The sequence below is a fragment of the Oncorhynchus tshawytscha genome, linkage group LG06, assembly GCF_018296145.1.
Source record: "Oncorhynchus tshawytscha isolate Ot180627B linkage group LG06, Otsh_v2.0, whole genome shotgun sequence".
Taxonomy (NCBI): domain Eukaryota; kingdom Metazoa; phylum Chordata; class Actinopteri; order Salmoniformes; family Salmonidae; genus Oncorhynchus; species Oncorhynchus tshawytscha.
The window spans coordinates 18,104,919-18,393,276 of NC_056434.1; the positions used below are offsets into that span (position 1 = coordinate 18,104,919).

General features: G+C 43.0%; 5 protein-coding genes across 18 annotated transcripts in view; 3 read left to right on the forward strand and 2 right to left on the reverse strand.

The window, feature by feature from the left end:
* The first annotated feature begins 7,087 nt into the window (after nucleotides 1-7,087).
* Nucleotides 7,088-15,753, forward strand: LOC112252172 (putative ferric-chelate reductase 1). 2 transcript variants are annotated; one of them, XM_042323043.1, is made up of 7 exons: nucleotides 7,088-7,294; nucleotides 9,849-9,932; nucleotides 12,885-12,976; nucleotides 13,075-13,133; nucleotides 14,825-14,974; nucleotides 15,298-15,390; nucleotides 15,538-15,753. In XM_042323043.1, exons 1-6 carry the CDS (start codon nucleotides 7,220-7,222, stop codon nucleotides 15,363-15,365), a joined length of 528 nt encoding a protein of 175 aa, XP_042178977.1. In that variant the 5' UTR covers nucleotides 7,088-7,219; the 3' UTR covers nucleotides 15,366-15,390; nucleotides 15,538-15,753. The 2 variants fall into 2 exon arrangements, with proteins under 2 accessions (XP_042178977.1, XP_024278946.2); XM_024423178.2 differs by having other exon boundaries at nucleotides 15,298-15,332; nucleotides 15,538-15,748.
* Nucleotides 15,754-20,725: 4,972 nt separating this feature from the next.
* On the reverse strand, nucleotides 20,726-139,767 carry LOC112252175 (unconventional myosin-IXb). 6 transcript variants are annotated; one of them, XM_024423180.2, is made up of 41 exons: nucleotides 139,332-139,766; nucleotides 103,657-104,563; nucleotides 83,923-84,017; nucleotides 78,329-78,391; nucleotides 77,417-77,516; nucleotides 76,926-77,026; nucleotides 76,492-76,621; nucleotides 75,865-75,954; nucleotides 74,632-74,748; nucleotides 74,223-74,357; nucleotides 70,172-70,293; nucleotides 69,802-69,943; nucleotides 67,560-67,755; nucleotides 67,184-67,259; nucleotides 64,208-64,321; nucleotides 63,077-63,116; nucleotides 62,738-62,860; nucleotides 62,543-62,623; nucleotides 62,344-62,454; nucleotides 61,866-61,991; nucleotides 61,634-61,783; nucleotides 61,236-61,393; nucleotides 59,335-60,438; nucleotides 59,114-59,183; nucleotides 51,313-51,419; nucleotides 49,959-50,050; nucleotides 45,269-45,456; nucleotides 44,794-44,901; nucleotides 44,504-44,674; nucleotides 39,288-39,329; nucleotides 39,056-39,167; nucleotides 38,471-38,544; nucleotides 38,142-38,334; nucleotides 37,773-37,901; nucleotides 36,971-37,076; nucleotides 36,172-36,303; nucleotides 35,762-35,885; nucleotides 35,423-35,473; nucleotides 33,867-33,985; nucleotides 29,374-29,501; nucleotides 20,726-23,205 (listed from the first exon to the last, which is right to left on the reverse strand). In XM_024423180.2, exons 2-41 carry the CDS (start codon nucleotides 104,494-104,496, stop codon nucleotides 22,745-22,747), a joined length of 6,621 nt encoding a protein of 2,206 aa, XP_024278948.1. In that variant the 5' UTR covers nucleotides 104,497-104,563; nucleotides 139,332-139,766; the 3' UTR covers nucleotides 20,726-22,744. The 6 variants fall into 6 exon arrangements, with proteins under 6 accessions (XP_024278948.1, XP_024278950.1, XP_024278949.1 ...); XM_024423183.2 differs by having other exon boundaries at nucleotides 23,069-23,205; nucleotides 29,361-29,501; nucleotides 139,332-139,767; XM_024423182.2 differs by lacking the exon at nucleotides 64,208-64,321.
* An 11,010-nt stretch (nucleotides 139,768-150,777) lies between these two features.
* LOC112252176 (sphingosine 1-phosphate receptor 4) lies at nucleotides 150,778-154,151 on the forward strand. The gene is made up of 2 exons (XM_024423186.2): nucleotides 150,778-150,913; nucleotides 151,710-154,151. The coding sequence occupies exon 2, from the start codon at nucleotides 151,893-151,895 to the stop codon at nucleotides 153,096-153,098; it is 1,206 nt and encodes a 401-aa protein (XP_024278954.1). The 5' UTR covers nucleotides 150,778-150,913; nucleotides 151,710-151,892; the 3' UTR covers nucleotides 153,099-154,151.
* A 46,895-nt stretch (nucleotides 154,152-201,046) lies between these two features.
* LOC112252177 (nicalin-1) lies at nucleotides 201,047-233,887 on the forward strand. 5 transcript variants are annotated; one of them, XM_024423188.2, is made up of 15 exons: nucleotides 201,047-201,343; nucleotides 201,981-202,171; nucleotides 202,483-202,627; nucleotides 203,976-204,070; nucleotides 209,310-209,390; nucleotides 215,240-215,343; nucleotides 220,717-220,805; nucleotides 221,058-221,197; nucleotides 221,366-221,592; nucleotides 222,244-222,331; nucleotides 222,501-222,539; nucleotides 222,807-222,967; nucleotides 231,934-231,987; nucleotides 232,119-232,197; nucleotides 232,392-233,887. In XM_024423188.2, exons 1-15 carry the CDS (start codon nucleotides 201,169-201,171, stop codon nucleotides 232,452-232,454), a joined length of 1,731 nt encoding a protein of 576 aa, XP_024278956.1. In that variant the 5' UTR covers nucleotides 201,047-201,168; the 3' UTR covers nucleotides 232,455-233,887. The 5 variants fall into 5 exon arrangements, with proteins under 5 accessions (XP_024278956.1, XP_024278958.1, XP_024278959.1 ...); XM_024423190.2 differs by having other exon boundaries at nucleotides 221,366-221,544; nucleotides 222,804-222,967; XM_024423191.2 differs by having other exon boundaries at nucleotides 221,366-221,544.
* Nucleotides 233,888-233,950: 63 nt separating this feature from the next.
* Nucleotides 233,951-288,358, reverse strand: part of LOC112252178 (ceramide synthase 1) — a 73,593-nt gene continuing 19,185 nt past the window's right edge. For all 4 annotated transcript variants that reach the window (XM_024423192.2, XM_042323045.1, XM_042323046.1 and 1 more), the window contains 6 exons: nucleotides 267,407-267,566; nucleotides 255,495-255,675; nucleotides 254,690-254,851; nucleotides 247,803-247,950; nucleotides 247,287-247,471; nucleotides 233,951-236,917 (listed from right to left, as the gene is read on the reverse strand). In XM_024423192.2, coding sequence (XP_024278960.1) covers nucleotides 236,875-236,917; nucleotides 247,287-247,471; nucleotides 247,803-247,950; nucleotides 254,690-254,851; nucleotides 255,495-255,675; nucleotides 267,407-267,566 — 879 coding nt within the window. In that variant the 3' untranslated portion in view covers nucleotides 233,951-236,874. The remainder of the gene's footprint in view (nucleotides 236,918-247,286; nucleotides 247,472-247,802; nucleotides 247,951-254,689; nucleotides 254,852-255,494; nucleotides 255,676-267,406; nucleotides 267,567-288,358) is intronic.

Below are 288,358 nucleotides of genomic sequence, written 5' to 3' on the forward strand. Positions count from 1 at the left end.
CCCCCTTTGAAGAGGGGGATGACTGTGGCCGCTTTCCAATCTTTAGGAATCTCCGACGATACGAAAGAAGTTGAACAGACAAGTAATAAGGGTTGCAACAATGGCCGCGGATATTTTTAGGAAGAGAGGGTCCAGATTGTCTAGCCCAGCTGATTTGTAGGGATACAGATTTTACAGCTCTTTCAGAACATCAGCTGTCTGGATTTGGGTGAAGGAGAAGCAGGGGGCTTGGGCCAGGGGTGCAGAGCTGTTGGCCGAGGTTAGGGTAGCCAGGTGGAAAGCATGGCCAGCCGTAGAAAAATGCTTATTGAAATTATCGTGGATTTATTGGTGGCGACAGTGTTTCCTAGCCTCAGTGCAGTGGGCAGCTGGGAGAAGGTGCTCTTATTCTCCATGGACTTTACAGTGTCCCAAAACTTTTTGGAATTAGTGCTGCAGGATGGAAATTTCTGTTTGAAAAAGCTAGCCTTTGCTTTCTTAACCTCTAGTGACTCCCCATCCCGCATGCGGGAGCGTAATCATTGCCTGACACTAATTAGCATAACGCAACGGACATAAATATCCCTAGAAAATATTCCTATTCATGAAAATCACAAATTAAATATATTGAGACACAGCTTAGCCTTTTGTTAATCACCCTGTTATCTCAGATTTTCAAAATATGCTTTACAGCCAAAGCTAGACAAGCATTTGTAAGTTTATCGATAGCCTAGCATAGCATTTTGTCCAGCTAGCAGCAGGTAACTTGGTCACGGAAATCAGAAAAGCAATCAAATTAAATCGTTTACCTTTGAGCTTTGGATGTTTTCACTCACGAGACTCCCAGTTAGATAGCAAATGTTCCTTTTTCCCAAAATATTATTTTTGTAGGCGAAATAGCTCCGTTTGTTCTTCACGTTTGGCTGAGAAATCGGCCGGAAATTGCAGTCACGAAAACGGCAAAAAATAATATAATAGAAACAGTGTACCAATGATGAAAATTACAGGCCTCATCTTTTTAAGTGGGAGAACTTGCACAATAGGTGGCTGACTAAATACTTTTTTGCCCCACTGTAGATCAGTGGAGACAAGGGGCCTTCTTTCTCAGATAGGTTTACATTCCATAGGGCTTTTGGTTACCTTTTGGAAAGTGCTTGGTGATGCCAAATGTCTTTCTGACATGCTCCAATCAAGCTCTCTTGACCTCACAAGGGCTGTGTATCTAGTAGTTGCCCTTACAGACACATTACAGGACTACAGAAGTGAGGGTTACTTTGGAGAACTATGGAAAGAGCTCGAAGAGATTTCAGAGCACTGTAAAATAAGTGTACAAACAGTGTGTAAAAGACGGCCTAAAACAAGCTTAAGATTTCACGACTCATTGATGATGAGTGTAACAGTATAACTATAGACCATCCCCTCGCCAATACCCGGGCGCGAACCAGGGACCCTCTGCACACATCAACAACAGTCACCCATGAAGCATCGTTACCCATCGCTCCACAAAAGCCGCGGCCCTTGCAGAGCCAGGGGAACCACTACTTCAAGGTCTCAGAGCAAGTGACGTCACCGATTGAAACGCTATTTAGCGCGCACCACCGCTAACTAAGCTAGCGTTTCACATCTGTTACATGAGCACTGTAGGACAGAAAAATAGTGACAAGTTATGGTGAGAGCTTCCAAAGAGCTATCTTTTATCAGGTGCTTGACAGTCTCACAGCTGAGCTGCAGAGGCGTTATTCAAAGAAGAATTGTGAGATAATGCAAGGGGTCCAGTCTCTCAACCCAAAGAGTACAACGTTCTTGAATGAGGAGCCTCTGTTTGCCTTTGCTCAGACCTTTGAGTCAGATTTAAAGGACTTCAAACATGAGGATCATCAAACCAAGTGGCTTCTTGATAAGAGAGAAAAGTGGAATGGACAGACCGTCTACTGTCTTTGACATTGTTGTGTTTCTAGAACCTTCTAAAGAGGTCTCACATGAGCTATTTCGACTTTGTAAGATTTCTGTTGTTACACCAGTCAGCAGTGTGTCTTGCGTGAGAAGCTTCTCAGCTTTATAACTGATTTAAAACCCACCTTAGGACAACAATGGTTGATGACAGGTTAAGTCACCTCGAATTATGATGTTTTTAAATCTACCTAGGTGTTGAATTTATTATGGATAAATGAATAAACAATATCCCCATTTTAAATAGAATTGTAACTAAGTAAACTTATACTCTGTTTTATAAGTGATTGACAATATGAGTTCATAAGAAGGGATTGTGTGACAAGGAGTAATAAAAAGTTAATGAACACCATTCCAACTAGGCAGAAACAAATGGGTTGGACTGTGTAAACACAAGGTCGTTAGCCCCGTTGACCCTACAGAAACTTAGCTCTGGGGTTTTTAGATAAGGCAGTGAGTGCATTCCTAGGTTTTCTGTTAATTAAAACTGTCAGTTCAGTGGCGATCGATAATGTTGAGGGGTCAAAAGTTATCTGGGAGTGTGTTAGTAAGTTAGAATGAACTTTTCACCTCACTTTGTCCCGGTCGAGAGGAGGGGATTCTGTTAAAGCAATGCAATGATTTCATGATCTGTATATAAACTGCTGCACGTGATTAAGTGGGAGCGCGCTCCGAGAATAAATTCTCTTACCTATTATTGAAAGACTGGTCTGCTTCTATTTTATGCAAACAAGAAATCTTACAAATTCTCATAAAATAGATTAAGGGCTTTCAATTGATGAAAGCACATTGGCATAATTAAATTACATTAACACTAGGATAAAAACCTGCACTGTGTACTAGCAAGAAACACTGACATTCTAAAATTATAAATCCAAAGGGTATCATGTCACACAGATTTAAGTTGTGAAACTTTTCTTTGCTATTAGTTAACATAATTATGAGCATAAATATGATACTGTAAGTTTAATATTGATGGATACCAAAATTATTTGTAATATCCATTTCTGCTTGATACCTGGGATGTCAAATTGTTTTTTGTAAAAAAAAAAAAAAAAAATGTAAAACTATGCACATTATGTAACACACAAATGCTATCTTATCTCCTTGGTGCTTGAGCTTTATTTTCAGAAAATATTTTGGATGTTGAACACTTATAGACCCAGATTATATATTCATGAAAACAGAGTGACCAAAATCTTGTGTGTTTTTGTGAGAGCGAAAGAAATTGAGCTGCAGTTCCGAGGTAGAGACACTGACTATTCATAGTATGTTAAATAATTACAGTAAAGTAACCCTTTTGGACTACATTATCTGCCACATTGAAGAACTCTGAGTTAAGGGATATCACTTATACCTCTAATCAGCAATCATAGAATTCATTCATGCTCCTTAGATGCCAGGTTAGGATTACACACTAATTTTCTGCCATGGTCTATGGAACCCCTGAAGTATCCTTGGCCAGCCCTGGCCACCCCATGTATAAAACTCATGTTCCGCCACTGTTTACAAACCCTAATTTGACCATTTCAGCCTGGCGCATTTACAATCTGTGCAATCTCGAACAGCCTACTGTCACCCACAGATTCACAGACTAGCAGCAAATACATTGGAATGAAGCAGAATCAGGGAATGAATGCCCACTCTCCATTGCTATTCAATGAAGATCCCGCCTTCATTCCGCTTTGATCAACCTTTTCTGCCTCTGCGTGTGAATCTGTGCCAGCAATAGGCTATTTAATTTAGACAAGCCAGGTCGTAATTCCCCAAAAATTAGAAGTGCCAGTACGGTGTTCCGGAAAGCTCTGGCCCAAATCAACCACTGGTGCCATCTGTAAACTGTCATCTGTTTACCGCATAGACTATTAACGCATGGAGTCTTTTCTAGACCGATGTTATAACCATAGATAGGGGGCATCTGGGACACCATACTTTAATTGACATTTTCCTCAATAGTACCACTGCATATGATTTTACAACCTCCAAGTTAGTCTCAGGAAATCCCAGACCTAGGGCAGTATACTGGAACATTGTTAATGTGGGAGGCAACCCGTCTACAATAAAGTAATCGAACACTGATTTGGATACAAATTATCCTCAAATTTCTACAGTAGAGCTGATTGTTGTAGCCTAGCCTACCTTAGTCAAGGTTTGCGTGTCAAATACACTCATGGTGGGTACTTTACTTTTATATAAAGATTACCACACTGTGGAAGTTGAGATATTTTAAGAAACAATGCTTTGACACACACCCTGCTTTTCAGATGTGCTCCGCCCAAATGGTCCTCATTTTGATTGGCATTGCCACCATTGAAACTGTGACTGGTTTTAGTGGTGGTGCTGGTGTTACCATGTCCTGTGACACAATGTTGCCCCACCATGGTTCTCCCACACCTGAGAGTGGTCCGTTTAGTGTCCCTAAACATTTCTGTTCCAGTGCTGCAGGAGATGAGACTATAGGTAAAGATCAAAGCACCCTGAATGTGTGTGTTTGTGTGCATGTGCATGTGAATAAATGTGTGCACCGTGGAGTAAATTAATAAATGCATTTAAGAATATTGAAGGCAATATTCTGCATTTACACAGGTAGCCCAGTTCTGATATTTCTTTAACTGATTGGTCTTTTGACTAATCAGATCAGCTCTGAAAAAGATCTGACTCGTAAAGATCTAATGTGATTGGTCAAAATAATAAATAGTGGGAAAAAACAGAATTGGGCTGCCTGTGTAAACGCAGCCCTAATTGGGCCTTGTCAGACAAGCTTGATGAACCATGGGTTACATAATGTATTATATATGTGAAGCCTAATAGTGGATGGTACAGAACATGTTATACACTGAACAAAAATATAAAAACGCAACATGCAAGACTTTCAAAGAATTGACTGAGTTACAGTTCATATAAGGAAATCTATGGATTTCACATGACTGGGAATTACAAAAGAAAAGGTAGGGCGTGGATCAGAAAATTCAGTCAGTATCTTATGTGACCACCATTTGCCTCATGCAGGATGACACATCTCCTTCACATAGAGTTGATCAGGCTGTTGATTGTGGAATGTTGTCCCACTCCTCTTCAATGGATGTGCGATGTTACTGGATATTGATGGGAACTGGAAAGCGCTGTTGTACACATTGATCCACAGCATCCCAAACATGCTCAATGGGTGACATGTCTGGTGAGTATGCAGGTAGAACTGGGATATTTTCAACTTCCAGGAATTGTGTACAGAGCCTTGCGTCATGAGGCCGTGCATTATCATGCTGAAACATGAGGCGATGGAGCAGGATGAAGGGCACGACAATGGGACTCAGGATCTCGTCATGGTATCTCTGTGCATTAAATTTTCCATCAATAAATTGCAATTGTGTTCGTTGTCTGTAGCTCATGCCTGCCCATGCCACCATGGGGCACTCGGTTCAAAATGTTGACATCAGCAAACCGCTCGCCCACAAGACACCATACATGCTGTCTGCCATCTTCCCGGTACAGTTGAAACCGGGATTCATCCATGAAGAGCACACTTCTCCAGCGTGCCAGTGGTCATTGAAGGTGAGCATTTTCCCACTGAAGTCGGTTACGACGCCGAACTGCAGTCAGGTCAACACCCTGATGAGGACAAGCATGCAGATGAGCTTCCCTGAGACGGTTTCTGACAGTTTGTGCAGAAATTCCTTGGTTGTGCAAACCCACAGTTTCATCAGCTGTTCAGATGGCTGGTCTCAGACGATTCCACAGGTGAAGAAGCTGGATATGGAGGTCCTGGGCTGGCGTGGTTACACATGGTCTGTGGTTGTGAGGCAAATTGGATGTAGTGCCATATTCTCTAAAACGACGTTGGAGGCGGCTTATGGTAATGAGATAAACAATACATTCTCTGGTGGACATTCCTGCAGTCAGCATGCCAATTGCACACTCCCTCAAAACTTGAGACATCTGTGGCATTGTGTTGTGTGACACAATTGCACATTTTAAAGTGGCCTTTTATTGTCCCCAGTACAAGGTGCATCTGTATAATGATCATACTGTTTAATCAGCTTCTTGATATGCCACAACTGTCAGGTGGATGGATTATCTTGGCAAAAATGAAATGCTCACTTAAAGGGCCATAAACAAATTTGTGCACATACTTTGAGAGAAATAAGCTTTAGGTACATAAGGAAAATGTCTGGGATCTTTTATTTCAGTTCATGAAACATGGGACCAAAACTTTACACGTTGCATTTATATTTTTGTTCAGTATAGTTGGTACCTCCTACAATAGATGACTATTTTTGTGTTTGAAAAGAATGAACCAGTCTGTTTCTATTAATGTGTTACAGTGTCACTCAAAGCTGATCCTGCCACGAAGTTTAAAGGGTTTCTGTTGGAGGCTAGGGAATCACCGAATGGAACTGCAGTTGGCACCTTCACTCTGCTCACTCCCGCTCACAGCCTCCTTCTTCAGTGTGGTGGGAATCCAGTGAGTCTGCTCTAATATAAGTGTTTTCCCCCTCTTGTTGCTTAGTTACCCTCTTATTGCAGTTTCTTTTACCCTCCTTATTCCTCATCTCACATGGTCAAACATCAGTCTCATGATCAGACAATGATACTGGTAAAAAGGTGTCATCAAGCTAAGGTGCTTTGAAATTAACTGTATGACACCTTTGAGTCTATCCATGACTGTAAAATGTGTGTGTAGGCAGCTGCTGTTACCCAACCAAACAACCAAGCCAAGACATTCATCGAAGCCAAGTGGAGAGCACCATACAAAGGAGTTTTCTATTTCAGGTCATTATTCATGCATTAATGAATGAATTTACTGTAATATGCTGTTGTCACACTAGAGTAAAAGGGACATTGTCTGAAAGCATGTTTATTGATATTTTTCAGAGTCACATTTATTAAAGACATGATGAAGTTCTGGAAACCAGAGGCCATTAACATCACCACCTGTCCTACTTCTACTACTACTGTCACTCCTACTACTATCACTACTACTACTACTACTACTACTGTCACTCCTACTACTATCACTACTTCTACTACTGTCACTCCTACTACTATCACTACTTCTACTACTGTCACTCCGACTACTATGACTACTTCTACTACTACTGTTACTCCTACTACTATGACTACTTCTACTACTACTACTGTTACTCCTACTACTATGACTACTTCTACTACTACTGTTACTCCTACTACTGTTACTCCTACTACTATCACTCCTCCTACTACTCCTGCTATCACTAATCCTACTATCCCTACTCCTACTCCTGCTCTGCACACATCTGCACCCTCTACGTGTATGCTTATTAGCGCTCTCATTCGGCCTTCACTCTTGGTCATGAGTCTTCCAAAAGGCCAGACACTTTGGCATAAGGTAAGTCACAATATGGATTTTAATATTTTACTTCTAGTTCTTTGTGTCTTGTTTAGGAAAATCTCCATGACTTCGTACAGCTGGGGCCGTGTCCACAAAGCGTCCCAGAGTAGGAAATTGGTCGTAAGTGAGGAGAATAGAGACATTTTACTCCTACTCTTATGGGTAAAAATAAAAGAAACCTCTTTAGTCATAAGAATCTCACCTTTCTATTTTCTTCTGGGGGGCTCAACTTACTTTTTGAGAGTTAGAATAGTAGAATACACAAGGTGCAATTTCAAAATGTGATTGCCAATCAACAGTTTTCTGTTATGTCAGTCACAAGCTATGTTTACATGAACTTGTCCAGTGATTCTCCCACCTATCGGTTTCCTGTCCCAAAAGCCAGAATGGATAGAATGCAAGAATGTACAAATTTGCCATATTCTAATAATTATCATGTGCCAGTCTATAGCCACGGTCCGTGCCATGGGGAAACTTGCACTCCTGTAGATCTGAAATAATTTGGTGAAACTTGCATCCAGCCAACCAGGGGGATGCAAGGGGGACTCAGTCAGGGTCCCAACTTACTGTTGAGAGGTAGAATACACAAGGCGCAATGTCAAAATATGGTTGTGCGTCAGCAGTTTTTCTCTTATGTCAGTCACAAGCTATATTTCCATTAACGTGTCCAGTGATTCCCACCTATCTGTCTCATGAAGAATTGACAATTATTTGCCATATTCTAATAATTATCTCGTGCCAGTGTATTGCCACGGTACACTGGCACTCCTGTAGATGTGAAATAATTTGATGGTGAAACTTACATCCAGCCAACCAGAAAAGCAAGGCAAGTTAAGGCTGTTTCCATTACACATGTTGCAATGTTTTTGTTGCAACATTGCTTTTGTCATATAAACCTGGGTCATTGGAAACCTGCCTACTGACAGTCACTCAATTGGCCCATGTCAGCTAACATTTTTTGATTGTTAAATTAGTCTAGCCAGCTATCTAAACTTGTAGTAATCATGATCGAAATATCAACCAGACTCAAAGAGCTCGTGCAGCTGGCCAGAACAGAATGGCACGTTTTGCTCTTAATTGTAATCAGAGGTCTGATATAAATACTATGCATGCCAGTCTCTCTTGGCTAAGAGTTAAGGAGTTACTGACTGCATCCCTTTTTTTTTATAAGAAACATTGTGCTGAAAATCCCAAATTGTTTGCATAGTAACTTACACACAGCTCTGACACACACTTATGCCACCAGGGGTCTTTTCACATTTCCAAAACACAGAACAAATTCAAGAAAATGTACAGTATTATATAGAGCCCTTTTTGCATGGAATTTCCTACCATCTCATATTGCTCAATTAAACAGCAAACCTGGTTTCAAAAAACAGATCATGTAACAACTCACGCGGCACAACGCCTCTCCCCTATTTGACTAGATTGTGTATGCATTGATATGTAGGCTACGTGTGCCTTTAAAAAAAATTATGTAGTTCTGTCCTTGAGCTGTTCTCGTCTAATGATGTTCTGTATTACGTCACTCTGTATTATGTTTCATGTTTTTGTGGACCCCAGGAAGAGTAGCTGCTGCTTTTGCAACAGCTAATGGGGATCCTAATAAAATACCAAATACCAAGTCATGGCACAATGTGTATAAATGCAGGAAATGTTTTGTCAAATGTTTTTCCTGTGAGGTGGGGGACCCCCAGCAAAACTTTGCTTACGGCCCCAAAAGGCTAGGGCGGCGTTGCGTTTTATGGAACATTATCTGCAAGTGACTTGATGTTTACTGTGCTAAAGCGATTCAGAGTTGTTGATATAATGGTAATATGATCAAAATTCCACTTTAAACATACAATCATACTGTATGATTTAGTGCATACACATTATTCAAAACTGTTTAGATTAAGGTTATGCATGCCAACATATTAGGCAAAAATTAAGAGTTGGCAAAGTGATTTTGTCAGGCAAATTATATCAAAAGGATAACGCAAAAACATTGCCTTTAAATTTCAATCCCGCTGTAATTGTAACTTGTACGCTAATAATCGGGAAGCAAGTACAGGGAGTGACATGAATAAATCAGCGAACATGGACCAAAACAAGAAACACGAGTAGCGTACAGACATGACACATATAAACAGAGGGGGGGAGCGGGAGTAAACGTGACAGTAATACTGAACTTTGGCGATACGGATTGAATAGAGCTCGATATTTCCTTTGCAGTACCTCAAAATGTCATGATTACCATCTGAGAAACTTATGAGTTGACTGTCTGAGCAGTGTCTTAACATCACCCTAAAACCTATGAGCTGGCAGTTTTTTGTTGTTTAAACAGGTTCTGATAGGATTCCTAGGACCTTTTCTGAGACTCATTGTGGATGCGGCCCCGGATGTTTTGCTCTTTGGTCCTTCTGCACTTAGTCATGGTGTAGATGATTCTGGTTTAAAGCAGTACCTCTACGATATTTTGTCTGGAAATGTTTAGTGTCTATAGTGCCATACTGTCTATTCTATTAGTATAATGCTGGGCAATGATTTGAAAACAGTTATTTTGTTGCAGGGGTTCAAGATATTGTTGTGTCCTCTCTCAATGGTTGCAGCCATCATTGCCTTTATTCTTTTGCTGCTATGGGAGCCAATACAAGTGAGTATCAATTATTTGTTATATTCTTTATTTAAGTAATAAGGCCCAAGGGTGTTTTGTATATTGGCAATTATACACTGGGTGGTTCGAGCCCTGAATGCTGATTGGCTGACAGCCATGTTACAGTGCCTTGCGAAAGTATTCGGCCCCCTTGAACTTTGCGACCTTTTGCCACATTTCAGGCTTCAAACATAAAGATATAAAACTGTATTTTTTTTGTGAAGAATCAACAAGTGGGACACAGTCATGAAGTGGAACGACATTTATTGGATATTAACTTTTTTAAGAAATCAAAAACTGAAAAATTGGGCGTGCAAAATTATTCAGCCCCTTTACTTTCAGTGCAGCAAACTCTCTCCAGAAGTTCAGTGAGGATCTCTGAATGATCCAATGTTGACCTAAATGACTAATGATAAATACAATCCACCTGTGTGTAATCAAGTCTCCGTATAAATGCACCTGCACTGTGATAGTCTCAGAGGTCCGTTAAAAGCGCAGAGAGCATCATGAAGAACAAGGAACACACCAGGCAGGTCCGAGATACTGTTGTGAAGAAGTTTAAAGCCGGATTTGGATACAAAAAGATTTCCCAAGCTTTAAACATCCCAAGGAGCACTGTGCAAGCGATAATAGGCCAAGAGGCCCATGATCACTCTGGATGAACTGCAGAGATCTACAGCTGAGGTGGGAGACTGTCCATAGGACAACAATCAGTCGTATATTGCACAAATCTGGCCTTTATGGAAGAGTGGCAAGAAGAAAGCCATTTCTTAAAGATATCCATAAAAAGTGTTGTTTAAAGTTTGCCACAAGCAAACCAAAATTTAACTTTTTGGCAACAATGCAAAACGTTATGTTTGGCGTAAAAGCAACACAGCTCATCACCCTGAACACACCATCCCCACTGTCAAACATGGTGGTGGCAGCATCATGGTTTGGGCCTGCTTTTCTTCAGCAGGGACAGGGAAGATGGTTAAAATTGATGGGAAGATGGATGGAGCCAAATACAGGACCATTCTGGAAGAGAACCTGATGGAGTCTGCAAAAGACCTGAGACTGGGACGGAGATTTGTCTTCCAACAAGACAATGATCCAAAACATAAAGCAAAATCTACAATGGAATGGTTCAAAAATAAACATATCCAGGTGGTAGAATGGCCAAGTCAAAGTCCAGACCTGAATCCAATCGAGAATCTGTGGAAAGAACTGAAAACTGCTGTTCACAAATGCTCTCCATCCAACCTCACTGAGCTCGAGCTGTTTTGCAAGGAGGAATGGGAAAAAAATTCAGTCCCTCGATGTGCAAAACTGATAGAGACATACCCCAAGTGACTTACAGCTGTAATCACAGCAAAAGGTGGCGCTACAAAGTATTAACTTAAGGGGGCTGAATAATTTTGCACGCCCAATTTTTCAGTTTTTGATTTGTTAAAGTTTGAAACATCCAATAAATGTCGTTCCACTTCATGATTGTGTCCCAGTTGTTGTTGATTCTTCACAAAAAAATACAGTTTTATATCTTTATGTTTGAAGCCTGAAATGTGGCAAAAGGTCGCAAAGTTCAAGGGGGCCGAATACTTTCGCAAGGCACTGTATATCAGACTGTATATCACGGTATGACAAAACATGTATTTTTACTGCTCTAATGACATTGGTAACCAGTTTATAATAGCAATAAGGCCACTCAGGGGTTTGTGGTATGTGGCCAATATATCACAGCTAAGGGTTGATTAATGAGGGAGCATGAGTGAGCACATTTTCTATGCCAGGTGAAATCACGACTCATTAGCTCATTGTTATGGATGTATCCAAATAAATGTCACTAGAAAACATCTTAAACAAATGCAAATACAGCTACTTTGCTGTTAATCTGGCTACACTTTTGAGGTGACTCTAAATTAGGCACTAGATAGAAGGCAAGGAAAAATAACATTGGAAGCCAGTATGGCAATGGAACATGAAGAACAAACGGTCACTGTTTATTGATACAGAACAAAAAGACTGAGCGACGGGTCGCGTCTCTATCAACCGAACCAATAGAACGAACAACCAGCCGGCTTGGGTAGCAACCCTAGATTTGTGTCGGGACTATATCTTGTGGAAGGATGAAATAGTATGAATGAAATCATACAAATTAAGTTAATGAAAATATGTCAATCATTATTTGAATATGTTGGTAACTGGGTGGTTCGAGCCCTGAATGCTGATTGGCAGACAGCCGTGGTATACCACGGTATGCTGAAACATGTTGTTTTACTGCTCCAAATGCGTTGCGTCGTGCCTAAGAACATCCCTTAGCCATGCTATATTGGCCATATACCACACCCCCTCGTACCTTATTGCTTAAATATACCATGGGTATGACACAAATATCCAGTACTTGTTTACGGTTCTATTTATGTTGGTAACCGGTGTTTAGAGGATATATTGGCACAGTTTGCCTAACACCCATACCAATATATCCTCCAAACACTGGTTACCAACATAAATAGAACAGTAAACAAGTAGTGTAAGTTTAGGTCATACCCATGGTATATTAAGGCACGAGGGGGTCTGATATATGGCTAATATACCATGGCTAAGGGCGGTTCTTTAGCACGAGGCAATGCGGAGTGCATTGATATAGACCTTAGCCGTGGTATATTTGCCATATACCACAAAGTCCTTATTGCCATTATAAACTGGTAACAAACGTAATTAGAACAGTAAAAATAAATGTTTTGTCATACCCATGGTATACGGTCTCATGTACCATAGCTTTCAGCCAATCAGCATTCAGGGCTCGAACCACACAGTTTATAATGTCATAAACACATGGTTGGAATGCAGGACCCAAACTACCCAGTTTATAATAGTGTAGAGACTTTCTTCCTGCCAGAACACTGTACTGCTGTACAGGGTTGGGGTAAACTCCATGTTGAGATGAAATGTGTGTGTGCTTTTGTCTTATAGATGACTCTTGTGGCTGTTGTGGGTGTGGCAATGGTCCTGAGCTTGGGACAAACGATTGTTGTTTTTCTACCCTTTGGGCCCAGCCATGAACTGTGAGTTCCTCAGATCAAAGCCTGAAAATGTGTGTTGAAAGTACCTGAATTGAACCTCACACTAGGAAAGATGTCATGTTGTGTATATTTTTTTTCAGGAGGTCCATCTGTGATTTGGTTCTCAGAGTGACTTCCTTCACAACTGAGGTTTTTACCAGTAAGAAATTTCACCTTTTTTATTATAACTGAAGGAGAACAATTGGTCATAGCTCAGGGTGAAGCATAGTTGACTGTCAGATCTAACCTATACAGTGGAGGCTGCTGAGGGGAGAATGGCTCATAATGATGTCTGGAACAGAGCATATGCAATGGCACCATGTGTTTGATACCATTCCATTCATTCTGCTCCAGCCATTACAAGGAGCCCGTCCTCCCTTATTAACGTGCCACCAACTTCCTGTGAACCTATAGTTTACAAGAAATCTTTCTCTTCTAGGTTGGTGGAACCCTATAAGGTTGCGAACAAAATCAGCGATCTCTGAGGGTTAGATTATATTTTAGGGCTCCCGAGTGGTGCAGCGGTCTAAGGCAATATATCTCAGTGCTTGAGGCGTTACTACAGACACCCTGGTTTGATTCCAGGCTGTTTCACAACCGGCCATGATTGGGCGGCGCACAATTGGCCCAGTGTTGCCCGGGTTTGGTCAGTGCAGGCCGTCATTTTAAATAAGAATTTGTTCTTAACTGACTTGCCTAGATAAATAAAAGGTACATTTTTTTTTTGTTTTAAATACAAAAAATAGATTACTTCTGTAGAAGGCTTACTACTGTATACACTACACTATAGTGTGGTGTTGACAGTGCATACGATCACATCTTCAGGTTTAACCTACTCAACCTAGTTAGTTGTACATATGTAATGGTTCCCTACATCTCTCACTCGAGCTACAGTTGAAGTTGGAAGTTGACATACACTTAGGTTGTAGTCATTAAAACTCATTTTTCAACCACTCCACAAATTTCTTAACAAACTATCGTTTTTTCAAGTCGGTTAGGACATCTGTGTGTTGACAAGTAATTTTTCCAACAATTGTTTACAGGCAGATTACTTCACTTATAATTCACTGTATCACAATTTCAGTGGGTCATAAGTTTACATACATTAAGTTGACTGTGCCTTTAAACAGCTTGGAAAATTCCAGAAAAATATGTCATGGCTTTGGTAGCTTCTGATAGGCTAATTGACATCATTTGAGTCAATTGGAGGTGTACATATGGATGTATTTCAAGGCCTACCTTCAAACTCAGTACCTCTTTGCTTGACATGGGAAAATCAAAAGAAATCAGCCAAGACATCAGAAAAAAATTGTAGACCGCCACAATTCTGGTTCATCCTTGGGAGCAATTTCCAAACGCCTGAGGGTACCACGTTCATCTGTACAAACAATAGTATGCAAGTATAAACACCATGGGACCACGCAGCCATCATACCGCTCAGGAAAGAGACGTGTTCGGTTTCCTAGCGATTAACATACTTTGGTGCGAAAAGTGCAAATCAATCCCAGAACAACAGCAAAGGACCTTGTGAAGATGCTGGAGGAAAAGGGTACAAAAGTATTTTTATCCACAGTAAAACGAGTCCTATATCGACATAACCTGAAAGGCTGCTCAGCAAGGAAGAAGCAACTGCTCCAAAACCGCCATAAAAAAGCCAGACTGACATTTCACATTCTTAAAATAAAGTGGTGATCCTAACTCACCTAAGACAGGGAATTTTTACTAGGATTAAATGTCAGGAATTGTGAAACTGAGTTTAAATGTATTTGGCTAAGGTGTATGTAAACTTCCGACTTCAACTGTACATGTGCTTTTCTCTCCTTCGGTATTTCTCATCCCTCTCTAACACAGTGGCGGCCATATTTGTGGGTCTGGAGGAAATTGAGAAGTGCTGCTCGATACACTGGCGCATGAAAGTGATGGGAGGGTATACAGCCTGGGTGGCTCTGTTCTACTTGATGTTCATATACTTCTGTTGCAACCAGAGTTACCAGAGGAAAAGTAAGATTTGTGAATATTAAGCAAGTTACTGTTTTTTTGTCATGAATCTTGTTCTGGAGGCAGCTCTGAATAGTGAACCCTAATGCCTAACCCAAACTTTAAATGAAGACCAAAAAGCATTTTTTCTTCCACAAATTTTCACAATATAGGGAATTTTTACTTTGCATCTGGCCAATGGGAAAATCGCTCAGTTCTGCCTCTAGGACAAGAGTCAACCTGTGAACATTAACGTCTCATCTCACCATTCAATATATTGGAATTTCTTAAATGTAAGTCGATTTAATATGGTTTTGTGTCTTCTGTTCACCTTGCTGGAAATTCAGGAATTGGTTACAAATGGATTGTGCCAAAGAGAACGGTAAGCTCAGTGTCAAACCTCTGCTCTCAATGAAGCCTGAACCCTGTTAAACTTTTAGGTAACCATATAAAAAGTTCACTGTTGCCTCCACTTTAAATCTTAAATCACAAAGCTTATCATGTCTTTTTGATAACTATGCTTTGAAATGCAATGTGTCAACACATTTTCATGTCACTTTTTAAAAATATATATATTTTCTTTTCAGATACTCTTTGAAAAAATCCTCAATGTTATCCTTGTTCTGGGCAAATTGGGTTTTACAGTGGCTCTTATCACTGGAATATACACTTAATATACACTATTTGCATTGTGTTCCCCCAAACCCCTCTTTTACGCTGCTGCTACTCTATTTACCATATATGCATAGTCACTTTAACTATACATTCATGTACATAGTTCCTCAGTTGGCCCGACCAACCAGTGTCTGTATGTAGCCTCGATACTTATTTTTCACTGTTTTTATTTCTTTACTTATCTATTGTTCAGCTAATACCTTTTTTGTACTATTGGTTAGAGCCTGTAAGTAAGCATTTCACTGTAACGTGAACTTTGATTTGAGACATGAGGACAGTGTAAAGCAAGAGGTTTGCATCATTACATTAAAACGTGTATTATGACAGTAGGTTTATCTTGTAGATACGTGTTATCCACTTGGTAACATACTGTATGTCACACATGCACTTTAACCCTTGTTTATCATTCTTTATTTTTGGTTTGGGTTACAATACAAGTTTATACTGTATCATGAATACTTTGTTTTTCTGTAGTTAGATTTCCATTAAGTTGGCGACAGATTTTCATGCGAATATTCTAAAATCCACTAAATCAATATGCTAATTTTCCCACCATAGTTGCGATGAGACAAGATAGTAGCTACTAAAACAATTGGATACCACGAAATTGGGGTGAAAAAGGGGTAAAATAAAAACTAAACAATTTAAGTTGTTGCACATAAAATGTGTGTGAAGTAGTGCACATAAATACCTTTTGCGGTTAAATTCCCATGTACCGAATAAAAAAAACAAACAAGTTAAATCGGTTTCAATTAGATTTAACTCTATTGGTTTTCTCACCCAAAAATGTGCATTATATTGCGAGTGTGCACTCTGGTATTGGCACTGCACTCTAACCAACAGCACTCAGGGTGCAGATTTAGTGCACTGTTGGCAAGAGTACACATACACCTACATCAAGGATACTAAAGTGCTACCCTATGAGGTTGGAAGACTGCTTGTTTCTGTCCTACCTGATAATTAATTGCACATACCTGGTGTACCAGGTCTAAATCAGTCCCTGATTAAAGGAAACAATGCAGTGGAACTGGCTTCGAGATCCAGAGTTGAGTTTGAAGGGCCTACATGATGAGATTATGAACAAAGGAGCAAGATTATTTTTATTTGTCAAACTGCAGCCAAGCATCGACAATCATGTCACCAGAATAAAAACCTATATTTATTGGAAAGGAGCATCAAGCTCATCACCTTGCACTTTCACCACCCTGTGAAGTTCATCATTGACTTAAACTGCATGGTTTCCGAGTTGGAGTACATGCCAATATAATGGTTATTATATCAGTATTTGCACATAAAGGTGTTTCCAATCGCATAATACATTTTACTTACACAAAAAGATACCAACATGAATTTACAAATTTGTCAGCATTTATAAAATTGTACCAACTTCCTGTTTCCATCACAACTGTTGTGATTTTCTTTTTATACAGTGACTTTACTCATGACAACTGTGGATGGAAATGTGGTTATTGTCAATTATTTGTCTACTATACAGCATCTTGTATCGCATTTCTTCAAATTAACTTGTTGGGGGGGCCTCCCGGGTGGCGCAGTGGTCAAGGGCGCTGTACTGCAGCGCCAGCTGTGCCATCAGAGACTCTGGGTTCGCGTCCAGGCTCTGTCGTAACCGGCCGCGACCAGGAGGCCCCCCAACAAGTTAATTTGAAGAAATGCGATAGAAGATGCTGTATAGTAGACAAGTCACTGTATAAAAAGAAAATCACGACAGTTGTGATGGAAACAGGAAGTTGGTACAATTTTATAAATGCTGACAAATTTGTAAATTCATGTTGGTATCTTTTTGTGTAAGTAAAATGTATTATGCGATTGGAAACACCTTTATGTGCAAATACTGATATAATAACCATTATATTGGCATGTAAGTCAAATATTTCATTATCTGCAATAATGTAAAGTAAACTGCAATAAAAAGGTCAAAATTCCAGTCTGTGTGCATGCACTAAAGATGTGTTTACAGTGCCACATGCTCTGTTTAATAATTCAACAGTCAGGTAACTTCCTTATTGCTTAGATAAATACATTCTAGTTCCTTCTGTATTATTTTCTCCAATGGAGAACATACAGATCAACACTAAAGTTGTAAGTAATTAAAGAGGGGCAAATTGGATAGATACTGGACGTCAGACATCCTTGAATTTTTACTGTTGAAATTAGGAAGCAACAGTAGGCTACTAAATACAATTTCCAGTGTCACACCGACTCACATAATTTAGTGTTTCCTTTATTTTGGCAGTTACCGGTATGCCTACAGCCTGGAAGGTCTCAATTTGAAGATATGATGGTTATTATGCAAGTATTTGCAACTGAAGGGGTTTCCACCACCATACATTTTACCTACATAAAAATATCCCACCATGTCGAACGAACAAGTCATTGGTCGGTATTTATAAAATTGTACCTGAAACTTCCTGTTTCCATCACGGATGTCGTGATTTATTTTTATACAGTATGACTTTACTCTCACTGTTGATGGAAACGTGGTGACTGTCATATTTATTTGTCTACAATACAGCAACTTGTAGAGCATTGATGTTACTCTGAAAGGCAAATAGTTAACAATTAAAAATGTCAAATTTCCTGTCTAAAATGTGTGCATACACTAAAGACGCGTTTACAGTGCCAAATGTTCTGTTTTAATATTTAATCAGTCAGGTAACTTCCTTATTCCTTCTGTCTGCACTACCACTTCCCCCACCGTTGCAGTTGCTCCATTGTTGTTCTGTTCTCTTTCCAGAGAACTCTGAAATATGACGCTATTAGCAACCACACATCTAAACCAGTGGCAGCAGGTTCCGTTTAAGATTAGGGACGACTACTTTTTTTTCATGAGCTTGCCCTTATTTTTATTACAGCATGTTGGATGACTCATTCATATTCTATTCACCCAGTTCAATGTAACAGGCTTAGGCTACTACATGATACTCCCTATACCCATCATGATGTTGCTACAACCTAGCCTATGAATGAAAGTTTAGGTGTACACAGGTCGAGAGACAAATTTGAGATGACAGTGACACACTTACCTGCATCTAGCTGATATAGTGTGTAATCATTAGTCCAACAGTTGCAAACGACTTTCTATTGGACAAATGCAGGTATATTTATCCCTGGTGTGTTCCGTTTGCTTCCCTTTAAGAAACATTTGAACAGAATTCGCAGAATAAATACACCCCATATCATGCGTAAACACAGTTCACTTTCATAGCAGCCATGTTGTATTTATCTTGCATCTATGCACTCTCCTCTTCCATTTGCTTGTGGACTTCAATGCACAACACATCAGCTGTGTAACCAGGCAAAAAAACCTTTCCAAGCCAAACCGCTACACACAGTTTACATCATTGTCACCATATTAGTCAGCATAGCTAATAGAACTAACGTGTTAGTAAACCCACTAATGTTATAATCATGCAGTAACGTTACGGTGTACAGTCAGTAAGCAGTTCCACCAGCGGGCCCAGGTGGCAATAAATTAGTAATACCAAAAAGCTTACCATGACTTGCAAGAGTTCCAGTGTCATAGCCAGCTAGCTAATATAGCATCCCTCTGCTTGAGCAGAGTGTTTCAGTAGGATAAACAAGCTAAGTAAGTGAAACTGAAGAGGAAAAAAAATGACTATTTCCATCTTGCTTCTCCTTAATTTTTGAAGAAGTTAATTTGTTAACTTGTTATGGCTGCAATCCCACTAACGGGATAAGTGTCATCAACAACCACTGAATAGCATAGTGCAATATAGGAAAACACAGTTTAGCCTTTTGTTAATCCACCTGTCGTGTCAGATTTTGAAATTATGCTTTACAGCGAAAGCAATCCAAGCGTTTGTGTAAATTCATTGATCGCACGACAAAACATTAAGTACACTTAGCATCAGGTAGCTTGGTCACAAATCAATCAAATTAATCGTTTACCTTTGATCTTTGGATGTTTTCACTCACGGGACTCACAGTTACACAACAAACGTTCCTTTTGTTCCATAAAGGTGATTTTTATATCCAAAATACCTCTGTTTGTTTGGCGCGTTATGTTCAGAAATCCACAGGAAAGAGCGGTCACGACAACGCAGACAAATTCCAAATAGTTTCCATAATGTCCACAGAAACATGTCAAATGTTTTTTTATAATCAAACCTCAGGTTGTTTTAACAATATATAATCGCGAATATATCAACTGCAAATATCTTTCACAGTAGGAGAGGGAAAAGCAATACCTATCCAAACTCTGTTGCGTGAGCAAAACTCATGTGACCACTTGACGCGATGTCATCGTTCTGGCTCATTTTTCAAAATAAAAGCCTGAAACTATGCCTGAAGACTGACACCTTGAGGAAGCGATAGGAAAAGGAATCTGGTTCATATTCCTTTAAATCCAGCAAAGGGAGGTTATGGAACATGGAGTTTTCAAAATAGAGCCACTTCCCGTTTTGATTTTCCTCAGGGTTTCACCTGCAATATCAGTTCTGTTATACTCACAGACATTATTTGGACAGTTTTGGAAACTTGAGTGTTTTCTATCCAATACTAATATGCATATATTAGCAACTGAGACTGAGGAGCTGGCCGTTTACAATGGGCTCCTTTTCATCCAAGCTACTCAATACTGCCCCTGCAGCCATAAAAAGTTAAACTGTTCAACTATTGTCTTTCTCTTTGAGTCACCTTGTTATAACACTGCAGTGCTAGCTAGCTGTAGTTTATGCTTTCAGTACTAGATTAATTATCTGATCCTTTGATTTGGTGGAGAACATGTCAATCCATGCTGCAAGAACTCTGATAGGCTGGAGGAAGTTCTCCAGAAGTTGTCATAATTACTGTGCAAGGGGGGTGATAACCATGAGCTGCCAAGATTTTGTATTGAAGTCAATGGACTCAGAGGCGGACGGAAGCTAGCTGTCCTCCGGCTACCCTAGAGTGCTCGAGGCTACTGTAGCCCTTGGCAAAATAGTGTGTTTTAAACAATTATTTGGTGGCGTGATTATATTTAGTATAGTTTTATCTAAAAATATTAACTTTTTCAAAATGAAATTCACTGAGAAGAGGAAGATCCTCTGGTCTAAACACAACTGGAGACATCCCCACCAATAAATTCTAGTTCCTTCGGTTTTATTTCCTCAAATGGAGATAACATACAGCTCAACTCAAGTTGTAAGTAATTAAAGAGGAGCAAATGAGACATACCGGACATCAGACATCCTTGAACTTTTACTGTTGAAATTAGTAGGCTACTAAATACTATTTCCAGTGTCACACAATTTACTCAAGTGTTTCCTTTATTTTGGCAGTTCCCGGTATGCCTACAGTGGGAAGGCGCAATGCGAGCCAAATATACAGCCTGTTGCATTGTGGCCATAGATATATTCATAGAAGGGTTTTGGAACCTCTTGCCTTGGCAATTTGAGAATTAAACCCCTCCCTCATTACATATATAGGGTCCTAGATTACAGATTAACAATATTCATTATAAAGGTTTTAATATTTTCCAGTCTTTTCTCATCTCTGCCTGAGAAATGTGACTGAGACAGAATTCTGCAGGGGAGTGTAAGAGAAGACTAGTCAGCGACATTCCACTCTAAATCAAGTGGACATTTACTGCTGAGCTTTTAGACAAACTCTTGTTTATATAGCAGTGAAGGCATGGTTTTGGTCTCATGAGTAGAAGGTAATGACATAGGCAGTGACATCACTAAGATATGACTGTAGGAATAATAAAACAACTCAGACCCTTCTCTATTTTGCAGAACTTACTCTGAAACATGCTTGTTATGTTCCTGTTGTCAACTGTCTGCAATTGCATTAATAAAGGTTTTTGAATTATTTAATTAAAGATATTGTCTGAATGCTAATTTCACCAATGAGCCAATGATTGACAAGGAACAAGTAAAGAACCCCAACACCACCTATTTTGTTAATTTGTGTGGTATTAAAACATTATTCAGGGAATGTAAATTAAGTAGAATTGCATGAAATGTTTTGAAAAAGGCACCAACAAAATGGAGACCCTGCTAACAAATGTGATTGCTTAATCCAGCCCTGGCCTCACTATGAGTAGAGCAGTCAACACATGAACATGGATATTCACTACGTTGGTCTCTTTTACTTTGTCCCTATGGTTGTGAACTTAAATAGTGTGTTACAAATTAAAGACCACAGCAGCATATACAAGCATTGTATTGTCCTGTTACAGCTCACATCATTCAATCCCAGACATTCCCAATTGCTATTTTCTCAGTACACAGACAGACTGCTGTTGGATTTCATCTCTGAGAGGACATTAGTATTAAATATCAAACCCAACTTCTGAAGGGGTCGTCTGTAGTCTATAGGCACCCTGACCCTCCCATTGACTTAGAGTGGCAGGTACAGCACAGTTGACTGAAGCCGTATGTATGTAGCTGCAGAATCATGACAGAAAGTAGAATCGAAAAGGTCCAGTAAGACATGGCACGCAGCCCTTGACAAGTGTTGGTGGTTTTCATCCAGGAGGAAAGTGGCTAGAGCTGCTCTCCCCTTTGACAAGTGAAAGCAGTTCCTATACTGGGAGGAAATTGAGGGAGAGTCCATTTCCGACGAGAAGGCATTTCAAGGGACCATAACTGCATCAAGTGTTTTGTTCCTCGTTCCAGTATGTCTTTGAGTCGGTATAATTTCAATGAATAAGTACAAGAGTATCATACAAAAATCCCCCCCCCATTGAAGATTTAAACTAGAAATAATGAATTTGTACAAATCAAGGCACTTTTGACATTACATTGAGAACACTGTTCAGGTCTTCTCATAAGGAGACCTGGGAAAAGAAAGGTGCAATAACCTGCAGTTTTTCCCTCATGAAATCAAGGGGGTATTTCAAAAATAAAAACAAAAATAAAACATCCATGGAGTCCATGAGTCTGCACAAAATGGATTTAAATTGTCTCTTAAAAAACCACAATATATTTATTGTAGACAAAGTGCTTGGTGACACATCCTGTTTTCATAAGTCACAAGAATATAAAACACACGTCCATGATCGGTTTCCATGGCAACTGCGACACTAAACGGACTGTATCCCCAGGCTGTGGGGAGAGGCATAGATATGAAGTTCTATTGTGCCTCCTGTCTGTGTCAGGCCTCGTCTACATAGGGGACGTCTGGGTCTGAGAACCGTCTGAGGGCCTTGCTGGCGGTCTGGAGGCTCTGTGGAGTGGAGGTGGAAAGGGGGAGGGAGGAGATGGAGGGAGGAGAGGGGAACAGGTCCTTGTCTGGGCTGATGTACAGGGACTGGATGCTGTCTTTGCGTCGGGCGGGCTGCTCCCGCCTCTTCACCAGGCTGAAGACCCCATTGGCAGGGGGGGTGAGGTCCACAGTGGGGGGGTGCGAGTGGATGCCCGGGGGCAGCTTCACCGTGTCGGGGATGATGGGGTGGCGTCGTGGTAGCTGGAGCCGGGAGGTGGAGCCAAAGGCAACATCGGAGATGAGGTTTGGGGAAGAGGAACACCCCCTTGGGGACATAGGTCTCTGGGCCAGGTCAGAAGGCTTGGGAGGGCAGTTCGGCTTGGCCTTACTCAACAGGAAAACACCTCTCCCTGGAAGAGACAGATGAGAGAAAAAGAGGCTCATATCAATACCAAAACATGCCACCATGTAGAGAGCTCTATTCCAGTGGGCAGTCAGATAATTTAGAGATTAATATATCCCCCCCCCCAGATTATTTTGAATGGTTGCCTTTCTATTTTGTATGGGTTAACTATTGTATTAAAGCAGCTCTTTGTCGCACTGTTCACTAACTCTCATTGGATAATTCTGCTTCAAATTCAGTTGACCAACCTCAACTCGTGTTTGTCGTGCAAGATCAAATGCGCCTAAGTGTGGTCTCAATTAAATAGAAAGTTGTCTTTCCATGAAAATCAACTTCCTAAATATTATAGGCATTAGTTAAGGTTCCAACATTGAGTGGAAATAAATATTCATGATAACATGTATTTTTCTGCCTGCAAAATGTCCCGCTCTTAAAAGTTACTTTTTTTAAAGTCCGCCGGAAGTTAAATTAAATTTCAACTTAATCTGCCAATTGTCCGTAGGATTGGTCCTTATTCAGGGGGAAATTAAGAAATAAAAACATCTAATAGAACATAAATTAAACAGACTTTCCAAACGTGGGTCTGTTGTACATCCACTTCCTCTCCGCTTACCTCAAGTCCTGCACGTGTACCACACTTGCACAAAAAAAAAGCAAGAACTTGTGGGGGACTTGACATGAAGTAAGCAGAGAGGAACTGACCTCGCTGAGGAACTCCATATGTCTACAACAGACCCATGTTAATAAATTCTGGTTAATTATATGTTCCATTAGATGTTTTTTTCCTCACATTCCCCCCTGCATTAGGGTCAAGCCTACAAGACTATCGACAGAGTAAGTTCAAATTGAATAATATTTATTAAGGATCCCCATTACACTTCCTGGGGTCCAGCAACATTAAGGCAGTTATATACAATTTTAAATATTACATAACATCATATTAAGTATGTTCCCTCAGGCCACTACTCTATCACATACAGAGCATTCGGAAAGTATACAGACCTCTTGACTTTTCCACATTTTGTTACGTTACAGCCTTATTCTAAAATGTTTTTATTTTTATTTTCCCTCACCAATCTACACACAATAATACTTGATTTACATAAATATTCAGACCCTTTGCTATGAGACTTGAAATTGAGCTCAGGTGCGTCGTGTTTCCATTGATCCTCCTTCAGATGTTTCTACAACTTCATTGGAGTCCACCTGTGGTAAATTCAATTGATTGGGCCTGATTTGGAAAGGCACACACCTGTCTATATAAGGTCTCACAGTTGGCAGTGTGTCAGAGCAGAAACCAAGCCATGAGGTCGAAGGAACTGTGCGTAGAGCTCCGAGACAGGATTTTGTCGAGGCACAGATCTGGGGAAGGGTACCAAAAAATGTCTGCAGCATTGATGGTCCCCAAGAACACAATAGCCTCCATCATTCTTAAATGGAAGAAGTTTGGAACCACCAAGACTCTTCCTAGAGCTAGCCGCCCAGCCAAAGTGAGCAATTGGGGGAGAAGGGCCTTGGTCAGGGAGCTGACCAAGAACCCGATGGCCACTCTGACAGAGCTCCAGAGTTCCTCTGTGGAGATGGGTGAACCTTCCAGAAGGACAACTATCTTTGCAGCACTCCATCAATACGGCCTTTATGGTAGAGTGGCCAGACGGAAGCCACTCCTCAGTAAAAGGCACATGACAGCTCGCTTGGAGTTTGCCAAAAGGCACCTAAAGGACCATGAGAAACGAGATTCTTTAGTCTGATGAAACCAATATTTAACTCTGAATGCCAAATGCCACGTCTAGAGGAAACCAGGCACCACCCCTAAGCATGGTGGCAGCTTCATGCTGTGGGGATGTTTTTCAGTGGTAGGCAAGACAACGCAGGAGTGGCTTCGGGACAAGTCTCTGTTCCTTGAGTGGCACAGCCAGAGCACGGACTTGAACCTGATTGAACATCTCTGGAGAGACCTGAAAATAGCTGTTCAGCGACGCTTCCCATCCAACATGACAGACCTTGAAGAGGATCTGCAGAGAAGAATGGGAGAAACTCCCCAAATACAGGTGTGCCAAGCTTGTAGCATGATACCCAAGAAGACTCAAGGCTGTAATCGCTGCCAAAGGTGCTTCAACAAAGTAGTGAGTAAAGGGTCTGAATACTTATGTAAATGTGATATTTTTTGTAAAAATAAATAAATAAATAATAAAAAAAAGTCTAAAAAGCTGTTCTTGCTTCATCTTTATGGTGTAGTGTAGATTGATGAGGGAGGAAAAAAATCAATTGTGGAAAAAGTCCAGGGGTCTGAATACTTCTCGAACGCACTCTTATATACAATACCAGATCCATGTGTACGTGTGTAGCGTGCCTGTCGTGTACGTGTGTCTGTCTCTTCACAATCCCCACGGTTCCATTTAAAAAAGAATCTGATTCTACTGCATGCATCAGTTACCTGAGGTAGAATAGAGTTCCATGTAGCCATGGCTCTATGCAGTACTGTGCACCTCCCATAGTCTGTTATTGACTTGGGGATTGTGAAGAGACCTTCGGTGGCATGTCTTGTGGGGTATGCATGGGTGTCCGAGCTGTGTTAGTAGTTTAAAAACAGACACCTTGGTGGATACAGCATGTCAACACTTCTTACAAAAACAAATAGTGATGAAGTCAATCACTCCTCTACTTTGACCCATGAGAGACTTACATGCATATTATTAATGTTAGTTCTCCGTGTACATACAGTGCCTTGCGAAAGTATTCGGCCCCCTTGAACTTTGCGACCTTTTGCCACATTTCAGGCTTCAAACAAAGATATAAAACTGTATTTTTTGTGAAGAATCAACAACAAGTGGGACACAATCATGAAGTGGAACGACATTTGTTGGATATTAACTTTTTTAACAAATCAAAAACTGAAAAATTGGGCGTGCAAAATTATTCAGCCCCCTTAAGTTAATACTTTGTAGCGCCACCTTTTGCTGCGATTACAGCTGTAAGTCGCTTGGGGTATGTCTCTATCAGTTTTGCACATCGAGAGACTGACATTTTTTCCCATTCCTCCTTGCAAAACAGCTCGAGCTCAGTGAGGTTGGATGGAGAGCATTTGTGAACAGCAGTTCTCAGTTCTTTCCACAGATTCTCGATTGGATTCAGGTCTGGACTTTGACTTGGCCATTCTAACACCTGGATAGGTTTATTTTTGAACCATTCCATTGTAGATTTTGCTTTATGTTTTGGATCATTGTCTTGTTGGAAGACAAATCTCCGTCCCAGTCTCAGGTCTTTTGCAGACTCCATCAGGTTCTCTTCCAGAATGGTCCTGTATTTGGCTCCATCCATCTTCCCATCAATTTGAACCATCTTCCCTGTCCCTGCTGAAGAAAAGCAGGCCCAAACCATGATGCTGCCACCACCATGTTTGACAGTGGGGATGGTGTGTTCAGGGTGATGAGCTGTGTTGCTTTTACACCAAACATAACGTTTTGCATTGTTGCCAAAAAGTTCAATTTTGGTTTCATCTGACCAGAGCACCTTCTTCCACATGTTTGGTGTGTCTCCCAGGTGGCTTGTGGCAAACTTTAAACAACACTTTGTATGGATATCTTAAGAAATGGCTTTCTTCTTGCCACTCTTCCATAAAAGGCCAGATTTGTGCAATATACGACTGATTGTTGTCCTATGGACAGAGTCTCCAACCTCAGCTGTAGATCTCTGCAGTTCATCCAGAGTGATCATGGGCTTCTTGGCTGCATCTCTGATCAGTCTTCTCCTTGTATGAGCTGAAAGTTTAGAGGGACGGCCAGGTCTTGGTAGATTTGCAGTCTGATACTCCTTCCATTTCAATATTATCGCTTGCACTGAGCTCCTTGGGGTGTTTAAAGCTTGGGAAATCTTTTTGTATCCAAATCCGGCTTTAAACTTCTTCACAACAGTATCTCGGACCTGCCTGGTGTGTTCCTTGTTCTTCATGATGCTCTCTGCGCTTTTAACGGACCTCTGAGACTATCACAGTGCAGGTGCATTTATACGGAGACTTGATTACACACAGGTGGATTGTATTGTGGATTGCAACTGACCACACAACTGAACAGTAGTCCAGGTGCAACAAACTAGAGCCTGTAGGACCTGCCTTGTTGATAGTGTTGTTAAAAAGGCAGAGCAGTGCTTTATTATGGACAGACTTCTCCCCATTTTAGCTACTGTTGTATCAACATGCTTTGACCATGACAGTTTACAATCTAGGGTTACTCCAAGCAGTTTAGTCACCTCAACTTGCTCAATTTCCACATTATTTCAAGATTAAGTAGAGGTTTAGTGAATGATTTGTCCCAAATACAATGCTTTTAGTTATTGAAATATTTAGGACTAACTTATTCCACCCATTCTGAAACCAATTGCAGCTCTTTGTTAAGTGTTGCAGTGATTTCACTCACTGTAGTAGCTGACGTGTATAGTGTTCAGTCATTTGCATACATGAACACACTGGCTTTACTCCAAGACAGTGGCATGTCATTAGTAAAGAGGGAAAAAAGTCAGGTGCCTAGACAGCTGCCCTGGGGAATTCCTGATTCTACCTGGATTTTGTTGGATAGGCTTCCATTAAAGAACATCCTATGTGTTCTATTAGACCGCTAAATCTCTATCCACAATGTCGCAGGGGGTGTAAAGCCATAACACAAGTTTTCCATCAGCAGACTATGATCAATAATGTCAAAAGCCGCACTGAAGTCTAATAAAACAGCTCCCACAATCGTTTTATCATCAATTTCTTTCAGCCGATAATCAGTAATTTGTGTGATTGCTGTGTTTGAATTTCCTTCCCAATAAGCGTGCTGAAAGTGTTGTCAATTTGTTTACAGTAAAATAGCATTGTATCTGGTCAAACACAACTTCCAAAAGTTTACTACGGGTTGGTAACAGGCTGATTGGTCGGCAATTTGAGCCCGTAAAGGGGGCTTTACTATTCTTGGGAAGCGGAATTACTTGTGCTTCCCTCCAGGCCTGAGGGCACACACTTTCTAGTAGGCTTAGATTGAAGATATGGCAAATAGGAGTGGAAATATTGTCCGCTATTATCCTCACAATTTTCCATCCGCTAATCTTTCCAATAAAAAAATCCTTAAAGTAATTGGCAATATCAGTGGGTTTTGTGATGAATGATCCATCTGATTTAATGAATATTGCAGAGTTTGCCTTTTTGCTCAAAATGTAATTCAAGGTGCTCCAAAGCTTTTTACTCCCATTCTTTATATATTTCTTTGTTTCATAGTATAGGGTCTTCTTTTTATTCAGTTTAGTCACATGATTTCTCAATTTGCAGTACGTTTGCCAATCGGTTGTGCAGCCAGACCTATTTGCCCTTCCTTTTGCCTCATCCCTCACAACCATACAACTTCTCAATTCCTCATCAATCCACGGGGATAAAACAGTTAACTTCTGGCATCCGGCGGACTATTACTTTTTTTGTAAGATAATTCCCAGCAACCCGTGTGTAAATACTAGTGTTGCTAAAAGTAGCTAGTGTCCACTTTCCTATAATTTGCCAACTCTATCAAACTACGTCTACCCTATTGGCTGATACAGCCCAATAATACCGATAACAAAATATAATGGGCCACGAAGAGAATCTCTGGTATTTTAACCTATTTCTCAGGCTATTTTTGCGGATTTTGATCTTGATTATGGTGGCAAGATTGCTGGGACTGAGGCTGCAAAGCGAGCTGTGTCACATACAGTTCACCTAAAATAACATTGCAGAACTGCGTCAGATTGGGGACCAGTTCTTGCAGGAGTGGGTGGGAGTCAGACAAGAAGTCAGCGGGAGCGAGCACGGTATGAAAAGTAGCAGGAGCGGTATGAAGAAATCAGTCCCCCTCAGACCTCTACTACCCCCACCAGTTAGTCTGGTAAAAGTTTCTGCATGCCACACAGACACTCATGCAAACATACAAAAATACACACACACACACACATACACACACACACACACACACACGTTGCTTGTAAACCGGGAGCCTCCAACCTGCTAGAGAGCAGACGGCACCTCCGCCAACCTCTTTAAATGCAGCACCACCAGCATGTCCATACCTGCACCAGAGACAGCAGGGACAGACAGGGGGCCAGGCAGGCCGATGAGAAACCCACAGGTGTGAATAGGTAGGAAGGGGGGGGGGACTATACCTTTAATACTGACCTTCGGGCTCCGAGTTGTTGCAGCGCTCACCCAACAGGCTCTCCGAGCTCAGCGATGCCTCAGAGTCCAGGTTGTCCTGGTCAGAACCAGGTTGCTCCAGTTCTGGCAGTCTGCAGGCCAGGTCCTCCCTGGGAAAGAGGGGGAAGGGAGAGAAAGAAAACAGAGGGGTCACAAATGTAACCAAGGGTTGGTTGGTGGATCACAGGCAAAAAATATAACCATTGGATATGGGTGGTCCTTCAAAAAAAAAAAAAAAAAAAAAAAAAAAAAAATATTTTTTAATATATATATATATATATATATATATTTGTCACATACACATGGTTAGCAGATGTTAATGCGAGTGTAGCGAAATGCTTGTGCTTCTAGTTCCGACAATGCAGTAATAACTAAAGAGTAATCTAACCTAACAATACTACAACAACTACCTTATACACACACAAGTGTAAAGGAATGAAGAATATGTACATAAAAATATGAATGAGTGATGGTACAGAACAGCATAGGCAAGATGCAGTAGATGGTAAAGAGTACAGTATATACATATGAGATGAGTAATGTAGGGTATGTAAACATTATATTAAGTGGCATTGTTTATATTAAGTGGCTAGTGATACATTTTTACATCAATTTTTCCATGATTAAAGTGGCTGGAGTTGAGTCCGTATGTTGGCAGCAGCCACTCAATGTTAGTGGTGGCTGTTTATCCAGTTGGATATAGGGGGCGCTCTTTTAATTTTTGGATAAAAAAACGTTCCCGTTTTAAACAAGATATTTTGTCACGAAAAGATGCTCGACTATGCATATAATTGACAGCTTTGGAAAGAAAACACTGACGTTTCCAAAACTGCAAGGATATTGTCTGTGAGTGCCACAGAACTGATGTTACAGGCGAAACCCAGATAAAAATCCAATCAGGAAGTGCCGCATTTTTTGAAACCGCCTCATGCCAATGACTCCTTATATGGCCGTGAAGGAGCTAGGAGTCAGCTTATGTTTTCCCCAAGGTGTCTACAGCATTGTGACGTCTTTTTAGGCATTTCCATTGGAGAATGGCTGCAAGAGACCATATAGGGCGAGTGGTCGCATGGTGTCTCCCGGGGGAGAAAACCTTGCGTAAAATACTGAGGTAGCCATTTTTCCAATCGTTTCTTATGAGAAACCAACTGCCTCGACGGATATATTATCGAATAGATATGTTAACAACACCTTGAGGATGGATCCTAAACAACGTTTGCCGTGTTTCTGTCGATATTATGGAGCATATTTTGAAAAAAGTTTGGCGTTATAGTTGAAGTATTTTTCGGTTGATTTCTCAGCCAAGCAGGATGAACAAACGGGACGTTTGAGGTCGAAGCTGTTTTTCAGTCTCTCGGTCCCTGCTTTGATGCACCTGTACTGACCTCGCCTTCTGGATGATAGCGGGGTGAACAGGCAGTGGCTCGGGTGGTTGTTGTCCTTGATGAACTTTATGGCCTTCCTGTGACATCGGGTGGTGTAGGTGTCCTGGAGGGCAGGTAGTTTTCCCCCGGTGATGCGTTGTGCAGACCTCACTATCCTCTGGAGAGCCTTACGGTTGTGGGCGGAGCAGTTGCCGTACCAGGCGGTGATACAGCCCGACAGGATGCTCTTGATTGTGCGTCTGTAAAAGATTGAGTGCTTTTGGTGACAAGCCGAATTTCTTCAGCCTTCTTCACCACGCTGTCTGTGTGGGTGGACCAATTCAGTCTGTCCGTGATGTGTACCCCGAGGAACTTAAAACTTACTACCCTATCCACTACTGTCCCATCTATGTGGATAGGGGGGTGCTCCTTCTGCTGTTTCCTGAAGTCCATGATCATCTCCTTTGTTTTGTTGACGTTGAGTGTGAGGTTATTTTCCTGGCACCACACTGCCAGGTCTCTGACCTCCTACCTATAGGCTGTTTCATTGTTGTCTGTGATCAGGCCTACCACTGTTGTGTCATCAGCAAACTTGATGATGTTGTAGTTGTGTTTGGCCACGCAGTCGTGGGTGAACAGGGAGTACAGGAGAGGACTAAGCACGCACCCCCGAGGGGCCCCAGTGTTGAGGATCAGCATGGCAGATGTGTTGTTGCCTACCCTTACCACTGTAATATTTGTGTTGTGGAGAAATGACCAGGCCGGAGACGGGAGTACAGTTAGTTTTTGTTTATTCAAAACCCCTCGTGCTCTACAGTTCCCGGCATCCCAGTGCGCATGTGCATTTCCTATTAGGTGTAGTAACGTAACACTGCCGTAATGCATTACTGCTTAGTAACAGCACAGTAACTAATATAAACAGATGTAGATCCCAGATACTACAACCACCTGGGGGCAGCACATCAGAAAGTCCTGGATCCAGTTGCAGAGGGAGGTGTTTAGTCCCAGGATCCTTAGCTTAGTCATGAGCTTTGAGGGCACTATGGTGTTGAATGCTGAGCTGTAGTCAATGAACTGCATTCTCACATAGGCGTTCCTTTTGTCCACGTGTGAAAGGCCAGTGTGGAGTGCAATTGAGATTGCACCATCTATGGATCTGTTGGGGTAGTATGCAATTTGGAGTGCGTCTAGGGTTTCTGGGATAATGGTGTTGATATGAGCCATGACCAGCCTTTCAAAGCACTTCATGGCTACAAATGAGTGCTATGGGTCGGTAGACATTTAGGCAGGTTACCTTGGTGTTCTTGGGCACAGGGATTATGGTGGTCTGCTTGAAACATGATGGTATTACAGACAGGGAGCTGTTGAAAATATCAGTTTAGACACTTTCTAGTTGGTCAGCGCATGCTCGGAGTACACGTACTGGTAATCCGCCTGGCCTTGTGAATGTGGACCTGTTTAAAGTTCTTACTCACATTGGCTACGGAGCGCGTGATCACACGGTCGTCCAGAACAGCTGGTGCTCTCAACGCTGAGCTGTAGTCAATAAATAGCATTCTCACATAGGTGTTCCTTTTGTTGGGGCAGTATGCGAATTGGAGTGGGTCTAGGGTTTCCGGGATGATTGTTAATGTGAGCCATGACCAGCCTTTCAAAGCACTTCATGGCTATCACTAGATGTTGGAACATTGCTGCGGGGACTTGCTTTCATTCAGCCAAGAGCATTAGTGAGGTCGGGCACTGATGTTGGGCAGGCCTGGCTCGCAGTAGGCGTGCCAATTCATCCCAAAGGTGTTCAATGTGGTTGAGGTCATGGCTCTCTGCAGACCAGTCAAGTTCTTCCACACCAATCTCGACAAACCATTTCTGTATGGTCCTCACTTTTGTGCATGGGGCATTGTCATGCTGAAACAGAAAGGGCTGTGATGGAAATGTTCTTGTTTGTATATAATCGTAAGATTAGCACAATGCTGATTTTATAATAACCTGTCTTGGTTGGGTTCATGCCAGTGACTGGATGATTGCACAAAGGAGGAAACCACACTATCACTCATAAGCAAATTAGCAGTACGCCCAGAACATTATCTTGGGACAAGAGAAGTGGAATAAATCAGTCAAATACAGATACCAACCATACTTATAACTTGTTAGTGTAGCAGTATAAAAGGACTGAAAGGGAACCTCCCCTTCAGAGTTTTTATCAAGTTTGTATTGAGTTTGTGAACCTCTACAGCCGTAATAATAAAGATGGCTTTATTTAGTTTGAGTCCTTAGTGGTGGATTTCCACAGTCTAGACTCGCCCCTCATTGTATGCTGCAGCATTAAGATATCCCTTCACTGGAACTAAGGGGCCCAGCACGAGTCATGAAAAACAGCCCTAGACCATTATTTATCCTCCACCAAACTTTACACTATGCATTCGGGCAGGTAGTGTTCTCATGACATCCGCCAAACCCAGATCTGTCCGATCTGGCCATCTGACGGCCAGAGTGTGATACAAGCGTATCCAGAGAAGGCGTTTCCACTACTCCAGATTCTAATGACGGCCATCTTTACACAACTCTTGCCAACTCTTGGCATTGCGCATGGTGATCTTAGGACATGGAATCCCGACGAATAGTTATTGTGCTGATGATGCTTCTAGAGGCATTTTGGAATTAAGTAGTGAGTGTTGCAACCGAGGAAAGATGATTTTTACACGGTACGCGCTTCAGCATTTGGCGGTCCCGTTCTGTGAGCTTGTGTGGCCAACCACTTCACGGTTGAGACGTTTTTGCTCCTAGACATTCCCACATTACAATAACAGTACTTACAGTTGACCGAGGCAGCTCTAGCAGGGCAGAAATTTGCCGAACTGACTTGTTGGAAATGTGGCATCCTATGACAGTGCCACATTGAAAGTGACTGAGCTCTTCAGTACGGGCCATTCTACTGCCAATGTTTGTCTATGGAGATTGCATAGCTGTGTGCTCGATTTTATAAACCTGTCAGCAACGGGTGTGGATGAAAAAGCTGAATCCCTTCAAATGAATGGGGTTCCCACATACTTTTGACCATGTAGTGTATCTGCTGAATTTAGTGGTGAATCAGGGGCTCTGTTCAGTTCTTACTTCTCTTGTTTTATAGACTTGATGCGCTCCATCAGGTTTTTCTCAGCCTCCGTGTCAGAGTCCAGTGGCTCATCGTTCTCAGGGACCACCGTCAAGTTAGAGCACTTCTTCTCATGCACCTAGGAGAGAGAACACAAGCACACAGTTACTCATGGAACCTCAATGAGTAGCAAGTCCATACCACACTGGTTTAGAGGATGGGGTGGGGGTGCCTGTATAACATCATCATGCATCGTGTTTATTAATATCATGCCTGTGTCATTCCAGTGAGCTATGGTAACTAGAGGAAAGCATGCGGTTTTGTCATGATGAGTAGGGATAAACACACTATGAAACTGTTATTCAACCACACAACATGTAGGAACATGTCAGTTTCTGGAGTGAGGGTTCTTATAACGATTTTACTATTGAATGAAGCTTGAGTCTGCAAATCAAAGCAATGGTTATTTTACTCCAGGAGTAAAATACATCATCAAGAAGACAACTCATTCCCATGTCAATTATAAGGCTTGGTTCCGGTTAACAGGGAGAATCCACAAACCATCCATCCAATCCTGAGGTTGTACAGTGGGGAATCATATGTGTTCCATACAGCACAAGCGGGTTATGATCAAGAATTAATGTCACCAAATACTAGTCAAACCACAAACAAGTCACATGTAGAAAAGACCAACATCAACCCACACCGTCACTCTGAAGAACCTTCACATCACAGATCCTGAGGGCTGAAACCAACATGCAGTATAACAGGGGTCTAACATCTAGACTATTAAAGGTACTAGTAGTAGGTATGCAGGCCTTTGTTCTAGCGGTACTGACAGCACACCTAGCACTGACAGCACACCTAGCAGTGACAGCACACCCAGCAGTGACAGCACACCCAGCACTGACAGCACACCTAGCACTGACAGCACACCTAGCAGTGACAGCACACCTAGCAGTGACAGCACACCTAGCACTGACAGCACACCTAGCACTGACAGCACACCTAGCACTGACAGCACACCTAGCACTGACAGCACACCTAGCACTGACAGCACACCTAGCACTGACAGCACACCTAGCACTGACAGCACACCTAGCACTGACAGCACACCTAGCACTGACAGCACACCTAGCACTGACAGCACACCTAGCACTGACAGCACACCTAGCACTGACAGCACCTAGCACTGACAGCACACCTAGCACTGACAGCACACCTAGCACTGACAGCACACCTAGCACTGACAGCACACCTAGCACTGACAGCACACCTAGCACTGACAGCACACCTACCACTGACAGCACACCTAGCACAGAATCAACTGATCTTTGTCGTCACCTGGATCCAGGTGTGTAACTGCTGGGCTATAACAAAAGCCTGCCCAGTTGCTCTCCAGAAACATAGTTGGGAGACCACTGCAGCACTGTATACCACTGTATTCCACCAATTAGTATGAAGAGGAGAGAGGGATGGGTGGCGGGTCATCGACTACTACAAGTCATGCACAGACGGTTGGTTAAGACAAACCGCATCTAGCTACCAGGAGGATCAGAGCAACGTGGATACGTACCACCACTCCTTTGTAAGGAGCAGAAACCCTGAGGGGCAAATGCCAGTGCAGCTGAAGAAAAAAAGGAGAACCACAAAACAATGAGCAGTAAGCTATGGTGGATATTGGACAATACACTAGGAGTGTCGTAGTACTGCCCTGCCCTACAGTATGTAGTAAATACAGTTGGTGACTACAGTCGGTCTGTCTACTGAGTCTATGGGATCAATTCCATGTCAATTCAGAAAGCGACAGAGAAGCATTGAGGAAAATTGGAATAGAAATGTCAGTTTGTTTCCTGAATTGGCCCCAACCATTGGTAGTGTCCAGACAGACCAGACCATGTAGAATAGTCCTCACCGTGTTCTGTCTCTTGAGTTTGAGCTGGTTGACGGCCAGAGCCTCAGCGTGCTCCAGCTGTTCGATCTCCTCCAACTTCTCATTGTAGCGTCTGATTTGCTCGTTGATCAATATCTCCACACACCTGGGACACAGAGACATTACCTGCTAGTTAGAATCTCTATTGTGGTAAAGGCACTGCATTGGTTTCTGTACAGTGGGGGTCGTACCTAGTTGCCTGAACAAAATATTCACTTAATAACAGCAAAGACTAGGGTTGAGATAAAAAAAATCCATTCTAAGTGGACTATTCTTATTGTGGGATTTTTTAAATTTAAATTGATTTCAACTGAATTGATAAAAATAAAACAACGTTTTATACACAAAGTAACAGTGGTTTCTGTCTATGCAGTGATCAGAGAGATACTTACGTGGTGGTCTTGGCCACGTCCTTCATGCTCATGAGTGGGTCGGCGCTATCTGGGCAGCGGAGGATGCAGGGGGCAAACACGATGGCCAGGGAGTTGGGAGACATGCGGTTGTGAGACTCATCTTTAGACACTCTGGAAGAGAGAAAAATATTACTCGTTGAATATTATATATAGCAATACACACTGCAATATAGCACGCGCTCCAGCAGGTGTATCTCACTGATCATCCCTAAAGCCAACACCTTATTTGGCCGCCTTTCGTTCCAGTACTCTGCTGCCTGTGACTGGAACGAATTGCAAAAATCGCTGAAGTTGGAGACTTTTATCTCCCTCACCAACTTCAAACATCAGCTATCTGAGCAGTTAACCGATCGCTGCAGCTGTACATAGTCTATCTGTAAATAGCCCACCCATTTTTACCTACCTCATCCCCATACTGTTTTTATTTATTTACTTTTCTGCTCTTTTGCACACCAATATCTCTACCTGTACATGACCATCTGATCATTTATCACTCCAGTGTTATTAATCTGCAAAATTGTAATTATTTGCCTACCTCCTCATGCCTTTTGCACACAATGTATATAGACTCCCCTTTTTTTTCCTTTTTCTACTGTGTTATTGACTTGTTAATTGTTTACTCCATGTGTAACTCTGTGTTGTCTGTTCACACTGCTATGCTTTATCTTGGCCAGGTCGCAGTTGCAAATGAGAACTTGTTCTCAACTAGCCTACCTGGTTAAATAAAGGTGAAATAAAAAAAATACAAAATATTGCCCCAGCCATGAAGAGTATGTACTTGACTAGATGGAAGAAAAGTCTTTCCAAGGTGTTGAAGCATGCGGTGGGGAGCTGTTCCAACACTTTGTAGATGGCATGTAGCTGCTCTTGCTTTTCAGGAAGTTCTAGAGAGATGAGGAAAACACAATTAGGATCAACAACAACGCCACAATGTAGGGATTGATGACAGTCGACAATATTACACATTTCAACATACAGTGGAATACAGGTAACTGACCAAATAAAGGAAACACCAACATAAAAGTGTCTTAATACGGCGTTGAGCCACCACAAGCCGCCAGAACTGCTTTAATGCGCCTTGGCATAGATTCTACAAGTGTCTGGAACTGTAATGCGACACCATTCTTCCACGAGAAATTCCATAATTTGTCATTTTGTCAAGAGTGGCGGAAAACGCTGTCTCAGGTGCCGCTCCCATAAGTGTTTAATTGGGTTGAGATCTGGTGACAGACACACACACACCCTTTAAACTTACTTTGAGACCCCTCTTTCAAAGTCAGAGATCTCTAGCCTTGGTAGCCAGAAAAATGGGCAGCTGGACCTTAAGCATGATGGGATGTTTTAATAGCTTAATTAACTCAGGAACCACACCTGATTTCAATATACTTTGTATCCCTCATTTACTCAAGCATTTACCTGTAGATTAGTAGAACATACCAAGGAGAAGATAACCCACCTGGGCTGATATAGGGACTCCCCCTTGTGGACGTATATTATATAACACAATCCAAAATGAACAAGAGTAGCCATCTCTCCCTTGATCATGCAGAAGAGTGAGGCAGAGCTATAACAGGACTCACCCACGGCCCGAAGGAAGTCATTGTAATGAGTGAAGGTCATGAGGGGGTCAGGCAGCTTTCTCAGCCACTGTTTGATCAGCCCTGTCACTGTGTGGATGGGGTAGTTCTCCAGGCACACTGCGTGGGGGTCTGGCACACAACACAACATCAACCATTAGACAGGTCATGGAATGGGAACATGAAGAGGTATACTTATGTCATAAATAAGATCTACATGGGCACGATGAAACTTGAAAAATACAACTACTCTTGTGCTTGTGTAGGTGCTTAATGTTAAGTCTTCCGTACACCCCTCAAATGAACTGTTACCCATCAAGATCTTAGCAGCTCTCTGGTTTACTGTTTATAATATTATGGGCTGGCCCTCACCAGTCTCCATTAGCTGGTGGAGCTCCTTCATGCGGTTGGCGGAGCCTGATTTGCGGTAGATTCCCTCCGTTAACAGGCCGTTCATCTCGACATGCTCCAGCATCATCTCCAGCACTATGGGAATGGGGTTGTCCTCACTGGTCAGGTGACACAAGCGCACCCCAAAGTGCAGGCCTCCCGACTCCTTGTCACTCTGCACACAGATAGACACCAACAGTCAGATATGTTAGTCAATAGTAACCTAGGGACCAATACAGATTTAAGATTTGCACACCTAAACCATGGAAGTATGTCAATGTCATTTACAAATATGTGAGGTCAATGCCCACCTTTTTGGCACAAAACGTGCAGCAGTCTGTGACAATTTTGCAGAGGCACTTCTTGTGGCACACCATCTTACAATCTGGAAGAATAAAACCAGAATGGGAGGCTATTAACATTTGTATCCTTGACGACCCAGAATATAATGTTATAATGTTTCACGTTACGTATGTTTAAAGCATGATCAGCATTCACATCAATCATTGGAGACTGTTATCCTTGTTATTTGCACATCATCTGCACATCTATCACTCCAGTGTTAATGCTAAATTGTAATTATTTAGTCTCTATGGCCTATTTATTGCCTTACCTCCCTACTCTTCTACATTTGCACACACTGTGCATATATTTTTCTTTTGTGATATTTAATGTACGTTTGTTATGTGTAACTCTGTTGTTTTTGTCGCACTGCTTTGCTTTATCTTGGCCAGATCACAGTTGTAAATGAGAACTTGTTCTTAACTGGCCTACCTGGTTAAATAAAGGTGCATTTAAAAAAATATATATATGGATACACATATATTAGTTGTTACTAGATTGTGAGAGTTGTCAGAATGTGTGTGTGTGTGTGTGTTTGTCTGTGTGGTACTCACAGCTGCACATGTAGACTTTCTCCATACCCCCGATATAGGAGTTGCACTGGTCACACGACTGCATGATGTTAACCTGGTACGTGCTGAACACATGGTCCAGGGGGTTCTCCATCTAAACAATCATACATTGTGTACATGTATCAATGTGTCCAATCATTTCATAAAATACATATATTTCTATAGAGAACAAAGAGTGGACAGGTGTAAGGATCGGCCCTTAGTTTGTACTTACGTTCTTGTATTTTTTCCGCCTCTTCTTCCGCACTTTGGCAGGCTGAAATACAGACAAAACCATCAATATTTAATTTATTGAATCCATAAAGACGGACAATAATCAATATCCATGTATTCAGTACCAAAAATCAGTGTTAAAAAAACAATGATATTTTATTTTTTGCATTTTACAAATAAGAACAAAAATGAGAAGACAGACAACAATATAACAAAATGACAAACTTAGAAGACAACAGACAAATGTAAATGCAATAGAAAAACAAAACTAAATATGAGACATTGGACCTGTAGGCTACAGTACATTTTATACATTAAGTGTGAAACATTACATGAGGATTATACAGAGATGCAATCAATGTTATGTGAGTGGACATTCTCCATATAATCAATAAAGGGTTGCCAAATTCTATAAATTGTCTGACTTATTCCTCAAGCAGTATGTCCTTTTCTCCAGTGGCATACAACTATTAACTTCAGATACCCGCCTGCCAGTTGCAATGTGGCCATCTGATTTCCATTTCAAGGCAATACATTTTTTTGCCAATTGCTTGCACCATTTCTGTTAGCATTATTAGTGTGACTTTGCCTAAGATTGGAATTAGTGAAGTTAACCAGTAGACAGACCTCCGGGTCTAAAGGGAATGCAGCCCCCTAAATTGAAGATATGCCAGAAACCGTGTAGTTTTGAACATAGGGGGGGAGATACCAGGGTTGAACTTGTGCAATGTAGATGGGGTGATATAGAGCTGATGGAGGAAATTAAACTGGATCAGTCTATATCTGGAGTTCAATGTGGATGTAACACCATCCCTGTATAGGTCACTCCATAGTCCCTCATCAAGACGAATACCAGGATCTTTTACCCATCTAAGTCAGGGTTTATCTAGCTCAGGCAGTGGTAGTCATGACATAAGAGCATTGTAAACACAAGAAATGGTCTTGAACAGTGGTTGGTCTGCATGGCAAAGTTGTTCAATAGGTGACATCTTAAGTAGGTTCCATTGGCCCTTGAGATTCACCCTAATAAAATGTCATAGTTGTAGGTAACTAGAGGTCATAACAATGTTCTAGAAGAGTGATTACCTTATCAGACCATGGTCCAAAGTTACTATTCTTGAAAAACCTTTGAACATGGTTCCCAATCAAGCAATTTTCAACCAGCCAGGTAATATATTCTGAAATTAGGGAGGTTTAAGCCCCCTTGACTGTAATCAAGGGTCAGTTTGTCCAGGCTAACCCTAGGAGTTTTGCTGTGCCACAAACTGTCTGGTCAGCTTGTCGAGAGAGGAAAAGAATGCTGCGGATACAGGGATGGGGAGAGATTGAAACAGATATAGAATTCTGGGCAGGGTATTCATTTTAATTCTACCCAGTAGAGTGAGAGGCAAGTCCATCCATTTACACAGGTCACCCTCCACCTTTTGCAACAAGCCAGCCAGATTGCATTTAGAGGTTCTTCAGGTTACCATCCACCATTCTACCCAACTATGTGAAGCCCATAGGCGACCGTCTAAAAGGCAACCGATGCTTAATGGTATGATGGTCAAAGACAGACAACAGTAAGATTTTAATCAAAATTGACCTTATATCCAGAGAAAGAACTAAAATACAGTAATAGGTTCTATAAGTGAGAGGGGATGTTCTGGGTTTGTTAGAAATAAGATCAGGTCGTCCTCAAAGAGTGATAACTTATGGGTATGGGGGCCCATCTCAAAGCCATGTATGTCAGGGCCCGTTCTAATACTTCCGCCAACAGTTCGATGACAAGGGCGAAGAGGTGGGGGCTAAAAGGGCAACTATATCTGTTCCCCCTAAAGAGAAGGAAAGAGGAAGTAATCCCATTCGTAGCAATACTAGTTTTAGGAGATTTGTTGAGTGATTTTATCAAGGTTACAAACACGGTGCCTAAACTGAACTTTTCCAAAACGCGAAGAGATATGGTAATTCGACCCTATTAAAATACCTTTTTGCCGACGAGGGAGACTGCGACACTAGGTATTTATTTTTTTGTTAAGGTGAATTATATCAAAAGAACCTTCTGAGATTATTGGAGGACAATCTGTTAATTATGGATCCAGTAAGATCTGGATTGACCAACAGGGGGAGGCATGACTCCAGTCTCTTAGATAGCATCTTGGTGACCAGTTTACAATCTGTTTTAAGGAGAGAGATTGGTCGATAGGAGGCACACTTTAGCGGGGATTCTCCTTCCTTGTGAATTACTGTAATCACAGTTTGAGTGAAAGACTCTGGAAAGCAGTTGTCCTCCCCGGCTTTTTAAAGTACCTCCATAAGGTAGGGGACCAACAGCCACTTGAGTTCTTTATAGAACTCTGGAGGGAAGCCAGGAGATTTATTAGAAGGTAAAGATAATGTCCACCAACAATTCAGGGACTGAGAACTGTTCACTCAGGTGCGCTCTGTCTTCCTCTGACAGGCAAGGGAGGTTGAGCAAGGAGAGAAATGTCGATCTCTGATAGAACATCGCTTGATTGGGAAGTATAGGGGACCTTGTAGTATTTCTTAAAAGTATCATTAATTTCAGTAGGGTCAAAAGATCTCATTAGTAAGAGTTTCTATAGCATTAATTGTCCTCTTACTTTCCTCTGCTTTCAGTTGCCATGCCAACACTGTGCTCTCTCTCCAAGTTCATAGTAACGCTGTTTTGATTTAGTAATGCCCCTCTCAGCTTGATACGTGTTCAGAGCATTATATTTCAGTTATTTATTTACCAAAAGCCTGTATAGGTCTTTAGTCTGGCACCTTTGGTAGGTTTTCTCTAGCTCAAAGATTTCAGATTTAAGGTCATTCAGTTAGGCAGTGTTTTCTTTTCAACCCTTTAGTCCAGTCAATGAGCCTTTCCCAGACTTTTAATGTGTCCCAAAGAATGAAAGTCAGAACCAGAGGGTTTATTTGTCAAAGTAAGAACATTGATCTGCTCTTTGATGAATGCAGGTTGCTTCAGGAGTGTAGAATTTAGTCTCCATATATATATGCTTGGTAGGAATGGAGATGGCTAATTCCAGAGGAGAATGGTCACAAAGCAATCTGGTGAGACAATCGGTATCTAACACTATGAAACAGTTGGGTTGACAGCAAAAAGTGATCTATGCGTGTGTGTGTGTGTGGGGGGGGGTGTGAATAAAGAGTAGTTCCTATCCTGTGGGTGCATCGGTCTCCAGACGTCTAGTAAATTGAGTTCATGAATGAGCTTGAACATAAACATATGGTCATCGAAGTTAGGAGCATAAATATTCAATAGGGTCCCAGACAGAATAAATATGCCCCTGCACCAAAACAAACCTGCCTGATGGAGCTGACACAAAAGGGGATGTGTCTACTTATCAAAATTGCAGTTCCTCTTGAGGCCGCAAAAACGAGGCCGCAAAAATGTATAATACCCATTCCCTGTTTAATTTCTTGTGTTTACTGGCTGTACAATGTGTTTCTTGTAAGAACACAACATCAACCTTCAATAGTCTATACCTTAAGAAATGATCCTCTTAACTGGGCTGTTAAGATCTTTTACGTTGAATGTGACATATTTTAGTGGATTAAGCATGGGTTGAGTTTATAATATATAACCGGATGGTAATTACTCACATGTAAATATTCAGGTAATGTTTCAACTTTGATGTGAACACTGAAGTGACCTATGCGTCTCTTTAGGAAGGAAACAACATTAAAAAAAAAGAAAAACCCACCGATTGTCGGACTAAAACCACAATCAAACATGAAAACACTTGTAGAGAGACGATGTAGCTTGCTTTCCATCTTGCTCTTACTAGCTAAGCTTTGGCATCAACTAAAACCTACGAGCGCTCTACGTTGAAAACAAACATTGTGAATAGACATTTATGGCGGAATATTTTACTGTCAACAATAAGGGCTGCTTGAGTCTCTTTTCAGGAGAAGAGAAACATAAATGAGGGAAAAAGCAATGGGCCTAGGCCTACTAATTTGTTTCGCCCGGTGGATATTGTCAAAACCAAAATATATATATATCCCCTGTAAATGTAATAGAACTCACCACGGGAAAAATAACTCAGTTGAAAATGTCCAAATCAACTGTAGCGACCAAATCACGTTGTAAACAGATCCAAATTCCAAATAGACATCAGCAGTTCAGTCCCAGGAGAGCACAAACAAGAAAAATCCCAATAAACTGCGTCAAATCCCACAGATAGCCGGTGATGTTCTTGTCCTTCAGGGCTTTGGCAACTGATTTGAACTGCTTACAACGTCTGGCAAGATCCAGGCGCATATCCGGGAAGAGGCTGACACTCTTGCCATCGATGGTGATGTCCCCTTTGGCTCTTGTGAGTCGCAGTATCTTCACCTTGTCCTGGAAACGGAGGAACCTGATCAGGACGGTCAGTGGAGGCTCATCTGGTGTGGGTTTTCGGTGTTAAGGCTCTGTGGGTGCATTCGATTTCCAGCAGCTTAGTGTAGTTGGTTATGCGCAGGACATCAGGGATCCATTGAGTGAAGAAACAGACAGGGTCACGGCCCTCGCTGTCCTCCTTCAATCCCACCACATGGATATTGCTACGTCTGCTCTGGTTCTCCATCAGGTCCGCCATGTTTATGAGATAGGCATTGTCCTTCTGCAGCTGTTTGATAACTTGATCATGTCGGGTTACGGTATCTTCAGCTGTGCTAATGCGAAACTCAGCCTCAGTCGTTCTCAAAAGGAGATCATTCAGGGAGGATTTCAGGCTATCAATGGAAGAATAAAGTTCAGCCTATTTATTGTACATTTTCAGTGAAAGACCTTCGTTACCATCTTCCATTTCCTGGAGGAGAGTAGCAAGCATGCCTGAAGTCTCAGAAGAGGCTACTGAGAGGAACAGTGTGGAACTGTCATCTGCGTTATCAGGGATAATGCTCATCTTGCTAGCTGTGGCATTATTATCTTGGGATTCAAAAAAGTTTTGGTCATCCTTCTTGCCTCTCAGATTGAGGTCCATGGCCCTTGGGAAGGTAAGCGCTTAACAGTTTATCAGCCGATGTTAGAATATTGCTTCAACGTTGATATTTAGGTAATAATAGGATAACTTTGAAGAGCTCGGTTTGTTTAATGTCTGCTCAGCTCCGTGGCATAACACGCTACGAAAGTGTTGTTTGTGCCAAGTGTTACAGCATAAACCAGGGTGCTTGGAGTTTGATACTACGATAATAGCCCTATGACAAATATGCAGGGTAATCCTTCACCTTGGCTGGTTCTGCCTCCTCCTTTTTGATCTCTCCCCTGATGAAGCCGTCCAGGACTGACTGGAACAGGTTGACCACCAGCTGTACCTCTCCCTTCTGCTTCTCTCCTGCCAGGCTGATTACCCTCTTCTGGTAGCCACGCATCAGACCCTTGTAGCCAATATGGTGTGTCTGTCCACCATGGGTGAGAGAAAGAGAGAGGGGAATAAAGCAATTATCATCCATACACGGGAGTCACTCAATTGATAAAGCAGCTTCCATATCTATAGGCCTTGCGGTCCGCCACTCACCGGGAGAGAGTACATGCCCTTGATGGTCTCTCTGAACTGCATGGTGGCTGTGATGAAGATGTTTTCTGTGGCAGACAACGGCTTCCCTCTGGAGCGGAAGTCATTCACCTACAGAGAGAGAGAGAGTGGGAGTTTAAAGGGATAGTTTGGGATTTTTGGAAGCCCTTTATCTACTTCCCCAGAGCCAGATGAACTTGTGGATACCATTTCTATATCTGTGTCCATTAGGAAGGAGATTATGGGTAGATTCATGAGCCAACGCTAACTATCTTAGCTAAGCTAGCACTAACACAAGATAAAGGGCGTCATTGCCAAAACCCCAAACTATCCCCTTAAACATATTGTGGAGCATACTATGAACATTAACTGTGTATTTCTCCTCTATGCACCTGAAAACTACAAGAGGTGTGTGACTGAGATCAACTCTCATTTCAGTTAGCTTTTAGCTGTAACATTAATCAGAATATGGTTGGACCTGATTCCCCAGGAATTCATCCAGGTGTCGGAGCTCGTTGGCGTTGGTAATCTCCCTCTCCAGAGAGGCGTTCCATTGCTCTGACACATGCGTGGCCCGGCTGATCTTGATGGTGGGGTTCTGGCTCACTGCCCGGCCTCTACTAGCAGGGTCTGGGTGGGAGCGGGATGTTTGTGAGAGAGGCAGGGCTGTGTGGAACGAAGACGGACAGACAAACAGACAGAGACAAAGAGACACAGAAACAAAGAGAGACAGAATTGTCAATATGTTCAAGCATCATTATATACAATATTCACTACTTTACCTTTTCCACATTTTGCTGTGTTACAGCCTACATTTAAACAAATGTAATTGTAGATATTTTTGTTACTGGCCTACACACAATACCCCATAATGCCAAAGTCGAATTATGTTTATTTTATACATTAATTAAAAATGAAAAGCTGAAAAGTCTTGAGTCAATAAGTATTCAACCCCTTTGTCATGGCAAGTCTAAATAAGTTGAAGAGTAAACATTTGGTTAACAAGTTGCATAATACGTTTCATGGACTCACTCTGTGTGGAATAATAGTGTTTAACATGATTTATTAATGACAGCCATATCTGTATTTCAAACACATATTCAATCATAAAAAAACAGGGAATTTTTCCAATGCCTCGCAAAGAAGGGCACCTATTGGTTGATGGGTAAAAATGTAAAAGCAGACATTGAATATACACTACCGTTAAAAAGTGTGGGGGTCACTTAGAAATGCCCTTGTTTTTGAAAGAAAAGTAAATTTTTTTGGCCATTAAAATAAAATAAAATAGATGAGAAATACAGTGTAGACATTGTTACGGAGGCCCATTATCAGCAACCATCATTCCTGTGTTCTAACGGCACGTTGTGATAGCTAAACCAAGTTTATCATTTTAAAAGGATAATTGATCATTAGAAAACCCTTTTGCAATTTTGTTAGCACAGCTGAAAACTGTTGTGCTGATTAAAGCAATAAAACGGGCCTTCTTTAGACTAGTTGGATATCTGGAGCATCAGCATTTGTGGGTTCGATTACAGGCTCAAAATGGCCAGAAACAAAACTTTCTTCTGAAACTCGTCAGTCTATTCTTGTTGTGAGAAATGAAGGCTATTCCATGCGAGAAATTGCCAAGAAACTGAAGATCTCATACAATGCTGTGTACTACTTCCATCACAGAACAGCGCAAACGGTCTCTAACCAGAATAGAAAGAGGAGTGGGAGGCCCCGGTGGACAACTGAGCAAGAAGACAAGCACAGAGTGTCTAGTTTGAGGAACAGACACCTCTCACAAGTCCTCAACTGGCAGCTTCATTAAATAGTACCCGCAAAACACCAGTCTCAACGTCAACAGTGAAGAGGTAACTCCAGAATGCTGGTCTTCTAGGCAGAGTTGCAAAGAAAAAGCCATACCTCAGACTGGCCAATAAAAATAAATGATTAAGATGGGCAAAAGAACACAGACACTGGACAGAGGAACTCGGCCTAGAAGGCCAGCATTCCGGAGTTGCCTCCGGGATGCTTTTCTTTCACTGTTGACGTTGAAACTGGTGTTTTGCGTTGTATGAGATCTTCAGTTTCTTGCCAATTTCTCACATGGAATAGCCTTCATTTCTCAGAACAAGAATAGACTGATGAGTTTCAGAAGAAAGTTCTTTGTTTATGGCCATTTTGAGCCTGTAATCGAACCCACAAATGCTGATGCTCCAGATACTCAACTAGTCAGTCTGAAGGCAGGCAGTTTTATTGCTTTAAAATCAGAACAATTTCCAGCTGTGCTAACATAATTGAAAAAGGGTTTTCAAATGATCAATTAACATTGTAAAATGATAAACTTAGATTAGCTAACACAAAGTGCCATTGGAACACAGGAGTGATGGTTGCTGATAATGGGACTCTGTATGCCTGTGTAGATATTCCATTAAAAATCAGCCGTTTCCAGCTACAATAGTCATTTACACCATTAACCATGTCTACACTGTATTTCTGATGAATTGGTATTATTTTTAAATGGATAAATTCTTTTGCTTTTCTTTCAAAAACAAGGACATTTGTAAGTGACCCCAAACCTTTGAATGGCATTGTACCTTTGAGCATGGTGAAGTTATTAAGTTATTAACTTTGGATATGTATCAATATACCCAGTCACTACAAAGATACAGCCGTCCTTTCTAACGCCGTTGCCGTACAGGAAGGGAACCACTCAGGGGTTTCACCAAGAGTTCAATGGTGACCTTAAAGAGTTTAACGACCGTGATAGGAGAACTGGATGGATCAACAACATTGTAGTTAGTCCACAATACTAACATAATTGACAGAGTGAAAAGAAGGAAGCCTGTACAGAATTAAAAAACATTCCAAAACATGCATCCTGTTTGCAACAAGGCACTAAAGTAATACTGACAAAATAAATTGGCCTAAGGCACTAGCTGTGCCACTAGAGATCTTGGTTTGAGTCCAGGCTCTGTCGCAGCCGGCCGCGACTGGGAGATCCATGGGGCGGCGCACAATTGGCCCAGCATCTTCCAGGTTAGGGGAGGGCTTGGTCGGCAGGGATGTTCTTGTCCCATCATGCACTAGCGACTCCTGTGGTGAGCCGGGTGCAGTGCACGCTGACACAGTCGCCAGGTGTACGGTGTTTCCTCCGACACATTGATGCGGCTGGCTTCGGGGTTAAGGGGGCATTGTGTCAAGAAGCAGTGCGGTGTGGCTGGGTTGTGTTTCGGGGGATGCATGGCTCTCGACCTTCGCCTCTCCCGAGTCTGTACAGGAGGTGCAGCGATGGGACAAGACTAACTACCAATTGGATACCACATAATTGGGGAGAAAGAAGTAAAAATACATTTAAAAATATATATATATATATAAAAAAGATTGGCAAAGCAATTAGCTTAATACAAAGTGTTGGGTACCACTCTCCATATTTTCAAGCATAGTGGTGGCTGCATCATGTTATGGGGAAACTTGTAATCCTTAAGGACTGGGGTGTTAAAAAAGAAATAAAAAAAGAAACCAAATGGAGCTAAGCACAGCCAAATCCTAGAGGAAAACCTGGTTCAGTCTGCTTTCCACCAGACACATTTCAGCAGGACAATAACCTAAAACACAAGGCCAAGTCTACACTGGACTTGCTTACCAAGAAGATGGTGAATGTTCTTGAGTAGCTGAGTTTTGACTTATTTGCTTGAAAATCTATGGCAAGACCTGAAAATGGTTGTCTATTAATGATCAACAACCATTTTGACAGAGCTTGAAGAATTTTGAAAATAATAAATGGGCAAATGTTGCACAATTCAGGTGTGGAAAGCTCCTAGAATCTTACCCAGAAAGACTCAGGTGTTTCTACAAATTATTGATTCAAGGGTGTGAACACTTATGTAAATGGGACATTTCTGTATTTTATTTTAAATAAATTTGCAAAATTTTCTAAAAATATGTTTTCACTGTCATTATGGGGTGTGAAGATGAGAAAAAAAAACATTTAATCCATTTTGAATTCAGGCTGTAACAACAAAATGTGGAATAAGGGGTATGAATACTTTCTGAACACACTGACCTTACAGTAGATGTTGGGCAAAAAACATTTGAAGGAACTAAAGACAAAAATCTGTCTTCGATTAGAGAGATCGTAAACTTTTCTGTAGGATCTGATAGCTATCAAAGGTCTAAAACTAAAAGGCTCAACAAACTGTAAAATGTAAGTTTTTGGGACTTGAGAGCCTTTTACATATATTGTTTTGGCCAGAAAATGAACACTTCACTTGATTCCAAACTCGTTTTTTGGATTTTCATATCACTTTGTTGATAAAACATCTTTTTAATTCTCTCTAACGCCAAACTGTGATGCACTGCCATAGCAAGAGGCGAGAGCCAGTTTCACAGTCAAAACATGATGAAAGGTCCAAACTATGTTGTTATGATAGAGCTTAATCCTACTTGACTAATTATTTACCAGAAAGCAACTTATTTAAGAAACAAATCCATTGGAGAAATACACCTGTATTTTCTATCTGGGTCTCATGTTCAGGAAGTGACTGACCCTGTATCACCCCCTACATCACTGCCTTCTTCCAGCACCTTTACATGAGTAAGACCACTGCCATTTCCAGGCCAGACGGAATCTTAGCACAAATACCACCTTATTTCACAGTCCGAGAAACTCCCAACCTTATACAGTATACGCTACTAAAAGGCAAGGACAAGTAATTTGACAGCATATGGGGCTGCAGGGCAGCCTAGTGGTTAGCGCGTTGGACTAGTAACCGGAAAAGTTACAAGTTCAAACCCCCGAGCTGACAAGGTACAAATCTGTCGTTCTGCCCCTGAACAGGCAGTTAACCCACTGTTCCTAGGCCGTCATTGAAAGTAAGAATTTTTTCTTAACTGACTTGCCTAGTTAAATAAAGGTAAAATACAATTTTTTTAAAATATGCCGGAGACAAGCTAAATAGAGAAGTAAGAGATGTTTTTTCAGATGGAAATGTGCCATATCAGGTATCTAGGATAATCAAGTGATGTCAACATATGAGAGATTCACTTTGAATTACCATGTGACTTGACCAGGAACAAAACGCTCTAGTTATTATAGCCTATTGTAGAACTAGGACCCAGAGATTTTCCTGGTCAGGTCACATATTTGGTGTGCCCCAAGGCTGCATCCTGGTGCCTCTAACCTTCTCCTCGGTCACTCAGGTCTCCATCGTCAGGAGTATGAGCTTCTTTATGGGAACGTTTCTTCAGGATCTTCCTCAGGAACCCTGAGGATCTACAGCACACACAAACACTCAACACCACACCATCAACACGCTCATACAATAGGAGTCAATACAAAAACACTAATTGTAACATTTATGGGTTACTGATGTGTATTATGGTTTTTAATGGGTTTGACTGTAAATAGGCACAGGTGAGTAATGTATCCAATCCTACTAATATGAACAACATAATTACAAGAGTACCTGTTGTTCAGACTTGACACAGAAATATAATCTGCCATTTGATCACATCTGCCACTATGCAGGAGAATTGGATAAAACATGCTTTGTTTTAGTGATCAGAAGTTTTAGATGTGAATGTTGAATCTTTGTGAATGTCAAGGGGCAGAGGGTTTTTGTATGTAAGCCTACAGTAATAAATGTTCTCATCTGTCCAGTCCAACACCACATATTTTCAGGGTTTATAGACCGACTCTGCTCAATGAGTGCCATGGTAACAATCTTTAAACAAAATCAAAATAAAGACCAATATTTTGATTGTCCAGCCTGATGAAAACCTTCGAACAGTAAGGCATAGCACATCCCAAAAAGTGGGGAACAAGTCAATCCGTTCAGAGTAAATTAAGTTAAGGAATTTCCGGAATCTATCCCCTCCAATAACAAACTGCCTCTATAGCTATATATGGGAAACTCTAGCTTGTGCAACGTGCCATATGAAGGAGCTAGACAGTTTGATTACACACGGAATAGTGTTTTCCCATGGGCTATCTGCCTCAGACCTCCGGGGTGGATGAGATTGTCTAGTGAAGGGTTTTCCTCCACAGTTACATCAGTCTCTTTACATTAACATCACATTCAAGCATCTTCCTAGGTTCCTGTTTTTCTAGCCACCGTGCCTCTACATCTGCATTGCTTGCTGTTTGGGGTTTCTGTATAAGTTTCTGTATAAGCACGTTGTGACAACTGCTGATGTAAAAAGGGCTTTATAAATACATTTGATTGATCATTGAGGTTATCTGGAAGAGACCCTTAGAACATCATCATATGCATTTTAACATCCAAAACACAAGGCATCAAACCATAATATTGGCCAACTAAGGTTCTATACCGCTAGTTCCAAAACCTATTTATTCCGTGATCTACTAACAGCTTTTGGTATGCTCTTATGACTCAACTAAAAACAAAGCCAATATTTTTAGGTCCAACCCAGTCTCTTGCACAACCCAAAACGAATCAGCCGTTAATCAGCCGGGACTGCTGTCCCCCATCCTGCTGTAAAATATCGAACATTAGTTTCCCTGAAGCAGTGTACCTCTCTGGGGTGGGCGGTAGAGATTGGACAGTGTCCTGGTGGCCTGAGGTGTCATGGGTCCTCCTCTTCATGCTGCCCTTTGACCAATCCTCAACAGCAGACTGGAGCTGCAAGGACAAACAATAAGATCAATGTGAAGAATCAAACTATACTGTACAATTCCCATCATGTTGAGCAGATGAGGAACTTGATAGTTTCATTTGCGATAGGAAAAAGAGAACAAGAATGACCCCAACCCAATATTTTTGTATTTGACCCTTATTTGACTAGGCAAGTCAAATAATACCAAATTCTTATTTTCTATGATGGTCTAGGAACAGTGGGTTAAGTGCCTTGTGTTGTGTTTGGAATGTTTACGGTAACGTGTTCTGACCTATTAGAGCCAGAGAAGTACAATGACACTAAGCTTTCATTCAAGTGTCATGAATAAAGAATGTGATATGCTAGCTTCAACCTGTTCAGATCTGATGTGCTGCCCTCGTATTTGATGAAAATAACAGTTCATAAGAAAGGGCAAGGCACACAATGCTGCTGGGACATATGCAGTGCTTACTTTTTTGCTCTTTACTTTAAATCGCTGTTTGATCTGGGATTGGAATTCAGCATTTTTACTGGTGTCTTGGTTTTGTCTTCACCCAACGTTTTTCGTTCAGCTTTTCGCTTTGGACGTTTTTATCTGCTCCACCACGCACCTGTCCGGTAAGGTCGAGCTCTACTCAGCCTCCCGACAAAGCATCCCCCAAGCGGGTGACACCTACTCCCATTGCCTGCAGCACTGCTGCTTGGATCCCAACCGGTGATCTGCTCCTCATCTCCCTGGCCCGTCTCCACCTGTCTGGTACAGATAATCCTGCCACTCACCCCTCTCATCCAAGCCTTCAGCACACACATAGATTTTGGACTGCTCTGAATTTTATGTAGGCCAATTCATTTGTGCTTTACTCAGAAACGCTTTAAAGTAAATTAATAAATAGTAGGCCTATATTAATAATCTGACTTTTATAGCCTACTGGGCTCAAAGAGCTACTCTCTCACCTTATTTTGTTGGGGCGAGTGACTCTGAGTGACTTACAATGACTTACAATGGCTGCCTCCAAGACGTTTTACTTTGTTGTGCTTTGTGCTATTTGCTCAATGACTCCTGTTCACTTTGTTGACAATGAGTTTGCTCATTTACCTGACCGTGAAGACAGAAAGTTTGTCCCTACACTCGTGACTCTTGTCTCTCGGCCTCCCATCCTACTCTAACCCTCTCCCGCCAGCTTTGTATTCATGCTACCTGATGAAATTGCAGTACAATATGATCTTGTTGCCATCTGATGCAAATTATAAAGTCAGTAAAAAAAAAATCAACAATGCAGAACTCTGGTCCGCCTACTATTGCTACTGCCAATTCTGATTTGTGTTCTGATGATTTCTGCTTCACCGATTTCTGCTCTGGTAAATGGCTGTTTTTTTTGCATGTTAACACTACTAGTTTATTACCTAAAATTGATCAATTGAAAGTGTAGGTTCACAGTTCCAATCCAGATGTGTTGGTCATTACTGAGACATGGTTAAGAGAGTGTCCTGAACATTGATGTTAACCTTCCTGGTTATAACCTTTTTCTGAAGACAGATCTTCCAAAGTTGGTGAGGTGGCAATCTTTACCAAGGAACACCTTCAGTTCTCTGTCTCCAAGTCTGTCACCAAACAATTTGATTTGCTCCCTAAATCATTCAGATTATTACCAATCCCACAATGTAGGATTCCAAACACACAGAAAAGGCTACTCTCCTTGACGTTAGCCTCACAAATAATCCTGATAGGTATCAGTCTGGTATTTTCTTTAATGACCTTATTAATCACTATTTTAAAGCCTGTATTCGTAATGGCTGCTCAGTTAAATGGCCTGTCCTGATTTGTCATAGACGCTTGCTGAAAAACTTTAATGAGAAAGCCTTCCTTCATGACCTGGCCTCTGTAAAGGGGTATAGAATCAGCTCGATCCCCTCTATTGAAGATACTAGGACCTTATTTAAAAAAATATATTTTCAGTGGTATTGTTAACAAACATGAACACAGAAAATTAGAATTAAAAACAGGTTCAGCCCCTGGTTTGACCGTGATCTGGCAGACTTACTCCATCTTTAAAAAAAAACTTTTGACGAAAGGCTTGGCACACAAATACTCCGGCTGACTGGCTGTAGTTCAGGCAAATTAAAAATAAATGCTTTCAGGCTATCCGTAAGGCAAAAGTGAATTACTTTAAGGATCAGTTCTAACTCTGTGGGTCTAACTTCAAGAAGTTCTGGAAAACGGTGAAAGACCTGGAGAATAAACCCTCCGTCACAGCTGTCCATGTCCCTTAAATGCGGACAACATCGGCCGTGTTGCGTGCTTGAGCATTGCAAAATAAATGCACGCGTTACTCAATTTCATTCGCCTCTCCCATCTCCACACAGTTTTCTAGGAGAATACACCCACCTAGGTGATTGAAAGATGAACGAGGTCCACACTCCAGTTGGTTGCAGTAATGCACCTTAAAGTTGGTTGCCAACCCAACCACCATATAAAATCTAGAATTACTAGAAACTAACTAGGTTTCCCCTCTTATCTGTGGATACATTTTTGGACTAGAGAACACACAATTTTATGTGACTCAAAATGGGTCGATATTCTACAAAAGATCCAGCTAAAAAAGGACCATGTACATTTCAGGCAAAATAAACACCCAATATCTCAGGAAAAATTAGCTAGCAACAGCAAGCTAGCTAACTAAACATCCATGAATGTTTCATGTGTGTTTTGACCTGTCCCCAAATTAATATATTTGGTTCAGAGTTAGTTTTGATATTTCAACCGCCATGTCCTGATCACGTCTGGTGTGGCTGGACATGCGCCCGGTGGCAGGTGTAGTCTGCATGTTAAGGTTGATGTGGTTGTTACTGACAAGAGGCATATGGTTGAGCTCTTTAATCACCACTTCATTAAGTTAGGATTCCTATTTGACTAAGCCATGCGTCCTTGCCCATCCAAGACTTCCTCATCTTCCAGCCCTTCTAATGCGACTAACCCTGATGCTCTGCCGTCTTTTTCCCCTGCCCCGCTACACAGCATCTCCTTGCAGGCGGTCACCGAGTCGGAGGCGCTAAAGGGGCTCCATAAACTTGACACCAAAAAACAATCTGGGTTAGATGGTTTAGATCCTTTCTTCTTTAAGGTTGCAGCCCTATCGTCGCCGAACCTGTCTCTCCTATCTATCTGAGGAGGTTCCCAGTGCTTAGAAGGCAGCCACGATGCATCCTTTATTTAAAGGGGAGATCAAGCTGATCCTGAACTGTTGAAGGCCAATTTCCGATTATCAAAAGTGTTGGAAAAATTTGGCAATAATCAACTGACGAGCTTTCTTGAGGTTTAAATTTTTCTGTCTGGTATGCAATCTGGTTTCAGCTCAGGTTACGGATGTCACTGCAACCTTAAAAGGGCCTCAATTATGTCACCATTGCCCTTAATTCTAAGCAATGTTGTGCTACTATTTTTGTCTTAGCCAAAGCTTTTGATACGTTAGACCCGGTATTCCCAGGGGTACGCGTAATGCCGTCGGCATGTGTGATTCACATTAAAAACTTTTTTTTTCCTAAAAATAAAAACCTTCACATTTTCAAACGGTCCAGTTATATTTTCCAACGGGGCTATACATTTGGGTGAGGTTTGTTTCTTGCCTGAGTTACTGCTAAGTTGCTAAGTTTCACTGCCAAAAATATAATTACACCATCTAGTGTTCAGCGAAATAACACCACGATATCAAATACAGGTAGCCTAGTCAAATAACTAACATCCAATCACATTAACCGTTACTCTCTCGCAGGAATTCCACTAACGGTCCGTATGTAGCCAAACGTAGCTGCTGCTCATGTTGGAATCTGTACTGATGGCGCAAAAACCATGACAGGGAGTTGCTCCCAACGCCACTTCGGTACACTGCAGCATCCACTGAGAGGCTCTTGCTGCCAAGGGAATGCCTGACAGCTTGAAAAATGTTGGACACAACAGTGAAAATGATTAACTTTGTTAAAGCAAGGCCACTGAACTCTCATGTATTTTCTGCATTATGCAGTGATATGGACAGCAACCATGTAAAGCTTTTACAACATAAAGAGGTGCGCTGGTTATCAAGGGGCAAAGTAGACACTTTTTTTTAAATTGAGAGACGAGCTTAAAGTTTTCTTTACTGACCATAATTTTCACTAGTCTGACCGCTTGCATGATGACGAGTTTCTCACACGACTGGCCTATCTGGGTTGTTTTTTCTCGCCTGAATGATCTAAATCTAGGATTACAGGGACTCTCCGCAACTATATTCAATGTGTGGGACAAAATTGAGGCTATGATTAAGACATTGGAGCTCTTCCCTGTCATTGTATGATTTTTTATGTGCAAATGAACAAGCTTACGGACAATGTCAAATGTGATAGAGCGAAGCAACAGAGCGAGTTGGGTGCGCAATTACGCAGATGCATGTACTTTCCCAAAACGGATGACATAAAAAACAACTGGATTCGTTATCCCTTTCATGCCCTGCCTCCAGTCCATTATACCGATATCTGAACAAGAGAGTCTCATTGAAATTGCAACAAGCGGTTCTGTGAATTTAAATCAGAAGCCACTGACCGATTTCTGGACTGGGCTGCGCTCAGAGTATCCAGCCTTGGCAAATCGCGCTGTTAAGACACTGATGTCCTTTGCAACCAAAACACTAAATATAGGCACTGACTGTGTGTGGAAAATGATCTAAGGCAGACTCTCTCCAATACAACCCAACATTGCAGAGTTATGTGCATCCTTTCAAGCACACCCTTCTCATTCATCTGTGGTGAGTTATTCACATTTTTCGAGGAACAAAGATGGCAAAATAAAGAGCACAATTATTTATTATTATTTGTGCCCTGGTACTATAAGAGCACTTTGTCACTTCCCACCTGCCAGGTCGTGAGAAACTCACACTCATTCTTATGTTTAATTAATATATGTGTGTGTGGCAGGCTTACAAATGATGGTAAAAAAACAACATTTGAGAGTGTGTTGACCTTGAAGCTAGAGGGGGTACGCAGCTGGAGGTTGAATGTTTGAAGGGGTACGGGACTATAAAAGGTTTGGGAACCACTGTGTTAGACCGTTTCATTCATGTGGGTTGGTATTGGTGTCTCTAAAGGGTCTTTGGTCTGGTTTGCTAACTCCCTCTCTCAAAGAGTGCAATGTGTAAAGTCAGAACATCTGCTGTCTCAGCCACTGCCTGTAACCAATGGAGTACCCCAAGGCTCGATCCTAGGCACCGCAATCTTCTCAATTTACATCAACAAGATAGCTCAGGCAGTAGGAAGCGCTCTCATCCATTTATATGCAGATGATAGTCTTATACCTCAGCTGGCCTCTCCCCGGATTTTGTGTTAAACGCTGTACAACACAGCTTTCTTAGTGTTCAACAAGATTTCTCTGCCCTTAACCTTGTTCAGAACACCTCCAAAACAAAGGTCATGTGGTTCGGTTTGATTACTACTTCTGAGGGTTTAGAGCAGGAGTGGGTAATTCCAGGCCTCGAGGGCCTGATTGGTATCACCGTTTTGCCCCAGCCAACACCTCACTCCAATAATCACCTAATCATGATCTTCAGTTTAGAATGCAATTTGAGTAATCAGCTGTGTTTGCTAGGGATGGAGTGACACCAATCAGGCCCTCGAGGACTAGAGTTGCCCACACATGGTTTAGAGCTTGAGGTAGTCACATCATACAAGTACTTGGGAGTATGGCTAGACGGTACACTGTCCTTCTCTGAGGACATATCCAAGCTGCAGGCTAAGGTTAAATCTAGACTTGGTTTCCTCTATAGTAATCTCTCCTCTTTCACACCAGCTGCCAAACTAACCCTAATTCAGATGACCATCCTACCCATACTAGATTACGGAGACATCATTTATAGAACGGCAGATAAGGTTGCTCTCGAGCGGCTAGGTGTTCGGACGTCAGATTTGCCACCAATGCTCCTTATAGGATACATCACTTGATGCTTATTTATAAAACCCTCTTAGGCCTCACTTGCCCCTATTTTGAGATACCTACTCCAACCCTCATCCTACACATAGACTGAACAAAAATATAAAACGCAACATGTAAAGTGTTGGTCCCATGTTTCATGAGATGACATGAAAGATCCCTGAAATGTTCCATACGCACAAAAAGCTTATTTCTCCCACAAATTTGTTTACATCTCTGTTAGTGAGCACTTCTCCTTTGCCAAGATAATCTATCCACCTGACAGGTGTGGCATATCAACAAGCTAATTAAACAGCATGATCATTACACAGGTGCACCTTGTGCTGGGGACAATAAAAGGACTCTAAAATGTGCCGTTTTGTCACAACACAATCCCACAGATGTCTCAAGTTTTGAGGGAACGTGCAATTGGCATGCTGACTGCAGGAATGTCATCCTGAGCTGCTCCAGATCCTCCAAGACCAGCCTGGACAGCCACCTGGACAGCCGATGAAACTGTGGGTTTGCACAAGTGAAGAATTACTGCACAAACAGTCAAACCATCTCAGGTGTGCTCGTCGTCCTCACCGAGGTCTTGAGTTTACTGGAGTTCGGTGTTGTAACTGTCTTTAGTGGCTAAATGCTCACCTTCGATGGCCACTGTGCTCTTCACGGATGAATCCTGGTTTCAACTGTACCGGGCAGGTGGCACACAGTGTGTATGGCATTGCGTGTGAGAGCAGTTTGCTGATTTCAACGTTGTCAACAGAGTGCCCCATGGTGGCGGTGGGATTATGGGAAGGGCAGGCATAAGCTACAAACAATGCAGACAATTGCATTTTATCGATGGCAATTTGACTGCACAGAGATACCGTGATGAGATCCATTGTCGTGCTATTCATCCGCTGCCATCACCTCATGATTCAGCATGATAATGCACACCCCCTGGAAGCTGAAAATGTCCCAGTACTTCCATGGCCTGCATACTTACAAGACATGTCACCCATTAAGAATGTTTGTGATGCTCTGGATCAGGATGTACAATGGTGTGTTTCAGTTCCTGCCAATATCCAGCAACTTCGCACAGCCATTGAAGAGTGGGACAACATACCACAGGTCCACAGCCTGATCAACTCTATGTAAAGGAGATATGTCATGCTGCACGAAGCAAATGGTGGTCACACCAGATACTGACTGGTTTTCTGATCCATGCCCCTACCAACAGATACATATCTGTATTCCCAGTCAAGTGAAACCCATAGCATTTATTTCAATTGACTGATTTCATTACATGTGCTGTAACTCATTAAAATCATTAATTGTTGCATGTTGTGTTTGTGCACACATCCCGGGGTCGCTACTCTTCTCAGTTCGCTGCAGCTAGAGGACGGAAAGCACTGCAAAAAAAAACACTCAAACTGGACAGTTTTATCGCCATCTCTACATTCAGACTCAATCATGAACACTCTTACTGCTACTTCGGGTGATGTATTGTTGTCTCTACCTTCTTGCCCTTCGTGCTGTTGTCTGTGCCTAACAATGTTTGTACTGTGTTTGTGCTGCTACAATGTTGTTGTCATGCTGTGCTGTGTTGCTGCTGCCATGTTGTGGTGTCTCTTGTCGATGTGTTTTACTTTGCCCCCATAGGAGGCCTTTTGCCTCTTGGTAGGCCGTCATTGTAAATAAGAATTTGTTCTTATTTGACTTGCCTAGTTAAATATAAGCAAAATTTAAAAATATGAAAACATTTTAAAAGAAATGGTGGTTATAATAGTATAGCAATGTTACCTCTCTGTTGGAAGTGGCACCAGAATTGTCTGAGCCAGGGGACACCGCATCAAGAGAGTTACTACCACTCCTGGAAATAAAGGGAGACCGAGATGTAAAATTAATAATCATAACTGGGGGAATCCTCAGTCTTTTCTCATGTTGCAGAGACAATGATATCCTAAAGCAAGTATAACTCATTAATATTACTGTAGATATCACAAGGATATGGAATGTCGTACAGTGAATGTTTTTTCCTTCTGTCCTTGCTGTGGTCGTCAGGACTGCTGCCCTCTGGTTGTCGTCCATCAGTCTTCTTCCCCTTCCATTTCTCTGCCTTCTCCTTCATGGTGCCCTGTTGGCTGTAGCGAACTAGATTGCCTGGACCCAGGACCTCATTATGGCCATTCCTGTCATCCATTGGTTCGGGGGGGTTCAGGCGTAAGGTGCTGGGGCGTATAGGTGCAGGGGTGTGGGATGTGGCTTTGGCCTCTTTCTTCCAGGCTACAAAGGTGTACTGGTCCAGTTCCTTGCTGTCTGCCCGCTCGGCCCGCTCTTTTGGCTTGACCTCGGCTCGGCTGGCTGCCTCCTGACCTTTGATCTTAGGGACAGGCTCCTCCTTGGTGGCTGCCAAGGCAACCCGCTCACTCTCCCGCTGGCTGTGCTCCATGCCCCGCTGGCGCCGCTGTTCTCTCTTCTCCTGGCTCCTGGAGACCTGCGACCTGTGTGCCTCCGCAGCAGCCTGAGACCCATTGTCTTTAGCTGGTGACTGGGGGGCAGCTTCCTCCTTTGTCCCCTCCTCCTCCACGGAGTGTGCTTCCTCCGGGTCCTCCACAGCCTGGCTCTCGTCCTCCAGCTGGGGCCCAGCCTCAGCCTGTGTACCGTTGCCCTCATCAGGCTGGAAGACTGTAGAAGCATCCCCCATTTCCACCTCCTCAGGAGGTGAAGTAGCTACAGCCTCGACAGCTTCTGCCTCCTCCCTCTGCTTCTCCTTGTTCTGGACAGGCACTTTATCCTCATGTTGGCTCTCATCTAGAGTTCTTTCAGCTGTCAACTGTGCCTCAGGTTCCTTGTTGACACGTTCTGCTTGCCTCAGCCTTACCTCCTCCCTCGCCCTCCATTCCACTGCCTCCCGCACGGCCTCTTTCTTTCTCCTAAATGCTTCTTCCTCTGCTTCCATTTCCAGTCGGGCTGCCTCCACTTCTGCCTCTCTCGCTAGCCTGGCTGCCTCTTCTGCTTGCCTTGCTGCCTCTTCCTCCGCCCTCTTCCTGGCTTCCTCTTCTTTCTTCCTGGCCTCCTCGTCTTCCTCCTCCTTTTTCCTCCTCTCCTCCCGTATTGAATGGCACCTGTTAAGTTAACATGATTCAGTAGTGGTTCAACATTCATATGACAATGTTAGGCATCTCTCGGAATTTCCAAGCATTTTCTATACAAGGCATAGCTTGTTTCCGAGGTAAGAGATGATGTGCGATGAATGTTGTTTTTTAAAGGCCCAACGCAGTCGCTTTTATCTCAAGTACCTTAGTGTGATTGTTTCTTTTTTTCCATTTTAATTTAAAACAAATAGGTTCTTAGCAAAGAACAATTTCTCAAGAAGAATTTTGCTAGAACTGTTGGAGTGGTCTGAGTGGAAAACTGAAAACTAGCGGTCTGTTAACTAATTTACTAATTTTTTAAATTTCAGGTGGTCTTTTCAAACAGCTCTTACACTAAAAGGGCATTATTATAATTTACACAATTTCACAGCATTATTCTAACCACAGTGTGGAAATGAAAAAAAAAAATGAAATAACACAGGACTCCACTGGGCCTTTAAGGTTAGGAAAATGTGCAATGTATAGTGCCACTTTTTAGGATGTCAATATAAATGAATGCAATGTGGTTGTTTGTAATCTTGTCGCTCTTTTAATCATATGTGTTATTTGTTTGTACCTCGGAGGAACACTTTGGACACAAGCGTTTTGATTAAAACTTTTAAGTGCTATCCTCTGGGTCTACATTGTACATTTTGTTGTATATTATCTTTAACCCAAATAAATTCAATTCAACTAAGTCAGTGTTTACCGGTAACTCAAGGCATTTCACACTTTATAAATACTACACTAAGCAATGCATGTATTTCAGTGGTGTGGCCTTGCTGTACCTCCTCCGTGCGGAGTGTCCTCTGGCCAGAGCCTGGATCTTCAAAATACTGGTATGCCTGCGAAGGTACTCTGACCTCTGTCTGGAGCCCTTCCACACAGCCTGGATCAGCGTGGCTGCCTGACACTGCTGTTCCGTACGGCGTCTACGCCACGCATGCTGTGAGGGATGAACGCGGGCAAGAACAAATTATTACCCTGACATATATTACCAAACAGAACTAATTTATTCCCCTTCTGCAGGAATATGATTGTCTCATAAAGGAAGGATATTGGTCAATTTCTATGTATTTCTTTGTAAGAAATAGATATTGAAAATACTATTTCTAGGCATTTTGTATGAGGAAAAGTCGCATCTTTGAGCTGACTTCTGTACAGGACGGGTTATCACACAGCTTACCTGGATCAAGATGGCCGCCTGTCTCATCTCCAGGAAGTACCTCCTCTCCAGGCGGGCCCTGAACCAGTACTGCAGGAAGATTATCTTACGCATCACGTCCTTGTGCAGTGTGTCCTGCAGCTGCTGACGCTCCAGCTCCTTCAGGTAAACCTGAGGATCGCAATTTAATTCAAGATAAAAGACAATTAAAATGTATTTCTGTGAGGAAATTGTGGAGGTGAGCTTGTCTTACCTTGGTTTTTCCTATCTGGTAAGTGGTGTGGTCGAGCGCCATCCTCTGGAACAGGGCCGAGATGTTCTCTGGCTTGGAGGCGGTAGCATTCTTGGGCAGCAACACTCGGAATTGCTCAATGAATTCCTACAGGGACACATTTATAATAGCTATTTTGTTTTGACAGACATTGCTCAATAAAAATGTTCCTTCTAACATGCAAGAATTAAAGAATATATTTCACGGAGGACCGAGTGTCTGCGGGTTTTTGCTCCTCCCTTGCAATTAGTAAGGAACTCCCCTCACCGTGTTGTCTAAGGCTTAATTGAAAGGAAAAATCTAAAACCTGCAGACACTCGGCCCTCCGTGGAATGAGTTTGACAACCCTGATATAAAGCAATTATTTTCATTGGTAAACAATGAATGTCAAGTATCAACAACAGTTATTGTTTCAGACATTGCTTCTGGCTGTCTGAGTTATTAAAGAGGTGCAGTGTACCTGGAATGTGTACTTGGCTCCATAGCCAGACCTCCGGATGCGAACCGTTTCTAGCATGCCGGTGTAGTGCAGCTGCTGCAGCACCAGGGTCTCGTTCAGACACATCTCCTTCTGCACACACACAGATACACAGCACATCATTAGAGGGACTCATCATTATCATCTTGGTTGTACATAATAGAAAAAAAAGGGCCGTTACCTTCTCAGAGTTGGAGCGAATACAGCGGATGAAGAAGGGTTCTGCTCTGCCCAAAGTCTCCAGCAGTTTAGTCAGTGAGGTCTGTCAATGTAAAAAGGATTTCATTTCAATGAGACTAACTTCAATAAAGTCCTGCATCTGCATCGTATGTTAGTGGCTGTCTGGCTGCTGTATTTGATGGAGAGATCAGCTGACCTGGAACTGAGCACTAATGCTGGGAGTCTTCTTCTTCTTGTTGAGGTGCAGCAGAGACTTGGCGGTGCGGTCGTGGAGGGTTCGACCCACAATGAACTTCAGGGAGCGAGAGTCCAACAGGCTCTAAGGAACAGCATCAACATCACAGAGTTCTAAACGTCTGCAGACACCACCTCAGTGTAGCTGATACTCTCAAATTATTAAAATGTTATATTTTGAAACATTTATATTAGATAATTTAGTGATCAAGATCTGAGATAATGAAGAAATACAAATAATTTCAGGTGGTCGGAGGTATGTACGTACGTAGCTGGCGTATGTATGATACTGTAAGTTTACCTTAGGTATGATCTGTTTCTGCTTGGCATTCTTGTTTTTCCTGTAGGAGAGGGAGAGGTTAGTGAGACGGGCTCAGCACAGCGATGTCGCTGAGGAGGTCTAGTGGTTGGGGGTGAGCCGTGTTGTTAGTATGGCGAGTCATTCTCAGTCAATGAGGCGTGAGGGCTTGCACCTGGAGTATGGGTGGGATGACGGATGAACAGACACACGGATGGGACACACAGACACAATTACCCAGCCAAATAATCAGACAGCCTGGATGAGACCGATAGGATACCTGTTCCTCCAGCTATCTTGTTTTCATCATATAAGCCTTGGATTTATAGTGGAACTGTTGCCATGTGGCAACAAAATGATTTCAGCCTTGGGTTTATTACAGTGTGTAATTTGTGCGGTCAACACTGCACAGACATTTTTCGAGGGAGACTCAACCGAATGCCTTAGTTTGGTTTCTTCACTGTGTTAAATACTTGTATATGTTATACCCATCAGCCATAGTTCTATATAAGTTAAAACAAGCTATGATTTCCAACAACTTTTGGGTTCTTTCAGACTTCACATTCTTAAACAGTTTAATCTAGAAGCCAATGCATTCATGTGAGTAATGTTTGTTCATGCAGCAGCTGTGCTATTGAGGCCATCATTGCATCCTCAGCTTTCCTCAAGTCCTCTGTATCTCCATTATAGCCCATATGAGCAACAGCCTCGCTGCATTACAATATCAGCCTCATGCTAATCAAAATCAAATTGGAAGCCAGTCTCTATGGGCTTTGCAGTCCACTATCACGAGCAGACTAGTGTTGTTTGCAGCCATCTGCAAATAACTAGGATTCATGTTTTTCCATGAGGTTTGGTCTCAAAACAGCCAATTACCCAGCCTGTGTCTTAAACTGTCTGTCACGTGTTGAGCGTGAGAGATTAGGAATTATGTCTTCTAGCCGAATACATAATTCTGTTTCCAGTTTTGGACTAGGATTTATTTTTTCTTAGTCAAATCAGGTGTGCTAGTACTGGCCTGGAACAAAGATTTGCAACTAAGGGGATGCCTCAGCCCCCAGGAGGACTGAGGTTGAGCACTGTTAAAGCTGGGTTAGACCACGGTAGGCCAAGCTGAAGGGGCTAGAGACTCACTGAAGGAGGTGTCGAGGGAACCGGAGCCGACCCCAGGACTGCAGCAGTTTGCGAGGGTCCTCACCGTCCAGCTGCAAGTCCTTAATGGAGCTGATTATCTGGGCATGCATGTCCCTGAATCAACCCAGCAAGGGCCACAGTGGGTGAGGAGGATGGAGGGTAAGAGACAGTGGGAGGAGACGGGAAGGGGTGTTGGGCATGGGGCATAAGGGGAGGACAGGGGGGGATAGAAACACCGCTGTCAGGACACCTCAAAAGACAGAAAACACCCCACCACCAAAGAGCCTGCTTCCCAAGAGAAACACACCAACAAACCAGTTAGAGATCTGAAGTTGAGATCATGTAAAACTGGTGTTTAATGCTGCTTCAGTTCAGACCATCCAGCCATGGCTAAAGCAGAGTGTAGAAAGACAGAGGTTGTGTTCTCTCACACCATACTCCTGTAAGTAAGTACTGTGAGCATGCATTCCTGAATCAAAGCTTCACTGGTTGATGTATTTTATCCATGCTGGTGTTACACTGCTGTGGATTAGAATTGGTCATTGGACTGGTGTTATACTGGTGGTGAATAGGGGAGACGGTTGTTGTTAAGAGGGCATATTGGCCATATATCACAAACCCCTGAGTTGCTGTATTGACATTATAAACAGGTTACCAATGTAATTATAGCAATAAAAATACATGTTTTGTCAAACCTGTGGTATACAGTCTGATATACCACAGCTGACAGCCAATCAGCATTCAGGGCTCGAACAATGCAGTTTATAATACTCTACTTACATCTGATCAATAAACCAAAAGGAGGTCAGGCAGGAAGGGCTGGGCCGTAAGTAAACGGTACCATAGACAAACTAGCCCATAAAAGCCCTGACCTCTTCATTATTTTCAGGCCTGAAGGAACCAGATAGGTGGAAGCATAATGGAGGAGCCTCCCCTAAGCTTATTGAAAGCCTAGGTGGAGCTATCACCATATTGGTTACACCTATCAGATCTATAATAACACATAAGGGGTAGGGCCTAACGATGGTGCTAGGGGTGGCGTTTTGCTTACTGCTCAGTTCCTCTCTGAGAATGCTCATATTAAAACAGGGGATTTTGGTCCATTTAGACACTACAATTATGTTATCCTCAAACTTTCTCCAAAGGAAATTGTTTATTACATATCCTCTCTCATCACAACTACTCCAGGACATGAGATGTGTAGTACTTTCCCTGACCTGATTCATGTACCAAATTTTACTACAACTATGTATTAGTGTGCACATGTTCTTAATGCTGTACTATCATATATTAGTGTGCACAGCCTTGCCAGTTTCTTCCCAGTAGTAGCACTAACACCTTTCTGTGTTCTACACTAACCATAATAAACCTGGATGAAAAGGCAGATTACCATGGCTGAGAGAGGGAGAGAAACGGAGAGTGAGAAAGGGGGGGAAAATAGAGGAGAGAAAGGAGGAAGAGAATAAGAACAAGATGCAGCCTGTCGATGATTAGGAAGGACAATGTTTGCAGTGTTTGAGATGTTTCTATTAAGTTTATTTCTGTAGTCTGGCTGCTTTTCTTTCCTGACTAAAGAAATATATGCCTGCTGCAAACCGTCATGAAGTAACCCCCCACCCCACCCCCACATTTTGTTTTTTCCCCTAGCATTTCACAGCTGGCTCAAATAACCAACCCATCATCGAGCTTTGATTATTTGAATCAGCTGTGTAGTGCTATGGCAAAAAATAGCTTGTGAAGATGTCTTTGATGGCCTCTAGGGGGCACTTGTCAGAGTGATCAATTTTTTTTTACCTTTATTTAACTAGGCAAGTCAGTTAAGAACAAATTCTTATTTTCAATGACAGCCTAGGAACAGTGGGTTAACTGCCTGTTCAGGGGCAGAACGACAGATTTCTACCTTGTCAGCTCGGGGATTTGAACTTGCAACCTTTTGGTTACTAGTCCAATGCTTTAACCACTAGGCTACCCTGCCACTAGGCTACCTATGCTGTCTGTGGAGGGGAGAGAACAGCACTCGGGGTTACCCAGGGGCAGGGGAAACAATACAGAGGGCAGGATGAGATGAAGGATTCTTTCCACCGTAGAGATACATATAATTCCATTTCTATGGATTTGACTAAACTGACATACAAGAGACCAGGAAGCACACAAGCCAACTGTTTCAATAGTTTCATCCAGTTCCAATTACTAGAGGCTTAGGGGGAGTTCCATTTGTCTCCCAGAACAGATACCTTTCCTGAAGAATCTTGTGATTTTTAAGATATTACCGTCTGAGTCTTCTTCATGTCATCCTAGGTGCAGGGACACTGGATAAATCCACTGTACGGATGCTCACCCTGTCATTTGTCATCTTTGAGACAAACGGATTTCTTAAAAGACCTATACAAATACAATTTGATTGATTGACTGATTATCCAATCCTCAACTTGTTCTCCATGAGGAACCTCAACAAGGCAAAGTGATTTAAATGATTCTGGTTAATCCCAAATACAATCTTGCATATTTATGGTATAGATTAATTAGACGACTTGGCCTTGGATCAAGTTAGTAGGATTGTGCTTTTAAAGTGGATTTCTGATGGAAGAATAGTCCTTGGGGTTTAGCTCCACACTGGTAGATTGTAACCACTGAATTCCTGCCTATCTGCAGTGTACCTCAGGGGACAGAGACCCATCTGTCAATCACATGACATCACACCCAAAACAACAGTGGAGGAGAGGAAGAAGGCCCGATACCCAGCCCTCCCATAATAGGTCTCAAGATCCACACGAACATACTATGTAGTATGCATGGCTTGGGCCAGGAGTTATTCCTGCATGCTTGACCTGAACAGGAAAATGAAACAGGCAGGCCATAGGGCCAATGCATCACTTCTTAAGTGGGTTGGAAGTGTGGATACTGGGACAAGTGCAGTTTACCTTCTTCCCTGTGTGCCCCTCAGTCAGAGAGCTATGTGGTGGATCTGGGTCTTACCTGTACATTCTCTCTACAGGCGTGTTAGACCTCTGCAGCTCCCCCAAAGGAGTCCTGGAAGTAGGGCGCTGCACACCTGTTGAACAAACACAGACAAGCACCCGCACACAGACAGGAACACAGACAAACATAACATTAGATGCCTGAAGGCTCTATGAGGACAGAAGACTGGTCCCCATGACTACTGCTTGTCAAATGAATAAAAATAATCCAGTTGAGTTCTTTCAGAGGCCAACTCCCTGTTTAGTATTTCATTGATTTAATTTAACAAGACACTTTTCTCATCTAGTCAACACACAAATAGACTGGCAGATTGAGGCTTAAGGGGAAAAAAAATTGAAATTCAAGGATATATATATATATATATATATTCTACCTGCGTTCTTGGCGGCCCAGCGGCGTCCAGCCTCGTTGAAGGAAGCCATGCCTCTGATGGTGGCTCGCAGGATGCCCCAGCGGAACATGGCCACCGGGTCCATCCCAATCAGCTGACGCACATAGGCCCGGTCACTGCTCCGCAGCAGAGCCACGATGTCTGGACGCATGTGGTCTGTGTTCTTCTCCCGGAAGTCCTGCCAAGAAGAGTCATAGGAGTGGGTTCGCATGCCGAGGTCGTTTTAGACCCGCCAAGAAAGACGCCGTTTGTCATCAGTTTGACCACTCGGAGGCTCCTGAGTGGTGCAGCGGTCTAGGGCACTGCATCTCAGTGCAGAGGTGTACCTACAGTCCCTGGTTCAAATCCAGGCTGTATCACATCCGGCCGCAATTGGCCCAGCATCATCCGGGTTGGGCCGGGGTAAGCCGTCATTGTAAATAAGACTTTGTTCTTAACTGCCTTGCCTCGTTAAGTGAAGGTTAAATCAAATAAAAATGAATAGTGGAATCTTTGTCATGAATGAGTGAGAACGTTCTGAACAACAATAATAATGCTGTCAATAACAATGAAGAGCTACACAAATACAAGAAACCTCCCTCAACCCCCTAGACATTACAGTTGAAGTCGGAAGTTTACATACACTGAGTCATTAAAACTAGTTTTTCAACCACTCCACAAATTTCTTGTTAACAAACTATAGTTTTGGCAAGTCGGTTAGGACATCTACTTTGTGCAAGACAAGTAATTTCTCCAACAATTGTTAAGACAGATTATTTCACTTATATTTCACTGTATCACAAATCCAGTGGGTCAGAAGTTACATGCACTAAGTTGACTGTGCCTTTATACAGCTTGGAAAATTCCAGAAATTATGTCATGGCTTTAGAAGCTTCTGATAGGCTAATTGACATAATTTGAGTCAATTGGAGGTGTGCCGGTGGATGTATATCAAGGTCTACCTTCAAATCGGTGCCTCTTTGCTTGACATCATGAGAAAATCAAAAGAAATCAGCCAAGACCTCAGAAAAAAATGGTTCATCCTTGGGAGCAATTTTCAAACGCCTGAAGGTACCGCGTTCATCTGTACAAACAATAGTACGCAGGTATAAACACCATGGGACCACACAGCCGTCATACCGCTCGGGAAGAAGACTTGTTCTGTCTCCTAGAGAAGAACGTACTTTGGTGCGAAAAGTGCAAATAAATCCCGGAACAGCAGCAAAGGACCTTGTGAAGATGCTGGAGGAAACAGGTACAAAAGTATTTTTATCCACAGTAAACGAGTCGAATATCGACATCACCTGAAAAGGCCGCTCAGCAAGGATGAAGCCACTGCTCCAAAACCGCCATAAAAAGCCAGACTATGGTTTGCAACTGCACATGGGGACAAAGATTGTACTTTTTGGAGAAATGTCCTCTGGTCTAATGAAGCAAAAATAGAACTGTTTGGCCATAATGACCATAATTGCCAAAGAACACCATCACAATTTTGAAGCATGGGGGTGGCTGCATCATATTGTGGGGGTGCTTTGCTGCAGGAGGGACTGGTGCACTTCACAAAATAGATGGCATCATGAGGAGGACAATTATGTGGATATATTGACGCAACATCTCAAGACATCAGTCAGGAAGTTGAAGCTTGGTCGCAAATGAGTCTTCCAAATGGACAATGACCCAAAGCATACTTCCAAAGTTGTGGCAAAATGGCTTAAGGACAACAAAGTCAAAGTATTGAAGGGGCCATCAGAAAGCCCTGACCTCAATCCTATAGAAGATCTGTGGGCAGAACTGAAAAAGCGTGTGCGAGCAAAGAGGCCTACAAACCTGACTTCGTTACACCAGCTCTGTCAGGAGCAATGGGCCAAAACTCACCCAACTTATTGTGAGAAGCTTGTAGAAGGATACCTGTAACGTTTGACCCAAGATAAACAATTTAAAGGCAATGCTACCAAATACTAATTGAGTGTATGTAAACCTCTGACCCACTCGGGAATGTGATGAAAGAAATAAAAGCTGAAATAAATAATTATTTCTATTATTCTGACATTTCACATTCTTAAAATAAAGTGGTGATCCTAACTGACCTAAGACAGGGAATTTTTACCAGGATTAAATGTCAGGAATTGTGAAAAACTGAGTTAAATGTATTTGGCTAAGGTGTAAACTTCCGACTTCAACTGTACATGATAGTAAACAGGGAGCCTGTGACTGTGTTTGGGGGTGGATGTTCATTCATCCCTACCTTGATCTGGTACTTGACCTTCCCAGCGAAGTGTCGGATGACGAAGGCAGGCTCCATGACAGGCGTGGGCACAAAGTACTTCTTCCCCTGGTGCTGCTGCTTGAACTTGGCCAGCAGGGTCTCGTCAGTGGCACGGGGGAAACTGGAGAGCGAGAGGAGGAGAGAGAAAGTGAGTGAAGGGGGAAAGAGAATAAAGTGATAGATTCACCACTTTTCTTTCATCAAACATGTAAATATACTGTCAATCATAGCAAAGTAATGAACACTATCTTTAAGTTGCAGTAATTAAAAAACAAAACAACATATGGAATGTAAGTGCACCATCTCTTTAATGGAATATGTATATTTTTGAAAGACTTGAAGTCCTTACTTGCTCTCCTCATCCAGTAGGTACAGGAGTCCAGTGGGCTTCTTGCTGATGAGGTGGATGCAGCCCACGTTGTCTGTGTAGTCTATGTTGTGCCAGGTGATGCCCTCCGCCTGGTACTCCTCCTGTAATGGACAAACAGGCTTACAGTTAGGGACGACATAGGATCCATCAGGGCTGTTATACTGTCCTTATGGAGAGCCACCATAGAAATACAATGACATAGAATCTACACTACATGACCAAAAGTATGTGGACAGCTGCTCGTCAAACATCTCATTCCAAAATCATGAGAATTAATATGGAGTTGGTCCCCCTTTGCTGCTATAACAGCCTATCCTCTTCTGGGAAAGCTTTCCACTATATGTTGGAACATTGCTGCAGGGACTTGCTTCCATTCAGCCACAAGAGCATTAGTGAGGTCAGGCACTGATGTTGGGCGATTAGTCCCGGCACGCTGTCTGCGTTCCAATTCAACCAAATCAAATTTTTCAAATCAAATCAAATTTTATTTGTCACATACACATGGTTAGCAGATGTTAATGCGAGTGTAGCGAAATGCTTGTGCTTCTAGTTCCGACAATGCAGACATAACCAACAAGTACTCTAACTAACAATTCCAAAACTACTGTCTTATACACAGTGTAAGGGGATAAAGAATATGTACATAAAGATATATGAATGAGTGATGGTACAGAGCAGCATAGGCAAGATACAGTAGATGGTAACGAGTACAGTATATACATATGAGATGAGTATGTAAACAAAGTGGCATAGTTAAAGTGGCTAGTGATACATGTATTACATAAGGATGCAGTAGATGATATAGAGTACAGTATATACATATGCATATGAGATGAATAATGTAGGGTATGTAACATTATATTAGGTAGCATTGTTTAAAGTGGCTAGTGATATATTTTACATCATTTCCCATCAATTCCCATTATTAAAGTGGCTGGAGTTGAGTCAGTGTCAGTGTCAGTGTGTTGGCAGCAGCCACTCAATGTTAGTGGTGGCTGTTTAACAGTCTGATGGCCTTGAGATAGAAGCTGTTTTTCAGTCTCTCGGTTCCAGCTTTGATGCACCTGTACTGACCTCGCCTTCTGGATGATAGCGGGGTGAACAGGCAGTGGCTCGGGTGGTTGTTGTCCTTGATGATCTTTATGGCCTTCCTGTAACATCGGGTGGTGTAGGTGTCCTGGAGGGCAGGTAGTTTGCCCCCGGTGATGCGTTGTGCAGACCTCACTACCCTCTGGAGAGCCTTACGGTTGTGGGCGGAGCAGTTGCCGTACCAGGCGGTGATGCAGCCCGCCAGGATGCTCTCGATTGTGCATCTATAGAAGTTTGTGAGTGCTTTTGGTGACAAGCCGAATTTCTTCAGCCTCCTGAGGTTGAAGAGGCGCTGCTGCGCCTTCTTCACGATGCTGTCTGTGTGAGTGAACCAATTCAGTTTGTCTGTGATGTGTATGCCGAGGAACTTAAAACTTGCTACCCTCTCCACTACTGTTCCATCGATGTGGATAGGGGGTGTTCCCTCTGCTGTTTCCTGAAGTCCACAATCATCTCCTTAGTTTTGTTGACGTTGAGTGTGAGGTTATTTTCCTGACACCACACTCCGAGGGCCCTCACCTCCTCCCTGTAGGCCGTCGTCGTTGTTGGTAATCAAGCCTACCACTGTTGTGTCGTCCGCAAACTTGATGATTGAGTTGGAGGCGTGCATGGCCACGCAGTCGTGGGTGAACAGGGAGTACAGGAGAGGGCTCAGAACGCACCCTTGTGGAGCCCCAGTGTTGAGGATCAGCGGGGTGGAGATGTTGTTGCCTACCCTCACCACCTGGGGGCGGCCCGTCAGGAAGTCCAGTACCCAGTTGCACAGGGCGGGGTCGAGACCCAGGGTCTCGAGCTTGATGACGAGCTTGGAGGGTACTATGGTGTTGAATGCCGAGCTGTAGTCAATGAACAGCATTCTCACATAGGTATTCCTCTTGTCCAGATGGGTTAGGGCAGTGTGGTTGAGATTGCATCATCTGTGGACCTATTTGGGCGGTAAGCAAATTGGAGTGGGTCTAGGGTGTCAGGTAGGGTGGAGGTGATATGGTCCTTGACTAGTCTCTCAAAGCACTTCATGATGACGGAAGTGAGTGCTACGGGCGGTAGTCGTTTAGCTCAGTTACCTTAACTTTCTTGGGAACAGGAACAATGGTGGCCCTCTTGAAGCATGTGGGAACAGCAGACTGGTATAGGGATTGATTGAATATGTCCGTAAACACACCGGCCAGCTGGTCTGCGCATGCTCTGAGGGCGCGGCTGGGGATGCCGTCTGGGCCTGCAGCCTTGCGAGGGTTAACACGTTTAAATGTCTTACTCACCTCGGCTGCAGTGAAGGAGAGTCCGCATGTTTTCGTTGCAGGCCGTGTCAGTGGCACTGTATTGTCCTCAAAGCGGGCAAAAAGTTATTTAGTCTGCCTGGGAGCAAGACATCCTGGTCCGTGACTGGGCTGGTTTTCTTCTTGTAGTCCGTGATTGACTGTAGACCCTGCCACATACCTCTTGTGTCTGAGCCGTTGAATTGAGATTCTACTTTGTCTCTGTACTGGCGCTTAGCTTGTTTGATAGCCTTGCAGAGGGAATAGCTGCATTGTTTGTATTCGGTCATGTTACCAGTCACCTTGCCCTGATTAAAAGCAGTGGTTCGCGCTTTCAGTTTCACGCGAATGCTGCCATCAATCCACGGGTTCTGGTTAGGGAATGTTTTAATCGTTGCTATGGGAACGACATCAACGCACGTTCTAATGAACTCACACACCGAATCAGCGTATTCGTCAATGTTGTTATCTGACGCAATACGAAACATCTCCCAGTCCACGTGATGGAAGCAGTCTTGGAGTGTGGAATCAGCTTGGTCAGACCAGCGTTGAACAGACCTCAGCGTGGGAGCTTCTTTTTTTAGTTTCTGTCTATAGGCAGGGATCAACAAAATGGAGTCGTGGTCAGCTTTTCCGAAAGGAGGGCGGGGCAGGGCCTTATATGCGTCGCGGAAGTTAGAGTAACAATGATCCAAGGTTTTTCCACCCCTGGTTGCGCAATCGATATGTTGATAAAATTTAGGGAATCTTGTTTTCAGATTAGCCTTGTTAAAATCCCCAGCTACAATGAATGCAGCCTCCGGATATATGGATTCCAGTTTGCAAAGAGTCAAATAAAGTTCGTTCAGAGCCATAGATGTGTCTGCTTGGGGGGGGATATATACGGCTGTGATTATAATCGAAGAGAATTCTCTTGGTAGATAATGTGGTCGACATTTGATTGTGAGGAATTCTAAATCAGGTGAACAGAAGGATTTGAGTTCCTGTATGTTTCTTTCATCACACCATGTCTCGTTAGCCATAAGGCATACTAAAGGTGTTTGACGGGGTTGAGGTCAGGGCCCTGTACAGGCCAGTCAAGTTTTCCACACCGATCTCAACAAAACATTTCTGTATGGACCTCGCTTTGTGCACATGGCATTGTCATGCTGAAACAGGAAAGGGCCTTCCCCGAACAGTTGCCACAAAGTTGGAAGCACATAATCGTCTAGAATGTCATTGTATGCTGTATTGTTAAGATTTCCCTCCAGGGGAACTAATGGACCAAGCCGGAACCATGAAAAACAGCCCCAGGAAATTATTCCTCCTCGCACCCGTTCAGTGAGCTTGTGTGGCCAACCACTTTGCTGCTGAGCCGTTGTTGCTCCTAGATGTTTCCATTTCACAATAACAGCACTTACAGTTGACCGGGGAAGCTGTAGCAGCACAGAAATTTGACAAAATGACTTGTTAGAAAGGTCACATCCTATGGTGGTGCCACATTGAAAGTCACTAAGCTCTTCAATAAGGCCGTTCTACTGTCAATGTTTGTCTATGGAGAATGCATGGCTGTATGCTTGATTTAATATACCTGTCAGCAACAAGTGTTGCTGAAATAGCCAAATCAATGCATTTGAAGGGGTGTCCGCATATACTATATATACACAAAAGTATTTATATATGAGAGGCAGCCAGGGCGAACTCACCTGCTCTAGTTTGAAGATATGCTGGTTGAAGTAATACTGAAGCTGCTCGTTGGCATAGTTGATGCAAAACTGCTCAAAACTGTTGGTCTCAAAGTCCTCAAAGCCAAATATATCTAGGACCCCTATAGACAAACACTGGCACAGACCAAATCATACAGTAGGTCAGTCAGAAATGTAGATAAGTTGTTAATGGCTTCACAATGTCACTTGTATCATACTAGAGCTTTGGCAAGGTCTTTTAAAAAAAAGTTTAATAAATGAATTGCTTAATAATATTTTTTTTTACTTCAAGTTATTTGTGGGGCATTAGGAAAGGTCGACATGTCTGTCCCGGACTAAACATTGGAGAGGGGAAACTCTCAGCTGCATTCCTATGTGCATGCATGTGTGTGTGTTATCGCTCTCTTACTGGGACAGATTCCTCCATGTCTTTCTTGTTGAGCAGTGCGTGATTGATGCGCAGGACAATCCAGTCAAACAGGGCGCTGTACAGAGACTTGGCCATGGAGTCTCTCGCTGTGATGGCCTGAGAGACAGACAGAGATTAGGAGTGAATGGAAAGACATACCGAAGAAGGGAGAAGAGAGAGAAGAGAAGAGAGAAGACCAACCGACCGCCGGAGAAGACCGCCCGACCGTCGGAGAAGACCGACGGACCAGACAGCCGGCAAAGACCGCCGGACCGGACAGACGGAGAAGACCGACGGGCCGGACAAGACAGACGGAGAAGACCGGCCGGACAAGACAGACGGAGAAGACCTGCCGGACAAGACAGACGGAGAAGACCTGCCGGACAAGACAGACGGACCGACAAGACGGACAAGACCGCCGGACCGACAAGACGGACGGACCGACAAGACGGAGAAGACCGCCGGACAAGACAGACGGACCGACAAGACAGACGGACCGACAAGACAGACGGACCGACAAGACAGACGGACCGACAAGACAGACGGACCGACAAGACAAGACCGGACCGACAAGACGGACAAGACCGCCGGACCGACAAGACGGACAAGACCGCCGGACCGACAAGACAGACGGACGGACAAGACCGCCGGACCGACAAGACAGACGGACGGACAAGACAGACAAGACAGACGGACGGACAAGACAGACGGACCGACAAGACGGACAAGACCGCCAGACCGACAAGACGGACAAGACCGCCGGACCGACAAGACGGACAAGACCGCCGGACCGACAAGATGGACAAGACCGCCGGACAAGACAGACGGACAAGACAGACGGACGGACAAGACAGACGGACGGACAAGACGGACAAGACCGCCGGACCGACAAGACGGACCGACAAGACGGAGAAGACCGCCGGACAAGACAGACGGAGAAGACCGACCGGACAAGACAGACGGACCGACAAGACAGACGGACCGACAAGACAGACGGACCGACAAGACAGACGGACCGACAAGACAGACGGACCGACAAGACGGACAAGACCACCGGACCGACAAGACGGACAAGACAGACGGACCGACAAGACAGACGGACGGACAAGACAGACAGACAGAGAAGACCGACACAGGGAAATAGAAAAGACCAATACGTGACACACAACTAGCCGGGGGAATAAACCCATCAAGATAATGATAGGCCTTAAAGACCGGTGGTTGGTTGCCTACCTCACTGTGGCTGTAGGGCAGAATCAGCTTGTCATTGACTGTCACCGTTTTCCTCTTTGTCAGCGCCTCCACCAGCAACTCCTCTTTCACCTGGGAGGTCACACACAATTCTCAAGACTTGCAACATTATCGGGGACGGACAAAATAAACATGGATTTAGTGGCGAGTAGGCTTCCTGTATAATCATTAGGGAATAACCATCTTCACTGGACAATAATAGAATATATTCACTGTTTGGGATGTTAGTCATGATGAAACCTATACCTAGCCACATGTTTAGGTTATTACAATGCTTTCAACCTCAAATAACCTAATTAGATCACTAATACTCCTAGGCCTGTTTTTCTCAAAGTGTTTCAGAGTAGGAGTGCTGATCTAGGATCACTTTTTCCTTTTAGATCATAATGAATAACACAGGGGGACCGGATCGTAGATCAGCATTCCTACCCTGACTGAGATACTTTGTGAATGCAGGCCCTGATTCAGCTCATCATAAAGACCTTCATTAGCTTAATCAGAAGTGTTAGTACATGGTCGGGACAAAAGGAATTGGTCCCTCCAGGACCCAGAGTAAAGACTAATGGTTGATTGGGGTGTAGACTACAACAGCAGACCAGACATTATTACCTTGAGCAGGTCTGAGAGGGTAGCCAGGACCTCCGGGGGTCCCACGTCCAGCCCCTCGTCTCGGCCTGTAGATTTCCTCCTGTACGTCACGTTGCCCAGGTACAAGATGGCCGACAGCACAGAGAAGATCCTACAGCGGACAGACAAGGGATACAATCATCATACCATAGAATCAAAATGAATAGAACATTATTTTCCATTGTTTCATATCACTGCCAACTACTGTGACTACTGCCCCAGAGGAAAGGGTTTAATGGCAGTGCTTGCAGAGGATCCAAGTAATACAAACTGACTACAGTATGCAAATATATGTATGACCTACTGTATTTGACAAACGTATAGGCAGCCATTTAAGGAATCGAATGGTGTGTAAGGGATAGACGTTAACTCAGTGGTGTAGATTCACGGCCCATGACCAGGGCATGTCCACTCACTGTTTCTTAGTAGCAGACAGGAATCCGACCATCTCCATGGCCTGCTGAAGCCTCTCAAAGTCATGGCACAGGTCTTCCTCATCTTCTATCTTAAAATATTGCTGCAGATAGATAGGTAGATATGTGCACTGCATGTTAATGAACCTATGGGCAGAGAACAGAGCATATGCAGGCCATTCACTGCATGACAATGACTCTGCATACCAGGTTTACTAGCACTGAATCCGACGGGGAATGTTACCTTGAGCCAGTTCAAATACAGAGATTATTAAGACACACACACAACCCATGAATAGAATGAGAGTCAGGGTACAAGGGAATGTACACTAAATGAATGTAGCCAAGGGCATCTGCTAAAAGAAGATAATGAAGCTAATGTACACAAGCAAACACAGCAGAATATCTGTCAAGGGCACCTAAGGTACTAGCTAATGGGGATGTGGTTCTTTCTTGCAGGGGGAATGTACAGTAAGTGTGTGTGTGTACAGTACCTGCTTGAGGTAGAGGTAATCTTCAGGCTGCAGCAGTTTGAACTCCTTGCGCTCCTCCTCTGACGCTCCCACCAGCAGATAGTAAAACACATGGTAGTTCCTAAAGGGACACAGAACAATGTAACGGTGTGTTTGGTTTGTGGATACAGTGTGATTTTTGCATTTGTTATTTGTTTGCTTTTGTTATAAGCTTATGTATTTTTAGCTGGCAAGAATAAATCATACATTCATTTAAAAGGCGATTTTTGGTTTTAAATGTTGGAATACAGACCATCAAAAGTCAACACTGTGGCAGTATTAGTTACCCTGACCCAACATTGACTGTGTATATAACGTGCCAGTTTAGTAATGAGCGTGAATGCTGCTGTCAGTTTTTCCATTCTTGTTATCAGACGGCCGGCCAGCTTGCATTGTTGCAAAACCACACAGGCGTGAGTTTTCATGTTTACTTCTGAGAATCTCACTGACATCACAGGCAGACATAATGAAAACAGAAGCTAATTTCAACAGACAAGTTGGTATACGAGTAACAACAGGACTAATCCATTATCATATAATAATAGAACTCTGACACATACCTAGTGAGTAATAACATGAAGAATAGGGTTAATGATATGTACAGGCTATGACAACCCCACCCAGGGCATTTGAAGTAGAAACAGTAGGACTACAGTGCTTATAAAAAAATTATCAATTAAATATGTATTCATCAAAAAAATAAGTATCATCTCCCATATTGATCACAACTCTTTGGCACATATTCAGGCTAGGTAAAAAGTTAGTTCTGAGAGTCACTCTTGGAAATGGTTTCTTTCTGAATATCAAAAGGCACCAGGGGGAAGCTCTCTGTTTCTACAGAGGGCCTCCACAGGTCATTGAGGGTCAAAGGTAACCCCTGCTGTTGCCCTTTACCTCTCATTATTCTCTCTGGAGACCAGACGAGACTTCTCCAGGAGATACTTCTCCACGATGGCTCTAAGAACAAGAGAGAGAGAGAAAACATAAATCAAGTGACACTGAAGTTAGTTTGGTCCTTTCACTTGGCTGTGAAGTGTGTCTGGTGAGGGTCTTTTGTGTGTGTGTGTGTGTGAGTGAGAGAGAGGGAGAGAGGTGGTAGTGACTGAGGAGGAGGGGAATCATGAACAGTTGAACTAAGAGTCTAGATATGGACGGCATCAATCTGATGTACACAGTGACATGGTAATCTTAATGTGCAACAACAGCCACTACGATCAACAGTTTAAACAGAGACAATTGCATTTTTACGTAGGCATGTCTGACAAAAACAACATTTAAGCTAATCTTTCATTTTGTTGAAACTAAGAATAGAGGGCCGATGGCTGTTGTGTGTATTTTAACACCGGAAGCTCAGGCAGGGAGGGAGACCAGTGGCCTTTGCTGAGCATGGAAACTTCACTAGCTGTCCTTTGCGTCTCTATAGAGAGCTGATCTAATAGAAAAATAAGCAGAGCCAGGCGGGGAATACTGGAGTCCATCCACAAGTCACACCCAGAGACACACACAGAGAGACACATTTACAACAACACACATTTGACATTTTAGTCATTTAGCAGACGCCCTGATCCAGAGTGACTTAAAGGAGAAATTAGGGTTAAGTGCCTTGCTCATGGTCACAGACAGATTTCTCACCTAGTTGGCTCGGGATTCAAACCAGTGACCTTTCGGTTACTGGCCCAATGCTCCTGCCACCCCAGGATAGCTGCCACACAAAGAGAGAGACCGATACACAAATAGGAGGATGTAACTTTGTCGCTAGTCAAGTCTTAAAGGGTCCATGCAACTGGTATTCCCATGCTATTCTGTTACATTGAGAAAGGCCATCTCCCATCCCAGTGAGACCCTGTAACCAGCCAGGCAGAGTGTAATGTAGTGAATGAAAACACCCTGCCAGTGCAGTGCTGAGCACGTCCCAGGGCTTCCCTTGGTAATCTCCTCTATAGAGCGGCCTTGGCTGCTCCACAGCAAGCTTTTGTACAGCAGAATGTCAGCACTGTCCTGCTGTAATCAATGGCTTCTGACTGACAGACACTCTGCTACAAGCATAACAAGCTCAACCATCACTAGTACAGCTCATCCACTGAAGTCTCAACAGCTCTTATTCAATTACTTTCTCCCCTCTCAAACTAAGCAATTCAATATAAAACGATGAGTCCCTGTTTTAAGACCTTCTAATCAGGTTGGGAATAACTGGCCCTGTCTGTATAGTAGAGTAAGCTCATGTCGAACAGAGGCCAAAGGATCACTCATAGGGTTGCAAAGGGTCGGAAACTTTCCCATGGGAGGTTAAGCTCTAGAATTTAAGGAATTCTGCTTAAATTAATCAAAAAAGTTAGATGGCTTATAACAGTGAACCTTTTTTGTGGGGATACATGTAAGGCAATGTATTGTGGCATATATTGTTTAAACTATCCCATAGTCAATGGAATTGCAACCCTCTGCATGCACAGTGCACTCTTCCATCACATGTACAGCTGATTCTCAAGATCTTGCACACTAATGAGATGCTATTGAGCCCACACTACTACACTGTCCGAGCCAAGGACTACATGCTTTCTGGTAAGTTTTGATTACAATACTAGGTGGAGTGAATATATTTTTTTCTGCTAGTTAGTTTTTGCTACCATGTGGGTTTTTAGCTTGCCTGGGCCTGCTAACTGAGTGCTAATTCACCTGCTTCCATACATGTTTCATTTTAAAACATTTATCTAACAAAGGAGTTGTTTAATCTAACTACTTAACTATTTATCTGTACATGGAATTGTACTTGTTTGTATTTTTTACTATTTTTTTCTCATCTTTACAGGAAAATGCCACAGGCACTATCTGATGTGTGGAGACATTTCACTGCAGCTAATGTAGAAGGAAAAGCTGTGTACATTTGCAAATACTGTCCCAAATCATATGTGAAGAATGCAACAAAGATGCAGAATCATCTGGCCAAGTGCATAAAGTTCCCTCAGAACTTATAACAAGCAACCTGACAAAAGTTCCTCATCATTTTCACCTCGAATAGAGGTGATCGGACACCTTATCGATAGCAACAGCTCATGGTCCTCCTGGAATCAGAAGCCTTTTTGACTCAATGGAGGAACGTAGTCAGAGAAATGCTGATGAATGTCTTGCCCGAACTGTGTATGCAACTGGTTCATCTCTGATGCTCACAGGCAATGTGTATTGGAAGAGATGTCTGAATGTTCTTTGCCCAGCATACACCCCTCCAACCAGAAGTGCTTTATCTACTAATTTGCTGGATGTAAAGTTCAAGTGAAGGTCAAGCAAATCATAGAGAAAGCAGACTGTGTTGCAATCATCTCTGATGGGTGGTCAAATGTTCGTGGGCAAGGAATAATTAACTACATCATCTCCACCCCTCAACCAGCATTCTACAATAGCACAGACACAAGGGACAACAGACACACCGGTCTCTTCATTGCGGATGAGCTAAAGGCAGTCAATGACCTTGGACCACAGAAGGTATTTGCACTGGTGACAGACAATGCTGTGAACATGAAGGCTGCTTGGTCTAAAGTGGAGGAGTCCTACCCTCACATCACACCCATTGGCTGTGCTGCTCATGCATTGAATCTGCTCCTCAAAGATATCATGGCACTGAAAACAATGGATACACTCTCCAAGAGAGCCAAGGAAATGGTTAGGTATGTGAAGGGTCATCAAGTTATAGCAGAAATCTACCTCACCAAGCAAAGTGAGAAGAATAAGAGCACCACATTGAAGCTGCCCAGCAACACCCATTGGGGTGGTGCTGTCAATGTTTGACAGTCTCCTGGAGGGGAGGGAGTCTTTGCAAGGAATTGTCATATCACAGTCTGCCGATATGGACAGTCCCATCAAGAGGATCCTCCTGGAAAATGTATTTTGGGAGAGAGTGGTAAGCAGCCTGAAACCTACAGCAGTAGACATTGCACGGATTGAGGGAGACAATGTCATCCTGTCTGATGTTCAGACTCTGCTTGCAGATGTAAGAGAAGAAATCCGTACTCCCCTGCCCACTTCACTGTTGCTCCAAGCAGAGGAAACTGCGGTTCTGAAAAACATCAAAAAGCATGAAGACTTCTGCCTGAAGCCCATCTACGTCGCAACGTACATGTTGGACCCCAAGTATGCTGGCAAGAGCATCCTGTCTGGTGCAGAGATCAACAAGGCCTATGGTGTCATCACTACCGTGTCTCACCACCTTGGGCCTGGATGAGGGCAAGGTTCTTGGCAGTCTGGCGAAGTACACTTCCAAGCAAAGGCTTTGGGATGGAGATACAATATGGTAGTCGTGCCAACATATCTCATCAGCCACCTGGTAGAAGGGACTTTGTGGATCTGAGGCTCTTTCCCCTGTTGCCTCCATCATCCTCCAAATCCCACCAACATCAGCTGCCTCAGAGCGCAACTGATCTTTGTTTGGGAACACACACACCAAAGCACCCAACAGGCTGACCAATACAAGGGCTGAACATTTTTTGGACATCTGGGGAAATTTGAGGCTTTTTGAGCCATCCTCAACAAGGTTGGAAAGTGACAGTGAAGATGAGGCGTCAGAGTCTGATGTTCAAGAGGTGGACATTGAGGAGGTCCAGGGAGAAGACATGGAAGCCTGAGAGGAAGACAACCAAAGCTTTAGTATCTAGACTATAATTTTACAGCTGTATGTTGAAAATGTTTTTGGGAGATGCGATGGATCATTGGGTATCATGCAATACTCCCTTTTGTTGTTCAGTGAAATCGTCCCATGTGAAGAGTCAACTCATTTAATTAAAGTTCAAATCGTAACTAAATAGTTTTTAAAATTTCTATTGGAAGGATTTAATCATTTGCAATTATTTCTACTTATGATAAGGTAAAAGATTTATGTTTCTGTCTCCAAATTATATGGTAAATATATCCAATGCAAAAAACAGCTACATTTAAATGGTATTAATATTCTTTTGCATTTATTTCCGTTAATTCCCATATATTCCCGTTAATTCCCACCTCTAAATATTCCCCAAAATGTGCAACCCTAGTCACTCATGTTTCATTTAAGTGATAATGCCCGAGAAGCCAGTGTTTGGAGGATATATTGGCATGGGTGTTCTTTTCAGGCCGGCAAACCGTGCCAATATATCCACCAAACAACGGCTTCGAGGGCATTATCACTTTCATACAACGGGTTACCAACATATCCAAATAATGATTAAAATATTTCATTATTCATAAAAATTCTAGGGTTGCTATCCAAGCCGGCTGGTCATTCGTTTTATTGGTTCGGTTGCCAGAGACGCGACCAGGTCGTTCAGTCTTTTTGTTCTGTATCTATGGACATCGTTCGCTCCAAATGTTCCATTGCCATACTGGCTGGCCACATTCTTATCCCTTGCTTGCTGGCTAGCCAACTACGACTAACTTAGTCAGGTCAAACAGTACAGACAGAATAACAGTAGATGCATTTGTTTAATCCGTTTTCTAGTGACATTTATTTGGATACATCCATAACAATGTGCTAATGAGGTGCGGTTTCACCTGGCATAGAAAATGTGCTCAATCATCAGGACAGTGTTGTTCAGAGGAGCTAGCCAACAAAACAGCTAACACAATCACTTCAAACGGAATCTGTAAAGACTGCAAACTAGCTGCACTTCGTTTTACTGTTTTTAAAAAATTGACATTTATTTGTATATATTCATAAACATTATGCCAGCTGATTCATGATTTCGACTGGCTGAGAGACGCTGCCTGCCTCTGTCCCGACCCCTACATTTTCATTACTATTGGACAGTTGAAGATGGCATTTTAACATTAAAATGATGTTGCAAATGTCGGACAGGCAGACAGCAAGGTTTCTACAAATCTCCGTTGTGGAAAACTAAATGTTTGTCTAAGAGAAAATGTCTAGATGCTTTTTATAGTGGAGATCAAGTGTACAACTTCCCTGCCTGGGCTGATGAGACAGTGGATTGCGCAGTCAGATGGAACAGAGTAAATAGGCATTTCGGCGTCATAGATTTAGCAGGTGGTAACTTGTGGAATAGACACCGGCTAGAATGCGCTTTTAACCAATCAGCATTCAGGATTAGATCCACCCGTTTAATAATTTGATATTGGTGCTTTGTTAAACTTTACGATAAGTGCTCCCTTCCTCTGTTAGACAGAAAATGACAGGGCATGTGATGAAACTGCAGGCAGTAACCAGAGAGATTGTAGGCAGAGAGAGGAAGGAGGCTGTGCTATAACGTGGTTAGGGCTTCAGGCCTCAGAGGTATCACAACAGAAAGAAACACACTACAGTGCTTCTCACGAGCCTTATATGGTATGATGGAAGTCACCGTGGCTGTGTCTGCAGAAACAGTGGCTGTGTCTGCAGAAACAGTGGCTGTGTCTGCAGAAACTGGCTCAGGAACATCCACCAGGGATGGAGTGTGTGTTTACAGGCTAAGTCGGAAAGGAGGATTGAGTGTTATCACAACACACAGTGTGGGCCAGCGGCCAGTACTCACCCTCTCACCACCCCACTCTCCAGGTAGTTGACCTGGATGAACTTCCCAAAGCGGCTGGAGTTGTTGTTGTGAGCCGTCTTGGCATTCCCAAATGCCTAGTAAAGAGGAGGGGGGAAGAGGTTACATTCACTGTGTGAACCATAAAGTGATTATACAGTTACGAAATAGGAATAACTACACTTGTGCTAATACTGGGGCTGTTCAACACCACAGCTACCCCAGTCCAGAAGTTAACACTAGATGAAAACAGCACCCTTCTTTCTCTCCCTGCCTCACTCACCCCCTCTCTTTCCCTCATTACTCCCTCCATTCTACTCTCTTGCAGAAGTCCAGGGGGTGACACTAGGCCAGTGTGATTGATGGGGGCCTCCTGCGAGGAGCCTGTGTTAGGTCCAGAGAACTAGTCTCCCTCAGGCTACAGTCATCCCCAGCCAGGGGCACACACCCAGCCCTGCCACCAGTCTGAATGGATAGCTCGCACACACACACACACGCGCAAAAGGCAGCCACGGGGGAAGTTGACTCTATACATCTTAAATAGGAGCCACATCCTGCGAGGATCATCAGTTGCCGTCACAATGTGATAAATTTGTGGTTGAGCTGATTTAAGCGGGGGGGGTCACAGAGGGGGTCTAAATTAACTTATGGGCAGGGGGTGGTATTTTCACCTCCGGATGAAAAGCGTACCCAAATTAAACTGCCTGCTACTCAGGCCCATAAGCTAGGATATGCATATAATTAGTAGATTTGGATAGAAAACACTATAGAAAACACTAAAGTTTCCAAAACTGTTAAAATAATGTCTGTGAGTATAACAGAACTGTAATGGCAGGAAAAAACCCTAGGAAAATCCAACCAGGAAATACTATTATACTATACTAGCCTATCCACCATACAAAGACTTAGGACCCAGTTCACGATCACTATGGCTTCATCAACATGTGCCCAGTCTTCAGGCATTGTTTCAGGCATTTACTCTGAAAAATGTGGGAGTAACACTGCTTTCAATGAGAGGACAGTGGACATTTCCAGACATGAACAAAGCACGTGATCGGGAGCGCGCATTTCTTGTTTACCTTTTCCATTGACGAAGCTTTTTTCAGGTTGAAATATTGATTATTTATGACAAAAACAACCTGAGGGTTGATTTTAAACATTGTTTGACATGTTTCTACAATCTTTTATTGTACTTTTTGGATTTTTCGTCTTGGTGTTGAGTGCGCATTGTTCCTTTGGATTTCTGAACTAAACACACCAACAAAACGGAGGTATTTGGCCATAAAGATGAACTTTATCGAACAAAGCGAACATTTGTTGTCTGACATGGAGACCTGGGAGTGCCACCAGATAAAGATCAAAGTGATTATTTTAATGCTATTTCTGACTTTTGTGACACTCACCTTGGTTGGAAAATGGCTATATGGGTTACTCGCAAAGTGTGGTTTCGCTGTAAAGCCTTTTAATATCTGACACAACAGTTGCATTAAGGAGAAGTTCTGTATTCGTATGTTTAACACTTGTATCTTTTATCAATGTTTATGATGAGTATTTCTGTTATTTGATGTGGCTCTCTGCACTTTCACCGGATGTTTGTTTGAGACAATGCATTTCTGAACATAACACACCAATTTCAAATGAGGTTTTTGGACATAAACACACATTTATTGTGTAACATGAAGTCCTGTGAGTGCCATCTGATGAAGATCAAAGGTTAGTGATTAATTTAATCGCTATTTCTGACTTTTGTGAGCCCTAGCCTTGGCTGGAAAATGGCTGTATGGTTTTCTGTGACTAGGTGCTGACCTAACAATCATTTGGTGAGCTTTCCCCGTAAAGCCTATTTGAAATCAGACACTGTGGCTGGATTTACAAGAAGTTTATCTTTAAAATGGTGTAAAATACTTGTATGTTTGAGGAATTTTAATTATGGGATTTCTGTTTTGAATTTGGCGCCCTGCAATTTCACTGGCTGTTGTTGAGCTAGCTTCCCACTTGTACCAGAGACGTTAAGAATCCTTACAGTGAACTGTTGAACTATTTCCGCTGTTCCAAGACTGTCTGTCCTGGTATTATTCCCTCTACCTACTGCTCTTTGTGTTCTCAATTGATGAGCAGATTTACACTCACTATAACAATTTACGCTCCAGGATGAGTGCTGCTTGAAGAATTGTAAACTGAATACATTTTTGAGGTCTCAAAAAAAAAAAGGTTAAACTTGATAAAAAGTAACTTCAAAATGCAAGGTAATGTAAGAGTGAGAGACAGGAGTTGACTGAGGAGAAGACTGAAAAGCCTGGCTGAAACATAATCAGTGAATGAAATATGTGGTTTAACATGGACCTGTTGTAACATTTAGACTCCTCCTTTCCAGAGCTGGGGCTCACCTCAGGAGAATGTGTACACGCTAGTGTGTGTGTGCGAGTTGTTTACTGGGGGGGGTGATAAAATTGACTCTGGGCCAGGATAAATCCTCTTGAACCTACCCATCCCGGATCCGGGAGCGTAATCATCGCCTGAAACTAATTAGCATAACGCAGCGGACATAAATATCCCTAGAAAATGTTCCTATTCATGAAAATCACAAATGAAATATATTGAGACACAGCTTAGCCTTTTGTTAATCACACTGTCATCTCAGATGTTCAAAATATGCTTTACAGCCAACGCTAGACAAGCATTTGTGTAAGTTTATCATGGCCTAGCATAGCATTATGCCCTGCTAGGAGCAGGCAACATTTCACGAAAATAAGAAAAGCAATCAAATTAAATAATTTACCTTTGAAGAACTTCAGATGTTTTCACTCACGAGACTCCCAGTTAGATAGCAAATGTTCCTTTTTTCCAAAAATATAATTTTGTAGGTGAAATAGCTCCGTTTGTTCTTCACGTTTGGCTGAGAAATCGATCACTACAACGTCAAACTTTTTTCCAAATTAGCTCTATAATATCGACAGAAACATGGCAAACGTTGTTTAGAATCCACCCTCAAGGTGTTTTTCACATATCTATTCGATAATATATCCACCGGGACAATTGGTTTCTCATTAGAAGCGATTGGAATAATGGCTACCTCAGGACTTTACGCAAGATTTTCTGCAGGAGCCATCATGTGACCACTTCCTCAATGTGGTCCCTTACGGCTATTCTTCAACACAAATGCGTAAAAAGACGTCACAATGCTGTAGACACCTTGGGGAATACGTAAAAAGCATAAGCTCATTCGTAGCCCATTCACAGCCATATAAGGAGTCATTGGCATGCAGCGCTATCAAAATATGGGGCACTTCCTGATTGGATTTTTATCTGGGTTTCGCCTGTAACATCAGTTCTGTTGCACTCACAGACAATATCTTTGCAGTTTTGGAAACGTTAGTGTGTTTTCTATCCAAAGCTGTCAATTATATGCATAGTCGAGCATCTTGTCATGACAAAATATCCCGTTTAAAACGGGAACGTTTATCTAAAAATGAAATACTGCCCCCAGAGTTTCAAGAGGATAAGACACTGTCAGCTGGCATTGACTGCCCAGTGATGTCAAACGGTTGTCCCAGGGTAAAGGCTAGCAGACCCTGGGAACATTCCCCTGCGCTCAGCCTCTCTGCCATGGAGGAAATACTAAAAGTGTCACAGGCTCACAGCATCCTTCACATTGAAACATAGTGCCCTGCAGCCTTTGTGAGTGGTTGCTAACCATAACCCTTCCTGATTGGTTGCGAGGCACATCAGGTATGAGGAAGTGGCTTAACGTCTTGGCTAACCAAGCAGAGCCTATGGAATTGAGTCTGCATAGTGAAATAAAGGCTGTGTGTGTGTGTGAGTGTGTGCCTACATTTCATCATGACGTCTTTGCCTATCTTGACTGGCTCCTTTCTCTGGTGTTCCCTGGCAGCCAACTGTATATTTCCAAGGGCCCAGATCCCCATTCAGTCCCCCAGTGTGCTGCCTCAGACTCTAACCAGTTCTCTTTACTAATCAGAGCCTTAATTGTTATTGCACAGACAGGCACCTCAGTAGAAAGACCTTTGGTTTATATTACTGCCATTTGTTTTACAGTTTCACTGCCAGGCTCTGACACCTATTAATCACTTGGCTACATGCACAATATATTCATTAGAAACGCATCATATAGTAACAAATCAGGCTCTCTCTGTATACACTATAACTGGAGGCTGATGTGATAGCACCAATACTGGAACAAAACAACCAACAATGGTACTTACAAGAATACGGGCAAAACACCAGTGGTACTAAATAACAAGGCCAATACGATTAGAGGCAGTAGCTTTCATGTAGGTCAGAGATGCTATGGGACATTCACATGATAGTTAAATATAACTGCACAACCCTTTATGCAGGTTATCTATATGGCTAAGTGATGTACTGGGCCGTACGCACTAAATCAAATCAAAGTTTATTTGTCACGTGCGCCGAATACAACAGGTGTAGTAGACCTTACAGTGAACTGCTTACTTACAGGCTCTAACCAATAGTGCAAAGAAGGTGTTAGGTAAGTAGAGAAATAAAACAACAGTAAAAAGACAGGCTATATACAGTAGCGAGGCTATATACACTAGCGAGGCTACATACAGACACCGGTTAGTCAGGCTGATTGAGGTAGTATGTACATGTAGATATGGTTAAAGTGACTACGCATATATGATGAACAGAGAGTAGCGGCAGCGTAAAAAGAGGGGTTGGGGGGTACACAATGCAAATAGTCCGGGTAGCCATTTGATTATCTGTTCAGGAGTCTTATGGCTTGGGGGTAAAAACTGTTGAGAAGCCTTTTTGACCTAGACTTGGCACTCTAAGAACAACCAACAGTCAAAGGTTAATGAAATACAAATGGTACAGAGAGAAATAGTCCTATAATTCCTATAATAACTACAACCTAAAACTTCTTACCTGGGAATACTGAAGACTCATGTTAAAAGGAACCACCAGCTTTCATATGTTCTCATGTTCTGAGCAAGAAACTGAAACGTTAGCTTTCTTACATGGCACATATTGCACTTTTACTTTCTTCTCCAACACTTTGTTTTTGAATTATTTAAACCAAATTGAATGTTTCATTATTTATTTGAGGCTAAATTGATTTTATTGATGTATTATATTAAGTTCAAATAAGTTAATTCAGTATTGTTGTAATTGTCATTACAAATAAATACATGTAAAAAAAAATTAAAAACATTTGTATTTTTATTAATGGCCATCAGCTTTTTTTGGTCCTCCAATAAATCGGTATCGGTGTTGAAAAATCATAAATCGGTCGACCTCTAGTTTGGACCATTCTAGTTTGTTGGTGATGTGGACACCAAGGAACTTGAAGCTCTCAACCTGCTCCACTACTGCCCCGTCGATGAGAATGGGGGCGTGCTCGGTCCTCCTTTTCCTGTAGTCCACAACCATATCCTTAGTCTTGGTTACATTGAGGGATAGGTTGTTATTCTGGCACCAACCGGCCAGGTCTCCGACATCCTCCCTATAGGTTGTCTCGTCATTGTCGGTGATCAGGCCTACCACTGTTGTGTCGTCTGCAAACTTAATGGTGTTGGAGTCGTGCCTGGCCATACAGTTGTGGGTGAACAGGGAATACAGGAGGGGACTGAGCTCGCACCCCTGTGGAGCTCCAGTGTTGAGGATCAGCATTTAGTCCCAGGATCCTTAGCTTAGTGATGAGCTTTGAGGGTATTATGGTGTTGAACACTGAGCTGTAGTCAATGGACAGCATTCTCACATAAGTGTTCCTTTTGTCCAAGAGGGAAAGGGCAGTGTGGAGAGTACTAGATTGCATCATCTGTGGATCTGTTTGGGCGGTATGCGAATTGGAGTGGGTCTAAGGTTTCCAGAATGATGATGTTGATATGAGCCATGACCCGCCTTTCAAAGCACTTTATGGCTACCGACGTGAGTGCTACAGGGCGGTAGTCATTTAGGCCGGTTACCTTCACTTTCTTGGGCAAAGGGACTATGGTGGTTTGCTTGAAACATGTAGGTATTACAGACTCAGACAGAGAGAGGTTGAAAATGTCAGTGAAGACACTTGCTAGTTGGTCCGCACATGCTCTAAGTACACATCCTGGCAATCAGTCTGGCCCGCGGCCTTGTGAATGTCGACCTGTTTAAAAGGTCTTACATCGGCTACGAGAGCGTGATCACACAGTAGCCTGGAACAGCTGGTGCCCTCATTCAGTCTTCAGTGTTGCTTGCTTTGAAGCGAGCATAAAAAAGGCAATTAGCCCATCTGGGAGGCTCGCATCACTGGGCAGCTCGCGGCTGGGTTTCCCTTTGTAGTCATTAAATAGTTTACAAGCCCTGCCACATCTGACGAGCGTCAGAGCCGGTGTAGCAGGATTCAATCCTAGAGTCCTGTATTGAGCCTTGCCTGTTTGGTGATTCATCTGAGGGCACAACGGGATTTCTTATAAGCATCCGGATTAGTGTACCGGTTCCTTGAAAGCGGCAGCTCTAGCCTTTAGCTCGGTGCAGATGTTGCCTGAAATCATGGCTTCTGGTTGGGATATGTACATACGGTCACTATGAGGACAATGACGTCGATGCACCTTATCTGTGACTGAGGTGGTATACTCCTCAAAGCCATAGGAACATATTCCAGTCTGTGCTAGAAAAACAATCCTGTAGCGTAGCATCTGCGTCATCTGACCACTTCCGTATTGAGCGAGTCACTGGTAATTTTTGCTTGTAAACAGGAATTAGGAGGATAGAATTATGGTCAGATGTTCCAAATGTAGGGCGAAGAAGAGCTTTGTTTACATCTCTGTGTGTGGAGTAAAGGTGATCTAGAGTTTCTTCTGGATGCACGTGACCTGCTGGTAGAAACTAGGTTAAACAGATTTAAGTTTGCCTGCATTAAAGTCCCCGGGCCACTAAAGCGCCGCTTCTGGATGAGCATTTTCTTGTTTGCTTATGGCCTTATACAGCTCGTTGAGTATGGTCTTAGTGGCAGCATCGGTTTTGGTGGTAAATAGACGGCTACGAAAAATATAGATGAAAACTCTTGGTAGATAGTGTGGTCTACAGCTTATTACGAGGTACTCTAACCTCAGAGCAGCAATACTTCCAGAATTCCTTAATATTAGACAACGCATCGCACACCAGCTGTTACTGACAAATAGACACACCACCACCCTTCATCTTACCAGACGTAGCTTTTCTGTCATGCCGATGCACGGAAAACCCAGCCAACTGTATATTATCCGTGTTCTCGTTAAGCCACGACTCCGTGAAACATAAGATATTATGTTTTTTAAATGTCCCATTGGTAGGATAGTCTTGAACGGAGATCAACCAAGCTTATTCTCCAGTGATTGCTCATTGGCTAATAGAACGGATGATAGAGGTGGGTTACCCACTCGCCAACAAATTCTCACAAGGAACCCGATCTCTGCCCCTTGTCTTTTCTTCACGCGAATGATGGGGATTTGTCCCTGGTCTCGGAGAAGTAGTATATCATTAAAGAAAAAATCTTAATCCAGTTCGAGGTAAGTAATCGCTGTTCTGATATCCAGAAGCTATTTTCAGTCATAAGAGACGGTGGCAGCAATATTATGTACAAAGTTAGTTAAAAACAATGCGAAAAAACACAAAATAGCACAGTTGGTTTGGAGCCCGTAAAGCGGCAGCCATTCCCTCTGGCGCCACTGCAGTTGGACTCTCTAGTCATTTGTGTCTTAATTATTTCATCAAAGTGTGCTTAAAGCATCAAACAAGCTCAGTGCATATAGTTGATATGATTAAAATACATAGGATGTGTGTAAATATGGAAAAATACACGGTTAAAAATTTAGACCAATCGTTTGGTCGAAAGAACAGGCTGCTCTCGGTCGACTAGTATTTTTTTTTAGTTGGGGACCGCCCTAGAATAAATTCAGATTTAGAGAAGGCTGTTCATATAATGCAAAACTTGTCATTTCGCCTGTATTTCTGCCTGCTTGAACATCAAATGCTGAGTTACCCATTAAATGACCCCGGGAATTGATAGAACATCACTCCAAAACAATATAATATTCAAAATGGGTGAATCCTTAAGTTTAATTCGTTGGACAATCAGAGGCAGGATAATGGGGCTAATATAATGTGAGAAACTGACCATTTCTAAAATGATGTTTCATCTGAAGTTCAGATAATCTCAGAGGCCATTGCGTAGTCGATCAGAGATAGATGATTGAAGTCAAGTTCAAGAGGTAAAGTTGAATGCTGTCTAAATGTTAAGATAGGCTAGTCCATACAGCACACTGGAAGTTAAAGAGAGTCCCGCTACAACACCAATGATCTCACCTCATCAAAATGGAACTGAAGCTGAAGAGATCCCTTATAGCTTCAGAGCCAGAGAACTCACCTTTTACCCATTCAAATGTGGACAGCCTCCAAGAAAAAGGAGCAGATACACCAAAAAGCCAAAATGTAAAGATGAAAAGTAACCTCGTTTTGAAGTCATTAGTTGTGTAATGACTGTCCTGTGAGGATCAGATCAGCTTGCCGGGGGTTGACTGTAACCAGGCCCTCTCTCGCCCACGGGGGCTGCTCACCAGTTCACACCCTGCTGTAAATTATAGCAGAAGGGGACTCTTTCGCCCCCTCCAGTATGAACAAAAGGAATGTATTTGTTAACAGTCTTTTCCAGCTCAAACTCTACCACATTCAAAAGTGAAGACTGGGACATTATTTCAAAAGTAAGACTGAATGTGGGGAATGGTTTTCAACCAGAGTGCATAAAAGGACTAGTTAAGAATGACCATATCAGACCAGAACACTGCCAGGTTGCAGCTGTGCGTGTAGTGGTCTGAATCCTGAACCCTGAATATCAACATGAGGTGTCGGCGAGAAGCTAATCTCCCAGACAATCACTAACACGGCTGATTAGCTGTCCTAAGTCAGATCTTGAGAAAAGCGAATTTAAGTGGTACCATCCTACTACTCTTCAAACCATCCTATCCTACTACGATTCTCAAATCACCATATTCCCCAACTCTCATTACCGATTGGAACCGTCAACGTGGCTGGCTAACCATTACCCTAGGAGCATCGTCCAGAGTGAAAAGAAGACTGGAAAGGGGGAACCCTTTTTGGACAATCAGAGCCTTCGAAGCATGGCGCTGAAAGGCCAAACCAACACACTTCCGAAAGAGGGCTAGTTCGGAAAGAGATAAACGGCACTCACACATGAATATATTCATGTTTTCTTACTTCAAATGGGCAGCGGTTCATGTGCAAAGTAGATGATTACTGTGAGAACAGTTCTGAAATGTATAAACGATGTGTCCCTTTTTCTCTCTCACCCTCTCCATTTTCTATGTTGTTAGTGCGCTAGGGACCATTTTCTCATGTATCAAGTGTGTATGTTATTCTGTTTTTTCATTTAGTTAGCTAGTAAATAAATAATTAAACCAATTTGTGTAGAACCGAATCATGAGTGAGGCTGGGGTTTTTCCAGATGCAGGAGGTTACGACTGTTCAGAATTATATTTTAAATTATTTAACTAGGCAAGTCAGTTAAGAACAAATTCTTATTTTCAATGACGGCCTAGGAACAGTGGGTTAACTGCCTGTTCAGGGGCAGAACGACAGGGGTTCTGCCGGGGGTCGGGGGTTTGAACTTGCAACCTTCCGGTTACTAGTCCAACGCTCTAACCACTAGGCTACACTGCCGCCCCACCATAATTTGCAAATAAATTCATAAAAAATCCTACAATGTGATTTTCTGGATTTTTTTTCTCAATTTGTCTGTCATAGTTGAAGTGTACCTATGATGAAAATTACAGGCCTCATCTTATTAAGTGGGAGAACTTGCACAATTGGTGGCTGACTAAATACTTTTTTGCCCCACTGTGTGTGTGTGTGTGTGTGTGTGTGTGTGTAATAATGACAATTACAACAATACTGAAAGAACAATGAACTTATTTTTACTTAATATAATACAAATAAAATCAATTTAGTCTCAAATAAATAATGAAACATGTTCAATTTGGTTTAAATAATGCAATAACAGAGTGTTGGAGAAGTAAGTAAAAGTGCAATATGTGCCATGTAAAAAAGCTAACGTTTAAATTCGTTGCTCAAATCATGAGAACATATGAAAGCTGGTGGTTCCTTTTAAATTAGTCTTCAATATTCCCAGGTAAGAAGTTTTAGGTTATAGTTATTATAGGAATTATGACGCGTCGACTATTTCTCTATACCATTGACTGTTGGATGTTCTTATAGGCACTTTAGTATTGCCAGCCTAATCTCAGGAGTTGATAGGCTTGAAGTCATAAACAGCGCTGTGCTTCAAGCATTGCTAAGAGCTGCTGGCAAACAGAGTAAAGTGCTGTTTGAATGAATGCTTACGAGCCTGCTGCTGCATACCACTGCTCAGTCAGACTGCTCTATCAAATTATAGACTTAATTATAATATAATAAATACACAGAAATACGAGTCTTTGGTCATCAATATGGTCAAATCCGGAAACTATTATTTCGAAAACAAAACTTTTATTCTTTCAGTGAAATTCAGAACCGTTACGCATTTTATCGAACGGGTGGCAAACCTAAGTCTAAATATTGCTGTTACATTGCAGAACCTTCAATGTTATGTCATAATTATGTAAAATTCTGGCAAATGAATTCCTGTCTTTGTTAGGAAGAAATGGTCTTAACACAGTTCGCAACAAGCCAGGCAGCCCAAACTGCTGCATTTACCCTGACTCTGCTTGCACTGAACGCAAGAGGAGTGACAATGTCCCTCGTTAATATTGCCACGAATACGCTTTTGTTAAATCATCACAAGTTGGCGAAGTTGAAGTAGGCTGTGATTCGATGATAAATTAACAGGCACCTCACCTCGTGGATTGCAATGTAATCGGTCATCCTCTAGTTATGATTTAATAAGTTGACTGTTTATGGATGTGACAGGTAAGGACCTTTAGAGTTAATTCGGGAGATAGTAACTCTAAGAACAGAGAAGTTTCAAAAACAGGGGCACTTCCTGATTGGATTTTTCTCAGGCTTTCGCCTGCAACATCAGTTCTGTTATACTCACAGACAATATTTTTACAGTTTTGGAAACTTTAGTGTTTTTTCTATCCTAATCTGTCAATTATATGCATATTCTAGCATCTGGCCCTGAGAAATAGGCCATTTACTTTGGGAACGTTATTTTTCCAAACATAAAAATAGTGCCCCCTAGCTCCAAGAGGTTATTAAACAACCGCTCTCGTGGTGCCCCAAATTCCTAATGAGTTAAATGTTACATGATTAATACAAATATATACAACTTTTTTTTTAAAGATTGGGTAACAATTAAACAGTTGATTCGATGAATGAAAGATTAAGTCACAACAGTTGGAACTGGACTCGATGGAAGAGGAAACCGCAAGACAGGAACAAGAAATGCGGCAGATAACTTCTAAGGAGATATTGCTTCCTCTGTAGCTTCTTCTGTAAAATGCCATTTCATGTCAGCCATCTTGTGGGGTTGTTGCAGAAGATCGAGAAGAGGCTGTGTGTGTGTGTGTGTGTGTGTGTGTGTGTGTGTGTGTGTGTGTGTGTGTGTGTGGTGCGTAGGGGTTGGTAAGGCTGTTACAGGGGAGTCAGGATGGAGCCTCTGGTCCTGGCTGGGTCTCAGTTGTTTCACGGGCCAGTCTCTCAGTCTGCCCCATCAGAAAACAGGCCTGAGGAAGCAGCAGAGCAGTCTGGAGGGAGAATCCGCCTCAACCAGCCTGCCAAGGGGACACAGACTCTGCTGACTGAGGGGAAAATCACTTTTCAGTTCTCCAACCAAAGACCTGAGACAGACATGCATCAAGGGACCATCTATTAATCCTTCTGCTGCCTTTGAACGCTGCACAACGACTAGTCTCTCTTGTAAAAGGGCCATGGATTTTGAGACTCATTTTGACGGATAGCATGCCAGCTACAGTATTCTCTTCTATTCTGCCGTTCAGGAAATGGACGAGACCAGTTGAAATTTAGGGGTAAATGCTGTCATTCAAGTGTGAATAACCAGATTGAACACTTTGCGTTCAAATCCAAGAAGATCTGAGAAATGCATACAGGCAAGTTACAATGCTGCATTTACTTCCAATAAACTGCATTTCTCGAAGCCTTTTCTAGTTAATTATCCAATTTTTTTGCCAAATTACTGAGGAAATAAATGAAGAAATCTAAGAGGGATTTGGGCTGGGGTTCATTAGTTCCAAACACCAATTAAAGCAGCCAGCTCCACACACAAATGAACAACCAATGGCAAGTGTCGATTTATAGTGCTCGTGTGTGTGTGTGTGTGTTTGTGATATCTGTGTTACAAATTTGGCAATTCTGCTGAGGTAAGTTTTATGCATTCTGTGTTTGGGGGGGGGGGGTGAGAATGAGTGTGTTACTGGTGAGAGAATGTTCTTTGCAGGGCTGGGAATTCTGCTTGCTGGTGTGTGTGTCCTGTGCAGATTTCTGTTGGAATTACCAGGCTGACTCAAGAGGCGGCATGGTGCCTGGGGCCCAGAGCAGGCCTTTCATCCTTCAGTGACTGACTCAACCATCTCCAACAGGAAGCGCTTCATAATGTCACATGACCATGGGCCCAGAGGTCACTGACAACATACGAGTCTGAGAGCCAACCAGGACTCAGAAAGTAGCTCAAATAGCCTCATCACTGTGGAGTGTATCACAACTATTGTACTATCCCATTTGTACTATCCCATTACTATCCCATGGAAAAGACCACTATGTGTATGAAACAACCTTGAGCTTTTAAAACGTGGGAGAGAAAGCCCACAGATAGGTGTGTTTGTTCCTCTAAGTCCAAACAAAAGACAGCTGTGGTTCAGCACGAGCCTGGGAATCAGTCAGGCTGTCATCAGTCAGAAGCTGACAGGCGCCAGGGGCATATAGCCTCATCTACTCACAAAGGGTGGAAGTGCAACTCACCTGACCCAAAACACTAATGATTCACACAGTTTTGCTGTATGCCGATTGTTACCCCCTTGTTGTAACTTGTATCGTACTAGGCCTAAACGTGTTGATTGATTCTCACTACCATGGCTGGCTCATTCCTAGAACTTGAGTTTTTCCAATTAAGGGTAATGAATGTTAGCAATTGTTCAACATATAATATATTGCAACAATGTGTATGATCCATTTCAAATTGAGTTAGGTTTAGCTCCAGAACACAAATAGAATACGGAACATTATATTGAGCCACATGGGAGCTCTAGAGCTTTCAGAGTTATTCAAAAGCTGGTGCCTAGAAAGTATTTCCATGAGGTTTCCTTCCGTTTGCACAACTGTTCAAGATAAGACACTGACTCCTGGTCAAGGGCCTGATTTTCACTCTATTCTCACATGACATTACTCATGAGACACTGATATAGAACAAAGGGGGTATATCACAAAGCAGGATCACTTTCTGTAAAAACATTCAGATGTTTATCTTCCAGAAAGCCAAAAGTTTAATTTGATATTGAGCTCAAAGTGTGATTTGCATCAACACCATATATCATTTAAGCCAACCTTTGTTCAGGATCTAGTCAATTTGGAGTTGTTTCAGAAGGAGCTTTGTAAAGGGTTAAACTGAGGCCTTGGCTAATACTTCCACATCTTCTCTTTCATTTCTTCTTTTTGGGGAAAACAAATGTCTCTACATGCTTGGAGATCATCTTTCACCCCCTCCGGTCACATGCCTGATGACTATAACTGAGATCTCCAACTCCTGGTTCAAGTTAAAAATACATTTGACTAGGGGCACATCTCAAAAGACAGAAGTGACTTCCATTCCTCTTCTCTGGAAGAACTAGGTTTGACAATCTCTTCATGCTTCCTGAACTTCTTCAATAGTATTCATGTGGACAGAGTGCAGACTCATGTTTCTTGTTTGTCATGACAACATTAGTCACCTTGACCGAATACTTATTTTCCAACATCATTTGCAAATAAATTCATTAAAAATCCTACAATGTGATTTTCTGGATTTTTTATCTCATTTTGTCTGTCATAGTTGAAGTGTACCTATGATGAAAATTACAGGCCTCTCATCTTTTTAAGTGGGAGAACTTGCACAATTGGTGGCTGACTAAATACTTTTTTGCCCCACTGTATCTGTCAGTCTACTAAATATACAAATAGGCCCTGCTATATTTCAACATGTAAATCAAATTCGCTAGCCAAAACTTGGAACTTTGTAGGCTGCATGTGCTGCACCAGAATCGCATGTTCTCTTCTGTTTTATCATGGTTTGCACGATGTGCGTAATTCCAGTCCAGTAATACAGTTCACACTCAAAAAAGATTAGCTAACTGGAGCTAGTTTCATTTATTTACCCAAGAGAGCATAGGCTATAGCTAGCTAAATCTATGGGCTTTCATGTTTTTCTGTCATGCGTAATGTGCAGTAGCCACTATCATATACAGCATGAATTGGATAATTGCACAATCATCTGGGCTTTTTTGGGCTTGGGCTCATAAATGTGGTTAATATAGGCCTCATAAAATCTATTTAATATATGGCTCATCAGGCTCAGGTAGCATCAGGTTTGAATATTTGTGCTGACCCAAGCTCTAATCAAATCCAGACATATTTATGCACTTTATAATGCTTTTGAATGACACTTCCAGTTTTGGTGGGAAATAAGTGATTTATTCTAGGGATGGAACGTTTGTAAAATACCAGGAAAATATTAAACCCTAACCCTGCTAGGCAAGGTTTCATATGAGGTAGGAGCAGGGCTGTTGCGGAGACCGCAGTAAAATTCCACGTGACCGTTGAGTCACGATAATATCCTCTTATGCACTCCAGACATGCGTTGGTAGTATCCAACTTGCTAAAGACCATCAGGTCACTGATGACCTGGTACTCAGGGCTCTGTTGTACCTCCATCAGGTCCTAATGGCCTGGTTCTCAGGGCTCTATTGTCCCTCCATCAGGTCCTAATGGCCTGGTTCTCAGGGCTCTATTGTCCCTCCATCAGGTCCTAATGGCTTGGTTCTCAGGGCTCTATTGTCCCTCTAACCACTCAGACATCAATGCAAAGGAAAAATCACATCAAACCCATCAAAAAAGTATCGTGCTTTTAAAACTCACCTCAGTGGGATTGATCAATTTGAAGAAAGGAGTTCAATTACAGGTTGAAACTGAGTGGAAAACATGGTCGTTGCGGATGTTGTTTCAAAGCCTGACAACGAAATGAACAGCGCTTTTAAGGTGTTTATTCATTCAAAAACGCCCATACACATATTAGAGCTTATGCATAGGCCTATATATGAGCATAAGCCTGAACAAAATGTGAATTAAAATGATTGATGGTTATACATAGTCTACCGTAAACATTAAATAAACATTGAAACATAATTGGTCTAGCATATACTCTGGACTAGAGGTCGACCGATTATGATTTTTCAACGCCGATACCGATACCGACTGTTGGAGGACCCAAAAAAAAAAAACGATACCGATTAATCAGCCGAGTTTTTATTTATTTTTATTTGTAATAATGACAATTAGAACAATACTGAACTTATTTTAACTTAATATAAAATATCAATAAAATCAATTTAGCCTCAAATAAATAATGAAACAAGTTCAATTTGGTTCAAAAACAAAGTGTTGGAGAAGAAAGTGGGGCAGCAGGGTAGCCTAGTGGTTAGAGCGTTGGACTAGTAACTGGAAGCTGACAAGGTACAAATCTGTCGTTCTGCCCCTGAACAAGCAGTTAACCCACTGTTCCTAGGCCGTCAGTGAAAATAAGAATTTGTCTTAACTGACTTGCCTAGTTAAAGGTTTAAAAATATAAAAAAATTAAATGCGTGCCATGCAAAATATGTGCCATGTAAAAAAGCTAACGTTTAAGTTCCTTGCTCAGAACATGAGAACGTATGAAAGTTGGTGGTTCCTTTTAACATGAGACTTCAATATTCCAAGGTAAGAGGTTTTAGGTTGTAGTTAATATAGTATTTATAGGACTATTTCTCTATACCATTTGTATTTCATATACCTTTGACTATTGGATGTTCTTATAGGCACTATAGTATTGACAGTGTAACAGTATAGCTCCCCCCCCCTACCTGGGCTCGAACCAGGAACACATAGACAACAGCCACACTCGAATCATCGTTACCCATCGCTCCACAAAAGCCGCAAGGGGAATAACTACTCCAAATCTAAAAGCGAGTGACGTTTGAAACAGTATTAGCGCACACCCAGCTAACTAGCTAGCCATTTCACATTGGTTACACCAGCCATTAGGCTGACAGGCTTGAAGTCATAAACAGCGCTGTGCTTGCGAAGAGCTGCTGGCAAAACGCACAAAAGTGCTGTTTGAATGAATGATTATGGGCCTGCTGCTGCTCAGTCAGACTGCTCTACCAAATCAGACTTAATTATAACATAATAACACACAGAAATACGAGCCTTTGGTCATTAATATGATCGAATCCGGAAACTATCATTTCGAAAACAAAACGTTTATTATTTCAGTGAAATACGGAACCGTTCGGTATTTTATCTAACGGGTGGCATCCCTAAGTAATAAATATTCTTGTTACATTGCACAACCTTCAATGTATGTCATAATTATGTAAAATTCTGGCAAATTAGTTCGCAATGAGCCAGGCAGCCCAAACTGTTGCATATACCCTGACTTTGCGTGCAATGAACACAAGAGAAATGACCATTTCACCTGGTTAATATTGCCTGCGAAACTGGATCAGTAGTTAAAACTAGTGATTATGATTGCTTGTTTTTTATAAGATAAGTTTAATGCTAGCTAGCAATTTACCTTCTACTGCATTTGCGTAACAGGCAGGCTACTCGTGGAGTGCAATGGTTAGAGCGTTGGACTAGTTAACTGTGCGGTTGCAAAATTGGATCCCCTGAGCTGACAAGGTGAAAATCTGTCGTTCTGCCCCTGAACAAGGCAGTTAACCCACAGTTCCTAGGCAGTCATTGAAAATAAGAATGTGTTCTTAACTGACTTGCCTAGCTAAACACAAGGTATTTAAAACATTTAAAAAATACCGATTTCCGATTGTTATGAAAACTTGAAATCGGCCATTCCGATTAATCGGTCGACCTCTACTCTGGACTGTAGTATTATGCATATGGGGCGGACTGGTTACCTTGTTATACCCTCCAAACTTTCCATCCACGAGTCTGGGAGAGAACCTATAGGCCTAGCCAATGCTGTTGGTTGTGCAGGGCGGCTTACAAAGTTAGCCTACAATTATAGTGAATTTGATTTTGAATATGCCTATTAACAGGGCATTTTTTTATATTTTCATAACGAATAGGCTGACATTACCTTTCGCTACAGAATGTCTCACCATCGTGCATTTCCATCTCCTCTCTCGCCTTCATTCTTTATCGAGCATGCAGAGAGAGGGCCTGTCAACAGTTTTATTAAATATTTTTCTTTGTGATAACATGTTAACATGTCCCCGAACAGATTTCACTTGATTTCTCAAATTAAGCACTGGGTACCTGCAGGAACAGGGTTAGAGAGCCTATGGCGCAATATCACCTGTCGAGCAGCGTGAGGCTGCATGCTCCTTAAACAGTGGTTGATGCGTGGAGTGAAATAACCAGAGTAGCCTACCACGCATGACAGAAAAAAAAAACAGCAGGAAAGTGGCCTCCATTCGCTATTCAAGCGCATACAGACAGTCTTTTTCCACCTGCCCCTGTTCCTGCCCATTTGATGGGCAATTCTAAATCAAAACTAATTTTACATATTAGTGAAGAAAAGATTAAATTGAGAATAGTCTAAATGGGTGGAAATACGATCACTTGATGAGAAAATAGCATGTTCAGCCTGAGTCAAGAAACAGCACAAGTTTTTTTTTGGGCGACTTTCTCAAATCATCAATAGCCTGTAGTCGCACCATGGAGCCCATATACTGTATGTTTTGATTTCCAAAACAATCTAAGGTTTGTATCATTCACAACTAAATTTGCCAAATAACTCTATAAGACCTGATTCAAATTATTACTTTTATGCTCAACATAGCCACTTCATGTGTGCACTCGCTGTGGAATGGGAAAAATATCCTTTCTATTTAATTCAGCTAAGTTCAAATAGGCCAACAGTATATTCTTCCTACTGTAAAATAATGGCCAACAGTATATTCTTCCTACTATAAAATAATGGCACTGGACTTAACTTCTTTGGGATAGAGGGCAGCATTTTCACTTTTGGATGAATAGCGTGCCCAGAGTGAACTGCCTCCTACTCAGTCCCAGATACTAATATTATTATTAGTATTGGATAGAAACCACTCTGAAGTTTCTAAAACGGTTTGAATGATGTCTGAGTATAACAGAACTCATATGGCAGGTAAAAACCTGAGGAAAAATCCAAACAGGAAGTGGGAAATCTGAGGTTTGTAGTTCTTAAACTCATCCCGAGTATCGAATTCACAGTGGGATATGGGTTATTTTGCACTTCCTAAGGCTTCCACTAGATGTCAACCGTATTTAGGCTTCTCCTGTGAAGGGGGGCCGGATGGGAGCTGTTTGACTAAGGGGTCTGCCAGCAGCCTCGTTCTCAGTCACGCGCATTTCACATGAGAGGTATCTCTAGTTCCATTGCTTTTCTACAGACAATGGAATTCTCTGGTTGGAACATTAGGATATTTTTATCATAAATGTTTAATGAAGTTTGATTCTATACTTAGTTTGACAAGTTTTTTCGTCCTGTAATATAACCTTTTGAACTTTTCGTCCGACTGGACCTGAACTCGCTTTTCGATTTGTTTACCAAACGCTCTAACAAAAGAAGCTATTTGGACATAAATGGACATAAATGATGGACATTATCGAACAAAACAAACATTTATTATGGAACTGCGATTCCTGGGAGTGCATTTTGATGAAGATCATCAAATGTAAGTATATATTTATAATGCTATTTATGACTAAATGTTGACTGCGCAATATGGCGGATATTTCTTTTGGCTGGTTTGTGCTCTGAGCGCCGTTCTCAGATAACGCTTTTTCCGTAAGGTTTTTTTGAAATCTGACACAGCGTTTGCATTAAGGAGAAGTGTATCTAAAATTCCATGCATAACACTTGAATTTTCAGCAACATTTATAATGAGTATTTCTGTGAATTCATGTGGCTCTGCAATATCACTGTATGTTTTGGAACTACTGAACATAACAAGCCAATGTAAAATAAGATTTTTGGATATAAATATGAACTTTACTGAACAAAACATACATGTATTGTGTAACATGAAGTTCTATGAGTGTCATCTGATGAAGATCATCAAAGGTTAGTGATGAATTTTATCTCTATTTGTGCTTTTTGCGACTCCTCTCTTTGGCTGGAAAAATGGCTGGGCTTTTCTGTGAGTTGGTGGTGACCTAACATAATCGTTTGTGGAGCTTTCGCTGTAAAGCCTTTTTGACACTGTGGATGGATTAACAAGAACATTATCTTTAAAATGGTGCCTAATCCTTGTATGTTTGAGAAATTTGATTTATGAGATCTGTTGATTTGTATTTGGCGCCCTGCAATTTCATTGGCTGTTGGCGAGGTGTTCCGCTAGCAGTCCTAGACAGGTTAAATGTAGATGTTCCAAAGGGACGTGGTGACCTGGAGATGCTAAACGTGTTTATGTTTATTAACAGTCAATTACCGTGGGACCGGTAGTCTTTTGCATGAAAATAACTAGCTGACATTTCATGACTGCCACAGCCTCAGGTAAGAGCCCCAACTTCATTTCACACGAATAGAAATAGCCTTACCTCCAGCACAGGCCCAGCCCCTAGAATAGTCCTCTCCACCCCGCTGGCGTAGCCCTTCTGGCTGAGGGCCGTCAGACAGTGGATGAGGAAGTTGGTGCTCTGGGTCTTCCCCGAGCCGCTCTCCCCAGAGATAACAATGCACTGGTTTACCCTCTTTCTTAGCATGGCGTAGTATGCCACGTCCGCAATGGCAAAGATGTGCGGCTCTAGTTTCCCCAGCTGGTGGTTCTCGTACATCTTGACGTACTTGGGGTTGTAGATGGATAGGAACTTGAAGGGGTTGATGGCGATAAGGATAGACCCGGCGTAGGTGTAGATCTTTTTCTTGTGGAAGCGGTTGCGCAGGTTATCCAGGATGCTGCTCTCATTGAGTGACGGAAGGTTACACAGGTCGTCAAAGTCATCATGGCGTGGGGGGAGAAAGCCTCTGGCTGCTAGCTTCTGGGCCTCCTGCTCCTTGCAGAGAGCGGGGAGGTGGACGTAGTGGATGGTGCCGTCATGGTTCCTCTCCTGGAGGAGGAAGTAGAAACCTTCGCTCTGAAGGTGATGCTCCTGGGCCTTCCGTGGCCACAGCAGGACCCTCTGGACGGGGAGGTCCCAGGACTCCAGCACCCACTCCTCCCCGCCACACTCCTTCACCTCGGCAAGCACGTAGAGCCGCTTGGGGTCCAGGCCCAGGGCCAAGGCTGCGTCCTGTGTGACGGAGGCGGCTGTGGCCTCCTTGGGCACCTTGAGAGTGCAGCAAGATGGGCAGTCCGCTGAGAGCCGTGGGTAGACCTGCAGGTTGTAGGCCCGTCCATCTTGGCTAGGTGCTCCGCATTCGCCATCTTTGACACTCATTCTGGGCCAGGTGGAGTTACCTAAGCATGCCGTCTGCACTGCCTGCTGTTCTCTCACCACCCAGCACCTGGGGATCAAAGGAGAACAAATGTTTTCTGAGACAGTTATACATTAAAGCTCAAAAGCTGAAAAAAAAATGTCACAGCAGAGCTTAGTTGCAGGGAGCTGACTGAAAGCAACAAGAGCTGTGATGCTAACTGTTAGCCACATGCACGCTAAAAGTGCCTGTGCCAAACGACCCTGTATTGGATCAAGTCTTCAATTAAGAAAATAGTTTCATATAGGCTAAACGAAAGACATTCAGCTATTCCAGATAGTGGCCGTTTCCCATTTGGGCATTGCAGTCTCACAAAGGTCTAAACAGTTTGCCACAACGACATTACGCCTGCGTTTCAAAATGCTAACAAATGGGTTGGTTTTTAAACAAAGACTCACAGACCACAGTGTGTGAACTCCAAACTGCTGTTTGTCTTGGACTAACCAGCTGAGGAGTGGAAATGTGACTCGCATCACAGCACATACGCAGGCTATTGAAAAGGTGGTTCTAATTTAGTGGATTAGAAAAAGCCTTCAACTATTTAAATGAAGCAATGTAGGCTTCACTACAATTAAGGGAATTATAAATCCTTCCCTCTTCTTAATGCTTGAGTAATATTACAATAACACTTTTCTACAGCATAGCATAGGCCTTTCACAGAGGATAATGCTTAGTCCTTCAGTGCAGATTAATGTGACATGCTCAATTGCATGATTACTTGAAGGAAACTGTGGTACAGCCGTTTTATTAGGGTGTATGGATGTTCACAAACGGCCCGGGCCTACATTGAGGGCAGGGACCCAGCTTTGGATGTGTCACGTTCCGGTTATCACTGAGCTCAAAGTGAACCTGTGTATGATTTACCCACACTAGTCTATCGTGTGCGTAAAGTTTAGTTAAGACATTTATTTTCCTGCAAGTGCGCACTAAAGCTGTGGTTAGAGCATTAGTTTGATGCAGGCTTAATCTCCTCACTTCACGTAAGAAGCCCATCTCTATGATTAGCCTACAAGAAAGCCACATGTGGTGGTATAAACAGAAACACCCATAGAAACAGACAGTAAACAAACTAAACCATAGAGTAGAGCAAGGGTTCTTTTTCAGCCTGGGACCCAAATTAGAAATTCTGTGATTTCCTGGCACCCAAACATATGAAAATATGCAACTATACGTAAATATCGGTACGTCATTGCCCTTATGCCTAAAACAAATGTAATATAGACAAAAACAAATGACCCATTTAAAATAGCTATTCATGTTTATTTTTCCCCTTTAAAAAAACTCTTACATATCTGTCTAACTTTGAACTGTTGTTGTTAAAATACAATAAATAATTGTAATTCTGAACTGGAACAAAATTATTGCTAACATCACACAGATTTATATTAGAACACACACACACACAGTTTGAGATAGTGGAACCCTAAGTAACAGAACAGACGAAAATTGATCAGGCCTACTGTACATCTTACTGTAGAAAGTATTGTTGAATAAAAGTCTAGGTTGAAATTGTTGCTGTTAAAATACAATAAATGTTTTATTAAGGTGATACAGCCTCAGCAGAAGTCAGGGTAATCATACTTCTTGCGCTTTGCAGAGCAATGCAAAGCTGCTGTCAAGGAAGTGAGTTTGTGTTTTCTACAAGATGTATCTCCCCCACCTACCATCAACCAATCATGTCAATGCAGAGCAATACAGAGCCCTCCACATTGTTACAACTTTTGGGCGGCGAATCGGCATGGAGCTCGATTTGGCCTCTGCATGCCTCGAGGCTCCGCAATTGCCTCACACCCTCCATATGGAGCATCCGACCACATTTTCTGATCAAGTATACATTGGCTTTTAGTCTCGGCCTCCGCAATGGATTAGTTCACTGACTTTCGCGCCAATATACAGTACCAGTTAAATTTGGACACACCTACTAATTCAAGGGTTTTCCTTTATTTTTTACTATTTTCTACCTTGTAGAATAATAGTAAAGACATCAAAACTATGAAATAACACATATGGAATCATGTGGTAGCCAAAAAAGTGTTTACAAATCAAAATATATTTCATATGAGATTCTCCAGTATTTATGCTGCAGTAGTTTGTGTGTCGGGGGGCTAGGGTCAGTTTGTTATATCTGGAGTACTTCTCCTGTCCTATCCGGTGTCCTGTGTGAATTTGAGTATGCTCTCTCTTTCTCTCTCTCGGAGGACCTGAGCCCTAGGACCATGCCTCAGGACTACCTGACATGACTCCTTGCTGTCCCCCGTCCACCTGGCCGTGCTGCTGCTCCAGTTTCAACTGTTCTGCCTGTGATTATTTTTATTTGACCATATATGAACATTTGAACATCTTGGCCATGTTCTGTTGTAATCCCCACCCGGCACAGCCAGAAGAGGACTAGCCACCCCACATTGCCTGGTTCCTCTAGGTTTCTTCCTAGGTTTTGGCCTTTCTAGGGAGTTTTTCCTAGCCACCGTGCTTCTACACCTGCATTGCTTGCTGTTTGGGGTTTTAGGCTGGGTTTCTGTACATCACTTTGAGATATCAGCTGATGTAAGAAGGGCTATATAAATACATTTGATTTGATTCAATGTAGCCAATCTTTGCCTTGATGACAGCTTTGCGCACACACACGTTCAAAAGTTTTGGGTCACTTAGGAATGTCCTTGTTTTTGAAAGAAAAGCACATTTTTAGTCCATTAAAATAAAATAGATCAGAAATAGGGTGCAGACATTGTTAATGTTGTAAATTACTATTGTAGCTGGAAACAGCTGATTTTTAATGGAATATCTACATAGGTGTACAGAGGCCCATTATCAGCAACCATCACTCCTGTGTTCCAATGTCACGTTGTGTTAGCTAATCCAAGTTGATTGTTTTAGAAGGCTAATTGATCATTAGAAAACCATATTGCAATTATGTTAGCACAGCTGAAAACTGTTGTGGTGATTAAAGCAGCAATAAAACTGTCCTTCTTTAGACTAGTTGAGTATCTGGAGCATCAGCATTTGTGAGTTCCATTACAGGCTCAAAATGTCCAGAAACAAATAACTTTTTCCTGAAACTCGTCAGTCTATTCTTGTTCTGAGAAATGAAAGCTATTCCATGTGAGAAATTGCCAAGAAACTGAAGATCTCATACAATGATGTGTACTACTCCCTTCACAGAACAGCACAAACTGTCTCTAACCAGAATAGAAAGAGGAGTCGGAGGCCCCAGTGCACAACTGAGCAAGAGGACAAGTAAATTAGAGTATCTAGTTTGGGGAACAGACGCCTCACAAGTCCTCAACTGGCAGCTTCATTAAATAGTACCCTCAAAACACCAGTCCCAACGTCAACAGTGAAGAGGCGACTCCGGGATGCTGGCCTTTAAAATGGGCAAAAAAAGTGTTTTTCTTTCAAAAACAAGGACATTTCTAAGTGACCCCAAACTATTGAACGGTAGTGTATGTATATAAATAATTGTATTTGTTTCTGCTCGACTAAAACAATCTTAGTCGACCAACAGCCTAATGACCAAACAATCAACTAATTGGGGCGAGAGCAACTAAGTAGACCATACCAAGGGGCAAGGGCTGTACAACAAAAAACTGTTTATTAAAGGGATACTTCGGTATTTTTGCAATGAGGCACTTTGTCTCCTTCCCCAGAGGCAGATTAACTTGTGGATACCATTTTGATGTCTCTGTTTCCAGTATGAAGGTTAGCGGTAGTTTTGCAAGCCAATGCTAATATCACTGACATTCATGTTTTAAATCATAGGAAATCTTACATTGAAAAAGGACTGCCATTCAAGTTTCAGTTTTGTGTCACAGTCCATCTGTCTGGTGTACAAGAATAGGCCTAATGTTTACAGATATTCCCTGTTTCTCAGGTTTGTCTGCATCTAGAACCCAGGCTCAAATCTCCCTGACTGTAGGCTACATACGATTTACACACATGGGATTTACAGATTTTCCACTATAAGAGGATTGTTCTGTTGTCAGACGCCCATGCCGTTACTTGTTTGTAATCACTACAATAGCGGTCACATGATAGGCCTACTCTAAAAATAGCACCGCCACAGAAACTTTACTGTTAGCAGCAAAGAACTCTTCACCTCAGCATCTGCATCCGAGTTGAACACTAACAAAAACACAGACACACACTTCAACTTCCCATTCATGGATGATTCAACTTCCACCTTGGCAGAGCTCCAGTAACACTACAATATGGACCCTAAAACATAGTCAATTAGCAGAAAGAGTGCAGAGACTGTTCAGGCTGTAAACTCAAGAATATCAGTGATTTCCTGAGAGAAGTGAAACTAACCGTCTCAAGCTTTTGGCAGCTCTTCATGGTTGACCGCCAAAGAAACTCAAAGCAAGAGTCACATGATCGACGTAAAAACGCAATGTTGCCTTGGACCAGATGAGACTGGCATGCTTTATTAAGCTGTTGCTCATGAGACATTTGATTCTGCCTAAAACCCAGAGTAGGGCTTTGACTGTCTTGGAATTTAAGGTCACAGTACACGGTCACCTACATGACTGTTAGGGGATTGGTGCATAAACTTAAAAAGAAACAGTTTTTCACTATTACCATTACATTATCAGTAACATTATTATTATTCAAGTTATTACCTCTAAATAGTAGTATAGTATACAAATGAAGAAATGTCTAATTGGAGAGGAATTCCCCCCCCAAAAAATACAGATTCTGATTTTGACCCACTAAATCATTTCACACCAAGTCCGATGCATTTTTCCACTCCACTTTTCTGAACAACTCGCATAACGTCACCAACGCTGCTGTGGTCATTCTCTGTGGCAATATGTTGTTCATTGACTAGAGAGGATGCAGTAATGAGAGAAAAATCATACACTAGTGGAAAAATAACAAGGCATGCATCCTAATGGCTGAATCATGAACGGAGCTTGGCTAGGTTTCATTCAATTGACCTTCCAACAAGAAACAGTTTTGTTTCTGATTAAAGAGATGAAGTCCAGACAAGCCTACTTTAAGAAACTTTCTGAAAACTTGAAATCGGCCCTAATTAAATTGGCCATTCCAATTAAATCGGTCGACCCCTAGTGTGTGTGTGTGTGTGTGTGTGTGTGTGTGTATATATGTATTAGAGGTCGGACGATTATGATTTTTCAACGCCGATACCGATACCGATTATTGGAGGACCAAAAAAGCCGATACAGATTCAAATCGGCCGATTTGTATTTATAATAATGACAATTACAACAATACTGAATGAACACTTATTTTAACTTAATATAATACATCAATAAAATCAATTTAGCCTCAAGTAAATAATGAAACATGTTCAATTTGGTTTAAATAATGCAAAAACAAAGTGTTGGAGAAGAAAGTAAAAGTGCAATACGTGCCATGTAAGAAAGCTAACGTTTCAGTTTCTTGCTCAGAACATGAGAACATATGAAGGCTGGTGGTTCCTTTTAACATGAGTCTTCAATATTCCCAGGTAAGAAGTTTTAGGTTGTAGTTATTATAGGACTATTTCTCTCTATACCATTTGTATTTCACATACCTTTGACTATTGGATGTTCTTATAGGCACTTTAGTATTGCCAGTGTAACAGTATAGCTTCCGTCCCTTTATGGTTAGGTACACATTGGAGCAACAACAGTCCTTTTTCGCGAATACGCACCGCATCGATTATATGCAGCGTAGGACAAGCTAGTAATATCATCAACCATGTGTAGTTAACTAGTGATTATGATTGATTGTTTTTTTATAAGATAAGTTTAATGCTAGCTAGCAACTTACCTTGGCTTACTGCATTCGCGTAACAGGCAGGCTCCTGGTGAGGCAGGTGGTTAGAGCGTTGGACTAGTTAACTGTAAGGTTGCAAGATTGAATCCCAGAGAATCTGTCGTTCTGCCCCTGAACAGGGCAGTTAACACACCATTCCTAGGCCATCGTTAAGAATGTGTTCTTAGCTGACTTGCTTAGTTAAATAAATAAAATAAAAATTTAAACACAAAAAAAAAAAAAATCGCCAGTATTTAAATAGGCCAAATCGGTGTCCAAAAACACCGATAGTTATGAAAACTTGAAATCGGCCCTAATTAAAATCGGCTATTCCGATTAATCGGTCAACCTCTAATTTTGACACCCCCCCGTTCAGGGACACATTCCATTTCTGTTAGTCACATGTCTGTGGAACTTGTTCAGTTTGTCTCAGTTGTTGAATCTTACGTTCATACAAATATTTACACATGTTAAGTTTGCTGAAAATAAACAGTTGACAGTGAGAGGACATTTGTTTTTGCTGAGTTTATCCTAAAAGAAGACCGATTTATTTACTAGCAAGCAGTAAAAATGTGAATTGAATAAAATAAAATAACTTTTATTCCTGAAGTGCCATAGCCTAGAGCTTCTACACCCCTGCGCATCTAGCGGTTTAACTACTGGAGCATCAAACGCCAGTTGGAAAGAGGTGGTAATGACAATTTAATAGACAGACTACCTTAGCAAAACAATTGCTTACTACGGCTATTAGGTCAAGTTTATCTACATGAAAATAAAGTTCATTTTTTAAAATGAATGTAGACCTATTTAAAAGGATGACCGTTATTATATTTTAATTTCGGTCTTCACCATCAGTATAGCCCAGTATAATGTAACCTACTATAACTTGGAATTGGTAGCTCTACTAAGTGACCAGACAGACACAGAGACACAGACAGAGAAGAAACTGATCTAAATCACTGTATGGCAGGCAGGAGGTAATGCTTTAGTAACAAGATACAGAACTATTACTGTAGGCACATAGTCGCATACACCCATCATTTATCCCTGCTGTCACCAGGCAAGAGTTGGGTTTTACAATGTGAAAAAAACAAAAATGCTGACCTACATGCCCCCAAAAAAACAGTCCCACTCCCAACCAAGGAATAGGTTTGTTTTGTTATCATAACATTATCTTATCTTAAAATCCATTGTTTCATCTTGGTAAACATGCAAAAAGCCTGAATTACCAAGGCAGGCATCTTCTCCACATTCACTATATAGTGCTCCCAGACAGAACAGTAACAAAGTAAAGAGACCATGTCCAGAGAATTGCATCAATAGTAAGACAAACTCTAGAATCATTTAGGTCCCATTTCAGAAGGGAAAGAGAGCTTCAAAACAGCAGACAGTGACTCGATTGTTGACCACAACCCCAGAAATCTAAGCCAAAAAATGGCAAGGCATGCATGCACAATTGGACCACAAAAAACTGCATTATCATTATCCTGCATTATGAGCTGGTCTGGTTTACATCTGTCAGTTTAACTCTTTCCACTGATACCCAGAATGGCTTCAAAGCTGTAAGAGGGGCTTCAGAATGCAATCAAAATGGGTTATTGCGAATGCTTTAGCTTATCTCAGAACCTTCTGGGAAGTGCGGAGGATGCCCAGAATTCCAGAAACAAAGATAATGGATCCATGGTTGTGGCTAAGCTCAGGTTTCAGACTGCTTACGGCGGGCAGATAAGGAATTTTAAAAAACAAGTTCCTTATATACTTAGGTTATTGGTGAAGGTACCCCTATGCCCTCAATCGTCAATGGGACTAGGTCTAGCCTAAATCAGAATATTCTCATGACCTTTATTTAGTAAGTGTAAAGATAATTGTCTAACAATTAAACCAACAACAATGATGATTAGGCCTACGATCTCATGATGTCCCATGAAAGCACCCTTTGAGCAATGTAAATTAGGCCAGTTTGTGTAAGACCACACATTTCTATCACTGGGTAATTTGCTGTGGCTTTTCAATCGTAAAGACTGTAATGAATACTGTATCACTTGTGATATGACCAATATTTCAATTAGCTTGATACTCAACACTCAGTAACAGCCCTCGAAACAGCCACCATTGTTCCTGTTCCCAAGAAAGCTAAGGTAACTGAGCTAAACGACTACCGCCCCGTAGCACTCACTTCCGTCATCATGAAGTGCTTTGAGAGACTAGTCAAGGACCATATCACCTCCACCCTACCTGACACCCTAGACCCACTACAATTTGCTTACTGCCCAAATAGGTCCACAGACGATGCAATCTCAATCACACTGCACACTGCCCTACCCCCCCTGGGCAAGAGGAATACCTGTGAGAATGCTGTTCATCGACTACAGCTCGGCATTTAACACCATAGTACCCTCCAAGCTCGAGACCCTGGGTCTCGACCCACGCCCTGTGCAACTGGGTACTGGACTTCCTAACGGGCCACCCCCAGGTGGTGAAGGTAGGCAACAACATCTCCACCCCACTGATCCTCAACACTGGGGCCCCACAAGGGTGCGTTCTGAGCCCTCTCCTGTACTCCCTGTTCACCCACGACTGCATGGCCACGCACGCCTCCAACTCAATCATCAAGTTTGCGGACGACACAACAGTGGTAGGCTTGATTACCAACAACGACGAGACTGCCTACAGGGAGGAGGTGAGGGCCCTCGGAGTGTGGTGTCAGGAAAATAACCTCACACTCAACGTCAACAAAACTAAGGAGATGATTGTGGACTTCAGGAAACAGCAGAGGGAACACCCCCCTATCCACATCAATGGAACAGTAGTGGAGAGGGTAGCAAGTTTTAAGTTCACCGGGGGCAAACTACCTGCCCTCCAGGACACCTACACCACCCGATGTCACAGGAAGGCCATAAAGATCATCAAGGACAACAACCACCCGAGCCACTGCCTGTTCACCCCGCTATCATCCAGAAGGCGAGGTCAGTACAGGTGCATCAAAGCTGGGACCGAGAGACTGAAAAACAGCTTCTATCTCAAGGCCATCAGACTGTTAAACAGCCACCACTAACATTGAGTGGCTGCTGCCAACACACTGACTCAACTCCAGCCACTTTAATAATGGGAATTGATGGGAAATGTAAAATATATCACTAGCCACATTAAACAATGCTACCTAATATAATGTTTACATACCCTACATTATTCATCTCATATGTATACGTATATACTGTACTCTATATCATCTACTGCATCTTTATGTAATACATGTATCACTAGCCACTTTAACTATGCCACTTTGTTTACATACTCATCTCATATGTATATACTGTACTCGATACCATCTACTGTATCTTGCCTATGCCGCTCTGAACCATCACTCATTCATATATCTTTATGTACATATTCTTTATCCCCTTACACTTGTGTGTATAAGACAGTAGTTTTGGAATTGTTAGTTAGATTACTTGTTGGTTATTACTGCATTGTCGGAACTAGAAGCACAATCATTTCGCTACACTCGCATTAACATCTGCTAACCATGTGTATGTGACAAATAAAATTTGATTTGTTAAGTTTTATTGAATTCTAAGGACATCATCAGGAAGACAGACATAACTGCACACAAATGGCATAACTACTTAATTGGAAGTACATCAAAATGTGAGTGCCAAACCAACTTTGTGTAATGGAAATTAGGGATGCATTTCTGGAAACATGAGTAAAACATTGTGGTGCCAGCTTCCATATGGAGCAATGCACAAAAATCAGCAAACACATAACATACACAGCCTTTATTAACATAACTGATCCACGGAGAGATAGGGAAACGTTGCGACTTGAGCGAGTCGCCCGACAGCCTGGCTTGGAATACCAACTATGCCATGTTACTCACTCTTCCACTCCATGTAGAGCTATAAACCCCACTCAAGGTCAGCGTTTCCCCTATATGCTAAATCGTGGCTGCAACTACAAAAACTCTATTTAGAAAATTATTAAAACAAACAAATATTTAAGTGTAAACTTAAACGATTAAACCCAGATATAAAGTACGAAGTAAAGATAATGGCTCAATTTATTTTTAAAACAAGATCATCTTTGAGAACTAACAACCACCAATATAAAAATAGCAGGAAATTAGTTTTGAAACTACAATGTCTCTCAGCCCAATGACAAATCTGTAGAATTGCATAAAACTAGCTTTGAAAATGTAAAATAGTCCCTCTATCCCATAGCAAAATGTGTAGAATTGCAGGAAATTAATTTTAAAACATTGTCTCTGCGGCTAATAGGGCCTCCAAAAACACGGCCCTACCCCGCTAACTTTGCCACTGCTGAAAAAATAATAGGGGAAACAGTAGAAGTGCCATACCGTTGAGACTGAGGATCCCGTCCCATAATAAATGAGTCTAGCTATAGATTTATGACCAGTTGTTTTCCGGGTTTATGACCTCGCGGAGCTGACAACCATGAGATCACGAGCACGTCACTGTGATAGTCTGTGAACTCCAAACGCCTGTCAGGTTGCTGCTAACACAGAGCTCAGAGCTGAGCCACCACTTGGTGACTGGCAGGAAGTGAATGAGCCATTACAGAGACTCACAAACAGACGAATGAAGGCATTTGGTCATTAACACACACACGTCACAGCTCTATGGGGTTCCACCCACAGGAAGTGGATTCTGAGTCGCCTGGTCTCCTAAGACCGGAGCTAGCAGACATTCCCTTTGAACCAGGCAAGTGGGAGGGGCAGAGAAAATAATACAAAATCTTCCCATGATGCTGTGATGACTGTCAGGGTTAGGTTTCCCATTTGTGTGATGTCAGGATTAGCTAAGAGGCAACTCTATCAGTCTCAGAGGAAGAGTACACGGAGTGTACAAAACATGCTCTTTCCATGAGACTGACCAGTACAAAAGCTATGATCCCTTGGTGATGTCACATGTTAAATCTACTTCAATGAGTGTAGATAAAGGGGAGGAGGTTAAAGAAGGATTTAAGCCTTGAGACAAGGATTGTGTGTGTGCCATTTAGAAGGTGAATGGGCAAGACAAAAGATTTAAGTATCTTAGAAGAGGATCTGGTAGTAGGTGCCAGGCGCACCGGTTTGAGTGTGTCAAGAACAACAACTCTTCTGTTTTTTTCACGCTCAACACCTTCCCATGTGTATCAAGAATGGTCCACCACCCAAAGGACATCCAGCCAACTTGACAACTGTGGGAAGCATAGGCGTGAACATCGGCCAGTATCTCTGTGGAACACTTTCGACACCTTGTAGACTCCATGCCCTGAAAAATTGGAGGCTGTTCTGAGGGCAACTCAACATTAGGAAGGTGTTCCTAATGTGTTGTCCACCCAGTGGATATCTTCCTGCAGACCACCTACTTCTTCTTTGCAGGAAGAGGAGATGAGGGCCATTGAGGGCAGAAGAGGACTGGCCACCCCTCATAACCTGGTTCCTCTCTAGGTTTCTTTCTAGATTTTGGCCTTTCTAGGGAGTTTTTCCTAGCCACCGTGCTTCTACACCTGCATTGCTTGCTGTTTGGGGGTTTAGGCTGGGTTTCTATACAGCACTTTGTGACATCAGCTGATGTACGAAGGGCTTTATGAATACATTTGATTGAGGCGTCCATCAGCAGCTAGCCTGATGGGGATAAGCAGCAGAGCTGGCCAGGGGCCAAACGCAATTGATGCATTTCCATACAGGATTTACCTCAGTATTCTGTTTCCATCTAAGTGGGCCGGCACCCATGTCTCATTGGGCCATGGCTCCGGCAAACCTGCTCACACTTAAGAGTTAAAGCCAGGCCACTGATACTTTTCAGCTGTCATTTAAATAACTGAGAATAAGCACCTTCTCACAAAGCAACTGTTTTGGTTATGCAGAGGTTGTTGATTCTGCTCTTCACAAGTCCTCACTGTAGCTATGGAAACACAATTTCCCTAGTATAACATAGGTGGTATACATACACTAGTGTAACAGTCGAAAAGCTGCAATTGTTCCCAAGGAACAAAGAGAAGGGCATACAGTGGTAAATCAGCCAGAGGCCCTTTTATAGAGAGCAGATGCAACCAGTAAGCCTGAATGAAAGAGTCTCTCTCATTGGAGCATGTGGCTGAAACAGAAACGCTGCCTTTGTTTCAGAATCACCTCAATTGGAGACTTTACTCTTCTAGCAGACGACCAGGGCCGAGAGAAACTCAAAGGCCAGCAGAAAAGAGCAAGGCATGCAGCCCCCTCCTTCCCCAGCAGAGCGAGGAAGGCAGCCCCCCTCACCACCAACGCCACTCGGCTTCCTAAGCCTGGCCAGCCATGAACAATAAAACATGAGCTCAAGCACATCTGCTTCTTTCTTCAGGGAAAAAAATACAGGGATCCCCAACTGCATTTGATTTGATCAATTTGATATAAAACTAAGCTGACAGACAAGAAAGGAAAGAAGAACAATGAACCAGAAAGACATCCACTCCATAACCAGTGGAATATACCAAAACCAAAAGTAAGAGCACAAATGGGATGACTGCAATTATGCTCAGCTGACTGCACTGTAGTGATTAGGTACAGCAAAAACATGCACAACGGATCAATAGATAAACAAATAGCCAGTAGCCGGCTGCTGCCACCATCTCACATCTCTTGAAGGCAGGTATAGACCTAACCCTGTGTTCATTAAGGGCTTTCCAGACAGTGCAGAGGGCTGTTTGGAAAGTACGCAGCAGGGCGTATGTTTGCAAAATATATAACTGGACCATGACCCCGGGATGAGACTGTGTCGAACCTCTCCCGCTCTTCTTCAGGGAATTCAACACCAATTTTACCCGTGCTCAATAAAAACCTTCTTTGTAATTTACACAGCGGGTTGGTAATCCAACAGGCCTGGCCACAGCTCCCCAGCTATGCACCCCTGTAGCCTCATATGTGGCAATGCTCCAGTAATGAAGTCCAGATGCCAAGTCAGTTTGTTTCCCCTGCATATTGTGTCAGTGCCAGGAGACGAAATGAGTGGAGTGTGCTAGATCAGGCACCAGCCCATATGCTGCAGTTCCACCTAAGACTTCCACCACACCAGGTATTTCTATCAGGAGTGTGACACGAAAGACTTGGGGTGAGCAGAATCAACCTCTGCATCATCAAGACCGTTGCTTTGTGAGTAGGTGTTTAAGTTTACAGTTTAGCTTTTGTTATGTAAATGCCAGCTGAGCAGTACCAGTGGCCTGACTTTGGCCCAAAGTGAGAGCCTCACAGAAATAGTCCATATGCACAAAAAGCTTATTTCTCTAAAATGTTGTTCACAAATTTGTTTACATCCTTGACCAGCATGCAGACAATAGAGGAGTTTCCCAGCAGACAATTCATTCATCCAGAAGGTTGCTTGCATGGGCAGTAATGGTGATGGTAAATGTGCCGTCAATCAGGCTGATAAGCCGAAACGAAGAAAAAAACTCAATGCAGTGTCAACATGAAACACGGACCGTGGCATGTTTCCAATAATGAAATCCAGAGTGTTCCATGGCTCGGGCCATCCTGGCGGGTGGTGAGTCCCAATGCTTTCTGCTCTGGAAACTGCTCAGACTCAGGGGTTTAATCAATGGGCTGCGATGTACACTGTATGGAATTTTGCATAGAAAAATGTAAACCGTAGAGCTTACTATTAACGCTAGAGCTGACAACTGTTCATTCTACATCACAGAGGAGCATATTTGTACATTCAGTAATGTTGTATTTCTTCTGGATAAGCCTGAGGGGGGCGGGGGCAGCTGTGTGTGTCGAGGGGCAGAAATCAGTTGAGGCAAGGAGGCAGACAGAAGGGATATTGTGCGGGGGCACTCATGTGGGCCACTGCTCTAAAAACACTTCCCAAACACATGACTCCATAGTGGCACCAGAATAACCATCAACCCTGCTGCTGCACCAAGTCCATGCTTAGCTAAGCCCTCTCTCTCAGCTCCCTCCTACTACAAGCAGACAATTAGACCTTGACTACATCTCGTTAGACTAAACCATATGTTCAACTGGGATTGCCATAAAAAACAGGGACATATAACAGCATGTAGATATAAGGAGCTTGTCTGTTACTAAGGAGGTCTTGAGTAATCTCCTATAGGGCACTGGGGCAGTCTTCACTGTGGTGTACTCCCTGGTGATGTTTGGGGTGGGGATTCATGCATTAAGATGTGATTAAGCACCTTAGGGAGGATAACTCCTTTCTAACCTTAAATCCACAGGCTGGTTTTTTACTGACACTATGATCTGAATGGCTTTTGGCAAATTGTTTTGATGACTGACACCAAAGGAAAAGCTTTCTGAACTGAACGCCATCCAAAACCCCAACTTTGCCCCTATCCAATACAGTTGAACAACCAAACATACCATAAAAATAATTTCCATATGGACACTGGAATGTCTGTTATATTACTATACAGCCAGACATCAGAAGTAATACTCAAACACGTACATATGGAGACATTCAACTATGAACAGACTGACTTGAAAAGGTAAAAATAGACCAAAAGCAAACAACGAGGTGATGCCGGCCAATCCTGAACAACACTGCGCCAAGGTCTTCTGTTCTTTCCCTTCCCTTACTCTGTAGCCAGACAGAGTTCAGTTCAGTCAAACTGGCTGTCGTGGGCGCTGCTGGACTAGCTGGCACATTCAATGGGAATCGTTTGTCACCGTTACTGCCTCGTCTGGCTGATTTCTCTTGTTTTTCCTCCAATTTCCCTCCTTTGCACCCATCCCTGGGGCCGTTAAACTTCAAGGAGAAATAGTGGGTGGGTGCTCCATTATGAGCAGTTCTCTTCAGTCCTGTGTTGTGTTCTCTCACCCTATCCTCCTCTCTTACGAAGGCAGTGTTTATTTGTAAGATGTATTTACTGAGCCTTGGTCTCCAGAGGACACTGTCACACTGAAACGGGCCACTGATACTCATCTTCTTCAAGAGCAGCACGTCACTGCTTCTATTATAAACATTACTTTATACATAACCACCGACTCAAGTGACTCAGCTATGAAAAAGTGCCTATTACAGTAGCTCTATAAATTATGAAGTTCATAAAGCTTCAGTATCAGATCAGAAAGTAGGCTAAGGGTCCAAACAGGAAATCAAAGCACACCCAGGACCTCTACTGCTGGTCAGAGGGAAGGGAGAAAGCATGGTGGCCTTGACTGATGGCAGTGATTCTGGAACAGACAGGTTTAGGGTGGATGCTGGGACTGGGTCTGGTGCAGCCAGGTTTAGGGTGGATGCTGGGACTGGGTCTGGTGCAGCCAGGTTTAGGATGGATGCTGGGACTGGGTCTGGTGCAGCCCGGTTTAGTCTGGTGCAGGGGAGTGCCTGTCATGTCTCTGGGCCTGGTTCACTGACCACATATAGAGGGGGAGCTTATCAATCCTCAACCGCGCAAACAACCCGTCAACCCGTCAAGTGATAACTAAGTGGCTCGGGGAACAAAACATTGATATTTTGGGCCCATGGCCAGGAAACTCCCCAGACCTTAATCCCATTGAAAACTTGTGGTCAATCCTCAAGAGGCGGGTGGACAAACAAAAACCCACATATTCTGACAAACTCCAAGCATTGATTATGCAAGTATGGGCTGCCATTAGTCAGGATGTGGCCCAGAGGTTAATTGACAACATGACAGGGCAGATTTCAGAGGTCTTGAAAAAGAAGGGTCAACGCTGCAAATATTGACTCTTTGCATCAACTTCATGTAATTGTCAATAAAATCCTTTGACAATTATGAAATGCTTGTAATTATACTTCAGTATAACATCTGACAAAAATATCTAAAGACACTGAAGCAGCAAAACTGTGGAAATTAATATTTGTGTCATTCTCAACTTTGGCCACGACTGTACAGGAAAATATATATTAGAGTAACTTTCATGAAAGAAAAAAAATAAATCCATTTAACAGATGTTTTAGGCTGTTATAGTGAAACATCAATTGGTCTTCATTTTGACAGTTCGTTGCAAAAGTGATACATGTTGGTATTTTAGAAATAAATCTAGCTCTTTTTGCCTCCGATGATTACACTTGAAATTGTGAAGTAGATGCACCTTGAGAAGGTTCCTCTACGTCAGGTCAAAAGGAGGGGTTCGGTATGAAACACACTCCTTTCTAGATGTGCTGGGTGGTACCACCTCAAGGCTTACTATGAAAGGTGACAGAGCGCCTTATTTGGTCTTGGTAAATGGCGTTTGCCGAATATATTTAGCATGATGCTTCCTTGACTAGTCTGTCTTAAAACAACATTTCAAAAGACAGTAAGGCATATTTCTGCACATGACCAAATTCAATATTGTTGCTTACTGTTAAATACACATCTGCTTTTACAAAAAAAAAAAAACATGTAGGGTCTGAGGATTATACATTTATATTTGTAACTACATCCATCGTAACAAGAAATAGAGGACAATGGAGGTCATGTCAAGAAATTGTACTTTTTATACCACCGCTATAATGTTGCTGCTACCGTCTCTTACAACCGAATAGAGCTTCTTGACATCAGAACTGCGATTACTCACCTCAGATTAGAGGAAGAGTTGTTCTTCAATGAGTCGGACAGGAGGGACATACTACAGACACCCGACCAGGCACAGATCCCTGTCATTCGCTGGAGAAGGAAACTGAGATTTCACGGAAAAAGATCAGGGTGCCTTGTGAGGATCAGATGACGAGTGGCTAATCTGCCATTACTTTAGGTCCTGCTAGCTAACATTCAATCGCTGGGGGAAAAATCTGTCAAACTGAAAGCACGTATATCCTACAAACGGGATATTAAAAACTGTAATATCTTATGTTTCACCATGTCGTGGCTGAACAACGACATTAAGAACATACAGCTGGTGGGTTATACACGATCGGCAGGATAGAACAGCAGCCTCTGGTAAGACACGGGGCGGGGGCCTATGCATATTTGTAAACAACAGTTGGTGCACAATATCTAAGGAAGTCTCAAGGTTTTGCACGCCCGAGTTAGATTATCTCAAGATAAGCTGTAGATCACACTATCAACTTAGAGAGTTTTCATCTTCATTTTTCGTAGCTGTCTACATACCACCACAGACCGATGCTGGCACTAAAACCGCACTTAATGAGCTGTATACCACCATAAGCGAACAGGAAAACGCTCATCCAGAGATGGTGCTCCTGGTGTCCTGGGACTTTAATGCAGGGTAACTTAATTCAGTTTTACGTTATTTCTATCAGCATGTTAAATGTGCAACCAAAGGGGAAAAAATATTCTAGACCAGCTTTACTCCACACACAGAGACGCGTACAAAGCTCTCCCTCGCCCTCCATTTGGTAAATCTGACCATAATTCTATCCTCCTGATTCCTGCTTACAAGCAAAAATGAAAGCAGGAAGCACCAGTGACTTGGTCTATAAAAAAGTGGTCAGATGAAGCAGATGCTAAAGTACAGGACTGTTTTGCTAGCACAGACTAGAATATGTTCCGGGATTCTTCCGATGGCATTGAGGAGTACACTACATCAGTCACTGGCTTTATCAATAAGTGCATTGAGGACGTTGTCCCCACAGAGACTATACGTACATACCCCAACCAGAAGCCCTGGATTACAGGCAACATTCGCACTGAGCTAAAGGGTAGAGCTGCCGCTTCAAGGAGAGGGACACTAATCCGGAAGCTTATAAGAAATCACGCTATGCCCTCCGACAAACCATCAAACAGGCAAAGCTTCAATACAGGACTAAGATAGAATTGTACTATACTGGCTCCGATGCACGTCGGATGTGGCAGGGCTTGCAAACTATTACAGACTACAAAGGGAAGCACAGCCGAGAGCTGCCAGTGACACGAGCTAAATAACTTCTATGCTCGCTTCAAGGCAAGTAACACTGAAACATGCATGAGAGCACCAGCTGTTCCAGACCACTGTGTGATCATGCTCTCCGCAGCCGGTGTAAGTTAGACCTTTAAACAAGTTAACATTCACAAGGCCGCAGGGCCAGATGGATTACCAGGACACATACTCTGAGCATGCGGGTGTCTTCACTGACATTTTCAACATGTCCCTGTCTGAGTCTGTAATACCAACATGTTTCATGCAGACCAGACCACCATAATCCCTGTACCCAAGAACACTAAGGTAACCTGCCTAAATGACTACCAACCCCTAGCACTCACATCTGTAGCCATGAAATGCTTTGAAAGGCTGGTCATGGCTCACATCAACACCATTATCCCAGAAACCCTAGACCCACTCCAATTTGCATACCGCACCAACAGATCCACCGATGATGCAATCACTATTGCACTCCACACTGGCCTTTCTCACCTGGAAAAAGGAACACCTATGTGAGAATGCTATTCGTTGACTACGGCTCAGTATTCAACACCATAGTGCCCTCAAAGCTCATCACTAAGCTAACGACCCGTAAACTATACACCACCCTCTGCAACTGGATCCTGGACATCCTGAATGGCTGCCCCCAGGTGGTAAGGGTAGGTAACAACACATCCGCCACGATGATCCTCAACACGGGGGCCCCTCAGGGGTGCATGCTCAGTCCCCTCCTGTACTCCCTGTTCACTCATGACAGCACAGCCAGGCACGACTCCAACACCATCATTAAGTTTGCTGATGACACAACAGTGCTATGCCTGATCAACGACAAGAAAGCCTATAGGGAGGAGGTGCAAGGACAACAACCTCTCCCTCAACGTGATCAAGACAAAGGAGATGATTGTGGACTAGAGGAAAAGGAGGACCGGGCATGCCCCAATTCTCGTTGACGGGGTTGTAGTGGAGCAGGTTGAGAGCTTCAAGTTCCTTGGCGTCCACATCACCAACAAACTAGCATGGTCCAAGCACACCAAGACAGTTGTGAAGAGGGCACGACAATACCTATTCCCCCACAGGAAACTGAAAACATTTAGCATGGGTCCTCAGATCCTCCATAAAGGTTTAACAGCTGCACCATCGAGAGCATCCTGACCAGTTGCATCACTGCCTGGTATGGCAACTGTTCAGCCTCCAACCTCAAGGCACTACAGTGGGTAGTGCGTACGGCCCAGTACATCATCGGGGCCAAGCTTCCTGCCTTCCAGGACTTCTATACCAGGCGGTGTCAAAGGCCCTAAAAATTGTCAGACTCCAGCCACCCTAGTCATAGAATGGTCTCTCTGCTACCGCATGGCAATCGGTCCAAGAGGCTTCTAAACAGCTTCTATCCCCAAGCCATAAGACTCCTGAACAGCTAATCAAATGGCTACCCAGACTATTTGCATTTACTGCTGGGCTTTAATTATTTTTCTTATTTCTTACTTTTTTTAAGGCATTTTCTTAAAACGGCATTGTTAGTTAAGGGCTTGTAAGTATGCATTTCACTGCAAGGTGTTGTATTCGGTGCATGTGACAACAAAAAAATATTTGATTGGTGGTGCAGTCTGCTAAAATAGTTGGCTCATAGTTCAATGGTTATGAGTTCTAGATTTTTTTTAATTTTCTTCAAATCCTTTATTTTGAATATTTATCCTGTGCCCGCACACACTTCTAATTCTAAAAAGTGAAAGCATACCTGTGATGGGGGTCTCCCTGGTAGTAGTTGTAGGTTTTTATACAGTACCCAAGACCAATCTGTTAGTATTTTGACCATTTGAAAAAAAGCTAAATATTTGCTTTGCGGGTTGGATTGAATTGAGCCCCTAATCCTAGTTGTCAAGGTGATGATTGCACTTTTCTTCCACCATAAATGTGAGGCCACATTTCAAAGATTTGTTTTTACGCCCTATGGGGGATTCAAACTTACTCCGCAAGTGGCAATAGACATCTGGAACTCAGCGCCTTACCACTGTGAGCTAAATGTCCAGAGCCATGTCTGCTAGCAATGCACATACTTTTATTATCAGAGTGTGCCAGTGGACTTCTGGTAAATATGCTTTCGTGAGAAAGTGTTGGGACCAGGTACAACTACTTTTACCCACCTCCAAAATTAATATTTATGAGCAATTCCCTCCACCTACAACCTCTCACCTGAATGCATTTTGGGCAAATGCTGAAATTGGGGTTGAGAGATACTTGTAGTGCTTTTAAAGGGTATCTGTATACCTCCCTCCCTGTCTGGGACAAACAACCAGGGAACACGTCTACAGGGGCTGCCCGTAAACCTGTGATGTGGTCTTTGAAAGTGCATATTATGACCTTGTCTAAGCCTATGCTATCTTGCGGGATAGGTCGTTTGACGTGCATGGTGCAACAAGTGGCTTTTAAAAATGTCAGTCATCTGTCCATGACTCTGACAGCACAGGCTTTATGTCATTCTGTGCTAGAAGGTTGTTGCATTATGTGGGTGAACATTACACCAAATCTCCAGCTAAAACATATTGTTTAGTCTTTGATCATCATCATGATTTCATTAGGTTTCGCTTTGAGTGTGTTATTTTATGATGGCTGTGGTGAGCTGAATGAAGGCTAAGCACAACAGCACCAAACAAATTTAGGCCATCTTGAAATTGACAGTCTGCCTTTTTCACTATATACTGTAATTACAGCTATTTATAAAGTTACAATAAACTCAGGATTGCCCACATTGAGAGATCAGAGTTGCCAGAAAAAATGTGGAGTGCCTTCCAAGCAATCAGTTTCCCTCTATCCTAAGTGTTTGCCATACGTTTGTACCAAATGTACATCACAAATCGTACCGCATAGCTCGGTTAGCTGCTCGCTGCAGAATTCAAAGCTCTTTTTCTTCCCTCTTCCCACAAGACGACACACCCAGGAGCATTCCTGTCAATTTTCTGCAGACAGGGTTCCTTTGGATTAAAGGCTTGCTTTGATCAAAGCCCCAGTCAATCACAGACAGACACACAGAGGACCTGGGCCCAGAACCTGCAACACCATATACTAGCCTACATTGGACAAGCTTTCAGAAAATATCAGTTCAGGGAACCCTGATGAGCGTATAAGAAAGAACCAATTGTTACAGTGTTAAAAAAATCATGGTGGTACAGAAGAACTCATTCTGTCATTGGCATGAATGAAAATCTAAAATCGGGACAGATGTTATTCTTATCGGAGTGCACAACTGTAATACGCCTACATAATGACAACTTGTCATCATCCTTTTGAAAACTAGACACAGTGAATGGGTAGCTTGGTGAGTAAACTGACAAAGCATTTCCATACAGGATTTACCCCAGGGTGATCCAAAAGGCTCAGACTTGAGCGTTACAATCTACGTAGGCTGGCACCGGCATCTCACTGGGCCATCGCACCGGCAGATCTGCTCTCACTTGGGGTCAAAGCCAGGCCACTGGTACTTTTCAGCTTACATTTACATTTTTGTCATAACAATGGCTAACTGTGAACTTTAACACCTTCTCACAAAGCAACTGTTTTCATTATGCAGAGGTTGTTGATTATGCACTTCCAAAGGCCTCACTGTCAGCCCTAGCTATGGAAACACAATTTCCCTAGTATAACATAAGGGTGTGTACACATGTGTAACACTGCTGTTACTGTCAAAAAGCAGCAGAAAGGTAAGCTACATTAACAAAGGAACACTCCTCCCTCCCAGCCAGGGGAGAACGACTGCCCACCTCACATAGAGGATTTTAAGTTGAAGCCGACCGCGGTACTGCAGGCATCGTTTCCAGGATCCCCGATTACAGTGAATGGGAAAATTGCGAACTTCATGGTCAATGTTAGTGGATATTTTTTTTGTACACAATCATGGAACCAATAAAATATTCTATTTCACCTAATTCAAGGGTTTTTCTTTATTTTTTACACATTGTAGAGTAATAGTGAAGACATCAAAACTATGAAATAACACATATGGAATCATATAGTAACCAAAAAAAGGTCTTCAGCAAATCAAAATATATGTTATATTTGAGATTCTTCAAAGTAGCCACCCTTCGCACCCTCTTGGAATTATCTCAACCAGATCCATGAGGAATGCTTTTCCAACAGTCTTGAAGGAGTTCCCACATATGCTGAGCACTTGTTGGCTGCTTTTCCTTCACCCTGCGGTCCAACTCATCCCAAATCATCTCAATTGGGTTGAGGCCAGGTCATCTGATGCAGTACTCCATCACACTCCTTGGTCAAATAGCCTTTACACAGCCCGGAGGTGTGTTTTTGTTCATTGTCCTGTTGAAAAACAAATGATATCCCAAACCAGATGGGATGGCCGTATCGCTGCAGAATGCTGTGGTAGCCATGATGGTTAAGTGTGCCTTGAATTCTAAATAAATCACTGACAGTATCGCCAGCAAAGCACCCACACACCATCACACCATCTCCATGCTTCATGGTGGGAACCACACATGCGGAGATTGTTCGTTCACAGACTCTGCATCTCACAGAGACACGGCAGTTGGAACCAAAAACCTCAAATTTGGACTCATCAGACCAAATGAAAGATTTCCACTGGTATAATGTCCATTGCTTATGTTTCTTGGCCCAAGCAAGTGTCTTATTATTGGTGTCCTTTAGTAGTGGTTACATGAACTCTGTGAAACATGTATTTGGGGTGCAATTTCTGAGGCTGGTAACTCTAATGAACTTATCCTCCGCAGTAGGTAACTCTGGGTCTTCCTTTCCTGTGAGAGCCTCCTCGTGAGAGCCAGTTTCATCATAACACTTGATGGTTTTTGTGACTGCACATGAAGAAACTTTCGAAGGTATGGACTGACCTTCATGTCTTAAAGTAATGATGGACTGTTGTTTCTCTTCGCTTATTTGAGCTGTTCTTGCCATAATATGGACTCAAACGCATTATAACCTCTTGAAGCTAGGGTGCACTATTTTTATGTTTGGAAAAAATAACGTTCCCAAAGTAAACAGCCTATTTCTCCGGACCAGATGCTAGAATATGCATATAATTGACAGATGATAGAAAACTCTAAAGTTTCCAAAACTGTGAAAATATGGTCTGTGAATATAACAGAACTGATATTGCAGGCGAAACCCTGAGGAAAATCAAACCAGGAAGTGGCTTCTATTTTGAAAACTCCATGTTCCATAGCCTGCCATTGCTCCATTTAAAGGGATATCAACTAGATTCATTTTCCTATCGCTTCCTCAAGGTGTCAAGTCTTCAGGCATAGTTTCAGGCTTTTATTTTGAAAAATGAGCAGGAAAGACAACATCGCGTCATTGTATGGCCGGGTGCCAGCAGCGTTTTGCTTGGCGCAACAGAGTTAATCTTTATGGAAATAATCTTTATGGAACAAAAGGAACATTTATTGTGTAACTGGCAGTCTCGTGAGTGAAAACATCCGAAGATCAAAGGTAAACGATTAATTTGATTGCTTTTCTGATTTTCGTGACCAAGCTACTTGATGATAGGTGTACATAATGTTTTGTTGAGAGATCGATAAACTTACAAACGCTTGGATTGCTTTTGCTGTAAAGCATATTTTCAAAATCTGACACGACAGGTGGATTGAATTCAAATAATATTGCACTTATGTATATTCATGAAATCACAAGTGCAATATAGCAAAACACAGCTTAGCTTTTGTTAATCCACCTGTCGTGTCAGATTTTGAAAATATGCTTTACAGCAAAAGCAATCCAAGCGTTTGTAAGTTTATGCAATTCAGCGGTTGTTGATGACAATTATCCCGCTAAAGGGATGGGTAGCGTCAAGAAGTTAAGGAAAGAAATTCCACAAATTAACTTAAGGCACACCTGTTATCTTCTTATGGTTTGGGGGCAGTATTGAGTAGCTTTGATGAATACGGTGCCCAGAGTAAACTGCCTGCTACTCAGGCTCAGAAGCTAAGATATGCATTATATTATTAGATTTGGATAGAAAATACTGAAGTTTCTAAAACTGTTTGAATGATGTCTGTGAGTATAACAGAACTCATATGGCAGGCAAAAACCTGAGAAAAAATCCAAACAGGAAGTGGGAAATTGAGATTTGTAGTTTTTCAACTCTTTGCCTATCCATAGGAAGTGTAATAGGACCAAATTTACACTAAGGCTTCCACTAGATGTCAACAGTCTTTAGAACCTTGTTTCAGGCTTCTACTGTGAAGGAGGAGAGAATAAGAGCTAATTGAGTAAGAGGTCTGCCAGAAGGCCATGAGCTGATCACGCGCGCTCCCTGAGAGGTAGCTGCGTTCCATTGCATTTCTAAAGACAAAGGAATTCTCCGGTTGAAACATTATTGAAGATTTGTTAAAACATCCGAAAGATTGTTTGAAATGTTTCTACGAACTGTAATGGATTTTTTTTACTTTGTCTGGCCTGCGCGTCGTGAATTTAGATTTGTGAACTAAAGGATCGAACAAAAAGGAGGTATTTGGACATAAATGATGGACTTTATCGAACAAAAAAAATATTTATTGCGGAACTGGAATTCCTGGGAGTGCATTCTAATGAAGATCATCAAGGTAAGTGAATATTTATAATGCGATTTCTGACTTCTGTTGACTCCACAACATGGCGGATATCTGTATGGCTTGTTTTTCAAGAGGGCCACCATTGTTCCTGTTCCCAAGAAAGCTAAGGTAACTGAGCTAAACGACTACCGCCCCGTAGCACTCACATCCGTCATCATGAAGTGCTTTGAGAGACTAGTCAAGGACCATATCACCTCCACCCTACCTGACACCCTTGACCCACTCCAATTTGCTTACCGCCCAAATAGGTCCACAGACGATGCAATCTCAACCACACTGCACACTGCCCTAACCCATCTGGACAAGAGGAATACCTATGTGAGAATGCTGTTCATCGATTACAGCTCGGCATTCAACACCATAGTACCCTCCAAGCTCGTCATCAAGCTCGAGACCCTGGGTCTCGACCCCGCCCTGTGCAACTGGGTACTGGACTTCCTGACGGGCCGCCCCCAGGTGGTGAGGGTAGGCAACAACATCTCCTCCCCGCTGATCCTCAACACTGGGGCCCCACAAGGGTGCGTTCTGAGCCCTCTCCTGTACTCCCTGTTCACCCACGACTGCGTGGCCATGCACGTCTCCAACTCAATCATCAAGTTTGCGGACGACACAACAGTGGTAGGCTTGATTACCAATAACGACGAGACGGCCTACAGGGAGGAGGTGAGGGCCCTCGGAGTGTGGTGTCAGGAAAATAACCTCACACTCAACGTCAACAAAACTAAGGAGATGATTGTGGACTTCAGGAAACAGCAGAGGGAACACCCCCATCCACATCGATGGAACAGTAGTGGAGAGGGTAGCAAGTTTTAAGTTCCTCGGCATACACATCACAGACAAACTGAATTGGTCCACTCACACAGACAGCATCGTGAGGAAGGCGCAGCAGCGCCTCTTCAACCTCAGGAGGCTGAAGAAATTCGGCTTGTCACCAAAAGCACTCACAAACTTCTACAGATGCACAATCGAGAGCATCCTGGCGGGCTGTATCACCGCCTGGTATGGCAACTGCACTGCCCTCAACCGTAAGGCTCTCCAGAGGGTAGTGAGGTCTGCACAACGCATCACCGGGGGCAAACTACCTGCCCTCCAGGTCACCTACACCACCCGATGCTACAGGAAGGCCATAAAGATCATCAAGGACATCAACCACCCGAGCCACTGCCTGTTCACCCCGCTGTCATCCAGAAGGCGAGGTCAGTACAGGTGCATCAAAGCTGGGACCGAGAGACTGAAAAACAGCTTCTATCTCAAGGCCATCAGACTGTTAAACAGCCACCACTAACATTGAGTGGCTACTGCCAACACACTGTCAATGACACTGACTCTACTCCAGCCACTTTAATCATGGGAATTGATGGGAAAATGTAAATATATCACTAGCCACTTTAAACAATGCTACCTTATATAATGTTACTTACCCTACATTATTCATCTCATATGCATACGTAGATACTGTACTCTATATCACCGACTGCATCCTTATGTAATACATGTATCACTAGCCACTTTAACTACGCCACTTGGTTTACATACTCATCTCATATGTATATACTGTACTCGATATCATCTACTGTATCTTGCCTATGCTGCTCTGTACCATCACTCATTCATATATCCTTATGTACATATTCTTTATCCCCTTACACTGTGTATAAGACAGTAGTTTTTTTGGAATTGTTAGTTAGATTACTTGTTCGTTATTACTGCATTGTCGGAACTAGAAGCACAAGCATTTCGCTACACTCGCATTAACATCTGCTAACCATGTGTATGTGACAAATAAAATTTGATTTGATTTGTTTTGGTCTCGGAGCGCTGTACTCAGATTAGAGCATGGTGTGCTTTTTCGGTAAAGCTTTTTTGAAATCTGACACAGCGGTTGCATTAACCTCTTGAATCTATGGGGGCGCTATTTCATTATTGGATAAAAAATGTGCCCGTTTTAAGCGCAATATTTTGTCACGAAAAGATGCTCGACTATGCATATAACTTATATAATTGATTTTCATGAATAGTTAACGTTGCGTTATGGTAATGAGCTTGAGGCTGTTTTCACGATCCCGGATCCGGGATGGCTAGACGCAAGAAGTTGAGAAGTTTATCAAAAGTTCCATGTATAACACTTGTATCTGTTATCAATGTTTATTATGAGTATTTCTGTAAATTGATATGGCTCTCTGCAAAATCCCCGGATGTTTTGGAAGCAAAACATTACTGAATGTAACACGCCAATGTAAACTGAGATTTTTGGATATAAATATGAACTTTATCGAACAAAACATACATGTATTGTGCAACATGAAGTCCTATGAGTATCATCTGATGAAGATTAGCGATACATTTTACCTATATTTCTGAATTTCTATATTTCTGCTTTTTGTGACTCCTCTCTTTGGCTGGAAAAATGGCTGTGTTTTTCTGTGACTAGGTACTGACCTAACATAATCAGATGGTGTGCTTTCGTCGTAAAGCCTTTTTGAAATCGGACACTGTGATGGTATTAACAACAAGTTTATCTTTAAAATGGTGTAAAATAACTAAGTTTGGCAATTTTAAGTATGAGATTTCTGTTGTTTGAATTTGGCGATCTGCACTTTCACTGGCTGTTGTCATATCGATCCCGTTAAAGCGATCTCAGCCGTAAGAAGTTAATTGAAAGGCATTCCACAGTGACTGCCTCATGAAGCTGGTTGAGAGAATGCCAAAAGTGTGCAAAGCTGTCAACAAGGCAAAGGGTGGCTACTTTGAAGAATCTCAAATATTACATTTATTTTTATTTGTTTAACACTTTTTGGGTTCCTACATGATTCCATGTGTTATTTCATAGTTTTGATGTCTTCACTATTATTCTATAATGAAGAAAATAGTCCAAATTAATTCAAACCCTGGAATGAGTAGGTGTGTTCAAACTTTTGACTGGTACTGTATGTGCTTGAACAGATTACTTTAAAACCACAGACAAAGGGGCAGCACTTAGCTAACCTGCAATGTCACATCCTAGAGTAGCTTAAACTGCGCATGCTATGTTTTCAAAAAATCCTCCATGTAGCAAAATGGTGACCTGGTGAAATGACACTTCCTGATCATCAAATGCGCCACTGAACATTCTCATAGGAAATAACAGGGTGACATTGTCGATGGCTTCAACTATTTTTTAATTTTTTATTCTATGCTCCCTGCCCATCCCAGTATTTTTCAACTGGAGACACAAAGGCAGAAAACCGCCTCCCCGAAAAACACAGACAGGCCTCCACAACCTTCATGCCAAGAAATGTCCTCAGCAACGTTATCAAATAGTACATTTTGGCTAATTCGTTCTCATTTCTCTACTGATTTAACAAGTTTCTATTAGAAGTGTTTTCAAAGCAGCCAAAATTAAGTTACAACTTGGCCTAGCTAATTTCTCTTACAGTGAGCGTAAGTCCTTAAATCGCTACGATAGTTTCCATGTCACTGAATAACTATCGAGCCTCTGTTTTACAGTATCATGGGACAGCAGGTGGCTTTGACTACTTTCCACAGGTAGACTAGGCAGCATATAAACAGACCGGGGAGCTGAGGGACTCATTAAGGTTCTAGAGAACACTGAGCTACAAACCTGCGCCACACAAGCTAGAGATAGAAGTTCTCGAACCACAGATCTAGGATCAGATAACCCAACCCCAAATCCTATCCTTAACCATTTGGGGGATTTTGAAAATCTGACCCTGGATGAGCAGAGGTTACTCATTAGGATTTGTAACAGAGCACACTGCACTACCAGCACTGGGCTACAAATCCTGCTCCACATTCCAAGTGTTACTATGGATGCCTATTAAATCGGGATGGTTTCAATCGACTAAGCCAAGCTCAAAAAGTGAACATGTATCATGCATAGGATAGGCCTACTTTAATAAACTTTCTCTGACCTAATTTCACAAATTAGCCGTGTGAGGCCGTGAGTCATCATCAGAAACTCAGACACCTTCAGGAATGGGCTTGGGAGATAAGATAACCAGAGATGGTTCACGGGCAGATTTCACACTCATCTCGTCACTAGACTTACCCACGTATCTACATCACTTCGCTGAAAACCTCTTCTGAAAGACATTATCCAAAACTAAACATGTATTTCTGCATGATTAAAAACATGAAACCACAACAAGCTTACACTCAAGGTTGTGATAAAGCAGCCCAATCCCATGAAGTAGGCTATACTAAATGAACATCATTAAGGCTATAGTTTGAGAAGAAAAAATGTAGGGCCTAGGACCTGACCTACAATAAAACAGCATGAAAAAAGTGCTATTGTGTAATTTGAAATAACATGATGTGTGCTTGATAACACAGAACAGTTCCTGTATTAGATATTGTCTAGGCAACATGGTTAAGTTAGTGAATTAATCAAACTGATGAGACTTTTCTGAAAAGAGGTTCTCCATCTGCTGAGTTGCTTATGCAAAAGCAATGTATAGAGGGGTTTACCTCTGTGAAAAGGGAAAAGGGTTGCTAATGAAACCAACGCAAGTATAATTGCACCATATCTGCTGAGAAATGTACTGAGATAAAGAGCAAATATGAACCTACACTACCATTCAAGTTTGGGGTCACTTAGAAATGTCCTTGTTTTTGAAAGAAAAGCACTTTTTTGACCATTAAAATAACATCAAATTGATCAGAAATACAGTGTAGACATTGTTAATGTTGTAAATGACTACTGTAGCTGGAAATGGCTGGTTTTTAATGGAATATCCACATAGGTGTACAGAGGCCCATTATCAGCAACCATCACTCCTGTGTTCCAACGGCACGTTGTTAGCTAATCCAGGTTGATCATTTTAAAAGGCTAATTGATCATTAGAAGACCCTTTTGCAATTATGTTAGCACAACTTAAAACTGTTGTTCTGATTAAAGAAGCAATTAAACTGGCTTTCTTTAGACTAGTTGAGGATCTGGAGCATCAGCATTTGATGGTTCGATTACAGCCTCAAAATGGCCAGAAACAAAGCACCTTCTTCGTCAGTTTATTCTTGTTCTGAGAAATTAAGGCTATTCCATGAGAGTAGTTGCCAAGAAACTGAAGATCTCATAACGCTGTGTACTACTCCCTTCACAGAACAGCGCAAACTGTCTCGAACCAGAATAAACTGTTGAGAAGCCTTTTTGTCATAGACTTGGCACTCCGGTACCGCTTGCCAAACAGTAGTAGAGAGAACAGTCTATGACCGGGGTGGCTGGGGTCTTGGACAATTTTTAGGGCCTTCCTCTGACACCGCCTGGTGTGGAGGTCCTGGATGGCAGGCAGCTCAGCCCCAGTGATTTACTGGGCCGTACACACTACCATCTGTAGAGTGACTTGCGGTCGGAGGCCGAGCAATTGCTGTACCAGGCAGTGATGCAACCATACTCTCGATGTTGCAGCTGTAAAACCTTTTGAGGATCTCAGGACCTATGCCAAATCTTTTTAGTTTCCTGAGGAGGAATAGGTTTTGTCGTGCCCTCTTCATGACTGTCTTGGTGTGTTTGGACCATTCTAGTTTGTTGGTGATGTGGACACCAAGGAACTTGGAGCTCTCAACCTACTCCACTACAGCCCCGTCAATGATAATGGTGGCAGGCTCAGTCTCCCTTTTCCTGTAGTCCACAATCATCTCCTTAATCTTGGTTAAGTTGAGGGATAGGTTGTTATTCTGGCACCACCCGGCCAGGTCTCTGACCTCCTCCCTATAGGCTGTCTCATCGTTGTCGGTGATCAGGCCTACCACTGTTGTGTCATCTGCAAACTTAATGATGGTGTTGGAGTCGTGCCTGGCCATGCAGTAGTAGGTGAACAGGGAGTAAAGGAGGGGACTGAGCCCGCACCCCCGTGGAGCTCCAGTGTTGAGGATCAGCGTGGCAGACATACCCTCACCACCTGGGGGAGGCCCGCCAGGAAGTCTAGGATCCAGTTGCAGAGGGAGGTGTTTAGTCCCAGGATCCTTAGCTCAGTGATACGCTTTGAGGGTATTATGGTGTTGAACACTGAGCTGTAGTCAATGAAAAGCATTCTCACGTAAGTGTTCCTTTTGTCCAGGTGGGAAAGGGCAGCGTGGAGTGCAATAGAGATTGCATCATCTGTGGATTTGTTTGGGTGGTATGCAAATTGGAGTTGGTCTAGGGTTCCTGGGATAATGGTGTTGATGTGAGCCATTGCCAGCCTTTCAAAGCACTTCATGGCTACGGACGTGAGTGCTACAGGTCTGTAGTCATTTTGGCAGGATGCCTTTGTGTTCTTGGGCAAAGGGACTATGGTGGTCTGCTTGAAACATGTTGGTATTATAGACTCAATCAGGGACATGTTGAAAATGTCAGTGAAGACACCTGCCAGTTGGTGAGCACATGCCCAGAGCACACGTCCTGGTAATCCGTCTGGCCCCACAGCCTTGTGAATGTTGACCTGTTTAAGAGTATTACGCACGCCGACTACGGAGAGCGTGATCACACAGTCATCCGGAACAGCTGATGCTCTCATGCATGCCTCAGTGTTGCTTGCCTCGAAGCGAGCATAGAAGTGATTTAGCCTGTCTGGTAGGTTTGTGTCACTATGCAGCTCACGGCTGTGCCCTGCCACATAAGACGAGCGTTGGAGCCGGTGTAGTATGATTCAGCCAGCAGCATACCACCCTGCATACCACTGCTGGCTTGCTTGTGAAGCTAAGCAGGGTTGGTCCTGGTCAGTTCCTGGACGGGAGACCAGATGCTGCTTGGAAGTTGTGTTGGAGGGCCAGTAGGAGGCACTCTTTCCTCTGGTCTAAAAAAATATCCCAATGCCCCAGGGCAGTGATTGGGGACACTGCCCTGTGTAGGGTGCTGTCTTTCGGATGGGAAGTTAAACAGGTGTCCTGACTCTCTGAGGTCATTAAAGATCCCATGGCACTTATCGTAAGAGTAGGGGTGTTAACCCCGGTGTCCTGGCTAAATTCCCAATCTGGCCCTCAAACCATCAGTCACCTAATAATCCCCAGTTTACAATTGGCTCATTCATCCCCCACCTCTCCCCTGTAACTATTCCCCAGGATGTTGCTGCAAATGAGAATGTGTTCTCAGTCAACTTACCTAGTAAAATAACAGAAAAATACAATTAAATCTTAGCCCTGTATTGATGCTTTGCCTGTTTGATGGTTCGTCACCGGGCATAGCAGGACTTCTTGTAAGCTTCAGGGTTAGAGTCCCGCACCTTGAAGAGGCAGCTCTACCCTTTAGCTCAGTGCGAATGTTGCCTGTAATCCAGGGCTTCTGGTTGGGGTATGTACGTACAGTCACTGTGGGGACGGCGTCCTTGATGCACTTATTGATAAAGCCAGTGACTGATGTGGTGGACTCCTCAATGCCATCGGAAGAATCCCGGAACATGTTCCAGTCTGTGATAGCAAAACAGTCCTGTACTTTAGCATCTGCTTCATCTGACACCTTTTTTATAGACCGAGTCACTGGTGCTTCCTGCTTTAATTTTTGCTTGTAAGCAGGAATCAGGAGGATAGAGTTGTGGTTGGATTTAAATGGAGGGCGAAGGAGAGTTTTGTACACGTCTATGTGTGTGGAGCACGGGTGACCTAGAATTTTTTTCCCTCTGGTTGCACATTTAACATGCTGATAGAAATTTGGTAGAACTGATTTAAGTTTCCCTGCATTAAAGTCTCCGGCCACTAGGAGCGCCGCCTCTGGGTGAATGGTTTCCTGTTTGCTTATTTCCTTATACAGAGGACTGAGTGCGGTCTTAGTGCCAGCATCTGTCTGTGGTGGTAAATAAACAGCCACGAAAAGTATAGCTGAAAACTCTAGGCAAGTTGTGTGGCCTGAAATTTATCACAATATACTCTACTTCAGATGAGCAAAATCTAGAGACTACCTCAGATTTCGTGCACCAGTTGTTGTTTACAAATATGCTGTTGTTTACAAATATGCAGACCGCCCCCCCCCCCCTCGTCTTACCGGAGTGTGCTGTTCTATCTTGCCGGTGCAGCGTATATCCCACTAGCTGAATATCCATGTCTTCATTCAGCCACGATTCCGTTTAACATAGGATATTACAGTTTTTGATGTCCCGTCGGTAGGATATTCGTGGATCGTACCTCGTCTAATTTATTGTCCAATGATTTCACGTTGGCGAGTAATATTGACGGTAACGGCAGCTTTCCCACTCACCTTCTGCGGGTCCTCACGAGGCATCCCGCTCTGTGTCCCCTGTACCTGCATTTCTTCCTCTTGCAAATAACGGGGATGTTGGCCTTGTCGGGTGTTTGGAGAATGTCCTGTTGCTTGCATGTTGAAGGAAAAATCTGTCTATTCCGAGGTGAGTGATCGCTGTCCTGATATCTAGAAGCTATTTTTTTGCCGTAAGATACGGTTGCAGAAACATTATGTACAAAATAAGTTACAAATAACGAAAAAAAAAAACACATAATAGCACAATTGGTTGGGCTTATATGCACAGTCACTTTAACTATACATTCATGTACATACCACCTCAATTGGCCCGACCAACCAGTGCTCCCCCACATTGGCTAACCGGGCTATCTGCATTGTGTCCTGCCACCCACCAACCCCTCTTTACGCTACTGCTACTCTCTGTTCATCATATATGCATAGTCACTTTAACCATATCTACATGTACATACTACCTCAATCAGCCTGACTAACCGGTGTCCATATGTAGCCTCGCTACTGTTTTTCACTGTCTTTTTATTTCTTTACTTACCTATTGTTCACCTAATACCTTTTTTGCACTATTGGTTAGAGCCTGTAAGTATGCATTTCAACAGGTCAACAGGTCTACACCTGTTGTATTCGACGCACGTGACAAATAAACTTTGATTTGAATAGAAAGAGGAGTGGGAGGCCCCGGTGCACAACTGAGCAAGAGGACAAGTACATTAGAGTGTCTAGTTTGAGAAACAGACACCTCACAAGTCCTCAACTGGCAGCTTCATTAAATAGTACCCTCAAAACACCAGCCTCAGCGTCAACAGTGAAGAAGTGACTCTTTGATGCTGGTCTTCTAGGCAGAGTTGCAAAGAAAAAGCCATATCTCAGACTGGCCAATGAAAAGAATAAGTTGGATAAAAGAACAGACACTGGACAGAGGAACTCTGCCTGATGTTATTTTAAATGGACAAATAATTTGCTTTTATTTCAAAAACAAGGACATTTCTGAGTGACCCTAAACTTTTGAATGGTAGTGTATGTCATGTCTGTAACTAGCATTCTAAGGCATTTGAGTCAGCTACGGAAGTCTATATTTATTAAATATGTTTCCTGTTCCGCAATCACGTTTACTATGATAGAGTTAGGGGCTGAAATGGCTGCTGTATCTTGTTCAGCACAGGACTCTCTCAACAAAGTAGTTGAATTGGTTAGGTCCACTAATGCAGACACATATGGCAAATAGAGCAGCTCAAGAGAAGGAAGTGTAGATACATTATTTCATCAGGAGGAAATGACTTGCCACATTTGACACTGGAAACAACACCAAGATTGACAGACTTGTCAGCGAAACCTATGCCTAAATTTACTATTCTTATTTGGTCTTTTCAGTTACAGGTTTTTCCACAGCTCATACATTATTCATGTACTTACAGTGTGGTGGAGCATTTTGGCAACATGTGGTTGGGTGGAGGTGAAAGGACATGGGACTAAATTTCTTTAACTATGAAGTTTGGCTCACCTACTCTTTTTTTGCCCCAAAATGTGTAATTTGTGCAATAAAAAGTCTGTAGACTACACTTGTATATGTGTACGCTCAGACAATGAGCACTGGTTAGTGTGGGTATAGTTTGTGGAACATTCCAACTGGAATCTGTTCCAAAAACGTTGTAAATAACAAGGTTGTCAACAAACAACCCATTGTATAGCGGCAGAATAAGATACTGAGTAGGGAGTGGGCTATTTATTTAAAGTTTTTCACTCACCACGTTCCTTCAAAAGTCTGTCCTCGCTCTGGTACCCTTTTTATTTATTTTTATTCTACAAACATTAAGAATAATCTACGTGGTGAGTTGCTACCTATTTGTCAGCTAGTTAGCTAGGTGAATTGATCGTGCTACTTTGTATGCGTTTGTTGGCAACCTTGTGCTTTTACAACGTTTTTGGAACAGATTCCTGTTGGAACGTTCCACAAATGATCCCCACCCCACTGGTTATCAGAATGCATAAGTGACATGTGGGTATTGTTGTTCAGTTTAAAACCAACTTGTCTGGCTGATGGAATAATAATGGAACAAGAATCCAAATTCAACATTCTAAAACTATTCAGCATTCTAAGTGTGATGTTGCTCGAAGTCAACCATACAGTCAGTGGATATATATCTAGCTGCTGCAACACAATTCGTCAGGACAGGAAGAAAATTTGACAGTTTCAAGTTCTGAATGAGTGACATGATAAGTTTGTTTCTATTTGGGAGAGGACGTAGACAATAAGGTACCTTGAACTATCAGACATCAATGAACTGTAAACAGTGAAATATCTGTTAGCTAATATTATGAAAAAAAGATGACTGTCAAGATACTTTGCGCACTAAAATTCCTACAGCAAATTATTTTGATACTGTACAACAATTCTGGCTAATATCGGCTTCCCAGCTTTCTTGATCTGTTCCTTTACAAACTTGTGTTCAAAACAAGCACTCTAATAATGCATCTTACCTTGTTCAGTTGTTTTTCTCATTGTCTGAGATGACTCCTTATTGTATTTCCCGCATACAACTGATAGACAATTCAGAAATAATATTTTGTAGTTCCCTTTCTGATGAAATCAAAACTGGATAACCAACCAAATACTTCCAGCTAACCTTAGCATAGCGAAGGACGTTGCCGTTCAGAATCGAGCACTAAACATATGCTTATAGTAGCTAATCACAAAACGGTTTTGAAGCATGCCGCGAAGTTATTTTTCTACAATGTAGTATACCTATTTTCAATGGCTATCTTACCCAAATACTGTAACCTTGATGTGGTCAAATACATTTAATCGTACATCATTTCAAGTCTACTGCCTGGCTTCGCGAGTTGACTACAATGATTATATGGTTTGCTGCTAGCTTGCTTACTTCCTTTCTCTCGCAAGCTCGAGGCTCCGCGCGGTGAAAAAAAGTTTTGAAAAAAACGCAAGTGATATTCCAAAGAGTTTCTAAACCCAGAGGCGCTTCAACGCAAGACTTCCGGGAACGCTTGCGAAACCGACCAAACAGACCAGGCCGGGGTTTGGTGTTTGAGAAGTCAATAAGAGGAGTGAAAAATAATTTATTAGTTGTTACCTTTCTCTAAATCTAAAGGCACAAGCTAGATTATAGACAGTGTCTTAAGTAGATGAACATGTTATTATTCCAACCTCGGGAAAATGACAAACTGACATGCTTTTTATTTTCGTCAAAAACAACTTTATATCGAAGGAGTGCCTTTGTTGGCGGCCTGCACATGCGCAGTTTGGCGCGTGATGCTCGTTAGACCCAACGTGCTGCTTCTACGCATGAGCTTTGCTAGTCAACGTCGCCATGACATCGCCTACTAAAGAATCGGGGATTTCTATTGGAGAAGTACTTTTTGTCTATCTGGATATTCCATACAATGTAACTAACTCACTGTTCCACCAAACATGTAATTGCTCAGCGCCATCTACAGATATTAGATTAGTGATGCACTTTAAACGTTGAGTGCAGTGACATCACAGGGTAAAACTTAGTTAAAAGTATCTTTGGTAACCTGTGGTAACATTTAGACCTGCAATGGAAAAGCATCATGCAATAAAGGCATTTTACTACCGGTAAAGAACCAAGGTAAGTGTTTTACAAGTTATACGTTTACATTTGTTGTTGACATGTCTGATTCATAGTCTGATTCATTAGCCTAGCAACTACACTGAACAAAAATATAAATGCAACATGCAACAATTTGTAAGATTTGACTGAGATAGTTAAATCAGTCAATTGAAATAGGGGTGAAGCCATGGGTGCGCCTGGCTCCCAAGTGGGTGGGCCTATGCCCACCCATGGCTTCACTCCTGCCCAGTCACATGAACTCCATTAGGGCCTAATTTATTTATTTCAATTTACTGATTTTACTAACTCAGTAACATCATAAAAATTGTTGCATGTTGCGTTTATATTCTTTTCCCCACTGGGGAGACAGGCCCAGCCAATCAGAATGCATTTTCCCCGCAAAAGGGCTTTATTACAGACAGAAATACTCCTCAGTTTCATTAGCCGTCTGGGTAGCAATCCCACAGGTGAAGAAGCTGGATGTGGAGGTCCTGGGCTGGCGTGGTTACTCATGGTCTGCGGTTGCGAGGCTGGTTGGACATACTGCCAAATTCTCTAAAATGACGTTATGGTAGAGAAATGAACATTACATTCTCTGGCAACAGCCCTGGTGTATATTCCTGAAGTCAGCATGCCAATTGCACGCTCCCTCAAAACTTGAGACATCTGTGCCATTGTGTTGTGTGACTAAACTGCACATTTTAGAGTGCCATTTTATTATTATCCCCAGCACAAGTGCCTGTGTAATGATCATGCTATTTAATCAGCTTATTGATATTCCACACCTGTCAGGTGGATGAATTATCTTGGCAAAATGTTCACTAACAACGATGTAATCAAATGTGTGCACAAAATTGGAGAGAAATACCCTTTTTGTGCGTATAGGAAAAAAACTGGGATCTTTTATTTCACCTCATGAAACATGCGACCAACACTCTACATGTTGTGTTTTTATTTTTGTTCAGTATAGTATGCTGATGTTCGTTAACCTAGAAATGCCAGATTTTACCTCCAAATTCCAGAATTGTCAGAAGACAGTGCTTCCTACTGATAATGAATGATTCCGTGTCGATTTGTAAATATCATCCACTTGGCCTGATTGCAGTGCTTAGTTTGGCTTTATAACTAAATCGGTCCACACCAAGGCTCATGTGATTTACAATGTACAAAGCAAGTTGAAAGTGGCTTCTGCAAGTATAAATGAGCCAAAATCACCACCATGTGGTAAGATTATGCACTGACAACTTTGACTGTGAATAGTACATGCAATTTCATCAAATGACCAACAGGTGTTGATACAGCTCTTCCCAGAATTTTTTGGGACGAAAGGGTGATTTTGTCCATCCTCACCAGACACGATCATGACACACCGCTTACAAAATGTGAACCAACTAAACTGAACAAAAATATACATTCAATATGTAAAGTGTTGGACCCATGTTTCATGAGTTGAAATTAAAGATGCCGAAATGTTTCATACTCACATAAAGCTTATTTGTCAAAAATGTTGTACACAAATGTGTTTACATCCCTGTTAGTGAGCATTTCTCCTTTGCCAAGATAATCCATCCCCTGATAGGTGTGGCATATCAAGGAGCTAATTAAGCAGCATGATCATTACACAGATGCACCTTGTGCTGTGGACAATAAAAGGCCAATCTAAAATGTGCCGTTTTATCACACAACACAAGTTGTGAGTGAGTGTGTAATTGGCATGCTCACTGCAGGATTGTCCACCAGAGCTGTTGCTAGAGAATTTAATGTTAATTTCTCTACCATAAGCCACACCTAACATTGTTTTGGCAGTACATCCAACCTGCCTCACAACCTCAGACCACATGTAATCAATCACGCCAGGCCAGGACCTCCACATCCAGCTTCTTCACCTGTGGGATTGTCTGAGACCAGCCACCCAGACAGCTGATGAAAATTAGGAGTATTTTGGTCAGTAATAAAGCCCTTTTGTGGGGAAAAACGCATTCTGATTGGCTGGGCCTGGCTCCCCAGTGTGTCGGCCTGGCTCCCAAGTTCATATTTTTGTTCAGTGCATTCGGAAAGTATTCAGACCCCTTCCCTTTTTCCATGTTTTGTTACGTTAAAGCCTTATTCTAAAAAATACATTAAATACGCGAAAACAGGTTTTTAGATTAAATTAAAAAACAGAAATATCTTATTTACATAAGTATTCAGACCCTTTGCTATGACATTCGAAATTGAGCTCAGATCCATGCTTGTTTGCATTGATCATCCTTGAGATGTTTCTACAAATTTATTGCAGTCCACCTGTGGTACATTCAATTGATTGGACATTATTTGGGAAGGCACACACCTGTCTATATAAGGTCCCACAGTTGACAGTGCATTTCAGAGCAAAAACCAAGCCATGAGGTTGAAGGAATTGTTCGTAGAGCTCTGAGACAGGATTGTGTCGAGGCACAGGTCTGGGGAAGGGTACCAAAACATTTCTGCAGCCTTGAAGGTCTCCAAGAACACAGTGGCCTCCATCATTCTTAAATGGAAGAAGTTTGGAACCACCAAGACTATTCCTAGAGCTGGTCTCCTGGACAAACTGAGCAATTGGGGGAGAAGGGTCTTGGTTAGGGAGGTGACCAAGAACCCGATGGTCACTCTGACAGAGCTCCAGAGTTCCTCTGTGGAGGTGGGAGAATCTTCCAGATGGACAACCATCTCTGCAGCACTCCACCAATCAGGCCGTTATGGTAGAGTGGCCAGACGGAAGCCACTCCTCATTAAAAGACACATGACAGGTGCGCTTGGAGTTTGCCAAAAGGCACTTAAAGGACTCTGACCATGAGAAAAAATATTCTCTGGTCTGATGAAACCAAGAATGAACTCACATCTGGAGGAAACCTGGCACCATCTCTACGGGGAAGCATGGTGGTGGCAGCTTCATGCTGTGGGGGTGTTTTTCTGCGGCAGGGACTGGGAGACTAGTCAGGATCAAGGGAAAGTACAGAGAGATCCTTGATGAACACCTGCTCCAGAGTGGTCAACATCTCAGACTGGGGCGAAGGTTCACATTCCAACAGGACAAGCACACAGCCAAGACAACGCAGTAGTGGCTTCGGGACAAGTCTCTGAATATCCTTGAGTGGCCCAGCCAGAGTCCGGACTTGAACCCGATTGATTGAACATCTCTGGAGAGACCTTAAAATAGCTGTGCAGTGACGCTCCCCATCCAACCTGACAGAGCTTGAGAGCATCTGCAGAGAAGAATGGGAATGCTTCAACAAAGTACTGAGAAAAGGTCTGAATACTTATGTAAATGTGATATTTCAGTTGTTGTTTTTTTGGTACATTTGCTATAATTTCTAACAACCTGTTTTTGCTTTGTCATTATGGGGTATTGCGTGTAGATTGTAAAACAATTGAATCCATTTTAGAATAAGGCTGTAACGTAACAAAATGTGGAAAATGACAAGGGGTCTGAATACTTTCCAAATGCACTGTATATCCATTTGGGGGCAGGTCAGAACACACAAACAACATTCATGGATATTTAGCTAGCTTTGTCCTGGGAGATGGGGGGATTGACATTGGGTTCTTATTTTACCTGACATTCATATGGTCCTCTTTTTAGCTGATAAAAAGGGAAACCTGGTTAGTTTCTAGTTATCTTTAGTGAATCTCTCCTAATTTGTATTTCAAGCATCAAGTGGATTTGTATCTTCATGATATCCAATAACTCCTTGATCACACCTGCAGCTTTATTGCGTTTTGGTACACCAGAAGTACATTCATTTCCAATGGAAAGCTGTGTTTGCCGTGCAGCACTGTAGCATTACTTATGTTTGGTAAATCCAATTTATGCTCCATACAGAACGCACTGCAACTGCCTCTGTAATGCAATGCTACAATGCAATGCTGCAAGGCAAACACAGTGTTCCATTGGAAATTGATGTACTTCTGGTGTACCAAAACGCAATGTTTCTGAAGGTGTGATTGAGGTGTTAGGATTTCTATTTTAGTGCTTTGCTATGCAGACACATGTTCAAGCGCACAAACGATGTAGGTAAAATATTGAATATCTTGTATGAGTACATTTATTTTGCAATGCTGGTGCACACAACGTGGCCAGTGAGGTTTGTATGTTATTGTGATCTTTTTGAACTCAGCAAAAAAAGAAACGTCCCTTTTTCAGGACCCTGTCTTTCAAAGCTAATTCGTAAAAATCCAAAATCCAAACTTCACAGATCTTCATTGTAAAGGGTTTAAACACTGTTTCCCATGCTTGTTCAATGAACCATAAACAGTTCATTAACATGCACCAGTGGAACAGTTGTAAATACACTAACAGCTTACAGACGATAGGCAATTAAGGTCACAGTTATGAAAACTTAGGACACCAAGGAGGCCTTTCTACTGACGCTGAAAAACACCAAAAGAAAGATGCCCAGGGTCCCTGCTCATCTGCGTGAATATGCCTTAGGCTTGCAGCAAGGAGGCATGCAGATGCAGACTGCAGATGTGGCCAGGGCAAAAAATTGCAATGTCCGTACTGGGACAGCGCTACAGGTAGACAGGACGGACAGCTGATCGTTCTCGCAGTGGCACACCATGTGTAACAACACCTGCACAGGGTCGGTACATCCGAACATCACACCTGCGGGACATGTACAGGATGGCAACAACAACTGCCCGAGTTACACCAGGAACGCTCAATCCCTCCATCAGTGCTCAGACTAGGCTGAGAGAGGCTGGACTGAGGGGTTGTAGGCCTGTTGTAAGGCCGGTGCTCACCAGACATCACTGGCAACAACGTCACCTATGGGCACAAACCCACTGTCGCTGGACCAGACAGGACTGGCGAAAAGTGCTCTTCACTGACGGGTCACGGGTTTGTCTCACCAGGATTGATGGTCGGATTTGCGTTTATCGTCGAATGGATGAGCGTTACATCGAGGCGTGTACTCTGGAGCGGGATAGATTTGGAGGTGGAGGGTCCGTCATGGTCTGTGGTTGTGTGTCACAGCATCAATGGACTGAGCTTGTTGTCATTGCAGGCAATCTCAACACTGTGCGTTACAGGGAAGACATCCTCCTCCCTCATGTGGTACCCTTCCTGCAGTCTCATCCTGACATGACCCTCCAGCATGACAATGCAACCAGCCATACTGCTTGTCCTTTCCTTGATTTCCTGTAAAACAGGAATGTCATTGTTCTGCCATGGCCAGCGAAGAGCCCGGATCTCAATCCCATTGAGCATGTCTGGGACCTGTTGGATCGGAGGGTGAGGGTTAGTGCCATTCCCGCCAGAAATGTCCGGGAACTTGCAGGTGCCTTGGTGGAAGAGTAGGGTAACATCTCACAGCAAGAACTGGCAAATCTGTTGCAGGCCATGAGGAGGAGATGCACTGCAGTACTTAATGCTGCTGGTGGCTTTTGCTTTTGATCCCCCCCCTCCCTTTGTTCAGGGACACATTATTCCATTTCTGTTAGTCACATGTCTGTGGAACTTGTTCAGTTTATGTCTGTTATTGAATCTTGTTAGGTTCATACAAATATTTACACATGTTAAGTTTGCTGAAAATAAATGCAGTTGACAGCGAGAGGATGTTTCTTTTTTTGCTGAGTTTAGAAGTCTGTGGGATAGACTACTTGCCAGTTGTCATCAGTAATTTACTTACTGTAGGTGTATGTGCAGATGATTCTAACTGTTATGTGATTTATTTCTTGAGGAAAAGCACTAGCTATCCTGTAAGTAAAGCTATAAAATCACATTGATAATTTAAAGCAGTACTGACCTTGAATGCCCAATTAGTAGGTCAGCAACTGATATGCACCTGTGACTCACATACATGCTCAATTAAGGCAGAATTTGTTCTACCATAGACCATAAAATATCTAGTATCAGATTACCCTACCTCTAATCCTAACCTTAATCATTATTGAGAGGGGAAAATATAATTATTCTGCTGTAGCCTATCTATGGTTAAGGGCAACTTTTCCACTCTATTTGGCATATTGTGCATACTTAAATATATAAATAAAAAGGTTGCATAACTTGCTGAATGTTGTGGGAAGGAATGTAAACAAGTTCATAGTTTCCATTTCCTTGTAGACTACGCTATGCACATTGTGGTTTTAGTTGTATTTTCAGAGAAAGGGCGTTTTCAACAGTTATGGGTGTTGACAGCCAAGGATGCGGTTGTTTTCTGTTACCTTTTCTGGACAGTTTTTTCAGGCCCACAAACCGATACTGCCTCTGTAGCATCACTTGATTGAGAAAAGGTTCATATGTATCACCTATTTTACTAGAAGATTATTGAAGCATGCAAGATTTCACTACAGCCTTGTTGAAAAATTTGATGTTGTGATTTTTTTTGCCTTATTACACTGAAATGTAGGTTAAACTAGGAAGATTAAAACTAACTTTACTATGACAGTGTTTATATTGTTTGCTTGGCTGACCCAAAGACAGGTGAGATCTAAATATTTATTCAGCTAATTGGCCATTGGGTTTGTTATTTGCATTATTCAGTGGCAGAAAGCTCATTTAAATAAGAGGTGATTCATTAAACGAGAATGTGTAGATCTAAATCAAACCACTTTGGCATGGGCCTTCAAATCCTCTAAAGGTTCAACAGCTGCACCATCGAGAGCATCTTGACTGGCTGCATCACTGCTTGGTATGGCAACTGCACTGCCCTCGATCGTATGGTGCTACAGAGGATGGTGCAGAAAGCCCAGTACATCACTGGGGCAGAGCTCCCTGCCATCTAGTACCTCAACAATGCATTCGGAAAGTATTCGGGCCCCTTGACGTTTTCCACATTTTGTTACGTTACAGCCTTATTCTATAATCGATTCAATGTTTTTTTCCCCTCATCAATCTACACACAATACCCCATAGTGATAAAATGAAAATTGGTTTTTAGACATTTTTGCAAATGTATTAAAAACTAGAAAAAAACATCTTCTTTACATAAGTATTCAGACCCTTTGCTATGAGATCTGAAATGGAGCTTAGGTGCATCCTGTTTCCATTAATCATCCTTGAGATGTTTCTACAACTTGATTGGAGTACTCCTGTGGAAAGTTCAATTGATTGGACATGATTTGGAAAGGAACACAACTGTCTATTTAAGGTCCCACAGTTGACAGTGCATGTCAGAACAAAAACCAAGGCATGACGTCAAAGGAATTGTCCGTAGAGCTCCTAGACAGGATTGTGTCGAGGCACAGATCTGGGGAAGGGTACAAAAAAAATTCTGCAGCCTTGAAGGTCCCCAAGAACACAGTGGCCTCCATCATTCTTAAATGGAAGAAGTTTGGAACCACCAAAACTCTTCCTAGAGCTGGCCTCCCGGGCCAAACTGAGCGATCGGGGGAGAAGGACCTTGGTCAGGGAGGTGACCAAGAACCCGATGGTCACTCTGACAGAGCTCCAGATGGAAGAACCTTCCAGAAGGACAACCATCTCTGCAGCACTCCACTAATTAGGCCTTTATGGTAGAGTGGCCAGATGGAAGCCACTCCTCAGTAAAAGGCACATGACATCCAGCTTGGTTTTTGCCAAATGGCAGCTAAAGTTCTCTTACCATGAGACACAAGATTCTCTGGTCTGATGAAACTAAGATTGAACTCTTTGGCCTGAATGCCAAGCATCACATCTGGAGGAAACCTTGCACAATCTCTATGGTGAACCATGGTGGTGGCAGCTTCATACTATGGGTGGGGTTCTGCGGCAGGGACTAGGAGACTAGTCAGGATCGAGGGAAAGATGAACAGAGCAAAGTACAGAGTCCTTGATGAAAACCTGCTCCAGAGTGCTCAGGACCTCAGACTGGGGCAAACGTTCATCTTCTAACAGGACAACAACCTTAAGCACACAGCCAAGACAAAGCAGGAGTGGCTTTGAGAAAAGTCTCTGAATGTCCTCTCCAAGCCAGAGTCCGGACATTAACCCGATCGAACATCTCTGGAGAGACCTGAAAATAACTGTGCAGCAAATGCTCCCCATCCAACCTGACAGAGCTTGAGAGGATCTGCAGAGAATAATGGGAGAAACTCCTCAAATACAGGTGTGCCAAGCTTGTAGCATCATACCCAAGAAGACTTGAGGCTGTACTCGATGTCAAAGTTGCTTCAACAAAGTACTGAGTAAAGGGTCTGAATATTTATTTTTTCTAAAAACCTGTTTTTGCTTTGTCATTATGGGGTATTGTGTGTAGATTGATGAGGGAAAAATACAAATGTAATACATTTCAGAGTAGGGCTGTCAAGTACCAAAGTGTGGATGAAGTCAAGGGGTCTGAATACTTTCCGAATGCACGGTATATCAGGCTGTGTGAAAGGAAGGCCCGGAAAATTGTTAAAGCCTCCAGCCATCTAAACCATAGATATAGGGGTGGCAGGGTAGCCTAGTGGTTAGAGCGTTGGACTAGTAACTGAAAGGTTGCAAGTTCGAATCCCCGAGCTGGCAAGGTACAAATCTGTCGTTCTGCCCCTGAACAGGCAGTTAACCCACTGTTCCTAGGCCATCATTGAAAATAAGAATTTGTTCTTAACTGACTTGTCTAGTAAAATAAAGGTAAAATTAAACATTTAAAAAAAAAAATAGACTGTTCTCTCTGCTTCCGTACGGCAAGTGGAATCGGAGCAACAAGTATCTACATTGACCTTTCTATTTAATTTTTGCACACTCAAACACTCACTCTATGCACACTCACTTACACACACACTTTCATACTGACTGTACACACACATTCACACAGTCACATACAATCATCATATATACGCTGCTGCTACTTTGTTTATCATATACTGAGCAAAAATATAAATGCAACATGTAAAGTGTTGAAATAAGCTGAAATTAAAGATCCCAGAAATTCTCTATACACACAAAAAGCTTATTTCTCAATAATGTACAAATTTGTTTACACCTCTGTTAATAAGCATTTCTCCTTTGCCAAGATAATCCATCCCCCTGACGGGTGTGTAAATCAAGAAGCTGATTAAACAGCATGATCATTACACATGTGCACCTTGTACTGTGAACAACAATTGGCCACTATAAAATGTGCAGTTTTGTCACACAACACAAGTTGTGAGAGAGGTTGCAGGATTGTCCACCAGAGCTGGTGGCAGAGAATTTAGAATGATTTTAATGGCTGATTTACTTTTTTGAAATGTAACGCATTAAAATCTTTGAAATTGTTGCATGTTGTGTTTTATTTCGTTGTTTTTCTTGTGTATATCCTGATGCACCTATACTGTACATACAGTATATAACCCTCCCACTCCAGTATCCCTGCACATTGTAAACATGGTATTAGAACTGACCCTCAATATAGCTTACTTACTTTCTTGTGTTCTTCTTATTTCTATTTCTTGTGCTACTTGACTTTTTTCTATATTTTTGTTTTATAAACTACAGAGATTGATTACTTTATTGTTGGGAAAGAGCAAGCAAGAAAGGCATTTCACTGTACTTGTGCATGTGACAATACTTGTGACAATACTTTAAACTTGTGGCCTCACTTTCCTTAAATGACTCACCATGAGTCAAGTTAAGCATGAGATTGCAGATACGCTTCAGCTGGAACAAGTAGTTGATCTGAAGGAAGAAGTGTGCTTTAACATTTATCACTGACAGCACTTTTTTTTTATCAGTAGTGATATTTTTCTTTACTGAGTGTGTGATGTTGACTTTGGTCAGTTATGGTAAGTGGTTGGGGCTCACCGGGTGGTAAGTAAGCCAAGTAGGCCGTTGTTGGTAGGACTGTGGTCTGTCACAGCTGGGTGAAGTGAGGTGTGAAACCATAGCTGTACATCTATAGTAAGGGAACCAAAGGGAGGGGCCCCTTTACACATCTGATCAGAAGGTTCCTGTTTTCTTCGTGTCAGGATAATCTTTTTCTTTCTGAGAAATATTGAGTAAAAACACTGGGTTGATGCCTTTCTAGTAGAAAAAGTATCTTGCAACATATCCTTGAAAACATCCTGCTCCAATCACTTCAACATACATGTATTAGGAAAACACTATGAACGGCACTTCCTGTAATCATCATGGAGTAACTTGGGCAGTAGGATTAAAGTATTACATGGCTCAAGTGTTGGGAAAAGTGTTCACGTCAATGAGATTAAGTATGTGGAAAATTACAGCAAACAATCAACAAAACTGTATTGTGATGGCCTCATGGAAGTGTGGATTAGCCCATATCAAATGATCAATTCACACATTGATTTATGGCATCCATCTGAATGGTCACGTTCTAAAGCATTTCACAATTAGTGTGTTTTCTCTTGAGCAGTGATGAAACAGCTCATCAGTGTCAATAACCTCTTGCATCGTGTGTGTGTGTGTGTGTGTGTGTTGGTCCTTATGGGTGTGGTACCATAAGTTCCTTCCTCGTCTCTTCAATAGAGTAGTGCAGATGTGTTCTATCAGCCCACACAGGGGATGGCCTTTCACACAGCATCACTACCAACAGTATCTCTGCACATGTAAGTAACACATTAAGTAACAACTGTTTATTTTGTTAAAATCTAAATGATACACAACTTCTCTTCACTTCATGTGTTATTCATATGAAATTATACAATTAGATAGTGATTTTAGATGACAAAAAAAAACGTGGAATGGAGAGCCAGGTGTATGGTTACATATATTACATGTAACTGTAGCAATACATTTGCAAGGCATTTGTGGCCATGTAAGCTTTTGCTCACATGCAACAAATTCTAACACAAATTTAGCAAAAAAGGAACAATCTTGGAATTTAAAGGGAAATTGTTTTATAAAATCTAAAAATGAAGAAAAAATATAAATATAATGTGGTAATCTTTATTTCACTCCAGAGTGGAACACAGTTTTTCAATTATCACTAATAATAGGAATTTTGAAATAGCAGTTTTACGACTTTCAAACATGTTGACTTCACGTGCAGATTGAACTTAAATTCCCTTCCTGGCTGCAGCTGTCTGCTCCTCTCAGCTAACCACAATGTGGTTTAAATGGTACGGAGAGATTTAAATGGCACCATAGAGGTTTAAATGGCCCTAACGCATGCTAGTGGAGGCATGCAGTTTTACGAGGTCGGGTCAACTGACAAATTCTTATCTCATTTTCTGAAAATAGTTTATTTTCCAGCTTTTCACAATGAATTTATAAACTATGCAATATACCAACAAAATATATTATTTTCATTACCTGCAGTTCATGCGCTACAAACAGCTTATACCTCATTATTATTGCTTATCACACATCTTTTCATATCAAATATCTCCCTGTGTTTGCAAGGTGGGTTGTGAGACAGCAGAGCTCCAGTGAAGAGAGTGTGTTAGCCTGAGTGAGCCCTGAGCCTACTGCAGGAGTTCTACACGCATCCAAGTCTTGCCTTATCCAGCCCAATCCAGCCATTTTCTGACACGCCAAGCCAAGCCGAAACCAGCACAGCCCGATCAAGCTCTTCACAACCCAGCCATGGATTCCATGTCCTCCCTGAGCTCCTCAACCTCCTGCCCCTACCTGTACCTCTGGAGTAGCAACATCACCAACAACAGCAGTAGAAGCAGTATTAGCAACAATGTGATCCTGGAGCACTACAACCACACAGGGCGCCTGCAGCACCGCGGGCCCCGCCAAGGTGGCCTGAGCTTGGGCGCGTCCCTCTCCCTCTTCATCAGCATCCTCATCATCCTGGAGAACCTGCTGGTCCTGGTGGCCGTGCTCTCCAGGATCCGCAACAGCCACCGCTGGGTCTACGTGTGCATCGCCAACATCACCCTCAGTGACTTGCTGGCTGGGGCGGCCTACGTGGTCAACATCTGCATGTCTGGCAGCCATACGTTCAGACTGAGCCCAGCTCTGTGGCTGTTCAGGGAAGGGGTGATGTTTGTGACCTTGGCTGCCTCGATCTTCAGCCTGCTGCTGATAGCAGTGGAGCGCTACACCGCTATGATGAAGCCGCTGCACCAGAAGTCAGCCAGGAAGACATGTCGTATCTACGGCCTGGTGGCGCTGTGCTGGATCCTGGCCTTCGCCATCGGCTTCCTCCCCCTGCTGGGATGGAACTGCGTGTGCAGCCTGGAGAGCTGCTCCACCCTGCTGCCGCTCTACTCCAAGAGCTACATCTTCTTCTCTCTGCTCATCTTCTCCCTCATCCTGCTGGCCATCGGTGTGCTCTACGGCGCCATCTACTGCCACGTGCGCAGCAGCGCCAAGGTGGGATCCCAGCGCAGCCGCAAGCGATCCCTGGGGCTCCTGAAGACAGTAATCTCCATCGTGGGTGTGTTCATCATGTGCTGGGGCCCTCTGTTCGCCCTGCTGCTGCTGGACTTTTTCTGTGTGTCGCGGCAGTGTGCACCCCTCTTCAGTGCCGACTGGGTCATTGCTCTGGCTGTGCTCAACTCTGCTCTGAACCCTGTCATCTACGCCCTGGGTAGCACAGAGCTGAGGAAGGCCATCGCGGGGCTGCTGTGCTGCTGCTGCCTCAGGGCAGGCCTCTGTCACCCTGATGCCTTCGTGTCCAAGGAGACCAGCAGCACGGGGAGCACCAGGCATAGTAGCCTGAGGAACAGTTTCAATAAGGTCAGGAGTTTCAGTATCAGCCCCCCGCCTGCACCCAAGGCCCCCAAGAAGAGCCGCCTCAGCTCCACCACCAGCTGCCTGTCTGTGTCGAGCAGTTAGACCACAAAGGGCTGCCTTGGGCAGACGTAGATGCGAAAGAGAGCTCTCTTTGTGTGTGTGTGTGTGTGTGTGTGTGTGTGTGTGTGTGTGTGTGTGTGTGTGTGTGTGTGTGTGTGTGTGTGTGTGTGTGTGTGCGGGTCTGTGGGTGTGGGTCTGTGTGCGGGTGTTGGAATTTAGAGAAAGCCCGCTAGCACAAGGCTAGCATTTTTCAAAACAGGGTAGTAGAAAATGTATCTCATTGGCACAACCATGATACAACTATGAAGATACAGCCTTGTTACAGCCTAGATACAAGCATGATACAGCCATGAAGATACAGCCTTGATGCAGCCTTGATACCACCATGATACAACTATGAAGATACAGCCTTGATGCAGCCTTGATACCACCATGATACAACTATGAAGATACAGCCTTGATGCAGCCTTGATACCACCATGATACAACTATGAAGATACAGCCTTGATGCAGCCTTGATACCACCATGATATAACTATGAAGATACAGCCTTAATACAACCATGATGCAGCCATGATACAGCCATGATATAACTTTAAAGATACTGCCTTGATACAACCATGATACAGCCTTGATACAGCCTAGATACAGCATTGATACAACTATGAAGATACAGCCTTGATACAACCAAGATACAGCCTTGATACAACCATGATACAGCCTTGATACAGCCTAGATACAGCCTTGATACAACTATGAAGATACAGCCTTGATACAGCCATAATACAACCATGATACAGCTTTGATACAAGGCTAACAGTTTTCTCTGTTATTAGTTTTGTTCATTTTTTTGCCTTGCCATCAGATCAGGACGTGGTACATACTGATAAAGTTTATTTTATGTTATGCATTACAAAAAACCTTTAAAGAGTTGTTCAAGATTTCTTATAGAAGAAGCATTATAGAAGCTTTATTTTGTTTCACTGTTTGAGCCTCAAAACAGATGACCTGTTTCTGTCATTGAGGTCTATATGCTGTGTGCACTTTTTCAGTGCTTTACTAGAACTGAGATTTAAAAATAAATTTTTGTTTTTAGATCTTTTTGAGAATACAATAAGATTTATACATAGATACAAAGACATACACTACATGACCAAAAGTATGTGGACACCTACTAGCAATGCCGACGCTTGGCATTGCGCGTGGTGATCTTAGGCTTTTGTGCAGCTGCTCGGCCATGGAAACCCATTTCATGAAGCTCCCGATAAACAGTTATTGTGCTGACATTGCTTTCAGAGGCAGTTTGGAACTCGTAGTGAGGTATTGCAACCAAGGACAGACGATTTTTAAACGCTACGCGCTTCAACACTCAGTGGTCCTATTCTGTGGACTTGTGTGGCCTACCACTTAGCTGCTGAGCCGTTGTTGCTCTTAGATATTTCCACTTCACAATAACAGCACTTATAGCTGACCGGGGCAGCTCTAGCAGGGTAGAAATTTGGTGAACTGACTTGTTGGAAAGGTGGCATCCTATGACGGTGCCACGTTGAAAGTCACTGAGCTCTTCAGTAAGGCCATGCTACTGTCAATGTTTGTCTATGGAGATTGCATGGCTGTGTGCTTGATTTTATACACCTGTCAGGAACGGGTGTGGCTGAAATAGCCAAATCCACTAATTTGAAGGCGTGTCCACATACTTTTGTAGATATAGTGTATGTATTGTATAAAACTGTAGAGTTTTATTCATTTTTTTGATGGTCACAGTACATTTTATGTATAAATAAATGCTTTTAAATTATGTAATATCTGTCTTGTTGTTGTACTGTATTACTACATGTATTACTACAACACTTCACTCCCATAAGCAATTACCACCATCTACCTCAGGGTGGAGACATGTTACCAGGGGCTTGTGTGAACTGTGAAGAACTGTGCTGTGTGAACTGTGCTGCCTCAGGGCAGGCCTCTGTCACCCTGATGCCTTCGTGTCCAAGGAGACCAGCAGCACGGGGAGCACCAGGCATAGTAGCCTGAGGAACCGTTTCAATAAGGTCAGGAGTTTCAATATCAGCCCCCCGCCAGCACCCAAGGCCCCCAATAAGACATGTTACCAGGGGTTTGTGTGAACTGTGAAGAACTGTGCTTGTGTGAACTGTGAAGATGTTGCTTCACATCCAACAGCAGGTTTCATCAGTGCTGCTTGCATATGCCTCGTTCACGTGCTAGTCGGAACTACAAACTTCTGAGTAAGTTTTTTGGGTAGAGTTTCCTATTGGTTGATTCTGATACTCTGTATCTGACTCTTCTGGCCAGGTTAGCAAGTTGGAATTTTTGGGGTTTCCTAGTTCCAACTAGCATTTGAACGCAGCAATAGTCACAGAAGCATAAATTCAGTCAACAGTGACCTCTGAACTACATAACTTCTGAGTATTTTCCCAACTGATGAGATACATAGAAATGGACATATACACATTATCAAAAGTTCCAGAGTTTAGGATGCGAAAACATACAGCAGCTATTGAAATATTGAAATATTTCCTGTGACAAGAGACATGAGCAAAAGTGTCTTCAAAGAATTGATACATTTTAAGATTCTCTTCTGGCACAGGATCATTGTTTTTTGCATGGCCGAATCCACAGTATTTCTAGATAACCTCAATGTTTGTAACACCAGATCTGTGACTTTGATTGAAGAAAAATATGTGGACAGAAACTTAATTTGCATCACAATTACTATTTGTGGTGTTAATCTAAATAGTATGTTACTGGTAAGGGTATAAATTATTACACACGTGGTAGAGCATTTGGAACAAGGCCTGGGGTATTGAAGATAGGAAGGAGATGTGTGAAAACGTTCCATCCAATCATAGGATTATTAACAATAATACTGTATTAGATTTTATTTACAGATTAACTAACCATACTGTACAGTTCCTACGCAGGTGATGAACCTCCTCACACCTAACAATCACAGTGAAATGTAAATTAAATATCAGGAATCAGCAACAGTACTCGGGCTCTATGAGAACATTCCAGAAGACAGTGGGGAAGGAAGATGGAGGTGAGATGATTTTAGCTGAGCTCAGGAAATGGTGGGGGATGGAGGATAGTTGTCATAAATCATAGCTAACGGATCACTCAGCTGACAGAGCTACAGAGGTTCACCGGTCAGAGGTTCTGAAAAGAATGGCTATGGGAACTGTGATGCAGGGGTGCATCTCAATAGTCCAAACCATTGTTTCTCAAACATCTCCTTGGGCACCCCCAGACATTTAGAATTTTGTTCTAGCCCCGAACTGAAGTAAGGGGAAGGGTGCTTAAGAAAGGAAGCCAGTTTAGAGTATTGAGAGGGTTTGGCGACCACACAGGCATGCCTGTTGGTGAAGTCGCTGAGCTGCTCGGGCTCGCCCGTGGCTGTGGGAACTGGGAACTGGAAGGGAAATGTGGTGTGAGGTGAGAGAAGAAAAAAACATGCCCTTTGTCTACCATGCAGGTGATTGATGTGTCACACACACACACACACACACACACACACACACACACACACACACACACACACACACACACACAGGAAGTGGAGGGATAATTAAATTGTAGAAATAAACCATGCGTAACCATCATGGTTGAATATTGATTGTGAAATGGGTTATCCAAAGAATATCTTTCTTTTTATTTATAAGGTATAGTATTTTGCTGTAAAATGGCTTGCATAAGTCTGTCAGTTGCAAGTCAAAAGTCACTACAGAGGCCTCTAGCAGAAGTCAGTGCAGTAAAATACACTGCATTGTGGCCTTATGTCTCTTCACTGTTTTTGTTGTTGTTACATTGTTGAAGTAAACAAGTGGTTGCAAGTGTTGCTATACTTCTTCACACAAAGTCCTGCACTTTTGCAGTAAAGGTAAGATAAGCCTTTCATTTTGGGTCCTGGCGTGGCTCCAGTGCCTGATGAAAAAGAAACAAAAAATTCCAGGCTTTATTAACGGAGGGCTTAGCCGTTTGTTGTATCATATTTGACACGTCAAGGGCTGATACGCAGACTGCCGCTCTCTCTCACCCACAACAGACCCTTTCTCTGCTCTAATTGAGGTGTATTGGGTTAATGGTGGTTGCGTGCAGACGTGGCCATATGCTCTTTAATTACCCAGCGATTTGCCTGCAGGTGTGCTAATGATGTACTGTCTGACATTACGACAGGCCCTGAAACACTCCAGCAGTCCACTCCATCTGACTTCTCTTTCCTTTCCTCTCCTCCTTCTCTCTTTTCCTGCTCACAGTTCATGAACCTGCCCGTCTTCTAGCTACCCGAGTGAGATATACAATGGCTTGTTTTCTAGACTGTAAATGAGGAACGAGGACAACATGTAAACATGCCATTACAGGAGGTGGATGTGGGAATATTTGTATTTTTCTCCCTGGCTCTGGCGGCCATCTTAAGTGAGTAAATGGGATTTGACTGTGGTGAAACAGGGAGGGAACCGAACAGAAGCACTGAGAAGAGAAGCTTGAAGGTGTCACGGAGGTCACTAGTTATCTTTTTTTTTAAATTTAACCTTTATTTAACTAGGCAAGTCAGTTAAGAACAAATTCTTATTTACAACCCCGGCCAAACCCGGATGACTCTGGGTCAATTGTGCGCCGTCCTATGGGACTCCCAATCACGGCCGGATGTGATACAGTCTGGATTCAAACCAGGGACTGTAGTGATGCCTCTTGCACTGAGATGCAGTGCCTTAGACCGCTGCGCCACTCGGGAGCCCTGAGTATCTGTTCTTTTTCAGTGTTTCGGGTGGATGATTTCATAAACTAGCGAGCTGACAATATCGCAGGTGCCTCCAAACACCTCAAAGTGGTTCAGAGAACGAATGTCATGAATTTGGCGTTTAGCGTTCATACTTTAGGCTCAAGTATTTATCCATTACTAAAGGCTATGTAAATAGTGAGTGTTGTGGATACAATCACACCCAATCAATCACAACACAATAATTTCCTTTCCAATTGACAATGGGTCATTGATATCATTGACATCATGCTCCTGCCAGCACAGAGAACAAAGCAAGGGAAGGGCATAGCTGTGTAGTCACAGCTTGTCCACACAGTGCATTATTTGCATTTTATAAACTGGGTGGTTCGAGCTCTGAATGCTGATTGGCTGAAAGTTGTGGTATATCAGACCGTACACCATAGGTATGAAAAACATTTATTTTTACTGCTCTAATTACATTGGTAACCAGTTTATAAAAGCAATAAGGCACCTCAGGTGTATCACAGTAGTTGAGGCATTACTACAGACCCTGGTATGATCCCAGGCTGTGTCATAGCTGGCCCTGACCAAAGGGGTAAAAGTAAAAAAGAAAAAGGCACCTCAGGTGTTTGTGGTATATTGCCAATATACCATGGCCAGGGGCTGTATCCAGGTACTCCGTGTTGCGTCATGCGAAAGAACAGCCCTTAGCTGTGTTATATTGGCCATACACCACACCCCCTCGGAACTTATTGCTTGATTACACAATTTCTTGAATTTGTCTGTTGCACCTGACCATGGGATCTTAGCTTGCGGATTTGGAGTAATTTTGGTTAATTATATTCAGTTGCAATTGTGTTGTAACACACACACACATACGAGCTGGCCTCTGAGAAGAAAAAAACATCTGGAGAGGACAAGTGACCATGAGAGCACAGAGGAGATGTACTGAAGCCTTCAACTCAGCTGTTTCCTTCTTCTTTACCAGTTTCAGATCTGTCATCGCTCCAGTCTGGCTTGCAGATCAGAAGATGAAGGGGGGGAGGACAAGACAGAAGTTATGTAGGACCAGGAATTTCGTGACGTGTACATCTCTATCATGACGTGTACATCTCTATCATGACGTGTACATCTGTATTAGATGATATACAGTATAAGGCCACGGATATGACACGATCTGATGAAATTCCAACAGCTGCTCTCTTCAAGACGTGAGCATATGAACTCAATAAAAAAATGTCTAGGAAATTCGGTCAAAGTATAATTTCTGCATGACTTCATACCGAATACTTTTTCAAAGAGTGGTCTTTTATGCACTGAGAATTGGATTTCAGCAAGGCTGTGACCTGGGGCTGGGAGGACCGACAGGCAGAAGCCCCAATTCTGTGGTTTTTCTCCCAGCTTGTCATTTACACGCTATGAGGCAGAGTGGACTGGAGCTTGAATTTGTAGCACAGCTGGTACTGCTCAGCCTAAGCCAATTACCCAGCCTGCACGCAGCCACGGCCAGGATCACAAGGACACTGATTAAATAGTGGAGGGGGCAACAAAACGAATCAAGCCAAATAAAGCGTCCACATCTCAAATCTGGTCAGCCTTTGAGGAGAACGATAAACGGACTTTGGCATTGCTATGGAAACTAAAATAGGAGATGTGGGGAGAGCTGAGTCTTTTGTCTGGGTAAGCCATTTAGGACTGTGCCTGTATAGGAGGGCTGGAGAGTGTGTATTGTCATATTTATGATTCTAGTGTGGGTTGTAGGCAGCCCATTTGAACAATAAAGTACCTTACAGTAATTACAGTAATTGTTTTCTACCTCAAATACTCCAGTATCCCTGCACATTGTAAATTTACACTGTATTTAGCTTCCTCTCTTTTTTCTCTTGTTTTCTATATTAAATGCTGCACTGTTGGATAAGGCATGCAAGTTAACTGGGAGATGTCTGAATGGGAAGGGAAAAACGGAAAAGTAGCTGTTATTGGCAGAGAGGTTTGGAACTATTTCTTATTGGTCTATTAAAACTTCATAGGGACAGCCCCCTTTTTTTCAATTTTTGCCTAAAATGACATACCCAAATCTAACTGCCTGTAGCTCAGGCCCTGAGGAAAGGATATGCATATTCTTGGTACCATTTGTAAGGACACATTGAAGTCTGTAGAAACGTGACTTGAATGTAGAAGAATATAACACGATAGATCTGGTAGAAGAAAATACAAAGAAATAACCAACCACTTTCTTCTTTTTTTCTACCACCATCTTTGAAATGCAACAGAAAGGTCCCACTACTAGCCATCACTCTGGTTGTAATTCCGATGGTGTCCACAAGATGGCAGTAGTGTATGTGCAAAGTTTCAGATGGATAACTTAAAGTATGAGCAAACTACATGATATTTAGTGTGAATACTATAGTGCCGTATTTACTCCCGTGACCAAAAGGAAAAGCCCAGCTCATTGGCTATCTAGCTAGCTTTTTTTTACCCCGATTGGTGCTTATTTTACGAAGTTACAGTCAATCAAGTGAAGACCGCCTGCGTCATCGCCTCGCCATGAAGGTGTCGCTCTCTCACCAAATATAGTGTCCTATAGGATATACTACACTCCTAATGATATAGTGAAGTCTGGTTACGTTCTAGGATCTCTGAGGAATAAATACAAACGTGATTTTACTGGTTGAAACAACGTTTAGGTTTAGATTTTCACAGATTCCTTTCTTTGCAAATTGAACGAGTGGAAATACAAAATCGATCGTGCATGCAATCGATCGTGTATGCTGGACCTTTTTAGGATATGAAAAAGGATTTTATCTGACAAAACAACAATTCATATTATCTCTGGGACCCTTTGGATGATAAATCAGAGCAAGATTTCAGAATGTAAGTACATATTTCACCTTCAGAGGTGAATTTATCAAACCTATTGCGGTGAAAAAAGGGTTTTGATGTTAGGAGCTCTCCTCAAACAATAGCATGGCATTTTTTCGCAGTAATAGCTACTGTAAATTGGACAGTGTAGTTATATTAACGAGAATTTAAGCTTTCAGACGATATAAGACACTTATGTACCGACATTTGTTGTTTGTCTAAAATCTGCCATCGTGACACACGGCGCTGCATGATTTACGACTGTCCCGCCTATTACCAACTGATGTCGGTGATGTCACCGGTGATGTCACCAGGCAGGCCACTCCATCCCATGAAAACAGGCTGAAATTTTAGGCTGTCTTTTCCAAAAGGTCTTACACTAAAAGGACATTATCACCATTTTCACAATTTCACAGTATTATTCCAACCTCATAGTGTGGAAATAAACACTGAGCAAATATGAACGCAGCATGCAACAATTTAAATTATTTTACAGAGTTACAATTCATATAAGGAAATGGTTGGGAAGAGATTTTCGATGTACCGATTCCACGGCACATGATTTATGAACTGATACACAAAATGACGCCGGATTCAAAACAGAGTTTTTCCATTTGAATTATTATACAAAATTCTTGCAACTAAGAGAATGTTATATATATGGGGGATACAACCATCCAAGCTGTGCAGATGTTGCTACGAAGAGACATAAACATTAGATCATTTGTTTTGGTACTGTCCATATGTAGCTTGTTTTTGTTTGCAGGTTCAGGGATGACTGAAGAATTGCAACATTTACCTAGCGCTAACTCTGCAAATAGCAGATACCTCAGGAGGCTGAAGAAATTCGGCTTGTCACCAAAAGCACTCACAAACTTCTACAGATGCACAATCGAGAGCATCCTGGCGGGCTGTATCACCGCCTGGTACGGCAACTGCTCCGCCCACAATCGTAAGGCTCTCCAGAGGGTAGTGAGGTCTGCACAACGCATCACAGGGGGCAAACTACCTGCCCTCCAGGACACCTACACCACCCGATGTTACAGGAAGGCCATAAAGATCATCAAGGACATCAACCACCCGAGCCACTGCCTGTTCACCCTGCTATCATCCAGAAGGCGAGGTCAGTACAGGTGCATCAAAGCTGGGACCGAGAGACTGAAAAACAGCTTCTATCTCAAGGCCATCAGACTGTTAAACAGCCACCACTAACATTGAGTGGCTGCTGCCAACACACTGACACTGACACTGACTCAACTCCAGCCACTTTAATAATGGGAATTGATGGGAAATGATGTAAATATATCACTAGCCACTTTAAACAATGCTACCTTATATAATGTTACTTACCCTACATTATTCATCTCATATGCATACGTATATACTGTACTCTATATCATCAACTGCATCCTTAGGTAATACATGTATCACTAGCCACTTTAACTATGCCACTTTGTTTACATACTCATCTCATATGTATATACTGTACTCGATACCATCTACTGTATCTTGCCTATGCTGCTCTGTACCATCACTCATTCATATATCCTTATGAGCATATTCTTTATCCCCTTACACTGTGTATAAGACAGTAGTTTTGGAATTGTTAGTTAGATTACTTGTTGGTTATTACTGCATTGTCGGAACTAGAAGCACAAGCATTTCGCTACACTCGCATTAACATCTGCTAACCATGTGTATGGGACAAATAAAATTTGATTTGATTTGATTTGATTTGATTTTTAGCACTGCTGGGTGATTTGAAAAGTCATAGTCACTTGATCAATAATATAATAATACTCTTAGCAAATAAATGTTCTTTAAATCTGTAGAAACTATGCGAATAGAAAGGTTCAGAACTTTTGTGAAACATCACAACACAGTTAAAAAATATATGGCAAATAGAAATCAGTCTGATGGCCTTGAGATAGAAGCTGTTTTTCAGTCTCTCAGTCCCAGCTTTGATGTACCTGTACTGACCTCGCCTTCTGGATGGCAGCGGTGTGAACAGGCAGTGGCTCGGATGGTTTTTGTCCTTGATGATCTTTTTGGCCTTCCTGTGACATCGGGTGCTGTAGGTCTCATGGAGGCTAGGTAGTTTTCCCCCGTTGATGCAGACCGGACCACCCTCTGGAAAGCCTTGCGGCTGAGGACGGTGCAGTTGCCGTACCAGGCTGTGATACAGCCTGACAGGATGCTTTCGATTGTGCATCTGTAAAAGTTTGTCAGGGTTTTGAGTGACAAGACACATTTCTTCAGGTTGAAGAGGCGCTGCCTTCTTCCCCACACTATCTGTATGGTGTGGACCATTTAAGTTTGTCCAACTTACAGGAAAAGTGGTGACTCACAGAACAGCATGAAAGAGATATCTGTGATAACAAAAGAATCCAAGCATGTCTCAGAGTTAAGAAACCACAAATAAGACATTTTAAGTAGTAGATCAACATTAATCTCCTGTCTGATGGATTACACTCGATTTATCCCATAATAGATGAAGAAAAAAAGATCCATAGCATTTGATTAATATTACTTTGGAACAATGTCCCAAGGACAAGATTTCGGCAGTCCTTTCATATTACAAAACTGGATCTCATTCAGGTAATCTCTTCAAGGTTCAAAATAATTGCAAAAGAATCAAGAGGTGGCAAATGTCATCTACAATGCACATCTTGTTGGATGAGCTGAGATGTATTGTATAGTTAATGAACCTCTTTTAACCTATGGTAACAAACTCTTAAGATGAAGAATGTTTTCAAGTCCTGGTTTATAACATGCTACATTATCTCTGTGGCAGGGGAACATAAAGTAACATAGCAGACATTCCCAATCAGCTGAAAATGAGGCTTTCTAGGGTAACATCAATTACATAGACATAGCAGACATTTCACTTGGATTACCTCACAATGAAATTCAGTTCCCTTTCAGTCGATCACTCGGTATAATGTATTATGGGGAGTCAAAGACCAATCCTATTCACCTGAAGCAAACTGAAATGATGCCCAACGGGCCAGTGGATGTTGATCCCACCCTCGGAAGCCCCGCCTTCCTGGCTATAACACCGGGGCTCTTCAGCTCACCTGAAGGAAGAACGTGTCACGCAATTTACAAACTTTTAAAGCACATGATGGCTAGAAGATTCGGATCGGACTTAGGTGTCTGTTAGTGGGGAGAGAGTACTCGTCCCCCTAGATGTTTCAATTTTTAGGTCTTGGTATCAGTTTTTGTGTTTGGTAACAGTGACCTACGTTCTGCTCTGCTTGTGTAGCTAATGCTTCCTTGCTTGAGTAAGATGGCCAGTGGTAAGAGTCCGTTCAAAAAAGCTAACCGGCCGAGTTTGAACCTCCACCGCATGTGGTTTCACAATGAAAATGAAAGATACTCACGAGTGCTGTACTATTGCCTGGGGTGGAATCATGCTCAGGAGGCATTGGCTCGGAACAGTTTGTGTGACCACTGCTCTGGCTAAGTTCAACTTCCATTCGGAGTTGGGTTGACTTTGTGAGGAAGATTGGTGATGGGAATTGATATGGGTGTCATCTCAGCTGAGTTAGGCTCATTTCGGTTTCTCTGACAATGTTCAGAGTCTGGATTCCATGGAATGATATACTATCCCTGATTGGTTCTGGAGGGTTTTCAGAGTGTAAATTGGATGACATCAGACCGGGGCAGCCTAAAGTCCCGGCTTTGGATTCGGCGAGGGCGAGTGAACCATTGGTGGTGTATGTGACAAATAAAATTTGATTTGATTTGGTGAATGTGCCTTTGATGGTGCTTATCTCCGCCACAGAGGAGTGCCTCCAGGTGTGGGGGAAGGTATTTACCTCCTGTGCCGGCAGAGTTGAAATGTCGCTTACCTATGTTTAAATATTTTGCAGATGAGTGGCACGCTATTTGGCTCCAGAGTCTAGTAAGGTGGCTAATCCAAGCATGGGTGTCCCCAAACACGATGTGGGCCAGGTATCAGAACGCATAGTTCCTTCCCCACGTTCAGACACACGATTATCAAGGGTGATGGATATGAAAACAGCTTGACAAAAAAATCGAAATTATCCCAGTTCTCAGGTTGGCACTCTGCCCCTTGAGATAATGTATGGAAGACTGGCAGCGTGCTCCATTCAGTGGCGGGCATGTGCAGTCACCATGGGTGATGAGGATGGAAACGAGGGTGTACGGTCTGCAGTTCGCTGTGAATCCTCCTCCTTTTCGTGGTGTCATTACGTTGTCGGTCCCCGAGGTCCTAGCACCTGCCTGGAGAGAGGAGATCTCCTTCAAAAGCAGGCTATTCGGGTGGTCCCTGTGTCAGAAGTACAGAGCTGTTGGTATAGCCGGTACTTCTTAGTTCCCAAGAGCGATGGAACATTGCGTCCCATCCTGGACTTGCATGTTTTAAACATGCACCTCAAGGTTGCAAGTTCAAAATACTCACACTTCGCCGGCTATTGCAGTCATTGCGTGACCCAGCAATTGGTTCACGTCCATAGATCTTAAGGATGCATATTTTCATGTGTTATACATCCTCCCCATCTCCCTATCGCCCACACCTTTTTTATGGTGGTTCAGGCGGCTTTGGCACCGGTGCGGTGCCATGGGATAAGAGTATTGGCTTATCTGGACATTTGGCTGGTCGTAGCGGCGTCGAGGGAAAGTTGGAGCTCCACACTTGCATGCTGGTTTACCATATTCAGTAGCTGGGATTCATCATAAATCACAGAGAAAGTTGTGCATTCAGTTTCTGGGTCTAGTTCTGGACTTGGTTCTGAATCATGCGTTTGTTGGGCGGGGACCTGTGGGGCGTTCTGTGCCATTGGGATCTATTTTCCCACGGAAGGATTTGGCACCTATGACCATAGATATGGGATCTGTGGGTTTGGCCCCTGAAAGGTGGAATTTAATGGCTAGGGGTTTATCCTCAAACCTGATTACGACTATACAGTCGACGCGTGCATCCTCTACAAGAGGGTTGTGTACATATAAGTGGCACGCGTTTGAGGGTGGATGTCAGGGTGAGGGAGTTTCTGCTTTTCAGAGCTCTTTGGTGGACATTTTGATGTTCTTGCAAGAGCTATTTGAGCAGGTTTATATGTCAGCCATTTCAACGTGTCAGGTAGGGATGGACGGCTCTACCCTGGGGTCTCATCCTCTGGTGGTGGGTTTCCTGAAAGACGTGTGTAGGCTCGGATCAGGGTCTAAGCCTATAGCAAAGACCTGGGATCTGGCGTTGGTCCTGGATACTCTGTATGAGCCTCTGTTTGAATCAAATCAAATCAAATGTATTTATATAGCCCTTCGTATATCAGCTGATATCTCAAAGTGCTGTACAGAAACCCAGCCTAAAACCCCAAACAGCAAGCAATGCAGGTGTTGATGCACGTTGGCTAGGAAAAACTCCCTAGAAAGGCCAAAACCTAGGAAGAAACCTAGAGAGGAACCAGGCTATGGGGGGTGGCCAGTCCTCTTCTGGCTGTGCCGGGTGGAGATTATAACAGAACATGGCCAAGATGGTCAAATGTTCATAAATGACAAATCATAAATCAAATAATAGGTCTGGGGCAGGTAGCACGTCCGGTGAACAGATCAGGATTCCATAGCCACAGTCAGAGCAGTTGAAACTGGAGCAGCAGCACGGCCAGGTGGACTGGGGACAGCAAGGAGTCATCATGCCAGGTAGTCCTGAGGCATGGTCCTATGGCTCAGGTCCTCCGAGAGAGAGAAAGAAAGAGAGAAAGAGAGAATTAGAGAGAGTATACTTAAATTCACACAGGATACCGGATAAGACAGGAGAAGTACTCCAGATATAAAAAACTAACCCTAGCCCCCCGACACATAAACTACTGCAGCATAAATACTGGAGGCTGAGACAGGAGGGGTCAGGAGACACTGTGGCCCCATCTGATGATGGAAGGATATAACCCCACCCACTTTGCCAAAACACAGCCCCCACACCACTAGAGGGATATCTTCATCCACCAACTTACCATCCTGAGACAAGGCCGTGTATAGCCCACAAAGATCTCTGCCACGGCACAACCCAAGGGGGAGGGGGGGGGGGGGGTAACCCGGCATGAAAGAGCACCAGTTAGCCAGTGACTCATCCCCTGTAATAGGGTTAGAGGCAGAGAATCCCAGTGGAAAGAGGGGAACCGGCCAGGCAGAGACAGCAAGGGTGGTTCGTTGCTCCAGAGCCTTTCCATTCACCTTCACACTCCTGGGCCAGACTACGCTCAATCATATGACCCACTGAAGAGATGAGTCTTCAGTAAAGACTTAAAGGTTGAGACTGAGTTTGCGTCTCTCACATGGGTAGGCAGACCATTCCATAAAAATTGAGCTCTATAGGAGAAAGCCCTGCCTACAGTTGTTTGCTTAGAAATTCTAGGGACAATTAGGAGGCCAGCGTCTTGTGACCGTAGCGTACATGTAGGTATGTACGGCAGGACCAAATCAGAGAGATAGGTAGGAGCAAGCCCGTGTAATGCTTTGTAGGTGAGCAGTAAAACCTTGAAATCAGCCCTTGCCTTGACAGGAAGTCAGTGTGGGGAGGCTAGCACTGTTTGAACCATTGGAGTCTGTGGACGTGGAGGTCCTTTCCTACAAGACTGCCCTGCTCATGTTCTATGTCTCAGCCAAGGGCATTGGGGATCTTGCGCATACAGTATTGACTCCAAAGTGAGGTTACGTCCTAATGCAGTTTGCTCCCAAGGTTATGCCTATATCTTACAGGTTCTGGCATTCGAACTTTTCCTTTCTCACCTCCTCCGTTTGCTTCCAGTGAACAACGCAGGTTGCATGGCCGGTGTCTGGTGTGCACTTTACGCACGTATATGGATAGGACCAAGGATATCAGCGTTGTGACCAGCTTTTTGTCTGTTTTGATCATCCAACTCTGGGTAGGGCGCTTTAAAAGCACCGTCTTTCTCATTGGATTGTGGAGGCTTTCTCCCTGGCCTGTGACAACAAAGGACAAGGGTTGCCTGGTGGTGTGCAAGCTCACTCTACTAGGGGTGTGGCAGCTTCTTGGGCAGTGTTCAGGTGTATGATGATTGGTGATGTCTGTGGTGTAGCGAGTTGGGGTTCCCCACATACCTTTGTGAGGTTTTATTGCTTGGATGTAACTCCTCCCTGTGTCTCATGTTGTTCTTATGGCTGATGTAGTGTCTGTGAAATGGCTAGTTAGTTAGCGGGGTGGACGCTAATAGCTTTTCAATCAGTGGCATCACTCGCTCTGAGACCTTGAAGTTGTTGTTTCCCTTGCTCTGCAAGGGCCGAGGCTTTGTGGAACGATAGGTAACAATGGTTCATGGGAGGCAGTTGTTGAGTTGTTCAGAGGGTTCCTGGTTTGAGCCCAGGTTGGGGCAAGGAGAGAGACGGAAGCAACACTGTTACACTGGGTCTGGGAGTGCGCGTTCGTCAGCGTGCAGATTTCACATTTATCCGTGTTACCACAGTTTGAGCCTTGGGCTGCCGTGGCAGCATACGAGTACACCGTTTCCAGGTTACTGCAGGTTTCTTGTGCGCCTCGAGCTGCCGTGGTTCATCGACTCTGGTTGATGCTATGCAGAACGTGTGTATGCTTTACAAAGTCCCGACAGGTGTTCTGTTGTTTTGTAGTTCTGACATTTCAGGCTTGTATGGTAAGTATTGTTCTTAGAATAGTTGGGTCTATGGACTTGGGCTGCAGTGGCAGCGATTCTGTGCTTATAGCCAAGTTGCAGCAGGTTCTGGTTCCCTATATGGGGATCTGACAGTTCAGGCCTAATGAGGCTTTAACAGTTCATGCTTCACAGTTAAGTAGTAGGGAAAAAGGTGTCTTCTGTAACCTCTTTTTGGAGCCGGTGGAACCTGTATGTGCTTGGGCTGCGTTGAGTCTCCTAGTTTGGTACCCTCTGAGCTGGCTTTTGGCGTGATTGTATGTAACCCATAGTATGTTATACAGAGTGACCAACTGAAAGGGAATATACAGTTGTGAAAATAACTATTGTTTCCCTAAAGGAGGGAATGAGGAAATTATTGCGAGCTCCGGTATTATAGCCAGGAAGGCGGGGCTTCCGAGGGAGGGCTCGGCATCCATTGGTCCGTTGGGTGTGATTTCAGTACAGTTCTTCAGGTGAATAGGATTGGTCGTTGACTCTTCATAGTGTGTTATAGCTAATTCCCTCCTTCAGGGAACAGTAGTTATAGTCATAACTGTGCGCATCTCCGTTTGCTCTCTGATGGCTCAGAGAAATAAAGAGTGCATGTGTGCGTGTCTGCGGCCTTGTCAAGGGAGGAATGCGATATTGAAATAAACATGAAGTCTGTGGAGAATGACTGCATTAGTATGCAGTAAATTCAATGTACCCTCTACGCACTGCCTGCCACCAAGACTAGCCAAAGTGATAAATCTGGTTGTGAAACATTCATACTTGAAGCAGATATATTCAATTCTTACAGGCTGCAATGCCTCTGTCTAATATTTTAGGGTTCAATGGGGTACTGGGCATCTTGCTGCATGCTGATTGGAAGACGATGATGATGATGTAATGGCACACAATGGGCTTCACTCCTGTTCCTGCTGAACTGAGCCAGTACTCAGAGTTAACACTGATACCAGTTCAGTAGGCACAGGAGGGCACAGCCCCAACCATAGGGTATTTAACCCTCCACGTCCATCCCTTTAGAAACACTCCAACACTCTGCATTGAGACCGAATGGAGAAGAAAAAAAGATGCTGCAGCCAATTTGATGGGTAGCCCTAAGCAGGACTTCAACCCGCAACTGTCAGTCCAATGCCTTACTAAGAAATTACCACAAGAGGTCTAAACATCTTGATGAGACGACATACAGTGCATTCGGAAAGAATTCAAAACCCTTTTGTTAGGTTACAGCGTTATTCTAAAATGTATTAAATTGGGTTTTTCCTTCATCAATACAGAACACCCCATAATGACAAAGCATGTTTGCAAATTTATTTGAAAACCCCCCAGAAATATTAGATTTACATAAGTATTCAGACCCTTTACTAACTACTTTGTTGAAGCACCTTTGGCAGGGATTACAGCCTCGAGTCTTCTTAGGTATGACGCTACAATCTTGGCATACCTGTATTTGGGGAGTTTCTCCCATTCTTCTCAGCAGATCCTCTCAAGCACTGTCAGATTGGATGGTCAAGCACAGCTATTTCCAGGTCTCTCCAGAGATGTTCGATCGAGTTCAAGTCCGAGCTCTGGCTGGGTCACTCAAGGACATTCAGAGGCTTGTCCCGGGGCTACTCCTGCATTGTCTTGGCTGTTTGCTTAGGGTCGTTGTTCTGTTGGAAGGTGAACCTTTGCCCCAGTCTGAGATCCTGAGCCCTCTGGAGCAGGTTTTCATCAAAGATCTCTCTGTAATTTGCTCTGTTCTAGTCTACCAGTCTCTTCCACTGAAAAACATCGCCACAGCATGATGCTGCCACCAACATGCTTCACTGTAGAGGTGGTACCAGGTTTCCTCCAGGCGTGATGCTTGGCATTCAGGCCAAAGAGTTCCATCTTAGTTTCATCAGACCAGAGAATCTTGTTTCTCGTAGTCTGAGAGTCCATAGGGTGCCTTTTGGCAAACTCCAAGCAGGCTGTCATGTGCCTTTTAATGAGGAGTGGTGTTCTGTCTGGCCACTCTACCATAAAGGCCTGATTGGTGGAGTGCTGCAGAGATGGTTGTCCTTCTGGAAGGTTCTCCCGTCTCCACAGAGGAACTCTGGAGCTCTGTCAGAGTGACTATCAGGTTTTTGGTCACATCCCTGACCAAGGCCCTTCTACCCCAATTGCTCAGTTTGGCCGGATGGCCAGCTCTCGGAAGTCTTGGTGGTTCCAAACTGATGGAGGCCACTGTGTTCTTGGGGACTTTCAATGTCGCAAATGTCGCAGAAAATGTTTGCCTCGACACATTCCTGTCTTGGAGCTCTAAGGACAATTCCTTTGACCTCGCGGCTTGATTTTTGCCCTGACATACCCTGTCAGCTGTGGGACCTTATATAGACAGGTGTGTGCCTTTCCAAATCATGTCCAGTCAATGAAATTGACCACAGGTGGACCCCAATCAAGTTGTAGAAAAATATGAAGGATGATCAATGGAAACAGGATGCCCCTGAGCTCAATTTCGAGTCTCATAGCAAAGGGTCTGAATACTTATGTAAATTAGGTATTTCTGTTTATTTGTTTTTTCAAAAATGTATAAAAACTTGTTTTCGCATTGTCATCATGGGGTATTGTATGTAGATTGATGAAAGTTTTTAATTGAATACATTTTAGAACAAGGAAGTAGCGTTACAGAGGGTCAAAGATCATACCCCCAAGACAAGTTTTTATTGTCACGTGCAGTAGTACAATGAAATGTCTTTCTTGCTTGCTCTTTCCCAACAATACCGTCCTCTGTAACTTTCTCACTCATCGTTATTCACAGGTCATTCAGGATTATCATTAATCATGGTAGCGTCTACATTAATGTAGAAGTGTTTAGAAACATATCATATTCTTAATTATAATAAAATGTATAATATTGGGCAGAAAATAATCAGAAAAGCAACCATAACTAACAGAAATTGACATGTGTGCTAGGAATATGGGACCAAATACTACACTTTTCACTACTTTATTTATAAGAATCTTTAGGGGTGTCAATCAATTTTGACCCCTAACTTTTTGAGAGGAAAAAATGTTACTTGTTAAGCAAAATCTCTTTCTCTGAGCAATTGTACTAGTATAGAATAATATAATTCCCCCCAAAACGTTGAGCATACAATATAGCTCAGTATTTGAATTATTTATTTTATACAGTCATTACTGCTCATCTTTATCAAGGGTGTCAATAATTTTGGACCCCACTGTATGTTAACTCATAAAGTTAATTTCACACACTCGTAAAGTGGCCTCAGAGTTACTTGGCATGGTACTGTACCAAGTACCAAACACCCACAGTCCTCCACAGCTCAGAGTGTGAATGTTGGGCAGGCAGCCTAGCCTCCACATACAGCTCTGGGAAGGAGGTGAAGTGAGGCATGCCTCATAAACTAGTGCCTGTGCTGAGTGACAAAGGTGGGGTGCTGTGCTCTGATTGACTGACTGAGGTGGAGTGGAACTAGGCATGCCTAGGCTGGCCAGACATTCTCTCAGTAGCATTTCTTCCTCCGTTCTTTACGGGGATCCTGCTGCGTTCCACTGCTGCACAACTCTGTCCCTCTCTTTCCACCCTCTTCCTTCATCTTCACATCTCAGATCTCAGCCAGTGCTCTTTGCATTCATCGCCATCGTTTGGAACACATCCCGCCACATCAACTATTTCACCTCAGGCACTGAACTTAGCCACTGTGAACAACATATAAGAGGGATCAATGCTCACCAATTAGCTAAGCTCTGTGCCTTTAGCAATTGGCTGCTCATGACAGGATGCAAATGAGGAAAAGAATAGAGACTTTCACTGGCAGATAGTTGGGAGAAACTTTAATTGATTCGTCTATAGCAGGGGTTCTATTTGAGAAGGTCCGATCACACACATTTCCTAGGTTGCAAAGGTCTTGATGGATATTGTGAGTTATCGGTGTCGTAAGAAATCGCCACCTCGCAACCCGTGCGACCCCAAACTGTTCAAACTGTACATGCTCCTCTTGTTGGCGAGAGTTTTAAACAAATGTTCTGCAATTCTACACATTTTGCCATGTATTATGTGTGTTCATATTAGCTATGGGCCTTCCGAGTCTTTTCCGTGAGCCGCATCTTTTGGCACCATTCACGTAAAAGAGCAGCATTATTTGGCTCCCTAAAGGATCATTGTTCAAAATGCTTGAAAATAGACCTAGAACCATGAAAAATAGCAAATCCCGAATGTTACCAAGGGTCAGCATTCAATTTTAATATTCTCTAGATAATTTCCATATGTCCACAGTAGACAACCACTCTAGCGCCCCTTTTATAAAAAGCTAATTGTTGGGACCCGTGGTCTGTATTGACCCCGTTCTGGGTCCAAACCTGGACCGCGGTCCGCCTGTTGAGTATGGCTGCTCTAAAGCTATAGGTACTTTGTAGACTTCTATAGATGGTAAAACACTCTTTGTTCTTTAAATCTAACCACTCCTTAAGTCTATAAGCAAAGGCTGCCTAAGTAGGATCAGTTTCCTACAGTTCAAATAGAGAGTCTGCAGACAATCTCCTTAGTTCTAAAGCTATATGACATTGTGCATTCCTAACGGTGATGATCTTTACCCAAAATATGATACATTGTGTAAACCTGGCCTGCTTTCAAATGCATTGGATTTACTTCCTGGCCATTTGTAAAGAACAGTTTGGATTTCAGCTTGTACTCTCATCTGCAGCTTTAGAGGAATAAAAACACTTTCCACAGGGGAAAGTTGTTTTTTGTTTGGGATTTTGTTTGTAAGGAGCTAATACCAGGAGGTAATCTGTAAATCACTATGAGAGCTAAGAACAGCTTATATCTGGAGTTGAACTTCCTGACATTAAACCTTCCTATCCACTCGCTCTAATATTTTACATTATATTGTTTCCATAGACCACATAGGGCCAAGACAGAAGACAGACATGAAAGTCCTCCTGACGGGCAAAACATACAGACCCCACCTGGAGAACTACATGTGAAAGGGTGGAAATCCCTGGCAATGTGATTTTCGTTTATGTTTGTGCACCAAATCACGGTGCCAGGAACCCTCCCCACCACAGCCAGACTGGTAGCAAGCTGTGCCGGTTGCCCGTCCCTGGCCTGTGGCTGTGCGGCCTCCAGATGTCTCCCCAACTGTGGTCCACCTGTGTCCTCAGGCTGCTCCCAGTCAGACCCTCCCTGCAGGGAGAGAAGAGAGGAGAGAGAAGCCGTCACCACCTCATCACTTATCGGGGGAGAGATGACCCACTGTCTACCACGCAATACAGATTGCACTGGAATGCAAGACAATAGTCTGATCTCCGTAACGAGAGGCGGTTTTGATAAAGTAGGTGGACATGAGGAATGGCTGTGCAGACTTTGGTTGCATGCTGTTTGTGTCAGAGGGAAGCAGGCAAGCAGCAGGTGTGGAGGTTGGTTGAAATATGCAGATACAGCTGCTCAGTCAAAGCTCATTGTTTGGAGTGACTCAGGGAAAACATTGTTCTTGTTTGGAATGGCTGGAGCAGAGAGCACTGTTTATTGCTACTGGACATCAATGCTCCCAATAACACCAGAACTAGAGGAAAAATGGTCAAACATACAGTATAGACCACTTTTATATTTTATTTATTTAATCTTTATTTAACTAGGCTAGTCAGTTAAGAACAAATTCTTATTTAGAATGACGGCCTACCCTGGCCAACTCTAACCCGGACGACGCTGGGCCAATTGTGCACCGCCCTATGGGACTCCCAATCACGGCCGGTTGTGATACAGCCTGAAATCGAACCAGGGTCTGTAGTGACGCCTCTAGCACTGAGATACATTGTCTTAGAGCACTGAGGCACTCGGGAGCCCCGCTTCAAATAAGCATAGACGAATTTGACACAGAGAGACCACCCCAATTAAAAGTTTTCACCCTTAGTTTTCACCCATGGAACAGAGCAGAGCAGAACGTTCAACAAGCTTCAAGTTCTAAAATGTTCTAGAACAGGGATCATCAACTAGATTCAGCCGTGGACCGATTATTTCTGGAGCGGATGGTCGGGGGGCCGGAACATAATTACAAATCATTTGTAGGCTGCAAATTGACCGCAAGAAGCCCAAACTGTCACACCCTGACCATAGTTTGCTTTGTATGTTTCTATGTTTTGGTTGGTCAGGGTGTGATCTGGTTGGGCATTCTATGTTAATTGTCTAGTTTGTCTAGTTCTATGTTTGGCCTGATATGGTTCTCAATCAGAGGCAGGTGTTTGTCATTGTCTCTGATTGGGAACCATATTTAGGTAGCCTGGGTTTCACTGTGTGTTTGTGGGTGATTGTTCCTGTCTCTGTGTTTTGCACCAGATAGGACTGTTTTGGGTTTTCACGTTTTTTGTTTTTGTTAGTTTGTTCATGTGAAGTGATTTATTAAAACATGAATCAAAACAACCACTCTGCGCTTTGGTCCGCCTCTCCTTCAACTAAAGAGAACCGTTACACAAACAGATATAATGTTTGACTAAAACATAATAATTTCAAACCTTGTTTACATTTGTACACAATCACGTGTCTCTCTATTTGTGAGAATACTTGGGAACAGATTTCTTCAATTAAAATCACTTGGAGCTGATATCCTGGTGTTTCTACAGGCTATTATGTTCAGCAATGAAAATAATGATTTTAATTATACAGTGTATATATATATAATATTTGTTTTTTTGCTAAGAAAACTTGTGGGACCAAATAAAACCACCAGCGTGCCAAATTTGTCCCGCGGGCCGCTAGTTGGGGAACCCTGTTCTAGAACGTTCAAGTTTGTGGGCGGAACTTGGCGGGAAAAGAAAACCACAAACTCTTCTCTTTTAACAACTTAATTTTCATGTTGTATGAGGAATGTCATGTATTATAACTATTATTGTTTTCCTCCAGAGAAATTCCTGGGCCAATTCCTGAGTCCCCTTGTGGGGACTACATAATGACAGGATTGTTGCGTTGTGAGGAGGTCAAGTGTGCAGTAGTGTGGGGTGGAGGCCTGGTTTGCACTACACAGGGCTCAAATATAGAGTGGCATTAAAGAATGATCATAGAGAGCTAGATTTAAATGGCTGATTTCAGCTCAAATGAGTCCCTATGCTTGTTATATTGTGTAGTGTACAGTAACTAGTGTAGTGCACTACATAAGGACCATCAGTGATCTCACTTTTCAGAGTTAGCAATAATTGATCAGATACCTCATATTATATTCATCAAATAAATTACAGTTGATTCAATACACAACTCATATAATTATTCATATCACTGACCTTTCCCAGATTAAGTTTATTATCCCTGAGCTTTAAGCTTTGTCGACAACACCATTTCCTGTTTCTGCTCCTACATCCATACATTCTTTCCTGCATCCATACATTGTCATTCTGTAGCAGCCAAGGTATTGTGTATCCTACTTGGCATTCAGCAGGAAATTGCTACAATCCTGCACAGTGTATATAGCAGTGTACCTTTAACAACACCGTGGTGCAGGCGAGGGAAATATGTATGTCCTATCTGTCTTGCCCGGTGTTAACACTTGGCCACTCCCTCCCTTCTCTGGTATCATGAATAAATATGTTTGTCTAGTTTATAGATGTGAAAGGCAAGTTGTGCTTCATTGCATGTAGAGAGAGAGAGAGCGAGAGAGGGAGGGAGAGAGAGATGGAGAGAAAGGGAGTTGTCTTTCTCTCTTTGTGACCTGTGAGTCAGTGTGTTTGTTTGATAGGTGTGCTATAGGAAATGTTTCTTTGCTGATAACATTTCCACAAATCAATGTATCTGTGACTGTTGAAAGTGACAGAGGCACAATGACAAAACTCTGTGTCATATCAGTTCAGCTCTAGTAAGCAAACAAAGGATTAGCCAAGACCATGCAGCATAGGAAATGCATTCATGTATTGGAATTGTATTTGGAATGACAACTTGCAATAGAATAGAATACAATAGAATGTAATATAATATCATTTGGAGACATTCTACACATGGAATATGCTAATCAGCTTTTAATTGGAATATACTTTACATAGTGTCCATTTCACTTTAAAACTCCGGATTCCGACATTGCTCGTCTTAATTAATATTTCAATATTTCTTAATTCCGTTCTTTTACTTTTAGATTTGTGTGTATTGTTGTGTATTGTTAGATATTACTGCACTGTTGAAGCTAGGAACACAAGTGTTTTGCTACACCCGCAGTAACATCTGATAAACGTGTATGCAACCAATAAAATTTGAATTGATCTGATCTGATATGTCCCGAATAGACAACCACAAATGAGCTCATTCAAAATGTGATGGATTGCTTTTTCTGCTTATTTTGCACAAAGTTATGATGTTTCCCAGACATAATGGAAGTAAAACAACAGATTCTTATGTCCAACCACAGGGCATGTGTTTACATAGGAGACATGGCGTGTATCTGATGGTTGTGACTGCAGGTGGAAGTTTAGCATCTGACCACAGTGACGCACTGTTTAAGTCACCCAGCATCTCACACACTGGCGCTACAATGGTTTGTCTCCACGAATCTCTGCTCTCGCAAAACATAACCTGCACAGGACAGAATGAGACAGCTAGAGAGAGGACTTAGAGGTTCCTGCTTATAAACCACTTATAAATGTCTCATTAGTCTACTTCATTCTATTTTATTCTTTTGTATTCTATTATTTTCCATTAAGCTATGTTCTATTCTGTTCTATTCTATTCCATGGGTGATAAGTGTGAAGATGAAATAGATACAGTGGGGCAAAAAAGTATTTAGTCAGCCACCAATTGTGCAAGTTTTCCCACTTAAAAAGATGAGAGAGGCCTGTAATTTTCATCATAGGTACACTTCAACTATGACAGACAAAATGAGAAAAAGAAATCCAGAAAATCACATAGTAGGATTTTTTATGAATTTATTTGCAAATTATGGTGGAAAATAAGTATTTGGTCACCTACAAACAAGCAAGATTTCTGGCTCTGACAGACCTGTAACTTCTTCTTTAAGAGGCTCCCCTGCTCTGTCCTCCACTCGTTACCTGTATTAATGGCACCTGTTTGAACTTGTTATCAGTATAAAAGACACCTGTCAACAACCTCAAACAGTCACACTCCAAACTCCACTATGGCCAAGACCAAAGAGCTGTCAAAGGACACCACAAACAAAATTGTAGACCTGCACCAGGCTGGGAAGACTGAGTCTGCAATAGGTAAGCAGCTTTGCTTGAAGAAATCAACTGTGGGAGCAATTATTATGAAATGGAAGACATACAAGACCACTGATAATCTCCCTCGATCTGGGGCTCCACGCAAGATCTCACCCCGTGGGGTCAAAATGATCACAAGAACGGTGAGCAAAAATCCCAGAACCACACGGGGGGACCTAGTGAATGACCTGCAGAGAGCTGGGACCAAAGTCACAAAGCCTACCATCAGTAACACACTACGCCGCCAGGGACTCAAATCCTGCAGTGCCAGACGTGTCCCCCTGCTTAAGCCAGTACATGTCCAGGCCCGTCTGAAGTTTGCTAGAGAGCATTTGGATGATCCAGAAGAAGATTGGGAGAATGTCATATGGTCAGATGAAACCAAAATATAACTTTTTGGTAAAAATTCAACTCGTCGTGTTTGGAGGACAAAGAATGCTGAGTTGCATCCAAAGAACACCATACCTACTGTGAAGCATGGGGGTGGAAACATCATGCTTTGGGGCTGTTTTTCTGCAAAGGGACCAGGACGACTGATCCGTGTAAAGGAAGAATGAATGGGGCCATGTATCGTGAGATTTTGAGTGAAAACCTCCTTCCATCAGCAAGGGCATTGAAGATGAAACGTGGCTGGGTCTTTCAGCATGACAATGATCCCAAACACACCGCCCGGGCAATGAAGGAGTGGCTTTGTAAGAATCATTTCAAGGTCCTGGAGTGGCCTAGCCAGTGGCCTAGCCACCTTAATTTGCAAAGAAATTCATTAAAAATCCTGCAATGTGATTTTCTGGATTTTCTTTTCTCATTTTGTCTGTCATAGTTGAAGTGTACCTATGATGAAAATTACAGGCCTCTCTCATCTTTTTATGTGGGAGAACTTGCACAATTGGTGGCTGACTAAATACTTGTTTGCCCCACTGTATGTGCAGGCCTAAAAGTCTGAATTGTAAGACATGCATTGTTCTAAGTGTAGTATTTACATCACTTTGACCTTCACTGCTGGTTGTCTTAGTCTTAAAGTATTTTGCTTTAGTGGTGACTGGTGCGGTAATCCTGATTGAGAAGCTGAGGTTTGGGACATGAGAGGATATCCATGTTGAACCCAAAAGGTCATATCACACCTTTGTTCCTGCAGGTAGTGAGACGCTTCACGGCATTAAAACGTCATTATAGCTGTTCATTAAGTCTGGATTCCATTATTCACCCCATTGAGTCCCTCAATCAGAATTTACAACCTGGAGGGACTGGGAGTAAAGCTTCTGGTGTTCCATTAGCTATAATTCACTTTGCATTGTGTTAATGCAATATGTTACAATGTAGGCTTATCAAGTGTAGTAAGTGTGTTTGAACTATTCTGAAAAACAGATGTTCTTCAAAGTTGATGAGAGAGAGAGAGAGAGAGATAATTAGTTTGTGAGTGAAGTCACAGTGGAGTGGCAAAATTCCTGGGCCTGGCACATAGATACAATATCAGACTGACTACATCAATGGCATATACAGTGCCTTGCGAAAGTATTCGGCCCCCTTGAACTCTGCGACCTTTTGCCACATTTCAGGCTTCAAACATAAAGATATAAAACTGTATTTTTTTGTGAAGAATCAACAAGTGGGACACAATCATGAAGGTGAACAACATTTATTGGATATTTCAAACTTTTTTAACAAATCAAAAACTGAAAAATTGGGCGTGCAAAATTATTCAGCCCCCTTATGTTAATACTTTGTAGCGCCACCTTTTGCTGCGATTACAGCTGTAAGTCGCTTGGGGTATGTCTCTATCAGTTTTGCACATCGAGAGACTGAATTTTTTTCCCATTCCTCCTTGCAAAACAGCTCGAGCTCAGTGAGGTTGGATGGAGAACATTTGTGAACAGCAGTTTTCAGTTCTTTCCACAGATTCTCGATTGTATTCAGGTCTGGACTTTGACTTGGCCATTCTAACACCTGGATATGTTTATTTTTGAACCATTCCATTGTAGATTTTGCTTTATGTTTTGGATCATTGTCTTGTTGGAAGACAAATCTCCATCCCAGTCTCAGGTCTTTTGCAGACTCCATCAGGTTTTCTTCCAGAATGGTCCTGTATTTGGCTCCATCCATCTTCCCATCAATTTTAACCATCTTCCCTGTCCCTGCTGAAGAAAATCAGGCCCAAACCATGATGCTGCCACCACCATGTTTGACAGTGGGGATGGTGTGTTCAGGGTGATGAGCTGTGTTGCTTTTACGCCAAACATAACGTTTTGCATTGTTGCCAAAAAGTTCAATTTTGGTTTCATCTGACCAGAGCACCTTCTTCCACATGTTTGGTGTGTCTCCCAGGTGGCTTGTGGCAAACTTTAAACAACATTTTTTATGGATATCTTTAAGAAATGGCTTTCTTCTTGCCACTCTTCCATAAAGGCCAGATTTGTGCAATATACGACTGATTGTTGTCCTATGGACAGAGTCTCCCACCTCAGCTGTAGATCTCTGCAGTTCATCCAGAGTGATCATGGCTGGTGGCAACTCTTGGCTGCATCTCTGATCAGTCTTCTCCTTGTATGAGCTGAAAGTTTAGAGGGACGGCCAGGTCTTGGTAGATTTGCAGTGGTCTGATACTCCTTCCATTTCAATATTATCACTTGCACAGTGCTCCTTGGGATGTTTAAAGCTTGGGAAATCTTTTTCTATCCAAATCCGGCTTTAAACTTCTTCACAACAGTATCTCGGACCTGCCTGGTGTGTTCCTTGTTCTTCATGATGCTCTCTGCGCTTTTAACGGACCTCTGAGACTATCACAGTGCAGGTGCATTTATACGGAGACTTGATTACACACAGGTGGATTGTATTTATCATCATTAGTCATTTAGGTCAACATTGGATCATTCAGAGATCCTCACTGAACTTCTGGAGAGAGTTTGCTGCACTGAAAGTAAAGGGGCTGAATATTTTGCACGCCCAATTTTTCAGTTTTTGATTTGTTAAAAAAGTTTGAAATATCCAATAAATGTCGTTCCACTTCATGATTGTGTCCCACTTGTTGTTGATTCTTCACAAAAAAATACAGTTTTATATCTTTATGTTTGAAGCCTGAAATGTGGCAAAAGGTCGCAAAGTTCAAGGGGGCCGAATACTTTCGCAAGGCACTGTATGTCAGTCAGAAGGTCAAACTATACTGATCCAGACAAAACCATATCAGCTGGTTTATTTGAAGCCATGCCAACGATAATGCAACATCAATCATAAAAAACAATACATGTGAGAAGACAGGAGGAGTTGACGTGCACAGGGAGGCTCCCTCCCTCCCCATTCCAAGCATGCAATCTCTTCTCTCCACACTGAGGCCTGTTTTTCCATGACGGATGTCTCCAATTGTAGGCTGTTGTTGCTGCTGTTAGCCTACTGCGACATGAAGCACGGCATCGTTTTCATAACCTGATTATTCAATGACTGGTGAACAACATATTGACCTGGCCAACGTTACTGCAGCAATTTCACACACTTGGTGTTGAAGGGATGGTGTGAGTGTTTGTGTTTACTCAGAGGCATCATGTCCATTGAATTTGATAAATGTATGACCCCCCCCCCAAAAAAAAAAACATACACAGGATTAATGCAAAAGATATTGAATTTGATCATCAAACAGTGTCTTATTAAAATGATTGGGTGCATGACGCCACCGGGTACTTTGTACTGCACAGTAGGTGTTTATGAGTGCGTGTGCTGTCTGTCTGTGTGTGCCTGTGTGTGCAGGCATGTGTTTAAACTCCAACAAGGGAAGCTGCTTCCTACTTGGAGGGTCGTAAAAGTAAATTCTATGCGTCAGTCTGGCCTATCAAAGGCTCCTTCATTGAGTGCATGGCTTGGATGTGTTTGGTAATTGCCAGGGTTCAGACCACCATTCCTGTTTCACTGTGTGGTGGCAACACACACACACACACACACACACACACACATACACACACACACACACACACACAAACAGAATGTCCCTATCATTGACACATCTGTTCATTATTCCCCATCTTCCAGGCAACGCCCAAAGATGCATCTCCAGCAGGAAATAGACAAGTATCTGAAAATGCACCTAAAGAAATACAAATATCAGACCTTGTCAAACCTTTGTCCTGGTCTGTCTGGAACTACTAGATGAGTAAATCCAGAAATCTTGGAACATATTCAAATATTTGTACTATTTGTCTCGAAATAGAGGAATTTGAGTTTATGGAATCAAAGTATTCCATGTCCAAATAAAGAGTAGGCATTTGAAGAGCCTTAGTACACAGTAGTGCTCACAAGCTCACAAGAGGGCGTGGAGGCACAAAGACATGCAAATATTCAGCACCAGGTGTGTGAAATTCTAGCTGGTAGTATATTTTTCTTTTCAGTCAATTTAACAGGATAGAGGGTTGATCCTTTGTGCACAGCTGGTATGTCTCAACACTGTCTCAAATGGAAATCTGACATGGATTATTTTTCTTCTTGAACAGTATGACAATTTAAGTTCTAAATAAAATATGTGAACAGGCCAACACTAACCTATCAACATGTGGATATCCTCAATAATTTTATGACATAAGCAGACAAATACAAAAAATCTATAAACAGATGAAAAAACGGTACAGTAAATCGTTTTTGCTTCATTCTTCCTGATAGCACCGCGGTCAATAGAACAGAGCCTGGCTGATGAGATGTCGACAATGTGAAGTTACTCTGATGCTCAGTGTACTAGGGTAACTTTAGACAGGTCTGATGCTGTTTCTGGTTGTCTGATCTATGGTTGTCTGATCTAAGTGACTGACAAGGGAGTTGCCTTAGCCTAATAAGAGAGTGAGAGAGAGTGAGAGAGTGAGAGAGAGAATCTGAAAAAGTGAACAGAACTGCCACTCACCATGCTCCCAGATCCAGCAGTGCCGCGTGGAGCCGACTGAGTTCAGCTGAGGAGTGGAGCAGTCAGTGGAGGAGTTCCTTCTGGGAAGACTGCTCTACGGAATGTGCCATTTCAGATCCAGCAGCAGAAGCTCAGTCTGTCCTGTGCCGAGGTCTCTTTTGGGGGCGTATAGAGGGGGCTATACCGGTCTTGTTCCCAGTTCCCACAGCCAGTGGTGGAGAGGAGAGGAGATGAGAGAGAGAGAAGGGTTGTCCTATCCTGTGTTCGGTTGCCACAGAGAAGAGGAGAGAAGAGGAGAGCAGAGGAGAGGTCAGACTTGGAGCTAGTTAACACACCCCTCTGGCTGGTGACTGGCAGCTAGCTAGTTTTGTCTCCTTTCTTCAATCGAATGAATCACTCTGGAGATGCATAGCCCCAGCTCGTCCACTTACAGCAGAATAACAGGAGAGAGAGAGAGAGAGAGAGAGAGAGAGAGAGAGAGAGAGAGAGAGAGAGAAAAGGAGAGTGAGAAAAAGACTTTCAACTGTTCGTCCCAAGAGATCCACTGTCTATCTGAGGGTCTGGAAGCAGTGCTGTCAGTTCTCCTCCCTCCTTTCTTCCCTCCCTCCTCTTCTTTCATCCCCCTCAGTGTTTTTCCAGGCTCCGTTGAGACTCTCTTATTGTGGCAATTGCATTAGCCTTTCGCCAGAGAGGAATAGCTCTTAGTGCCTAATGAATTCTCTCTCTCTCTCTGTCTCTCTTTTTCTGTCTCTCTCTTTCTCACAAGTGTATGTGTTTATCAGTCTGACTTATACACGTACACACAGACATAGACACATATCTCTCACTCCTGTTTTTCTGACTTTTCTTCCCTTAAAGGGGCAAGGACTCTGTTTTTCTGAGGTGCTATTAAAGAGTCCAGGTGCAGTATCCTATTACTACCAGAGAAACTCATTGACTGTGTGTGTGTGCACTGTGTCATTGCCTCACTTCTAACACACTAGTGCACCAGAGGTGTGCCATGGAAACGTATGTATGATCAAAATAGCCCGAACCCTTAATGTAAATGGTGTGAAACCATTGGGTTTATAATAGGTCTATCTTCCGGCTATACCCCAAATCAATAATTAAACTCTGACTTCAAACACTTCCTGATCCATGGTTTGATTGACAGTCTGGCAATTCTGGTAAATGCCAGAAGGGCTGGTCGATATTGTGCCTGTTTTTTAAATGACTTTTGCTCTATTTCTCTGTTGTCATAATCATCTATATTGAGCATGTGGGGAACAGCCGGCCCCCCTACTAAGATGGGAGAGTCTGGTTTTCTGATTGGCTGAGTTGAGGTGGGGAAAATTCACATTCAAAGTCAAATGCGCATCATCAAAGAGAGTGAGACCCACTCTGACTCTGTCAGTCACTCAGTCAAAACAGAAACATGGAAGGGTGGAGCCGAAAAAGTTAGAGAGACCAAAAAAGAGTTACTGAGGCCGATACGGCTAAATATTTGAAATTATCTGACTTATTTGCTAAAGGTTCTGGTTCTGCTGGTCCGAGTGCTGTGTCTGTGTCTGTGAGAAATGGCAGATCATCTGCTGAGGTGCAGTCGATGTAGGAACACCACTAGAGGGATATCTTCAACCACCAACTTACCATCCTGAGACAAGGCTGAGTATAGCCCACAAAGATCTCCGCCATGGCACAACCCAAGGGGGGGCGCCAACCCAGACAGGAAGATCACATCAGTGACTCAACCCACTCAAGTGACGCACCCCTCCTAGGGACGGCATGAAAGAGCACCAGTACGCCAGTGACTCAGCCCCTGTAATAGGGTTAGAGGCAGAGAATCCCAGTGGAAAGAGGGGAACTTGCCAGGCAGAGACAGCAAGGGCGGTTCGTTGCTCCAGAGCCTTTCCGTTCACCTTCACACTCCTGGGCCAGACTACACTCAATCATATGACCCATTGAAGAGATGAGTCTTCAGTAAAGACTTAAAGGTTGAGACCGAGTTTGCGTCTCTCACATGGGTAGGCAGACCATTCCATACAAATGGAGCTCTATAGGAGAAAGCCCTGCCTCCAGCTGTTTGCTTAGAAATTCTAGGGACAATTAGGAGGCCTGCGTCTTGTGACCGTAGCGTACGTGTAGGTATGTACGGCAGGACCAAATCAGAGAGATAGGTAGGAGCAAGCCCATGTAATGCTCTGTAGGTTAGCAGTAAAACCTTGAAATCAGCCCTTGCCTTGACAGGAAGCCAGTGTAGGGAGGCTAGCACTGGAGTAAACTGATCAATTTTTGGGGTTCTAGTCAGGATTCTTAGCAGCCGTATTTATCACTAACTGAAGTTTATGTAGTGCTTTATCCGGGTAGTATATTCACTTCTGAATCTCAGTCTCAGTCCAGCAAGTGAGTTTATGAGTTGAGGTAACAAGTGACTCTGGTGTCGAATTACATGACATAGCCACCACACTGAAAGCTGGAAAGATCCTCATATCCCCTAACTATTTAATTCGCTGAAAGGCCTGTCACTTCTTGGTAGAAAGATACACATATGCAGTGTCTAGTTTGATGCTGGCCTTCTGCCTAGCATCCTGGAATCGCCTCTTCACTGTTGACGTTGAGACTGGTGTTTTGCAAGTACTATTTAATGAATCTGCCAGTTGAGGACTTGTGAGGCGTCTGTTTCTCAAACTAGACAGTCTAATGTACTTGTCCTCTTGCTCAGTTGTGCACCAGGGCCTCGCACTTTCTATTCTGGTTAGGGTCAGTTTGCGCTGTTCTGTGAAGGGAGTAGTACACAGCGATGAATGAGATCTTCAGTTTCTTGGCAATTTCTCACATGGAATAGCCTTCATTTCTCAGAACAAGAATAGACTGATGAGTTTCAGAAGAAAGGTTTTTGTTTCTGGCCATTTTGAGCCTGTAATCAAACCCACAAATGCTGATGCGCCAGATAATCAACTAGTCTAAAGAAGACCAGTTGTATTGCTTTTTTTAATCAGAACACCAGTTTTCAGCTGTGCTAACATAATTACAAAAGGGTTTTCTAATGATCAATCAGCCTTTTAAAATGATAAACATGGATTAGCGAACACAATGTGCCATTGAAACACAGGAGTGATGGTTGCTGATAATGGGCCTCTGTACACCTATGTAGATATTCCATTAAAAATCAGCCGTTTCTGTTTTCTCCTGCAATGACCCCACACTTATCAAAAGAAACAACTACGCAAATTGTCAAGACACAGGTTCTGCTCATGAAAGACTAGTCTCCTTTAAGTTACATAATGCTTCACAAACGTAGTGGGTGGGAGAAAAGCCGTGTCAGAATAATTATACTGATAAATGACTTCTCAGTGTCATAATGAATCAAACTACACAAATTAGACGATGTGTACGTCCTAAGAACCACTACTTCCTAAGTTTAGTTTTCTGATGCATTATGGGGTGATTTTGTTCTTTAAACAGAAGACACTGAGGCATTGATCCGTTTGAGTTAATTTCAAACAAAAGAGCATCTCAATGTGACTATCTGTCACACAGAGCTGTATTGTTCCTCTTTATCCCTAAATCATTGTGTTGTTGTCGTCTCAGATAGACAGTGGTCACAATACAGCTTTCAAAAGGTGGTAGTCTATTAATGAACAGAAAACCCTGGTTTTTCTATTTATGGGGGATTTGTTTATTTATCCTGAGTTGGAGCATTTTAACTTTCCAGGGTCCGGTGCCAGGGCAGGGGAGTCTGGGCAGGCAGGGCAAGCCAGGGCTGGCTTTGTCAGGGTGGGCTGTGGGCAGTGCCAACGGGGGATGCCATACACGGTGCTGCCTGTGCTGGGAAGGGATGCCTACGTACCCGGCACCACTCAAGGCACACAGGGAAAGGGAACACACAAAGGGCACATAAAGCCACCCCTACACACACATTCTATGCATATGGGCACCACTCTCAACCCGCAGGGAGTGGTTACACGGCATGTGGCAGATACCCAGCTCTCTCCTGCCCACGCTCGGTTTCCCGACAAGAGCCTGCCTCTTTGTTGGGCGACCAGGGAGGGCATGGAGGAACGGCAGATCACAATGTCGAAGGATGTCTGTCTGTCCTGATATCTGCATGTGTTCAGATCTTTTATTTACTTTCCTTTTCAATTGCCACAAAAGTGGGTGTTGTTGAAATTACCATAAGTGCCCATATTGTGGTTGACATTGGAAAATAAAACTAAATATGCACAAATTGATTAAAAAAAAGAATCCCCAATATAATGACCTCTAGAAAACCCTTTTTAGTCATCGGATCTGAAGTGTTAGTTGGAATTATCCATGGCAGAAATCCTGTCTGATCTATGCCAACACACGCAGAGGGCTGCTCAATTGCTTTTGCCAATAAAAATAGACACATATGTTTCCTAAAGCTTTGAGAATTTTACGGTAAGCCGTTAAAGAGGGGGAGCATGGTGCATATTGCCTTGTGAGCTCGGAGCTCTGTGTGTTCTTTCAAGGGCTTTTTCTTTGAAGGCTTTGCAATAAGGTCATGTTCACCCCAGTCACAACTGACAGAGGCATGGAAAAACATAAACACGTCAAGTCAATGTGTTCTTTCTGATTCAATATACCTGCACTTACTTATTCACAGATCTTACATTTAGTGAACATCTATGGAAACACATACAGTTCACCCTAATGAGATAGCCCTGACAATAGGTGGGTGGATGTTGAGTGGCCAGAGTTATTCCTTCCCACGTAATGAATCGGATAACCAAGACCAGTGGGGATGAAGAGGGGGTAATAGATTCCTCTGAGGATCTGTTGCATCCTGGAATTGAGGAGGGCGGAGAGAGGGGGGGAAGGAGGGAGGCACATGTGGTTCCTAGCTGAATGGCCGTCTGTGCTGTGGAGAGGCTTAGGGGGAAATCCAGAGGGACTACGTAAACTCTCCAGGTCTGAACCACAGCTGCACCTCCACATCTGGCTGCCACCCCGCCGCAGCATATCAAGGCTGGGCAGCAACGTGCAAACAGGTGGCATGGTAATCCCACTTGATTGGAGCACCTCCACCATGGCCTTGGCAAAGACCCTCAGCCTCCAACCCCCAGTACCTCTAGCCCCTCACCACACCTCACACTCCCCAAATCCCCACAGCCCTGGCCACCCACAGTACCTCTTGCTCCTAACACCCACCTTTCCCACCCCAAAGAGACCCCATCCAATAACTCTGACTCCTAACCCCTGGGCCAGACCAAGGCCACCCTGACTGGATGTCACTCTGGGAGAGCACACCTTGCCCTGAGATGGGAACCCTGGTAGGGTTAAAATTACACACTAACTCTTAGGGGTGACAGGCCCCCTAAAAATATGCCTCTCTGGATCAATATTGTTATATTTGAGTATGCACCCACCCACCCACCTATCCACCCACCCACCCACCCACCATCCCTGGGTGTCTTCATAATTCAAAACTTGGACCCTGGCCCTGAGGGAGGTGCTTCCTGCTGCTTCAGTGCAAATGAACCAGGATGTTTAGCATAGTGTGGGGCTGGCCTTGTGGTATTCATCCCCAAGGCTGCATCAGATGAGGACCTGACTCCAGCCACTTCATCATCCCCTCCAGCTCATTCATCACCATCAGCAGGCTGTGGCACTGTGCTGGGCAGAATCACACACCAACACACAAAGTGATAGGAGAGGGTCATGCTCATGCCATGTAGAGTGCAGATGTACTGCTGTAAAATAAGGAGATCATTACAACCGTTGGCAGGTTATCAAGAAAGTAATGGGAAAATGGTGAGTGTATTTCCAGGGAGGAGTTTGCTGAACTGTTGAACAAAGAGGATGGATGATGATCGCCAATGGAAAAGCTTTTAAAAATGCATGGGCCGCAGAGTCCCAGAAATAGGCAAAGCTGCAAATCAGTCTTCAAACCATTTAACTCAAACATCAGACTTACATTTAGCCTAATGATTCCACAGAAATATTGTGGAGTCTTGTTTTTATGGTGGAGAAATACATTTGCTTATTTATGATGAATATACAACCTAATTTAACATCAACACAATGTGCCTAATCAATTCAATCATTGCTTCTGTACGTACAGTGCATTCGGAAAGTATTCAGACCCCTTGACTTTTTCCACATTTTGTTATGTTTTCCACATTTTGTTAGCCTTATTCTAAAATGTATTAAATAAAATAAAAATGCTTTGCAATCTACACACAATATCCCATAATGACAAAGCAGAAAACGTTTTTTTGAATTGTTTGCAAATGTAATTATTATTTATTTTAAATACCTTATTTACATAAGTACTCTTTTGCTATGAGACTGAAAATTGAGCTCAGGTGCATCCTGTTTCCATTGATCATCCTTGAGATGTTTCTACAACTTGATTGGAGTCCACCAGTAGTAAATTCAATTGATTGGATGTGATTTGGAAAGGCACACCGTAAATCAAATCAAATCAAATGTATTTATATAGCCCTTCGTACATCAGCTGATATCTCAAAGTGCTGTACAGAAACCCAGCCTAAAACCCCAAACAACAAGCAATGCAGGTGTAGAAGCACGGTGGCTGACTGTACATGTCAGAGCAAAAACCAGCCATGAGGTTGACGGAATTGTCCGTAAAGCGCCAATATAGGATTGTGCTGAGGCACAGACCTGGGGAAGGGTACAAAAGAAATTCTGCAGCATTGATATCAAGGCACAAGGCGAGACCCAGATGCAGACACGGGAGACAGATGGTTTGAGTCTTACAATGTTTAATAATCCAAAGGGGTAGGCAAGAGAATGGTCGTGGACAGGCAAAAAGGTCAAAACCAGATCAGAGTCAAGGAGGTACAGAGTAGCAGACAGGCTCGTGGTCAAGGCAGGCAGAATGGTCAGGCAGAGTCCAGAAACAGGCAAGGGTCAAAACCGGGAGGACTAGAAAAAGGAGAACGGGAAAAACACGCTGGTTGACTTGACTAAACAGACAAGACGAACTGGCACAGAGAGACAGGAAACACAGGGATAAATACACTGGGGGAAAATAAGCGACACCTGGAGGGGGTGGAGACAAGGACAGGAACAGGTGAAACAGATCAGGGCGTGACAATTGAAAATCCCTAAGAAATCAGTGGCCTCCATCATACTTAAATGGAAGAAGTTTGGAACCACCAAGATTCTTCCTAGAGCTGGCCACCCGGCCAAACTGAGCAATCAGGGGAGAAGGGTCTTGGTCAGGGAGGTGACCAAGAACCCAATGGTCACTCTAACAGAGCCCTAGATTTCCTCTGTGAAGATAGGAGAAACTTCCAGAAAGACAACTGTCTCGTCAGCACTCCACCAATCAGGCCGTTATGGTAGAGTGACCAGACGGAAGCCGCTCCTCATTAAAAGGCACATGACAGCCTGCTTGGAGTTTGCCAAAGGGCACCTAAAACATGAGAAACAAGATTCTCTGGTCTGATGAAACGAAGATTGAACTCTTTGGCCTGAATGCCAAGTGTCACGTCTGGAGGAAACCTGGCACCATCCCTACGGTGAAGCATGTTGGTGGCAGCATCATGCTGTGGGGACTGGGAGACTAGTCAGGATCGAAGCAAAGATGAACGGAGCAAGGTACAGAGATCCTTGATGAAAACCAGCTCCAGAGCGCTCAGGACCTCAGACTAGGGCGAAGGTTCACCTTCCAACAGGACAACAACCCTAAGCAAACAGCCAAGACAAAGCTGGAGTGGCATCGGGACAAGTCTCTGAATGTTCTTGAGTGGCCCAGCCAGAGCCCGGACTTGAACCCGATCGAACATCTCTGGAGAGATCTGAAAATAGCTGTGCAGCAATGCTTTCCATCCAACCTGACAGAGCTTGAGAGGTCTGCAGAGAAGAATGGGGGAAACTCCCCAAATACAGTTGTGCCAAGCTTGTAGCGTCATACCCAAGAAGACTCCACGGCTGTAATCGCTGCCAAAGGTGCTTCAAACAAAGTACTTCGTAAATGGTCTGAATACTAATGTAAATTCTAAAAACCTGTTTTTGCTTTGTCATCATGGGGTATTGTGTGTAGATTGATGAGGGGGGAAAACGATTGAATCCATTTTAGAATAAGGCTGTAACCTACCAAATGTGGAAAAAGTCAAGTGGTCTGAATAATTTCCGAATGCACTGTATCTAAATGTTGGTCAATGAGATGCAATGTTACTCTGTCATTACACATACACATCAGATTTACACAATAGCAAATGCTGTAGTTATGCCCTGTGAAGTTCACACCACTTTCCTCACTCGTGGCAGCTTGATTCCTTCATTTCCTGACTGCACAGCTTGCAGATTTGAGTCTGGGCTTCGGACTGCATGTCATCAGCACTGGGAGAACACTTCCTGGTAGCTATTGGAACCTCAAAGCTCTGAGATTTACTGGTTCAACTCAAGAGGTCTCTCAATATATGTATATATATTGAATTTTTATGTTTTCCACCAGGTCCTGGGTGGCAAGGGCAAAAAAAATGAAAATAAAAAGGGGATCAGAAATAATGCATGTAATGTTTTTTGATCTGTCTGCTAGTTTCATAGCTGATTTATCTGCTACCCCCCCAAAAAAAAAAGAAGGCTATATGGATAAACTGCCGGTCACAATGTAGTATAAAGTGAACTGGGAGGAAACCGTCCCCTCTGCTCCCGATTACTCCCTGGAAGTTTACTAGAATTTATATTGTCTCCCTCCTGCATCTGGCTCCTGACTGCTATTTATATTCAGAACAAATAATGAATCCCTGAGGAAAATACACACAGGGGGAGAGAATATCACAGACAATGTGGCCCAGGAGGCTGCCAGAATTGCTTCTCTTTGAATCTGAGAACAGGAATGGGTTATTTGCAGAATGGGACACTCCAAAGCCACCACAGTCTCCTCCAGCCATGGTTCATCCCTCCAGTAGCCCAACCAATTACCAAACAGATGTATGGTTAAAGTCCGGGATTAGCCCTCATTGATTGGAGCAGCTCAGTGTCAAATGTTTGATTTTGCCACCAGTTTGATTTGGATACACTATGAGCAATACTGCAGGTGGTAAACTGCTTGGAATCTATCAATTAATCATATTGTGGGGTTATACACATAGTGTGCATAGTGTACAAAACATATGAGGAACACCTTCTTGACACATTTAAACCGGCGCGCCTGGCACCTACTACCATTCCCAGTTCAAAGGCACTTAAATATTTTTTCTTACTCATTCACCCTCTGAATGGCACACATACACTTAACATGTGATTTAACAGGTGACATAAATAAGGGATCATAGCTTTCACCTGGATTCACCTGGTCAGTCTATGTCATGGAAAGAGCCGGTGTTCCTAATGCTTTGAACACTGCATGGTAATACAGATGGCTATGTGGATCTAGCTATATGGACAGCCTACTCACTAACACTGCTTTAGGTACACATTTAGTAGCCAAGTACAGCCTATCCTAAATAACAATTGGAAAAAGGTAATTGAATGAAATTTAAATAACACTCACCCCTCACATAATTAATCTAGATTTGCACTAACAACACCATGGAACCACAAGTAGGCCTACATTTGAACTCAGAACAAAAGCCTGTACATCCCTCTTCTACCCTCTGACTGACCAGCCATTAGCAATCAGCGCAATCAAACAACCAAAACAAACACAGAGTCAGTGATCCGCAGGCCAGGCGAATGAAAACATGACAAGAGGAACAGACGTGGAATGCAAGGCCTCAGTCTGGGATAAATCAGGGGTTTTACGGGGGCAGAGGGGAATGTTGGACGCAATCTTCATTCAAACTAGGTGTAAACACAATATTAGGGGGATTAATGAAAGTTTTATGAATGTTTTATGTGTACTATAAATGTGTTAATGTGTTAACTATAAATAAACAGTGTTTTGGGGTGTGACTCTAAAACAAAAAAATAATATAAACGTAACATCTTTGAAGGCCTTGTTAATACCCGACTGAGAATGTCAAGAATGTGGAGATGAACCTGACTGCACTTGTTACCCCAATTACAGGCCAGTCAACCACAACAGCCATATTAAACATAGGAGAGCATTAGGCAGTGTAAGAGGCCATATTACAATATGGGTCTGTGATGGATTGGTCATGCCTCTTGAGGCATTTTGATAGAGTGATATCTGGGGGAGTGGAGAAGTGTCAGAGAGTGGAAGTGGTTCCTGTGGGTTGGAGGGAAGCATTAAACAACATCCTTTCCTGTCATTATGCTAAGCAGATTGCCAGCCTGACTGGCCCTGAAGCCACTGTGCTCCATTCATGAACTATGTACCTCTCATTCAATCTATATGAAGACATGGCAGTCCAACGCAACTCTGTTTCACAATCAGAGTTCTCAGAACACATTAGGAACATGCCATTTCGAAATATCTGAACTCAAGTAGTATCCTTGAATGTACTCTAACTTGAGGTAGTCAAATCAGCATAGCAGGAAATCAGTGAAACCACAGACAACAACTTACACACCCTTATCTTGTTTTAAAGATGTTTCAACACCTTTCAACAATGACTGTGCACTGTGGGAACGGTCTTCAACATGCGACACATGGACAGATTAATTCGGTAACAATACACATTGTATTGCAAACATGTGAAGCTATAAAATCCCTTGTAATACAGAGAAGACCAACCTGTTCTCACGACAGATAGCGTGATGGTACTAAAACCACTGCCTAAAGCTGAGGTAGAACAACAAAACAAAGATGAACCAAGTTATTGCTCTGATGCTAAGATCTGATCCTGTGGATGGTAGAGAGAGAGGGATATATATATATATATATATATATATACAGTGGGGAGAACAAGTATTTGATACACTGCCGATTTTGCAGGTTTTCCTACTTACAAAGCATGTAGAGGTCTGTAATTTTTTATCATAGGTACACTTCAACTGTGAGAGACGGAATCTAAAACAAAAATCCAGAAAATCACATTGTATGATTTTTAAGTAATAGAGAGAGAGAGATGAGGAGGGGGGTTCAGCTCGCCCACCACTCTGAGGGCTGAGCAGCTCTGAAAGTGGATATGAAGGGATGAGCCATGCGACTGTTGGAGCTACAATAGGAACACAAGTATTTTGCTACACCAGCAATAGCATCTGCTAAATATGTGTGTGACCAATACATTTGATTTGATTTGAGTCTCCCCTGACCACATTAATGCAACTCAATAGAATGGCTGGCTCCACGAGTCCTCCCCATCCATTAACTCTGCGGCTCAGCAGAGCTAGGGTAAGTGCAATCTTAACTCTAACCCCTACCCTAAACCTAACCTTATCCATTTTAAATTTGAACTTCAACGGAGTGACATCAGAGTTGGGACATCCCAAGGATCCCGTTTAGACCTTTCCGCAGAGCTAGGGCAGGCACAGACAGGCACACTGTATTGTCTTACTACACTGACCTTTCAGACGGCTGCCTCCCAGTCCCTCTCACTTACTCCTACAGCTCATCCACCACAGAGACGTTTTTTCATCTTTCCTGTCTGTTTAAATTATATGGTGTTCCATGTTTGACTACCTTAAACAGCAGAGGGAGCACACCCCTATCCACATCGATGGGACCAGAGTGGAGAAGTTGGAAAGCTTCAAGTCCCTCGGTGTACACATACCTACAATCGAAATGGCCCACCTAAAACCTTCACAAACTTTTACAGATGCACAATTGAGAGCATCCTGTCGGGCTGTATCACAGCCTAGTATGGCAACTGCACCGCCCGCAACCGCAGAGCTCTCCAGAGGGTGGTCTGCACAACGCATCACTGGGGGCAAACTACCTGCCCTCCAGGACACCTACAGCGCCCGATGTCACAGGAAGGCCAAAAAGATCATCAAGGACATCAACCAACCGAGCCACGGTCTGTTCAGCCCGCTATCATCCAGAAGGTGAGGTCAGTACAGGTGCATCAAAGCTGGGACTGAGAGACTGAAAAACAGCTTCTATCTCAAGGCCATCAGACTGTTAAGGTTAAATAGCCATCACTAGCTGGCTTCCACCCGGTTACGCAATCCTGCACCTTAGAGGCTGCTGCCCTATATACATGGACTTGGAATCACTGGCCACTTTAATAATGGAACACTAGTCAGTTTAATAATGTTTAAAAATTATGTTTACATACTGTCAAAATAATGTTTACATACTGCTTTACTGATCTCATATGTATATACTGTATTTTATTCTACTATATTTTAGTAAATACCACTCTGACATTGCTCTATCTAATATTTGTATATTTCTTAATTCCATTCTTTTACTTTTAGATTAGTGTCTATCGTTGTGAATTGTTAGATACTACTGCACTGTTGGAGCTAGGAACACAAGCATTTCATTACACCCGCAATGACATCTGCTAAATATGTGCATGTGACCAATACAATTTGCTTTTATTTTAATTTGTTTATTAACAGGTAGTAGAAGTCATTTAATTCCCTCACTAAGAGTATATTGAAGAATCAGACAAACAGGTATATGTCAGTCCTGATAAGTCCAAATCAGAATGGAGATACATGGAAATATGGTATCATACTTCTCTTGAGAATCTAGGAAATCTACAAGGTTCCAGTGAGAGAGAAGCTGACAAAATAAACTTGGGAAGAAGAACACTCATATTACTATATCTCTTTGGTATTCTATGATTCAAACAACGCTTTGTTTCCTAAATGCTCCAGTGTGCAGCTCAACTTGCCACTGCTGAGGAGAGAGCATCTCCTGAGAGTACTAGGGGGATGTGGAGACAAAATGCTCAGAAATTGCTTACTTACTGCTGGCTAGCTAATCTCTCACTAATCCATCATGGTACTTACTCACACACTGACTGCATCTTTTGTGTAGTCACAAAAAAAAAGTGTTTTTCGGCAGGGTGAAAGCTGGAGCAGTTCAGAACATTCCCAGGGACCAGTGGAGGGAGTCGGGGACACAGAACAGCACCCACATTCATGTCCACTGCATGTGTTCAAAGCACATACACTCAAATTCCCATTGAGCAGGCATTGGGTCCACAATGTAACGTTACAGTAGAGTGAGTGCCCTTAATGTCAACTGGAAAATCTATTAACAATTTGACTACATCCACTTTTATTGGATAACTGGGTCTGATGATTCCACCACAATGGCATGCTTTTGTTTGTGAGCAATCAGATTTAAGAGAATATATACATGTTTTTGTACTACAATAAAATATTAAACTCTGCTAGTTATTTCATATCTACATTTCTTGTCTTTAAGCTATTGCTTGTTTGCTTGAAAAATCCCTTTTCCAATTATCAGAAACAGGCCCTCTTATTAAGCTGAACTCCAATCAATAATTGCCAGAGTAGATGTGAAATCACGACAAAGAATTGATATGCCCACACCTAATTGGTTTTTATGCTTTGTTTGCTTCTTGCCCTCGCATAAGCCTGGGCAGAATTTCTCACACAACGGAAATAATGACTCCAAGGTCCATTAAGTGGGATGGCAGGACATCATCTCGCCATTAATCTTCCACTTAGCAGAGCAGCTCGCCAGAGAGAGAGAGACAGAAAGAGAGAGAGAGACAGAGAGAGTGATACAGAGAGAGAGAGAAAGAGAGAGAGAGAGAGAGAAAGACAGAGAGAGAGAGAGAGTAGTACTGTAGACTACTTTATCACTGACCTCAACTCAGAGTCTCTCAGAGCATTCACAGTCAGCCCACTAACACTCCTATCAGACCACAGTAAAATCAGTCAGTCTACTTGAATCAGTCTACTTGAACAGGGCAATACTCAATCATGAGGAATCAAAAGTCAAAGGAACTGAGTAATATTAAGAAATGCTATAGATGGAATGAATGTAGTGTGGAAATCTACCAAAAAGCAATTAGGCAACAACAAATTCAATCCCTTCTAGACAACTTCCTGGACAAAACGTCCCACTGTAATAGTGAAGGTGTAAATTTGGCAGTAGAAAATCTTAACAGTATATTTGACCTCTCAGTTTCCCTATCAAATCTAAAAATGTCAAACAGAAAACCGAAAAGGAACAACAATGACAAATGGTTTGATGAAGAATGCAAAAACCTAAGAAAGAAATTGAAAAACCTGTCCAACCAAAAACATAGAGACCCAGGAAACCTGAGTCTACGCCTTCGCTATGGTGAATCACTAAAACAATACAGGTTTACACTACAGAAAAAGAAGGAACGGCACGTCAGAAATCAGCCCAATGTAACTGAAGAATCCATAGACTCTAACCACTTCTGGGATAATTGGAAAACACTAAACAAACAACAACACAAATAATTATCTATCCAAAATGGAGATGTATGGGTAAACCACTTATCTAATCTTTTTTGCTCTATAACAAAGAACAAACAGCAAAAACATATACATGATCAAATACAGATCTTAGAATCAACTACTAAAGCCTACCAGAACCCACTGGATTCTCCAATTACCTTGAATGAACTACAGGACAAAATAAAAACCCTCCAACCCAAAAAGGCCTGTGGTGTTGACGGTATCCTTGATGAAATGATGAAATATACAGACAACAAATTCCAATTGGCTATACTAAAACTCTTTAACATCATCCTTAGCTCTGGCATCTTCCCCAATATTTGGAACCAAGGACTGATCACCCCGATCCACAAAAGTGGAGACAAATTTGACCCCAATAACTACTGTGGGATATGCGTCAACAGCAATCTTGGGGAAATCCTCTGAATTATCATTAACAGCAGACTTGTAAATTTCCTCAGTGAAAACAATGTACTGAGCAAATGTTAAATTGGCTTTTTACCAAATTATCATACAACAGACCACGTATTCACCCTGCACACCCTAATTGACAAACAAACAAATCAAAGCAAAGGCAAAGTCTTCTCATGCTTTGTTGATTTCAAAAAAGCATTTGACTCAATTTTGCATGAGGGTCTGCTGTACAAATTGATGGAAAGTGGTGTTGGGGGGAAAACATAAGAATTATAAAATCCTTGTACTGTACACAAACAACAAGTGTGCGGTTAAAATAGGCAAAAAACACACACATTTCTTCCCATAGGGACGTGGGGTAAGACAGGGATGCAGCTTAAGCCGCACCCTCTTCAACATATATATCAACGAATTGGCGAGGGCACTAGAAAAGTCTGCAGCACCCTACTAAACTCAAATGTCTACTGTTTGCTGATGATCTGGTGCTTCTGTCACCAACCAAGGAGGGCCTACAGCAGCACCTAGATCTTCTGCACAGATTCTGCCAGACCTGGGCCCTGACAGTAAATCTCAATAAGACCAAAATAATGGTGTTCCAAAAAAGGTCCAGTCACCAGGACCACAAATACAAATTCCATCTAGACACTGTTGCCCTAGAGCACACAAAAACTATACATACCTTGGCCTAAACATCAGTGCCACAGGTAACCTCCACAAAGCTATGAACGATCTGAGAGACAAGGCAAGAAGGTCATTCTATGCCATCAAAAGGAACATAAAAGTTGACATACCAATTTATAGTTATAGAACACATTGCCCTTTATGGTTGTGAGGTCTGGGGTCCGCTCACCAACCAAGAATTCACAGAATGGGACAAACACCAAATTGAGACTCTGCATGCAGAATTCTGCAAAATTATCCTCAGTGTACAACGTAAAACACCAAATAATGCATGCAGAGCAGAATTAGGCCAATACCCGCTAATTATCAAAATCCAGAAAAGAGCCATTAAATTCTACAACCACTTAAAAGGAAGCGATTCCCAAACCTTCCATAACAAAGCCATCACCTACAGAGAGATGAACCTGGAGAAGAATCCCCTAAGCAAGCTGGTCCTGGGGCTCTGTTCACAAACACAAACAGACCCCACACAGCCCCAGGTCAGCAACACAATTAGACCCAACCAAATCATGAGAAAACAAAAAGATGATTACTTGATACAATGGAAAGAATTCACAAAAAAACAGAACAAACTAGAACGCTATTTGGCCCTAAACAGAGAGTACACAGTGGCAGAATACCTGACCATAGTGACTGACCCAATCTTAAGGAAAGCTTTTACTATGTACAAACTCAGTGAGCATAGCCTTGCTATTGAGAAAGGCTGCCGTAGGCAGACCTGGCTCTCAAGGGAAGACAGGCTATGTGCCCACTGCCAACAAAATGAGTTGGAAACTGAGCTGCACTTCCTAACATCCTGCCAAATGTATGACCATATTAGAGACACATAAACTCAGCAAAAAAAGAAACGTCCTCTCACTGCCAACTGTGTTTATTATTTATGCAGTGCATCTCCTCCTCGTGCACTTCACAAGATTTGCCAGTTCTTGCTGTGAGATGTTACCCCACTCTTCCACCAAGGCACCTGCAAGTTCCCAGACATTTCTGGGGGGAATGGCCCTAGCCCTCACCCTCCGATCCAACAGGTCCCAGACGTGCTCAATCTGGGCTCTTCGTTGGCCATGGCAGGACACTGACATTCCTGTCTTGCAGGAAATCACGCACAGAATGAGCAGTATGGCTGGTGGCATTGTCATGCTGGAGGGTCATGTCAGGATGAGCCTGCAGGAAGGGTACCACATGAGGGAGGAGGATGTCTTCCCTGTAACGCACAGCTTTGAGATTGCCTGCAATGACAACAAGCTCAGTCTGATGATGCTGTGACACACTGCCCCAGACCATGACGGATGTTCCACCTCCAAATCGATCCCGCTCCAGAGTACAGGCCTCAGTGTAACACTCATTCCTTCGATGATAAACGTGAATACTACCATCATCCCTGGTGAGCACTTTTTGCTCTTGACTTCACCAGGCCAGCGACAGTGGGTTTGTGCACATAGGCAACGTTGTTTCCGGTGATGTCTGGTGAGGACCTGCCAGGCCTACAAGCCCTCAGTCCAGCCTCTCTCAGCCTATTGCGGATAGTCTGAGCACTGATGGAGGGATTGTGCGTTCCTGGTGTAACTCGGGCAGTTGTTGTTGTTGCCATCCTGTACCTGTCCCGCAGGTGTGATGTTCGGATGTACCGATTTTGTGCAGGTGTTATTACACATGGTCTGCCACTGCGAGGATGATCAGCTGTCCATCCTGTCTCCCTGTAGCGCTGTCTTGGGTGTCTCACAGTACGGACATTGTAATTTATTGCCCTGGCCACATCATGCTTCCTTGCAGCATGCCTAAGGCACGTTCACGCAGATGAGCAGGGACCCTGGGCATCTTTCTTTTGGTGTTTTTCAGAGTAATTAGAAAGGGCTCTTTAGTGTCCTAAGTTTTAATAACTGTTACCTTAATTGCCTACCGGCTGTAAGCTGTGAGTGTCTTAACAACCGTTCCACATGTGCATGTTCATTAATTGTTTATGGTACATTGAACAAGCATGGGAAACAGTGTTTGAACCCGTTACAATAAAGATCTGTGAAGTTATTTGGATTTCTACAAATTATCTTTGAAAGACAGGGTCCTGTAAAAGGGACATTTCTTTTTTTTGCTGAGTTTAGTTCCCTCAGATTACACAGATCCACAAATCATTTGAAAACAAACCCGATTTTGATAAACTCCCATATCAACTGGGTGAAATACCACAGTGTGCCATCACAGCAGCAAGATTTGTGACCTGTTGCCACAAGAAAAGGGCAACCAGTGAAGAACAAACACAATTGTAAATAGAACCCATAGTTATGTTAATTTATTTTCCCTTTTGTACTTTAACCATTTGCACATCGTTACAACACTGTATGTATACATAATATGACATTTGTCATGTCATTATTATCTTGGAACTTCTGTGAGTGTAATGTTTATTTTTAATTTTTATTGTTTATTTTTCACTTTTGTATGTTATCTACTTCACTTGCTTTGGCAATGTTAACATATGTTTCCCATGCCAATAAAACCCCTGGAATTGAATTGAATTGAGAGAGAGAGATGACATGACATAATTACATCTCCTCCTCCTTCCTTGGCATTCAGCACTGTCAGACATGAAAACCTCTTTTTGATACCTTGTTAATGGTGATGTTTGTATTAATGTATTAAGGAATGACAAGTGGTTTGTTTGATGATGGAAATACACTTTTCCATCAGATTATTTGGTTTATTTTCATGTTATGCTACAAATCAGATACATACGAAGATTAGTGTGGTGGGCCACAATACAGAAGAGAATGCTACAGTGATGTATAGGATATTGAAAGAAACTTGGTATTTTATAGTCTACAGAATATATAATTAATTATTCTATCATGCTCTTGAGTGCCTTTTTTTGCTGACTTGCACATCAATGATATGCCTTCACCCCCCTGTGTAGGCTAATGTCCTCCTAGGGACATGTTGTCTAATATAATGCATGAGTTAGATGTAGGCTACAAGTCAAGGGCTAATCATACAACAATAGCATTACTGCCAGTCAAAAATATCTTTAAAAGTCAAACATTTCTTAGCACATACTTCACCTGTCAGAAACAATCTCTGTCACTAGTAGAAGCACACGTTGACGATCCTCCCCCGTTACTCTTTCTGGGTTTAACATCGGTCTACACTGACCCCTGTCGTTGAATTCATCAACTGCACAGCCTACCCTGAAATTCATGAAGCTGTCTCTGAGAGTCCCTGTAGGACCCTCAAAGGCAGAGAATATTGTCGTTAAATAAATCAATGAATGACAGAATTATTTTATAATAAATAATATAAATTACAGTTATGAAACATTTTACAATAATGTGTACATGCTAATCAAAATGTAAGCTCGTGCGTGCTTACTATAGGTGGCCAAGCTTTTTGCCATATTAAAATTAAGTTGTGTCGGTTGCTGCTGCGCTTTGTGCATAGACTAGAATCGTTCCAGAAACTACCCAGATTACAATTGTCTCTTGTTTAGACCTCAATACTAAGGTCAAGATGTTTGAGGAGGCTAGTGAGGTGTTCGATAACATGTTTAAGTCATCTTTCCCCTTGACTTTCATTGTGTTTATCCCTGCGGTGCTGATTCTCGTCTCACCCCTTCCAACCGAAGCGGCACATGAATTCACCGTGTACCGCATGCAGCAGTATGACCTGCAGGGACAACCGTACGGTAAGCATTTAAAATAGCTAGCTAACTATTTATATTGTGCAAGTATTAAATTGTAATCCTGTTCTGTGGTTAGCGATCCTGATATAAGGCATATATTTCGTCAAGTAAACGCTGTCTGTCACTGCAAAATTCTAGCTAGCCAACGTTAGCGTGCTAGCCTGGGACTGTTAGCTATCTAAAAAGCTAGCTATAACGGCTGTTAGCTAGCTAAGATAGCTGTCAACCCGTGTCCTCCTTCATTCATGTGGCAGAGCTCTCTCTCATTCCTCCTATTCATATGTATATACACTGGACTAGTTAGTGTTATGGTTGTTATTCACTGGCAATACCACGTTATCTTAGCTAATCTAATTTTAGCTAATCTTAACTACCAATCGTTACCATTTCAATGATAAGTTGTCCTAAAAGGTAACAGCTAAAACAGCTCAAAGGTAGCAGCTACCATAAACACACGACCCCCATCAGGTTATAACCATGTCTTATTTACTTCAAACCATAGAATTTGAATACGATGTGCTGTGTGATAGCTAACGTTAGTAGACTATAGCATTGCATCAATCATGTCAGCTATTTAGTCACTGAACGGTGTTTCCATTTATCTCTCCCCGACTGATCTGATCCCACTTGTGATTCCCAGGTACCAGGAATGCCATATTGAACACAGAGGCCCGCACAGTGGAGGCGGAGGTGCTAAGCCGCCGCTGTGTCATCATGCGGCTGGTGGACTTCTCCTATGAGAGATATCAGAAAGCCCTGCGCCAGTCCGCTGGGGCTGTGGTCATAATTCTCCCCAAGAATATGTCCACCATGCCACAGGACATAGTACAGGTAATAAGAATTATAATGCCTTATGAATGGGTTTATAACTGTACAGCAAACAACCCTGGAAGTCGAATCAAGAGGCAAGGCCCTGTGTTTCCTTGAAAGCCAGAGCTGTTTGTGTCCATGTAAAGTATGTTTATGTTACACTTAGAGAAAACAGCGGTTACAACACACTTTCAAGATAAACTTGAAAATCCAGACTTGCTGGAGTGAAGTAGGCAAAAGATGAAAATGTTATGCTGTTTCACGTTCACATTCTGATAGTGTAATAGTCTTGTGAATGATAACCAGTCATTCAGTATTCCTCCACATTGTAGCAGTTCATGGAGCTGGAGCCAGAGATGCTGGCCACAGAGACCATTGTTCCTGTGTACTTTGCACTGGAGGATGATGAGCTGCTCTCCATCTACACACAGACCCTCACCACCTCCTCCTCCCAGGGGTCCTCCTCTGCAGCTGAAGGTACAGGAGATTTTTTTATTTAAATTATGTAAAGCAGGGTTATTCAACTTGAAGCCCACGGGCCAGATCTGGCCCATTTGTCAACTCAGAATGTCCCTTTGATAAATTCTGAACATAAAAAAAAAAGAAAAGAAAAGAATTGTTTAAAAAATCCCTTCAAAAATCCGATATTTAGTGCCAAAAGGAGCCCATGTTCAATATTCTCCAATGGGAGAATCTGTTTTCCTTTAGTCCCGCCCATGAAGTGCTGTCAATCAATATCATTCAACATACCAGTTACAGCCAATCAGAGTTGCTAAGAGGGGTACAGGGTGTTTCTGCCCACCTATCGGCTCTTTCACCGCAGATGACATCACTACACTGCCTGATACAGCAGAGCGTGCTTTGTGGTGAGTTAAAAAAATACCATGGACTCGCTTCTGGCTATCATAAACTTTATCCGATCGACATACAGCCGCAACATGGCTTGTTTCGTAGGCTGCTGAGCATCATCTACCACAATGATTTTCGTTGGCTAAGCAAGGGTAATAATGCTCTCTCTTGAGAGAGAGCAGCCTATGTGAGCATAGGGAGGAAATAGTTGCTTTTCTCCACAATTGCAACCACAAGAAAGCCAACGCATATCGAGCGAAAATGAGTTTGTATCAGATGTTTGTTTTTCAATCAATTGAATGGACTTAATTTTGGACTACAGGGGATGGATAAAGCAGTTGTTGACATGATTAAAAAATATTTTCAAAATAAATGTCTTTTCTCCTCTGATTTGAGCCCAAACTAAATGCTCCATCTGCCTACACTGTGCAACTATATTCAATAATCATCAGTACAGACCACTCCCATAAGTTTTTAGATAAACTGAAATCTTAGAGGTAGTGCAGTTTGTTATAGGGACCCGTTCTCTACTAATGCTGGGGGAGCGAGAGACTTCTCTGCAAAAACTAGTCAAGTGAGATATACCATGTATAAAAGGTTCCTTATGTGTAAATGAAAACAAAAGATGAGGCTATGTAAAATGGACAGAAAAGTACAAATGTATGTGATGCAGGTCAACTGTTAAGTACAAATATGTTCCATTATAAAATAAATAATTTTGCTAATCTTAAACCACTTAACATGTACTTTTAGCGATATTTCATTTTAATAAAAGGGCTTCATAGGATTATAATTGTGTTTGCATTGTTTTTTCTACCTGTTTTAGGAAGAGTAATCCCATGTAGAAAATGTATTTTTCACATCTGGCCCCCATAAGAATATAGTTGAATAGCCCTGGTGTAAACCATGTTAAATATAATTATTTCTAGTGAATTTCTTTTTAGCGCTTTAATGCATTTTCCTCATGTCTTTTCAGTGCTGATACACACAGCCACGGCCAATGGCTTTCAGATGGTGACGAGTGGGGCTCAGAGCAAGGCAGTGAGTGACTGGGCCATCACCAGTCTAGAGGTGAGAATCCTTATGGTTAAACCACTGTTCTGTAGCCATTTAATGTTTATGTAGTATTGTGACATTTAATCCAAGTTTCTGTTAATTGGTGATATTTTAAAATATAGACAGGTTAAATAAAATAAAATTGTATTTGTCTCATGCTTTGTAAACAACAGGTGTAGACTAACAGTGAAATGCTTACTTATGGGTCAATACAGAATGAATTGTATACATCTCTTAAAATAGTGACACAAGGAATAAATACACAGTGAATAACAATAACGAGTAAAAAATAGCATGACTTATGTACAGGGAGTACCAGTACTGAGTCTGTGCAGGGGTACGAGGTAATTGAGGTAGCTATGTACTTATAGGTAGGTGTAAAGTGACTAGGCTACAGTATAGATAATAGACCGTAGCAGCAGCGTATGTGGTGAGTGTGAAAGTTTGTGTGGAGTCAATATGCATGTGTGGGTGTGTTATGTGTGTGTGGGCGTATGTAGCGTGTGTGGGTAGAGTCCAGTGTGTGCATTTTCAGTCCAGGAGAGTTAGTGCAAAAAAAGGCTAAATGCAGGTAGTCCGGGTAGCCATTTGATTAGCTATTTAGCAGTCTTATGGCTTGGGGATAGAACCTGTTCAGGGTCCTGTTGGTTCTAGACTTGGTCCACTGGTACCGCTTGCTGTGCGGTAGCAGAGAGAACAGTCTATAGCTTGGGTGGCTGGAGGCTTTGACATTTTTGGGGGCCTTCCTCTAACACTGCTTGGAATAGAGATCCTGGATGGCAGGACGCTGTACTCATCACCCTCTGTAGCGCCTTGCAGTTGCTGTACCAAGCTGTGATTTTGCTGTAGGAATTTTTGAGGATCTGAGGCCTCATGCCACATCTTTTTAGCCTCCTGAGGGGGAAGAGGCGTTGTCGTGCAATCTTCACAACTGTGTGGGTGTGTGTGAACCATGTTAATTCCTTAGTGATGTGGACACCGTGGAACTCGAAGCTCTCGACCCGCTCAACTACAGCCCCATCGATGTGAATGAGGGCGTGCTCGCCCCCTCCGTTTCCTGTAGTCCACGATCAGCTCCTTTGTTTTGCTGACATTGAGGGGGAGATTGTTGTCTTGGCACCCCACTGCCAGGTCTCTGACCACCTCCCTATAAGGCTGCCTTGTCGTCGGTGATCAGTCCTACCGCCGTTGTGTCGTCAACAAACTTGATGATGATGTTGGAGTCGTGCGCGGCCAGGGTGTACAGGAGTGTGGAGTGCAATAGAGATTGCGTCGTCTGTGGATCTTTTGGAGCGGTATGCAAATTGGAGTGGGTCCAGGGTGCCTGGGATAATGGTTTCAGCTCAACTGAGGTTCTTGACACCATGTCTTGTTATGAGTTGTTTTGAATGTCACGTCTATGCTAATATGGCAACAATGACCAGACTTTCAAAGCATTTCATGGCTATAGATGTGAGTTTTACGGGGCGATAGTCATTTAGGCAGGTTACCTTGGCGTTCTTGGGCGCAATGACTATGTTGGTCTGCTTGAAACAAGTTGATATTACAGACCGGCTTAGGGATAGGTTGAAAAATGTCAGTGAAGACACTTTCCAGCTTGTCAGCACATGCTCTGAGTATGTGTCCTGGATAAGTGTCGATGCACTTATTAATGAAGCCGGTGACTGATGTGATGATCTCTTCAGAGTTATTGGATGAATCCCGAAACAAATTCCAGTTTGTGCTAGCGAAACAGTCCTGTAGCTTAGCACCTGCTTCATCAAACCACTTCCTGTTTTTGTTTGTAACCAGGGGGATAAAGTTTTGGTCTAATTTACCTTGTATGCGTTTCTGTGTGGAGTAAAGGAGATCTAGAGTTTTGTCGCCTCTAGTTTTTTCAGTTTCAGCATTAAAATCACAAACCATGAGAAACGCTGGCTCTGGATGTGCATTTTTGTTGTTAGCTCATGGCCCTATACATTTTGTTGAGTCGGTCTTAGTGCCAGCATCGGTTAGTGGTGGTAAATGGACCGCTACGAAAAATATAGATGAAAAACTGTAGAGCATACTATTTACCAAAAGTTATCATAGGTTAGCTGACAACTTCACCAAAATCATGCTCACGCTTCAAATAGGCAGAAGGCTGTGTGTTGTTGTGATTCTAGATGGCCAGATAGCTAGCAACAATGACAAACTGCCATGTGGTGAATCTTAAGTGGCACGTTTCAGCTTGTTTGATCTTGTTCTTGATACCATGTCTTGTTTTGAGGTGTTTTGACTGTTACGTCTATGCTAATATGGCAAACATTGACCAACTGTAACAATGGATTTGAGAGACAAGTGCTTATTGTGCAACTTTATTTATGTTTTCAATAAACATTGGCAAATAAATAGTGTACATGTTATCAACAATCTAAGCCAACCACATCTGTTTTGCCACATACTTGCTCAAGCATCCAGTTTTGTTGCTAAACAACCAACCTGTCTATTAGGCCTCCAGTATTAGGCCACTTTGGGTGTAAAGGTGTTAATAAGCAGATAACTTGTTTGTTTTCTTAACCTTATGTAATTCTTGAGTCTATAGCACACAAATATTCAGACCCCTTGACTTTTTCCTCATGTTGTTACGTTACAGCCTTATTCTAAAATGTATAAAATGTCTTCATCTACACACACTACCCCATGATGACAAAGCAAAAACAGGTTTTGAGAAACTTTTGCAAATGTATTCAAAATAAAAAACATCACATTTACATAAGTATTCAGACCCTTTACTAACTACTGTTAGGATCTTAACTCACGGACACTTGAGAAGCTTAACCAAGTTTAGGGAGAACTAAAGGGCCGACACCGCTGTATTCAGACAAAACATGTTCCTGTTCCTGGAAGCACTTTGGACACTCCTCCTTCTGTCCAATCCTTACATCTTATGGTTCCACAGGAAGAGCATAACCGGATACTAAACCCTTATTACTCCCTTCAGGGGATCTGACCTGACCTCCTGACCTCAACTCCTCCTTCGCCTAAGCCACATATGTCCTCCCGTATCACCTATCGCACTCCTGTGACTCCCAGCACATTTCACAGCCACTCTGTCTTTCTACAGAGAACCATTAACTTCTGACATAAAACCCAGTCTCTCTCACTCCTTTTATATACTGCTTCGGATCTATCATGTCTTTAGTATCTCAATGTTCAATGTTTACCCTAAATCCAACAGTACTTTGTTGAAGCACTTTTGGCAGTGATTACAGTCTCAAGTCCTCTCAGCTCTCGGGTTGGATGGGGAGCGTCGCTGCACAGCTTTTTTCAGGTCTCTCCAGAGAGATTCGATCGGGTTCAAGTCCGGACTCTGGCTGAGCCATTCAGAGACTTGTCCCGAAGCCTCTCCTGGGTTGTCTTGGCTGTGTGCTTAGGGTCATTGTCCTGAAGGTGAACCTTCGCCCCAGTCTGAGGTCCTGAGCACTCTGGAGCAGATTTTCATCAAAGATCTCTCTGTACTTTGCTCCGTTCATCTTTCCCTCGATCCTGACTAGTCTCCCAGTTCCTGCTACTGAAAAACATCCCCACAGCATGATGCAGCCACCACCATGCTTCACTGTAGGGATGGTGCCAGGTTTCCTCCAGACGTGACACTTGGCATTCAGGCCAAATAGTTCAATCTTGGTTTCATCAGACCAGTGAATGTTGTTTCTCATGGTTTGAGAGTCCTTTAGGTGCAGTTTGGCAAACTCCAAGCAGGCTGTCATGTGCATTTTACTGAGGAGTGGGTTCCGTCTGGCCACTCTACCATGAAGGCCTGATTGGTGGAGTGCTGGAGAGATGGTTGTCCGTCTGGAAGGTTCTCCCATCTCCAAAGAGGAACTCTGGAGCTCTGTCAGAGTGACTCGGTTTCTTGGTCACCTCCCTGACCAAGACCCTTCTACCCCCGATTGCTCAGTTTGGCCGGATGGCCATCTCTAGGAAGAATCTTGGTGGTTCCAAACTTCTTCCATTTAGGAATGATGGAGGCCACTGTGTTCTTGGGGACCTTCAATGCTGCAGAAATGTTTTGGTACCCTTCCCCAGATCTGTGCCTTGACACAATCCTGTCTCGGAGCACTACGGACATTTCCTTCGACCTCACGGCTTGGTTTTTGCTCTGACTTGCACTGTCACCTGTGGGATCTTATATAGACAGGTGTGTGCCTTTCCAAATCTTATATCATATCAAATCAATTGAATTAACCACAGATGGACTCCAATCATGTAGTAGAAACATCTCAAGGAAGATCAATGGAAACAGGATGCACCTGAGCTCAATTTCGGGTCTCATAGCAAAGAGTCTGAATACTAGGTATTTTTGTTTTTAATACATTGCAAACATTTCTAAAAAATCTGTATTCACTTTGGCAATAATGGGTATTGTGTGTAGATTTTTAAAAAAGTGCACTTATTTAATACATTTTAGAATAAGGCTGTTACGCAACAACATGTGGAAAACGGGAAGGGGTCTGAATACTTTCCGAATGCACCGTATGATATTCTAGATAGAAAGTGTTTGTGTGTGCATGTTTGTTTTAAACTAAGCTAGGTGTCAAACCCAGGGGAATAATGGGCTTAGCCATGCAGTAGGGGATCAGGAGACTCCTGACTCTGAGATGGATCAAGTGTTCAGCTCTAAATTAAGACAGTCCATTCAGGAAGTAAACTAAAGTTGCAATTCAATAGAAAATTACATTTTATTTTTCATGTCTTCTCAATAAACTGAAAAGTAGAAGAAATGTATTTGAAAAGTTTTTATATTTCTGAATGTTAAATTCAAATCCCTTCCTGAATACGTTAAATTAAAATTGAGCCCAGCCTTAATGCATACGGCCACTACCAGTCAATGGCCTTGTTTCACATACAGAACCAGTCAAAAGTTTGGACACCTAGTCATTCAAAGGTTTTTCTTTACTACATGATTCCATGTGTTATTTCATAGTTTTGATGTCTTCATTATTATTCTACAATGTACAAATAAAGGAAAAACCCTTGAATGAGTAGGTTTGTCTAAACTTTTGACTGGCACTGTATAATGGTTTTTAGTTGAAGTCATTGTGAGAGGCCTCCCGTGCCTGACTTCATTGATATGTCTTAAGTTTCGACATACCCTTAGGTACATTCTTTACTTTCATACAAGATGACAGCGAATGTACTAGTGTGTTTTGAGATGTTTTAGGACTGATATATAAAATGTCAATCCTAATACAATATACTGTTGTCTAATCATTGTAGCCCCATCCTCTCCTAGGGGCGACTGGCTGGAACTGGAGGAGAGGACCTGCCCACCATCGTCCTGGTGGCTCACTATGACTCTTTTGGTGTGGCTCCGGTACGCCCAGCTCTCCCTTCATGCACCTCAATATACTCGTTATAAACAGTGCCTTCATAAAGTATTCATACCCCTGGACTTATTCCAAATTTTGTTAGCCTGAATTCAAAATGGATTTATCTTATTTTCTTCTCACCTATCTATACACAATCCCCTATAATGACAAAGTGAAAATATGGTTTTAGACATTTTTGCATATGTTTTCAAATTGAAATACAGAAATATCATATTTATATAAGTTTTCACGCCACTTAGTCAATACTTTGTAGAATCACCTCTGATTCTTTCTGAATAAGTCCAAGGGCTTTTCACAACTTGATTGTGCAACATTTGCCCGTTTATACTTTTCAAAGTTCTTCAAGCTCTGTCAAATTGTTTGTTGATCATTGCTAGACAACCTTTTCAGGTCTTCCCATTATATTTCAAGTAGATTTAACTCAAAACTGTGGAGTAATTACAATATTGTTGATCCATCCTCAGTTTTCTCCAATCAAAGCCATTAAACTCTGTAACTGTTTTAAAGTCACCATTGGCCTCAAGGTTGGCCATTGGCTATAAGATGGCGCCGAACAGGATGACTGACGTTTTACATGCTCCTAACCTACTGTTGCATTTTTTCTAACTAGTTTTAAAAAAATCTTATTTTGTACATAATGTTGCTGCTACTGTCTCTTATCACCAAAAATAACTTCTGGACATCAGTACAGCGATTACTCACCACGAACTGGAAGAAACTTCTGGACATCAGTACAGCGATTACTCACCACGAACTGGAAGAAACTTCTGGACATCAGTACAACGAAACTTTTTCCTTTAACGAGTCCGACGAGAAGGATATACTGCTTTCCCGGGAACAGGCCCAAATCCCCATCATTTGCATGAAGAAAAGACAGAGGAAAAGGGGGCGCAGGTCGGGCTGCCTTCTGAAAATCCTTAGATGAGTGAGTAAACTCCCACTGCCATCCGTTCTACTGGCTAACATGCGATCATTGGAAAATAAAATTGATGACCTACGATTATCCCACCAACGGGACATTAAAAACTGTAATATCTTATATTTCACTGAGTCGTGGCTGAAGGACGACACGGATAATATAGAGCTGGCGGGATTTTTCATGCACCGGCAGAACAGAGAAGCTACGTCTGGTAAGACGAGGGGTGGTGGTGTGTGTCTATTTGTCAATAACAGCTGGTGTGCAATGTCTAATATTAAAGAAGTCTCAAGATATTGCTCGCCTGAGGTAGAGTACCTTATAATAAGCTGTAGATCACACTATCTACCAAGAGAATTCTCATCTTTATTATTCGAGGCCGTCTATTTACCACCACATACCGATGCTGGCACTAAGACCGCACTCAACCAACTCTACAAGGCCATAAGCAAACAAGATAATGCTCATCCAGAAACGGCGCTCCTAGTGGCCGAGGACTTGAATGCAGGCAAACTTAAATCAGTTTTACCAAATTTTTACCAGCATGTCACATGTGCAACCAGAGGGGAAAAAAACTAGACCACCTTTACTCCACACACAGAGCTGCATAAAAAGCTCTCCCCCACCCTCCATTTGGCAAATCTGACCATAGTTATATCCTCCTGCATCTATCTTCCTGATTCCTGCAAAAACTAAAGCAGGAAGTACCAGTGACTCGCTCAATACGGAAGTGGTCAGATGACGCAGATGCTACGCTACAAGACTGTTGCTAGCACAGACTGGAATATATTCCGGGATTCATCCGATGGCATTGAGGAGTATACCACCTCAGTCATCGGCTTCATCAATAAATGCATTGCCGACGTCTTCCCCACAGTGACCGTACGTACATATCTCAACCAGAAGCCATGGATTACAGGCAACATCCGCCATCGAGCTAAAGCTGCCGCTTTCAAGGAGCGGGACACTCATTAAGTTTGCTGACGACACATCAGTGAAAGGCCTAATCACCGACAACGGTGAGATGGCGTATAGGGAGGAGGTCAGAGAACTGGCAGTGTGGTGCCAGGACAACAACCTCTCCCTCAATGTGTGCAAGACAAAGGAGCTGATAGTGGACTACAGGAAAAGGCCCCGATTAACATCGGCGGGGCTGTAGTGGAGTGGGTCGAGAGATTCAAGTTCCTTGGTGTCCACATCACCAATGAACTATCATGGTCCAAAGACAGTCATGAAGAGGGCACAACAAAACCTTTTCTCCCTCAGGAGACTGAAAAGATTTGGCATGGGTCGGCAGATCCTCAAAGTTTTACAGCTGCACCATCGAGAGCATCTTGATCGGTTGCATCACCACCTGGTATGGCAATTGCTCAGCATCTGACACTACATCACTGGGGGCAAGCTTCCTGCTATTCAGGACCAATATAATAGGCCGTGTCAGAGGAAAGCACATAAAATTGGCAGACTCCCCAGTCACCCAAGTCAGACTGTTTTCTCTGCTACCGCATGGCAAGTGGCACCGTAGCGCCAAGTCTAGGACCAAAAGGCTCCTTTACAGCTTCTACCGCAAGCCATAAGACTGCTGAACAATTAATCAAATGGCCACCGGACTATTTACATTGACACCCCCCCTCCCCCTCTTTGTTTTGTACACTGTTGCTACTCGCTGTTTAATATCTGCATAGCCACTTCACCCCTACCTACATGTATAAATTACCTCAACTAACCTTTACCCCCGCACACTGACTCGGTACCGGTACCCCCTATATATAGCCTCGTTATTTTGTATTTTTTAAATAATTTTTTACTTCAGTTTATTTGGTAAATATTTTCTTAACTCTTCTTGAACTGCACTGTTGGTTAAGGGCTTGTAAGTAAGTAAGTAAGCATTTTACGGTAAGGTTGTATTCGGCGCATTTGACAAATCAAGTTTGATTTGAAGGTGAAATCCCTGAGCGGTTCCCTTTCTCTTCGGCAACTGAGTTAGGAAGGACACCTGTATCTTTGTTGTGACTGGGTTTATTGATACACACTCCAAATTTTAAGAACTTCACCATGCTCAAAGGGATATTCAATGTCTGCTTTGTTTTTTTATCCATCAACCAATAGGTGACCACCTTTGCGAGGCATTGGAAAACTTCCTTGGTCGTGGTGGTTAAATCTGTGTTTGAAATTAGTTTCTCGACTGAGGGACCTTAAAATGATCTGTATGTGTGGGGTACAGAGATACAGTTTTAGTCTGAAGTTTACATACACTTAGGTTGGTGTCATTAAAACTCGTTTTTCAACCACTCCACAAATTTCTTGTTAAACTATAGTTTTGGCAAGTCGGTTAGAACATCTACTTCGCTCATGACACAAGTCATTTTTCCAACATTTGTTTACAGACTCAATTATTTCACTTATAATTCACTGTATCACAATTCCAGTGGGTCAGAAGTTTACAAACACTAAGTTGACTGTGCCTTTAAACAGCTTGGGAAATTCCATAAAATGATAGGCTAATTGACATCATTTGAGTCAATTGGAGGTGTACCTGTGGATGTATTTCAAGGCCTACCTTCAAACTCAGTGCTTCTTTCCTTGACATCATGCTTGACATCAGAAGAAATCAGCCAAGACCTCTGAAAAAAGCTCGACCTCCACAAGTCTGGTTCATCCTTGGGAGCAATTTCCAAACACCTGAAGGTATCACGTTCATTTGTACAAACAATAGTAAGCAAGTATTATTAGAATCTGTTATTTTGCCAGGTAAATTGACTGAGAACACATTCTCATTTGCAGCAATGACCTGGGGAATAGTTGCAGGGGAGAGGAGGGGGATGAATGAGCCAATTGTAAACTGGGGATTATTAGGTGACTGTGATGGTTTGAGGGCCAGATTGGGAATTTAGCCAGGACACCGGGGTTAACACCCCTACTCTTATGATAAGTGCCATGGGATCTTTAATGACCTCAGAGAGTCAGGACACCTGTTTAACTTCCCATCCAAAAGACAGCACCCTACATAGGGCAGTGTCCCCAATCACTGTCCTCGGGCATTGGGATATTTTTTTAGACCAGAGGAAAGAGTGCTTCCTACTGGCCCTCCAACACCACTTCCAGCAGCATCTGGTCTCCCATCCAGGAACTGACCAGGACCAATCCTGCTTAGCTTCAGAAGCAAGCCAGCAGGGGTATGCAGGGTGGTATGCTGCTGGCTAAGTATAAACACCATGGGACCACACAGATGTTTGCAACTGGACATGGGGACAATGATTGTACTTTTTGGTGAAATATCCTCTGGTCTGATGAAACAAAAATAGAACTGTTCGGCTATAATGACCATTGTTATGTTTGGAGGAAAAAGATGGAGGCTTGCAAGCCAAAGAACACCATCCCAACCGTGAAGCCCGGGGGTGGCAGCATCATGTTGTGGGGGTGCTTTGCTGCAGGAGGGACTGGTACACTTCACCAAATAGGTGGCATCATGAAGAAGGACAATTATGTGCATATATTGACACAACATCTCAAGACATCAGTCAGGAAGTTACAGCTTGATCGCAAATGGGTCTTCCAAATGGAAAATGACCCCAAGCATACTTCCAAAGTTGTGGCAAAATGGCTTAAGGACAACAAAGTCCAGGTATTGGAGTGGCCATCACAAAGCCCTGACCTCAGTCATATAGAAAATTTGTGGGCAGAACTGAAAAAGCTTGCAAAGAGGCCTACAACCCTGACTGTTACACCAGCTTTGACAGGAGGAATGGGCCAAAATTCACTACTTATTGTGGGATACTTGTGGAAGGCTACCCAAATTCTTTGACCCAAGTTAAACAATGTAAAGGCAATGCTACCAAATACTAATTGAGTGTATGTAAACTTCTGACCCACTGGGAATGTGATGAAAGAAATAAAAGCTGAAATAAATCATTCTCCACTATTATTCTGACATTTCACATTCTTAAAATAAAGTGGTGATCCTAACTGACCTAAGACAGGGAATTCTTACTAGGTTTAAATGTCAGGAATTGTGAAAAACCTAGTTTAAATGTATTTGGCTAAGGTGTATGTAAACTTCCGACTTCAACTGTAAGTAATCCAAAAATCATGTTCAACACTGTTATTGCATACACTGAATCCATGCAACTTATTATGTGACTTTCCTCAATTGATTTAGCCTTGCCATAGCAAAGGGGTTGAATACTTATTGACTCAAGACATCTCTGCTTTTCATTTTTAATTAATTTAACATTTCTAAAAACATCATTCCACTTTGATATTTGATGGGGTATTGTGTGTAGGCCAGTAACAAAACATCTCCATGTAGTCCATTTCAAATTCAGGCTGTAACATAACAAAATATGGAAAATGTCAAGGGGTGCTTCTGAAGGCACTATTTATTTTATTTTTTATTGATCGATTTATATAGCAGCATTGTGGTGTTAGCATATGATGTCCTCTTCAATAACACAAACCCCAAAGCAAATCAGGGGGAGAAAAATAGTTTCATTCAAAGAGGACAAATCATAGATGTTATGCTGAGAGGTAGATGTTCATTCTCCCCTGTCCTCAGTGATTCTTTCCACAGAACAAAGGGACAGGATGTAGTTTTATTACCCAACCCTAGCAGAGTGGTTGACCAATTAGAATTCCTTGCAATAGAACTGGGCCAATAGTCAAATAACAAGTATCCTATTTCAGGCTCAATGTATAGACAAATTCCTCTCATGTCTCTGACCCATTACTCATTAATTCCCTATTACGGAAAAAACACTATTTCCATTGATCATTAGTACTCTATTGACTTTTAGTCCTCTTGACCTTTTAGTCTTCTGCATTGTGTATTAATCTTAAAATATTCTTATAGTAGTCCACTAGAAGTGAAGATGCTAAGTAAATGTGTTCTCTGTATGATTGTGGTGTTGTCCTGTCCAGTGGCTGTCCTATGGAGCAGACTCTAATGGCAGTGGGGTGTCTATGCTGCTGGAGTTAGCCAGGCTCTTCTCCAGACTCTACACCTACAAGAGGACACACGCTGGGTGAGCAACACACATCCCCAGCCCCCCTGAGAAATCAGGCTTCTTACAAGGTTATAACCATCCACACCTTTCCTTCCGGCATCTAGGCACCCACAGCCGAGGAAAATGTGTAAAACGTACAAATGTAAGAATAAACCTCTTACAATATTCAGAAGATGGAGACCTTGTGTTTAAAATGCTTTTCAGTAGTACTTGTAATAATAAAGTAGAACAGATGTGGTTCTTAGAAGGTATTTGTCGATTTCTAGAAGAAGTGTACTCTAAACACCCAGGAGTGAGAGCAGTTTGTGCTGAGGAACCAGATCTCCAGATGGCGCTGGAAGAGATGGCTTCCGTTTTTACAGGCTCCTAACCAATTGTGCTATTGTCTGTGTGTTTTCGTGTTTTTTTGTAACTTATTTTGTACATAATGTTTCTGCCATTGTCTCTTATGACTGAAAAGAGCTTCTGGATATCAGGACAGCGATTACTCACCTCGTACGGGATGAAGATTTTTTCTTTAATGAGTCGGACGGGAAGGATTTACTTCAGACACCCAACAAGGCCAAAATCCCCGTCATTCACATGAAGAAGAGATGGTGATATCGAGGACGTAGGTCGGGGTGCCTTGTAAGCATCCACCGGCGAGTGAGTAATCCGCCTCTACCATCAGTCCTATTAGCCAACGTGCATACATTGGATAATAAAATGGATGAGCTCCGACCAAGACTATCCTACCTACTGGACATTCAACTGTAATATCTTGTGTTTCACTGAGTCGAGGCTGACAGCTGGCTGGGTTTTTGGTGCATTGGCAAGATAAAACTACTGCCTCCAGTAAGACAAGGGGTGGCGGTCTGTTTCTATTTGTAAATAACAGCTGGTGCATGAAATCTAATATTAAGGAAGTCTTGACGTTTTTCTCATGATCTCATGATAAACTGTAGATCACATACACTGTATTTACCAAGAGTTTTCATCTGTATTTCTCGTAGCTGTCTTTTTACCATCACAAACCCAATGCTGGCACTAAGACCTCACTCAACGAGCTGTATAAGGCAATAAGCATATAAGAAAATGCTCATCGAGAATCGTCGCTCCTAGTAGCCGGGGACTTTAATGCAGGGAAACTTAAATCTGTTTTACCTAATTTCTACCAGCATGTTACATGTGCAAACAGAGGGGGGGGGAAACTCTCGACCATCTTCACTCCACACACAGACGCGTACAAAGCTCGCCCTCCACTTGGCAAATCTGGCCATAACTCTATCCTCCTGATTCCTGCTTACAAGCAAAAACAAAAGCAGGAAGTACAAGTGACTCGCTCAATATGGAAGTGGTCAGATGACGCAGATGCTAAGCTGCAGGACTGTTTTGCTAGCACAGACTGGAAGATGTTCCGCGATTATTCTGATGGCATTGAGGTGTACACCACATCAGTCACTGGCTTCATCAATAAGTGCATCAATGACATCATCCCCACAGTGTGACCGTACGTACATACCCCAACCAGAAGCCATGGGTTACAGGCAACATCCACACTTAGCTAAAAAGGTAGAGCTGCCGCTTTCAAGGAGCGGGACACTAACCCGGACGCTAATAAGAAATCACGCAATGCCCTTCGATGAACCATCAAACAGATGCTCGTCCGATGTGGCAGGGCTTGCAAACTATTACAGACTACAAAGGGAAGCACAGATGCAAGCTGGCCAGTAACACGAGCCTACCAGACAGGATAAAATACTTCTATGCTCGCTTCGAGACCACCAACACTTAAGCATGCATGAGAGCATCAGCTGTTCCAGATGACTGTGTGATCACGCTCTCCGTAGCTGATGTGAGTAAGACCTTTAAATAGGTCAAGATTCACAAGGCCGAAGGGGCAGACGGATTACCGGGATGTGTACTCCGAGCATGCACTGATCAACTGGCAAGTGTCTTCACTGGCATGTTTAACCTGTCCCTGACCGGGTCTGTAATACCAACATGTTTCAAGCAGACCACCATAGTCCCTGTGCCAAAGAACACTAAGGCAACCAGCCTAAATGACTACCGATCCGTAGCACTCACGTGTGTAGCCATGAAGTGCTTTGAAAGGCTGGTCATGGCTCACATCAACACCATTATCCCAGAAACCCTAGACCCGCTCCAATTTGCATACCGTCCCAACAGAACCACAGATGATGCGATCTCTATTGCACTCCACACTGCTCTTTCCCAAATGGAAAAAAGGAAGACCTACATTTGAAGTTGGAAGTTTACATACACTTAGGTTGGAGTCATTAAAACTAGTTTTTCAACCACTCCCCAAATTTGTGAACAAACTATGGTTTTGGCAAGTCGGCTAGGACATCTACTTTATGCATGGCACAAGTAATTGTTCCAACAATTGTTTACAGACAGATTATTTAACTTATTCACTGTATCACAATTCCAGTGGGTCAGAAGTTTACATGCATAAAGTTGACTGTGCCTTTAAACAGCTTGGGAAATTCCAGAAAATGATGTCATGGCTTTAGAAGCTTCTGATAGGCTAATTGACATCATTTGAGTCAATTGGAGGTGTACCTGTGGATGTATTTCAAGGCCTACCTTCAAACTCAGTGCCTCTTTGCTTGACATCATGCTTGACATCAGAAGAAATCGTCCAAGACCTCAGAAAAAAGTTATCCTCCACAAGTCTGGTTCATCCTTGGTAGCAATTTCCAAACGCTTGAAGGTTACCACATTCATCTGTACAAACAATAGTATGCAAGTATAAACACCATGGGACCACGCAGCTGAGCATACCGCTCAGGAAGGAGACACGTTCTGTCTCCTAAAGATGAACGTACTTTGGTGCGAAAAGTGCAAATCAATCCCAGAACAACAGCAAAGGACCATGTGAAGATGCTGGAGGAAACTGGTACAAAGTATCTATATCCACAGTAAAAACGAGTCCTATATCGACATAACCTGAAAGGCCGCTCAGCAAGGAAGAAGCCACTGCTCCAAAACCACCATAAAAAAGCCAGACTACGGTTTGCAACTGCACATGGGGACAAAGATTGTACTTTTTGGAGAAAGGTCCTCTGGTCTGATGAAACAAAAATAGAACTGTTTGGCCATAATAACTGTTGTTTTGTTTGGAGAATAAAGGGGGAAGGCTTGCAAGCCGAAGAACACCCTCTCAACCGGGAAGCACGGGGGTGGCAGCATCATGTTGTGGGAGGGACTGGGTGCACTTCACAAAATAGATGGCGTCATGAGGGAGGAAAATTATGTGGATATATTGAAGCAACATCTCAAGACATCAGTCAGGAAGTTAAAACTTGGTTGCAAATGGGTCTTCCAAATGGACAATGACCCCAAGCATACTTCCAAAGTTGTGGCAAAATGGCTTAAGGACAACAAAGTCAAGGTATTGAAGGGGCCATCAGAAAGCCCTGACCTCAATCCTGTAGAAAATTTGTGGGCAGAACTGAAAAGTGTGTGCGAGCAAAGAGGCCTACAAACCTGACTCAGTTTTACACCAGCTTTGTCAGGAGGAATGGGCCAAAACTCACAACTTATTGTGGGAAGCTTGTGGAAGGCTACCTGTAACGTTTGACCCAAGATAAACAATTTAAAGGCAATGCTACCAAATACTAATTGAATGTATGTAAACTTCTGACCCACTGGGAATGTGATGAAATAAATAAATGCTGAAATAAATCATTCTACTATTATTCTGACATTTCACATTCTTAAAATAAAGTGGTGATCCTAACTGACCTAAGACAGGGAATTTTTACTAGGATTAAATGTCAGGAATTGGTTAAAAACTTTAAATGTATTTGGCTAAGGTGTATGTAAACTTCAGACTTCAACTGTATGTGAGAATGCTGCTCATTGACTACAGCTCAGCTTTGAACACCATAGTGTCCACAACGCTCATCACTTTGCTAAGGACCCTGGGACTAAACACCTCTCTCTGCAACTGGATCCTGAGCTTCCGGGCCACCCCCCAGGTGGTAAGGGTAGGCAGCAACACGTCTGCCATGCTGATCCTCAACACTGGGGACCCTGAGGGGTGTGTACTTAGTCCCCTCCTGTACTCCCTGTTCACCCACGACTGCATGGCCAAGCACGACTGCAATACCATCATTAAATATGCCCGAAGACACAACAGTGGTAGGCCTGATGAGACGGCCTATAAGGAGGAGGTCAGAGCCCTTGCAGTGTGGTGCCAGGATAACTACCTCTCCCTCAATGGGATCAAGACAAAGGAGATGATTGTGGACTACAGGATAAGGAGGACCGAGCACGCCCTCATTGTCATTGACTGGGCTGTAGTAAAGCAGGTTGAGAGCTTCAAGTTCCTCGGTGTGTCCACATCACCAAAAAACAATTTAAAAAATTGTCAGACTCCTTCATTGTCAGACTCAGTCACCCAAATCATAGACTGTTCTCTCTATCTCATGGCAAGCGGTACCAAAGCGCCAAGTCTAGGAGCAAAAGGCTTTTGGTCCTAGACTTGGCGCTTTGGTACCAGCTTCTACCCCCAAGCCATAAGACTGCTGGACAATTAATCAAATGGCCACCTGGACTATTTACATTGTCTCCCCTCTCCCACCCCCATCTTTATGCTGCTGCTACTCTGTTTATTATCTATGCATAGTCACGTCTACCTACATGTACATATTACCTCATTTACCTCTACTAACCTGTGATCTCGCACATTGACTCTCTACCGGTACCCTCTATATATAGCCTCGCTACTGTTTGTTTTATTTTTTATCTATTTATTTTTTTACTTCAGTTTATTTTAGTAAATACTTTTCTTAATAATGATTTTTTTCTTAGCTGTATTATTGGTTAAGGGTGTGTAAGTAAGCATTTCACTGTAAGGTCTACTACACCTGTTGTATTCGGCACATGTGATAAATACAATTTGATTTGAAATTAATGTAAATCTGTGGGCGTTAAGGCACACTGCCAATTTTCCATGGTGTTAGGTGAACTCTGGTATCAACTTATTCTCCATACAGACAGAAACAAAATGCTAACCAGCAACCACGGCTAACTTTGCATACGTGCTGTTTGCATATCACTAGTAAAAAGGAACGAAAGAGCAAGAAGCCCCACCCTACCATAGAGGGGGTAGGGGAAAAGGGTGCAGTCGTCAGGAAGCAAAAGTACAGGACAGGTAAAGCAAGGTAAAGACAAGTCAGCTACTTGTTGCAGATTTCATGACCTCTGAATTCAGAAACACTATTGCAACTGACTAGCCTTTTCTCCTCTGATATTCTATGTTTGGAATTCCCAACAGCTACCAGACTGTACAAGTCTGTTGATCTAATGGAGGCCAGGGAACATCCACGTTAATAAGAATGTACTCTCCTGTCATTTCTAACACACCTGCTGTCTTCTTAGATACAACCTCCTGTTTTTTGTCTCTGGAGGAGGGAAGTTCAACTACCAAGGCACCAAGAGATGGCTGGAGGACAACCTGGATCATACAGGTACACTAAGCTCAGAAGGCTATAGACTCAGTTACTGGACAGGTATTATGACTGCCACAGTGGGACACTGTAGAGAACACCTGTGGAGTACACACTGCAAATGAATGGAAATGAAACGTGATACCGGCAACAATTCTTGTTAAATTGTGGTCCTGCATGCAAAACAATGGGCGTACATGAGTCATGGAAATTCATAATGCAGTTTAAACAGTTTCTCTTTTCCTCTATTCTTTCCTCCCTCTCTCTCTGCAGACTCCAGTCTGCTTCAGGACAACGTGGCGTTTGTGCTGTGTCTGGACACCCTGGGGAACGGGGACAGTCTGCACCTCCATGTGTCCAAACCCCCTAAAGAAGGCACCACCCAGTACGCGCTGCTCAAAGAGCTGGAGACTGTAAGGACCACGACGGAATACTCACCACACACAGTTTTTTAGTATTGAAATTCATATGATACACACCACTGATACAAACTAACATGTATTGACCACATATAACACATCCCTACTGTTCTCATTAGGTCAAGTTCTCCTGACCTCTAACCTCCTCTGTGTTCTTCTCAGGTGGCATCCAGCCAGTACCCAGAGGTCAAGTTCTCCATGGTGCACAAGAAGATCAACCTGGCAGACGACACGCTGGCGTGGGAGCACGAGCGCTTCGGGATCCGCCGGTTGCCGGCCTTTACCCTGTCCCACCTCAACAGCCACCGTGAGGCACAGCGCTCTAGCATCATGGACGTGCGGTCAGTGTCCCCCTCTTCTCGCCATGGAGTGGGAGAGCCCCCTGCTGGGTGGGTTTATTACTGCAGTCCGACCAAGCATCCAACCGCCTGTCGCCCGCATACTGTCTTGCTACACCCCCCCATTCTGCCCTGCCGATCCCAAACCACACCACAAGCCCCAACCCCTGCCTAGGCCCAGCTCACCTAACACACCTTTTTCAAATAATAATCAACTGCTCAATAGGATCAATTGAATCAGGTGTGTAAGTGCTGGGCTAGAACAAAAGCCTGCACACTTTAGCCTGCACACATTGCTGCCCTCCAGGACCGTATTGTCCACACCCCTGCCTTTGGGACTGTAGATGTGGGACTTGTAGAAATCTGATTTCACAGGAAGGTGGAGCTATTGGTCTCTGAGATGCTTAAATGACATGAATACTGTGTTAGTTTTACTGTTAGCGGTACCTCCAGGAGGATGTAAAATAGCTTGTCAGTGGAATAGAAAAGGTTAAGAAACACTGGGCTACTGTGTTGATTTTGGATTGGACACCTTCATCCCGCTGTAGGGCACCGTCTGTCCTCTCAACCTCATCACTGCCATCTCCCCTCCTCCCAGCCCAGTGGACTGTCTGCTCCCCTTCCATTCTCCTCCATTAGTTTTTTTTCTTAGTTGAGCTGCTCCTGATTGCTGGTTAATTTAACTGTGAATTACTGTTACAGACCATATGTGGATCTGAGAAAGCTCAGCAGGAACACAAAGCTGATTGCAGAGTCACTGGCGAGAGTAATCTACAACCTCACAGAGAAGGTAAAGATATGTACAATATAGGACATTTCATTATTCAAAGCCATATAATGAAAGTCAATATTTTTCATGTGGCTTTTGATATTTAAGTTGACCTTTTGAACTCTACAGCAGGTTTAACCTTTCTCTCTCTCTCGTGTGTGTGTGTGTGTGTGTGTGTGTGTGTGTCCAGGGTGCTCCAGGAGACCTGCAGATCTTCACTGAACAAATGGTGAGTGGTTGAATGTGACTGTACCCTGCTGTCTCCTCCCTTTCAAGCTGTCTCTGATGTGACCTTTACCAAGCGTCTTTGAAGGCTGCTCTACACACCAGGACTCTTAGGCTAGTTTGTGTGGTTAGTTTTGTCATAGCATGGACCGTTAAAATCAGGGTCACGATGTGTGTGTCTTAACAAGACAAGTGTGTATCAAGGTGTGTTCTATAAGACCACTGATGATGAGTGTGCGACTGTGTGTTTGTGTTCATGTGTGTCTAGCAGGTGCAGGAGGAGCAGCTGTCGTCAGTGGTGGACTGGCTGACAGCCCAGCCGCGGGCTGCCCAGCTGGTGGACAAAGACAGCAGCGTGGTCAGCACCCTGGAGTACCACCTGGGACACTACCTGAAGGATGTCCGCAGGCACTACGTCAAGGCTGACAAGAGGTGACCAGTCACTGACCACAGTGCTACGGCTAATACAAGGTGTCGCTGGTCCTCTAGACTGGTCACCGCTAGTGGCTCTGCCGTGTATGCCTTGGGACGAATCACAAAGCCACTAAGACCGCTCGTAGTGAATGTCATGGATATATTGGAATTAGTGGATATATGGAGACTTAAATACCCTGACCTAGTGAGATATACATGGCGGAGGCTTAATCAAGCTAGTCACCTTGACTACTTTCTTATACTATTCTCTCTGGCACCAAAAGTTTAAAAAGTGTTGATAGGGGACAGAATGCGGTCGGATCATCACATAATTGGCATATATATTACTCTTACAGAATTTCCACGTGGTGAGGATATTGGAAATCTAATCAAAGCCTACTAGATGATAAATTGTTTAGAACTAGGACAGAAGAATTTATAACGGACTTTTCCAGACATAACATAGGTACGGCAGATACCCTTACTGTATGGGACACTTTTAAATGTGCCTTTAGAGGCAATGTAATTCAGTACTCATCTATAAAACAAAAGCAATTTAGATCAAAAGAGTCCATATTAACAAAGGAAATTGAAGGACTAACAGTACAGTTAGATAGCAATAAAAAACTGTACCATAGAGGCACAGAATAAGTTAGAGGAAAAACAAAAAGAAATGGAGGAACTTATTCAAGAAAGATCTAGTGTAATACATTATAAAAATAAAGCGAACTGGATGGAATATGGGGGAAAATGCACCAAATTATTTTTCAATCTTCAACATAGAAATGCTACCAAAAAAAATGTATTAAAACTTGTTACAAATGACAGAGGCACGCATGAATATTTTGAAAGAGGAAGTAAAGTACTTTAAGAATATGTTTTCATTTCAGACTCTTCCATCCCCACTAACTGAAAGTAATTATATGGATTTTTTTCCTAATAATAATGTAAAATTAACATCTGTACAGAAAGACTCGTGTGAAGGCCAAATTACAGAGGAGAAACTGCTTGAGGCAATTGGGGCCTTTAAGGATGGGAAAACTCCAGGGCTGGATTATTGGCTTGTTTTAATCTACCATTTATATAAGAGTGGTTATCAGACACGCAACAAGAAGGTCTGATATCATTATTACTGAAACAGGACCCAAGTGGTATATACACTGCTCAAAAAAATAAAGGGAACACTAAAATAACACATCCTAGATCTGAATGAATGAAATATTCTTATTCAATACTTTTTTCTTTACATAGTTGAATGTGCTGACAACAGAATCACACAAAAATTATCAATGGAAATCAAATTTATCAACTCATGGACGTCTGGATTTGGAGTCACACTCAAAATTAAAGTGGAAAACCACACTGCAGGCTGATCCAACTTTGATGTAATGTCCTTAAAACAAGTCAAAATGAGGCTCAGTAGTGGTGTGTGGCCTCCACGTGCCTGTATGACCTCCCTACAATGCCTGGGCATGCTCCTGATGAGGTGGCGGATGGTCTCCTGAGGGATCTCCTCCCAGACCTGGACTAAAGCATCCGCCAACTCCTGGACAGTCTGTGGTGCAACGTGGCGTTGGTGGATGGAGCGAGACATGATGTCCCAGATGTGCTCAATTGGATTCAGGTCTGGGGAACGGGCGGGCCAGTCCATAGCATCAATGCCTTCCTCTTGCAGGAACTGCTGACACACTCCAGCCACATGAGGTCTAGCATTGTCTTGCATTGGGAGGAACTCAGGGCCAACAGCACCAGCATATGGTCTCACAAGGGGTCTGAGGATCTCATCTCGGTACCTAATGGCAGTCAGGCTACCTCTGGCGAGCACATGGAGGAAATGCCACCCCACACCATGACTGACCCACCGCAAAACCGGTCATGCTGGAGGATGTTGCAGGCAGCGTTCTCCACGGCGTCTCCAGACTGTCACGTCTGTCACATGTGCTCAGTGTGAACCTGCTTTCATCTGTGAAGAACACAGGGCGCCAGTGGCGAATCAAATCAAATCAAATTTTATTTGTCACATACACATGGTTAGCAGATGTTAATGCGAGTGTAGCGAAATGCTTGTGCTTCTAGTTCCGACAATGCAGTAATAACGAGCAAGTAATCTAACTAACAATTCCAAAAAAAACTACTGTCATACACAGTGTAAGGGGATAAAGAATATGTACATAAGGATATATGAATGAGTGATGGTACAGAGCAGCATAGGCAAGATACAGTAGATGATATCGAGTACAGTATATACATATGAGATAAGTATGTAAACCAAGTGGCATAGTTAAAGTGGCTAGTGATACATGTATTACATAAGGATGCAGTCGATGATATAGAGTACAGTATCAACGTATGCATATGAGATGAACAATGTAGGGTAAGTAACATTATATAAGGTAGCATTGTTTAAAGTGGCTAGTGATATATTTACATCATTTCCCATCAATTCCCATGATTAAAGTGGCTGGAGTAGAGTCAGTGTCATTGACAGTGTGTTGGCAGTAGCCACTCAATGTTAGTGGTGGCTGTTTAACAGTCTGATGGCCTTGAGATAGAAGCTGTTTTTCAGTCTCTCGGTCCCAGCTTTGATGCACCTGTACTGACCTCGCCTTCTGGATGGCAGCGGGGTGAACAGGCAGTGGCTCGGGTGGTTGATGTCCTTGGTGATCTTTATGGCCTTCCTGTAGCATCGGGTGGTGTAGGTGTCCTGGAGGGCAGGTAGTTTGCCCCCGGTGATGCGTTGTGCAGACCTCACTACCCTCTGGAGAGCCTTACGGTTGAGGGCGGTGCAGTTGCCATACCAGGCGGTGATACAGCCCGCCAGGATGCTCTCGATTGTGCATCTGTAGAAGTTTGTGAGTGCTTTTGGTGACAAGCCGAATTTCTTCAGCCTCCTGAGGTTGAAGAGGCGCTGCTGCGCCTTCCTCACGATGCTGTCTGTGTGAGTGGACCAATTCAGTTTGTCTGTGATGTGTATGCCGAGGAACTTAAAACTTGCTACCCTCTCCACTACTGTTCCATCGATGTGGATGGGGGGTGTTCCCTCTGCTGTTTCCTGAAGTCCACAATCATCTCCTTAGTTTTGTTGACGTTGAGTGTGAGGTTATTTTCCTGACACCACACTCCGAGGGCCCTCACCTCCTCCCTGTAGGCCGTCTCGTCGTTGTTGGTAATCAAGCCTACCACTGTTGTGTCGTCCGCAAACTTGATGATTGAGTTGGAGGCGTGCATGGCCACGCAGTCGTGGGTGAACAGGGAGTACAGGAGAGGGCTCAGAACGCACCCTTGTGGGGCCCCAGTGTTGAAGATCAGCGGGGAGGAGATGTTGTTGCCTACCCTCACCACCTGGGGCGGCCCGTCAGGAAGTCCAGTACCCAGTTGCACAGGGCGGGGTCGAGACCCAGGGTCTCGAGCTTGATGACGAGCTTGGAGGGTACTATGGTGTTGAATGCCGAGCTGTAGTCGATGAACAGCATTCTCACATAGGTATTCCTCTTGTCCAGATGGGTTAGGGCAGTGTGCAGTGTGGTTGAGATTGCATCGTCTGTGGACCTATTTGGGCGGTAAGCAAATTGGAGTGGGTCAAGGGTGTCAGGTAGGGTGGAGGTAATATGGTCCTTGCCTAGTCTCTCAAAGCACTTCATGATGACGGATGTGAGTGCTACGGGCGGTAGTCATTTAGCTCAGTTACCTTAGCTTTCTTGGGAACAGGAACAATGGTGGCCCTCTTGAAGCATGTGGGAACAGCAGACTGGTATAGGGATTGATTGAATATGTCCGTAAACACACCGGCCAGCTGGTCTGCGCATGCTCTGAGGGCGCGGCTGGGGATGCCGTCTGGGCCTGCAGCCTTGCGAGGGTTAACACGTTTAAATGTCTTACTCACTTCGGCTGCAGTGAAGGAGAGACCGCATGTTTCCGTTGCAGGCCGTGTCAGTGGCACTGTATTGTCCTCAAAGCAGGCAAAAAGTTATTTAGTCTGCCTGGGAGCAAGACATCCTGGTCCGTGACTGGGCTGGGTTTCTTCCTGTAGTCCGTGATTGACTGTAGACCCTGCCACATACCTCTTGTGTCTGAGCCGTTGAATTGAGATTCTACTTTGTCTCTGTACTGGCGCTTAGCTTGTTTGATAGCCTTGCGGAGGGAATAGCTGCACTGTTTGTATTCAGTCATGTTACCAGACACCTTGCCCTGATTAAAAGCAGTGGTTCGTGCCTTTAGTTTCACATGAATGCTGCCATCAATCCACGGTTTCTGATTAGGGAATGTTTTAATCGTTGCTATGGGAACGACATCTTCAACGCACGTTCTAATGAACTCGCACACCGTATCAGCGTATTCGTCAATGTTGTTGTCTGACGCAATACGAAACATCTCCCAGTCCACGTGATGGAAGCAGTCTTGGAGTGTGGAGTCAGCTTGGTCGGACCAGCGTTGGACAGACCTCAGCGTGGGAGCTTCTTGTTTTAGTTTCTGTCTGTAGGCAGGGATCAACAAAATGGAGTCGTGGTCAGCTTTTCCGAAAGGGGGCGGGGCAGGGCCTTATATGCGTCGCGGAAGTTAGAGTAACAATGATCCAGGGTCTTTCCACCCCTGGTTGCGCAATCGATATGCTGATAAAATTTAGGGAGTCTTGTTTTCAGATTAGCCTTGTTAAAATCCCCAGCTACAATGAATGCAGCCTCCGGATAAATCATTTCCAGTTTGCAGAGAGTTAAATAAAGTTCGTTCAGAGCCATCGATGTGTCTGCTTGGGGGATATATACGGCTGTGATTATAATCGAAGAGAATTCTCTTGGTAGATAATGCGGTCTACATTTGATTGTGAGGAATTCTAAATCAGGTGAACAGAAGGATTTGAGTTCCTGTATGTTTCTTTCATCACACCATGTCACGTTGGCCATAAGACATACGCCCCCGCCCGTCTTCTTACCAGAAAGATGTTTGTTTCTGTCGGCGCGATGCGTGGAGAAACCCGCTGGCTGCACCGCTTCGGATTGCGTCTCTCCAGTTAGCCATGTTTCCGTGAAGCAAAGAACGTTACAGTCTCTGATGTCCCTCTGGAATGCTACCCTTGCTCGGATTTCATCAACCTTGTTGTCAAGAGACTGGACATTGGCAAGAAGAATGCTAGGGAGTGGTGCACGATGTGCCCGTCTCCGGAGTCTGACCAGAAGACCGCTTCGTTTCCCTCTTTTTCTGAGTCGTTTTTTTTTGGTCGCTGCATGTGATCCACTCGGTTACACTGGTTGTAAGGCAGAACACAGGATCCGCATCGCGAAAAACATATTCTTGGTCGTACTGATGGTGAGTTGACGCTGATCTTATATTCAGTAGTTCTTCTCGGCTGTATGTAAAGAAACCTAAGATGACCTGGGGTACTAGTGTAAGAAATAACACGTAAAAAAACAAAAAACTGCATAGTTTCCTAGGAACGCGAAGCGAGGCGGCCATCTCTGTCGGCGCCGGAAGTACAAGAATTTGCCAATCTTGGTGTTCTCTGGCAAATGCCAAACGTCCTGCACGGTGTTGGGCTGTAACCACAACCCCCACCTGTGGACGTCGGGCCCTCATACCACCCTCGTGGAGTCTTTCTGACCGTTTGAGCAGACACATGCACATTTGTGGCCTGCTGGAGGTAATTTTGCAGGTAGCGGTCCTACCTGCACAAAGGCGGAGGTAGGGGTCCTGCTGCTGGGTTGTTGCCCTCCTACGGCCTCCTCCACGTCTTCTGATGTACTACTGGCCTGTCTCCTGGTAGCGCCTCCATGCTCTGGACACTAGGCTGACAGACACAGCAAACCTTCTTGCCACAGCTTGCATTGATGTGCCATCCTAGATGAGCTGCACTACCTGAGTCACTTGTGTGGGTTGTAGACTCCGTCTCATGCTACCACTAGAGTGAAAGCACCGCCAGCATTCAAAAGTGACCAAAACATCAGCCAGGAAGAATAGGAACTGAGAAGTGGTCTGTAGTCACCACCTGCAGAACCACTCCTTCATTGGGGGTGTCTTGCTAATTGCCTATAATTTCCACCTGTTGTCTATTCCATTTGCACAACAGCATGTGAAATGTATTGTCAATCAGTGTTGCTTCCTAAGTGGACAGTTTGATTTCACAGAAGTGTGATTGACTTGGAGTTACATTGTGTTGTTTAAGTGTTCCCTTTATTTTTTTGAACATTGTATAAAGATCCAGTCCATTTAAAAAATTGGAGACCTCTTACACTTCAGTTTTGTGATGCAAAAATCCTAGCAAAATGTTTGGCACATAGAATTAAAAAAGTATTGTCAGATATTATTCATCCTAATCAGACAGGTTTTTTACATGGACATTGGAGATCATATAAGACAAGTACTGGAAACAATAGAACACTATGAAATATCGGGGACACCAGGCCTGATTTTCATGGCTGATTTTGAAAAGGCTTTTGATAAAGTACGACTTGAATTTATATATAAATGCCTAGAATATTTCAATTTTGGGTAATCTCTTATAAAATGGGTTAAGGTTATGTATAGTAACCCTAGGTGTAAAATAGTAAATAATGGCTACATCTCAAAGTTTTAAACTATCTAGAGGAGTAAAACAAGGTTGTCCACTATCGGCATATCTATTTGTTATTGCCATCGAAATGTTAGCTGCAAAGATTAGATCAAACAATAATATTAAGGGATTAGAAATCCATGGCTTAAAAACTAAGGTGTCATTGTACACTGATGATTCATGTTTTCTTTTAAAACCACAATTGTAGTCTCTCCACAGCCTCTTAGAGGATCTAGATACTTTTGCTATCCTCTCTGGATTAAAACCAAATTATGATAAATGTACCATATTACGTATTGGATCACTAAAAAATGCACATTTTACATTACCGTGTAGTTTACCAATTAAATGGTCTGACGGAGATGTGGACATACTCGGTATACAAATCCCAAAAGAAAGAAATTATCTCACTCCAATACATTTTTATGGAAAGTTAGCAAAAATAGATAAGATCTTGCTACCATGGAAAGGAAAATACCTGTTTATTTGTGGAAAAATCACCCTGATTAACTCCTTAGTTATATCACAGTTTACCTATTTGCTTATGGTTTTGCCTACACCTAGTGACCTGCTTTTTAAATAATATGAACAAAAATATTAAATTTGATTTGGAACGGCAAACCAGATAAAGTTAAAAGTCCCTATTTATATAACGAATATGAATTCGGTGGGCAGAAATGATTAAATATTAAAGCCATTAGACCTCTCACTAAAGGCATTAGTCATACAAAGTTATACTTAAATCCAAACTGGTTCTCTAGTCAATTGGTACGAATGTCTCATCCTATATTCAGGAACGGCCTTTTCCCCTTTATTCAGATTACACCTGCTCACTTTCGGTTGTTTGAAAAGGAAATAATCTCCAAAATATCTTTATTTTTTAAACAAGCCTTAGAAAGTTGGTTGCAATTTCAGTTTAATCCACCTGAAAGGACAGAACAAATAGTACAACAAATATTGTGGTTAAATTCAAATATACTAATTGATAAAAAGACTATATAATTTTTGTGAATGATATCATAAATAGGACTGGTGGAGTTATGTCACACATGCAGCTAACACAGACATATGGAAATGTCTGCTCTACCCAAAATTACAACCAATTAATTGCAGCATTACCACAAAAATGGAAGAGGCAAGTAGAAGGGGAAAAAAGTAAGGAACTTGTATGTCGGCCCTGAATTAAAGAACATAAATGGTTAAAGAAAAGTGTGATAAATAAAAACATATACCAATTTCATTTAAGGACCAAAAAACTGACAGCTGTGCCATATAAATTGCAAAATAGTTGGGAAGAGATTTGCGATGTGCCCATTCCATGGCACATGGTTTATGAATTGATACGCAAAACAACGCCGGATTTCAAACTTTGAATTTTTCAATATAAATTACTATACAAAATTCTTGCAACTAATAGAATGTTATATATATGGGGGATACAATATTCTCAGCTCTGCAGATTCTGCTGTGAGGAGGCAGTCATTAGATCATTTATTTTGGTATTGTCCATATGTAGCTCATTTTTGGTCACAGGTCCAGGAATGGCTGAAGAATTGCAACCTTTACCTAGAACTAACACTACAGATAGCAATACTGGGTGATTTGAAAAGCCATAGTCAATCAATCAATAATATAATAATTATTTTAGCAAAAAAATATATTTTTAATTTACAATCTGTAGAAGCTATGAGAATAGGAAGGTTCAATTATTTTGTGAAGCATCACAGCACAGTTGAAAAATATATGGCAAGTAGAAATCCGAAATTGATGATGTTGAGAGACAGGTGGGAGGGGTTGAATGGAGCTGAAGGGTGGGACTAATAACAAGATAAACAATGTAAAACATATGGGATCTGTAAAATGTATATAGGTTCGGACCTTTTGTGAAATAGCATAGTTACAAATCGAAATAGAGGAAGGACTAAGAACAAACAAGAGAGAACTATTGTAAAGTAGACTGTGTCTGTAGAATGTGTATAAGATGTATGGATTGAAGGTAGAAGCAGAAGTGTTTTAGTTTACTTCAATTGGGGGATCGGCGGTAGGGTTTGCGGGGAATAATAATAAAGGTATATTCTTTTAAAAAGTATGTATGTCTATATAGGTATGTGTATGTATATGTGTATATATATGCATGCGTGTATAGATATATATATTTACCCCAAAAATATGGGGGATTGGAAATGATGCAGACAATTACATTGGAAGCAACATTCTTTCTGCAATATTAAGCTGATCCACCCTCTCGTAGTGTTCAAAACTGTGACAGAACCACTCCTTTACTTGTGTTGTAGAAGACGATTTGTATGGAATAAATTGTCTGGGACAGATGGGATTTTAATGAGAGTTGTACACTTTCTATTTACTGTTGTTTATTGACCTTATGAAAGTTAATGGTTGAAGTTTCAGTGACAGATGTCATCTGTCTTCTCCCTCTCAGAGACCCAGAGTTTGTCTTCTATGATCAGCTCAAACAGACCATGAATGCTTACAGGTAGGTGATAGCTGCCCACTCTATTTAGCCCTCACAGTGCTGTTCTTTAGTGCAATAGAGCGATAGCTTATTGATTTTTCACTTCACACCTCTTCAGCTTGCTTTTGTGTCACATTTTGCTTTCCTAACAGGGTGAAACCAGCCATCTTTGACCTGCTTCTGGCGGTCTGCATCGCAGCTTACCTCGGAGTGATATATCTGGCCATTCAGGTATGTATTGATCCAACATCGCCATTCTGATGGTCACTAATGTTATTTTGATGTATGGTCATTTGTTTGACCTAGCCTCCCCCCTGTAACTCCTAACCAGGTCATTGTTGTAAATCAGATGACTGCCGTCTTCTCAGCCGGCTTTCCTTGTTATTTAGGGGTTAATAATGTTTCTTGCTTTTCTCTCTCTTCAGCACTTTGGAGTTCTCTACAGTGTGGTGCGCAGAATCACAGCACCCAAGACCAAGCAGCATTAAGCCCCTCCGCTTACTATCCTCCAGACTCCTCTTCTCCTCACAGCGACAACGAGTTCTAGCCAACAACAAAACGGGGGCGGACCAAGCAGCTCTTATGATATAAAAACATTTTGCCACCCAATATATTGCCTTTTTCCCTCTTTGGAAATGAAACATGTTGAATCATTTCTCTCTGCCAAGTTTAGCCATTTAGTCAGTTCCTTTAGTCTTCCTGTCCTCCTGAAAACAGATGTCAAACGTTACCACCTCATAAGCCCAGTCCCACATTAACCGCTATTTCCCCCATGATCTGAGATAATTCGATAGGTGTCAATATGGTAATAGCATCACCTGGCTCTTTGATCGGCTAAGTGCGATTTTCACCAGGTTATACCCAACCAATCCTCTCTGTTCTACACATGCATAAGTAGGGAGGGACTAGGGGTTGATGTGGGATTGGGCATTTCTAAATCCACGGCTCACTCAGTGCCCTATAGTGTGAATTTTGCCAAATGTCAGTGGGTCATCTTCTTGGGCAGCTATGGAGTAGCAGTAGTGAGACTTGGTAATATTTGTTTGGATGGTCAATGTATTTGGTCATCATGACTAGATTTCTTTTTGGTTTTTTTCTCTCTAACCCAAATTAGTTTTCTTATTGTTTAAATTAAATGTTGAATAGTGTGTTGATAACATGATTCATGGCCTTGACTGAACTAATGAAATAAATGTATGATAGTGTCCCCTATACTTCCTATTGCCATAAGAGTAAGTACGGTTATAGAATGGAAATGTATCATTTTGGGGTTTCACCCCTTTGTGACACATTTGTTTACTAGTGTTACTATGTGACAGTTTAGATTTTAAAATGTGAAAAAAATTAGGCCCACCCCTCACACAAATGTTAATGAGATGTATGCAGTGTTGGTCTACCAACACGATTCTGCCTCCATCTATCTGGACATGTCTATTGCAAAATGGTTAGCTCCACATCGATGTGCAAATCCCCCCTTGTTCTGCTTATCAACAACTAAAGTGTTAAGAAAGGCAAGACGTGTTAGATCGAATTGGACCTTCGAAGGGAGTCTGGTAATGTGTTGATCTGTGTTGTCTATATCCCTGATAGTCTTTGATCTTGAGATGAGGAGACGGTGCTTGAGTGCTGTATTTGGTATAATTACATACTGCATGCCATGTCACTCCTGCAGTCAGTGAAGGCAAATGGACTGGCGAGATTCACCTATCTACACAACGGAAAAAGCTGTGTGGGACATATCTTAGAATTTGTATTTATTGAAGCAGACTATGCTTAACTGTGCACTGAATTGAACTCTCCCATTTCTGAGACTCTTTGTCCAACACCTTTGTTTTACCTTTCTTAACTGTGTTTTACCTGATTGACAAAAACTTGATTCTTGCAACAATGACATCAAAAATAAATACATTTGTTGAAATAAGTCAGTTTCTTTTTCAAATGAACACATTTTATTTTATGGGAAAACATGATACAATAACGCTGGTTGAATGGAATTATTAACATTGTTTTATTACAAGTCACAGTACCTGTCATACCAAAGTGGTCAAATTGAAACTTGGGGCTGATGGTAGAGACCTTGCAGTGTGTCAGTGGTCAAAGAAATATTTACCTAAAACCAATGAACTATTTCACTTCATACCTCATTTGATTCTTAACGTCCAGAAATTTGAAAGAAATCCCAAATCTACCTGCATTCCTATTTTCTGATCATCAAAAAAACAGCAATAAATGACAGTGCAATTTGTAAGAAACTCCTGTGAGGCATACCCTCTTCATATCCATTATAACAGCTCTTTCTAGCCACCTAGGTCCAGGCCAGGCCTCTCATCAGAACACTTCTTGTGATAAAGATCAACATTTTTGGCACATTCTTAAAGCAACGCATAGAATCATTATTCTTCCACATTTTCATTCTGAACTGTGGATGGGCTTCTATATATTTAATGCTTGTCACAAAAAACTGCCAGATCTGCCTCAAAATAAAACTTACAAAAGTGATTACTACTCTATAACCATAGTCTTTCTGACACAAATGTATTTTCTTTGGGGAGGAAAGGGGAGTATACTGTTTCTTGGAAAGAGGGAATTTGCTGTGAGTAGTTTCACCTCACAAAGCCAATCTGGTTGTTGGTGGTTGTCTGTGGTGGAGAGGACAGACAGACCAGGAGAGAGCTGGACAGAGATGGAGGGAAAGTGTGCACACCTTTGTGGACAGTACCATGGTAGATGGCTGGGCACAAACCATTAACTGACGCATACACAGGAAAAGGGGCACAACTGGATTACAGTGGTTTCAGAAACAGCAGCAATTTAAAAAAAATCAATAATGATAATTGCATGTAATATCAAAATCTAGGTAATCCCAGGCACTGGCACTAGTGGTAGCTAGTGCTGGGGACTGGAAGACACATCCACAACTACGGACACTTCTACCTGCCGACATCTGTGGCCTGTTCCAGCACAAGCATACTGTTCATCAAAACAAAAAGAGGTTGAATTTGATCGAAAAGGACAGCACCCCTTATGTCACAAGCACAGCAAAGAGAAAAACTGGAGAGTTGCGGAACACATGCACACACAACCAGTAGCACATTCAAATGTAAGGACAGAACCATTTGGAGTGTGTGACGGTCGGCTCTAATTACTTAACTTTTTTAAGGTCAGTTCTGCACATTGATAAAGGTTAAGATTACATAGTTTGTAGTTTTATTAATTTGTGGGTTTTGCTTATGACTTCATGGCATATTCCAAAACCATTGCAATGTCATGCATACCTGAATACCATATCTGCATATGTTTTTCACATTTGATTTGTATCTTCTTTTACACAAGTAAAGGCCATTTGCTTAAATTTTTCTGTGAACCTGACAACCACCACCATATTGATTATTATTCAAATCCATATCTTTACCAAAATCATAAGGATGATACTAAACCTAGTCAATCAAGTTCAGCTACATCAGCTGTCATTAACCAGCTATCGGCTTGTATGCCTTCATTTCAGTGCGACAACAGAAGCTAAAAAAACAGAAAATGTGACAATGCATTTTCCATACAGGAATGCAAGCAATATTTCTAATGCCTATCAAACGACAGCAAAAAAAACAAAAAAAACAATTGGTTCACAAGTCATTCACATTTAAAAGACATCAATACTACACCGAAGTGGCTCTTCAAATATTGCAGGTCAGGCTGAGGAAATGTATATGTGGTCACTATCGATCTGTGCAATGATAAGAAAATGAATACATGTTTGGAAAACAAAACCAGCCCCTTACATGCAACCTCTCACCCACAATGGTGGCATGATGCAATAGTTCCCTTTAGTATTTTAGCCTTCACTCCTGAAATAATAGGGGGTATAAACTTAAAAAAGCTTTTAGAGGAAGTATCCAGTTCTCTCCATGTCACACACTGATCTGTTTCACCTGTCCTTGTCGTCACCCATCTTTCCCACTTATCCCCTGGGTATTTACACTTGTGTTTTCTGTCTGTCTTTGCCAGTTTGTCTTATTTGAGCAAGCCTACCAGTGGTTTAGGGCTCAGCTCCTGCTGAGTCTCTCTTTTCTCACTCTCCTGATTTTGACCCCTGACTGTCCTGACTCCAAGCCTAACTGCCTGACCAGTCTGCCTGCCTCCTGTCCTATACCTTTGCCCCTACTCTGGATTACAGACCTTCTGTCTGAGCCTGCCTGCCATCCTGTACCTTGGCCCCACTACTCTGGATTATCAACCCCTGCCTGCCTTGACCTGTCGTTTGCCTGCCCGTCACACTAAACATTGTTACCTCTACACAGTCTGCACTTGGGTCTTACCTGACACCTGATACTATACTAGAGAGGACCCTTGACATGGTGACTGTGTGAGTGCTTTAGGGCCCTAATCTATCCGTATTGCGGATGTTCATCATTACATTGTGATTAAATTTAAAGGCAACGTTTCCGCGTTAGCAGAGTGCATTCACGGTAAACTCTGCATGTAGGCTCAATTAAAAATGACCTTTACATTTTTATATCGCAATCTGTAACGCTTCAGTGACAGACTGAATTAGAGCTCTGTCCTCCAACGTATGTTTTTTTTTTTATTGGTCTAGACGTTTAAAAATCAATAGCTCAACCTTGTCTTATGTTTGTTAGAGCTGACACAACTGCTAAATGCCCCTGTAGAATACACAAGAGGACATTCACATAACTCGCACCTTTCTTTTTCTTCAAATTGAATGTTAATAAGACAAAGGTCACCTGAAATATCATTCACAGTGATATAATAAAACAATGACAAAACAGAATGAAAAATTAGCACTTTTCTAATTTGATGTTTTTTTAACCTTTTTGCGATTCACTTAGACCTAAATGTAGGTTACTTGCATTCAGAGTTAAGTGCCAGGAGATAGAGCTAGAGAGGCCATTATAGATGCTTCTCCTTGGTGATCCCGTTCTGCAAGTGCTTCCTGTGAGAAGGAGGAGAGAAGAAAAATGACCAATTGTCAGCCAGAGAAAAGGTAATCAGCTATGCACACATGGTAATATCAAAAATATATCACTGGTGTTCAAGGGCACCAGATAAGGATAAGGGCAGGGTCAGGCCGTACCGCGTAAGCACACCTCAATAAGTGCAGCTTGTGGTTCCTCTCTATCTTTACTACACAAGACAAGGCCAACACACAGGAGATCTGCTGGTCTGAGGTCGTACTGAGTGGACTGACAGAGCACAGGTTACTGGGGTTACAAGAGGGGACAGTGAACAAAGCCGTGTGTGTCATGCTAAAGCAGAGGCACTTCCTCCAGGGGAGAGCTCACTGGAGGTTTAACAGGGTATGTGGATGGCAGTACGACCAGATAGCAATACGACCAGATAGCAATATAATGACATAATGATGGCACCAGCACCGGCTCAAAGGAAAACTACGCAGAATTCCAAGAAGATTGAGGAGGACAGCTACACCCAAGGATGGACTGGAACAACGCTATTCATCAATGTATGGTGGTCTTTCATTTTAAAAGTGGATGTTTTTCCCGACTGTAGTCCGCCATATTTATCACACCTACTGTAACTGGTTATTTCAGATCTGCACACACTGAAGTGCGTAGGGGTTGTTTGGAAAGCGCTCGTTATTGGCATGCGGTTTACAGTGTGATGAATGGTTGTCTACAGGTCAGCCTGGTTCAAAAACAACCCCTACTTCCTAGCCTCTAGCCCTTCCTGCCCCTAGCCTAGACTCTGTTATTGGAGAGTTACCCTCCTGTAGGTTTTCACTACAACCACAGATGTAACTAACCTTAGAATCAGGTGCCCTGGCCTCAAGCCCATCCTTGCCCTAGCCTCAAGCCGGTCCTTGCCCGGGTCTCAAGCCGGTCCTTGCCCGGGTCTCAAGCCCGTCCTTGCCCTGGCCTCAAGCCCGTCCTTGCCCTGGCCTCAAGCCCATCCTTGCCCTAGCCTCAAGCCCATCCTTGCCCTAGCCTCAAGCCCATCCTTGCCTAGCCTCACGCCCGTCCTTGGCCTAGCCTCAAGCCCGTCCATGCCCTAGCCTCAAGCCCGTCCATGCCCTAGCCTCAAGCCCGTCCTTGCCCTAGCCTCAAGCCGGTCCTTGCCTAGCCTCACGCTCGTCCTTGGCCTAGCCGCAAGCCCATCCTTGCCCTAGCCTCAAGCCCATCCTTGCCTAGCCTCACACCCGTCCTTGGCCTAGCCTCAAGCCGGTCCTTGCCCTAGCCTCAAGCCTGTTCTTCCCCTAGCCTCAAGCCTGTTCTTCCCCTAGCCTCAAGTCCGTCCGTCCATCCCCTAGACTCAAGCCCTTATATCCCCTAGCCTGTAGCCATTACTTCCCTAGCCTGTAGACCTTACATCCCCTAGACACAAGCCTTCCCCGAGATTCAAGCTCACCCTTCCCCTCCCTAGCCTCAAGGCCGTACTTCACCTTCCTAGCCACAAGTCCGTCCTTCACCTTCCTAGCCTCAAGCCCGTCCTTCCCCTCCCTAGCCTCAAGCCCATCCTTCACCTTCCTAGCCACAAGCCCGTCCATCCCCTCCCTAGCCACAAGCCCGTCCTTCCCCTCCCTAGCCACAAGCCCGTCCTTCCCCTCCCTAGCCACATGCCCGTCCATCCCCTCCCTAGCCACAAGCCCGTCCTTCCCCTCCCTAGCCTCAAGCCCGTCCTTCCCCTCCCTAGCCACAAGCCCGTCCATCCCCTCCCTAGCCTCAAGCCCGTCCTTCCCCTAGACTGCAGCCCATCCTTCTCCTAGCTTCAAGCAGTCTGTCCACTTGCCTGTAGCCCATCCTTCCCCTAGTCTCAGGCCTGCCATCTCTTAGCCTGTAACCCTTCCTTCCCCTAGCTTATAGCCCTTCCTTTCCCTAGCCTCAAGACCGTCCTTCCCCTAGCCTATAGCCCATCCTTCCCCTAGCCTCAAGCCAATCCTTCCCCTAGCCTCAAGCCAATCCTTCCCCTAGCCTCAAGCCAATCCTTCCCCTAGCCCCAAGCCAATCCTTCCCCTAGCCTCAAGCCAATCCTTGGGGTGCCAGGGTAGCCTAGTGGTTAGAGCGTTGGACTAGTTACCAGAAGGTTGCAAGTTCAAACCCCCGAGCTGACAAGGTACAAATTTGTCATTCTGCCCCTGAACAGGCAGTTAACCCACTGTTCCTAGGCTGTCATTGAAAATAAGAATTTATTCTTAACTGACTTGCCTTGTAAAATAAAGGTTAAATAAAATAAATAAAAAATTCCCCTAGCCTCAATCAATCTTTGCCTTTAGCCCATCCTTCTCTAAGCCTGTAGCCCTTCCCCTAGCCTTAAGCCCATCCTTCCCTTAGCCTCAAGCCAAAGTTTCCCCTAGCCTGTAGCCCCTGTTTTGCGTAGCACGTCGTTCCCCTAGCCAGTAGACCGTGCATCCCCTTGACTCAAGCCAGTCCTTCCCCTCGCTAGCCTCAAGCTCGCCCCTTCACCTCGCTAGCCTCAAGCCCGTCCTTCCCCTCGCTAGCCTCAAGCTCGCCCCTTCACCTCGCTAGCCTCAAGCCCGTCCTTCCCCTCGCTAGCCTCAAGTTCGTCCTTCCCCTACACTGTAGCCTCAAATCAAATCAAATCATCAAATCAAATTTTATTTGTCACATACACATGGTTAGCAGATGTTAATGCGAGTGTAGCGAAATGCTTGTGCTTCTAGTTCCGACAATGCAGTAATAATCCAACAAGTAATCTAACTAACAATTCCAAAAAAAACTACTGTCTTATACCCAGTGTAAGGGGATAAAGAATATGTATGTGAGTGCTTTTGGTGACAAGCCAAATTTCTTCAGCCTCCTGAGGTTGAAGAGGCGCTGCTGCGCCTTCTTCACGATGCTGTCTGTGTGAGTGGACCAATTCAGTTTGTCTGTGATGTGTATGCCGAGGAACTTAAAACTTACTACCCTCTCCACTACTGTTCCATCGATGTGGATAGGGGGGTGTTCCCTCTGCTGTTTCCTGAAGTCCACAATCATCTCCTTAGTTTTGTTGACGTTGAGGGTGAGGTTATTTTCCTGACACAACACTCCGAGGGCCCTCACCTCCTCCCTGTAGGCCGTCTCGTCGTTGTTGGTAATCAAGCCTACCACTGTTGTGTCGTCCGCAAACTTGATGATTGAGTTGGAGGCGTGCGTGGCCACGCAGTCGTGGGTGAACAGGGAGTACAGGAGAGGGCTCAGAACGCACCCTTGTGGGGCCCCAGTGTTGAGGATCAGCGGGGTGGAGATGTTGTTGCCTACCCTCACCACCTGGGGGCGGCCTGTCAGGAAGTCCAGTACCCAGTTGCACAGGGCGGGGTCGAGACCCAGGGTCTCGAGCTTGATGACGAGCTTGGAGGGTACTATGGTGTTGAATGCCGAGCTGTAGTCGATGAACAGCATTCTCACATAGGTATTCCTCTTGTCCAGATGGGTTAGGGCAGTGTGCAGTGTGGTTGAGATTGCATCGTCTGTGGACCTATTTGGGCGGTAAGCAAATTGGAGTGGGTCTAGGGTGTCAAGTAGGGTGGAGGTGATATGGTCCTTGACTAGTCTCTCAAAGCACTTCATGATGACGGAAGTGAGTGCTACGGGGCGGTAGTCGTTTAGCTCAGTTACCTTAGCTTTCTTGGGAACAGGAACAATGGTGGCCCTCTTGAAGCATGTCCTTCCCCTAGCGTCAAGCCCATCCTTCCCCTAGCATGTAGCACTTCCTTCACTCCAGACTGAAGTCCATCCTAGACTCAAGCCTGCCTTCTCCTAGCCTGTAGCCCTGTCTTCTCCTAGCCTGTAGCCCTTCCTTCCCATAGCTTCTAACCCTTCCTTTCCATAGCAACAAGCCCGTCTTTCCCCTAGCCTGCAGCCCATCCTTCCCCTAGCCTGTAGCCCGTGTTTGCCCTAAATTGTAGCCCGTGTTTGCCCTAGCCTGTAGCATATGTTTGCCATAGCCTGTAGCCTGTTTGCCCTAGCCTGTAGCCCGTGTTTGCCCTAGCCTGTAGCCTGTTTGCCCTAGCCTGTAGCCCGTGTTTGCCCTAGCCTGTAGCCCGTGTTTGCCCTAGCCTGTAGCCCATGTTTGCCCTAGCCTGTAGCCCGTGTTTGCCCTAGCCTGTAGCCTGTGTTTGCCCTAGCCTTTAGTCCGTCCCTGCCCTAGCCTGTAGCCCGTGCCTGCCCTAGCCTCTAATCCGTCCTTCCCCTAGCCTAGCCTCTAGCCATGTAGTCAACCAAAACCAAACACTTATTCTTACCTTCTAGCCAGTTATACTGTATGTAGGTCTCTGTCTCTGTGTGCCTGCCTCTACAGCAGTGGTCACCAACCTTTTCTGAGTCAAGTCAAATTGCAACCCGAGATCTACTGCTCAGATAAAAATAATAATGTTTTTTTTTTTTTACGTAAACCTATGCAACATTAACCTATTAAAAACAGTATACTGTAACAATGACGTTTGTGCAATACGCTATAGGCCCAATACATGATCAACGCTTATTGGTTTTGCTTAAATATCCCTGCCAATGCATTGTTGTTAGAGCCATATTTTAAAATTATATTTTAAAATTTGAGGTAGGCTATTTTATTAAACATTTTTATTTCACCTTTATTTAACCAGGTAGGCCAGTTGAGAACAAGTTCTCATTTACAACTGCGACCTGGCCAAGATAAAGCAAAGCAGTGCGACACAAACAACAACACAGTTACACATGGAATAAACAAACGTACAGTCAATAACACAATAGAAAAAATCTGTATACAGTGTGTGTAAATGAGGTAAGATTAGGGAGATAAGGCAATAAATAGGCCATAGTGGCGAAGTAATTACAATTTAGCAATTAAACACTGGAGTGATAGATGTGCAGAATATGAATGTGCAAGTAAAGATACTGGGGTGCAAAGGCACAATAAATAAATAAATAACAATATGGGGATGAGGTAGTGGGATGGGCTATGTACAGGAGCAATGATCTGTGAGCTGCTCTGACAGCTGATGCTTAAAGTTAGTAAGGGAGATATGAGTCTCCAGCTTCAGTGATGTTTGCAATTCGTTCCAGTCATTGGCAGCAGAGAACTGAAAGAAAAGGCGGCCAAAGTAGGAATTAGCTTTGGGGGTGACCAGTGAAATATACCTGCTGGAGCGCGTGCTATGGGTGGGTGCTGCTATGGTGACCAGAGACCTGAGATAAGGTGGGGCTTTACCTAGCAAAGACTTATAGATGACCTGGAGCCAGTGGGTTTGGTGACAAATATGAAGCGAGGGTCAAACAATGAGAGCATAGAGGACACAGTGGTGGGTAGTATATGGGGCTTTGGTGACAAAACTGATGGCACTGTGACAGACTGCATCCAATTTGCTGAGGAAAGTGTTGGAGGCTATTTTGTAAATGACATCGCCGAAGTCGTGGATCGGTAGGATAGTCAGTTTATGAAGGTATGTTTCGCAGCATGAGTGAAGGATGCTTTGTTGTGAAATAGGAAGCTGATTCTAGATGTAATTTTGGATTGGAGATGCTTAATGTGAGTCTGGAAGGAGAGTTTACAGCCTAACCAGACATCTAGGTATTTGTAGATGTCTACATATTCTAAGTCAGAACCGTCCAGAGTAGTGATGCTGGACGGGCGGGCAGGTGCCGGCAGCGATCAGTTGAAGAGCATGCATTTAGTTTTACTTGCATTTTAGAGCAGTTGGAGGCCAAAGAAGGAGAGGTTTATGGCATTGAAGTTCGTCTGGAGATTAGTTAACACAGTGTCCAAAGAAGGGCCAGAAGTATACAGAATGGTGCCGGCTGCGTAGAGGTGGATCAGAGAATCACCAGCAGCAAGAGTGACATCATTGATGTATACAGAGAAGAGAGTCGGCCCGAGAATTGAACCCTGTGGTGCTCCCAAAGAGACTGCCAAAGGTCCGGACAACAGGCCCTCCGATTTGACATACTGAACTCTGTCTGAGAAGTAGTTGGTGAGCCAGGCGAGGCAGTCATTTGAGAAACCAAGGCTGTTGCATCTGCCGATAAGAATGTGGAGATTGACAGAGTTGAAAGCATTGGCCAGGTCAATGAATACGGCTGCACAGAATTATCTATTATCGATGCCAGTTATGATATTGTTTAAGACCTTGAGCGTGGCTGAGGTGCACCCATGACCAGCTAGGAAACCAGATTGCATAGCGGAGAAGGTACGGTGGGATTCGAAATGGTTGGTGATCTGTTTGTTAACTTGGCTTTCGAAGACCTTAGAAAGGCAGGGTAGGATAGATATAGGTCTGTAACAGTTTGGAGTGTCTCCCCCTTTGAAGAAGGGGGATGACTGCGGCAGCTTTCCAGTCTTTGGGTATCTCAGATGATACGAAAGAGAGGTTGAACAGGCTAGTAATAGGGGTTGCAACAATTGCGGCGGATCATTTTAGAAAGAGAGGGTCCAGATTGTCTAGCCCAGCTGATTTGTAGGGGTCCAGATTTTGCAACTCTTTCAGAACATCAGCTGTCTGGATTTGGGTGAAGGAGAAGTGGGGGAGGCTTGGGCAAGATGCTGTGGGGGGTGCAGGGCTGTTGACCGGGGTTGGGGTAGCCAGGTGGAAAGCATGGCCAGCCGTAGAAAAATGCTTATTGAAATTCTCAATTATTGTGGATTTATCGGTAGTGACAGTGTTTCCTAGCCTCAGTGCAGTGGGCAGCTGGGAGGAGGTGCTCTTATTCTCCATGGACTTTATAGTGTCCCAGAACTTTTGTGACTTTGTGCTACAAGATGCAAATTTCTGTTTGAAAAAGCTAGCCTTTGCTTTCCTAACTGCTTGTGTATAGTGGTTCCTAACTTCCCTGAAAAGTTGCATATCGCGGGGGCTATTCGATGCTAATGCGATACGTCACAGGATATTTTTGTACTGGTCAAGGGCAGTCAGGTCTGGAGTGAACCAAGGGCTAAACCTAGGCATTGAGTGACGATGAGAGAGATTTTGTCTCTAGAGATACCATTTAAACCAGGTGAGGTCACCGCATGTGTGGGAAGTGGAACAAAAGGGCTAGCTAAGAAAGAGTCTGTTGTAGCCCCCCGGACGGTTATGTCGGCATGATGGATCGGCAGGGCTCCGTGTAGGCAGTAAAAGGGTCCAGGCCAATTAGCAAAATAGGTATTGTAGCCCAAGAAATTGGCTGATGGATCTCTTCAGCTAACAGTCCGATGTGCTCTAGAAATCTAGCGGGCCGTGGCTAGCAGGCTAGCAGATGGGCCTTCAGGGGAAGTCGCAACAGAGGAGCCTGTTGAAACCCCCTCGGGCGGATTACGTCAGTAGACCAGTCATGATGGATCAGTGGGGCTCTGTGTCGGCAGTAAAAGGGGTCCAGGCCAATTGGCAAAATAGGTATTGTAGCCCAAGGAGTGGTTGATGGACCTCTTCAGCTAGCCGGGAGATGGGCCTAGCACAAGGCTAGTTACAGGCTAACTGGTGTTTGCTTCGGGACAGAGACATTAGCCAGGAGTAGCCACTCGGATAGCAGCTAGCTAGCTGCGCTGATCCAGGTGTAAAGGTTCAGAGCTTGCAGTAGGAATCCGGAGATATGGAGATTTGGTGGAGAAAAATCAGTCCGGTATGCTCTGGGTTGAATCACACTGTGCAGACTGGCAGGAGTTGGACTGGGCTAAGGTTAGCTGATGACCGCTAGCAGTGGCTAACTGACTACTAGCTAGTAGCTAGTTAGCTGGCTAGCTTCTTTGGGGGTTCCGGTTCATGTTAATGGACAGTCCAGCAGGAGTCAGCTGTGTAGCCGAATGATCATAGGGTCCGAAGAGCAGCACTAGATGAAACAGGGGACTGTTCAGTAGTCGATTACTACGTTGTGCGAGCGGGAGACACGGCGTTCAGAGAGCTAGCAGGCCGGGGATAGCAGATGGATCATCACCAAACATCCATGACGCAGAGGCCGGTTGAGAGCACATCGGCCGAGTTACGTCAGCAGACCAGTCGTGATGGATCGGCTGGGCTCCATGTCGACAAAGGGTCCAGTCCAATTGACAAGGGAAATGTTGTAGTTGGTGTACTTTGTTTGCTAGCCGGGAGATGGGTCTAGCTCGGGGCTAACTGGTGCATGCTTCTGGACAAAGACGTTAGCCACAATAACTCCTCGGTAGCAACTAGCTAGCTGCAAAGATCCAGTGTAATGGTCCAGAGCTTCCGTCAGCAATCCGGGGATGTAGTGGAAAAAAGCAGTCCGATATGCTCAGGGCTGGTATTGCGCTGTGCAGACTGGCAGGTATTATCCGGGCTATCCAGGCTAAAGCGGCAGGAGTCCAAGCTAAAGGTAAAAACCGCTAGCAGAGGCTAACAATGACTAAATAACTAGTAGCTAATTAGCTAGCTGGCTAGCATCTGATGGAGGCATCTGATGGAGTTATAAGGTCTAAAAAAATAGCTGATCCGTACCACATTGAGTGAGGCGGGTTGCAGTAATGTATATTTATTTTGAAAATGGAAAAAAAGAGATTGAGATGTATACAACAACAAAAAACAAAAAAACAAAAAAAACAATATTTACCTGGGAAGAAAAACAAACACGTCTTACTGCTGCGCCATTATGGACACACTATATGATCACATCGGTAATAGATCCATTGTTGTATTACTTGTGAGGCAAAGCTGATTGAGCATACATTTAAATTATTTATTTTACTAGGCTGATGGTGCTTGCATCTGATGGTCAGTCTCAGCATCTCTCCCCTCTCCCTTTCCTTTCCTTCACTGACACTGACCAAAAAAGGACACCTTCTTCCAGCTGACGGCACTGCATTATTTCTGAGTCACGCACAAATTCATGTTGTTACTCCTATGAACAGAGAAAGGGAAATATTCCTCGATATTAAAAAAGACCCAAGCCACTAATAATAACAATGCAAAGCCTATCCTTCCCTAGCCTAGCATCTAGCTCTTCTTTGCTGTAGAATCCAGATATGAAGGGACAGGGTCGACGGAAGAGAATAACTTGGACACAACTTGGGTCGAGTGGACAGGGACATAAATTCAATGAATTGAGACCCATCCAGCTAAAATACCCCAGGATGAGAATCAGGATTACCAGAGTTTACTGAGTGATCTGAGGCCAAGGGGTCATTCTCTCTCTTCAGGTTTTCCTGACAAAAACCTTCTCTCTGGATGTTTTGGAAAGCATTTGTCACCTGGAGATGCAGTGTCTGTATAGTGTATGGTGATGGCATTACTTCAGTACAGTAAAACATTCAAGGTAATATTCGTGGCATATAGTTTATGGACTGGTACAAAAATCTACACTTGATTTACATTATTATAGAATTATTTTGCCACCAACAGAATGCTATATATATATATATGGGGCATGCAACAATCTCAGCTCTGTAGATTTTGCTGCGAAGAGACAGAATCAACAGATCAATTATTCTGATATTGCCCCTATGTAGCTTAATGATGGTTACAGGTTCAGGAATGGTTAAAAAAAATCACAACATGCCCTTAAAATGAACCTTACAAATAGCAGTGTTGGGCAATTTGGAAAGCCATAGTCAGTCAATAAATAATATAATAATACTCGTAGGAAAAGTTATCATTTTTAGCTCACAATCTGTGGTTAATATACGATTAGAAAGGTTAACATTTTTTGTCAAACATCACAGCACAATTGGAAAATATATGGCACATGGCCCAACCAAAAGAGGGTGGCACAACCAAATGAGGGTGGTCTATGGTGATAGGTGGGATGGGCTGAGAGTGGCTGAAGGTTGGGATTAAAGAGCTGAGGTCTATGGTGATAGGTGGGATGGGCTGAGAGTGGCTGAGGGTTGGGATTAAAGAGCTGAGGTCTATGGTGATAGGTGGGATGGGCTGAGAGTGGCTGAAGGTTGGGATTAAAGAGCTGAGGTCTATGGTGATAGGTGGGATGGGCTGAGAGTGGCTGAGGGTTGGGATTAAAGAGCTGAGGTCTATGGTGATAGGTGGGATGGGCTGAGAGTGGCTGAAGGTTGGGATTAAAGAGCTGAGGTCTATGGTGATAGGTGGGATGGGCTGAGAGTGGCTGAGGGTTGGGATTAAAGAGCTGATGTTTGGTAATGTATTATTGTTATAAGACTGCTTTATATAAAAGTACCATATATGTAAAATGTGTATGTAAAATGTATACATAAAATGTATTTATATTTAGTAATAAAGCTGAAAAAAACTACATTTTTTTGCCCCTCAGAAGAGTGGGGGTTAATAATAAAAAATATAAAAAATGTTTAAAGTTATATTTGTGAATTTATATTTTAGTAATTTAGCAGACCTAATACATACATATGATTTGGTGATTCATATACACATGTTGAATCAGAATGGTAAAGTAGTGTGTTTGTTTCCTCACCCTTCAGTAGAGTTGTTGAGTTGAGTTTCAGCAGAATTGTTGAGATGTCCTGCATCTTTACTCTGCTGCTGGGCCTTAAGCAGGGTTGCGGCCCTCTGGGCTCCCTCCTCACCCTCGTACTCCCTCAGGTCTTTTACATCCTTCATCTGCCCCGTCAGGACTTTCGCCACAAATGCCACTATATACTGTAGGGAGAGAGAGGGGGGATGGGGATCAGGGGTTAGAGGGGAGAGAGGTTTGATGTCACATATTCAGTCCAGTTTATTTTGAATGTATCAACCCCTGACAGAGGCATTAGACATATTAGGCTAATATAAATGGAAAAGACCAGGTAATAGTCATAAAACTGTCAAGACATGGTATTTACTTATTGGGAACACATATCTGTGAGTGGTTGCCCTCTCTGAATTAGATTAGTCTTGTTTAACCTAGAGTCTGACTAATGAGGAAGCTACAGTATGTTTGCACACCACTGTGAGATTTGTGACCTGCTGCAGACGGAGGTCCAACACTCACCAAAAACCAGTAGATATTCATGCAGAGGAGTGTCAAGAGGAGTGAGTTGAAGAAGAAGTAGAAGGGTATGTTTGGGACGGACTGGAGGCTGGACACACAGGTGGCGTACAGAACCTTCAGAGGGAACCAGTAGAGACGAAACCAAAACCTGCACAGAGGAACAGTGTTATTCAGACACTTTAGGGTAGAAAGATTACCATTGTCTAGGGTTTCAAACACCCTTGTTATCTCTCAGGACAGGTGTGTGTGTGTGTGTGTGTGTGTGTGTGTGTGTGTGTGTGTGTGTGTGTGTGTGTGTGTGTGTGTGTGTGTGTGGTGTGTGTGTTGTGTGTGTGTGTGTGTGTGTGTGTGTGTACCCAGGCATGCAGGCGTGTGTGCTTGTTAGTTTTGGGGAAGCTACTCTTAACATATAGTTACCAAGCAAGGGCTCTAGAGTGCAACCATTTTACTAGCATATGCGCCTAAATATTTTGCTATTGGACCTGGATTTCTTTATTTAGGAGTAGCGTGCACCTAGAAACAATTACCCAGATGATAATTATTGCAATGATTACTTCACTGTACAACAGCCCCTGAGTGTCATGGAGAATACACTGAGCGCAGATTCATGATTTCATGTTTGTACCATTACTACAAAGAAAACGTCTTGTTACTGCAAATATTTTTCATTGTGCTCCTCATCAAAAAACGTCAGTGTAGAGCCCTGCAATCTACCAATTAATTCACACTGGAAGACGTTACGTTAAAGTTACCCTTAAGAAAAATATAGTTGACTATTTTAAACTATTTTGAAAAAGCAATTCTGTGAAGGACATTTTATTTTGTACATCTTGTCTTTGGTGTCAACAATCCTTGGTTCCTGCCTGTGCCTGGTAAAGTTATGAGGGGACTATTTGGCAGAACACCCAGAATATGTTCTTTAAGTTAAGATAGGAGACGGTGCCAGACACATCCCGGAACCAACCCTATGAACTATGCCTATGTAACATGTCTGTAACCAGTATATAAGGGAACTAAATGGGACTGCCCCATTAGAGCGCCTGACAGACATTCGCTATGGTGCATCAAGTTTGTTGGAATCTCTCCAGTTAACTGTTAATAAACAACGATTCGTTTAAGATTGACTTCAACTGTCCCTGTATAAGAATTTCCACAACAACTTGGCATCACGAAAAAGATGATTGATTCTGCCTGTGGAGCTTTCCAGTGGGGGTCTGCAAGGAAAACCGTGGCGCATTTTATGAAGCATGAGGGAAATTCCCGCCTGACCAAAAGACGACGAGACCCGCCCAGACCAGACTCTTACTGTGAGCTCCCCAGGAGGAGACACATATTCTGTGAACAATTGAGGGATGGCAACTGATTTCAGGAAGTACATTTAAATGAATCTGTATAAAAACTCAAATCAATGAAAAATCAATGCAAGTAACGGATAAAAAGGTTCCCATAGCCTTATAGAGAGAAGGCTATTCAGTAGTCTTATGAGAAGACTAGAGTGAGGGCGTAACGGTACCATGGAAGGCCCCGCTGACAGCTGTCTTTTATTTGATTTGATTTATTTCACCTTTATTTAACCAGGTAGGCCAGTTGAGAACAAGTTCTCATTTACAACTGCGACCTGGCCAAAATAAAGTAAAGCAGTGCGACAAAAACAACAACACAGAGTTACACATAAACAAATGTACACAATTGAAAAAGTAGAATAATCTATGTACAGTGTGTGCAAATGTAGAAGAGTAGGGAGGTAAAGGCAATAAACAGGCCATAGAGGCAAAATAATTACAATTTAGCATTAACACTGGAGTGATAGATGTGCAGATGATGATGTGCAAGTAGAGATACTGGGGTGCAAAAGAGCAAGAGGGTAAGTAATAATATGGGGATGAGGTAGTTGGGTGTGCTATTTACAGATTGGCTGTGTACAGGTACAGTGATCGGTAAGCTGCTCTGACAGCTGATGCTTAAAGTTAGAGAGAAAGATATAAGACTCCAGCTTCAGTGATTTTTGCAATTCGTTCCAGTCATTGGCAGCAGAGAACTGGAAGGAAAGGCAGCCAAAGGAAGTGTTGCTATGGTGACCAGTGAGCTGAGATAAGGCAGGGCTTTACCTAGCGAAGACTTATAGATGACCTGGAGCCAGTCGGTTTCCTTCTGGTGTACTGGTAGGAAAATGGGCAAGACATAATGGACTGTAAAAAAAGACAGTGGCGGCTCAGGAGAAAGACATTTTCAAGGACCATCCACTTTGAACGTGCCATTTGGAGGACGAACTGAAACACCATCTGAAGAAGCAAATAGAGAAATGCGTGCCAGGAGGGAGGGGGTGGTCAACCGTGCCCGTAATTGATTTAGGCATATCCAAAATTGTTTATTTGGGGTATCAGGTTGATTGTGGAGGTCTGCACACTGCAAAATGTATATTCATTTAGGCTAAGAATGCATTGAGATACCAATCTGTCATTACCACAAATGGGGGCCGGAATGAAAAAAGTTCATGCTAGAAATATAAAATGAAGATACTCTATGTCAATGTAAATGTACTGTTTGCCAGTATCGGTGTGTGCTAAATTGAGGGTCTAAAATTAAAGTGATAGAACCAACGTGAAAGCTGTTCATTGACTACAGCTCAGCATTCAACACCATTGAGCCCAAAAAGCTCATCACTAAGCTAAGGACCCGGTGACTAAACACCTCCCTCTGCAACTGGATCCTGGACTTCCTGACGGGCCGCCCCCAGGTGGTAAGGGTAGGCAACAACACATCTGCCACGCTGATCCTCAACACTGGGGCCCCTCAGGGATGCGTGCTTAGTCCCCTCCTGTACACCCTGTTCACCCACGACTGCATGGCCAAGCACGACTCCAACACCATCATTAAGTTTGCTGACGACACAACAGCGGTAGGCCTGATCACCGACAACGATGAGACAGCCTATCGGGAGGAGGTCAGAGACTGCCAGGACAACAACTCTCTCTCTCTCTCTCTCTCTCTCTCTCTCTCTCTCTCTCTCTCTCTCTCTCTCTCTCTCTCTCTCACTCTCTCTCTCTCTCTCTCACTGTGAGCAAGACAAAGGAGCTGATCGTGGACTATAGGAAGAGGAGGTCCAAACAGGCCCTCATTAACATCGACCGGACTGAAGTGGAGTGGGTAGAGAGTTTCAAGTTCCTTGGTGTCCACATCACCAACAAACTATCATGGTCCAAACACACCAAGACAGTTGTGAAGAGGACACGAAAACACCTTTACCCCCTCAGTAGACTGAAAAGATTTGGAATGGGTCCCCAGATCCTCAAAAGGTTCTACAGCTGCACCATCGAGAGCATCCTAAATGGTTGCTTTACTGCCTGGTATGGCAACTGCTCAGCATCTGACCGTAAGGCGCTACAGAGGGTAGTGTACATCACTGGGGCCAAGCTTCCTGACATCCAGGACCTATATACTAGGAGCTGTCAGAGGAAGGCCCCAAAAATTGTCAAAGAGTCCAGTCACCCAAGTCATAGACTGTTCTCTCTGCTACCGCACGGCAAGTGGTACCGGTGAAACTGTTGTGAAATTGTTATAGCATGTGTTCTCTCTCTTCCCTGTGAAAGTCAATATGCATGTGCCCAAAAATTCAGAAATTTAAATTCCAAACTACAACATTTTCAGACAAGATAGAACTGCCAAAGGGGGCGGTGTTGCAATCTACTGCAAAGATAGCCTGCAGAGTTCTGTCCTACTATCCAGGTCTGTACCCAAACAATTTGAACTTCTACTTTTAAAAATCCACCTCTCTAAAAACAAGTCTCTCACCGTTGCCGCCTGCTATAGACCACCCTCTGCCCCCAGCTGTGCTCTGGACACCATATGTGAACTGATTGCCCCCCATCTATCTTCAGAGCTCGTGCTGCTAGGCAACCTAAACTGGAACATGCTTAACACCCCAGCCATCCTACATTCTAAACTTGATGCCCTCAATCTCACACAAATTATCAATGAACCTACCAGGTACCTCCCCAAAGCCTTAAACACAGGCACCCTCATAGATATCATCCTAACCAACTTCCCCTCTAAATACACCTCTGCTGTCTTCAACCAAGATCTCAGCGATCACTGCCTCATTGCCTGCATCCGTAATGGGTCAGCGGTCAAACGACCTCCACTCATCACTGTAAAACGCTCCCTGAAACACTTCAGCGAGCAGGCCTTTCTAATCGTCCTGGAAGGATATTGATCTCATCCCGTCAGTAGAGGATGCCTGGATATTTTTTTAAATGCCTTCCTAACCATCTTAAATAAACATGCCCCATTCAAGAAATTTAGAACCAGGAACAGATATAGCCCTTGGTTCTCCCCAGACCTGACTGCCCTTAACCAACACAAAAACATCCTATGGCGTTCTGCATTAGCATCGAACAGCCCCCGTGATATGCAGCTGTTCAGGGAAGCTAGAAACCATTATACACAGGCAGTTAGAAAAGCCAAGGCTAGCTTTTTCAAGCAGAAATTTACTTCCTGCAACACTAACTCAAAAAAGTTCTAGGACACTGTAAAGTCCATGGAGAATAAGAACACCTCCTCCCAGCTGCCCACTGCACTGAATATAGGAAACACTGTCACCACTGATAAATCCATCATAATTGAGAATTTCAATAAGCATTTTTCTACGGCTGGCCATGCTTTCCACCTGGCTACTCCTACCCCGGTCAACAGCACTGCACCCCCAACAGCAACTCGCCCAAGCCTTCCCCATTTCTCCTTCTCCCAAATCCATTCAGCTGATGTTCTGAAAGAGCTGCAAAATCTGGACCCCTACAAATCAGCCGGGCTAGACAATCTGGACCCTTTCTTTTTAAATTATCTGCCGAAATTGTTGCCACCTATTACTAGCCTGTTCAACCTCTCTTTCGTGTCGTCTGAGATTCCCAAAGATTGGAAAGCAGCTGCAGTCATCCCCCTCTTCAAAGGGGGACACTCTTGACCCAAACTGCTACAGACCTATATCTATCCTACCGTGCCTTTCTAAGGTCTTCGAAAGCCAAGTCAACAAACAGATTACCGACCATTTCGAATCTCACCATACCTTCTCTGCTATGCAATCTGGTTTCAGAGCTGGTCATGGGTGCACCTCAGCCACGCTCAAGGTCCTAAACGATATCTTAACCGCCATCGATAAGAAACATTACTGTGCAGCCGTATTCATTGATCTGGCCAAGGCTTTCGACTCTGTCAATCACCACATCCTCATCGGCAGACTCGACAGCCTTGGTTTCTCAAATGATTGCCTCGCCTGGTTCACCAACTACTTCTCTGATAGAGTTCAGTGTGTCAAATCGGAGGGTCTGCTGTCCGGACCTCTGGCAGTCTCTATGGGGGTGCCACAGGGTTCAATTCTTGGACCGACTCTCTTCTCTGTATACATCAATGAGGTGGCTCTTGCTGCTGGTGAGTCTCTGATCCACCTCTACGCAGACGACACCATTCTGTATACTTCCGGCCCTTCTTTGGACACTGTGTTAACAACCCTCCAGGCAAGCTTCAATGCCATACAACTCTCCTTCCGTGGCCTCCAATTGCTCTTAAATACAAGTAAAACTAAATGCATGCTCTTCAACCGATCGCTACCTGCACCTACCCGCCTGTCCAACATCACTACTCTGGACGGCTCTGACTTAGAATACGTGGACAACTACAAATACTTAGGTGTCTGGTTAGACTGTAAACTCTCCTTCCAGACCCATATCAAACATCTCCAATCCAAAGTTAAATCTAGAATTGGCTTCCTATTTCGCAACAAAGCATCCTTCACTCATGCTGCCAAACATACCCTTGTAAAACTGACCATCCTACCAGTCCTCGACTTTGGCGATGTCATTTACAAAATAGCCTCCAATACCCTACTCAACAAATTGGATGCAGTCTATCACAGTGCAATCCGTTTTATCACCAAAGCCCCATATACTACCCACCATTGCGACCTGTACGCTCTCGTTGGCTGGCCCTCGCTTCATACTCGTCGCCAAACCCACTGGCTCCATGTCATCTACAAGACCCTGCTAGGTAAAGTCCCCCTTATCTCAGCTCGCTGGTCACCATAGCATCTCCCACCTGTAGCACACGCTCCAGCAGGTATATCTCTCTAGTCACCCCCAAAACCAATTCTTTCTTTGGCCGCCTCTCCTTCCAGTTCTCTGCTGCCAATGACTGGAACGAACTACAAAAATCTCTGAAACTGGAAACACTTATCTCCCTCACTAGCTTTAAGCACCAACTGTCAGAGCAGCTCACAGATTACTGCACCTGTACATAGCCCACCTATAATTTAGCCCAAACAACTACCTCTTTCCCAACTGTATTTAATTTTAATTTATTTATTTATTTTGCTCCTTTGCACCCCATTATTTTTATTTCTACTTTGCACATTCTTCCATTGCAAAACTACCATTCCAGTGTTTTACTTGCTATATTGTATTTACTTTGCCACCATGGCCTTTTTTTGCCTTTACCTCCCTTCTCACCTCATTTGCTCACATTGTATATAGACTTGTTTATACTGTATTATTGACTGTATGTTTGTTTTACTCCATGTGTAACTCTGTGTCGTTGTATCTGTCGAACTGCTTTGCTTTATCTTGGCCAGGTCGCAATTGTAAATGAGAACTTGTTCTCAACTTGCCTGCCTGGTCAAATTAAAAAAATTAAAAAGAAAGTTATGTGTAGTTCCAGTAGTTAGCTACACCACTAAATGGCAAAACAAGTAATTAACTACTGAAACATTACTTAGATTTGAAATTAGTTCAACTACCACCAAGCTACTGAAACATGTAGTTAAATCACTAGTTGAACTACATGTTGTACACTACTCCCCAACACTGGTGCTTGTCTGTGTGTGTCTTCTCTCTCCTCACCAGGTGATGCTGAAGCTGACAGAGCCCATGTTGGACAGGATGTCGTTGATGAGGTAGTAGCCCCCTCCACGGGTCTTGAAGTATACATTGAGCTTGGTGAACTCCAGCTGGATGTCATTGATGTCGTGGAGGAACAACACCAGCAACCCAATGTTGTGGAATCTGAGAGGAGAGAGCAGTGGGGAGCACAGTGTCAGTACACAAACAATATTAGCCGAGGACATAGCTGTGCTGTTATCTGGATGGTGCAATGTGAAAGCCAAGGGGTTAGTCTTAGTCAATGACACGGATTGACTTTGAAACAAATATTGTTTAAAGCAAGAGAACAGTCATCAAATAACACCGTTTTTTTTTCAACATCAAATAACCTAGATCCTTTTTACACTATGACAAATCAGCATTCTGCATTCTTAGAAAAAAGGGTAAAAAAAGTTTTTGACCTGTCCCCATAGGAGAACACTTTTTGGTTCCATTTAAAAACCCTTTTTGGTTCTAGGTAGAACCATTTTCCTGAAAGGGTTCTACATGGAACTCAAAACTGTTCCTCTTGTAACCAAAAGTGTTCTATCTGGAACCCACAAGGGTTCTTCAAAGGGTTCTCCTATGGGGCCCAATATTGTTTTCTAAGAGTGTGATTCGACAACTCGACAAAAGCATCTACAACTATCGTTTACAACTATTGCTAAGAGGATATGTTGCCAATATTTCATCAATGTCCCTGAAAGGCAATAGATTACAAAGCATCACATTGCGATAGTGGTTTCCAAACCTGGGGCCACCAGACAGGCAGGGAGTGGTCAGCTACCTGAAAGCGTAGGAGAAGGTGATGAGGGCCAGGGTGATGACGTGGTGCACCACCATGACGGTAGAATCCTTCCTCCAGGCATCCATGTAGACCGTGGCATAGATGGAGTGTCCGTAGAAGCTGCCCTGGATCAGGTAGGCGATGGCGATGTCCGTGGGCACTGTCATGCCACGCTTCCATTCTGGGAGAGGGAGAAGACAGAGAGAGAGGCTAAGGATTAGAGGAGCGGCCTGGGGGATATTCCACAGGAGAAAGGCAAACACATGCTGGCATACACACACGCACATGCACGTACACACAAACATGCCTACTGGAACATACACACATGCAAACACATATGCACCCTGGCATAGACACAACAAACATGCTCGCTGACACACACATACGCACGCACATACAGTACATACTCATTCAAGGGTTTTTCTTTATTTGTAAAAAATTTTACATTGTAGAATATTAGTGAAGACATCAAAACTATTTAAAAAACACATTTCGAATCATGTAGTAACTAAAAAGTGTTAAACAAATCAAAATATATTTCAAATTTGAGATTCTTCAAAGTAGCCACCTTTGCCTTGACGACAGCTTTTCACACTCTTGGCATTCTCTCAACCAGCTTCATGAGGTAGTCAACTGGAATGCATTTCAACTAAGGTGTGCCTTGTTAAAAGTTCATTTGTAGAATTTCTTTCCTTCTTAATGCATTTGGGCCAATCAGTTGTGTTGTGACAAGGTAGGGGTGGTATACAGAAGATAGCCCTATTTAGCAAGAACAGCTCAAATAAGCAAAGAGAAATGACAGTCCATCATTACTTTAAGACATGAAGGTCAGTCAATCCTTTGAATGTTTCTTCTGATCCAGTCGCAAAAGCCATCAAGTGCTATGATGAAACTAGCTTTCATGAGGACCGCCAAAGAGCAAGAGTTACCTCTGCGGCAGAAAAGTTCATTAGAGTTACCAGACTCAGAAATCGGCAATTAACTGCACCTCAGATTGCACCTCACAGAGTTCAAGTAACAGACACATCTCAACAACAACTGTTCAAAAGAGAATGCGTGAATCAGGCCTTTATGGTCGAATTGCTGCAAAGAAACCACTACTAAAGGACACCAATAAGAAGAAGAAACTTGCTTGGGCCAAGAAACACGAGCAATGGACATTCGACCGGTGGAAATCTGAAATTTTGGGTTCCAACCGCTGTGTCTTTGTGAGACGCAGAGTAGGTGAACTGGTGATTTCCACATGTGTGGTTCCCACCATGAAGCATGGAGGAAGTTGTGTGATGGTGCATTGCTGGTGACACTGTCAGTGATTTATTTAGAATTCAAGGCACACTTAACCAGCATGGCTACCACAGCATTCTACAGAGATACACCATCCCATCTGGTTTGCGCTTAGTTGGACTATCATTTTTTTTCAACAGGACAATGACCCAACACACTTCCAGGCTGTGTAAGGGCTATTTGACCAAGATGGACAGTAATGGAGTGCTGCATCAGATGACCTGTCCTCCACAATCCCCCAACCTCAACTGCAGAGTGAAGGAAAAGCAGCCAACAAGTGCTCAGCATATGTGGGAACTCATTCAAGACTGTTGCAAAAGCATTACAAATTGAGTGAGGGTATGCCGTTACCTTTCTTAACAGAAATGCCAAAAAGAATAACTATTGTTACTTTATATTTATTTTATAAATAAAAACAAAAAGTATCCAGATAATATAAAGCGTTCTATAACAATGCTTAACTCCATGCTTTGCTAGAAACAAGCTTTAAAATGCCCACAAAAGACGCAACTGATGCATATTGGTATGTGTTGATTAGTCTATATGACATTCTCAAGCTGAGCTGCATCCTTCAATATTTGAGGAGACAAAAAATGGACTTTGCTATTCTGTCCTTATTAATTGAGCCTTTCACAGAATATCTTTTGACCCAGGCAGCTTTTAGGGAAGCACTTCTATTGTTGGGTTAAGCAACAGACGAGTAGCCAGCAGTTGAAGCTTAAAATTTTATGCATTGTTCAAGCCTCTGTCTGGGTGGAAACATACACTAAATTACCAAAAGTATGTGGACACCTGCCCTTCGAAACATCTCATTCCAAAATCATGGCCATTAATATGGAGTTGGTCCCCCCTTTGCTCCTATAACAGCCTCTACTCTTATGGGAAGGCTTTCCACTAGATGTTGGAAAATTGCTGCGGGGCTTGCTTCCATTCAGCCACAAGAGCATTAGTGAGGTCGGGCACTGATGTTGGGCGATTAGGCCTGGCTCGCAGTCGACATTCCAATTCATCCCAAAGATGTTTGATAGGGTTGAGGTCAGGGCTCTGTGCAGGCCAGTCAAGTTCTTACACACCGATCTTGACAAACCATTTCTGCATGGACCTCGCTTTGTGCACGGGGGTATTGTCATGCTGAAACAGGAAAGGGCCTTCCCCAAACTGTTGCCACAAAGTTGGAAGCACACAATCATCTAGAATGTTATTGTATGCTGTAGCGTTAAGATTTCCCTTCACTGGAACCAAGGGGCCTAGCCCAAACCAATGCAAAACAGCCCCAGACCTTAATTCCTCCTCCTCCAAACTTTACAGTTGGCACTATGGATTGTGGCAGGTAGCGTTCCCCTGGCCAAACCCAGATTCGTCAGTCGGACTGCCAGATGAAGTGTGATTCATCACTCCAGAGAACGTGTTTCCACTGCTCCAGAGTCCAATGGCGGTGAGCTTTACCCCACTCCAGCCGACGCTTAGCATTGCGCATGGTGAGCTTAGGCTTGTGTACGGCTGCTCAGCTATGGAAACCCATTTCATGAAGCTTCCGAAGAACAGTTATTGTGCTGACGTTGCTTCCAGAGGCAGTTTTGAACTCAGTCGTGAGTGTTGCAACCGAGGACAGTATTTTTATAGTATTTTTATGCACTACACACTTCACCACTCAGCGGTTCCGTTCTGTGAGCTTGTGTGGCCTACCACTTTGCTCCTAGACGTTTCCACTTAATTAACAATAACAACAGCTAGAGTTGGCCATGGCCGCTCTAGCAGGTCAGAAACTTAAAGAACTGACTTGTTGGAAAGCTGGCATCTTATGACAGGGTGTTATGAATTTTATGTATAATGACTAAATGATGTATACATTTAAAGTAATGATAGGACTATATCTAAAATAATTCTACCCTGTCTCTGTATAATGATGAAGAATGTTTGTCCATAAGAAAGAGGGACTGTTAGCAGGCAAGGAACTGTGGCAGACAACTTGTGTCCACTGTGAAACTGATAACAGGGAAGGAAGTCTCCCCACCCAGGGAGGGGAGAAACCTTGGGCTTGTAGTAGATTGTATAACAGGTGGCAGGATGGGATAAGCAATGTATGAGTAGGAGAAGACTTGTGAACTATATTGTCATTGTCTGAGAGGAGGAGGGACATTTATGATGAAATGAGAGGTATATATGTAACCAATGTACCTGAGATGACAAGCAGAGCTCTCATAAATAAACGTTGCTGACTATTGTAGACTGGCCTCTGTCTGTTTCATTTCAACAAGAATCTTACAAATTCTTGGTTACAGACAGAGTAGTTTAATTGAAGTTCAGTTTATGTACATTGAGAACATAATTCTCGTAACACAGGGCCACGTTGAAAGTCACTGAGCTCTTCAGTAAGATCATTCTACTGTCAAAGTTTCTCTATGGAGATTGCAACAGGTGTGGCTGAAATAGCCAAATCCACAAATTTTAAGAGGCGTCCACATACTTTTGTATATACAGTATACTGTAACTTTTCAAAGTGCCATGCTTAGATTCATGAGGATGTCTTATATCGAATTATTTGCAAATAGCAAACGTTTAGTTGCAAACAATACACTGGTTTGCCATTGGAGAAATATGGTAAGAATGCCTATTTCTCTGTCCATTCTTCCCTGAAACTTATATTTTCATTATTCATCTTTCTTTTGAAACTTTTTCAGAGCAACATTTTCTCTTTATTGCTAGCTGTTTTTCAAAATCAACGCACAAAGAAATATAAAAAAACCTATTTAATAGAGACATTGGTGATTTTATCAGTAAAATCCGATTAAGATGTTATTGAAATTGAACTGATTATATAGCCAGGTGTGTAAAATTGTGTTTCAGTTGTAGTGTTGGCCTATAAATTAGTATTACAGCGCAAGACCCCTAGACTTTTTCCACATATTGTTACACTACAGCCTTATTCTAAAATGGGTTAAATTATATCAACACATAATACCCCATAATGACAAAGCAAAAACAGGTTTTTAGACATTTTTGCAAAAAAACTGACAAAAAAACAGAAATATCACATTTACATAAGTATTCAGTACTTTGTTGAAGCACCTTTGGCAGCGATTACAGCCTTGAGTCTTCTTGGGTATGACACTACAAGCCTGGCACACCTGTATTTGGGGAGTTTCTCCCATTCTTCTCTGCAGATCCTTTCAAGCTCTATCAGGTTGGATGGGGAGTGTCGCTGCACAGCTATTTTCACATCTCTCCAGAGATGTTCGATCGGGTTCAAGTCCGGGCTCTGGCTGGGCCACTCAAAGACATTCAGAGACTTTTCCAGAAGCCACTTCTGCATTGTCTTGGCTGCGTGCTGAGGGTTGTTGTCCTGTTCAAAGTTTAACCTTCGCCTCAGTCTGAGGTCCTGAGCGCTCTGGAGCAGGTTTTCATCAAAGATCTTTCTGTACTTTGCTCCCTTCATCTTTCCCTCGGTCCTGAGCATGCACCGACCAGCTGGCTGGAGTGCTTACGGACATATTCAATCTCTCTCAATCCCAGCCTGTAGTCCCCTCTTGCTTCAAGATGTCCACCATTGTTCCTGTACCAAAGAAAGCCAAAGGTAACTGAACTAAATGATTATTGCCCCATAGCACTCACGTCTGTCATCATGAAGTGCTTTGAGAGGCTAGTTAAGGATCATATCACCTGCACCTTCCCTGACACCCTAGACCTATTTAAATTTGTATACCGCCCCAATACATCCACAGACGATGCAATCACCATCGCACTAACCTATCCCATCTGGACAAGAGGAATACCTATGTAAGAATGCTGTTCATTGCCTATAGCTCAGCCTTCAACACCATAGTACCCTCCAAGCTCATCATTAAGCTTGGGGCCCTACGTCTGAACCCCGCCCTCTGTAACTGGGTCCTGGACTTCCTGACAGGCCGTCCCCAGGTGGTGAAGGCAGGAAACAAAACCTCCACTTCACTGATCCTCAACACTGGGGCCCTACAAGGGTGTGTTCTCGGCCCTCTCCTGTACTCCCTGTTCACCCACGACTGCATGGTCATGCACGCCTCCAACTCTATCATCAAGTTTGCAGATGACACTACAGTGGTGGGCTTGATTACAAACAACAACGATACAGCCTACAAGGAGGAGGTGAGGGCCCTCGGGGTATGATGTCAGGAAAATAACCTCTCACTCAATGTCAGCAAAACAAATTAGATGATTGTGGACTTCAGGAAACAACAAAGGGAGCACCCCCCTATCCACATCGATGGGACAGCAGTGGAGAATGTGCGAAAGTTATAAGTTCCTCGGTGTACACATCACGGGCAAACTAAAATGGACCACCCATACAGACAGCTTGGTGAAGAAGGAGGCTGAAAAAATGTGGCATGTCACCAAAAACTCTCACTGAATTTTACAGGTGCACAATTGAGAGCATCCTGTCGGGCTGTATCACTGCCTGTTACGGCAACTGCACCGCCCACAACCGCAGGTCTCTCCAGAGGTAAGGGCTGATATCAAGGTTTTACTGCTAACCTACAAAGCATTACATAGGCTTGCTCCTACCTATCTTTCCGATTTGGTCCTGCCGTACATGCCTACACGTATGCTACGGTCACAAGACGCAAGCCTCCTAATTGTCCCTAGAATTTCTAAGCAAAACAGCTGGAGGCGGGGCTTTCTCCTATAGAGTTCCATTTATATGGAATGGTCTGCCTACCCATGTGACGCAGACTCTGTCTCAACCTTTACAAACTTGTTATGGCTGCAATCCCACTAACGGGATAAGTGTAATCAACAACCGCTGAATAGCATAGTGCTACATTCAATAAATATTACTACAAATATTTATATTCATGAAATCACAAGTGCAATATAGGAAAACACAGCTTAGCCTTTTGTTAATTCACCTGTCGTGTCAGATTTTGAAATTATGCTTTACAGCGAAAGCAATCCAAGCGTTTGTGTAAATTTATCGATCGCACGACAAAACATTAAGTACACTTAGCATCAGGAAGCTTGGTCACGAAAATCAGAAAAGCAATCAAATTAATCGTTTACCTTTGATGATCTTTGGATGTTTTCAATCACGAGACTCCCAGTTACACAACAAATGTCCCTTTTCTTCCATAAAGGTTATTTTTATATCCAAAATACCTCCGTTTGTTTGTCGAGTTATGTTCAGAAATCCACTGGAAAGAGCGGTCACGACAACACAGAAGAAAATTCCAAATAGTTTCCATAATGTCCACAGAAACATGTCAAATGTTTTTTATAATCAATCCTCAGGTTGTTTTAAAAATATATAATCGATAATATATCAACCACAAATGTCTTTCACAGTAGGAGAGGGAAAAGCAATACCTATCCAAACTCTGTTGTGCGAGCAAAACTCATGTGACCACTTGACGCGATGTTATCGTTCTGGCTCATTTTTCAAAATAAAAGCCTGAAACTATGTCTGAAGACTGTTGACACCTTGAGGAAGCGATAGGAAAAGGAATCTGGTTCATATCCCTTTAAATCCAGCAAAGGGAGGCTATGGAACATGAAGTTTTCAAAATAGAAGCCGCTTCCTGTTTTGATTTTCCTCAGGGTTTTGCCTGCAATATCAGTTCTGTTATACTCACAGACAATATTTTGACAGTTTTGACAGTGTTTTCTATACAATACTAATAATAATATGCATATATTAGCAACTGAGACTGAGGAGCTGGCCGTTTACAATGGGCACCTTTTCATCCAAGCTACTCAATACTGCCCCTGCAGCCATATGAAGTTAAGTCTTTACTGAAGACTCATCTCTTCAGTGGGTCATATGATTGAGAGTAGTCTGGCCCAGGAGTGTGAAGGTGAACGGAAAGGCTCTGGAGCAACGAACCGCCCTTGCTGTCTCTGCCAGGCCGGTTCCCCTCTCTCCACTGGGATTCTCTGCCTCTAACCCGATTACAGGGGATGAGTCACTGGCTTACTGGTGCTCTTCCATGCTGTCCCTAGGAGGGGTGCGTCACTTGAGTGGGTTGAGTCACTGATGTGATCTTCCTGTCTGGGTTGGCGCCCCCCCTTGGGTTGTGCCGTGGCAGAGATCTTTGTGGGCTATACTCGGCCTTGTCTGAGGATGGTAAGTTGATGGTTGAAGATATCCCTCTAGTGGTGTGGGGGCTGTGCTTTGGCAAAGTGGGTGGGGTTATATCCTGCCTGTTTGGCCCTGTCCAGGGGTATCATCGGATGGGGCCACAGTGTCTCCTGACCCCTCCTGTCTCATCCTCCAGTATTTATGCTGCAGTAGTTTATGTGTCGGGGGGCTAGGGTCAGTCTGTTATATCTGGAGTACTTCTCCTGTCTTATCCGGTGTCCTGTGTCAATTTAAGTATGCTCTCTCTAATTCTCTCTTTCTTTCTCTCTCTCGGAGGACCTGAGCCTGAGGACCATGCCTCAGGACTACCTGGCAGGATGACTCCTTGCTGTCCCCAGACCACCTGGCCGTGCTTCTGCTCCAGTTTCAACTGTTCTGCCTGCGGCTATGGAACCCTGACCTGTTCACCGGACGTGCTACCTGTCCCAGAACTGCTGTTTTCAACTCTCTAGAAAAAGCAGGAGCGGTAGAGATACTCTTAATGATCGGCTATGAAAAGCCAACTGACATTTACTCCTGAGGTGCTGACTTGTTGCACCCTCGACAACTACTGTGATTATTATTATTTTCTATGCTGGTCATTTATGAACATTTGAACATCTTGGCCATGTTCTGTTATAATCCCTACCTGGCACAGCCAGAAAAGGACTGGCCACCCCTCATAGCCTGGTTCCTCTCTAGGTTTCTTCCGAGGTTCTGGCCTTTCTAGGAAGTTTTTCCTAGCCTCCGTGCTTCTACACCTGCATGGGTTTCTGTACAGCACTTTGAGATATCAGCTGATGTAAGAAGGGCTATATAAATACATTTGATTTGATTTGGTGCAGTCTGCACAACTCACCACCGGGGGCAAACTACCTGCCCTCCAGGACACCTACAACACCCGATGTCGCAGGAAGACAAAAAGATCATCAAGGACAATAACCGCCCGAGCCACTACCTGTTCACCCCGATACCATCCAGAAGGCGAGGTCAGTACAGGTGCATTAGAGCTGGGACAGAGAGATTGAAAAACAGCTTCTATCTCAAGGCCAACAGATTGTTAAACAGCCACCACTAGGACAGAGAGGCGGCTGCCTACCTACAGACTTGATATCATTGGCCACTGTAATAAATGGAACACTAGTCACTTTAATAATGTCACTTTAAGAATGTTTACATATCTCACACTACTCATCTCATATGTATATACTGTATACTGTATCATTCACTATCTATTCTTTACTATTTATTGCATCTTAGCCGCTCTGTCACTGTTCATCCATATATTTTATACTTACATATTCTCATTCCATTCCTTTACTAGATTTTGTGTATTGGTGTTGTTGTGGAATTTGTTAGATATTACCTGTTAGATACTGCTGCACTGTCAGATCTAGAAGCATAAGCATTTCACTACACTGGCAATAACATCTGCTAACCATGTGTATGTGACCAATAAAATGTGATTTGAGGGGCCCCACAGGGGTGTGTGCTCAGCCCTCTCCTGTACTCCCTGCTCACCCGTGCCCATGCACGCCTTCAACTCAATCATCAAGTTTGCAGACGACACAACAGCAGTAGGCCTGATACCAACAATGACGAGACAGCCTACAGGGAGGAGGTGAGGGCCCTGGCGGAGTGGTTCCAGGAAAATAACCTCTCCCTCAACGTCAACAAAATGAAGTAGCTGATAATGGACTTCAGGAGACAGCAGAGGGATCACGCCCTTATCCACGTAGATGGGACAGCAGTGGAGAAGGTGAAAAGCTTCAAGTTCTTTGGAGTACACATGAGGAAAAATCTGAAATGGTCCACCTACACAGATAGTGTTGTGACGAAGACGCATCGGCGCCTCTTGAACCTCAGGAGGCTGAAGAAATTTGTCTTGGCCCCTAAGATCCTCACAAATGCACAACTGAGAGCATCCTGTCAGGTTGTATCACTGCCTGGTACAGCAACTGCACCGCCCGCAACCGCAGGGCTCTCCAGAGAGTGGTGCGGTCTGCCCAATGCATCACCGGGGGCACACTGCCTGCCCTTCAGGACACCTACATCACCCGATGTCACAGGAAGGCCAAAAAGATCATCAAGAACATCAACCACCCCAGCCACAGCCTGTTCACACCACTATCATCCAGAAGGCAAGGTCAGGGCAGGTGCATCAAAGCTGGGACCGAGAGCCTGAAAAACAGCTTCTATCTCAAGGCCATCAGACTGTTGAATAGCTATCACTGGCCGGCTACTACCTGGTTACTCAATTCTGCACCTTAGAGGCTGCTGCCCAATGTACATATTCATGGTATCACTGGTCACTTTAATAATGGAACACAAGTCACTTTAGTAGTTTTTACATACTGCTTTACTCATTTCATATTCATATCGGGGTGGCAGGTAGCCTAGTGGTTAGAGCGTTGGGCCAGTAACCGAAAGGTTGCTAGATTTAATCCCCAAGCTGACAAGGTAAAAATCTGTCGTTCTGCCCCTGAACAATTTACTGACTTTATTGTCCCCATGGGGAAATTTTGTTGCAGTGTCATGTACAAGTTTAAAGTGGCGTTTAAATACAAAACAAAATGGACAATACAACTTTCATAACAGTTACATACCAATAAAACATAATAAAAAATGTAAAAGACTAGCCTGCTGGCCTTAATGAGTCGATAGGAACATTAGCCCAAGCTATTTAGGAGGGATATCACAAAGGCACAAATAGGCACAAATGATTGTCTAGTTCTGTTTTTCCTGCTGAGGGGTGCTCTACATCTGCGCCCAGAGGGGAGTAGTTCAAAGTCTGGGTACAGTGGGTGGCTTGGGTCTAAAATGATTTTGTGAGCCTTGTGGAGGGCCCTGACCTTAAAGATCACATCCAGGCCTGTCTGTTTGACTCCAAGTACCTTGCTTACTGTGGTGATTATAGTGTCTTAACACTTAGTACTTATTTATATAATAAGAAAGACTCTGAAGACAAGCAATTGAACTGGAGCTTCACATTTACTCAAGTGAGTTAGTACCAGAATAACATAGAACAACACTGCGCATGACCAAGGGTGCTCCATCCTTAAAGGGGACATCAGTAATTAACAGAACATAACAGTGATAATCCTTCTCAGCATATTTCTCTAGCTGACAGTGGCATTGCCAAACCAACAAACAATACAAGAAGTTAAAATACTCTCAATGAAAGATTTGTAAAACAGAGTCAGTATAGTAGTCTACATTAAAAGATCCCATCTTTTTGAGAAAGTACAGTCTCTGTTGGCTCTTTTTGTAGATCAGGTCTGTACATTTACTCCACTGAGGCTTAATTGTCCAAGAGGCCACCCAGGTATTTGTATTCCTCTACAATCTCTATATTCTGACCTATGATAGATGTTGCAGAGGTAGGTGTTGTACACTTCCTGAAGTCTATGCAAGGCAGTTAACCCACTGTTCCTAGGCCGTCATTGTAAGTAAGAATTTGTTCTTAACTGATTTGCCTAGTTAAATAAATATTCAATTAAAAACCATTTAAAAAATAATAATATGTATATACTGTATTCTACTGTATTGTAGTCAATGCCACTCCGACATTGCTGGTCCTAATATTTATACATTTCGTAATTTCATTCTTTAATATTAGATTTGTGTGTATTGTTGTGAATTGTTAGAAACTACTGCACTGTTGGAGCAAGGAACACAAGCATTTCGCTACACCAGCAATAACATCTGCTAAATATGTATGGGTTTCCATGGTGGTATAGCCGCACACAAGCCTAAGATCACCATGCGCAATGCCAAGCTTTGGCTGGTGTGGTGTAAAGCTTGCCTCCATTGGATTCTAGAGCAGTGGAAGCGCGTTCTCTGGAGTGATGAATCATGTTTCACCATCTGATAATCTGAAGGAAAAATCAGGGTTTGGTAGATGCCAGGAGAACGCTACCTGTCCCAATGCATAGTGCCAACTGTAAAGTTTGGTGGAGGAGGAATAATGGTCTGGGGCTGTTTTGCATTGGTTTGGGCTAGGCCCCTTGGTTCCAGTGAAGGGAAATCTTAACGCTACAGCATACAATGACATTCTAGACGATTCTGTGCTTCCAACTTTGTGGCAACAGTTTGGGGAAGGCCCTTTCCTGTTTCAGCATGACAATACCCCCATGCACAAAGCTAGGTCCATACAGAAATGGTTTGTCGAGATCGATGTGGAAGAACTTGACTGGCCTGCACAGAGCCCTGACATCAACCCCATCGAACACCTTTGGGATGAATTGGAACACAGCAAAGGGGGATAAAATCCATATTAATTCCCATGATTTTGGAATGAAATAATTGACAAGCAGGTGTCCACATACTTTTGGCCATGTAGTGTAGCACTCTAAGGTCTGTCGTTGAATGACATAAGAGAAAAACTGCCCATTTACTACCAAATTTTGAAAATTGTGCATTATTCAATTACAACTCTCAACAGCAGTTGAATTCCCGATTGAGTTCCACTGCTGACTATTTTAGGTCTACGTATCACTTGACAATAATTGTGCAGCTTTTAAAAATTTGTATGGCTTACCATAGAATACGGAGGGCGGGTCGTGGAAGAAGGTGTAGTTGGTGAAGAAGAGCAGGTAGGTGCTGTACGACCAGGACATGGTGTAGAAGACCAGCTTCCACGAGCTCTCTGGCATCTTGGCAGAATCTTTGGGCTGGAGACTACACCATTGTGCAAACGGCTGCAACACAAATCACAGGATATTGTTTATTGTTCAAAACTCAGCTGGGGAAACTCTGCTTTCAGATTGTTTCGAAACTCAATGGAATGTTAAGTATGCAGTGCTCAAGATGGCGTAGCAGTCAGACGTCTTTATCTTTGTCTTGTCTCGTCCCATGTATATATCTTTTTATATCTTTTTCTTCGCATTCTTTAATATTTTTCCTAAACCTCAAATTCAAAATACTCTCCTGCAACCTGCCTCACCCAATGTGGTTTCTATTTATCTCCAAACTGGAATACCTCAACTGAAGCTATCTAGCTATATAGCTACCAGCTATCAGTCAGCTAACCACTGCTAGCGGTCATCAGCTAACCTTTAGAAAGCTCTCGCCAGTTCGTACAATGCGTTTCAAACCAGAGCATACAGGACCTATTTTTCTCTCCATATCCACGGATTCCTACCGCAAACGCTGAACATTTTCACCTGGATCATCACAGCTAGCTAACCACAACCCGGGTTGACTACTCCTGGCTAACGTTTCCGTCCCGGAGCTAGCACCAACTAGCATGGAGCTTGCCCATGCTAGACCCATCTCCCGGCTAGGGCTCGTGGGCTACTCCTGAAGCCCACTCCTCGGCTACAATATCCGAACCCCTTCTACCGCCGGTACGGGGCACGGAACCCCGCCGATCCTTCACGACTGGAATACTGACATAATCTGCCCAAGGATCCCAACAGGCCCCTCTGGCGCAACGTCCCCTGAAGGCCCATTCTGCTAACAGCGGCCTGCTAGCTATCTAGAGCGCCTGAACAGGCAGTTAACCCACTGTTTCTAGGCCATCATTGAAAATAAGAATTTGTTCTTAACTGACTTGCCTAGTTAAATAAAGGTTCAAAAATACAAAAAAAATAGTACTGTTAGCTGATCCATCAGCCAGTTTCTTGAGCCACTATACCCATTTTGCCAATTTGACTTGGACACCTCTGCTATTTGGAACCCTACTAATTCCACGACTGGTCTATCGACATCACGGCAAGAGGAGGCAAAAACAGACTTTTCCCCCATCCCAACGTCCATCTAAGGCTTTATGCTAGCTTGCTAGCCCCGGCCTGCTAACTGTCAACCACCCACTGGACCCATACGATCACTTGGCTACGCATGCCTCTCCCTAATATCAATATGCCTTGTCCATTACTGTCTTGGTTAGTGATTACTGTCTTATTTCACTGTAGAGTCTCTAGCCCTGCTCAATATGCCTTAACCAACCATGTTGTTCCACCTCCCACATATGCGATGACATCACCTGGTTTAAACGTCTCTAGAGACTATATCTCTCTCATCATTACTCAATGCCTAGGTTTACCTACAATGTACTCTATTCCTACCATACCTTTGTCTGTACATTATGCCTTGAATCTATGCTATCGTGCACAGAAACCTGCTCCCTTTACTCTCTGTCCCGAACGTGCTAGACGGCCAGTTATTATAGCCTTTAGCCGTACCCTTATCCTACTTCTCCTCTGTTCCTCTGGTGATGTAGAGGTTAATCCAGGACCTGCAGTGCCTAGCTCCACTCCTACTCCCCAGGTGCTCTCATTTGTTGACTTCTGTAACCGTAAAAGCCTTGGTTTCATGCATGTTAACATTAGAAGCTTACTCCCTACGTTTGCTTTATTCACTGCTTTAGCACATTCTACCAACCCGGATGTCTTAGCCGTGTCTGAATCCTGGCTCAGGAAAACCACCAAAAACCCTGAAATTTACATCCCTAACTATAACATTTTCCGCCAATATAGAACTGCCAAAGGGGGAGGTGTTGCAATCTACTGCAGAGATAGCCTGCAGAGTTCTATCTTACTTTCCAGTTCTGTACCAAAACAATTTTTTTTTTTTTACTTCTAAAAATTAACCTTTCCAGAAACAAGTCTCTCACCGTTGCCGCTTGCTATAGACCACCCTCTGTCCACAGCTGTGCCCTGGACACCATATGTGAATTGATTGCCCCCCATCTATCTGCCTAGAAGGCCAGCATCCTGGAGTCACCTCTTCACTGTTGACATTGGGCGGCAGGGTAGCCTAGTGGTTAGAGCGTTTGACTAGTAGCCGGAAGGTTGTAGCCCACTGTTCCTAGGCCGTCATTGAAAATAAGAATTTGTTCTTAACTGACTTGCCTAGTAAAATAAAGGTTAAATAAAAAAATAAAAAAATTGAGACTGGTGTTTTGCGGGTACTATTTATTGAAGCTGCCAGTTGAGGACTTGTGAGGCATCTGTTTCTCAAACTAGACACTCTAATGTACTTGTCCTCTTGCTCAGTTGTGCATTGGGGCCTCCCACTCCTCTTTCTATTCTGGTTAGAGCCAGTTTGCTCTGTTCTGTGAAGGGAGTAGTAAGTGATATCTATGTGATATCTAGAACCTAAAAGGGTTCTTCAGCTGTCCCATAGGAGAACCCTTTGAAGAACCCTTTTTAGTTCCAGGTATAACCATTTTGGGTTCCATGTAAAACCCTTTCCACAGAGGGTTCTACCTGTAACCAAAAAAGGGTTCTCCTATGGGTACAGCCGAAGAACCATTTTGGAACCCTTTTTTCTAAGAGTGTATGTTTATGGGTCACCTCTTCCACAGGCCCTGGATGATAAATGGGCTTCTCGGTCCACTAAAGGCCATACCAGGTCAACGAGGACCAAGAAACAAAGCTTCTGCTGTGCCTGGCAAAAGAAACTACTAAACCTATATGGCCAACAGATATGTCTTCTAGATTCGACCTACAAGACCTGCTGGTACTCTGTGCCACTGTTTTTCTGTGTGTCCGAATCAATGTTTGTTATGCAGTTGCCGGGGCCTTTGTCACACAGAAAGAGATGACATCAGTCGCAAGAGAGGCCATCAGTGTGTTCAAGGACTGGAACTCGGACTGGGATCCAAGGTACACAGAGCTGAACGTGAAGTGCTCGTCATCTTAAAGAAAATACAATTAATCCACCAAAACTGCGACACCGACCCCGCGGGATGGCGGAGCATGTCACCAACCAAATAGAGAAGGCCAGCACAATCAGGGCGGAGGACTTCACCAAAGTAGGTGAGGGGTTGTTCAAAGTGAGGAGCCAGACTGACCCTACAAGCTGGTACTCTGTAAACTTCGGGAACAATTGCATAGTGCCCTGTTGCACATGAAGGGACTGGGAGAGGCCCAAGCTTCCTTGTACGCATTTCTGTGCTGTTTTTAGTTGAAGGGTGGGGTTGGGATCAGCTGGAGAACATCTATTCAACTATAACATCAATTCCCTGTTGAATCTCCATTATGCCACTTTTAGCCAACAACTGCACAACTCCACATCTGAGCAGCATGGTGATGCGGATGAAGAAGCTTTCCGTCCATACGGAGGTCCATCTGGAAGAGGACAGAATAGGACCTCTGGGAAGGTGTTGCGGAGGCAATGTGCAGATTATCTTAAAGAGATCACATACCTCACTTATCATCTCCAAGATGAAGAGCTCATGACTAACCTGTCTTCATCTCTGCAGAGCCTACTGCAGAAAAAGGCACATGTTCCACAGGATAAAGGCCTCACACTGTCTTTTTCTCCAAGGAAGAGAAAAGCTGAGAAGGCCATGGACACCCTACCAACCAAGAGAGCAGGCAGGGTAACTGAGAGCCAAACTGAGTGTGGAGTGAGATACCTTGTTGGCAGGGAGTCTAGGGTGGAAGGGAGGAGGACAGTGTGCGGGTCGTTCCACCAATTGAGTACCTTTTGAGCAGTCACTTTTATTTCAGCTAATTTTAACATTCTGTCAAAAAGAATTCAACTTGTTAACATGTTATCTCATCTCAAAATGTTAAATAAGTTAAATAAATAAATTACTATAGTAAGTGCCAAATAAAGTAACAGGGTTGAATTTTATCTTAAATCAGACGGAAATTTAGCCAATTTCAGAATGAGACATTTCTGTTGCATTTCTATGAAACTGTGTACATTTAAAAAATCTAAAACCAAGATGTGTCAATTTGTTTGTCTACAAGCCATCTTAATTAAACACAATGCAGCTTTTGGAGTAAACCTATTTTGGGTTAAGACAAGTAACTAAGGGCAAAAATCATTATAACCTTGCAAGCTGAGTTTGAATAAGGCATCCAATTTCCACTTTGCATTTAGAACGTTTGGTTTTATTTCAGCTAATAAATAACCAAATAATTGACAGATCACTTGATAAAATAAATGCATGTCTCTCGTCTTCCCCTGCAAGCCGGTGGGCATAAGTGTCATCACACGCCCTCGTCTGATTGGTCGTTTCCCACAAACTGCAAGCTGGCATACGTGTCACCACACTCCCTCATCTGACTGGTCGAGAATGTGGGCCTTATGACTTTGTAGCTGTGGTAACTAGTGATAAACCAGGCCCTCCACAAGGACAGAGGAGCCTCTGGGCTCACAGACGATCCGTCGGCTGGCATGCAAGATGAGAAACCAAACCCTGACTCCTTATCTTTCCTCGTGACAGAGGAGCTGTACCTCTCATTGCGACCGGCCGGCCCACACCAAACACGCCTCAGATAGGATATCCACTGCATGCCTCAGACCTCCTCCATGTCCGTCCCCTCTGACCCCCCTGCCTACAACGTTTATTTATAGAAGCCAGCTGTCAGCGCAATGCCCCCCCCACCATACAATAAAGGCATGTATAGATCTGACAACATATGAGATGTAATGCCCATGTAATACATAAGTCATGCTCTGCATGGCAGACATATTTGGCGAGGACAGTATCTCTCCCATAAACAAATACCCATCAATCCTGGTTGTCCTTTCATATCAGTCCACACTTCAGTAATTTCCTAACTGGACTCTAAAATAATGGTTTCCTCTGGCCTTTTAGCTGATGCTGCCGAACAAGTGATCTCTCTTCAGGCACTCGTTCCTCTGCCCTGACCTCACGGCTAAACTGGCATCCAGTGGCTCTCTCTTCTGCTCCATTTCTCACAGGGCCACAAAGAAAAGAGAGACATGGTGAAAGAGAGAGGTATTTTGTATTTTTGGTTTGTATTAGGATCCCCATTAGCCGCTGCAAAAGCATCAGCTACTCTTCCTGGGGTCCACATGAAATGACATAATACATAGTACAGAACATTATTAGTCAAGGACTGAAATACATACATTTAAAAGGTCACACATAGCCTACATATCAGTACATCCACACAATATCTAGATATAATACATAGTACAGTACAAATTACAATACAAGATATATAAAATGGCTGTGTCTATTCACAGTCCCCTTTGTGAGATGTGAAGAAGGCAGAGCAACGCCCTGTCATGGACAGACCTCTTCCCATTTTAGCAACCATTGAGTCTATATGCTTTGACCACGACAGCTTGCTATCTAGGGTTACACCCAGCAGTTTAGTATCCTAAACTTGCATAATAGCCACATTATTCAATAATAAATATAAACAAAGTTTAGTGTTGAGCGATTGATTTGTCCCAAAAATTATGCTTTCGGGTTTTAGATATTTAGTTACCCATTCTGAAACTGACTGGAGCTCTATGTTAAATGTCTCGTTTATTTTGACGTTGCAGCCGATCGTATATACTGTTGAGTCGTTAGCATACATAGACACACAGGCTTTATTCAAGGTCAGTGGAAGGTCATTTGTAAAAACAGAAAACAATAATGGCCCTAGCTGCCTGCCATGTGGTACACTACACTCAACTGAATTTGCATGAGGCTTCCATTAACTAAAACCCTCTGTGTTCTATTAGATATGTAACTCTCAATCCATAATAAGGCAGAGGATGCAAATCCACAACGTCTATGTTTTTTCAGCAATAGGTTATGATCAATTACATCAAAAGATGCACTGAAGTCTAACAGAACAGCTCCCACAATCTTCTTACTATCAATTTCTTTCAGCCAATCATCAGTAATTTGTGTCAGTGCCGAGCATGTTGACTGCCCTTCCCTATTAGCATGCTGAAAGTATGTTGTTAACTTGTACTCTGTCAAATTTGATCAAACACAATTTTTTCCAAAAGCTTGCTAAGCACATGTAACAGGCTGATTGGTTGGCTGTTTAACCCATTTAATGGTGCTATTCTTGGGTAGCGGAATGACCTTTGCCTCCCTCCATGTCTGAGGGCACACACTGTCTTCTAGGCTTAAATTGAAAATGTGGAAAACAGAAGTCACAATGTATTCCGCTACCAACCTCAGTAATTTACTATCCAGGTTGTCTGTGAGAGAGTCATCTTTCATGACGAAAAAAGTGGTTACCATGCCAACTGTTTGCTGATGGCGGCTCATGCTGCCAGAATCTCACAGAGCGGCCGCAGCCCACTCCTTTCCTCGCTTCCCATCCCTCCACCAACTGCACCCCACGGCTCGCTCTTTCACTGTCACTTTCTCACCATCTCTATATTTCACCCCTCTGCCTCGCTTAAAATCGAGGGAGGAAAGGGAGTGAATGAATGAAAAAGTGCCACAGTGAAGTGTTATATAACGGGGCATGAACAGAGCCAGTGAGTCAGGGTGCTGATGTAGGGGTCTATTTAATAAGGCTTCCCTTCTTTCCCTCTCCACCTCCTCCCTCTTTCTCTCCCCTCCTCCCCCTCTCTAAATAGCAGAATTATAAGTGCAGATTAAATTGTACACCCAATGTAGGCAACTACCCATGATTCTCATCAAATATGCTGTCTTCTCACACTATTCAAACCCCACAATTGAATAAACAGTTTGTGAAGCTTTCAGCCTATAGATTACATATTGCAAACAAATAATCTTGAACTAAAAACTCACATATTTTGTCATTTCTGTGCATCCTTGACAATCGCTAAACATTATCCAGAAACAGCATGTTTTTTTCAGCGAACCTGCGCATCATCATCTCTCTTTTGTGGCACCAATGTGAGGGTTTATGGCAGGGGAAACAGTGTTGCAGTAGTCGATGTGAGGGTTTATGGCAGGGGAAACAGTGTTGCAGTAGTCGATGTGAGGGTTTATGGCAGTCTATGTGAGGGATTACAGTGTTGCAGTAGTCGATGTGAGGGTTTATGGCAGGGGAAACAGTGTTGCAGTAGTCGATGTGAGGGTTTATGGCAGGGGAAACAGTGTTGCAGTAGTCGATGTGAGGGTTTATGGCAAGGGAGGGTTTTAGGGTTTATGGCAGGGGAAACAGTGTTGCAGTAGTCTATGTGAGGGTTTATGGCAGGGGAAACAGTGTTGCAGTAGTCGATGTGAGGGTTTATGGCAGGGGAAACAGTGTTGCAGTAGTCTATGTGAGGGATTATGGCAGGGGAAACGGTGTTGCAGTAGTCTATGTGAGGGTTTATGGCAGGGGAAACAGTGTTGCAGTAGTCTATGTGAGGGATTATGGCAGGGGAAACAGTGTTGCAGTAGTCGATGTGAGGGTTTATGGCAGGGGAAACAGTGTTGCAGTAGTCGATGTGAGGGTTTATGGCAGTGGGAAACAGTGTTGCACAGTGTTGCAGTAGTCTATGAGGGTTTATGGAGGGTTTATGGCAGGGTTTATGGGGAAACAGTGTTGCAGTAGTCAAATGTGAGGGTTTATGGCAGGGGAAACAGTGTTGCAGTAGTCGATGTGAGGGTTTATGGCAGGGGAAACAGTGTTGCAGTAGTCAAATGTGAGGGTTTATGGCAGGGGAAACAGTGTTGCAGTAGTCGATGTGAGGGTTTATGGCAGGGGAAACAGTGTTGCAGTAGTCTATGTGAGGGTTTATGGCAGGGGAAACAGTGTTGCAGTAGTCAAATGTGAGGGTTTATGGCAGGGGAAACAGTGTTGCAGTAGTCGATGTGAGGGTTTATGGCAGGGGAAACAGTGTTGCAGTAGTCAAATGTGAGGGTTTATGGCAGGGGAAACAGTGTTGCAGTAGTCAAATGTGAGGGTTTATGGCAGGGGAAACAGTGTTGCAGTAGTCAAATGTGAGGGTTTATGGCAGGGGAAACAGTGTTGCAGTAGTCGATGTGAGGGTTTATGGCAGGGGAAACAGTGTTGCAGTAGTCTATGTGAGGGTTTATGGCAGGGGAAACAGTGTTGCAGTAGTCTATGTGAGGGTTTATGGCAGGGGAAACAGTGTTGCAGTAGTCTATGTGAGGGATTATGGCAGGGGAAACGGTGTTGCAGCAGTGAATGTGAGGGTTTATGGCAGGGGAAACAGTGTTGCAGTAGTCAAATGTGAGGGTTTATGGCAGGGGAAACGGTGTTGCAGTAGTCAAATGTGAGGGTTTAGTGGCAGTAGTCAAATGTGAGGGATTATGGCAGGGGAAACGGTGTTGCAGTAGTCAAATGTGAGGGTTTATGGCAGGGGAAACAGTGTTGCAGTAGTCTATGTGAGGGTTTATGGCAGGGGAAACGGTGTTGCAGTAGTCAAGTATGTGGTCCTGGAATAATGACAAGCGAACCTCAGGAGCTTTGTGTCAAGTTGCCCTAAAAAAGGGAACCGGACTTCCGAATTCAAACTGAACTCAGACAACCTCTGGAGGTGGTCTCATTTCGGTTCGCTTCAGGGGCTCTTTTGAGGGGTCTGAGTTCCTTTGGAGTGTTCACACTGCACACAAAAATTAAGCAAACCGCACTGAGTTCACAAAAATTGCCTGAACGGGAACAAGTGTGAAAACACCCTAAACACATAGGCTACCCTATACACATAAGAGGAAAAACATGATACACCAACACCATGCTGGAAAAGAGAAATAGGCCTACTCACACTCCATAGACAACGCACCATAATCACATAACACACGTGACAAAACACAAACAAACCATACCCACACGAGAACACACACACACTAGCCTACACTCCTGGAGCTGCTCTCTCTGTTGCTCTGTGGTGTGTGTGTGACAAGTGCTGAGTAGGCAACCCCAGCTCGCCACCTGGTCTCAGAGGAGATATTAACCCCCCCAACATCCGCCTGCTAATTGGAGGATCACACACACACACACTCCTAATGATTGAAGACACAAATGCATCTCACACTAATGCTTTGCTCCTCTGGAGAGAAGTCGGACCACTCAGTGTCATCCTGACAGCATTTTAACAGACCACTTCACCGTTGCACCAATTCAATTCATCACTGTTGTTTTTTCTAATGTCTTCTTTTCATGGGAAATGTTTCTCCCACTGAATGTTTTCAGTGGAAGGGCATTCAAGAGGTAAATTTGGTTTCTTACACTGAAATTAGTCTGAATATAGAGATAACAGCTAGCCCTAAATCGGACAACTACTGGGCCTATATTTGTCCTTGTTTGTGGAGGATAGTGTATGTACTATATATTGTCAACTGACCACCCTTAACTCACAGCTTTATTCAGAACCATTTCTAATGTTGACAAAATTGACTTTTGTTTACAGCCAGCTTGTGATCTGTGGTCGAATGACCTACCATTAAACGAAACAGTAACACAGAGGTGCTAGCTAGGTTATCTTATAGCTGTTGATGTCTTCTGCTGCTGCTGCTGTAGGTCTCAGAGTCTCTTGTCGTACCCACCAGCTCATTCAGTCCTGTAATAGGTGAACGTTGTACAGCCCCGAGCTGGAAGTGCTGGTGTCATGAGCCCAGTTCAAAGGTTAACCGTCAGGGAGTGATAGAGAGAACGCGGTTTGTCATCTCCTGCTACTTAACAGCAAGACAAAAAGAAACCATACACTTAGAAAAAAGGACTCCAAAAGGTTATTTGGCTGTCTGGACAATAGCATCTGCTGAAGGCGGCAGGTAGCCTAGTGGTTAGAGCGTTGGGCCAGTAACCGAAAGGTTTCTGGATCGAATCTCTGATCTGACAAGGTAAAAATCTGTTGTTTTTCCCCTGAGAAAGCCAGTTAACCCACTGTTCCCTGGGTTCCGTGGATGTTGATTATGGTAGCCCGCTGCACCTCTCTGCATCAGAGGGGTTGGGTTAAATGTGGAAGATGCATTCAGTTGTACAACTGACAAGGTTTCCCCATAGAAGAACCCTTTTTGGTTCCCTTTCCACAGAAGGGTTCTACATGGAACCCAAAAGGGTTCTTCAAAGGGTTCTCCTGCAGTATGGGAACTGCCGAGGAACCATTTTTGGTTCTAGATAGCACCTTCTTTTCTAAGAGTTCATTTTTCCTCAATTATTCACTTAACATTTACAATTTAGTCATTTAGCAGACACTTTTATCCAGAGCGACTTACAATTAAGTAAGTCGCTCTGACTTACTTACTCGTGACTTTGGGATAATGAGATTCTATCTGCAAAGCATAGTTCTGCAATATTGAGCATGAAAGTTTTCACACTCAGAACTGTTTTGTTGTGAATTCTTCTTTCATAACCAATTAGGTCCTTACCTTAAAATGGACCTAAAATGGAAAGTATCAAAATCCTGAGACTCTTTTAAATCACTTTCTTTTAGGAAGGTGCAATTGCAGATAGAACCTTATGGCTCTGAAATGTTAATCTGGGTTCAGCCAACACTTCTGAATTAGATATTTGAATATATAAATGATAGAACAACACCATTTTACCAAGATAGTCAGAACACATTATCAAATACATTAACAAATTAATTATGATCATCAGACAAATTACTGTCATCACTGAAGGACGATGTGACAGCATAATTTACTTTTAAGATTTCTGACCGCCTTGTTTTTTTGCTTATGTGCCATTATTGCCGGCTAGACCATCCTTAGAGTAAGATGGCAAAGACGTTTTCTGATTGATCCATCTGTATTTGTTCAGGCTTGGGATTGGATTGCAGATAGAACCTTATAGCGCCAAGTTCAAATGGGTTTATGCAGACAGAACAGTCGTGGTCAATTTCCTTCACTTAAAATGTACTTTTTCTAAATCTAACTTCACAAACATATGACGACCAACTATCGAAAGATCAATTATATGTGACTAAAGAATTTTTTAACAAAATGTCAGAATATTATAGTCCCAAGGTCTCGATGTCACAGTCGTAGTAAGTGCATTTTCCCACAATAAAGTAGTCAGTGCTAGCAGGAAAATACTGATATTTTATTTTTCACAAGCTGTTCTATTCTCCCGGTGTGTATGTAGGCAAATGGGCGTTATCCATAATTCAACAGGCAAGAAATTTGCAACACTAAGAGGGGTTGTACATAAAGCCAGGAGCCTGTGGTTTATGAGGTCACTGTGATAACCATGTTGCTGCCTGCCGGGCGGTCATGTAGTAGGATCTAAAGGAGAGGCTCGCTGATTAGTGTTGATTCTATTAGCGACGCTTAGACCACATGACACTGGGGGTGGGGGTTCAGCTCAAACAAACCTAGTAGCGTCTGCTCAGCTGCCCTTATGTTTGTGCTAACAGAGTAATACCTAGGCTGTCGTTGTAAAACAGACATAGCTGTTATAGCTGCCAGATGTGTAGCTCATGTAGGGCTAACTAGCCTGTTGCTATGCTAACCGACAGGTTTTGGCTGAGGCTGGTCTGACAGCGGAGCGAGAGATGGAAGAGGAGACAAACAACAACACAGGATGGCAATTACAGAAACATTTGCTATTTTCCTATAATTCTAAATGTGTTGTACACCAGCCCTTCAACTGCCTAACAAGAGACTTCCATGTAGGCCTAAAAACTGTTAGAAAAACACTGAAAAGTATTCAACTATGGTCCTACCTTTGAAAACCATGGAAAGTGGGGAACTTCTTGTCAACAGGCTTGATATATATTCTTCATTTTATTTGATTTAACCTATATTTAACAAGCTCTAAACCCTCAGAGGTAGTAATCACACCTGTCGGAAGAGGGGCATTCTTCTTACCAAACCACATGACCTTTGTTTTGGAGGTGTTTAGGGCAGAGAAAACTTGTTGGACACTAAGAACGCTTTGACGTAGAGCGTTTAACACAAAATCCGGGGAGGGACCAGCTGAGTATAAGACTATATCATCTGCATATACAGTGGGGAGAACAAGTATTTGATACACTGCCGATTTTGCAGGTTTTCCTACTTACAAAGCATGTAGAGGTCTGTAATTTTTAATCATAGGTACACTTCAACTGTGAGACAGAATCTAAAACAAAAATCCAGAAAATCACATTGTATGATTTTTAAGTAATTCATTTGCATTTTATTGCATGACATAAGTATTTGATCACCTACCAACCAGTAAGAATTCCGGCTCTCACAGACCTGTTAGTTTTTCTTTAAGAAGCCCTCCTGTTCTCCACTCATTACCTGTATTAACTGCACCTGTTTGAACTCGTTACCTGTATAAAAGACACCTGTCCACACACTCAATCAAACAGACTCCAACCTCTCCACAATGGCCAAGACCAGAGAGCTGTGTAAGGACATCAGGGATAAAATTGTAGACCTGCACAAGGCTGGGATGGGCTACAGGACAATAGGCAAGCAGCTTGGTGAGAAGGCAACAACTGTTGGTGCAATTATTAGAAAATGGAAGAAGTTCAAGATGATGATCAATCACCCTCGGTCTGGGGCTCCATGCAAGATCTCACCTCGTGGGGCATCAATGATCATGAGGAAGGTGAGGGATCAACCCAGAACTACACGGCAGGACCTGGTCAATAACCTGAAGAGAGCTGGGACCACAGTCTAAAAGAAAACCATTAGTAACACACTACGCCGTCATGGATTAAAATCTTGCAGTGCACGCAAGGTCCCCCTGCTCAAGCCAGCACATGTCTAGGCCCGTCTGAAGTTGCCAATGACCATCTGGATGATCCAGAGGAGGAATGGGAGAAGGTCATGTGGTCTGATGAGACAAAAAAATAAACTCCACTCGCCGTGTTTGGAGGAAGAAGAAGGATGAGTACAACCCCAAGAACACCATCCCAACCGTGAAGCATGGAGGTGGAAACATCATTCTTTGGGGATTATTTTCTGCAAAGGGGACAGGACGACTGCACCGTATTGAGGGGAGGATGGATGGGGCCATGTATCGCGAGATTTTGGCCAACAACCTCCTTCCCTCAGTAAGAGCATTGAAGATGGGTCGTGGCTGGGTCTTCAAGCATGACAACGACCCGAAACACACAGCCAGGGCAACTAAAGAGTAAGAAGCATCTCAAGGTCCTGGAGTGGCCTAGCCAGTCTCCAGACCTGAACCCAATAGAACATCTTTGGAGGGAGCTGAAAGTCCGTATTGCCCAGCGACAGCCCCGAAACCTGAAGGATCTGGAGAAGGTCTGTATGGAGGAGTGGGCCAAAATCCCTGCTGCAGTGTGTGCAAACCTGGTCAAGAACTACAGGAAACGTATGATCTCTGTAATTGCAAACAAAGGTTTCTGTACCAAATATTAAGTTCTGCTTTTCTGATGTATCAAATACTTATGTCATGCAATAAAATGCAAATTAATTACTTAAAAATCATACAATGTGATTTCTGGGTTGGCGCCCCCCCCCCCTTGGGTTGTGCCGTGGCGGAGATCTTTGTGGGCTATACTCAGCCTTGCCTCAGGATGGTAAGTTGGTGGTTGAAGATATCCCTCTAGTGGTGTGGGGGCTGTGCTTTTGCAAAGTGGGTGGGGTTATATCCTTCCTGTTTGGCCCTGTCCGGGGGTGTCCTCGGATGGGGCCACAGTGTCTCCTGACCCCTGTTTTTGTCTACGTACCAAGTGGTTGCCATGAGAAGAGAAGAGAGAGGGAAAAAACGCTATTGTGATCATGGCTGTGCATTCCCGCTTGCCAGGGGAAAGACAGGATGCAAACATAAGTGAGTTATAGAATTTGGTTAGTGAATCATTTATAAAGGACTGCCTGTCTGCTTTGGTAATGATTTGAGTGTTGTCTAAAGAGGTTTTGGAGCTGCTTCTTCATACGCTATTTGGTTGAAGCCAGTTATATATCAACACTTAATCACACTTTATATGAGGACATGTAAGGATCATCTCTTAAATTCTGGGCTGTTGGGACTTTGAATTAAGACAAAATTAGTTGTACTATACTAATACAGCTCACTACTACAGTTACCTGTTAACAGGGATCTAAAGTGCAACCAATTTGGTTGCGACAAAACATTTTGCTGTGCGACCAGAGTTTTATTTTGGGAGCACTGTGCGACTAGGAAAAACATCTCCCAGATAATAATTCATGTAACGATAAGGCTTCGCTGTACCATTGTTTCCGAGTGCCCTGGAGAAAACAAGAGTGCAGATTCAATGGGGCGGCAGGGTAGCCTAGTGGTTAGAGCATTGGGCTAGTAACCGAAAGGTAGCAAGTTTGATTCCCCCAGCTGACAAGGTACAAATCTGTCGTTCTGCCCCTGAACAAGGCAGTTAACCCACTGTTCCTAGGCCATCATTGAAAATAAGAATTTGTTCTTCACTGACTTGCCTAGCTAAATAAAGGTAAAACATTATTTTTTTTTAAATAGCATCATGGGTGCATGACTATACAGCAAAAACGGCTTGATTCTAGCACAAACAGGTCAAACGATCTTGGCTAGCTAGCTAACTATACCAATATATCCAAATATTTGGTGGCACAGAAAGAAAAGGGATAGCTTCTTCTTCTTCAAACTTGCTTTGCCAGACCACAACCAACTGAAAGGTGCATACACCACCACCTACTGTACTAAAGTGTGAGGCTGGTCACGGCCTCCCTATTCTTTGTAACATAAAAAGGAAGGGGAAAAAGGAAATAAAATTGCCTTACTAACTAACCCTACACCTCACCACCTTTACACTACTTTGTCCTATCTGATCCTAAACCAGGTCGACAGCCTCGGAGGACTGGGCGCTATCGTTCAATACCTTGTAACACTTCTGCAGTAAAATCTGTTACACCCAAGTACTTCTCTGCAGCTGCCACAACATCTGTTTTCAGTGATTTACGTTCCATGTCTGCGGTATAGTTGATAACCATGGCTATGAACACTAAGAAACCAACCTTACTGAAGCACGTTATTCCTATCACTCTCTATTGCTCTCAGCTTACTCACAGGGATCCTCTTAGCATCCCTCGCCCTGGACCTTCCTCTACTACTCTCTTCACTGCCTCAGCATACCTGCACTGCTCTGATCCTGGCAATCTCAACCTGCCTTCCTCTCACCGGACACTTCTGATCTCCAGCGCCATAGGTACCCCTACAGTAAACACACACAACTTTTTCCACCAATACTACACATTTCTTTGTCTCATGCCCTCCTGCATACTGCTCACATCTCGGAATCTCCCTCCTGCACACTGTTGCAACATGACCATAAGCTTGGCACCTAAAACACCATAATGGGTTCGGGACAAAAGCTCTCACGGGATAACTGACATATCCTAACTTTAACTTTGCGGGTAAAGACTCAAAATTCAACAGGACAGACAGTGTCTTCTGTTTCACGATGGTCTTCACTGGGTCTGCATTGCACAAAACAGTGGGCGTCACAGACATCGGGAATAATCCATTTCAGTTGACCCTCAACAGTTAAAGCCACCCCAGTTATCAGTCCTTCTGCAGCACCCTGCTTCAGAGAGCAAATGAAGTCACAGCTCTTGTCCATCTCCTTGTGGATGGAAGAAATACAAAAAATAACCACAAGTCCACATAGAGTTACTTCACAGACTCAACAGTCCCCAACCTCATCTCCACCAACCTGACACCATATATGGATCTGCAAGTCAAGGATACATTCTCCAAAAATCTCACTCCCATTGGGCCAGAATCATCTTTGTCATCATCGGGATAAGGCACAATGTAGAAACCTAATGTCTTTACGGTGTTACATATTAGTTTATAGGGCACAACATACGCTTCAAAAGTAGCTGCACCTTAAGATTAGGATCATGGAGTAGGGTAATCTGATTCTAGACCTGCGGTTGAGGGCACCTTCTTCCTCAAGTGGTTTTTACACAGCCTAATGCTGATAAGCCCTCAAACCAGGTTAATGCTTCACCTACATGTATCAGCTGTGAGTGGCAGTGGGAGGGAAGGGAATGAGGAATTCATAATAGGGGTTATAAACTGCTGCTGAGTGCATTTCACTTTGGTCTGGCGCATTTGGCTGGGCCCTGAGATGCTGTGGCTGTTGAGAAGCAGGCAGACCATGTATCAGGGCCCTATTGACCCCGATAATAGGACCTGGGTATGCTGAGCCAGCATGGAAAAGGCACTTACATCTTTTGTCTTGCCCATTCACCTTCTGAATTGCACACATACACAATCAATGTCTCAATTGTCTCAAGGCTTAAAAATCATTCTTAACCGGTATTCACTGATTGAAGTGGATTTAACAAGTGACATCAATAAGGGATCATAGCTTTCACCCGGATTCACCTTGTCAGTCTATCATGGAAAGAGCAGGTGTTCCTAATGTTTGTATACTCAGTGTAAATAATATTGGTCTATCTGCAAAAACCTGTAACATGTATTTGTATGCAGATGACACTTATGTACACTATTGCCCCTATGGCTGAACAGGCTAAGTTAGAGCAGCAATCTGATTTTGTCACCTTGCAAAAAGTCCTTGTTTATTAAAAATTGGAACTTCATGAGGGAAAAACTAAATGTATGCAGTTTTTTAATTCTCGTATAAATATTTCAGATGGACTATACATTTTGTCACGCCCTGACCTTAGAGATCCTTATGATGTCTCTATTTTGGTTTGGTCAGGGCGTGAGTTGGGTTGGGCATTCTATGTTTTGTGTTTCTATAATTTTCTATTTCTATGTTTTGGCCGGGAATGGTTCTCAATCAGGGACTGCTGTCTATCGTTGTCTCTGATTGGGAACCATACTTAGGTACCCTTTTTCCCACCTGTGTTTGTGGGTAGTTATTTTCTGTTTAGTGTTTTCTGCACCTGACAGGACTGTTTCGGTTTCGTTTATTCTCTTTGTTCTTTTGTTATAGTGTTCAGTTTAAATAAAAAGTCATGAACACTTACCACGCTGCGCGTTGGTCCGATTCCTCCTCTTCAGATGACGACACCCAATTTATTTATGCATTGGATGGTTATTTAATCTAGCAGGTTCCTGCCTATAAATATCTAGGCTTTTGGATTGACAATAATTTGACGTTAAGAAGCTGAGATTTAAAGTAGGATTCTTTTATGGAAATAGATGCCTCTCCCTAAACAGCAGGAAGCAGATAGTACAGTCAACTTCCCTGACAGTTCTTGACTTTGGTGACACTGTTTATGGGAATGCAACAGCCACTACCCTTAAAACTGTGGATGCTGTCTACCATAGCACCCCGTTTAAATACGCACCACTGCATCCTCTATCAAAATGTTGGCTGGTCCTCATTAACGTGTCACGATCGTTATAATGTTGGACCAAGGCGCAGCGTACGTAGAGTTCCACATGTTTCATTGAAATGAAACTCACAAAAACAATAAACAGCAAAATGAAACGTGAAGTTATGGAGTGCTCACAGGCCACTACACACAAACAAGATCCCACAAAACACAATGGGGGAAATGGCTCCCTAAATATGATCCCCAATCAGAGACAACGATAAACAGCTGCCTCTGATTGGGAACCATACCAGGCAAACATAGACATACAATAACCTAGATAACCCACCCTAGTCACACCCTGACCAAACCAACATAGAGAATAAAAGGCTCTCTATGGTCAGGGCGTGACATAAAGTCCCGTAGATCACTTCATTACTCCCTTTTTGTTTACAAAGCTCTACCACACAAGCTTCCGATCTAACTCAGTTCACTATAATAAAAAATTATAATATGAGACACCCAACCTGTTCACAGGTATGGTTGACTCTTGAGGTTCCAGAAAAGTATATACAGATCTAGGTAAATCTGCCTTCAGTTTAAGTGCCCCTCCTTTTTGGAATAGCCTACAAAACAAAACTCATCTTGACTCTCTGGTGCCTCTCGGGCAGTTTAGGACTTAATGTTGAATGAATTTAATGAGAATTTCAACTGTTTGGATTTGAATTGTCTTTGTAGTGTTTGAAACTGTAGTGTTGATTCTGTAATTTGTAGTTTATAAAAATGTTATGTATCATTTTGAATTTGTTTTATTGTTTTCCTGATGGCACCATTGTAAATGAGACCCTGGTCTCAAATGGGTTTCCCTGAATAAATTAAATTTAAAAAATATAAATACTTATCTCACTTAGAAGATGATCTGACGGCCCTATAGGCCCTACACTTGACCTATTGCCCATTCCTGGTCGTATAAGCAAGTAGTATGGCAATGAAATTTCAGATAATCTTACACTTGGTAGTACTGTCAACCATAAACAGCATCCCCATGCTTTACACGTGGCAAACACTGATCGAGAGAGCCTTTTTCGGCCCTACATTATATTGTCTAATCCCAAGTCTCCTTAGGTGACACCTCTGCCCTCGGTGCACTGCAGTGACAGAGTTAAGATGGTGTAATAATATCAGTAACTAAAAAGGCTGAAGCAGCTCTGAGCCTTCTGCACATCAGAGCTCAATCAACAATGTGCGTATCTATCCTCTAAATAGAAAGTCCTTAAAAATATTTTTTGACAGTAAAGTCAGAGGCCATCTTATGTGAAGACATGAGCCACAAGGTCAGACTCAATATCAGATTTTCAAGGATAGACGTATGTGTTCTAGTTCTAGTTATAGCCGACAGAGATGGCCGCCTCGCTTCGCGTTCCTAGGAAACTATGCAGTTTTTTTTTTTTTTTTTTACGTGTTATTTCTTACATTAGTACCCCAGGTCATCTTAGGTTTCATTACATACAGTCGAGAAGAACTACTGAATATAAGATCAGCGTCAACTCACCATCAGTACGACCAAGAATATGACTTTCACGAAGCGGATCCTGTGTTCTGCCTTTCAACCAGGACAACGGAATGGATCCCAGCCGGCGACCCCCCCCAAAAAAAACAACTCCGTAAAAGAGGGAAACGAGGCGGTCTTCTGGTCAGACTCCGGAGACGGGCACATCGTGCACCGCTCCCCAGCATTCTTCTCGCCAATGTCCAGTCTCTTGACAACAAGGTTGATGAAATCCGAGCAGGGTTAGCATTCCAGAGGGACATCAGAGACTGTAACGTTCTTTGCTTCACGGAAACATGGCTCACTGGAGAGACGCTATCGGAGGCGGTGCAGCCAGCGGGTTTCTTCACGCATCGCGCAGACAGAAACAAACAACTTTCTGGTAAGAAGAGGGGCGGGGGCGTATGCCTTTTGGCTAACGAGACGTGGTGTGATGACAGAAACATACAGGAACTCAAATCCTTCTGTTCACCTGATTTAGAATTCCTCACAATCAAATGTAGACTGCATTATCTACCAAGAGAATTCTCTTCGATTATAATCACAGCCGTATATATTCCCCACCCCCAAGCAGACACATCGATGGCTCTGAACGAACTTTATTTGACTCTTTGCAAACTGGAATCCATACATCCTGAGGCTGCATTCATTGTAGCTGGGGATTTTAACAAGGCGAATCTGAAAACAAGACTCCCTAAATTGTATCAGCATATCGACTGCGCAACCAGGGCGGGAAAAACCTTGGATCATTGTTACTCTAACTTCCGCGACGCATATAAGGCCCTGCCCCGCCCTCCTTTCGGAAAAGCTGACCACGACTCCATTTTGCTGATCCCTGCCTACGAACAGAAGCTAAAACAAGAAGCTCCCACGCTGAGGTCTGTCCAACGCTGGTCCGACCAAGCTGATTCCACACTCCAAGACTGCTTCCATCACGTGGACTGGGATATGTTTCGTATTGCGTCAGACAGCAACATTGACGAATACGCTGATTCGGTGTGCGAGTTCATTAGAACGTGCGTTGAAGATGTCGTTCCCATAGCAACGATTAAAACATTCCCTAACCAGAAACCGCGGATTGATGGCAGCATTCGCATGAAACTGAAAGCGCGAACCACTGCTTTTAATCAGGGCAAGGTGACTGGTAACATGACTGAATACAAACAGTGCAGTTAATCCCTCCGCAAGGCTATCAAACAAGCTAAGCGTCAGTATAGAGACAAAGTAGAATCTCAATTCAACGGCTCAGACACAAGAGGTATGTGGCAGGGTCTACAGTCAATTACGGACTACAAGAAGAAAACCAGCCCAGTCACGGACCAGGATGTCTTGCTCCCAGGCAGACTAAATAACTTTTTTTGCCCGCTTTGAGGACAACACAGTGCCACTGACACGGCCTGCAACGAAAACATGCGGCCTCTCCTTCACTGCAGCCGAGGTGAGTAAAACATTTAAACGTGTTAACCCTCGCAAGGCTGCAGGCCCAGACGGCATCCCCAGCCGCGCCCTCACAGAGCATGCGCAGACCAGCTGGCTGGTGTGTTTACGGACATATTCAATCGATCCCTATACCAGTCTGCTGTTCCCACATGCTTCAATAGGGCCACCATTGTTCCTGTTCCCAAGAAAGCTAAGGTAACTGAGCTAAACGACTACCGCCCCGTAGCACTCACTTCCGTCATCATGAAGTGCTTTGAGAGACTAGTCAAGGACCATATCACCTCCATCCTACCTGACACCCTAGACCCACTCCAATTTGCTTACCGCCCAAATAGGTCCACAGACGATGCAATCTCAACCACACTGCACTCTGCCCTAACCCATCTGGACAAGAGGAATACCTATGTGAGAATTCTGTTCATCGACTACAGCTCGGCATTTAACACCATAGTACCCTCCAAGCTCGTCATCAAGCTCGAGACCCTGGGTCTCGACCCCGCCCTGTGCAACTGGGTACTGGACTTCCTGACGGGCCGCCCCCAGGTGGTGAGAGTAGGCAACAACATCTCCACCCCACTGATCCTCAACACTGGGGCCCCACAAGGGTGCGTTCTGAGCCCTCTCCTGTACTCCCTGTTCACCCATGACTGCGTGGCCACGCACGCCTCCAACACAATCATCAA

What these genes read in the sequence shown, in the direction of transcription:
- LOC112252177 (XM_024423187.2), top strand. Translation starts at nt 201,169, where the DNA reads ATGTTTGAGGAGGCTAGTGAGGTGTTCGATAACATGTTTAAGTCATCT. An exon ending in GTCCTCCTCTGCAGCTGAAG is followed by an intron (nt 202,628 to 203,975) that starts GTACAGGAGATT and finishes ATGTCTTTTCAG; the next exon opens with TGCTGATACACACAGCCACG. An exon ending in TACAAGAGGACACACGCTGG is followed by an intron (nt 215,344 to 220,716) that starts GTGAGCAACACA and finishes CTGTCTTCTTAG; the next exon opens with ATACAACCTCCTGTTTTTTG.
- LOC112252172 (XM_024423178.2), top strand. Translation starts at nt 7,220, where the DNA reads ATGCTTATTAGCGCTCTCATTCGGCCTTCACTCTTGGTCATGAGTCTT. An exon ending in TGCTATGGGAGCCAATACAA is followed by an intron (nt 9,933 to 12,884) that starts GTGAGTATCAAT and finishes TTTGTCTTATAG; the next exon opens with ATGACTCTTGTGGCTGTTGT. An exon ending in GGATTGTGCCAAAGAGAACG is followed by an intron (nt 15,333 to 15,537) that starts GTAAGCTCAGTG and finishes TTTTCTTTTCAG; the next exon opens with ATACTCTTTGAAAAAATCCT.
- LOC112252176 (XM_024423186.2), top strand. Translation starts at nt 151,893, where the DNA reads ATGGATTCCATGTCCTCCCTGAGCTCCTCAACCTCCTGCCCCTACCTG.
- LOC112252175 (XM_024423180.2), bottom strand. Translation starts at nt 104,496, where the DNA reads ATGAGTGTCAAAGATGGCGAATGCGGAGCACCTAGCCAAGATGGACGG. An exon ending in GAGAGTGGGGTGGTGAGAGG is followed by an intron (nt 78,392 to 83,922) that starts GTGAGTACTGGC and finishes TCTTGTTCTTAG; the next exon opens with AGCCATCGTGGAGAAGTATC. An exon ending in TTCCCTCGACACCTCCTTCA is followed by an intron (nt 63,117 to 64,207) that starts GTGAGTCTCTAG and finishes CCTCTCCTACAG; the next exon opens with GAAAAACAAGAATGCCAAGC.